Here is a 288,358-nt window from a genome sequence, read left to right as displayed (position 1 = left end):
AATGGCATTAATTCTTCCGAGCAGAGAAATTGGGAGAGTTCTCCAAAATTGTATGTTTGTTTTTAGTTTTTGCATCAGCGAGGGGAAATTCTCTTTAAATAGTAAGGAATATTGTTTGGTAACTACAATTCCTAGATAGGTAAATTTTTCTGAAGATAACTTAAGTGGAAGATGTTCTAGCCAGGAGGTGTTTTGTAACCGTATGGGCATTAATTCACTCTTGTTCCAATTTATTCTGTATCCCGAGAAGGTACCAAACAAATTAATCACATCAAGAATAGCTGGAATACTAGCTTGGGGTTCTGTTACATAGAGGAGAATGTCATCTGCGTATAGGGAAATCTTATTTAGAGTATCTTTAGTATTATAGCCGTGTATTGCTGCATCAGATCTAATCGTCTGAGCGAGAGGTTCAATGATTAGGGCGAAGAGCATCGGCGACAGCGCACAACCCTGCCTTGTCCCTCTGTAGAGGTTAAATCGGGGCGACAATGATTGGTTAGTGAGTATTCTCGCACAGGGGTTCCTATATAAAAGCTGGATCCAATTTATGAATCCATCTCCAATATTAAATTTATGTAGGACTTTGAATAGATAGGACCACTCAACTTGGTCAAAAGCCTTCTCGGCGTCAAGAGATATAACGGCAAGGTCCATGTTTGGTAACCTCTGAGAATACATAATGTTGAAGAGGCGCCTGAGATTGAAGAATGAGTTTCTGTTCGGGATAAAGCCGGTCTGGTCCGAATGGACCAGTTTGCCAATTAAAGTGCTAAGCCTGTTAGCCAGGGTTTTTGCTAAAATCTTTTGGTCTGTATTGAGGAGGGATATTGGTCTGTATGACCCTACCTCTTCCGGATCTTTACCCTTCTTATGTATAACTGTAATGAATGCTTCATCCAAAGTAGATGGGAGAGCTCCATCCTCTCTGGACTGAACCAACATTTTGTGCAGGTAGGGAGAGAGCATGTTGCTGAATGTTTTATAGAATTCACCCGGGTATCCATCTGGGCCCGGGGTCTTGCCACTCTTTAGAGTTTTGATTGTTTCTCGAATTTCTTCAAGAGATATTTCCTTATTCAGGAAGTTAGAATCTTCCTGGTTCAGGGCAGGAAGATTACAGTCATCCAAAAAGTTTTGCATAATTAAGGGGTTAGAATCGGCTTTAGATGTATATAGAGTCTCATAAAACTGACGGAATCTGTCATTGATGTCTTTGGGGGAAGAGAGTAATTCCCCAGATGCAGACTTAACTTTGTGAATCATTCGGTCACTCACAATTTTTCGAAGTTGTCTGGCGAGTAATTTGTGTGGTTTGTCACCAAACTCAAAATATTTTTGCTTGGCGTAGAGAAAAGATTTAGCAATTTTAGCTGAGAGAGTCTGATTATATTCAAATTTTAAAGAGGTAATTTTTTTATGTTTCTCCATAGATGGATGTCTAGCATTCTCCCTATCCAGTAAGTGAATTTGTCCCTCCAGTTCTACCAATTTTCCCTTGTTTTGCCTACTCCTGGCAGTCTGATAGGAGATGATACAGCCTCTCAAATAAGCCTTAAGTGTTTCCCACAGTAATGCTGGGGAAGTCTCTGTGTTGTCGTTGGTATCAAAGAAAAATGTTATTTGGTCTTTAAGATGTTCACAGAATGTTGGTTCTGTGAGGAGCTGAGGATTTAACCTCAAGACCCTCTCGTTTGGTACCATGTCACCCAATCTCAGGGAGAAGGTGAGTGGACTGTGGTCCGAGATTATAATATCATGATACTTCACATTACAGGTATAGGGGAGTAGTTTAGCATCAACCAAAAAGTAGTCAATTCGAGTATAAACATTGTGAACATGAGAGTGAAAGGAGTATTCCCTGCCCGTAGGGTTAGTGATCCTCCATATATCAAATAAGTTAGAATTCTTTATGTAGGTATTCAAGAATTCACTTGAATAGGAGGTGGGGGTTCGCCGGGTAGAGGATCTGTCCAAATATTGGTCTAGCACGCAGTTAAGGTCCCCTCCAATGATCAGGTTAGTATGGGAGATATCTGGAATCAGGGCAAGGACTCTTTTGAAAAAAGAGGGGTTATCAATGTTTGGCCCATAGATATTTAGTAGAGTTACAGAAGTAGAGTGGATCTCTCCTATTACGATCACATAACGACCCTCTTTATCCACAATAGTGGTTTTATGTAGAAAGGGAATTCCTTTCCGTACCAGAATCGCTGTGCCTCTCGTTTTGGCAGAGAAGTTAGAGTGATACACTTGCCCCACCCACCTACATTTAAGTCTGCTGTGAGCATTATTTTTCAGATGGGTTTCTTGCAAAAATATAATATCAGACGAGAGTGCTTTCAAGTGGGCTAGGACCTTGCCTCTCTTAATTGGTTCGTTTAAGCCCCTGACATTCCAGGAAGTGAATGTGAGCCCCGCCCCCCTCTCATTTGTAGTTCCTATGGTGGCCTGCATAACTTGTAACTCAATAAAAAGGTAAGAAAGCGCACCAAACCATCACGATCAGCATATGTAGCAGCTACACCCGAGCAGTATCCAACCAGCCCCTCCCCCCCTGCAAGCCCCTTTACTTCCCACCCTGTTCCCCTACTTTCCCCACTATTTACCCCCCCGCCCAACCCACCTTTAACAGGCATACACAAATAGGAGAGAAAATAAAATAAAAATAAAAATAATAAACACATTGTCTGGCCGATGCCAAAAAAGCACGGCGCGACCTCGAACAAGAGGTGAAACAGAAATAAAATCCCAACTGTACGTTCACCTCTCACTATCCTAGAACTTCTACTAACATATGAACTGAGGAGGCTCCCGCGAATAAAGTGTCCAATTAGCATCTAATAAACCTAAAGAGAATAAGTTTCAACCTAAACATATTGCGCACTTAAGCGTCATCTTGGGTCTATCTATCCCTGAGATAAGCAAGATATAGCATCACAAGATTATTTTGCTAAGCACTGCCGGTCTAAACATGAACCATCAGCAACCAACTTAGACAGCCGTACATTTACATATTGTGGGTTAGATCGGAAACAAGAATTTTTCTAAATTAAACGTATCCCCCAGTCAGAAAATAAATAAATAAAAAGGTTATATATATACATGTATACATACACACACATACACATACTTACCCATATACATATATATATATATATACATACACATACATACATACATACATATAGACACATATATATATACATACATACACATACACACATACAAACACATACACACACACACACATCCCCAAAAAATACATATAAAGGTATATGTTTAAAAATATACATATACACACACACACCCATACATATCTACATATGCGCATATACACATACATACCCATACATACAGAAACATTCATGCCCCAGAGTAATAATCTACACTAATTTAAAATATACACATACATAATAGTAACATGCTAAGAGAAAATAATTATAAAGTACAAATAATAATTATATGTACGCACACCTACCTAGACACTACAGAGGGCTGGTAGGGATCTAATCGGGAGAGCGGCCCTCGGCTATATCAAAGGCAGAACGGCACAAAACATCCACCTGCTATCCAGGTGTCTGTGTCTGCCCCTTCCCCACCATCACCCCCAGTCCCCTGCAAGCTTTAAATAAATGGTATTGTAATAACAATAAATGTAAGAATTAAAAAATAAATAACGAAACAAAAAAAAAAAAAATGGGGGTAATAAGTATATTCATCCGAAAGTGACAATGATCAAACCTGGAAGGCATCCTAAATAGGCATCGCTCTGAACACAGCCAGAATGAAAGTGACTTTAATTGAGAGCCAAGACCGCCCTCCACAGCATCTTGCATGTTCGGTAGCCCTTGTTGAGACCGTTCAATACGGTTTCACCCGTTATGGTTTAGTATGGATTCGATTCCATGAGCAGACCCTAACACACAATGACAAGGCACTCTAACCTGTACGGGGGATTGGCGTATGTTCCCGGATAAACTTCTCTGCGTCCAAAACCGAGGAGAGCCACATCTTCTCACCAGAGGGCGGGGTAATTCTTAGTCTTGCAGGGAAGAGCAAGGCTGGGCGAAGATGGAGTTTGTAGAGTTTGGCCATGACATCTCTGTAGCCGCCACGGTCCTTTGCCACATCGGGCGCATAATCATCATAGACACGGAAGGGGTGCCCTTTATGTAACAGGTTGCCCCTCATTCGGGCCTCGCGCAGGATAAGATCCTTGGTCTTGAAACTGTGACAACAGATGATTACTGCGCGAGGGCGTTGACCCGGTCCAGGCACTGGGACAGGGGCGCGATGTGCACGGTCCAGCTGGGGGTCCGAACCCAAAACGTCCGATCCCATTGCATCCTTCAATAGCTTGGCGAAGAAGTCGGTGGGGCGAGAGCCCGCCTCTACCCCCTCTGCCAGACCAACAACGCGAAGGTTATTACGTCTGGAACGGCCCTCCAGGTCGACCACTTTCACAGAAAGCCTCTGCACAGTACCCTGTAGTGACGAGCACAGCTTCTCTAACTCGTCGATCCTACCAGCGCTGAATTCAGAAGCCCTCTCAAGGTCCACAATACTCTGGCCCTGCGAAGCGACCGCTCGAATGGTGCCCTCGATTTTGGTGTCCAGTTCAGCAATAGTAGCCTTAAGATCCTCAGCTAAAGCAACACGTAGTTCTCCCAAAGCCTGGGTAAGTTCTTTAAGTGTCACGTTGTTGCCTGTGCCTTCCGCCATGTCTGTCTCGTTGTTTGGTGTGGAGTAGGCCTCCGATGTGGATTTATTGTCCTTTGGACGCTTATTACTCGGCATTTTTACACAGAAAGTTACGATGTTGTATTAGAAAGAAACGTTTGTTGTAAAAAGTATCATAAAGTAGGGTAAGTTAGATTATTTCGCAAAAAAGTTGCAGGAGCCTCTCACACGCAGCCGTTCACTCCAACATGCTAGCTCCGCCCCCCCTCGGTCATCCTTTTCCTGTAGTCCTCATCTCCTTTGTCTAGATCATGTTGAGGGAGAGGTTGTTGTCCTGGCACCACACGGTCAGGTCTCGGACCTCCTCCTTATAGGCTGTCTCATCGTTGTCGTGATCAGGCCTACCACTGTTGTGTCGTCAGCAAGCTTAATGATGGTGTTGGACTCGTGCCTGGCCGTGCTGTCATTAGTGAACAGGGAGTAAAGGAGGGGACTGAGCACGCACCCCGGAGGGGCCCCCGTGTGTAGGATCAGCATGGCGGATGTGTTGTTACCTACCCTTACTACCTGGGGGTGGCCCATCACAAAGTCCAGGATCCAGTTGCAGAGGGAGGTGTTAAGTTCCAGGGTCCTTAGCTTAGTGATGAACTTTGAGGGCACTATGGTGTTGAACGCTGAGTTGTAGTCAATGAATAACATTCTCACATAGGTGTTCCTTTTGTCCAGGTGTGAAAGGGCAGTGTGGGGTGCAATAGATATTGCATCACCTGTGGATCTGTTGGTGCGGTATGCAAATTGGAGTGGGTCTAGGGTTTCTGGGATAATGGTGTTGATGTGAGCCATGACAAGCCTTTCAAAGCATTTCATGGCTGAAGACGTGAGTGCTATGGGTTGGTAGTCATTTAGGCAGGTTGCCTTAGTATTCTTGGGCACAGGAACTATGGTGGTCTGCTTGAAACATGTTGGTATTACAGACTCAGACAGGGAGAGGTTAAAAATGTCAGTGAACACACTTGCCAGTTGGTCAGCGCATGATTAGAGTACACATCCTGGTAATCCGTCTAGCCCTGTGGCCTTCTGAATGTTGACCTGTTTAAAGGTCTTACATCGTCTTCGAAGTGCGTGATCACACACTTGTCCGGAACAGCTCATGCTCTCATGCATGTTTCAATGTTACTTGCCTCGAAGAGAGCATAGAAGTTATTTAGCTCGTCTGGTAGGCTCGTGTCACTGGGCAGCTCTCGGCTGTGCTTCCCTTTGTAGTCTGTAATAGTTTGCAAGCCCTGCCACATCCGACGAGCGTCAGAGCCGGTGTAGTACGATTTGAACTTAGTCTTGCATTGACGCATTGCCTGTTTGATGGTTCGTCAGAGGGCATAGCGGGATTTCTTATAAGCTTCCGGGTTAGAGTCCCGCTCCTTGAATGCGGCAGCTCTACCCATTAGCTCAGAGCGAATGTTGCCTGTAATCCATGACTTCTGGTTGGGAAATGTACGTACAGTCACTGTGGGGACGACGTCCTCGATGCACTTATTGATGAAGCCAGTGACTGATGTAGTGTACTCCTCAATGCCATCGGAAGAATCCCGGAACATATTCCAGTCTGTGCTAGCAAAACAGTCCTGTAGTTTAGCATCTTCTTCATCTGACCACTTTTAGACTGAGTCACTGGTGCATCCTGCTTATATTTTTGCTTGAAAGCAGGAATCAGGAGGATAGAATTTTTGCCAAATGAAGGGAGAGGGAGAACTTTGTATGCATCTTTGTATGTGGAGTAAAGGTGGACCAGATTTGTTTTCCCTCTGGTTGCACATTTAACATGCTGATAGAAATTAGGTAAAACGGATTTAAGTTTCCTTGTATTGAATTCCCCGGCCACTAGGAGCGCCACCTCTGGATGAGCATTTTCCTGTTTGCTTATGGCGGTATACAGCTCATTGAGTGCGTTTTAAGTGCCAGAATCCGTCTGTGGTGGCATGTAGACAGCTACGAAAACTCTCTAGGTAGATAGTGTGGTCTATAGCTTTTCATGAGATACTTTACCTCAGGCGAGCAAAACCTTAAGACTTCCTTAGATATCGTGCACCAGCTGTTGTTTACATACAGTTGAAGTCGGAAGTTTACATACACCTTAGCCAAATACATTTAAACTCAGTTTTTCACAATTCCTGACTTTCAATCCCAGTAAAAATTCCCTATATTAGATCAGTTTGTTACGTCCGTCGTTAAATGAAGACCAAGGTGCAGCGTGGTAGGCGTACATTTTCTTTATTAAAATGTTCCACCAAAAAAAACAATAAACAACTCAACGAACGAAAAGCTTAGGAGTGCAACCCATGCAACAAACAAAGACAAGATCCCACAACAGAAGGTGGGAAAAAGGGCTGCCTAAGTATGATCCCCAATCAGAGACAACGATAGACAGCTGCCTCTGATTGGGAACCATACTCGGCCAACAAAGAAATATAAACATAGATTTCCCACCCTAGTCACACCCTGACATACCAAATAGAGAATTTAAAGGATCTCTAAGGTCAGGGCGTGACACAGTTAGGATCACCACTTTATTTTAAGAATGTGAAATGTCAGAATGATAGTAGAGAGAATGATTTATTTCAGCTTTTATTTCTTTCATCACATTCCCAGTGGGTCAGAAGTTTACATACCCTCAATTAGTATTTGGTAGCATTGCTCTTAGGGAGGAGGCTTCTAATGTTAACATGCATGAAACCAATGCTTTTACGGTTACAGAAGTCAACAAATGAGAGCGCCTGGGGAATGGGATCTGCAGAGCCTGGGTTAACCTCTACATCACCAGAGGAACAAAGGAGGAGTAGGATAAGATTACGGCTAAAGGCTAAAAGAACTGGTCGTCTAGTGCGTTCGGAACAGAGAGTTAAAGGAGCAGGTTTCTGTGCGCGGAAGAATAGATTCAAGATATAATGTACAGACAAGGGTATGGTAGGATGTGAGTACAGTGGAGGTAAGCCTAGGCAGTTCTCATGTCCAGAAGCTCTTTTTTGTCATAAGAGACGGTAGCAGAAACATTATATACAAAACAAGTTACGAACAACACGAAAAAACAAAATAGCATGGTTGGTTAAGAGTCGATAAGACGGCAGCCATCCCCACCGGGGGGGCGTTAGTTGGCGGCGTGCGCATTGATGTGGGCTGGTGTGGATAAAATACCAGGGGTAGCGTGTTCATAAATCCTTCTCTCCAGGTTGGTTGAGTCATTAGTAGGCCTAGAGACACCATTCTTCCATGAGAAATTCCATAATTTGGTGTTTTGTTGATGGTAGTGGAAAACGCAGGCACCGCTCCAGAATCTCCCACAAGTGTTCAATTAAGTTGAGATCTGGTGAATGAGACAGCCATGGAATATGATTTACATCGTTTTCATGCTCATCAAACCATTCAGTAAACACGCTTCCCCTGTGGATGGGGGCATTGTCATCCTATGGAGGCATAGCCATGATAACCAAAATAATGGCCTGCCCAGCATTTTTATACATGACCCTAAGCATGATGGGATGTTAATTGCTTAGTTAACTCAGGAAACACACCTGTGTGGAAGCACCTGCTTTCAATACACTTTGTATCCATCATTTACTCAAGAGTGTCCGTTATTTTGGCAGTCACCTTGTACTGCATGTTGCCTCTCATCGTCCTACTCCAATAGTAATACACTTCATACTGTAGTTGAGGTCTGACTCATCTTGCCCACTACCTCTCTGTAGTGCCCATTTGGGTGCTGCAAGGCAGCAAATTTGTGCTGAAATATCTTTGTGTTGCATCTACCACCAATGAAACAGACTCGGAGTGAATCACACAGCCTCCGCATTGTGTGGGCCTATACACAGAGTAGCGCTCAAATCAGCCCGGATTTCATTATCTGCTCGCTCTCCTGTCTCCAAACAGTACATATCTCATAACCTAATTAGTGAGCGAATTAAGCTTCAAACGAGCAACAACTGCACTAACAATGTGCTGCCGCATTAAGTAGACAAATTGAATATTTCCATAAATGAACAGCCACAAATTGGCTGTGCGACACTTGTCGATTGCAGTTGGGGGAAAAAACTCTGAACACAGAGAGTGGCTGTGAGTGTTTGTGTACTTAATGAAGGCACTTGGAAGATCTCACTAACTAGCATTTGCTTAGCGCAACGTTTCCAGAGAATAAATAAGTAGGGTGAACAAAAAGGAGAGAGAGAGAGAGAGTGTGTGTGTGTGTGTGTGTGTTCAACAGGCTGTATCTCCCGCATAATGACCCGCCTCTTAGATAGATGTAGTCTCTACACAGAAAACTGCTCTGTAATTGGATCAAACGTCAACATCTTCCGTCATTGTTGTTGTTTCCTGGCAGAACAGATGCAGTCTGATAGAACAATTCCCATTTCCCAGTCCAAGGAACTTACTGTAAAACATTCCCCAATAGCTTTTTCTTCTCATATGGTAGACTATTGGATAGGAGTTTCAACCATTCTGAAAAACTGTGTTCCCCTGTTGACGGTTTCTGAGTCGTTGCCAGCTGTGGCCTGTGCGTTCATGCGTAGTGTAGGGGTTAAGGGCTAGGGTCTAAGGCCCTCAAATTCTAACATGGATCTCGAAGACAGTTCCACTGCTTTTTTTCCATTCTTCCCCTCTAATCAGGGACTGACTTAGAACTCGGACACCAGGTGGGTGCAATTCTCAGGTAGACTCAAACACCATCATTAAGCTTGCTGACGACACGACAGTGGTACTGTAGGCCTGATCATTGACGACGATGAGTCCGCCTATATAGAAGAGGTGAGTGACCTGGCAGTGTGGTGCCAGGACAACTTCTCCCTCAACGTCAGCAAGACAAAGGTGATGATCATGGACTACAGGAAACGGAGGGCCGAGCACGCCCCCATCCACATCGACGGGGTGGTAGTTGAGAGGGTTGAGAGCTTCAAGTTCCTCGGTGTCCACATCGCTAAGGAATGAACATGGTCCACACACACCAACACAGTTGTGAAGAAGGCACGTCAACTCCTCTTCCCCCAGGAGGCTGAAAAGCTTCTGCATGGGTCTTCAGAACCTCAAAAGGTTATACAGCTGCACCATTGAGAGCATCTTGACTGGTTGCATCACCGCCTGGTACGGCAACTGCTTGGCATCCGACCGCCATGCGCCACAGCGGGTAGTGCGTACGGCCCAGTACATCACTGAGGCTGAGCTCCCTGCCATCCTGGACCTCTATACCAGGCAATGTCAGAGGACGGCCCTAAAAATTGCCATAAGACTACTAAATAGTACGAGTAGCTATTTGGTTAACTAGCTTCATTGACCCTTTTTGCACTAACTCTTTTGACTCATCACATACGCTGTTGCTACTGTTTATTATATACCCTGTTGCTTAGTCATGTTACCCCTACCTATATGTACATATCCACCTCAATTATCAATTACCTCGTACCCCCGCACTTTGACTCTGTACTGGTATCCCAATGTATATAACCAAGTTATCATTACTCATTGTGTATTCATTCCTCTTGTTATCATTTGTATATATTTTTATCTCTGTGTTGTTGGGAAGGGCCCGTAAGTAAGCAATTTCACTGTTAGTCTACACCGTTGTTTGCGAAGCATGCAACAAATACAATTTGATTTGGAACTTAAAAACATCAGTAGTCCAGACCTCGTCTGGTCATTTGAATACCCCTGGTCTTGAGGTTGTTTCTGGACTAGGATGTAGACTCTTGGCCAAAGATGGTGGATAAATAAAGATGAACGACTCAAGCCGTTTACCATGTCATATTTTTGAAAGGTTCCTGTTTGTGTAAGTGTGCGTTCCCTCTCTTGTGTGGGCATGCTTTCCTACGTGATCTTATGGTTCTTCCCTAATCTCTGGCATCCTCCCGCAAGAGAGGGAACAGCTGTCTATGGTTTACTTATTAATACCCCCCCCATCCCGCTCGCCCGACCAGCGCCACCACGCCCCGACCGGTGAGATGTCTCCTTTTTCTACCATCTCTGGGGCAGACCCTCCATGGGGCAGAGGCAATGAGTAGACCAGAGCGCATCTGCCCTGATAAGAAAAAATGAGAGAGTGGGATGTCTCGTTTTGTCTGTAGTCTCTGTTTTGATAGATGGACGTTGATGTGTCAAATTTTTCCTTCCTATATAGGACCGTACCTTAGTTATTACTTGGTAAATAAAAGCAAACGCCCTCTCTCTCTCTCTCTCTCCCTCAATTTAAGCACAATGTTAAAATATACAAAGTATTTTTCTCTCTCCAGCTCTTCATTTCCCTCTCTCCCTCAGTCTCTGTCTCTCTCTCTAACTTACTCTCTCTCCAGCTCTCAATTTCCCTCACTAAGTCTCTCTCTCTCTCTCCCCAGCACTCAATTTCCCTCACTAAGTCTCTCTCTCTCTCTATCCCCCTCGACTATCTCCTCCCTTTTATCTTTCCCTCTTTCCCACTCCTCTTTCTCCCGCTCTCGTGCTCCACATCTCCATTTTACCTCTCTCCCTCAGTCTCATTCCCTCTCTGTCTCTCTCTCCCTCTCTCCCCTCTCCTGCTGTTTATTGTTATTTAAGCACTACAGTGCTTATCGACTCTTTGTTTAGTCGGTGCAGGTTGGTGTTCCGGTGTGGTGGATGTAATTACCAGGGCATTTTACCGGGTAACAGTGGGGATTCCAACTAAGCAGAGGAATTCAGTAGGAGATGGTCGATGTCGCCTTTATTAGTGGAAGAGAGATCTGACTCAAACACTCACTACACTCTCTCTTACTCTCTTCCTCTCTCTACATTCTACACCTCCTCAGCCGTGATATGTTCCGTCAGTAAAGTACAGTATAAGTACCCTTACTCTCATCTCATTTCACTCACAAAGAAACGTTTTCTCCCGTTCCGTGCCCACTGAACACAACCCAGGATCGGCCTAACTGAGGTGAATGGAGTCTTTATCAAAAGATTGTCATCCCTCTCATGCATAGTCCTTACAGCAGGGTTGGGGTCCATTTTGATTTGAGTTGTGAATTGCTCTTTAATTCGAATCAAATGCTTACATTTACATTTCATTTGAAATGGCCACACCCCACAGGAAGCAGAATTTGAATTAAAGGAAGTAGAATTCAATTCAAGTGGCTTGTTTGTTTATTCTACATATTACGATAAAAATGTTTATTTTGACATCACGTTTGCTTACCAATAACATGTAGCATACGGTTGAAACATTTCATTTTTAAAACTCATTCTCCTAAAACAATTTTAAATAGTTTCAGTGGTCTGGAAATATACTAAAATCATGTTGCGGGTTGTCAATAAATATTTAATAATTTCCTTAATGTTTTTAAATATCAGAAAAAAAATCCTAGAATGCATTAGATGAAACACTGCTGTATAAGGGAACAATCTAACATCTCATGACAAATAAAAATACTGTTTGAAATCTTTGAGTTATAATTAATGTAACACTTTATTTGATGATTTGTCCCAATCCAACGAACAGATGTTAAGCTAAACTCTGCGGCCCATGGGAGACTGGACACTCGCAAGGCATAGGAGATCGGGGAGGTGGTCTGGCCACTGTTCATCTATCCGAGAACATCCGATCCAGCTATCAAACAGCTTTGCCTGCTTGAGATGGACCTACCAGTCACTGGAGTCAGCATGGATCCTGGGTGTATACCAACCCTCCCCACGGCCACCGCAGTTCAGCAGGGCGCTTCCCCACCGGATTCCATCACGACCACCATCGTTGTGAGCAGTTCGATGGCGAGAGATTTTGTCCTGCCTACAATCTGTGGACAGACCAAGGTCCACTGTCACCCAGGAGCCTGTGTCCATGACATCAACTCCCTCCTGCCTACGGTTCTGGTCAACTACTCCATCATCACTCGAGTAGGTTTTAATGACCTTCATTTTAGGCGATCTGAGGAACTGAGGGAGGATTTTTTTTTTTTATGTAACACCCTCGCTAGCACTGGGAAGAGACTAATTATCTCTCGCCCCATCCCGTGTTTTCCAAGCTTTTTAAAGGCACAGTCAACTTAGTGTATGTAAACTTTTGACCCACTGGAATTGTTATACAGTGAAATAATCTTTCTGTAAACAATTGTTGGAAAATGTACGTGTATCATTGTAACGAACGTCGTCGGGAGAAGGAGAAGAGGACCAAGGTGCAGCGTGGTAAGTGTCCATATTATTTTTAATAAATACGAAACACTTGAACAAAAACAACAAAACAAACAGTTCTGCAAGGTGCAATACACAAAACAGAAAACAACTACCCACAAACACAGGTGGGAACAGGCTACCTAAGTATGGTTCTCAATCAGAGACAACGATAGACAGCTGCTTCTGAGAACCACACACGGCCAAACACAAAGAAATAGACAACATAGAACACCAGACATAGAATGCCCACCCCAACTCACGCCCTGACCAACCAAAAGAGACATAAAAAGGATCTCTAAGGTCAGAGCGTGACAGTCATGCACAAAGTACATGTCCTAACTGATTTGTCAAAGCTATAGTTTGTTAACAAGAAATTTGTGGAGTGGTTGAAAAACGAGTTTTAATGACTCCAACCTAAGTGTATGTAAACTTCCGACTTCAACTGTATATATTAACTCTTGGCAGCATTATCAGAAAGCACAGCATTGACTTTCACTGCTACGCAGACAGTACACAACTTTGCATTTCTGTGTCGCCAGAGTATTTTAGCTCCATCGATAAATTATTAGACTGAATTAGCGATTTATATACTTAGATGGCTCACAACTTCCTCCAGCTAAATCAAGACAAGACCGAGGTCTAGCCGCACATTTTAATTCACGGGCAATAAAGATAAAACACCATGTAAAAAAACGTAAGTGTTTTTTTTAAGATTCTGAACAACATTTTGAATCACACATTAGGAATGTGACCAAAATAGCTTTTTAGCACCTTAGGAACATTGCCAAGGTGCTGCCGTTTCTCTCTCAGGCTGAGCGACTCATCCATGCTTTTATTACAAGCAGGATTTTATAACAAGCAGGCCAAGAAAGCCATTGGTCAACTGCAAAACAACAGAATTCTGCAGCATAGTATACTATAGTATTGTTAAACCCTTTAACAAACACATGGCTGTGATCATTCTACAGTGGTCCCCGCAGCGTACGCTCAAACCGGTGTGATTATAACACTTGTTTAGAATGTCTAGTTACAATTGATACAACAGTCAGCGTTTAAGTTGGCTACACTGTTTTTTCACAGAAACAATTTGCACAAACACAGTCTTAACAACGTTATGTCCTCGATGTGCGCAGTTTATTTTTGGATGAAATGTTCAGACATTCATAGAAATAGCAACAGCATAGCACAATTCTCATCCAAACCGGAAAATGTAGGCTACATTAGTCCTAGCGCTAACTGAGGAAATAGTGACCTAACTCAAGAGGTTATATTTAGCTAACTCTCGGCTGACAGAAACCATAATATGACTTAGCTAATAGCAATTACTATTTTCAGTTCATCAAATCACAGGTGAGCTCACCAGTGATCAAAATAATTGAGTAAAACACGATCTAAAAATGTTAAGTAATCCGACGATAGGTAGTTTGTGCACTACCCCATGTTTGTTTTTTCACGTAAGAGGTCCCTGTGGTGAGGTAAGAGGTTACAAGATGACTTGGGTCTGTTTACAGAATGAATGTTGGGGGGGGGGGGTCATCTACCATCAATCACAATCAATCATTCACTTCCGGAAGTTTACTCAAAAGACGAGTGAACCATCCCTTCACCTCGTTTTATTATAACATCTTTAGTCTGACAGACGGATTGTGCAAGTTCTGAAGTCCTGTTCTGACTGGAGATGTGCAAATGTCTTCATACGTGATTTGAAATTGTGAAAATGATGATAAGTCTCTTTTAGTGTAAGAGCTGTTTGAAAAGACCACCTGAAGTATCAGCCTGTTTTGGTGGGATGGAGTTTTGGCCTGCCTGGTGACATCCCCAAGTGGTAAATTAGTTAATAGACTAATAAGAAAGAGGTCCAAACCGCTCTGAAAATAACAGATCGTTTTCAGTATTCCCCTTCGCACTCAGAACACTCACAGACAGTCCGAGCAAAATTCTTGCTTGAGAAATTTCTCTTTGCTAAGAAGCTATTTTAGTTCATTTTTTACCATTTTAATTTAAAACAATCACAGTAAGGTATTTCATTGTTATCCAGAAATGATTTTAAATTCAGATAAAATCAGCTGCATTGGACCTTAAACGGATTCTTACCACAAGATAAGAAACATCACACGAGATATCCCGTCCACCATTTTGCAAGGGACAGAAATGAAGCTCAGATTACACTAGACAAAATAAACCCATTGAGAATCTGATGCATCGATATAAGCTCAGCAGTGGGTAGGTACGTCAAACACCAGTCCATCAGCATAAACAGCAATCCTGTGATCAGTGAGGAAATAGAGAATATCAGCAATATGAAAGAGACAAGACATGAAAGAGAAGTCACCACAGACCACATCTCTTACATCATCATCCCTCGCCGAGGGAGAGACAGAGTGTTAACACAAATCCCCGGTGGGGAGGGAAACGAGGCTTAGTAAGCAAAGGGAAAAACGATGAACGGATTAATAAAACAAAAGGTCAGCAGATTTGGCAAAGGGCCATGACCTCTGTGTTGGGGAAGTTCTGAGCTTAGACATACATACTGTCCATACACAAATGTGCATGCAAACGGGCACAATTTATAACCATTCAAAATCCTATTTTCCTTCAACCTTAACCATAACCCTAACCTTAACCCAAAAACCTAACCTTAACCCTAAAACTAACTCCTAACCCTAAATTTAACCCTAACACTAATTCTACCTTAACCCTAAACCCCCTAGAAAAAGCATTTGACAGTGTGGAAACGAGCAAAATGTCACCAGTTGGTCAAATGTTGTTTGTTTACTATTCTTGTGAGACTTCTGGTCCCCACAAGTATAGTTAAACACACGCACACACTGACAAAAGTAGGTTTAGGGGTGTCCCTCTCCATCTATAGGGTGAGAGAAACAGGAGTGACAACCACTTGTTGTCACAACAACCACACGGCTCCCCATCCTAGACCCTGTCATCCCCAGTAACAGCCTCTTGGTGGGGGACCTAATGGGCTGCATGTCACCACAGGGACGGTTGCTATGCGACCTGAGTTTAGGGGTGCAGGCTGTGGAAGTTCGACGTGTGTAGACCCTGTGAGTGTAGACCCTGTGGCTGAACAGGAGAGGTACATAGCCACGGCTTCAGAACAGGAGTACATAGCTCAAGCATCAAGGGCTGCAGTGTTGCGGCGATTTCTACAATGGTAACCAGATATGTGGCCTCACTCTCCTATCAGTGACGTACAGTAAATCAGTCAAGTGCCTGGGAGAAAGGAAAATGGCAGTACTATGATCGTGGAAAGAGCTGATTTTTGCACCCATCTTACTAAACAATCCAACGGACCACCTAGGGTTTTAGAGAGGGAGTGTTTGGTCCCCTGTGGCGCAGAAAGCAAGGACACAGGATGTCCTGCTGTTCATTCAGGAAGTCTGAAGGAAACTTTAAACACAAAGGCATCTTTACACAGCATACAAGAACGTCTGTATTTTTTGGGGGGGAAATGAATGAATCATTTGATCAGAATAAAAGCTTCCTGATTATCAATCAAAGATTTGTAATGAAAGCAGAGAACAAACAAGGTGCCCTCGTCTTGAATCAAAGCAGAGACACTTTTTCAAAATACGAAAAAAATGTATAATCATATCAATCAGTCTGAAAGCCCACCTTTTGAATCCTAATAATTTCCTGTTTGCTTTTAATCCGCTCCAGGCTTTCAGATGTGGAGAGAAAGCAGGTGTAGCCTTTACTGATGTGGCCTCTGTCACTTCTGTTTTCATGAATAACAATTTCCAATTCTCCAAAGTGCTGTTCAAGTGTTGTCGCGTTGAAGCGTAGCGTTTCCCCCGTCAATGATTGTACTGCATTCCATTTGTCTCTGGTGCCTATTAAGCCAATTGTACCCACCTCATTTTCAATCTATCTTAGTATAGTCATAAAATGTTGAAGTCAATCCGTTGTTGTGAATCCTTAACGAGCGATTGGGTTCTTGAAGTCTGACAGCTCGGCGACCATTCAGAATGATTCATCTGGATTAGATAACCAAATGAATTAGATCAAATGGATCAATTAATTATTCCAGTAATTCATCAGTAAATAATCTTGTACATCCACAGCCACAACAAGGGAGACCTATGCACATAGTTATAGGGGAATGTAATCTAACCTCCAATTAAGTTGAATTGTCACTTCGTTATGCATTGATGTCAATGGGAGACTAAGTGAAAAACTGAGAGATCCCTGAAGTTCCCTTAAGTTATATTATTACAGTCATGCTGAATATGAACGGAAAGAGATTTAGAGTGTAGAGTGAAGGTAAGCTGGTCATCATTTGTGTTGTTTTGCACAGTGACACCTCCAGGACCTCTCTCTCTCTCTCTCTTTATTTTTCTCCCTGTCTCTCCTTCGCCTTCTCGCAGGTTGTTGAATGCAACTTCTCTGGGGCCTGAGCTCCTCTGTGATTGGTCCATCCCTCTCCACGGGGAGGGGACTTTCTGATTATACATTTAAGGAGAGGTGAGAAACTTCGTCACCTGCATGTCTCTCTAACGATCCTCTCGGAAATACCATTCAGGTTTGTTAAGACTGCAGCTAGGGAGAGAGAGAGTGATGAGAGAAAGATGAGAGGGAGAGAAATAGTGGAATTCATGGGCATTAAAATTGCTTCCTAATTGATAAATTTTTGTATTCACCTCCACCTCTGTTGAAAGAGTGATTTACTGACTGCTTTTCGCTCCATATTTCTCTCTATTTTTCTTTCACTGTGGAGATGCTGATTCTCACCCCTCTGCCATCTCAAGCACTGCACCGACCATTCTGATTGGAAGGGGAAATATGATTCATTGTGTAACCTTGATTTATGATGATTTAGATTGAAAATGTCCCGCATAGCCTACTAGTATACAGTAAATCTCTCCCTTCCCATTGCTTCCCCTCTCTCTTCTTTTCTCCCTCTCTTCCCATCTCCCTCTCCTCTTCCTTCCATTGTACCTGTGAGAAGGAGCAGCTACCGGGAAATCAGTAAGGCCTATTACTGTTAAGTGCTACTTTCATTGCCCTTATAGTATTTTGGTAAGAGAGTGTTTTGTCAAGGATAACTGAAGGAAAATGTTGGGGCAACCTCATGAAGTATTTGAAGTGTGAAGTGTGAAGTGTGAAGTGTGTAGTGTGTAGTGTGTAGTGTGTAGTGGTTGTGTGTGTGTGTGTGTGTGTGTGTGTGTGTTGTTTGCGAGTGCATTGAAAACGCAACTAGCGATCAGAGTTTCCCCACCAATTTTGTTTTACCACTACATTACTGATTGAATTATACTGAAACATATTCTTGTATTTGTTTGTCTATTTTAAATACACACTGTTTGATTAATATATATCAAGTCTGGTAATGCCTTTGCCATTCTGTTGCTAATAAGTTTATTTATTATTTTATTGTCGCAATTATTTAAACGTATAGGTCGGTAACCTTCAGGGGACTCTCCAGATTTCCCTGGTTTTAATATAACTGAGATAACTAACTGTTTGACACAAGGAACTAGGAAGCACTGAATTGGATGAAATGTGTGTTGTAATTTGAGTAAATAACCTCTTTGTCCCACCCAGAATGTTGAATACAATTATATGTGAAATTCATAACTGTGCATTTACATGTTAGATTGATGAGGGTTTTCATGGGACAGTTTTACAGTAAACTACCTCTTCCACATTGTTACAGTAGAAAGGGAAGAGGTACGGGGACAGGGGATGTTTATGAGGAAAAGTGTGTGACTTTAAAAAGGGTTCTCACAACCATAAAAAGAATGAACAGTAATATCTGGCATGGGAACTATTCAGATTTTGTGTAGTTATGCCACATGGAATTCAACACTTGCTACCCAGTGATCGTCGCGAAACATGCCACAGAACCCGGTGACATGGAAAGACCAAACGTTTGTGCACTTATCAGATTGTGCACTTATGTGTTGCCGAGAGCTAACGCTCAAGCATTGCATACACAAGACCATATTTCCTCGACGAGCTAAAGCCCTGGCGTTCGTCCTTACAAGCCAGTGCAAATCTTCAGGCATTAGCCAAAGGTTCCCACCAAGCGCGGCTTCGCTAATCCTCAGAATAACCCCAGCTAAATCTACAACACAGTCACTCCAGCTCTAATCAACGTTCTCTTTCTCCCCCGATCTGTCTCGTTCTCTGTAGATGACTCTGCCCATTAATCACTCGCTGTTAGCGTCATTATCATAATCAAGGAATGAGATCGGACAATTAGGTTCAAGGCAAATGCCGTACGCCTCCATTACCTGCCACAACAACAGTTCTCCGTGAGGGTTATTGCAACGTAATGGTTGAACGCACTGCCTTGCAGGGCTATTACACACATACTGTAGAGAGAAAGGCCAACAATGTAATATAAAGTAATCATGACTGATAAGCTGAGACCTGCGACTGATGGTGTGTGAAGACTATGACTTCAGAGAAAAGGAAGGAAGGGGGGGGGGGGGGGGGTGAGAGTTTTCACATTGGTTATATGTCTGGACTTATCATGAGTGCCCTCCGTGGTTGAATGGTCCTGTACTATTGTGGTAACCTAACGCTATAGGTCCACTAAATAGATCACGCCACCGTCTGTTTAATGAGGGGAAGGACCTCAACCTTAAATAACGGCGTATTTAAGGTACGTGCCAGAATGATGGAACCACTTGAGTAAATGAGGGAGACAAAGGATATTGAAAGCAAGTGCTTCCACACAGGTGTGATGACCTGAATTAATTAAGCAATTAACATCCCGTCAGGCCATTATTTTGGCTATCATAGCCTATGCCCACATAGGATGACAATGTCCCCAACCACAGGGCACGAGGGGTCACTGAATGGTTTGATGAGCATGGGAACAATGTAAACCATATGCCATGGCCAACTCAGTCACCAGATCTCAACCCAATTGAACACTTATGGGAGATTCTGGAGCGGCGCCTGAGACAGCGTTTTGCACCACCATCGACAAAACACCAAATGATGGAATTTCTCATGGATAAATGGTGTCTCATCCCTCCAAGAGTTCCTGACACGTGTAGAATCTTTGCCACTGTGCATGAAGCTATTCTGGCTCATGGTGGCCTGATTACATATTAAAACTGTATGTTTGTGTTTCCTTTATTTTGTCAGTGACCTGTGGTTTTCCCAGGTCACCAGATGAGGCCGTTTTAGAAAATTGCAAAGGTACAATTTTGTTACAGGTATTAAAAAGTTTCACAAAAGGAGGTTGGATGATTTTGTCTCTGATATTTAAAACAAGACCACACACGCCCCCCTGGAGATCACTTCCAACGCGCCGTCCGCGCCCCCACCACGACACCCGCAGATAGTGATGTGGAAATACAGAGAAAAGAAGAAGCCCAGCGAACCACACAGAATACCAACGAGGAGGAAACATGTACATTCCAGAAATGACCCGTGGTTGAAACTACCACAACTCAAAGACCACATGGAAACTGGAGACATCTTTATGTCACTGGTTAAAGGACAACCTGCAGAACACAGTCAGCTACATCTTGGAATGTTGTATTTTGATACGGAGGTCACCGAAACAGAAAGACAAACGCAAAACTGTTTTGTCAATCACTCATATTGATTATTAAGTAGAAATCAATTGCGGGAGAGGGGGGGGGGGGGGTTGCACATCCTGTTACATCTAACACAGCAACAACAAAAAAACTCGGAATCTGGAAATACTGTCTACATAGAGCAAGTGAACAGTAAACCTGGTTTAAAAAATAAATACTAATATAATAACACATTATTTAAAAAACACATTATTTAAAAAATAAAGCAACACCTCTTGGCACAACGCCTCTCCCCCTTGTGACCTACAATCTTAGATAAAAGGGTTCCAAAAGCGTTCTTTCGGCTGTCCCCATAGGCGAGCTGTTTTTGGTTCCAGGTAGAACCTTTTTTGGTTCGAGGTAGAACTCTTCTGTTCAAAGCGTTCTACATTGTACTGAAAAGGGTTTTACCTGAAAACAAAAGGGTTCTTCAAATGGTTCTCCTATGGGGACAGCTGAAGAACCCTTTTAGGTTCTCGATACCACCTTTTTTCTAAGAGTGTACTTATGTGTAGGGACTGACATGTATGTGTAACTGAAAGATGCACACTACACGCTCATGTTTTTTAACATTTACATTACATTTAAGTCATTTAGCAGACGCTCTTATCCAGAGCGACTTACAAATTGGTGCATTCACCTTATGATATCCAGTGGAACAACCACTTTACAATAGTGCATCTAAATCTTTTAGGGGGGGGGGGGGTTAGAAGGATTACTTTATCCTATCCTAGGTATTCCTTAAAGAGGTGGGGTTTCAGGTGTCTCCGGAAGGTGGTGATTGACTCCGCTGACCTGGCGTCGTGAGGGAGTTTGTTCCACCATTGGGGTGCCAGAGCAGCGAACAGTTTTGACTGGGCTGAGCGGGAACTGTACTTCCTCAGAGGTAGGGAGGCGAGCAGGCCAGAGGTGGATGAACGCAGTGCCCTTGTTTGGGTGTAGGGCCTGATCAGAGCCTGAAGGTACGGAGGTGCCGTTCCCCTCACAGCTCCGTAGGCAAGCACCATGGTCTTGTAGCGGATGCGAGCTTCAACTGGAAGCCAGTGGAGAGAGCGGAGGAGCGGGGTGACGTGAGAGAACTTGGGAAAGTTGAACACCAGACGGGCTGCGGCGTTCTGGATGAGTTGTAGGGGTTTAATGGCACAGGCAGGGAGCCCAGCCAACAGCGAGTTGCAGTAATCCAGACGGGAGATGACAAGTGCCTGGATTAGGACCTGCGCCGCTTCTTGCGTGAGGCAGGGTCGTACTCTGCGAATGTTGTAGAGCATGAACCTACAGGAACGGGTCACCGCCTTGATGTTAGTTGAGAATGACAGGGTGTTGTCCAGGATCACGCCAAGGTTCTTAGCACTCTGGGAGGAGGACACAATGGATTTGTCAACCGTGATGGCGAGATCATGGAACGGGCAGTCCTTCCCCGGGAGGAAGAGCAGCTCCGTCTTGCCGAGGTTCAGCTTGAGGTGGTGATCCGTCATCCACACTGATATGTCTGCCAGACATGCAGAGATGCGATTCACCACCTGGTTATCAGAGGGGGGAAAGGAGAAGATTAATTGTGTGTCGTCTGCATAGCAATGATAGGAGAGACCATGTGAGGATATGACAGAGCCAAGTGACTTGGTGTATAGCGAGAATAGGAGAGGGCCTAGAACAGAGCCCTGGGGGACACCAGTGGAGAGAGCACGTGGTGCGGAGACAGATTCTCGCCACGCCACCTGGTAGGAGCGACCTGTCAGGTAGGACGCAATCCAAGCGTGGGCCGCACCGGAGATGCCCAGCTCGGAGAGGGTGGAGAGGAGGATCTGATGGTTCACAGTATCAAAGGCAGCCGATAGGTCTAGAAGGATGAGAGCAGAGGAGAGAGAGTTAGCTTTAGCAGTGCGGAGTGCCTCCGTGACACAGAGAAGAGCAGTCTCAGTTGAATGACTAGTCTTGAAACCTGACTGATTTGGATCAAGAAGGTCATTCTGAGAGAGATAGCAGGAGAGCTGGCCAAGGACTGCACGTTCAAGAGTTTTGGAGAGAAAAGAAAGAAGGGATACTGGTCTGTAGTTGTTGACATCGGAGGGATCGAGTGTAGGTTTTTTCAGAAGGGGTGCAACTCTCGCTCTCTTGAAGACGGAAGGGACGTAGCCAGCGGTCAAGGATGAGTTGATGAGCGAGGTGAGGTAAGGGAGAAGGTCTCCGGAAATGGTCTGGAGAAGAGAGGAGGGGATAGGGTCAAGCGGGCAGGTTGTTGGGCGGCCGGCCGTCACAAGACGCGAGATTTCATCTGGAGAGAGAGGGGAGAAAGAGGTCAAAGCACAGGGTAGGGCAGTGTGAGCAGAACCAGCTGTGTCGTTTGACTTAGCAAACGAGGATCGGATGTCGTCGACCTTCTTTTCAAAATGGTTGACGAAGTCATCAGCAGAGAGGGAGGAGGGGGGAGGAGGGGGAGGAGGATTCAGGAGGGAGGAGAAGGTGGCAAAGAGCTTCCTAGGGTTAGAGGCAGATGCTTGGAATTTAGAGTGGTAGAAATTGGCTTTAGCAGCAGAGACAGAAGAGGAGAATGTAGAGAGGAGGGAGTGAAAGGATGCCAGGTCCGCAGGGAGGCGAGTTTTCCTCCATTTCCGCTCGGCTGCCCGGAGCCCTGTTCTGTGAGCTCGCAATGAGTCGTCGAGCCACGGAGCAGGAGGGGAGGACCGAGCCGGCCTGGAGGATAGGGGACATAGAGAGTCAAAGGATGCAGAAAGGGAGGAGAGGAGGGTTGAGGAGGCAGAATCAGGAGATAGGTTGGAGAAGGTTTGAGCAGAGGGAAGAGATGATAGGATGGAAGAGGAGAGAGTAGCGGGGGAGAGAGAGCGAAGGTTGGGACGGCGCGATACCATCCGAGTAGGGGCAGTGTGGGAAGTGTTGGATGAGAGCGAGAGGGAAAAGGATACAAGGTAGTGGTCGGAGACTTGGAGGGGAGTTGCAATGAGATTAGTGGAAGAACAGCATCTAGTAAAGATGAGGTCAAGCGTATTGCCTGCCTTGTGAGTAGGGGGGGAAGGTGAGAGGGTGAGGTCAAAAGAGGAGAGGAGTGGAAAGAAGGAGGCAGAGAGGAATGAGTCAAAGGTAGACGTGGGGAGGTTAAAGTCACCCAGAACTGTGAGAGGTGAGCCATCCTCAGGAAAGGAACTTATCAGGGCGTCAAGCTCATTGATGAACTCTCCAAGGGAACCTGGAGGGCGATAAATGATAAGGATGTTAAGCTTGAAAGGGCTGGTAACTGTGACAGCATGGAATTCAAAGGAGGCGATAGACAGATGGGTCAGGGGAGAAAGAGAGAATGTCCACTTGGGAGAGATGAGGATCCCAGTGCCACCACCCCGCTGACCAGAAGCTCTCGGGGTGTGCGAGAACACGTGGGCAGACGAGGAGAGAGCAGTAGGAGTAGCAGTGTTATCAGTGGTAATCCATGTTTCCGTCAGTGCCAAGAAGTCGAGGGACTGGAGGGAAGCATAGGCTGAGATGAACTCTGCCTTGTTGGCCGCAGATCGGCAGTTCCAGAGGCTGCCTGAGACCTGGAACTCCACGTGGGTCGTGCGCGCTGGGACCACCAGGTTAGAGTAGCAGCGGCCACGCGGTGTGAAGCGTTTGTATGGTCTGTGCAGAGAGGAGAGAACAGGGATAGACAGACACATAGTTGACAGGCTACAGAAGAGGCTACGCTAATGCAAAGGTGATTGGAATGACAAGTGGACTACACGTCTCGAATGTTCAGAAAGTTAAGCTTACGTTGCAAAAAATCTTATTGACTAAAATGATATAGTACTGCTGGCTGGTGAAATAGGCTAGCTAGCAGTGGCTGCGTTGTTGACTTTGTTTGAAAGTGTAGCTGGCTAGGTAACCTCTAACTGGCTAGGTAACCTCGACAATTACTCTAGACTACACAATTATCTTGGATACAAAGACGGCTATGTAGCCAGCTAAGATTTTAATGTATGTCAATCGTAAGTCTTTTGTCTATAATGTATTTTTCGTTATGTGTCAGACCCCAGTAAAATGATCTGTCGGAATTGGTGTCGGCTAACCAGGATCCTAATAAAATCAACAACCAACAAATCACTGGGAAAGGGGGATACCTAGTCAGTTGAAATGTGGCTTCAGCATTTAACCCAACGCCTCTGAATCAGAGAGGTGGAGGGGGCTGCCGTAATCGACATCCACGGCGCCCGGGGAAGAGTGGGTTAATTGCCTTGCTCAGGAGGAAAACGACAGATTTTGACCTTGTCAGCTTGGGGTTTCGATTCAGCAACCTTTCGGTTAGTGGCCCAACGCCCTAACCACTAGGCTACCGGCCACTGGCTAGAGGACTAAAAGACAGCTAACTACATTTTGAAGTGTTGCATTTTGATTCAATGCAGTACAAATAACACAAGATGAAGTACATTATTTACCAAAACATGAGAAAAGTAGAGTTATGTGAAATTTCTGGAGATAACCAGACTGCCACATACTTGAGTGCCAAGGTGAAACAGTAATGAAACAAAATGACCTCAGACTGGGACATCAGTGATTTTTTTCCAGAGTTCCCTGTTGTCTGAGTTCCCATCAGTTATGGCTCATCTGTAGCCCCACCCAGTGACCTTTCACTACAGCGAAGTGCCGGAGTGTTGTTGTTTTGGGCTAACGTTAGCTAGCTAAGTAGCCAGCATTTGGAACGATGTAATTGGAGTAAAACTTTGTTAACTGTAAGCCTAATCATTACTCAATTGTCACCTGAAGCTTGAAGGAATGGTTGATGCAGTAGAGGAATGCAGTGCTGCGGCAGAGGGCTCATAATGAGGACGACTGGCTAGCTACTACTCTGAACTGCCTGTGTCGAGCTTTCTGGCACACAGAGCTGCTGAGGCATCACCCAAGTGGGTGCCAGACATTGTGAAGAAGTACAGTGGCTACGTGACTCAGGCTGGTTCCCAGAGTAGCTAGCCCTCTAGATCTTCACCGGGCTCCATCTTCATCGCGTCATCGACCATCTCGTTGACCGCCTTCCTCTGATCAAGCCATGAACCTCTCCATCTCTGGAGGATGCATGCACTCAGACTTGGCCTCTATTGGTTGACTCAGCCAACTATAGCTAGGCTACTCAGGATGTATTTGCTTGTGTTTTTGCTCTTGATGCGAATTGAGTTTTTGAAAAAGCGCTATAGAAATGATTATTATTATTATTATACCAAAGATGGTTTATTTAATTTAGTAGAGAAAAATGATCTGATTGAGGCCAACGCTTCAACAAAAAAAGTGATGCTAGCAATAGTAGGTTTCTTTTCTCTTTCAACGTATCTAATTGATACCATGCACCGGCAACAAGATGGCTTAGATGTGCGTGTTCATCTTTCTACGTTGAAAGGTTGAAAGTAAAACATACCAACAGTAGATGTACTGATATATTTGTTATATTATTATTACAGACAATAAACACTTTTCAATGAGAACAGACATCGAATTCGGCTCTAAAAAAGGACTTCACCAAAAAAAAACTGTACAAAATGAATCAATTCAAGCTATAAATAAAATACATAAAACTACTTCTTAACATGGCCTCTAAAATGGCCATATTGCGCGCCTCCATATATTCACCTCCTTCTCCCGCTCTTTCTCCAGCGTCCACATCTGGAAGGGAGCCCACAGCTGCACCTTGGGAGGATGAGGAGATGATAACCGGTGGGGTGATTGAGTGGCAGCCTCCCAGCACCTCATCCATCACCGCATACTACTTCCAGGGTGCTGTGGCCTCCCCTCCCTCCGCGCTGACTCCAGTGTGGGGAGCTTTCAACTCATGAAAAATATGGAAAGAATAGCTTTCAGCATCAAACATCTACATGTAAAGCCCTGTAAAATATATTATGCTAATTGAAATACATTTTTCTGGAATAGTTGCCACTTTCTGAGATGTTTATATGAGGTGGCAGATAGGCTAGCGTATAAGAGCGTTGGGCAAGTAACCAAAAGGTCACTAATTGAAATCCCCAAGCCGACAGGGTGAAAAATCTGTATAATGGGCCCTTGAACAAGGCACTTAATCCTAATTGCTCCTGTAAATCACTCTGGATAAGAGAGTTGACCTAAATGTACACTTATGTGAATATGCCAGTGAAGCATAGGAAATAGATGGGAAGGTGTGGTTGCTTTCAGAGAAAATTGTAACTTTATTATACAAGTAGAGCAACAAGCGTCAAGATAACATGAAGTAGCTTACCCTGTATTTTTGCTTATGGTTTTCCCACTTCTTTTTCACCCATGCAGGAGAGAGCTGCCCCCCCCCCCCCCCCCCCCCCAGCACACACTCCTTGACGTAGATCCTGAAAAAACGTAAGATGGAGTACATTATTTACCAAAACATGAGCAGAGTAGAGTTGTGTGAACTTTCTGGAGATAACCAGACTGCCACATACTTGAGTGCCAAGGTGAAACAGTAATGAGTGCAGTTTACTATTACTTTCGTTACAACAGGTTATGTGCAATGAAACTAGCTAGCTAGACCCATTCAGGCTGTAACCGTTCAGGTAGGAGCTAATATTGCATAGCCTGAACATTACAATCAGCTCCACACAGATAAAGTGAAGTGACTAATCAGGAGCACAAGAATAAAAGAGAAGCGTTAGGACCAGCACCGCTGTGGAAATTAGAAACGCAGGCTACCGCGTTACTAACGCTAGCTATAGCTTGTGGCAGTGCATCGTGCAATGGCAAGAGAGCTATGGCCACATGATTTACTCAAAATCTTTTTTGTGGCATTTCTAAACTGAATTAAATGCCTGGTACTGTCATCAGACCCTACAACAGTTTGGGCACATGCCCTGGTATTTACAAGTCGCTAGCTAACTAGGCCGTTGCATTGTGCCTGTGAAATTCCAGAAAAGTGTGCCGCGAATTCTACGAGATGAAAAGACAAAATGAGCATAACATCGTAGCATTGAATAAAGCGTTCTTGATTTTTCAAAAATGAAAATACTCTAAAACGTTCTATTTTCACATACTGAGAATGTGTAATGCGCAATTGCGTTGTTATTGATTTTGGTAGAGCGTTCCCATATCTAATTGATCAACTGTTGTCAAAGCCAAAATGAGTATGTCATCTGGGCATTTAAAGTATACTAGAAGATTTGAAATGTCACATATACTCAAATGGCCTACTATTTAGGACACAAGCATGGGTATTCGGACACGACCAGACACCTCCACAAAGTTAAGGCGGAGGAGCGAGAGCTCCGATAGATGAGAGATAGCTATAATATTCGTTGCCTCTCCTGTAGCTGATAATCTGGGAAGCGCCGTTAACACAGCTAAATGTTTATCTATGCCATGAACATGCGTCAGGAAACAGTGGCTGGCACACACTATACATTAGCAATGTGTCATTACATATTTAGTGATCACCAAATTGTTAATATTCGAAATACAGAATAAGATTGTTTCCTACTATTGCAAGAGCTGTGCATGTACCTGGACTGGCTCCCTTTCCACTGTCCCTACTATTGGACATACACTACCAGTCAAAAGTTTTAGAAAACCTACTCATTCAAGGGTTTTTCTTTATTTGGACTATTTTCTACATTGTAGAATAATAGTAAAGACATCAAAACTATCAAATAACACATATGGAATCATGTAGTGACCAAAAAAGTGTTTCACAAATCAAAATATCTTTCAGATTGGAGATTCTTCAAGTAGCCACCCTTTGCCTTGATGACAGCTTTGCGCACTCTTGGCATTCTCTCAATCAGCTTCACCTGGGCCGACTCATCCCAAACCATCTCAATTGGGTTGAGGTAGGGGGATTGTGGAGGCCAGGTCATCTGATGCAGCACTCCATCACTCATTCTTTGTCAAATAGCCCTTACACGGCCTGGAGGTGTGTTTTGGGTCATTGTCCTGTTGAAAAACAAATGATAGTCCCACTAAGCCCAAACCAGATGGGATGGTGTATCGCTACAATGCTGTGGTAGCCATGCTGGTTAAGTGTGCCTTGAATTCCAAATAAATCACAACAGTGTCACCAGCAAAGCACACCCACACCATAATACCTCCTCCTCCATGCTTTACGGTGGGAAATATACATGCAGAAATCATCCGTTCACCCAAACCGCGTCTCACAAAGACACAAATCTCAAATTTGGACTCCAGCCCAAAGGACAAATTTCCACCGGTCTAATGTCCATTGGTCGTGTTTCTTGGCCCAAGAAAGTCTCGCCAAGTCTTCTTCTTGGTGTCTTTTAGTAGTGGTTTCTTTGCAGCAATTTGACCATGAAGGCCTGATTCACACAGTCTCATCTGAACAGTTGATGTTGAGATGTGTCTGTTACTTGAACTCTGTGAAGCATTTATTTGGGCTGCAATTTCTGAGGCTGTTAACTCTTAACAAACTTATCCTCTGCAGCAGAGGTAGCTCTGGGTCTTCCTTTCCTGTGGCGGTCCTCGTGAGAACCAGTTTCATCATAACGCTTGATGGTTTTTGTGACTGCACTTGAAGAAACTTTCAAAGTTCTTGAAATGTTCCGTATTGACTGACCTTCATGTCTTAGAGTAATGATGGATCGTCGTTTCTCTTTGCTTATTTGAGCTGTTCTTGCCATAATGTGAACTTGGTCTTTTACCAAATAAGGCTATCTTCTGTATACCCCCTACCTTATCACAACACAACTGATTGGCTCAAACGCACTAAGAAGGAAAGAAATTCCACAAACTAACTTTTAAGAAGGCACACCTGTTAATTGAAATGTTTCCAGGTGACTACCTCATGAAGCTGGTTGAGAGAATGCCAAGAGTGTGCAAAGCTGTCATTATTAAGGCAAAGGGTGGCTATTTGAAGAATCTCAAATATAAAAAATATATAAAACACTTTTTATTTACTACATGATTCCATATGTGTTAATGCATAGTTTTGATGTCTTCACTATTATGCTACAATGTAGAAAATAGTACAAATAAAGAAAACCCCTTGAATGAGTAGATGTTCTAAAACTTTTGACCGGTAATATAAGTTTAGTACAGGTAAAGGATGCATCAACTGGTCGAATGAAACCAGACACAACATTTACCAGGACAGGATGAGTTAAAGACTGGGCTAAGTCCCGCCATGTCCTGGACGATTCCCTTGCATACCCTAAACACAACACTGGATAATACGTTACGACACGCAACATGTTAGAGTGTGGCAGAGAGGGAGGAAGGGGAGGAATAAAGTGTACTGTATGCTTCCTAGTCGAAACAGTTTGCCCATATATTATGACAACATTTTGTGACGTTTTAGTTTGTTTTGGTGTTCGGCCGCATTCGGCAGGTTTTGTTTCTGCTGTTAGCGCACACAACCTTTTTTCTTGAGGCAAGTTAGATGTAAAATTGCCTGACTAAGACCTGATTACAGATTTCTTGATTTATATTCGATTAATTGTTCACTTCGATGTTCACTTCGGCTAGCCAACCTGTCACGCCCTGATCTGTTTCACCTGTTCCTTGTGATTGTCTCCGCCCCCTCCAGGTGTCGCTTATTTTCCCCAGTGTATTTATCCCTGTGTTTCCTGTCTCTCTGTGCCAGTTTGTCTTGTGTGTTCAAGTCAACCAGCGTGTTTTTCCACGTGCTCCTGCTTTTCTATTCTCTTTTACTAGTCCTCCCGGTTTTGACCTTTATCTGTTCTGGACTCCATTCCTGCCTGCCTGACCATTCTGCCTGCACTGACCTCGAGCCTGCCTGCCATTCTGTGCCTCTGGAACTCTGAACTGGTTTTGACCTTTTGCCTGTCCACGACCATTCTCTTGCCTACCCCTTTTGGATTGTTAATAAACATCTTGGACCCATCTGCCTCCTATGTCTGCATCTGGGTCTCGCCTTGTGCCCTTATACAAGCCTATGTATCCGGACACCTTAAGAGGAGGTGAAGGACAAGGAGAGAGTGAATATGACTGGAGATGAGTATTATATTAGTCCATGTCCAGCTAGTCTGTGCTTCACATAGACAGTGAGGTACATTCGAGACCCATATCCTCTTCACACAACCAAAATGATTGCCCCATCTCTCTTTTATTAATTACTCCATTTAGAAAATTGTAATAATATCCCAAATACTATCTCCTTCTTTGAAATTATCTCTTATCTAACATAATTGAGATTGGTGAGCTCAAGATTCTCACAATTACATGAATCCAATTACATTAGATCCGTCGATCGTTTTGCGTGCATTTAATGCGGCCCACACACACTGCTCATCACAGCATCAGATATCATCCTATTCACATCCTATTTTTTGACGCAACATCACTCTACCAGCACTGTGTCCGTCCCCACCACGCCTCTAAATCGACCTCACTGGTACATCAATACAGCTCAGCTGCAGAGAGAGAGGAAAAGCGAGGGAAAAGCAGAAGGGGATTGAGAAAGATAAACAGAGACAGAAATAGAGAGATGAATGGAAAATTGAACAAAACAAGTGGCTTGAGAGAAAGGGAGACGGAGAGAGGGAAACAGCGACAGGACTGTGTGAATAGCACAGACAGACAGACAGACAGACAGACAGACAGACAGACAGACAGACAATAGAAAATAGAGAGAGGGTGAGTGAGAGATGGAGAGAGAGAGAGATGGGGTGCATATTACGTCAAACTCAATAACCTCTCACTGTCACGGCTTTACGCTGATGTGTAGCAGAAACTGATGGAGAGAGAGAGAGAGAGAGAGAGAGAGAGAGAGAGAGAGAGAGAGAGATTAGCAGTTAAGTGCGCGATGGTACGGTGTGCAATCTGACATGCAGGTAATGGAAGGTATGGAATAACACTGCTGGGCGCTGATCTAATTTACAATGAGAGATGGAAATGTAGAGAGGATGGGAAAGGGAGAGATAGGGGAGGGAGATATGATCAAGAGTAGATAGTGAGAAGCTCTCGGAATGTGGTGTCAGGAAAATAACCTCACACTCAATGTCAACAAAACAAAGGAGAAGATCGTGGACTTCAGGAAACAGCAGAGGGAGCAGCCCCCTATCCACATCGACGGGACAGTAGTGGAGAAGGTGGAAAGTTTTAAGTTCACGTCACACATCACGGACAAACTGAATTGGTCCACCCACACAGACAGCGTGGTGAAGAAGGCGCAGCAGCGCCTCTTCAACCTCAGGAGGCTGAAGAAATTCGGCTTGTCACCAAAAACACTCAAACTTTTACAGATGCACAATTGAGAGCATCCTGTCGGGCTGTATCACCGCCTGGTACGGCAACTGCTCCGCCCACAACCGCAAGGCTCTCCAGGGGATAGTGAAGTCTGCACAACGCATCACCGGGGGCAAACTACCTGCCCTTCCGGATACCTACACCACCCGATGTCACAGGAAGGCCAAAAATATCATCAAAGATAACAACCACCCGAGCCACTGCCTGTTCACCCTGCTATCATCCAGAAGGCGAGGTTAGTACAGGTGCATCAAAGCAGGGATCGAGAGACTGAAAAACAGCTTCTATCTCAAGGCCATCTGACTGTTAAACAGCCATCACTAACACTGAGTGGCTGCTGCCAACATACTGACTCATCTCTAGCCACTTTAATAATGAAAAATGTATGTAATAAATGTATCACTAGCCACTTTAAACAATGCCACTTTATACACAGCTCAAAAAAATAAAGGGAACACTTAAACAGCACAATGTAACTCCAAGTCAATCACACTTCTGTGAAATCAAACTGTCCACTTAGGAAGCAACACTGATTGACAATAAATTTCACATGCTGTTGTGCAAATGGAATAGACAAAAGGTGGAAATTATAGGCAATTAGCAAGACACCCACAATAAAGGAGTGGTTCTGCAGGTGGTGACCACAGATCACTTCTCAGTTCCTATGCTTCCTGGCTGATGTTTTGGTCACTTTTGAATGCTGGTGGTGCTTTCACTCTAGTGGAAGCATGAGACGGAGTCTACAACCCACACAAGTGGCTCAGGTAGTGCAGTTCATCCAGGATGGCATATCAATGCGAGCTGTGGCAAGAAGGTTTGTTGTGTCTGTCAGCGTAGTGTCCAGAGCATGGAGGCGCTACCAGGAGACAGGCCAGTACATCAGGAGACGTGGAGGAGGCCGTAGGAGGGCAACAACCCAGCAGCAGGACCGCTTCCTCCGCCTTTGTGCAAGGAGGATTAGGAGGAACACTGCCAGAGCCCTGCAAAATGACCTCCAGCAGGCCACAAATGTGCATGTGTCTGCTCAAACGGTCAGAAACAGACTCCATGAGGGTGGTATGAGGGCCCGACGTCCACAGGTGGGGGTTGTGCTTACAGCCCAACACCGTGCAGGACGTTTGGCATTTGCCAGAGAACACCAAGATTGGCAAATTCGCCACTGGCGCCCTGTGCTCTTCACAGATGAAAGCAGGTTCACACTGAGCACATGAGCACATGTGACAAACGTGACAGAGTCTGGAGACACCGTGGAGAACGTTCTGCTGCCTGCAACATCCTCCAGCATGACCGGTTTGGCGATGGGTCAGTCATGGTGTGGGGTGGCATTTCTTTGGGGGGCCGCACAGCCCTCCATGTGCTCGCCAGAGGTAGCCTGACTGCCATTAGGTACCGAGATGAGATCCTCAGACCCCTTGTGAGACCATATGCTGGTGCGGTTGGCCCTGGGTTCTTTCTAATGCAAGACAATGCTAGACCTCATGTGGCTGGAGTGTGACAGCAGTTCCTGCAAGAGGAAGGCATTGATGCTATGGACTGGCCCGCCAGTTCCCCAGACCTGAATCCAATTGAGCACATCTGGGACAATGTGTCTCGCACCATCCACCAACGCCACGTTGCACCACAGACTGTCCAGGAGTTGGCGGATGCTTTAGTCCAGGTCTGGGAGGAGATCCCTCAGGAGACCATCCGCCACCTCATCAGGAGCATGCCCAGGCGTTGTAGGGAGGTCATACAGGCACGTGGAGGCCACACACACTACTGAGCCTCATTTTGACTTGTTTTAAGGAGATTACATCAAAGTTGGATCAGCCTGTAGTGTGTGTTTTCCACTTTAATTTTGAGTGTGACTCCAAATCCAGACCTCCATGGGTTGATTAATTTGATTTCCATTGATCATTTCTGTGTGATTTTGTTGTCAGCACATTCAACTATGTAAAGAAAAAAGTTTTTAATAAGAATGTTTCATTCATTCAGATCTAGGATGTGTTATTTTAGTGTTCCCTTTATTTTTTTGAGCAGTGTATAATGTTTACATACCCTACATTACTCATCTCATATGTATATACTGCACTCTATACCGTCTTGCCTATGCCGTTCGGCCATCGCTCATTCATATATCTTTATGTACATATTCTTATTCCTTCCTTTACATCTGTGTGTATAATGTAGTTGTTGTGAAATTGTTAGATTACTTGTTAGATATTACTGCACGGTCGGAACTAGAAGCACAAGCATTTCGCTACACTCGCATTAACATCTGCTAACCATGTGTATGTGACAAATAAAATTTGATTTGATAGACGAGAGAGAGAGAGAAAAATATTCAAAAAACAGAGACAGATCTAGAAAGAGTATTTGAGTGAGAGATGTACGTTACATTTTAGTCTTTAGCAGACGCTCTTATCCAGAGCGACTTACTGTAGAGATGTACAGAGAGAGAGAGAGAGAGAGAGAGAGAGAGAGAGAGAGAGAGAGAGAGATTGGTAGTTAACGTAAGAAGATGGGGTTAAACACGGGTTAGGTTGAGTCATGTAAATGTTTTTTATTGAATGGGTGAAAATATAGGATGTGGATCTGATGTGTCAAGTTACTGATGAGAAACTGCGTCATGACTTTGGAGTAGTGTGTAAATCGATCATGCGTCAATGAAAGTACATTCATGGGAAAATATAATGTGTGCTGTTCATTTCCCACACAAACCTTTGTCCGTGTTTAGTGCGTGTGCGTACATGCACGCATGGGTGTGTGTGTGGGGGTGAGTGCGTGGCAGGATATAAATATGAACCAATGGATTGAACTATTATCTCATTTCTCTGTGCCTACTGCCTAGGGGTAGTATGAAATTAGATCAGAATCCATTTGTTCATCATCCTTCCATGGGTCTATGATGTCATTCAAAAAGGAGTGATGTCATTTTGGGCCTACAACCTTAAAGTTACAAAAGTAGAACATAATTGAACATCACAAAACCACCACAACCTGTGGATAAAACAATAGTATTAATTAATAAACGCTCCGCAAGGACATTGGTCAAATACTCATGACCATGAATATACTCTGTGATGAATATTGATCATTTTGGCCCACAGCAACTTCAGGCGTGTCATCAGAAAGCGCTGATCGGAGTCCTTCAGACAATCCCAGAGCCCACTGGGTCACATCATTACCCCCTGATGGGTTCTGATGTTGCCATGGCAAAGCAGGTATCTAGGGGTCTGGCGGGGAATATGTTGAATTTTGATGAAAAGGAGGAATGTTAATTATCTGGATATGGCAGCAATGTTGAGTGTTGTGTGTGTTGCATCATAGCGTGTGTGTGTGTGTGTGTGTGTGTGTGTGTGTGTGTGGGTGTGCATGCACATGTGGGTGTCTACGTAGTCAGAGTTTGAGATGTGGTAGTTAGACATGAGTTGGGTGGGGAAAAAAGGTTTGAACCAAACAGATTGCTCATTACACCTTCCAGCTGTCTTGTATTCCAGTAAATCATCAGAAGATTGTACTCAGAGACAAGAACTCAAAGATTGAGTCCTAAATTGGATAGTTGGATCTTTGGAGTGTTCTAGAATAGACTTTCGGTCATTTAGAACATTCTCGAATGAACCTCTTCAGAGTCTTAACAATGTTCTAGAATAGACCTCTGGTAGTATATAATACTGTAGAACATTCAGTGCCATGGCAGTTGTCTAGAATATAGCCCAGTCAATTGAAATAGTCTTGAATGAACCTCAGCATTCAAGAATGTTATAGAGCAGACCTTGAGTCGTGTAGAATGCTGTAGATCATCCAAGGCTGTTATTCACATTGTTGGAGCCAAAGTGGGTGCCTGGGCCTTGTTTAGTTTTAGCGCCCGTCACTCATTAGAGCCGAGAAGATTGAGGCGTCAATCCTCTCCAGCCCGGCGCCAACGTCCACCGCCTGCCAACTCTCATCCATCTCATTAACTCAAACACACCTCCCTCCAGATCTGCCCTGTCTATCTATCCTGTCTTCCCCCAATTCTCCTGATACCTACCTCCCACATGAAAAAACACTACATTTTACTATAGAATACTACGTACTATGGGATTCTGTAGTAAACTGTAGTATACTGTAGAATACTGTACTACACACTGTAGTACAGTATATCTTGATCATGTGTAGTACTTACCAGGGATTGAAAACCAATTTCAGAGCTTTAAAAAGGGACAGAAAGGAACAGTTCAGAACTTTATTTGGCTGGTCAGCAGTGGAACGGAATGAAAAAAATAATGGTTCTGTTCAGAACAAAACGATTGGAAAATAATTTTGGTTGCAACCCCTGGTACTTACTATAGAATGGTGTAGTGTATTGTAGAATAATATAGTAAATACTACATTATAAACTGGGTGGTTCAAGCCCTGAATGCTGATTGGCTGACAGCCGTGGTATATCAGACCGTATGACAAAACATTTATTTTTACTGCACTAATTAGATACGTTGGTAACCAGTTTATAATAGAAATACGGGCACCTCTAGGGTTTGTGGTATGTGGCCAATATACCACAGCTAAGGGCTGTATCCAGACACTCTGTGTTGCGTCGATGCGTAAGAGCAGCCCTTTGCCGTGGTATATTGGCCATATACCACACCCCCTCTGGCCTTATTGCTTAAGTATACTACAGACCACAAAGACACTGCAGTTAATACTACAGTAATGTTTGGGGGGAAAAACACTGCAGTCTGCAAAAACACTACAGTTATTACTACAGTATTTAATTCGCATGTACCCTGCCGAGTCCCCTAATTCCCAATTTGTGCCACCTATACTTGAGAAACCTACAGTACATGCCAAGTGTAGACGATATTGTGTTCCCTACAGGTTATTTTTTTTAAAGTAGAAGCTCTGAACTGTCTGTTCAGACCTCAGTCCTACCGAACTTCAGGTCACGGAAAATGTGTCTTTCAGTATTTTGTCCATTAGGTTTCCTCAAGGATAAAGCCCCCACTGCTATGTCAAAGATAATAAAACAAAAATCCGCAAAAACACTACAGTAAATACAGTATACTACAAAAAAAATAATAATACAGTAATTACTATACTATACTACAGTTTTTTTCTTATTACAATATACTATAGTAAACTTTAAATACTACAGTTTCCTACTGTTATGTCCGTAAAACTACAGTAAATACTACAGTAAAGTCTGCAAAAACACTACAGTGAATACTACAGTATTTAATGGCTGTATTCGCCATACGACCAATGAATGAAGTGTCACATTTGAATGTTATTTAAGCTTTTTGTATTATAATAATGACTTTATTTTTTCATGTGGGCTGTGTGGCCAGATAATCAGAGATGGAGGTATGGAGGGTAGGATAGATGGATGTAGAGCAGGTGATAGATTTCTGGGAAATGGGGGAGACGAATGTGTTATGAGGTAGACAGAGAGGCGGTGTAGCTATTACATCAGTGATGCTGATGGATGGCCCTGCTTTGCTTTGCGTTAATCATACAGACTCTGTTGGAGAGTGTTGTTTAAGAGAAATTGTCTCAGGCCAGGATTTGGACAGAGACTGATAATTAGGGGTACACTGACAGCTGCTAAATGTAAGTGTTGTATCCATGAATGGGAGGACAGCACTGGATTGAATGGGCACCATTGAACAGCTGCTCTATAGCAGAGTGGCCTGTAACTTTAACCGTTTCCATATTCCTAACTCTCCGTTCACTTTCAGATGTTTTTTTAAACTATTACAAGTTGTTAGCCTGCATTGCTGCTAGGTTGTGTTTTTTCTACCTGACCTTTCTACCTTTCCTTGTCGCATTGGTTCGCTTTGAGTATCGATGCCAATGTTTTGTCAGGAAAAAGTCTATAGCCTACAACAACAACAAAAATGGTTGATTCGTTAAATGTCTGATCAACTTACTTTTAGCTCCTTTGTGAAAAACACTTTCTTCAGTGGGAGGTGTGGGTAAATCTATACCATTTATTTAAACTGAGTTCAGCCTGAATCCTCATCTTCAGGTCTAAATGGGCTTCTAAACAGTCAGTAATGAGGTTAAGATGAGTAGTGCATTAACTCTATGTTCTGGTGTTAGCACGGCCTGTTTCTCACGCCCTCTTTCATTAAAGCCCTATTACTGTTTCTGAAGCTTGTTCGTTAGCGCTAGGCTAATTTGCCAAAGGAATTCCCATTACTGGGAGATAATTTTATCACTCAGCAATCCCCTCCCGCGCTCCTCCTCTTTTTCTCTGTCTTCTCTTCCTACCCCTCTCTTTTCTATTTCGCTACTGCGTGATCACATGGGTTGTTACGGTAGAGCTACCATGTCTTCTCTTTCCAAGGGACTCAAACCCCATTCTCAACCACTTATTTTGCTCATTGTCTTTATTTCGCAATCCTTTTTTGTTTATCTTTCTCATTCTCTTCCTCCCCTTCCCTCTCTCTCTGTCTGTCTGTCTCTCTTTCTCTCTCCCTTTATCAATTCAATTCAAGGGGCTTTATTGGCATGGGAAATGTTAAAGCAAGTGAGCAAGTGAGGTAGATCATATACAAAAGTGAAATAAACAATCAAAATGAACAGTAAACATTACACTTACAGAAGTTCGAAAAGAACAAAGATATTACAAATGTCATATTATGTATATATATACAATGTCGTAACGATGTACAAAATGGTTAAAGTACAAAAGGGAAAATAAATAAGCATAAATATGGGTTGCATTGACAATGGTGTTTGTTCTTCACTGGTTGACCTTTTCTTTTGGCAACAGGTCACAAATCTTGCTGCTGTGACGGCACACTGTGGTATTTCACCCAGAGGGTTGTGTCCTTCTCCCTGTCTCTCTCTATTTTCCCCAGAAAGAAGACCTATTGTCTCAAACTCATGCTCTCCAGTCACAAACAGTAGTCAGTAGAACCTCTTATACAACATTCTACTACCGGGCTCGGTGTGCACCAGGCATAACTCATCACATACTGTGGCATGGACATTTCACTGCAGGCTCATAACACTCGCAGGCTTCATCAACCACGTGTTCTGTTTTTCTTCTCCTCTTCTCCCTCAGTGATTTGATGAAACTTAACACAGAACTAGTCTGGATGCGGAACTATATTTGGACCCTGTGTCTTCCCATCTCTCTTCCACAGATGGATAATTGTTCCATTACAGATAGATTATTCCTTGTTCTCCATCACGCCTCTCTGGCTGGGTGACATGAGGTAGACGAGCATACGAATGAGAGATGCAGAGAAAGGGGGAGAAGGGGATGAGAGGGAAAAAGTGCAGAAATCTGAGAGGAGTTGAGGTGTTGCACGCACTGAGCTGTGGCGGTTATGGGAGGGAGAGAAAGAAAATGACAGGATGCGAGAAAGTGGAGAGGGAGGGAGAGAAAGAAGGTCTGAAAAGCAACAGCAGCAAAGTTATCTTAAGTTATCGATGGAGAGGATCGAGAGATACTCTTGAGGAGGAAGAGGAGGGGAGGGGGAGGAGGGAAAGAGAGGGAGGAGGTGAAAGCCCAAAGAAAACACTAAGAGAAGAGAAGATGATGTTGAGAGATAGATGGGAGGGGTTGAATGGAGCTGAAGGGTGGGACTAATAACAACAAGGTAACAAATGAAATAAGTCTGGGTGTAGCTGGTGCAGAGGAGTCAGGCTCAGGACAACAGAGATGAGTATCACACGTAAATTTACTCAAGACTTTCAAATACAAGTCGATAATACCGAGGTCACAATACGGACCGTAAATACAACAAACAAACACGCACAATAACCATGGGGAAAACAGAGGGTTAAATAATGAACATGTAATTGGGGAATTGAAACCAGGTGTGTAAAACAAAAACAAAACAAATGGATGAAAAGTGGATTGGCGATGGCTAGAAGGCCGGTGACGTCGAACACAGAACAACGCCCGAACAAGGAGAGAGACCGACTTCGGCGGAAGTCGTGACAACAAATGTAAAATATATAGAGGTTCAGAACTTTTGTGAAATAGCAGTTAAAAAAATATGGCAAATAGAAATCAAACTGGATGGACATCAGAAAAAGAGGAAGGACTAAAAACAAACTAAATATAACAATTGTAAAATAGATTGTGTCCGTAAAATGTATATAGTATGTATAAACTGCAAGTAGAAGCCTAAGTGTTATTGTTTATTTGTTTACTCCAATTAGGGTAGGGGTGGTAGGGTTTGTGGAGAATAATAAAGGAAAATATATTTTTGAAAGATATGTATATGTAATCAATTGTGGACCTGGTTCTGGTTCATCCTTGGGATCAACTTTCATCCTTGGGAGCAATTTCATCCATGTTCATCTGTACAAACAATAGTACGCAAGTATAAAGACCATGGGATCACGCAGCCGTCATACCGCTCAGGAAGGAGACAACTCTGTCTCCTAGAGATGAACGTATTTTGGCGCGAAAGGTGCAAATCAACCCCAGAACAACAGCAAAGGACCTTGTGAAGATGCTGGAGGAAACAGGTACAAAAGTATCTATAACCACAGTAAAACGAGTCCTATATTGACATAACCTGAAAGGCCGCTCAGCAAGCAAGGAGCCACTGCTCCAAAACCGCCATAAAAAAGCCAGACAACTGTTTGCAACTGCACATGGGCACAAATATCGTACTTTTTGGAGAAATGTCCTCTGGTCTGATGAAAAAAAATATAACTGTTTGGCCATAATGACCATCGTTATGTTTGGAGGAAAAAGAGGGAGGCTTGCAAGCCGAAGAACACCATCCCGACCGTGAAGCACGGGGGTGGCAGCATCATGTTGTGGGGGTGCTTTGCTGCAGGAGGGACTGGTGCACTTCACAAAATAGATGGCATCATGAGGATGGAAAATTATGTAGATATATTGAACATCTCAAGACATCAGTCTGGAAGTTAAAGCTTGGTCCCAAATGGGTCTTCCAAATGGACTATGACCCTAAGCATACTTCCAAAGTTGTGGCAAAATGGCTTAAGGACAACACAGTCAAGGTATTGGAGTGGCCATCACAAAGCCCTGATCTCAATCCTATGGAACATTTGTCGGCAGAGCTGAAAAAGCGTGTGCGAGCAAGCAGGCCTACAAACCTGACTCAGTTACACCAGCTCTGTCAGGAGGAATGGGTCAAAATTCACAAAACCTATTGAATGAAGCTTGTGGAAGGCTACCTGAAACATTTGACCCAAGTTAAACAATTTAAAAGCAATGCTACCAAATACTAATTGAGTGTATGTAAATTTCTGACCCACTGGGAATGTGATGAAAGAAATAAAAGTTACATTAAATCATTCTCTCTACTGTTATTCTGACATTTCACATTCTTAAAATAAAGTGGTGATCCTAACTGACCTAAGACAGGGAATTTGTACTATGATTAAATGTCAGGAATTGTGAAAAATGGAGTTTAAATGTATTTGGCTAAGGTGTATGTAAACTTCCGACTTCAACTGTATATGTGAGTATGTGTATGTATGTGTATATAAATATACGTATATACCCAAAAAAGATATGGGGGATTGGAAATGATGCAGACAATTACATTGATGGAAACTACAATCTTAAATATTAAAGCTGATCCACCCCTAAAGAAAATATGTAAAAAGAGTTTAAAACAAAGCCAAGATAGGTGTAACAGTGAGGGAGATGCAGGGGAAAAAGAGTGAGTACTCAGGGGGAAATAGTGAGTAGAAGAAAATTCACATCGCAGTAATATATTCGCTATCAGCAGTCATATCAGAACATGCTGAATTTCACGCCTGTCAGTCGACTGCAGTTTTCTCTGTGTGTGTGCCCGAGCAGATGAGTGTTCACACACCGTCCACAAAAACAAAGAAAAGGGGAGAGTGAAAAGGAGAGAGAGTTACTGTCCTTTTCCATTATGCCTGAACAAAGGTAGACAGTTCTATCACAATCTTACGCAAACACACACACAATTTGATCGAAAAGTGATGAATGGCAAACACTGTACCAAAGTATTAAACTACCTGACATGTATTCACAATGGGAATGAAGCCGTGAGCAGTGCTATTGCAGATTACCAGTATAGTTACAGTGAGGAGACACATTCAGGACTTTGCAGATGATGATTTGCCACGAGTCCCTTTTCTAAACTATTGAACATCATATCTGTTCTACACCATATATTTCTATCTGAACATTCTATAACATTGCATTCTTCTGAACAGGCCCCAGTTGTCATTTTAGGAATGGGATGTTTCTGCCAGTGTCTTGACAAAACTAAAGTATCGTTCACTAGAGGCGGTGTGAGGATGTGTTACAGCAGTGAACAGTAGGACTCCGTCGCCACCTATTGGTGAATGCTCACCATTAAAACAACTTCTATATTGTAGCATAATTTACGATGACCAATAATAGCCGACAGCTCATATGATGGCAATTTCTGATCACTTTCTGTCTGAATAGAATATATTGCATTGAAATCTCTATGATGTCTTACTTGTCTTTTTTTCTAACACCTTCCATCTTTTAACAATTCCCCACTCTTCTCTTTTCTCCTCTCCTATCATCTCTCCTCTCTTCGACCCTCTCCTCCCCTCTTAATTTCTTATTTTCTTGTTCTCCTCTCTCCGTCTTCTCTTCTTGTCTCTGTCCTGGTTGGTTGCGTTGCTCCTCTCCTCGACCAATCATGTGGTAGATATTATCTGGTATATCAGAGAAGAGGCGGCAGAGGCGAGAGGATTTACTCCGCCCAAGATCTGTCTGAAATAAGCCTTTTTTGTCTGGAGGTCTATGAGAGTGTCAAATTACGTGAGGCTTAATTGATCGAATAAAAGTATTGTAATGCTTAGGCTGTTACAAATGTACTGATTTAAGTGGATGCACGTGGCATTCTGGCAAATTTGAGAAAAAACGATTTAGTTGTTGTCACGACTTCCGCCGAAGTTGGTGCCTCTCCTCGTTCGGGCGGCGTTCAGCGGTCGTCGTCACCGGCTTTCTAGCTGCCACCGATCCACGTTTCTTTTTCCATTTGTTATGTCTTGATTGTACACACTTGGTTCCCATTACGTTAGTATTATTTCCCTATTAAACCCTCTGGTTCTCATTTATGTTTTGTGCGTGATTGTTCATGGTTTTGTGTTAGTCTTTTGTGTTAGGGTTTGTTATCCCTGCGTGGATTTATTGGTTGATTCTTTTTCAGAGTAAAGTACGTTATTTTACTCAGTTCTGTGTCCTGCGCCTGACTCCGTCCTCACCTCTGCACAACTGACATTTGACAGTTGTTTAAATGCATATAGGCCTTCTCATTGACTAGAATGGTGCCATCTGGTCTCGTCTGCCTTCAATCATTGAGGACATTTATTTATATTGTTAGAGTGGTCACTCTGCTATCTTGTCAATATAATAGATCCTCTTTGGATATATCCTTCCTGCAGAGGTCACAGCGGGTCACGAGCCCTGGCCTGCTCTTCCTTCTCATCCTCCTCTTCCTCCTCTGAGGGTTAACGTTTTTAATTTTTTATATGATTCTCTTCTCTTTTGTTAAAATACATTTTACTCCTACTTCTCTTACTTGATGATAACTTGAACATTTGGTGAACCTATATATATTTCTTTCCCTTTCCTTTCCCTTATATTTTACATGTACACTGGTTTGTCTACTACAGAGTTTGAGAAGTACACAATGAAAATGTATGTCTGTAAAGTACAAACATAAAAAGTATGATACATACTTGAATGTACTACTATGATGATGACTATTGTGATTTCACTTCACAGTAGTAAAGTACTTCTAGCTCAATACAATACACCAATACAAAAATAACCCAGAATGTCCAAAATCCCCAAAAATAAATGCATCCCCTTTACAATAAACATGTATCAATAATAAAGTTGCTGGGTTCAATACAGGTGGAAGATGTATGATTGCCATCCCCATGAGTGTACCACCCTCCTTCAGGCCATGGATGAGGCATGAAATTACTTCAACCCAGGCCTATGTCAGGCTTGGATTCACCATGCCGAAAGGTTTTTTCCCCGGGTGCATGACCAATGAGGATATTTACTGCGATTTCGATGACAACCTATGGCTACAGGCTTGATGCAAACTACTGCCTGCTAAACATAATGTTACGTTCATTTGATTACACTGTGAAAGATGTCTTCAATGATCACCACCTTTACATCTTCACATGGGATATAAACTATGGACATTTTAATGGGTAGTGCAAGTGTTTTGCCTAATGTGAAAACAGTGTAATGTACTGTAATTTACAGCACTGTAGCATACAACATTCAAAGGGCAATTGTGAAACATTATCTTAAATGTTTTGCTTTTGGATTAATTGGTTGTTAAAATCACTAAATTGAGAATTGTTATGTTTTGGTGATTAAACCAATGTACTCGTTATATTTCACAGTAAACGTATATTTTGGATCAACGGTTGAGTGGTGAAAGATGTCTACAAACATAATTTATGCAAAATGAAAGGTTTTGAATGTAAGACTAGGTGCGTAACAAGTGTTACTAGTTTGGAGTTTTGTACTAAGAGTTTAGATAATTGTGTGTGTGTGTGTGTGTGTGTGTGTGTGTGTGTGTGTGTGTGTGTGTGTGTGTGTGTGTGTGTGTGTGTGTGTGTGTGTGTGTGTGTGTGTGTGTGTGTGTGTGTGTGTGTGTGTGTACAGTCAGGGTCAAGGGAGCTCAGGCATAGAAGACTATCCTCTCTTTTGCTGACGCTGGACGCGGCTAATCCTCTTCGGGCCACATTAACAGCTTTGGCCCTGTGTCCACAGTTACCTGAGATAGAGATACATCTGTGCTGTGGTTTATACCTGGCACTGACATAGAATACACCTGTAGTATAGGTTCTGCCCCAGAAGGCACGAGGATCTATGTCCTAGTTAACTAAAACTCAAATTGTTTATTACAAAGACACACACAAAATCAAAAGTTATGGATTGTAGCAGGACCTAGCCAAATGTAACCACAGCAGAATCCTATTTCAAAATACCTACCCCAACCCCCTACCCCAAAACACCATACAATATATCCCCCGCAATAACACATACCCAACACATGCCCTCTCTCTCTCTGTAATGATTGGCTGTGTGTTGGCGTAAACAGGGTCTTACGACACAGGAAGTGGTATGGGTCAGGGTTCGTTGAGCAGATGACAGGTTGTTTCTTTTTGTGATGCTGACCATTCCATCATCCTGCTAATACCATGATTGGAAATGAAACACTAGAGGGGGAGGGGCAAAGAAAGTGAAAGTGCATTATTTTGCTTTGAGATCATGACCTAGAGGAGAAAATGTCCGGCTTTCGCAGTTCCTGCATTTGCAGTCAAAGACTGAATCAAAGAAAGTGAGGACAAAAGGAGGTAGATAGAGAGAAAGTGATGGATAGGGTGGGCAAGAGAGAGGAGGTTAGACAGGAATGTGAGTTAAATACTCCTTTTGACTCCGTGACGATACCGAGTCATCGGGTCAGTACCAGTGGTGTAAAGTACTTAAGTAAGAATACTTTTAAGTACTACTTAAGTAGTTTTTTTGGGTGTCTATACTTTACTATTTACATTTTTGATTACTTTTACTCCACTACATTCCTAAAGAAAATAATGTACTTTTTACTCATTACATTTTCCCTGACACCCAAAAGTACTCGTTACATTTTGAATGCTTAGCAGGACAGGAAAATGGTCTAATCCACGCACTTATCAAGAGAAAATCCCTGGTCATCCCTACTGCCTCTGATCTGGCAGACTCACTAAACACAAATGCTTCGTTTGTAAATGACGTCTGAGTGTTGAACTGTGACCCTGGCTATCCCTAAATTTAAAAAACAAGAAAATCGTGTTGTCTTGATTGTTTTATACAAGACATTTTAAATGATTTATACTTTTATCTTTGATACTTAAGTACATTTAAAAAGAAATACTTTTAGACTTTTACTCAAGTAGTATTTCACCGGGTTACTTTTGTTTTATTTGAAGGTATCTTTACTTTTACTCAAGTATGAAAATTGGGTACTTTTTCCACCACTGGTCGGTACAGGTAGGAGACAAGACCCTTGAAAACACCTGTCAACACTTGAGACCTGCAAAAGTGTATAATGATTTAGTAGTTTTCTTCCCCCAAATAGCATATCAGAATACGGACAAACAATAATAATAAAGCCGAAGTGGTCTTCTCCAGCTTCACTGGTTCTGTTGGATTGGTTATGGGATCCGGAATCCAGGGATCTCGGTTCTGGGTTCTCTAAGTTTCTCAAGGTAACAAATATGATTTGACAGGAGAAAGGTTGTCTTGCCAAACCTTGATCTCCACTTCTTCATGCAGACCTTTTGCATCTTCTCTGCTTCTTCTGAAATGTTCTCCAGGTTTCTGTGGGTTCTGCGGGCTAATCCCTGCCCCACCCTTTCAGTGGAGCAGCGAGTGCTGTCCTTCAGGCGGCTAATCCCGTTGGCACAGCCTAGCTTGCTTTAATCCTCCCACATCGCCCAGCGCTCCGCAGCCTACACACTCTCACCGCTTCTGGGATGACGGACCACTGTTAAGACCCTCAGGTAAGTCCCAGCACCCTCACCCTTATAGAAGTCCCCCTATGCATCCTCAAACTACTGTACGATTCCAAACTATAGGTAGACCAGTGGGTGTAAACCCTGGGCAAGCAGAGTTATGTTCCACGGCAGCGCTAGTACACCTGATTCAGCTAATCAAGGTATTGAGGCCAAGGCTTGGTGACCGCTAGTGTAGACTTTATCTGTGGCATGCCACACCGCTAACAAGAGACTACTGCTAAAAAGAGACAGACTATAACTAGACCAGCCTTTGTTATATGTTTGCTATATGTCTACACGTGTTCCAAATAGTATCTCCTAGCACTTGGTGGGTGTCCCCTCAGTGGTTCGTGGCCGTCGTGTCTCTGTGGTAGCTTTGTTTTTGTTTTAGGGAGAGACGTCGACGTAGCTTGGGAACTGAATTGCGTGTCTTTGTAATGGAAGAAGAGTTGATATAAGAGATGAGTATCATTGGTTGGCAACATTTGCAGGCACATTTTTCATCAAAACTGTAGGTCAGAGTTTCTTAATCCTGGTCCTGGTCACAAAGGGGTGCACGTTTTTGTGTTTGCCCTAGCACTACACAGCTGATTTAAATGATTAATCCTCATTTAACTCAATCAACTCAATCTAAGCTTGATGCCCTCAATCTCACACAAATGATCAATGAACCTACCAGGTACAACTCCAACTCCGTAAATACGGGCACCCTCATAGATGTCATCCTAACTAACTCGCCCTCCAAATACACCTCTGCTGTTTTCAATCAAGATCTCAGCGATCACTACCTCATTGCCTGCATCCGTAATGGGTCTGCGACCAAACGACCACCCCTCATCACTGTCAAACGCTCCCTAAAAACACTTCTGCGAGCAGGCCTTTCTAATCGACCTGGCCGGGGTATCCTGGAATGACATAGACCTCATCCCGTCAGTAGATGATCCCTGGCTATTCTTTAAAAGTGCCTTCCTCGCCATCTTAAATAAGCATGCCCCAATCAACAAATGTAGAACTAGGACTAGGTATAGTCCTTGGTTCACTCCAGACCTGTCTGCCCTTGACCAGCACAAAAACATCCTGTGGCGTTCTGCATTAGCATCGAATGGCCCCTGTGATATGCAACTTTTCAGGGAAGTTAGGAACAAATATACACAGGCAGTTAGAAAAGCTAAGGCTAGCTTTTTCAAACAGAAATTTGCATCCTGTAGTACTAACTCAAAAAGGTTCTGGGACACTGTAAAGTCCATGGAGAATAAGAGCACCTACTCCCAGCTGCCCACTGCTCTGAGGCTAGGAAACACTGTCACCACCGATAAATCCACTATAATTGAGAATATCAATAAGCATTTCTCTAAGGCTGGCCATGCTTTCCACCTGGCTACCCCTACCCCGGTCAACTGCCCGGCACCCTCCACAGCAACCCGCCAAAGCCCCCACATTTCTCATTCACCCAAATCCAGATAGCTGATGTTCTGAAAGAGATGCAAAATCTGGACCCCTACAAATCAGCCGGGCTAGACAATCTGGGCCCTCTCTTTCTAAAATTATCTGCCGAAATTGTTGCAACCCCTATTACTAGCCTGTTCAACCTCTCTTTCGTATCGTCTGAGATTCACAAAGATTGGAAAGCTGCCGCGGTCACCCCCCTCTTCAAAGGGGGTGACACTCTAGACCCAAACTCCTACAGACCTATAGCTATCCTACCCTGTCTTTCTAAGGTCTTCAAAAGCCAAGTTAACAAACAGATTACCAACTATTTCGAATCCCACCGTACCTTCTCCGCTATGCAATCTGGTTTCAGAGCTGGTCATGGGTGCACCTCAGCCACGCTCAAGGTCCTAAACGACATCATAACCGCCATCGATAAGAGACATTACTGCGCAGCCGTATTCATCGACCTGGCCAAGGCTTTCGACTCTGTCAATCACCACAATCTCGACAGCCTTGGTTTCTCAAATGATTTCCTCGCCTGGTTTACCAACTACTTCTCTGATAGAGTTCAGTGTGTCAAATCGGAGGGCCTGTTGTCCGGACCTCTGGCAGTCTCTATGAGGGTGCCACAGGGTTCAATCCTTGGTCCGACTCTCTTCTCTGTATACATCAATGATGTTGCTCTTGCTGCTGGTGATTCTCTGATACACCTATACGCAGACGACACCATTCTGTATACTTCTGGCCCCTATTTGGACACTGTGTTAACTAACCTCCAGACGAGTTTCAATGCCATACAACTCTCCTTCCGTGGCCTCCAACTGCTCTTAAACGCAAGTAAAACTAAATGCATGCTATTCAACCGATCACTGCCTGCTCGCCCGTCCAGCCTCACTACTCTGGACGGCTCTGACTTAGAATACGTGGACAACTACAAATACCTAGTTGTCTGTTTAGACTGTAAACTCTCCTTCCAGACTCACATTAAGCATTTCCAATCCAAAATTAAATCTAGAATCGGCTTCCTATATCGCAACATAGCATCCTTCACTCATGCTGCCAAACATACCCTCGTAAAACTGACCATCCTACCGATCCTCGACTTCGGTGATGTCATCTATAAAATAGCCTCCAACACCCTACTCAACAAACTGGATGGAGTCTATCACAGTGCCATCCGTTTTGTCACCAAAGCACCATACACTACCCACCATTGCGAACTGTACGCTCTCGTTGGTTGGCCCTCGCTTCATACTCGTCGCCAAACCCACTGGCTACAGGTTATCTACAAGTCTCTGCTAGGTAAAGCCCCGCCTTATCTCAGCTCACTGGTCAACATAGCAGCACCCACTCGTAGCACGCGCTCCAGCAGGTATATCTCACTGGTCACCCCCAAAGCCAATTCCTCCTTTAGTCATCTTTCCTTCCAGTTCTCTGCTGCCAATGACTGGAACGAACTGCAAAAATCTCTGAAGCTGGAAACACTTATCTCCCTCACTAGCTTTAAGCACCAGCTGTCAGAGCAGCTCACAGATTACTGCACCTGTACATAGCCTATCCATAATTTAGCCCAAACAAATACCTCTTCCCCTACTCTATTTATTTATTTATTTTGCTCCTTTGCGCCCCATTATTTATAGTTCTACTTTGCACATTCTTCCACTGCAAATCTACCATTCCAGTGTTTTACTTGCTATATTGTATTTACCTCGCCACCATGGCCTTTTTTTGCCTTTTACCTCCCTTATCTCACCTCATTTGCTCACATTGTATATATACTTATTTTTCTTCTGTATTATTGACTGTATATTTGTTTTACTCCATGTGTAACTCTGTGTTGTTGTATGCATCGAATTGCTATGCTTTGTCTTGGCCAGGTCGCAGTTGCAAATGAGAACTTGTTCTCAACTAGCCTACCTGGTTAAATAAAGGTGAAATAAAAAAAATATATAAAAAAAGAAATCATCAAGTTGGATGATTTGAATCAGATGTGTACTGCTAAGGCAAAAACAAAAACGTGCTCCCCTTAGGTCCCTAGGACCAGGATGAACCGTTTGATGTGTACGAGCACACTGGTTTGATCAGTCTACAATGGTCTCTGTAGCTTACGCTAAAACCGGTGTGATTAGACCCCTTCATATTCAAAGTGTTCTGAGCAAATGAAGGGAATCGTTCACAAACATTGGCACATTCTAAGATCCGATGATAGTATCGGTAATGTGTTTTTCGGACCTTCCCTTGGTCGTATTCTCGTGGGGCAGAAACCTCAGAGATCAATTGGTAAACTCTGATTTACCACCCCAAGATATCCCTGCACAAAGCGTATTTGCGCCCCCTACTGGATGGAAACTACAAATGTAATGGCTGTGCTCAATGCAATGGCACGTATAAATGTAGATCTTTCAAACACCCCCCAAATAGGGAAACAGATCCCAATTAAAGGTGTTATCACGTGCTCCACTAAGGCAGTTATTTATCTTAGAACTTGTCCTTGTGGTAAAAATGATATGGGTAAAACAAAGCGTGAATTAAAAGTACGTATCTCGGAGCATCGTAGCACCATTAGGTGCAGGAACTCGACTTACCCAGTTGCAGCCCACTTTTTGGAAGCAAACCACTCAATTTGGTCTCTACGTTAAATTGGCATCGAACATGTCACCCTCCCTAGGAGAGGGGGTGACCTCGACAATTTATTGTTAAAACGAGAGGCTGCCTGGATCTTTAATTTAAAGACCCTTGTTCCCTTCGGTCTCAACGTAGACTTTGATCTGAAGCCATTCTTGTGATTATTGTGACTTTGCTATTGTAAATGCTTGTAGGCTTATGTAGCCAAATTGTATCTATGATCGTACTTTATCCATTTATATTTTTGATATGCTATTTTAATATATGAGAATTAACCAATGATATCAGGCCACACCCGGCCAGGATTACAGACACCTGTGTGTGTCTTTTGACACCATATAAATGAGTCACCCCGCAGCGTTTGTCATTATACCCTGATGAAGACTGCTTGTCTGTCGAAACGTTGGACATAACATTTTTTGCATCTGAGCTCCTAGACTGTGCGGCTCTCCTTCCTTTTTTTTTTTAAAGCGTTCCACTCCGCTAGCCAGAACCTCGCCTAAATAGGTGTGCGTTTCTTTCGCCTCTACAACACTTCATTACCATGTCTAGTTACAATTGATGCAACAGTCAGCGTTTAAGTTTGCTACACTGTTTTTTCACAGAAACATTTTGCACCAACACAGTCTTAACAGCGTTATGCCCTCGATGTGCGCAGTTTATTTTTGGATGCAATGTTCAGACATTCACAGAAGTAGCAACAGCATAGCACAATTCTCATCCAAACCGGAAAATGTAGGCTACGTTAGTCCTAGCGCTGAGGAAAGAGTGAGCTAACACAAGCGGTCATATTTAGCTATCTCTCGGCTGACATAAACAATAATTATTAGTAGCTAATAGCAATGACTATTTACAATTTATTACAGGTCAGCTCACCGGTGATGGAAATAGATGAGTAAAATACCTTTTAAAAGTCTGAAGTAATCCAATGGTGGTTAGTTTGTGCACGCAGTCATGTTTGTTTTTCCGAGTCAACAAAAAATAAGAAGAGGTTACAAGATGAGTTGGGTCTGTTTACAGTATGCATGTAGAAGGGGGTGTGTCATCTATCATTATTCACTTATCATCATTCACTTCCGGAAGTTTACTCGAAAAACAAGTGAACTATCCCTTCACCTCGTTTTCTTATAACATCTTTGGTCTGACAGATGTTTACATGACACCCAGAATGCATTGTATGATGTCAACAAACATGGCTCCCCACATAGCTGGCAATCAGCTTAGCATTAGCACATCATAATCAGTACAGCCTTCAAAAATAATGTTTACACACATCATATTTGTGACCGACCAGCTCAAATCGGTCTTATCTAGCAAAATTTGACATTTCGTTTTTTACATTGGATAAAAGGAGAGACTCAGAGCTACAAAATGGTATATCATACACAACCGTTGAAGAACAATGGGAAAGTAATTTTGCTATGAAAGTTGAAGTGAGAGAGAACAGCTCACTGAACATTACTGGCCTTAGCAGAGCTGATTAGGCTGTTATGTTGTCCAGAGCGTTGGTGACTGCAACTGTGCTGTCAGATTGTCTGTTCGTAAATTCTGAGTGTTTCTCGTTCAGAGCGCACACCAGACGCTCTGGCCGATGAGGTTACTGACATTTCTGACACCGCCCATATTCAACTGGCGTTGAACGTTTGTAAATTCATCCGTTATTCTGCGCTCTCTGGCACACTCAGACGAGAGTGCTCTGAAATCAGAGTAGATGGCCAGACTGAATTGACAAACGCACCTGAAATGGTTCCTTGCATAGTGGAGTCTTTTGTTAAGACAATGAACCATAATCACAACTCGTGATGTTACTACCCTGCATGAATCTGCAGGTAGCTAACCAACCAGGTGCAAAGCGCCACACATTATATGTTTACAATTAGTACAGCAATCCCACCCTCTTCCAGCATCAGCTTTCCAACAGCACAGGGGCCTGTGGCACAGTCCGGTCGAACAGGAAGGGGATGGCGCTATTCAGAAGCAGGAACATGCAGAGTAGCTAATCTAGCTCATTTGAAATGTAGAAATTGAAACACAGCCTATAGATAATTAGCAGGTTTGAGGGCAATGCAGGTTAACTGTCCTGTTGCATAACAATCACATTCTGACATAAAGCACATTAAAAAAAAGTCACGCTTGGAGGGACCATTAAAAATATTTGGAACTTAATTGTGGAAAGGTTAATAAGAAACACTGCTGTGGGGGATTGTCTCCTCACATGGGGCAACACCATATGAAGGGAATTGTACTCTCAAAGGGCACCATTATGTTAGGGAAATGTCCTCCCAAACTCTACAATACTCATAGGCTTACTACAGAATTATCTGCATATTAAATCAATAAAGCTATGATTTGTTGCAGTATTTGGTTTAACTACTGTATTATGGCAATTACTTTAACATGTGGTTTTTGGTGGGCGGGTGTTTTTCCGAAAGTAAACATCAAGACTGTCTGGTGAGCTATTTAGAGTACTGTGTTAAGAGCTTCTTACCAAACATGGCTGCAAATATCCCTCTATCGGCCATGCTCAGGTGGCAGGACCCTATCCAGGACATACAGTAGGTTAGACAGGAAAGTTAATAAGCTAAGAAAGGAGGGAAGGGAATTACAGGAGACGTACCACAAAGAGATAAGGGAGGGTTCGATGGAGAGACAAACAGCCCAGAAGGACAGGAACAGGCAGGTTAACAAGCTAATGGCAGGGTAGAGAGGGACAGTAGAGGTAGGGTAAGGAGAGAGAGGGTAGAAAAACAGACAGAAAACACACCAGGTGTCTGGCTGCGTGCCCAGATTGACTCTCACACACTCAAAGACTTTAATGTGGCAATCAGCTGTTGAAACAATTACAAACCTTTTTACCCCCACTTTGAGGCCATAAAGGGTACGTTTACATTTACTTTGTTTACACACATTGGAGTAAAACAAGGATATACTTAGGGTTCTGACGGGGTACAACAGTTGAACTAAGCTCTTGAAGAAATTATTAGTTACAGTGCCGTCGGAAAGTATTCCCTTGACTTTTTTCACATTTTGATACATTCCAGCATTAGTCTAAAATGGATTAAATACATGTTTCCCTCATCAATCTACACACAATACCCCCTAATGACAAAGTGAAAACAGGTTTTAAGAAATGTTTTTTGTTTACCTTATTTACCTAACTATTCGTACCCTTTGTTATGAGACTCGAAATGGAGCTCAGGTGCATCCTGTTTCCATGTATCATCCTTAAGATGTTTCTACAACTTGATTGGAGTCCACCTGTGGTAAATTCAATTCATTGGACATGATTTGGAAAGGCACGCACCTGTCTATATAAGGTCCCATAGTTGAACCGTGCATGTCAGAGCAAAAACCAAGCCATGAGGTTGAAGGAATTGTCCGTAGAGCTCCCGATCCAACCTGACAGAGCTTGAGAGGATCTGCAGAGAAGAATGGGATAAACTCCCCTAATACAGGTGTGCCAAGCTTGCAGCATCATATCCAAGAAGACTCAATGCTGTAATCGCTGCCAAAGGTGTTTCAACAAAGTACTGAGTAAAGGGTCTGAATATTTTTGAAAATGTCATATTTCATTATTTTATTTTTTTATACAAAACTGTTTTTGCTTAGTCATTATGGGGTATTGTGTGGAGATTGATGAGGGAAAAAACGATTTAATCATTTTTTTTACAAGGCTGTAACATAACAACATGTGGAAAAAGTGAAGGGGTCTGAAAACATTCTGAATGCACTGTATATTCTGTAAGAATTAATGAAAACATTTTATTATTAATTTGTACATCCAAAAATGGATGTATCTACTGCAGATTGCCCCTTTAACAACTTATTTGTGTATTTGCCTGGTGGTTCACCTCAAGATCCAGTTTACCAGCGGTTTCCCTGTTTCCCCGAGTTTACCATGGTAGTGGATTCACGTAAAGATTTATTTAGCACAGTAATTGTCACTTTGTGTATGTTGCAGGATGTTCAGCTGGGTGGTGAAGGGGGTTCCCCAGCCTCCTGGGAAACTAGGCGATGAGGAGAAGACCAATGCCCCACCTGCACCAGTAAGTCCCCCAAAAGTGAGAGAAAGAAAAGGGGGGATTGTATCACCATTTAAATATTCTATTACTCAAACTATCGCGTTGTGTTTTAAAACAGGTAAAACAAGTAACATTCAAAGAAGAGAAGAAACAAGAAGGTAATAACTGACTTAAACCTAATCTATAAACAATTCCCTTTGTCTACTAAACAAGCCAGTAAATTGATCTGTATCAGCAGCATAGAGGGACAGCCGTCTCACACTGTTCTTTAATTTATGATTGACAGCTCTAAAACCTGCCAAGGCCAAAGAGGAGGAGGTCGCCGAGGAGAATGGGTGAGTGTGTCTATGGCCGGAATTCAATACTTATAGTTTGTCAATGCTCACCAACAGAGAAAGGGAGGGGATCTTTCAACATTGATTTGACACTATTTCTTTCTGTATTGTATTGCTTTGTCAACATTGATTTCCCCTCTCTTGCCAATGAAGCTTATTTACATTAGAGAGAGAGAGAGTTCCATATGACCCGGTGGCCTAGTTGGCTGTGGGCACATATGGTGTGCCAGGAGGACAAAGAGGATCAGAGTGATCAGACCAGGATCAGAGGAAATCCTATAGAGGAATGCTATTGAGCCCACTGTCGTGTCTTTACTATGGTTAAATGAAATGACATGCTGTTTTCAAATCGAATCAGGCAATAACTAACTCATTACGAATCCGGGGCACCACGGAAACATTAGTTTATATAGAGCATCTTTCTCCCGAATCCACTCTTAAAGATCTGAAAATCTTTTATATTAATAGCAGTCAATCATTAATTATTCTTTACCTTCTATCAGTCTCATCTGAAAGTCGTAAAATTATTGGTTATTATCTGCACAAACCCTAGCATAAATTATGAATCAGCAATATACAAATTGGCTTCATTATTTATTTACTAACTAAATAATCACAGAAATACATAAAAACAGATATTGGATATTGGTTACTAACAATGATGGAAAAGTCCATAGTGGTCTAAGCTGATATGACAGCTTGGTAGACAAAGGGAAGGGGTGGGACTGAGAAAGAGCGGGAAAGACAAATAGATTCACTACATACAGTCTACAATTGTATTCATTGAAATGCTAATCCTTTGCACATGAACGGCTGCTCATTCGAGAATAATCGCAATGTATATATATTTATGCCCGTATGTTGTTGTCTTCCCTGTTGGAATCCTTGATCGTCCTGTAGGGTTCATCAGAGTCTCTGGTTAACTTTCATTGAAGTCACAAAGTCTTTCATGGTTGTAGGTGGTTAGAATGGAACCTTTGTAGTACGATTCAGAAATGTTCTCATAGAATAGGTGCTACGGCGGTTATCTGTATTCTCGTCCTAGGTTTACGTAATTTCTAGCTGCAGACTAGTAATTATACGTCTAAGATTTGCTCTTATTCTGTAGGGATCGATAGTCTCAGAGTTTAAACATTTCCAGTCGTGTAGCCAATACTCCATGTGGTATAGTCTTGTACTTTGGTAGAGTTGTAGTTTAAACCACTTCACACACCAGCGTCACCCGGCATGTTTTGGTCTTAGAAATTCAACTATTTGCAACCTTAGCTTACACCGAGGTTTGTGTGGTCTGGTGTGAATTTCATCAGGAGTGGGTTTTGTGCATTTCAGTAGAAAAGGGAGGTCCATGACGCCGACGTAATGTCTCTGCTCACGTGGACGTGGCAACTAACTAGTTAATCTTTTCATGAAAATCCATACTCTCATTTAAAAGGTTGACATCACATTACATCTTTTCACAAATAGTTTCATGTTTAATCACATACGTTTAACAATATTTAGGTGTAAACCTGACAGCTGGGAAATGTACACTTTAAGAGATATAGTTGTGTGTGTTTCCTGTCCTTCATGAGGTCACCAAATAAAACACACTCAACATAACTGTCCCTTAAGTGTCAACGTACCCTTCCCACATTCTCTAAAGTAAAGATATTGTTTAATTCTCCCATTTTTGGGATATAGGAGTTTGGCCAAGTGAAGTGCGTTGTTCTCTCTGTGTTCTCTCCCTCTCTTTCTACATGACCAGGGGGAGAGAGTCTCTGCCAGGAATTTTTGACCTGAGATAACCAAACCTGGGTTTAGGAGAGAGAGTGAGTGAGGGTGGAACCACGATCTACACCCAGAAAGGGCCACGTCATGACAGTCCCCCTCTGGTGGTTTAAATCTTGTGATTATCCTGCAAGTTGCAAACCAACATAAAACAATGACCACGTGATGTCCTGGTTGTTGATCTCTGTTGCGGTCCACCTCTGGTGGTTTACCTTGGTAGGCTCTCTGAAAGCGGAGCAGTCCAAAACAAGGATGAGCAGTGGATGTCCGGTTGGTAATCGTCATTGCAGTCTCCCTCTGGTCGTTGACCCGGGTAGGATTTCTGCAAATGGAACAGAGCGCCACAAGGATGGGCAAAGGATGTCCGGATTGGGATCGCCGTTCTAGACCTGTCGTCTGGTCGTCCAGACTGGAAGATCTGGGCAGTAACTTAGGCAGATGTTAACAACGCACGCACACTCACAAAATATATAATTTAATTTCTTCCCAAATGAGCGGTGTTGTGGCACTAAATTATGGTTGTATGGGCACTTTGTTTATGGCTCTATCACTTAAGTGTCAAAGGAAATTGAATGAAAAGGAATGAAAGCATAAACAAAAGATATACAGCATCTAATTTGACTACATTCTACATACGTACATTCAAAATCTTGTCAAAATGACTATCATGGCATTGTCTAATGTCATCACTAGGGTGTTCCTAATATGCGGTGTATTGCTTAAGGCACTACCCTAAGTTGATAACTACATGATTAGTCTACAGCTGCAAGGCACCAGTTTCGGGAAGTCTACAGGGATGACCTATGGACCTCTGTGGAGAAACTGGTGAGTACTGTAGCTGTAGAGGCAAAGGCCTCAGAGTAAATGTTCAACTTTACTAAGGCTGGTATTTTTGTTCGGACCCTTAAGTGATCCGAGCATGAATCCTCATTAAATGTTCCATTGTACGTGCCAAGGGAAAGAACCAAGTATCCTGTTAGGTTGCAACCTGTTCAGAATGAGTCTGACGTCATCAGATCATTTCCAGGTCGATGCCTGGAGGTCAGTAAGAATTGATGGCGACCTCAAGACGTGCTAAGGGGACCTGTAGTAGTTTTTCTACACGTCACTGTGTCTTACACCATTGTAGCGGTGATAGGTATGAAGGAGTCTATCTCATAGCTATGTTATCCACGGAGGAGCTAACCTCACGACGGAAGTACTCTCTAAGCACTGAACCAGTCGTATGCGGAGTGATCATGGTTCATGACTTCTAATAACTTTCCTCCTGAATGGAGGGTTCTATTTATTAGTGGCATGTGTGTTGACCATCAGAAGAGTGTTCTGGAGAATCCCTTACACATGTTGCAATCTGAGTGACTACTAACTCCTCTGTCGCTATTATCATAGCAATTTGACTTGGGAGGTCTCTAATCCTCTTATTGATTGTTGCTGGACTGACTGTGCTAGCAACCAGTTGTCCTACCAATTTATTCTGAAATATTATACTACCGGAACACACGATTAGAGCACTTTACTAGTTGTATTGTAGATGAAACTACACATGGCAAGGTATGACTATTTTTGCCATTTGTTTCGGAGGTGGAGGTCCACTGGACTTCTTTTACGACCAGTGTGGTACACCTCAGTAATGTTTTAGATGTGTTCTAAGATTATCCCCGTCTAGGGGCGTGTCTGCTCCTCACAGGTTCTCATAGGGGTGTTTACAACTAGATTTGTTTTATGCTCTGGCGGCCTCGTACGGTGTTGCACGTAGTCTCAACCCCCCCACCGGCCTCGATGAGGCTCATCATGGGTCAGGGCTACCATTCCCCCCCTTTATGGCTCGGGACCCCCCCACCAGCAGTTGGTGTTGGTATCTGAGGCACAAATGAAAAGGTTGGACCCCATGTACGAGTTGTCAGCGGCCGCGTTGTTATGAGAATGGCTGTAACCTTTCAACCAAATCTCCTGGTGTTTGTGCATCAAAACGCTCAGTGGCTGTCGAGGCCTGTAAGTCACAACAGCGTCCGCGTGTGGCAACCTCTTCAGTACCTGCGAACTGAGACGAGGATATCTGTCTGTGATATCGCAAAATGTTTCACCAGTGGGATTCATCGGGTCAGTTGCTGGACTGACGCCATTAGTGTCATTGTAAGGGGTGACAGTCCCCCACAAATCGGAAGATCTATCATCGGAAGCAGAGTACACTCTGCACGTCAATGTTGTTCTTGCTGAGATGGCCGCAGTGCTAGCAGAAGTGTCCAAAGGGCAAAAGAAGTTAATCTCAACTACAGTATTGCATTGACTTCAAGGAGGATCGAAGTTGCTCATTCACAGACACTGCTGGCTCGAAATCATGAAAAGAATGGTCAATCAGGTTTGCTGATGGAATGTGTCGAGATATCGTAATATCTCCTTGGATCAGATTCTGCACCAAGAGGTTTGCACCAAACTACTTTTTCCCAAGGGGTGCTTTCGACAGATACCCCTCGTGAATGACTGCGTTGCAGCTAGCGTTGGACACTTGAGGGAAGATGGTGTGTACAGGGGTTGACCGTTTTCATAGCCTACTGTTTCATTTCAAAGTTTCTCATTACTCGTTCATATGAGTTTATGATTAGTATTTTTTTTATTTTTTTTTGAAGGGAGTTGTACTATCATTTTTATTTTTGTGTATGTTGGGGGTGGTGGGGTTATCCAAAGATTCTTGCGCTCTGCTTTTTGAGAGGATTTTTTATTTTTTATCATTGAGATGTTTTGCTCATGCTGCTCTGCTCAAATCTCAAGCTCTCTTTTCCTCTTTCTTTTTCATTTGACTTCTCCTCTCATAAGGATTCATGTCTAGTTCAACAAGTCAGGATGGTACTTTGGGGCTTCCAATCAGACTGGTGACATGGAACATTCACGGCTGTGGGAGCAAATGAAGCGCTCCAGAGTATTTTCACATCTGAATAGCCTGATATCGCCTTTCTTCAAGAAACACACCTACGTGTTAACGACCCTACTAGGTTGCGTGAAGCATGGGTTGGACAGGTTTATCATTCTAATTTTAACGGCAAAGCCAGGGGAACGGCAATAGTGATTCACCTTCACGGAACATTTCAGATCCTGGAGGACGTTATACAATAGTTAGTGGCACGCTCTTCCAAACCTCTGTAGTACTGGCGAATGTTTACGCCCCTAACAGGGATGACACTAGATTTATGACATCTCTGAGCCTCTCTCCCTAATCTTGACACCCACCGCTTCATCTTCAGCTGGGACCTGTGTTATTGAACCAAGACTTGACCAGTCTAATCCCAGAACACTAACTCCTTCTGGGATGACAAGAGCTCTTTCTAAATGCATGACCCAAATGGGTTGTGTTGATCCATGGCGCTTCCTCCACCCAGTCACAAAAGACGACTTCTCCTACTTCTCCTTCTCCTTTCTCATGTTCATCAAGCCTACTCGCGCATAGATTACTTTTTTAGATAGAGCCCAGATAGAGGCTGAAACTTCAAACTCAATTGAATCTGCTTTCCACTGATAAAGCAGAGTTTATGTTGCAACGAACAAAGGGGACGTACTACGAATACGCTACGAATATGGTGACAAGGCCAGTCGCCTTTTGGCACACCAACTTAAACGCCAGTCAGCATCTCATCTTATCTCTCAGGTATATGACTCCTCCCGTAATCTTACAAGTTATCGCTCTAATATTAATTCAACTTTCGTGTCATTGTATTCTAACCTCTACCAATCCAAACCCCCATCAGATAATACGGCTATGGACAACTTTTTAGATAACTGTAACGTCTGCTTCCAACTCACACTCTCAGACACATAGATCCCCTGAACGCAGCTCACTCTCCAGATCCCAATCACCTGAATTCTGATCACCTGTTCACACACCTGTATGTCATTATCACACACTATTTAGTTCAGTTCTTTGCACCCCATTATTGTGAGGTATTGTTTGTTTTGGGACACACCTCTATTCGGAGCTCTGTTTTTCCCCATCATTTAATCCTCCCATGTATGATAGTTTTGCCTGCCTCACTAATGACGCATTTTGCCTATATATATATATATATATATATATATATATATATATATATATATATATATATATATATATATATATATATATATATATATATATATATATATCAACCTATTGCCTGATCTCCCGGACAACGTTACTAGCCTTTTCCCTGTCTGTACTGTTGCCTTTTTGGATCCCCTGTGTATGACCTTCTGCATGCCCCTGGACCCAGCTACCTGCCTCCTCCTGTGGTCCTTTACAAATAAACACCTGCTGCGTCCTGCACTTGAAACCAGCTCTCCGTCTCCCATCGTGTTCATTACAATAACTTGGATATCCCATCCATTGATATGAACATGAGTAAAGTTCTGGACAACCCTCTGCATCTTGATGATGGGGCGGCAGCGTAGCCTAGTGGTTAGAGCGTTGGACTAGAAAGGTTGCAAGATCGAATCCCCGAGCTGACAAGGTACAAATCTGTCGTTCTGCCCCTGAACAAGGCAGTTAACCCACTGTTCCTAGGCCGTCATTGAAAATAAGAATTTGTTCTTTAACTGACTTGCCTAGACAAAAAAAGGTTAAAAATTAAAGATAAAAGGTCTAAAGTTAATGCAAAGTGGCAAGGCCAGTCGCCACTTGTCGATTTTTACAAACAAAATCTCAGATCAACTCACCCCATTACTATTATATATGTTCACCAACTCGTTATCACAGGGCACTTTCCGCCCAACGCTAATCCAAGCCTCTAAGATAAAGATCCGGCGGAATGTGGTGGATATCGGCCATTTTACTTTTGAACGCTGATGTTAAATGATTAGCTAAGGTTTCTAGCATGTCGGTTGCAACCCTGCCTTCAGGATGTCATATCTGAGATCATACGGGTTTCATCAAAGGGAAACAACTGTTTTCCAATGTACGACTGCTTTTGAACATTATACTCTCTCCTATCTCTCCAGACCCCGAAATTGTTGTTTCTCTTGATGCGGAGAAGGCTTTTGACCGGGTGGAGTGGGATTATTTATTTAAGATTTTGGGAAGATTTGGTTTTGGGTCCAATTTCATCTCATGGATACGTCTGCTCCTACGGCTAGCATACACACCAACTCAACATTCAAAATACTTCTCCCTCTCCAGAGGGACCCGTCAAGCGTGCCCTATGTCCCCACTCCTTTTTGCTCTTGAGATAGAACCGCTTTCCTTGGCCTTAAAATTATCACCATCATTCACTGAAATCCATCGAGCTGGTGAAGAGCACCTCAGGTTTTTGCCTGCCATATCACCCACAGACATTATTTTTAACAGTTTTGGAAACTTTAGAGGGTTTTCTATCCAAATCTACCAATTATATGCATATCCTAGCTGGGCCTGAGTAGCAGGCAGTTTACTTTTGGCATGCTTTTCATCCAAAATTCCGAATGCTGCCCCCTACCCCAGTGAAGTTAAAGAAGAGATGGAGAGGGGGAGAGAGAAACAGAGACACTTAACATTGCCACATTCAGAAACTACTCTCACCTACAGTAACCATATACTTTGCACACGAACCACCGCCCGCTTTGAGAAAGAAATCATGAATGTATTTACGTGAAATGCCTGTGTTTGCCGGGGGTCTTTTGGTGAAAGGGGTAGCCTTGGAAAGGGGTTTGGGCCCTTTCGCTTGTAAGACTCTGATTGTCTGAAATGGTTCCAACAATTCTCCTCCTGTAGTCCTTCTTCTTAGTTTTCCGGTATCTAGTGACTTGTGCAGTCCTGAACAGAAATACAGAGTTGATTTTCCTTCCATTCGATCTTGAAGATGCTTCTTTGAAGATAAGCTTAGCCAGCCGTATCGATGGTTCCCCAATGGGATGATGACGTCAGCGCAATACGATGGTTTGAGCAGAGTAACAGGATGGCACTACTTAAATTCACTTTCGAAGATTATTTACTCAGAACAGCTAATCATCCGTATCAGTGAATGTCCAGGAGGTGAGTTTATCGTTTCCACCTCGTGTTGAGATTCAAAGTTCAAACCATTTTAAACATGCAGCTGCAGCTTCACGCTTTTCTGGTCTAATGTATTTTTTCTTCATACCTTTTGCCCGAAAGGGGTGGTTCCAACAGGCTGACAAGCTCATTGACCTCACTCCAGGGTGGTGACTACTCACTGTGCAGAGTTATGTAAAACAATTATATATAGTTGGTATACTTTCCAAGTTACAGTATTTCCTTCACAACATTTTTTATGACATGGCAAAATAACAAACAAAATGACATTAGTGTTATATAAATCGCCTCTGACCATTCCACACATTCTACATTCAAAATATTGATCCAGTATTAGCTTTTGAACGTGTTAGTTTCAGTGGGAAAAAGGTCTGTTGAGACAAAGCACATTCCTTTGGTGTATCTGGAGAGCGCAAGCCTTGATCTTCTCTCTTGATTTACAACAGGACTTGAGTTGCTAATCCCCACTAGTTATTTCCTTCCCCCTTTACGGTTGAAAGGGGATCTGATTGAAGGTATTCGTTGCAAACCTGATCTGACCTCTTTAGAATCTCGAGGACAGTCATGACACTGCCTATGCATGCTGGTCACAGCCCACGTTTTGACAACTGAATGGGAACTGCCTGCCTGCACATTTTATCGATTCCAAACGCATTTGGTATTTTATAAGGATCCCCATCCACGGTCCCAGCAACAATGGCTAACTGTGTCGCGGGCTGCATTTGATTGACAACTAAGAAATTTCTATGCTAACTATGGATAACAGTCATTCAAGTTCAGCATAGTTAACTAGCTAGCAAAGTGATTCACATTACTTGCTAGCTAACCAAATGACACCTGAATCTCTAGCTGTAGCCAACAAAAAAACGATATGAGGAGAAAAAGTCAGCAACTTACCCACTCGTCCAATGACATGACATCTTTCAAGCAGCTAGCAAGCTAAAGTTCGGCTCCATAGTTTTTAGCTTGCTAAATAAATAGCTACATAAATAGATACGCTAACCAATTAGCCACGTTCTGACTGACATTTGATCATTGCCCTTGCTAGTTTGATTGTATTGACATTCCCAACCTTATGCATTGAACTGCAAATAAAACCTAATTTTAAAACCTCTTATGAAGTTGGATTTGTAGCATACACTGGGAATTTGATATTTTGGACTGATATTATGATTGTCTGTTTCATATCTGCAAAGTAGTTAAAGTAGTTAGTAGTTATCAGTTCAACTTTAAGAGCATTGAAGATAAATCACAATCAGTAAAAAAAGTATTTTCGATTTTTTTGTAGGGGAAAAAAGATAAAGGAAGATAAAGTGTTTCCAATGACATCATCAACCAATTAGTAGAAAATTAGTTTGCAATGCCTACTAATAATTGGTTAAAATCACATGATACACACTGATGTCATTGGAATCACTTACCTTCCTCTATCTTTTTTTTACTACCAAACATAGAAAAGCGCCATTTTCACATACAGTATGTTGATGTTGGGGTGGTGCTGGAGATCTTGAAGTTGAATTTTTTTTAAATTTCCCTTTAAAGGCATTTAGTATGTTATGAATTTCAAGAAATACATTTTCAGGAGGGGGGGGGGGCACAAACACCACACAATGCCAACTCAGAATAGCCTCACCTCGTCAGGGCATTAACTCCACAAGGTGTCAAAAGCGCTACACAGGGATGCTGGCCCATGTTGACTCCAATGCTTCCCACAGTTGTGTCAAGTTGGCTGGATGTCCTTTTGGTGGTGGACCATTCTTGATATGCACGGGAAACTGTTGAACGTGAAAAACCCATCAGCGTTGCAGTTCTTGACACAAAAACCGGTGGCACCTACTAATACACCGATTCAAATGCACATTAATATTTTGACTCGCTATATTCATACACTGAATGGCACACATAAACAATCCATGTCTCAATTGTCTCAAGGCTTCTTTACCCTGTCTCCCCTTAATCTACACTGATTGAAGCGGATTTAACAAGTAACATCAATAAGGGATCATAGCTTTCACCTCGATTCTCCTGGTAAGTCTATGTAATTTAATGTTTTGTATACTCAGTGTATATTGCCTCTAACTATTTTACCCCCCTCTCTCCATCTCTGTGTAGTGGTGAGGTTGGAGTGTTGACTTGGATCACCCATGGCTTCGCTAATTCTCTTCCCCAGCCTGCTGGGACACCCCGACTAGGCAGAGCCAACACTGAGGTAAGCGCTATGATATATCATCATAGCACTAGATATTAATGTTGGTGGATTTCTAATTGGTAAGAAATGGAGATCCACTACAGATTTGTGTCAACGTTACTGCAAGATCGCGTTGAGTTCAATCTCGGTGTGCCGTGTTTGACTCTGTTCTCTGTTTGTCCTTCTCCTTCAGCCCTCCACCAAACAGGAGGAGAACAGGTACAGCAATAAGGTGGTGTGCGTGTCTGTGCATTTTCCAGAGGCAGTTTACTACTGAGTGTTGTTTATTCTGTGTATTCTCCTGTGTCGACATCACTACTGAAGAGTTAGTAAATGGTCTCACGCTGATTAATACTATGTACTATGCTACACACTTAATTTGTATATTGGGAGGTGTGGGAACAAATTGTGAGCCCGAGGGTGGTACAGGAACGCGTGAAAAAGAAAATCACCTTTTTAATCAAGCATTGCATACATTTTCATCGATTTTGCATACTGTCATAGAGCAGTAGAGTAGAGGCACTTTCAGAAGTTGCACACATAGGGGGAGGGGAGTTTGTGGCATAGGGTCTGGGAAAAATGTTGCCTTTCATAAATCATTTTAGATGATTGAAGACTTAGCAGAATTTTTTTTTTACACCTCACAAATTATCCAAATGACTACTTTGACACTGACATTCTGAGATTTAAAAAAAACGACCTCGTCTTGAATCCATCAGTAGCTTAGGTGTGTGGAGATACACAGTACTACTCAAAATTTTGGACACACCTACTCGTTCAAGGGTTTTTCTTAATTTTTTACTATTTTCTACATTGTAGAATCATAGTGAAAACATCAAACTATGAAATAACCAAAAAAAGTGTTCAACAAATCAAAATATGTTTTATATTTGAGATTCTTCAAAGTAGCCACCTGTGAGGATCGTCGCTGGAGACAGGAAGCAGGTACAAGGAGAACATTTAATAAATAATGGACATGCTACAGGACAGGAACAGCGTCTGGACAGGGGTCAAAATAACGACATCAATGCAGACACCGGGAATAACGTGAGGAACCGACAGATAAAGGGGAGGCAATCAAATAATGATGGAGTTCAGGTGCGCGTAATGTAGGGGACAGGTGTACGTAATGATAGGCAGTCTGGCGCTCCCACGGCGATCCGGCTGAGGAGTGGGAGCCTGGCGAACCGGCTGAGGCGTGGGAGCCTGGCGAACCGGCTGAGGTGTGGGAGCCTAATGGCTGGCTGAAGCATGACATGGGGTGGGCGCCTGCCGAGATCACCGGGGCAAGAAAAACCTCTCGAGCCAGCTATGGCATGGAAGCCCGACGAGCTAGCTGAGGCACCCCCGGAACCGGACCCAACGTTACCAACAACAAACAAGGCCTCCCTGATGCTTCCAATTTTGTTGTCGAAGCTTTTGACAGGTGTGCATAATGATAGGCCGTCTGGCGCCCTCGAGTGCCAGAGAGGGAGAGCGAGAGCAGGCGTGACACCACCCTTTGCCTTGATGACAGCTTTGCACATTTCAATTAACAGGTGTGCCTCGTTAAAAGTTAATTGTGGAATTTCTTTCCTTCTTAATGCGTTTGAGCCAATCCGTTGGGTTGTGACAAGGTAGGGGTGGTATACAGAAGATAGCAGTTTTTGGTAAAAGACCAAGTCCATATTATGGCAAGAACAGCTCTAATAAGCAAAAAGAAACGACAGTCCATCAATCCGGAAAATTTCTGGAACTTTGAACGTTTCTTGAAGTGCAGTCGCAAAACCCTTCTAGTGCAGTGATGAAACTGGCTCTCATGAGGACCACCACAGGAAAGGAAGACCCAGTGTTACCTCTGCTGCAGAGGATAAGTTCATTAGAGTTGCTTGGGCCAAGAAATGAGCAATGGACATTAGACCGGTGGAAATCTGTCATTTTGGTTCTAACCGTCATGTCTTGTGAGACGCAGAGTAGGTGAAAGGATGATCTCCGCACGTATGGTTCTCACGTGAAGCATGGAGGAGGAGGTTTAATGGTGTGGGGGTACTTTGCTGGTGACACTGTCACTGATTTATTCAGAATTCAAGGCAAACTCAACCAGCATAAATACCACAGCATTCTGCAGCGATACGCCATCCCATCTGTTTTGCGCTTAGTGGGACTTATTTGTTTTCAACAAAACAAAGACCCAACACACCTCCAGGCTGTGTAAGGGCTATTTGTCCAAGAAGGAGAGTTGGAGTGCTGCATCAGATGACCTGGCCTCCACAATCCTCCCACCTCAACCCAATTGAGATGGACCGCAGAGTGAAGGAAAAGCAGCCAAAAAGTGCTCAGCATATGTGGGAACTCCTTCAAGACTGTTGGAAAAGCAATCCAGGTGAAGCTGGTTGAGAGAATGCCAAGTGTGCAAAGCTGTCATCAAGGCAAAGGGTGGCTACTTTGAAGAATATAGAATCTAAAATATTTGTTTAACACTTTTTTGGTTACTACATGATTCCATATGTGTTATTTTATAGTTGTAATGTCTTCACTATTATTCTGAAATGTAGAAAATAGTAAAAATAAAGAAAAAAATTAGTAGGTGTTCAAGCTTTTGACTGGTACTGTACATATTGTACAATATTAGGGGAAATTATAGTCCTATAAAAGCTTTCCAGTTTCACTGACTCACCAATGATGCTCAGCTCACTCACTGGCGATGGCTAGTGAGTCACATGTTCAGGTCTGTCTACGTCGTTTTGTTGTTTTGTAATTTTCCAAGTGTTTTTCGTGTTCGTCTTTAAATAAATCATTATGGATTCAACCTACGCTGCATTTTGGTCGGACCCTTACTCCTTCTCCTCATCCGAGGAGGAGGCATTAGACAGCCGTTACAACGGTAATGTATGCCATTGCACCGACAGTTGGCCAAGCTATGTAAGAGCTGCGATCTAATTTTGATACATTACAGAAAGGCCTTGTTGATTTAAAACTTGCACTTAATGCAGGAAAAACTAAATATATGTCGTTCTCTAATTCATGTAAAAATGTCTCAGATGGGATATATATATTCACTCATTCGCTGGTTCTCTCATCGAGCGGGTTCCCGATTATAAATAACTGGGCATTTGGATTGATAAAAAACGTTTAAAAAAACAAACTGATGAGCTAGTTTAAAAGCTAAGATTTAAAGTGGGCTTGTACAGCAGATTGTATAGTCAACTTTCCTGCCAGATCTTGACTATGGTGACACCATTTACCAGAATGCAGAAGCCACTACTCTTTGTATGCCGTCTACAATAGCGCCCTTAACTTTATTACAGGTGAAAGTTTTAATACTAGTGTAATAACTTTTTGAAAGTTTTAATCACTGCATCCTGTATCAGAAGGTAGCTCACTTCATTTAATGCACCACAGTTATGGAATACATTACAAAACAAATTACGCCTGGATCGGTCAGTTTAAAAATCGGGTGTTAAAAGTGTTCACCGAAGTGTGCAATTGTTTCAATTGATTGTTATAGCTTTTTGCAATAAACTGATGTAATACACTTATAGCTGTCTTGTAGTATTTTTTAAATATTTTTGTTGTTGCCGTATTGATGTCATTTTTTTCCTCAGGACACCATTGCAAATGGGACACTGGTCTCAATTCGGTTCCCCTGAATAAATAAAAGTTAACACATTTTGTACTACATGAGATTTGTAGATCTCGCTAACGTAATGGGAAAGGTATTAGCACCGTCTAAAGGCTGCCAATCCTTCCCATTCATTGGCATCTATTTTTTATTTATTCAGATTTAGAATGCCATGGTGAAAATATTAAGTTCAATGTAACAAATATAAGCTACAATACCTGAATTGACTGAATTAAAACCCCTGACCATCTTTTGATATGTCAAACCTAAAAAGTCCAAATCTTGTACCAATTCTGCCACTGCCCAAGATTGTGTTACTGTAAACTGCTTTCACAGACCCCCACTGGATATATTTAGCAAAGCTGTCAATGAAAGTGGTTGTTAATCAAAACAATTTTCATATTTGATCTCTCCACAGGCAGGGGTCAAGTGTCATCGGCTGGATTGCCCAGGGATTGGCCAGTGTGGTTCCACAGCCTGATTTGAAAAGCATGGAGGAGGTGGAGCCTGCAGAGACAACAGAGGTACAGATGGAATGGTCTGACAGGTCCCCTGAAGGGTCCACAGATTTTATTTGAGTAATAGCCTGTAGCAGTGTTGTCTGAACTTTCATCTAAGTCAGTTAAATTGGTTAGTTAATTGGTTGTAGTTAAGTGTTGTAGCTATAGAACAGCCCCTACCTAAAACCACACTGTACACTAAAAAATGTTAAAGTAAAGACGACTTAGGCAGCCCCTCAAGCATTTGTTAACTTCAATCAGCAAGCTCTAATAAATAAAAACATTCTCAGTTAGAGAGGACCAAAATGTATTATTCATGGTTAAAGTGTAGCATTAGCTTTCTTTGACTCATCTCTGTCCTGTACTTGGAACCAGGATAGACGTTTTTAACAGCATTTCTATACAGATTGCAGAGGTGATCAAGGTGCCGGAGGTTAAGAAAAAACCTAGCGTAAGTAGCTATATCAAGGGCCTTGCTAATATGCTAACCAAAACTACTCATGGCTTATGCTAACGTGTAGCATTAGCTTTCTCAAACTCTCAATTCTGTACTTGGAGCCAGGCTAGCCATGTTTAACAGCATTTCCATTCAGATTGCAGAGGTGATCAAGGTGCCGGAGGTTAAGAAAAAACCTAGCGTAAGTAGCTACATCAAGGGCCTTGCTAATATGCTAACCGAAATTTCTCATGGCTTAAGCTAACGTGTAGCATTAGCTTACTCAAACTCTCAGTTCTGTACTTGGAGCCAGGCTAGCCATGTTTAACAGTATTTCAATTTAGATTGCAGAGGTGAGCAATGCACCGGAGGTTAAGAAAACACCTAGCGTAAGTAGCTACATCAAGGGCCTTGCTAATATGCTAACCAAAATTACTCATGGCTTACGCTAACGTGTAGCATTAGCTTTCTCAAACTCTCATTTATGTACTTGGATCCAAGCTAGCTGTGTTTTACATTTCCATTCAGATTGCAGAAGCCAGAAAGGTGCCAGAAGTTAAGAAAACACCTAGCGTAAGTAGCTAAATCAAGGGCCTTGCTAATATGCTAACTAAACTTACTCATGGCTTATGCTAACGTGTAGCATTAGCTTTCTCGGACTCTCAGTTCTGTACATGGAGCTAAGCTCGTCATGTTTAATAGAATTTCCATTCAGATTCCAGAAGTGACCAAGCGTAAGTAGCTAGCTATAATATGGGCGTTGCTATGCTATGCTAACTTAAACCCAACGCTAACGGACCTGCTGCAGCCATGTTAAAACTTGGTTCTAGAGATCCATTCGCCACAATGTCCCATTGCTACCCCTCTCCCACCCCCAGCTGTGCCTTAAGGCTGAGAGGGCCGGTTCTTGCTGGCAACAATGATTCACTAATATACATGTCATCTGCTCAAGCAGGTTCTGCGAGGTGGTGATTCCTGTGTTTTAGCTGTTTGATGATCGACGGGGATCGATAACTCTTGACCTGGAGAGAAAAGGGTTTTCCACAATCCCTGATTGGAGAATCAAATTTATATGAGTCAGCTATCAAAACCGAGTGATAATATCCAATCACATGACATCTCCATTTGAATGTCTCGTCACGTCAGTGGCAGTCTTTGGAAGAATTTGACAGCAGTCAGTCCGTGCATGCATCACTGTGTGATAATGAATTAAGAATACAGCGGGTGTTTCACACTATGCATACTACCATGCTCCACACTCTCATACTCCGAGTGCGTTCTCCGAGGACGTTCTCTTGAGTACGTTATTGTGAGGACGAGAGTATGGAGAACGAATAAAACATTACAGTTGAAAAGCACTCCCCCTACTGTATTAACTCACACTGGACCTCCCCATTCACTGAACCTTCTTCTAGCCAAGGATAATGGCAACAATAGAGACGAAACAAGATATACAAAAAGCAAACGTTTTTCCATAACTATCAGCAAGCTATATATGAATCGTAATAGTCGAGCTAACCAGATAGATTAACAGGCGAAAATTATCTAAAACTAATGGTATGCAAGGTAGATGTTAAATCTTTGTGGCTATCTAGCTAGCGAACAGTAGTAGCTAGCCAGTTGACGTTAGCCCTTTTGACTTACTATGGGCTTGCAAACCACATACACTACAGTGGGTATTGTAGGCAGGTAATTCCGAAATTAACACAGTATATACTTACTACAATATTTTATCTTGATACGTTAATAAGGCAACATATGAGATGTGAATGGGCAACATTTCATTCTAAAGTCTGAGTTTATTTTCTCTCGCTTCAGCTCAAATAACGGACACCATTGATTTCATGAAGTTTTGCGTAGTTTTTTACATGGTTCCGTCATATTTCTACACGTACTTTCCATTGAAGCTTGCATCGATGCATCCTTCAAAATATGTACACACGGGAGTACGCGTCCGAGAAGTGCCCTCCGTGCGCCGTTTCACGAACTTTTGATTTGGACTCATACTCTGACCCTCCCATGCTCCAATTTGCGGAGCACAGTAGTATGGATTTTGAGAGACACCCAGGATATTTCTAACCCTGTAGCTGTTCAGGTCCGGAGTTGTTTATATGTGCAGGTTCCTGCTGTGGCTTGTACAGTATGTGAGAAGGCCTCTGAAGACATGAATTGCAATTTTATGAGAAAATGCACCAACCTACAGTGCCTTCAGAAAGTACACACACTCCTTGACGTTTTCCACATTTTGTTGTGTTACAGCCTGAATTTTAAACAGATGTTGTGTCACTGGACTACACACAATACCCCATAATGTCAAAGTGGAATTATGTTTTTAGAAATATTTACAAATGAATACAAAATTAAAAGCTAAAATGTCTTGAGTCAATACGTATTCATCCCCTTTGTTATGGCATGTCTAAATAAGTTCAGGAGTAAACATTTGCTGAACAAGTCACATAATAAGTTGCATGGACTCACTCTGTGTGCAATAATAGTGTTTAACATGATTTTTGAATGACTACCTTATCTCTGTACCCCACACATACAATTATCTGTAAGGTCCCTTAGTCAGGCAATGAATTTCAAACACATATTCAACCACAAAGACCAGGGAGGTTTTCCAATGCTTAGCAAAGAAGGGCACTTATAGGTAGATGGGTAAAAATAGAAAAAGAAGACATTGAATATCCCTTTGAGCATGGTGAAGTTATTCATCACACTTTGGATGGTGTATCAATGTACCCAGTCCCTACAAAGATACAGGCGTTCTTCCTAACTCGCTTGCCGGAGAGGAAGTAAACCGCTCAGCAATTTCACCATGAGTCCAATGATGAAGTTGGAAGTTGAATGGCTGTGATAGGAGAAAACTGAGGATACATCAACAATTTTGTAGTTACTCCACAATACTAACCTAAATGACAGAGTGAAAAGAAGGAAGCCTGTACAGAATACAAATATTCCAAAACATGCAATAAGGCACTAAAGTTTTTAAAAAATGTGGCAAAGAAATGTACTTTATTTCCTGAATACAAAGCGTTATGTTTGGGCCAAATCCAACACAACACATTACTGAGAACCACTCTTCATATTTTCAAGCATGGTGGTGGCTGCATCATGTTATGGGTATGCTTGTCATCGGCAAGGACTAGGGAGTTTTTTGGGATGAAAAGACACAGATTAGAGCTAAGCACAGGCAAAATCCTAGAGGAAAACCATGTTCAGTCTGCTTTCCAACAGACATTGGGAGACAAATTCACCTTTCAGCAGGACAATAGACAAACACACAAGGCCAAATATACACTAGAGCTGCTTACCAAGACAACATTGAATGTTCTTGAGTGGGCCTAGTTAGTTTTGACTTGAATCTGCTTGAGAATCTATGGCAAGAAGATGGCTGTCTAGCAAAGATCAACGACCAACTTGACAGAGCTTGAATAATTTTCAAACATTGAACGATCCAGGTGTGCAAAGCTCTCCGACTCAAAAGGACTCACAGCTGTAATCGCTGCCAAAAGTGACATGCATTATTAACCTGCTGTAATGTTTTCTTCCATAAATGTCTAAAAACATGTTTTCACTTTGTTATTATGTGGTATTGTTTGTAGATGGGTAAAAATATATATATATTTAATAAATGTTTTATTCAGGCCGTAACACAACCAAATGTGGAATAAGTCAAGGGTTACGAAGACTTTCTGAATGGACGCAAACTACTTACGACTCATTACAATGCTTATCTGTTATTGTGGAATATTGATAGATTTTCTGTGAATGTTTGTTTCCCTTCAGGTGCATGCTCTCCAAGATGTCCCAGGTGAGAGCTAACATATTTTTTTCTGTGGGTAGAAGTAGTAGCATGATAATATTCATGACATTGCGTGTGGTTCTATTGATGATGTTGGGGTGGGGGTGATGATGATGATGATGAACTCCTTATCTCTAGATGCAGAGCCTCTTCCTCATATTCCTGTGGTGGAGGTTATGTCAGATGAAGAGCCTCAGGAAGAGAAGGGAATCCCACCCAGGTGTGTGTGTGTGTGTGTGTGTGTGTGTGTGTGTGTGTGTGTGTGTGTGTGTGTGTGTGTGTGTGTGTGTGTGTGTGTGTGTGTGTGTGTGTGTGTGTGTGTGTGTGTGTGTGTGTGTGTGTGTGTGTATGCGTGTGTACATGAATGGCTCTCTCCTTCAATCTCTCTTCTCTTCCGCTTTGTTGTCTCCAATGACATTCTAACGTGTGTGTTTGTGCCTGTGTGTCGTGTGTTCTGTTCTCAGGGTGTATGAGTGGATCAAACATGGTTTTGAGAAAGTGGTTCCCCAGCCAGCTGACATCAACAAAGACGTCTCAGCGAAGGCCGCCTGCCCACAGAAAGGTTATCTTCTAACACGCAGAGATCCTCATATTTATTACAGGGATGCTTGGGGGTGCTGAGCAATACGTTACTCTATATTGGTTCCACAGCCTATCACCAATCTTATATCTTGTGCTGAGGCTAGAAACCTCATGCACCAGCAAGCCTTTATCATATTTTTTTTACATTTGTTGCATATTTATGAGCTGTTTGTTCTGCCCTTGCAGTGACCCCCAAATCTCCGGAAGCTGAAGAGGAGGCCAAAGCAAAGTGAGTCTCACAGACGTTTACGCTTTTGTATTTACACTGCAAGCTCATTGATACACAAATATGTACTTACTCATGTAAATATTACAGATTGTACAGAGGTTGTAAAGGGAACTGTTTGATGTTTTATGAAAAAATACATTTAACTGCAATCTCTTTAACGCTGTTGTATTGTTATGTACAGTGGAAAGAAAAAGTATGTGAACCCTTTGGAAATTTTCTGCATAAATTGGTCATAGAATTTGATCTGATCTTCATCTAAGTCACAACAATAGACAAACACAGTCTGCTTAAACTAACAACACACGTTTTCACACCATGTAAACATTCACAGAGCAGGGTGGAACAAGTGTGTGAACCCTTGGATTTAATAACAAGTTGACCCTCCTTTGGCAGCAATAACCTCAACCAAACATTTTCTGTAGTTGCGGATCAGACCTGCACAACGGTCATGAGGAAGTTTGGACCATTCCTATTTACAAAACTTTCAGTTCATCCCATTTCTTGGGATGTCTGGTGTGAACTGCTCCCTTGAGTTCATGACACAGCATCTCAATCGGGTTGAGGTCAGGACTATGACTGGGCCACTCCAGAAGTCGTATTTTCTTCTGTTGAAGCCATTCTGTCGTTGTTTTACTTCTATGTTTTGGGTCATTGTCCTGTTGCATCACCCAAGTTCTGTTGAGATTCAGTTGGCGGACAGATAGCCTTACATTCTCCTTCAAAATGTCTTGATAAACTTGGGAATTAATTTTTCAGTCGATGATAGCAAGCTGTTCAGGCCCTGAGGCAGCAAAGCAGCCCCAAACCATGATGCTCCCTCCACCATACGTTACAGTTGGGATGAGGTTTTGATGTTGGTGTGCTGTGCCTTTAGTGTTGTGTGTTCCTTCCAAACAACTCAACTGTGGTTTCATCTGTCCACAGACTATTTTGCCAGTAGCGCTGTGGAACATCCAAGTGCACTTTGGCAAACTTCATACTTGTAGCAATGTTGTTTTTGGACAGCAGTGGTCTCTTCTGTGGTGTCCTCCCATGAACACCATTCTTGTTTAGTGTTTTACGTATTGTAGAGTCGTCAACAGAAATGTTAGCATGATCCAGAGATTTCTGTAAGTCTTTAGCTGACACTCCAGGATTCTTCTTAAACTTCTTAAGGCTGCAATCCCGGTAACGGGATCGATATGACAACAGCCAGTGAAAGTGCAGGACACCAAATTCAAACAACAGAAATCTCATAATTAAAATTCCTCAAACATACATGTGTCTTATATAATTTTAAAGGTAATCTTGTTGTTAATCTTCTAGTTGGTCCCAATCCCGGATCCGGGAGCACCCTCATCAGTAAAAAAGATGACTAGCATAGCCTAGCATAGCGCCACAAGTAAATACTAGCATCTAAATATCATGAAATCACAAGTCCAAGACACCAAATGAAAGATACACATCTTGTGAATCCAGCCATCATTTCTGATTTTTAAAATGTTTTACAGGGAAGACACTATGTATTTCTATTAGCTAACCACAATAGCAAAAGACACAACTTTTTTTCCCACCATTTTTTTACTGCATAGGTAGCTATCACAAATTCGACCAAATAAAGATATAAATAGTCACTAACCAAGAAACAACTTCATCAGATGACAGTCTGATAACATATTTATTGTATAGCATATGTTTTGTTCGAAAAATGTGCATATTTCAGGTATAAATCATAGTTTTACATTGCAGCCACCATCACAACTCTCACCAAAGCAACTAGAATAACTACAGAGAGCAACGTGAATTGCCTAAATACTCATCATAAAATATTTATGAAAAATGCACAGTCTACAGCAAATGAAAGACAAAGATCTTGTGAATCCAGCCAATATTTCAGATTTTTTAAGTGTTTTACAGGGAAAACACAATTTAGCATTATATTAGCTTACTACAATAGCCAACCACACAGCAGCATTGATTCATGCACGTTAGCGATAGCGAATAAACCAGCAAAAGATATTACATTTTTCACTAACCTTCTCAAAACTTCATCAGATGACAGTCCTATAACATCATATTACACAATACATATATTGTTTGTTCGAAAATGTGCATATTTAGCGGCACAAATTGTGGTTATACAATGAGAATAGTAGCCAAGCTGAAAACAAAATGTCGGGAGAAATCTTGGGAGAGGCACCTAATCTAATCAATAACTAATCATAAACTTGACTAAAAAATACAGGTTGGACAGCAAATGAAAGATACATTAGTTCTTAATGAAACCGCTGTGTTAGATTTTTAAAATTAACGTTACTACGACATACAGCGCGCGTTAAAGCGAGACCGCACCGAAATTAATGGCGGAATAGTAGTTTAACATTTTTCAACAGAACAACGAATTAACATCATAAATAGTTCTTACTATTTGATGAGCTTCCATCAGAATCTTGTGCAAGTTGTCCTTTGTCCAGAAGAATTGTTGCTCGGTTGTAGATTGTCGTCTTCAACTTTGGAATTAGCAGCAAACATTAACCATGTGGCGAAGACGTGTCCAACTCACTATAACGCAGCACAAATGAAATACCGAAAATCGCAATATACTGATATAAACTGATATAACTCGGTTTAAAATAACTACATTATGATGTTTTTAACACCTATATCGAATAAAATCAGAGCCGGATATAGCTAAAGCCTATAATGAGAGCTTTTCAGAATGCAATCCTGAGGTCTGTCTTGCGTCATGACGAACGTTGAAAAGACTGCACACCCGGTTCCAAGAGCTTTTATACGGCTTTAGAACTACCCAGACACCCCATTCCAATTCTCACTGCTTACTGACATCTAGGGGAAGGCGTATGCAGTGCATGTAGACCCATAGATTACATGCAAATTTATAAACTGACCCTGGAACAGAGCCCCCGATTTGAGATTTTTCAGTTCCTGACAGGAAGTTTGCTGCAAAAATGAGTTCTGTTTTACTCACAGATATAATTCAAACGGTTTTAGAAACTAGAGAGTGTTTTCTATCCAATAGTAATAATAATATGCATATTGTACGAGCAATAATTGAGTACGAGGCATTTTAATTTGGGAAAGAATTTTTACAAAGTCGAAATGGCGCCCCCCTATTGAGAAAATTAATCCCACCAAAGTGTCCGATTTCAAATATGCTTTTCAGCGAAAGCCCTACAAACGATTGTTAGGTCACCACCAAACCACAATAAGCACAGCCATTTTTTTCAGCGAAGGATAGCAGTCACAAAAAGCAGAAATAGAGATAAAATGAATCACTAACCTTTGATGATCTTCATCAGATGACACTCATAGATCTTCATGTTACACAATACATGCATGTTTTGTTTGATAAAGTTCATATTTATATAAAAAAATCTGAGTTTACATTGGCGCGTTACATTCACTAGTTCCAAAAACATCAAGTGATTTTGCATAGCCACATCGTTTCAACAGAAATACTCATCATAAATGTAGATGATAATACAAGTTATACGCATGGAATTATAGATATACCTCTCCTTGATGCAACCGCTGTGTCAGATTTCAAAAAAACTTTACGGAAAAAGCTAACCATGCAATAATCTGAGACGGCACTCAGAACAATAGCCAAATTAGCCGCCATGTTGGAGTCAACAGAAACCAGAAAATACATGATAAATGTTTCTTTACCTTTGATGAACTTCATCAGAATGCAGTCCTAGGAATCCCAGGTCCACAATAAATGCTTGATTTGTTCGATAATGTCCGTTATTTATGTCCAATTAGCTACTTTGGTTAGCGCGTTTGGTAAACAATTCCAAAGTCACAAAGCGCGTCCAAGGAGCAGGCCGTTTACTCTGTGCACCTTTCATCCAAGCTACTCAATACTGCCCCTGCAGCCATAAGAAGTTTTAACCTCATTGAGCATTCTGCACTGTGCTCTTGCAGTCATCTTTGCAAGATGGCCACTCCTAGGGAGAGTAGCAACAGTGCTGAACTTTCTCCATTTATAGACAATTTGTCTAACCGTGGACTGATAAACAATCAAGGCTTTTAGAGGTACTTTTGTAACCCTTTCCAGCGTTATGCAAGTCAACAATTCTTAATCTTAGGGATCTTCTGAGATCTCTTTTGTTCGATGCATGGTTCACATCAGGGAATGCTTCTTGTGAATAGCAAACTCGAATTTTGTGAGTGTTTTTTATAGGGCAAGGCAGCTCTAACCAACATCTCCAATCTCGTCTCATTGATTGGACTCCAGGTTAGCTGACACCTGACTCCAATTAGCTTTTGGAGAAGTCATTAGCCTAAGGGTTCACATACTCTTTCCAACCTACACTGTGAATGTTTAAATGATGTTTTCAATATAGACAAGAACAATAGTTCAGTTGAAGCACACTATGTTTGTCTATTGTTGTGACTTAGATGAAGATCAGATCAAATTTGATGACCAATTTATGCAGAAATCCAGGTCATTCCAAAGGGTTCACATACTTTTTCTTGCTACTGTATCTGTTGTCATGACAGTGAGGAGGAGAAACAGCCCAAGTAGGTGACAAAATGGCAGCAGCTTATAATGGCCATAGCTTAGCTATCAAAGCCCCTCATGCCTAAGTTACTGCCTCACCCTAGCAGCTTTTGGCCCACCTAGAGGGGAGCAAAAAAGGTGGAAAATAGAATTATACCCTGTCCACTCTATGTTACCTGCTAAGAGCATTGGGCCAGTAACCGAATGGTTACTGATACGAATCGCCTTGAGCAATGCAGTTAACCTCCAACAACAACTGCTCTCCGGGCGCCGATGACAACGATTAAGGCAGCCACCATACCTCTCTGATTCAGAGGGTTAAATACAGAAGACATATTTCGGTAGAATTCATTCAGTCGTGCAACTGAATTTCCCTTCCCAATGGTCTGACACATTCTCTACGCTGCTATAACATGGGAACGGCTTGCAAACACATTCATGACGCTGTTATAACATAGTAATAGCCCTGAAATGTGCTATACTGCTAAAGCATGATAGCAGCTGTTTAAACATGCCATATGATGTAAACAGTCCATATTCTGATATCTCTGTTCTCCTTCTACAGTGTGGTGGGCTGGATTGTTCAGGGCTTCGGTCGTATGTTACCTCAGCCTGTCCTGACTCCCAGTGGATCGGTGAGTGACTAACCTCCTAATAGTACGAGACAACACACCAGGATAGTGTTCATTAAGGCACACTGTAGCAAAACACTTTGCATGGTTAACCACATTTCTTATTGGATAGGTTCAGGTAGTCCTTCCTTGTTTCAGTAAAGTTTGGTGCAAAGAATGAACAAGACCCTGGTTTTGGGTTAGAGATAAGGCTGGGGGAGTTCTTTATAATTAAAAAAATAAATAATTCAAAGTTGTTCTTAAACTTCAACTGAACAGGACATAACTGAAAGAGGACGTAGGTAAATGGGATCTGAGGTCTAACATATCTTGTTTTGTGTCTCCCCCTCTGACAGGAGAACACTGTGCAGAACAGTAAGTTAAGCTATCTCATGGCTTTCTCATACACATACAGCATCTCACAGATCATGAAACTCAAAATGGTGTTCAAAAAACGATCAGCATTACAGTCATATAAAATCCAAAACAGTGTACAAAGAAGTCTGAACTTCCAACAGACAACAGACAGGCAGGACAACAGAGAGTACAACCAGACATTGGCATTGTTCCTTTGAGTCTGATATCAGTTGTGGACACACTTCAGTGACCTGAGTTATGCTTTGAGGTAGTTTGATTGATTGATTGATCAGTATAGTGGGGCGGTGATTTGCAGGTTCATTGATTGGTTGATTGGTTAATTACAAGGTGTATTGATTGGTTGATTACGGCTAGTGTCCATGATGAGGCAGACTCTAACTGGGCTCCTCTTCTCCTTCTGTTTCAGGGGGGAAGGTGCGCTGAGAGCCCCTTAAACAAAAGGAGAAGGAAGACTGGGGAAAAAGTCGCTCACAAAAACATATACACACACATAGAAGAGGAGACTAAACCACAGGCACACACTGATGATTGGAGCGAGACAGGCAGTTCAACAGACAGGCAAAAAAGACGGAAGAATTCATAAATGGACACACACTTAGCAGAGGAGGCTGGTGGGAGGAGCTATAGGAGGACAGACTCATTGTAATGGCTGGAATGATATAAATGGAATGGAGTCAAACGTGTAGTTTCCATATGTTTAAACTGAAAAAGAAATGCCTGAGCATATCCGGTTTTCAGCGGAAAAGGAACCTAGGTCGAAGATAGCTGTATCCCTGAAAACCAAATGCATCCAGTTGTTGGCAACTCCGCTAAGGGTTATAAAAAATAAAGAGTTGCATACTCTATATTTAAATTCCCAGTAATTTAATGGGTAAATCACCAACGTTTCGGCATCACTGTGCCTTCTTCAAGGTAATGTCATGAATGCTTGAACCAGGTTAAGTAGACAAACAGTGCAATTAGTGTAACCAAGGACAATTGTGAGGGGTGTGTCAATTATTTAGTTGATTACAATTAATTGAGTGAAACTGTTAAAAAAAGTGTTTATAGCATATTAAATATATTAGGCTATTGTTATCATATGGAAACCTAATTAAATATTGTGCATAATATTAACATCAACATACTTTATTGTTTAATTCAATTTCACATACATATTTAATATATATAAAGTCAATATTCAGACCACTAGGGGTCAATGTTTTCAGAAAGAATATCCAGTAAGCCTCCCTTTGTAGTAGTAGGATCTATGTTACCTCCTCCTTGGTAGAGCAGCATGCTCAATGCCTGTGTATTTGAGGGAGGACATAGGACCTGATGACTCTGATCACTGAACAACTTAAAAAGGATATTGCAGAGATCGCAACCTCCACTGAAAAGTCAAAGCAAGCTCTATGAGATGAGCTTAATGACCCTATCAAACTGAATGATCTCATTAAGAGTAACGCCGACCTTCAGACCAAGACTACGACCGAACTGAGGGAGAGGAAAATCAAAAAGTATAAATGTGATTTGGAAGAACAACGGACGAATATACCTCTGCCGAGATCCTGAGCACTAGAATCCGCAAAGCAGGAAGAGACAAGCCGATGACAGACGCAGAGTCCCTCTGTCAGACCAACTATCCACAGACAGTGCTAACTCTGGCTCCTCTACCAACGGTGAGCGTTTTTCTCAAAAGAGGGCGGGGACACCGGTTGAGGACCCACAACCCCAGCAAGTAAGAGGGTTCGACGCATACGTCGAGGGAAGAAGAAATCCACTACCACCCCGCGACATCTATCAATTGAGATCCAAGACGGGCCCCCAGTCCAACAGGAGCTAAATGGATTTAACGTATCAAGTAAGACCCTGACATCAGCTCACCTAAGTGTTCTCATTAAGGGGTTATCATTTGTACCCACTAAATACATTAATGACTTTGACGTCCAGATAGATCGATTCAAGTTTTTCTGTAATCTAAGATTCTTTGATAAGAGTGAAACTTACATGCCTCCACTTGAAATGTCATCCTCAGTGAGATGTATACATAGGTCTACCATGTTAATCAATAGACTTACCTGCCCCACTGCGAGTCAAGCAGGAGATGGAGCCGTCAACACAGCTGAGGAACCTGAGAACTCTGAGAGAACCACATTTAGAGCAAAAAGTAAATTTTTACCTCCCCCCAAACGCAATGCCTCCATAGACACCTTCTGCATGATTGTTGAAAATTCTTTAGGTGACCTACTTAAAGACAAATAGAAACACAAATCCTATGATAACCTGAGTAATGATGAGAGAATGGCTCTTAAGGACTTACAGTCAGATCCTTTGATTATCATAAAGAAAGTGACAAAGGAGGAGGAATTTGTATACAAAACAAATGTGACTATGTGAATGAATGTCGCCGACGACTATCTAAAGGTCACTTCTATCACAAACTGAATTATGACCCTACCCTGGAATTCCAGCATAACATCTCATCCACAGTGGAAAGCTGTTTGGAATCAGGACAAATCCCCCAAAAAGAATGGGAATTTCTGTGTGTGAAAGTTCCAAAGACACCAACTTTTTATACAGTCGCTAAAAATGCACAAACAAGTGTCTCCTCCCCACAGGTAGACCCACTGTAGCAGCAGTCGACTCTGTGACGTCCAACATTTCTACGTTTGTGGACCACCACATTAAACCGATGGTTGAAAATCTCCCATCTTATCTCAAAGACACTAGTCACATGATCTCATTGATAAAGGGCTTAGGAAGGATAGCGGAGGGTACCCTGCTGGCCACTTTTGATGTGGAGAACTTGTACACTAACATCCCACACACTGAAGGCTTGCAGGCGCTGCAACACGTCCTTCAGCAAAGAGACTCTACACTTTCTCCATCGTCTTTGAGTCCGATTTTTTTCCTTCAAATTCGGGGAGTAGCCAATGGCTCCCACTTTGCCCCCAACTATGCAAACCTGTACGTGGGACAACTTGAGGTAGCACTCGTTTTCAAAACAGAGACACACCCCCGACTTTCTAAAATCCTCCAATGGAAGAGATACATAGATGATGTCTTTGTGCTCTGGGAAGGAAGTCAGCAGGAGCTAAATTAAATCCAAACTCTACTAAACGAGAGCTCTGACTACCTCAAATTCACCATGCAGACTGATGAGAGAGAAATAAACTACCTGGATGTATGAATCATCAAAGAGAATGATGCATTACACGCAGACTTATACACAAAGCCCACAGACCGCAATACCCTGCTATGTGCGAATAGTATGCATCCCCTTCCCCTCAAGAATGGTCTACAATATAGCCAGTTATGCAGGGTTAAACGAATCTGTGGCCACCAGACAAATTTCGACAACAATACAAAAAAAATGACCGATAAATTCAAAATGAGAGGCTACAAGGACAAAACTCTTGATGCTGCAATGATCTCAAAAACCAAGAGAGGAATTGCTACAAACTCAACCAAAGAAAAAAAACTATGCATCAGTCTTTTGCACCAAATACACCAAGTGTTTGGAGAAAATGAAAGCAATCCTGAAAAAGCACTGGCATATTCTGCAATCTCATCACCTGTTCATGTGGGAAAGCCTCTACGTAGGACAAGCGAAAAGACAATTAAAACAACGCATAGCTGAACACCGCAGCTCTGTAGGTGTAAGAACATTGACTATCCAGTAGCAGCTCACTTTGTTGAAGCTAACCAGGTTGCGATCTCTGCAATATCCTTTTTAAGTTGTTCAGTGATCAGAGTCATCGGGTCCTATGTCCTCCCTCAAATACACAGGCATTGAGCATGTTGCTCTACCAAGGAGAGGAAGTAACATTGAAATCCTACTACTACAAAGGGAGGCTTACTGGATACCCTTTCTGAAAACATTGACCCCTAGTGGTCTGAATATTGACTTTGATCTCAGGCCCTTCTTATGAACTCTTCGTTTGAGTGGCGTAGCGGTTTAAGGCACTGCATCTCAGCGCAAGATGCGTCACTGCAGTCCCTGGTTTGAATCCAGGCTGGGAGTCCTATAGGGCGGTGCACAATTGGTCCGGGGTAGGCAGTCTTTGTAAATAAGAATTTGTTCTGAACTGACTTGCCTAGTTTAATAAAAGGTTAGATTTTTTTTTTTTTATTGAACAATTCTCTCTTTTATAAACAAGTCTTATAAATGGACATATTCTTCCAACAGCTTATCAGTGTAATCAGCACCCAATATGTTCCCCCTGTTGATGATGCTTATCATGCATTATGGTTGAACCAAAAGATGAGATGGAACAAAATGTTTTCATGAAATAGGGAACAATTAAATATATATGTGATATTGAATTAAACAATAATGTATGATGATGTTAATAATATGTACAATATTTAATAATGTTTCCATATGATAACAATAGCCTAATATATTCAATGTGCTGCAGTTGAAGTAAGAAGTTTACATACACTTAGGTTGGAGTCATTAAAACTTATTTTTCAACCACTCCACAAATGTATTGTTAACAAACTATAGATTTGGCAAGTCTGTTAGGACATCTACTTTGTGCATGACACAAGTCATTTTTCCAACAATTGTTTACAGCAGATTATTTCACTAATAATTCACTGTACCACAATTCCAGTGGGTCAGAAGTTTACATACACTAAGTTGACTGTGCCTTTAAAAAAAAATGAAAATTACAGAAAATATCATGGCTTTAGAAGCTTCTCATAGGCTAATTGACATAATTTGAGTCAATTGGGGGTGTACATGTGGATATATTTCAAGGCCTACCTTCAAACTTTGCTTGACATCATGGGAAAATCAAAAGAAATCAGCCCAAACATTGTAGACTTCCAAAAGTCTGGTTCATCCTTGGGAGCAATTTCCAAACGCCTGAAGGTACCACGTTCATCTGTACAAACAATAGTACGCAAGTATAAACACCATGGGACCACGCAGCCGTCATACCGCTCAGGAAGGAGACGCGTTCAGTCTCCTAGAGATGAACGTACTTTGGTGCGAAGTGCAAATCAATCCCAGAACAACAGCAAAGGACCTTGTGAAGATGCTGGAGGAATCTATATCCACAGTAAAAACGAGTCCTATATCGACATAACCTGAAAGGTCGCTCAGCAAGGAAGAAGCTATTGCTCCAAAACCGCCAGAAAGAAGCCAGACTACGGTTTGCAACTGCACATGGGGACAAAGATCGTACTTTTTGGAGAAATGTCCTCTGGTCTGACGAAACAAAAATTGAACTGTTTGGCCATAATGACCATTGTTATGTTTGGAGGAAAAAGGGGGAAGCTTGCAAGCCGAAGAACACCATCCCAACCGTGAAGCCCTGACCTCAATCCCATAGAAAATGTGTGGGCAGAACTGAAAAAGCATGTGCGAGCAAGGAGGCCTACAAACCGGATTCAGTTACACCAGCTCTGTCAGGAGGAATGGGCCCACTGGGGATGTGATGAAAGAAATAAAAGCTGAAATAAATCATTCTCTCTACTATTATTTAGACACTTCACATTCTTAAAATAAAGTCGTTATCCTAACTAACCTAATACAGGGAATTTCTACTGTGATTAAATGTCAGGAATTGTGAATAACTGAGTTTAAATGTATTTGGCTAAGGTGTATGTAAACTTCCAACTTCAACTGTATATGCTTTAACAGTTTCCACCAATGCATAAACTAAATAATTATGACACTGGTCATTGGTTGCACAAATTGCACTTTTGTCTACATAACCTGGTTCAAGCATTCGTGACATTACCCTGAAGAAGGCACAGTTATGCCGAAACGTTGGTGATTTACCCATTCAATTACTGGGAGTTTATATATAGAGTGTGCGACTCTCTTCATTTTTATAGCTTATAGTTTATTCGCCGTTAGTCAGCACCTCTACATAAAATAATTTTCTCTAGATGTGCACCAGCTCATGTTTTTTTTATCTCCAGTAAGGGTGCCATAGGTTTGATGGGTTTGATATCATTCAATTTATTCCATTCTAGCCATTACAATGTGTCCGTCCTCCTATAGCTTCTCCCACCAGCCTCTTCTGACACACACATAGCTAGAAATAGTCAATGGCTCTGTAAACCTATAGAGCTTTCAGTTCTTGCGCAGCTATAACGCATAATGCACTTTCACCCTCTCCTTCCCACAAACGATTGAGCCAATGATAAGAGATTCTCAATGAAATTACTAATTAGGTTTAAGAACCCATAAACCAGGAGAATTAGCTAAGCATGGGAGTGAATATAGTCTAATTTACAAAGGTTGTGTTTACACAGGTAGCTCAATTTTGATCTTATGTCAATTATTTGGCATATCTGACATATATGATCTTTCCCCCACAGCATAAAAAACCCCCACATGGATTCTGATCTTTTAAGTTCTGATTTATTCCACATCCGTATGTGACTCAATTCTGATATGATTCTGATGCTCAATATGGAACCTCGTGTGGATGCTCAGATCAAATAATTATTTTTGCTCTGAACGGTTGTTTTTTTTTACATAAAAAAAATAGTAAATTAGCATTGCATATGTGTGCTATTTCAGAGGTCACGTAAGTGTAAATGTGCAAATTTGTCCTGTATAAAACTGGGTGTGAACAGTCAGAAGAAAATGGTTGAATATGAAACAAAATCTGAATCGGGTTGCTAGGATGGCTGTGTAAACATAGGCGTGATCATGCTATGATCATTATCTGTTAGAATCATAACTTCGGAAACAATATCTCACTCTAACCGCAATAGCGCAAGGATGCTAATGATTATTCCATAAACAATTATCTCCAAAAAGCCTAGGAATTCTGTTTTCTCCAGACAGACAGGGTGATCACAGCTAGTATAAGCTTTTTGCAATACTTTCCATTCTCATTTTAAACAGTGTAGAATCAATACACTGCTATCAATTGTTTTTAGATTGCATAGAACTGTGACAATAAAAAAAACTGTTGGATTGGCACTATATTTCACACACGGTTTGTAGTCGACATACTGTTAGCATAGTACACACTACTGTTAGTACTGTTGTTATTGTGTGTGTCCAATGAGACAAACATAATAACTAGCTAAGCCCAGGCAGCAATCCTCTTATTATGAAGATGTTGTTACATTATATGCCATTTGTTTATGATTAATAAAGAGTTTGAAATGCAGTCTGGTGTTTTGTGTGACAGTCAATCAATCTACAAATCAATCAATCAATCAATCAATTAGGCTCATACCTATGAATATTCTAACAGCCAAGTATATAAAGGGGTCTGAATTACATGATATGATTAAAAGTTGGATACACTGTATTTGTTGAATATATTTTCAATGGATCTGTACTGCTAGTGCTAACCTTTGGTATAGCACAGGGCTGCAATGTATTGCAGCGACCTTAAGCCAACACCTAGCGACCTAGTCAAGATGTCCGTTCCTCTTGGCATAGCGGTTAAGGCTTGACAGTTGCTGGACCCGGGTTCGAGTCCCAGTTGGGGCTAACCCCCCGAATTTGTTACATTGGTGTCTGAAGTGGGATGGTGCCTGTGAGGCCATCGGAGAGGCGTTTACAGGTGAGGGACTAAGAACACTCTCCTGAAGGAAGGCGGTAATGTAGCGACCTTAACTCAACACCTAGCAACCTAGTCAAAATGTTCTAACCTCTTGGTGTAATGGTTAAGGTGTTGGCTTCACAGTCGCTGGACCCGGGTTCCTGGTCAGGGCTATCCCCCAAATTCGCTATACAGTATATTGAGCCAAATCAGTGGGCCACTGATCCTCTGAGTCCATAAGATGAGGACTAAGATGAGGTTTTAAATTGGGTGGACTATCCCTTCCATTTGAATATTTAAATTGGGAGTGGAGTAATACTGCATTCATAACCAAGTGGGAAGGTGGTAATTACCAGTATTGAAGTTGCAAATGCCAGTCGGATGAATTCATGTGCTTTGAACTCATTGAGAAACACCAATTGGCTAATTGGGAAAAAAACTAAAAACACAGCTAAAAAACTGTTGTTGCAAGCACCATTGCACTCTGTAAGTATTCAAAATCTTTTTCACATTTTGTTACAGCCTTATTCTAAAATGGAATAAATAAAAACATTTCCTCATCAATCTACACACAATACCCCATAATGAGAAGAAATGTTTTTAGACATTTTTGCAAGTAATATTTTTTTTTAAATAATAAAAAAACGTACATAATAAAGTATTCAGACCCTTCGCTATGAGACTCGAAATTGAGCTCAGGTGCATCCTGTTTCCATTGATCATCCTTGAGATATTTCTGCAACTTCATACGCCTGTGGTAAATTCAATTGTTTGGATGTGATTTGGAAAGAAACACACGTGTCTATACTGTATAATGTCCCACAGTTGACAGTGCATGTCAGAATAAAAACCAAGCCATGTGTCACGACTTCCGCCGAAGTTGGTTCCTCGCCTTGTTCGGGCGGCGTTCGGCTGTCAGTGTCGCCGGTCTTCTAGCCATCATCGATCCACTTTTAATTTTCCATTTGTTTTGTCTTGTCTTCCCACACACCTGGTTTCAATTCCATCATTACATGTTGTGTGTTTAACCCTCTGTTCCCCACATGTCCTTGTCCGGTATTGTTTATTGTAAGTGCTTGTGCACGTTATGTCTGGTGTGCGATGGGTTTTGTACCCATTTATTGATTGTTCTGTTTTCCAGAGGTTTTTATTATTAAACTGTGCCGTTGGTAACACAGTTTTTGCTCTCCTGTGCCTGACTTCTCTGCCGCCAGTACGCACCCCTTACACCATGAGGTTGAAGGAATTGTCCGTAGAGCTCTGAGACAGGATTGTGTCGAGGCACAGATCTGGTGACGGATGCCAAAATAGATTGTGCAGCATTGAAGGTCCCCAAGAACACAGTGGCCTCCAGCATTCTTAAATGGAAGAAGTTTGAAACCAGCAAGACTCTTCCTAGAGCTGGCCGCCCGGCCAAACTGAGAAATCGGATGGTCACTCTGACAGAGCTCCAGAGTTCCTCTGTGGAGATGGGAGAACCTTCCAGAAGGACAACCATCTCTGCAGCACTCCACCAATCAGGCCTTTATGGTAGAGTGGCAAGACGGAAGCCACTCCTCAATAAAAGGCACATGACAGCCCGCTTGGAGTTTGCCAAATGGCACTTGACGGACTCTCAGACCATGAGGAACAAGATTCTCTGGTCTGATGAAACCAAGTGTCATGCCTGGAGGAAACCTGGCACCATCCCTACAGTGAAGCATGGTGGTGGCAGCATCATGATGTGGGGATGTTTTTCAGCAGCAGGGACTGTGAGACTACTCAGGATCGAAGGCAAAGATGAACGGCGCAAAGTACAGAGAAATCCTTGATGAAAACCCTTGTCCAGAGCGCTCAGGACCTCAGACTGGGGAGAAGGTTCACCTTCCAACAGGTCAATGACCCTAAGCACACAGCCAAAACAACGCAGGAGTAGCTTCGGGACAAGCCTCTGAATGTCCTCAAGTCTCAATGTCCTTCCGTGGCCCAGTCAGGTCCCGGACTTGAACTCCATCAAACATCTGAAAATAGCTGTGTCCCATCCCCATCCATCATGACAGAGCTTCAAAGGATCTGCAGAGAAGAATGGGACAAACTCCCCAAATACAGGTGTGCCAAGCTTGTGACGTCATACCCAAGAAGACTCGAGGCTGTAATCGCTGCCAAAGGTGCTTCAACAAAGTACTGAGTAAAGGGTATGAATACTTATGTAAATGTGATATTTCCAGGGGGTTCTTGTTGTAAAAATAAAATAAAAAATTCGAAAAACCTGTTTTTGCTTTTTCATCATGGAGTATTGCATCTAGATTGATGAGAAAATAAAAATATATATAATCTATTTTAGAATAAAGCTGTAACATAACAAAATGTGGCAAAAATCAAGGTGTCTGAATACTTTCCAAATCCCCTATTTCTCCGCCCCAATCTCTATATACCTCAGCCCACTTACCTACACACCTAAACCCAATTACTCACACATCCCATCCCTGTTACCCTCATGCCCTAAAACTAACACCCAGAATAATTAGATCACTTGTCTTGGTACTGCCCTGTTTTTGGTCGCAGGTTCAGGAATGACTGAAAAATTGCAACATTTACATGGAGCCAACTCTGCTAATAGAACTGCTGGGGGATTAGTCAATCGGTCAATAATATAATAATGCTTCATTTACAATCTGTATAAACTATGAAAATAGATAGGTTCAGAACCTTTGTGACACATCTCAGCACAGTGGGAAAATATATGGGAGCTAGAAATCAAACCTGGATGGTCCTCAGAGATGCAATAGATGGGAGAGGTTGGGGATAGCTGAAGGCTGGGACTAAAAACAAACAAAAGATAAGTAATGTAAAATATATTGTCCGTAAAATGTATATAGTATGTATAAGCTGGAAGTAGAAGCCTAAGTATTGTTGTCCATTAGTTTACTCAAATTAGGGGAGGGGTGGTAGGGTTAGGGGGAAATAATAAAGAATGAAAATATATTTAAAAATACACTGCTCAAAAAAATAAAGGGAACACTTAAACAACACAATGTAACTCCAAGTCAATCACACTTCTGTGAAATCAAACTGTCCACTTAGGAAGCAACACTGATTGACAATAAATTTCACATGCTGTTGTGCAAATGGGATAGACAACAGGTGGAAATTATAGGCAATTAGCAAGACACCCCCAATAAATGAGTGGTTCTGCAGGTGGTGACCACAGACCACTTCTCAGTTCCTTTGCTTCCTGGCTGATGTTTTGGTCACTTTTGAATGCTGGCGGTGCTTTCACTCTAGTGGTAGCATGAGACGGAGTCTACAACCCACACATGTGGCTCAGGTAGTGCAGCTCATCCAGGATGGCACATCAATGCGAGCTGTGGCAAGAAGGTTTGCTGTGTCTGTCAGCGTAGTGTCAAGAGCATGGAGGCTCTACCAGGAGACAGGCCAGTACATCAGGAGACGTGGAGGAGGCCGTAGGAGGGCAACAACCCAGCAGCAGGACCGCTACCTCCGCCTTGGTGCAAGGAGTAGCAAGAGGAGCACTGCCAGAGCCCTGCAAAATGGCCTCCAGCAGGCCACAAATGCGCATGTGTCTGCTCAAACGGTTAGAAACAGACTCCATGAGGGTGGTATGAGGGCCCGACGTCCACAGGTGGGGGTTGTGCTTACAGCCCAACACTGTACAGGACGTTTGGCATTTGTCAGAGAACACCAAGATTGGCAAATTCGCCACTGGTGCCCTGTGCTCTTCACAGATGAAAGCAGGTTCACACTGAGCACGTGACAGAGTCTGGAGACGCCGTGGAGAACGTTCTGCTGCCTGCAACATCCTCCAGCATGACCGGTTTGGCGGTGGGTCAGTCATGGTGTAGGGGGGCATTTCTTTGGGGGGGCGCACAGCCCTCCATGTGCTCGCCAGAGGTAGCCTGACTGCCATTAGGTACCGAGATGAGATCCTCAGACCCCTTGTGAGACCATATGCTGGTGCGGTTGGCCCTGGGTTCTTCCTAATGCAAGACAATGCTAGACCTCATGTGGCTGGAGTGTGTCAGCAGTTCCTGCAAGAGGAAGGCATTGATGCTATGGACTGGCCCGCCCGTTCCCCAGACCTGAATCCAATTGAGCACATCTGGGACATCATGTCTCGCACCATCCACCAACGCCACGTTGCACCACAGACTGTCCAGGAGTTGGCGGATGCTTTAGTCCAGGTCTGGGAGGAGATCCCTCAGGAGACCATCCGCCACCTCATCAGGAGCATGCCCAGGCGTTGTAGGGAGGTCATACAGGCACGTGGAGGCCACACACACTACTGAGCCTCATTTTGACTTGTTTTAAGGACATTACATCAAAGTTGGATCAGCCTGTAGTGTGGTTTTCCACTTTAATTTTGAGTGTGACTCCAAATCCAGACTTCCATGAGTTGATAAATTTGATTTCCATTGATCATTTTTGTGTGATTTTGTTGTCAGCACATTCAACTATGTAAAGAAAAAAGTATTTAATAAGAATATTTCATTCATTCAGATCTAGGATGTGTTATTTTAGTGTTCCCTTTATTTTTTTGAGCAGTATATATACAGTATCACTCAAAAGTTTGGAAGCACCTATTCATTCAAGGGTTTTCCTTTATTTTTACTATTTTCTACATTGTAGAATAATAGTGAAGACATCAGAACTATGAAACAACACATATGGAATCATGTAGTTACCAAAAAATTGTTAAACAAATCAAAATGTATTTTATATTTGAGATTCTTCAAAGTAGCCACCCTTTGCCTTGATGACTGCTTTGCACACTATTGGCATTCTCCCAACCAGCTTCATGAGGTAGTCACCTGGAATGCATTTCAATTAACAGGTGTGCCTTGTTAAAAGTTAATTTGTGGAATTTCATTCCTTCTTATTGCTTTTGAGCCAATCAGTTGTGTTGTGACAAGGTAGGGGTGGTATACAGAAGATAGCCCTATTTGGTAAAAGACCAAGTCCATATTATGGCAAGAACAGCTCAAATGAGCAAAAATAAATGAAAGCCCATCATTACTTTGTTAGGTTCTAAATAACAGGGTAAAAACTGACGGAAAACTATAAAAGCTCAAACCAAGTTTATTCACCCAAAGGGTCGGACAGCTGAACAGACAAAAAACATATTCACACAAGTACTGGTATTTAACCTTTTCTCCTATGCTGAGCCTCCCCCTTACACATCTGAGCAGCCAGTACACCTCTGTTGCTAGACAGAACTTTAGTGATATCTGTTCTTCATCTAACCTGGCCTCTGCCCAAATTCCTCACTCCTCCCCAACTCACGGCTGTCATGTTGACTTGTACCATACTGTGTCTCTTCTCCTCCAATAGGATCCCTGACGGCTAACAATAACATATCCTGACAGAATGTAAACGTTCTACATTCCCCTCTCTCCCTCAGGGACATGTATAAGGATATTTAATATTTTTAAGTTTAGAGGTCAGAACCCATCATTTTTAAGACATGAAGGTCAGTCAATACGGAACATTTTAAGAACTTTGAACGTTTCTTCAAGTGCACTCGCAAAAAAACATCAAGCGTTATGATGAAACTGGCTCTCATGAGGACCGCCACAGGAAAGGAAGACCTAGAGTTACCTCTGCTGCAGAGGATATGTTCATTAGCGTTAACTGCAACTCAGATTGCAGCCCAAATAAATTATTCACAGAGTTCAAGTAACAGACACATTTCAAAATCAACTGTTCAGAGGAGACTGTTTGAATCAGGCCTTCATGGTCAGATTTCTGCAAAGAAACCACGACTAAAAGACACCAATAAGAAGAAGAGACTTGCTTGGGCCAAGAAACACAAGCAATGGACATTAGACCGGTGGAAATCTGTCCTTTGGTCTAATGAGTCCAAATTTGAGATTTTTGGTTCCAACCGCCGTGTCTTTGTGAGATGCAGAGTAGGTGAACAGATGATCTCCACATGTGTGGTTCCCACCTTGAAGCATGGAGGAGGAGGTGTGATGGTGTGAGGGAGGTTTGGTGGTGGCACTGTCTGTGATGTATTTATAATTCAAGGCACACTTAACCAGCATGGCTATCACAGTATTTTGCAGTGACACGCCATCCCATCTGGTTTGCACTTAGTGGGACTATCATTTGTTTTTCATCAGGACAATTACCCAACACACCTCCAGGCTGTGTAAGGGCTATTTGACCAAGGAGAGTGATGGAGTGCTGCATCAGATAATCTGGCCTCCACAATCACCTGTCCTCAATCCAATTGAGATGGTTTGGGATGAGTTGGATCGCAGAGTGAAGGAAAAGCAGCCAAAAAGTGCTCAGCATATGTGGGAACTCCTTCAAGACTATAGGAAAGCATTCCTCATGAGGCTGGTTAAGAGAATGCCAAGAGTATGCAAAGCTGTCATCAAGTTAAAGGGTGGCTACTTTGAACAATCTAAAATATAAAATGTATTTTGATATAACACTTTTTGGGTCACTACATGATTCCTTATGTCATTTTATAGTTTTGATGTCTTCACTATTATTCTACAATGTAGATAATAGTACAAATAAAGAAAAACCCTTGAATGAGTAGGTGTGTCCAAACTTTTGACTGGTACTGCATATTTACAAAAAAATATATATGGGGTATTGGAAATGATGCAGACAATTACATTGATAGAAGCCATGATATATCTGCAATATTATAGCTGATTTAAGAAAAACACTAACACCCACATCCCAGTATCCTAATATTGATACAATCAAGTACAGATACACCCATATCTTAGCCCTAAATACCCTATTTGTTAGTCATAAACCCCAGTGGCTTTGCCAACCCTCCTCATCCATGTTACTTGCCTATCTCAGCCCTCACTTTCCTTAGACCTGTATTCCCCAAGTCAACAACAGTAACCTATATCCACCTATTTGCTGCACACCCCAACACTGTTATTGGCATATCTTAGTAGTGTGACCTCTGACCTGTATACGCTAATCATTTCATAGATAAACTCATAGTACAGTGGTTAAACACATGTGCCAAAAAATTTTATTACCACAAACTTGTTGCCAGAAGGGATTTGAATGGGCAATAAATGTCCATCAAGACCCATTACCTGTATAAGCCTTGTGTATCTCTACACCCCATTACTCATATAAACCAGGTAAATCCATGGGCATACTCATATAAGACAGGTCTACCCCAGTGCCCAAGCCTCAACAAACCAGGTCCACACTTGTACTTCGGCTCCAATTTACACAATTAGTCAACTGAGCTAGGTCTACATCTGTCGTAGCCTGAATACTCATCAAATGTAAGCCAGGTCTATCCCCTGCTACTCAGCTCAAGTACTACTACTGTACAAACCAGGTCTACACCTTTGACTGAGTCCCAATACTAATATAAACCAGATCTACCTCTGCATATGTATATCTCAGCCCAAATACCCACATGAACCAGGTTTACACCTGTGGCTATGTCCCAATACTCTGATAAACCAGGTCTACCTTTGTGACTATTCAGCAAAACGCACATAAACCAGGTCTACCATTTTGGAAGAGACACTTAACATACCTGTTGACGTTAAATATTTGTTAAATTATTATACTTTCTCAGTGTATGAGTCTATATGTATTTATTACGTATCCCCATTAGCTGCTGCCAAGGCATTACAATACATTCACAGCTGATTTAACATCACATTAAGTGTGTGTCCTCAGGCTCCTACTCTCCTACCACATATCTACAACACCAAATCCATGTGTACGTGTGTGTATGCATGTGTCCGTGCCTATGTTTGTGTTGGTTCACAGTCCCCGCTGTTCCATAAGGTGTATTTATATCTGTTTTTTAAATCTTATTTTACTGCTTGCATGAGTTACTTGATAAGGAATAGAGTTCCATTGTAGTCATGGCTCTATGTAGTACTGTGCGCCTCCCATAGTCTGTTCTGGACTTGGGAACTGTGAAGAGACCTCTGGTGGCATGTCTTGTGGGGTATGCATGGGTGTCCGAGCTGTGTGCCAGTAATTCAAACAGACAGCTTGGTGCATTCAACATGTCAATACCTCTCACAAATACAAGTAGTGATGAAGTCAATCTCTCCTCCGCTTTGAGCCAGGAGAGATTGACATGCATATTATTAATGTTAGCTCTCTGTGTATATCCCAAAGGCCAGCCGTGCTGCCCTGTTCTGAGCCAATTGCAATATTCCTAAGTCCCTCTTTGTGGCAGCTGACCACACAACTGAACAGTAGCCCAGGTGCGATAAAACTAGGGCCTGTAGGACCTGCCTTTTTGATAGTGCTGTTAAGAAGACAGAGCAACGCTTAATTATGGACAGACCCATCTTAGCTACTGTTGTATCAATATGTTTTGACCATGACCACTACTTGCTCAATTTCCACATTATTAATTACAAGATTAGTCGAGGTTTAGGGGTTAGTGAATTATTTTTCCCAAATACAATGCTTTCAGTTTTTTTTTTATATTTAAGGACAATCTTATATCTTCACTTCTGAAACTAACTGCAGCTCTTTGTTTATGTTTGGCATGTCATTTCAGTCGCTGTAGTAGCTGTCGTGTATACTGTTGAGTCATCCACATACATAGACACACTGGCTTTTTTCAAAGCCAGTGGCGTGTTGTTAGTAAAGATTGAAAAATGTAAGGGGCCTAGACATCTGCCCTGGGGAATTCTTGATTCTACCTGGATTATGTTGTTGAGGCTTCCATTAAATAACACCCTCTGTGTTCTGCTAGACAGGTAAGTTTTATCCACAATATAGCAGGAGGTGTAAAGCCATAACACATCAGTTTTACCAGCAGCAGACTGTGATCGATAATGTCAAAAGTCACACTGAAGCTTAACAAAACAGCCCCACAATATTTGTATAATAATTTTCTCTCAGCCAATCATCAGTCATTTGTTCTTGTTGAATGTCCTTCCCTATAAACGTGCTGAAAGTCTGGTAATTCCCCAATGGCAATTCCCCCCAAAAAAGCAAAATATGACATTTTACAGTCAAAATCGCTGATTTAAACATATGTAAAGGCTAATGGATAATTGTCAAAGCCACTGTATTTTCCCATTGGTCACAAATATGACCACTAAGATATTTTCATATACCACGAGCATCATGGATTCAATCTATTGAAAATTAGAGTGCATATGTAAACTACACCCTTTAAACATTATGTTTTATGCTGTTGAATACATACTTCTGGTGCCAAATTCATCGCTAAAAGTACACCTTGGAGATTTATGCTTGTGGTTTTGTGACCATTTTGAAAAATAATTTGAAACTTCTCTGAACCATATTAGACACCTTGGTAATGCATAATATATGACTTATTTGTTGACAAAGAAAACTTTAACTTCTGTAGAACCTGTTAAGTACAAAAAAAATCCCTATTGTGACTGATGGGATTAAATCGGTTGCCGAAAATGCTGTTGTCGAGGTAATTTCCTTAGTAGGAAAATTGTGGGAGGAGTCGAAGAAGTCGAAGCTTGTGGGAGAAGTAGAAGCTCAGGGATGATAGATGAGCTTCCTACTAGTTATTACCAGTTGAAGGGGCTTCAAGTGGATTTTTCCCAGCATTATGTGATAAATACCACCTTCCCACTTGGTTAAGAATACAGTTTAAGCATTAATTGGCTGCTCAAATATGAGGTCTTTCTCTTGATTGGTTGATCCCACCCTACTGTTCCATATCCTCTAACACTTAACCCACTGACCCACCACCTTTTCGTGCAACGTGTTACCTATTTCCAATTTAGTCCTCATCCTGCAAGGCCATGAAGACATGGTTCTGGAGGAAGTGGACCCGGATTGGGAGGAGAAGGAGAACAAAGTGGCTCAGGGAGCGGCCCTGCTCCAAGCCTTACCCTCACTCATACCCCAGGTAGGGGGTAGAATCAGAATCAGAGACAGCCCTGCTAGTAGTCAGTAGATTACCATGCTTGAAAGGACAAAAGTGGCAATAGCTTCAAAGCTGATCAGAAAGTCACCAACATGATGTGACGAAACAAAACTGTTCCATTTTCCTAATGGAAATGCCATTGAACTTAATAAGGTTCTTTATCTGGAGCTGCAATTGCCATACTCTCTGTATGTACTGTATTTCTCTGTCGCAGCAGGTTCTGGAAATGCAACAGGAAGCAGAAGATGCAGAGACACAGACAGAGAGATGGACTCCCCTCATAGAGAGCATAAAGAAAGAGGCAGAGGAGGCTGCTATGGCGAAAGTGGAGGAGAAGTAATAAAATACATTTGTTTTCCTCTTCCACCTATTCCCTATGTACGTTTCTCTCTGTCTCACACTCCCTTTTTTACAATCTCGTATTTTTCCCCAGAGATCTGTCTCCCTTTGTCTGGATGAGTGATGAATTGGGATTGGCCGTTGTGTTCATCTCTGTGTGATTGTCCGATGTATTGATCCCTGCCCTCTCACCTGGTCTCCAGGCTGCAGCAGCAGTTAAAAGAAGCAAGGATGGCTGAGGAGGTGGCCAGGCAGGCGGCTGAGATGGCAGTTAGACAACTAGAGGAGGAACAGGCTGCCAGTGCCCAGAGGGCCACAGACTCGCAGCAAGAGGCTGATGCAGAGCAGTAAGTCCCCCCCCCCCCCCCCCCCCCACACACACACACACACACAGAAACACATACACACACATGCATGTTTGCATACTAACACATACATACACACACAGACACATACACACCCCAGGACATGTCATCACCAAGGAGACGACCCTTAATAATCATCCTGCTCACTGTCTGTTTTGCAAAGACTGCCCAATATCCAGGAGGAAGAGAACGAGGAAGACCCCGAGTAAGTCCCTCTCCTACTTCCTGTTATCCTTCCATGCTTCTATCCACAGCAGAGTAGATGAATGTTGCCCTTAACCACTTCTCGGGAGTCAAACATTACATCGCCACCCTAACGGTTAAGATTATAGTCGGGGGTTGTCTAATCTGATCCTAAATCTGTAGTTAGGGGCAGCTTCTATCTCAAGCATGTTTGCATCTCATATCCAAACATTTGACCCCATCCTCTTCGCTCTATAGTTTGACTCATTAACCGGATGTTTGATAGGATACCGAGCTCGCTATTTCTAACACTGCTGCACAGTAGCCTACATACATTCTGGAGGGCTGAGGGGCTCTGTTGGTCTGCTGTTTGTCTGCTCGTCATGATATGGATGCGGCCGTTCAAATGACAGGGGTGACTGGAGTTTCATCAGGGCACCTCAATAAGCGGATTAAGCATTAAAATGATCACGATTGGTTTTGCCCACTATTTGAGGAGCACTATTGACAATTGACGTGTAAATCAAGCTCTGTACATGTTTAAAACGACGGTTTAACTGTCTGAGACTGTCTGAAGCTCTGTTTGTCCTCTTCTGCACACCGTCCAGGTTGCAGATGCTTCAGGAGGAGAGCGACGAGCGCATGGACATTAAGAGTCCTGAAGAGAATAAGATAACAGAGGAAAATAAGATATCTATTCAGATTAATTTCAATGACGACAAAAAGGCTGCGTCTGAGGATAATATAGTGACAGAGGAGGTTACGGTGTTTGAGAAAATAATTCCAAAAACTGAAGATAATATGACTACACAGGATCGTACGATATCTGAGACTAAAATAATCGTTGAGGAAATTAAGAACCTTGAACAGAATATGGCCATAGTGGCGTATAAGGTATCGAATGAGAGTCGATTCCACGAAGACACAAAAGTTGTTCCTGAAGAGAATATAATTCCTGACGATAAGATATCTGAGGAGAAAAATGTAACAGAGGAAAATGAAAATCCGGACAAGGCTAAAGTATCTGCGGTTACAGACGTTGAGAAAATGAAGATCATTGAACCGCATATGACCACACCAGACAATAAGACATCTAAGGAGAAAAGTGTACATGAAAACCAAAAAGTTGCTGCTGATGAGAATGTAGTCATGGAAGAGAATATACCTATGGTAACAGTCAATGAGGTAATCAGGAATGTGGAACAGAATACGACAGCAGTGGAGGATATAGTCAGTGGAGAGGAGATATCTGAGATGAAAGTAGCAGAGGAAAATGAAAATCCTGACAAGGACAAACTAACAGAGGTTACCGTCGTTGAGAAAATTAAGATTGTTGAAGAGAACACCATCATACCAGACAATGAGATATTTGAGGACAAAAATATAAACGAAGACAAAAGAGTTGCTGCTGAGGAGAATAGTATAGTCTCTAAAGAGACTCAAGTAAAAGAGGTTACAGTCACAGAAGAATATGATCAGAATATGACCACATTGGAGAATATAGTCAGTGGAGAGGAAATATCTGAGACTAAAGTAACAGAGGAAAATAAAAGTCCTGACAATAACAAAATAACAGCGGTTACAGATGAGGTCATTGAGGAAATAATTCAGAATGCTGGAGAAAATACAACTAAACAGGAAAATAAGATGTCAGAGGCGAAAAACATTACAGTGGAATGTAAAAGACCTGACAAGAATAAGATAACAAAGGTTACTGCCGTTGAGAAAATTAAGATTGAAGAGAGCATCCTAACACCGGATATCAAGATACCTGAGGAAAAGCATGTAAATAAGGACAAGAAATCTTCTGATAGGAATATAGCGGTTGGAGAGATGGCCGTCGGAGAGATGATATCTGCGGAGACTAAAGTAGCGGAGGAAAATAAAAGTTCTGAGGAAAATACGATTCCAGCGGTTACAGACGAGATTACCGTCATTGAGGAAATTAAGATTGACGAAGACACTACGACCACACAGGATAATAAGATATATAAAGAGAATAAAATAACAGAAGAGGTGACAGTCATTGTGAAAATTAAAATGAATGAACAGAATACTATGCGGGAAATATCCAATAAGAAAACAATCAATGAACCCAGAAAAGTTGCAGAGGAGAATATAGTAACTGTAGAGAAGAAGATATCTCAGGAGAATAGAAGTCCTGGGAAGAATAAGATAGCAGAAGTTTCAGTCGTTATTATAATCACTGAAGACAATAAAATATCAGAGGAGAAAATGGTCAACCAAGACATGAAAGTTGCTGAGGACAATATTGTCGTTGAGGACTACATTGACGCTTTGGAGCTTACAGAGGACAATAAGATCACTGAGTAAGCTGAATCATTACCAGATAGAGGCTTATTCCCGCTTTGAAATGTGCTGAGAAGTTGCGCTTTGATGCCATATAAACTAGGCTACCCATTCCTCATGGCACCCAATGTCACAGCTTTAATGCTTTGCGCCTTTTACCTAACAAGTTGAAGGTCGGGATAAGGTGTAACTTGATTTTTCTTAAACTATGGGGACTAAGGGGTTGGTGTAAACTTTGAAACGTGCTCAATGAAGCATGATTTGGACAACAGGTACAATACCTGTAGAAAAATTAAATTACATTTTCTGGCTCGAAGGACCATGAAAACAAAAACTCAACCAGCGTCGTCTATACTGAACAAAACTATAAACGCAACATGAAACAATTTTAATGATTTTCCTGAGTTATAGTTCATAGAAGGAAATCATCAATTGAAATAAATATATTAGGCCCTAAACTATTGGATTTCACTTGACTGGGCAGGGGTGAAGCCATGGGTGGGCCTTGAAAGGCATAGGCCCACCCACTTGGGAGCCAGGCCCACCTACTGGGGAGCCAGGTCCAGCCAATTAGAATGAGTTTTTCCAAACAAAAGGGCTTTATTACAGACAGAAATACTCCTCAGCACCCTCCTCCCCCTCCTCAGACGATCCTGCAGGTGGAGAAGCCGGATGTGGAGGTCCTGGGCTGGCGTGGTTACACGTGGCCTGCAGTTGTGAGGCCGGTTGGATATACTGCCAAATTCTCTAAAATGACGTTGGAGGTGGCTTATGGTAGAGAAATTAACATCCAATCCAATTGCATGCTCTCTCAAAACTTGAGACAGCTGCGTGACAAAACTATACATTTTAGGCCTTTTATTGTCCCCAGCACAAGATGCACCTTGGTAATGATCATGCTGTTTAATCAACTTCTTGATATACCACACCTGTCAGGTGGATGGATTATCTTGGCAAAGGAAAAATGCTCACTAACAGGGATGTAAACAAATTTGTGCACAAAATTTGAGAGAAATCAGCTTTTTGTGGAACATTTCTGCGATCATTTACTTCAGCTCATGAAACATGGGACCAACACTTTACATGTTGCGTTTATATTTTTGTTCAGTATATATGGACAGTGTTTGGGCACAAACTTGTAAAGCTGAACAATGTTAAGATTTATGGTAACACATATTGTTAACAGATTATTCAATGGTTACATATTATCGGCATCTTAACTCTGAACTGCATGGATTCAAAGCCAACATTCCAAGCAGCGCTTTCTCCCCAGCTTGAGTGCTGATAGAGTTGGTAAGTGATCAAGTTTGAATGTCTAATTCCTAACCTTCTCATGGTCAAATCGTCCAGGTTGAAACTGCTTCACGAGAGCGACGAGAGCGTGGAGAATAAAAGTCCAGAGAAAAATAAAGTCATAGAAGTTACTGCCATTGAGAATATTCTGAGCGTTGAAGACAACACTCTAATGGATATTGTAGTTGCTGAAGACAATGAGATATCTGACGACAACAAAGCTAAAGCTGTGGAGCCTAAAGTGGAGAATAAGATCACTGAGTAAGCCAAATCATTAGCAGGTAGAGGCTTATTCCTGCTTTGTTTTCAACACCAAGGCTACTCACGCCTCATGGCATTCCCATGCGGCTAAACGGTTTGCTGTCCCCACATACGCTCAGCTTTGTGGCTTTTACTGAACCCAAAGGCCAAAGAGTGATTTCTTTATTCTGTGGAGTTTAATTAAGATGACTATTTTTAGTGTTCAGAAGTAATGTCCATCCCCAGTCATGGTAGGTGGTAGATTCTTCCTCAGGAATTATCTCAAGCATAGTAGAATAAACACTGAGATATGACGCTGAGGAGGCGAAGACTTAGTAATGAAAGGCTATGTTATGATATCATACAGTGCCTTCAGAAAATATTCATACCCCTTGACTTTTTCCACATTTTGTTGTGTTACAGCCTGAATTCGAAATGGATAAAAAATGTAAAAAAATCTCTCTCCCATCTACACACAATAACCCATAATAACAAAGTAAAAACGTGTTTTTAGACATTTTTGAAAAAAAAAAAAAATGAGGTACAGAAATATCTCATTTACTTAAGTATTCAAACCCCTGAGTCAATGCATGTTAGAATCACCTTTGGCAGCTGTGAGTCTTTCTGAGTAAGTCTCCAAGAGCTTTGCACACCTGGATTGTACAATATTTGCACATTATAATTTTTTTAATTCTTCAAGCTCTGTCAAGTTGGTTGCTGATCATTGCAAGACAGCCATTTTCAAGTCTTGCCATAGATTTTCAAATCAAACTAAATTGTATTTGTCACATGCGCCAAATAAAACAGGTGTAGACGTTACAGTGAAATGCTTACTTACAAGCCCTTAAAAAAAAGAAAATAAATAAAAGTAACAAATAATTAAAGAGCAGAAGTAAAATAACAATAGGTAGGCTATATACAGGGGGTACCGGTACAGAGTCAATGTGCAGGGTCACCGGTTAGTTGAGGTAATTTGGGTAATATGTACATGTAGGTAGAGTTATTAAAGTGACTATGCATAGATAATAACAGAGAGTAGCAGCAGCGTGAAAGAGGGGGGGCAATGCAAATAGTCTGGGTAGCCATTTGATTAGATGTTCAGGAGTCTTATGGCTTGGGGGTAGAGGCTTTTTAGAAGCCTCTTGGACCTAGACTTGGCGCTCTGGTACCACTTACCGTGCAGTAGCAGAGAGAACAGTCTATGACTAGGGTGGCTGGAGTCTTTGACAATTTTTAGGGCCTTCCTCTGACACCGCCTAGTATAGAGGTCCCGGATGGCAGGAAGCTTGGCCCCAGTGATGTATTGGGGGTGTGCTCGGTCCTCTTTTTCCTGTAGTCCACAATCATCTCCTTTGTCTTGATCACGTTGAGGGAGAGGTTGTTGTCCTTTCACCACACGGTCAGGCCTCTGACCTTCTATAGGCTGTCTCATCGTTGTCGGTGATCAGGCCTACCGCTACAGTGTCATCTGCAAACTTTTCAAGTCGATTTAAGTCAAAACCGTAACTAGGCCACTCAGGAACTTTCAATGTCGTCTTGGTAAGCAACTCCAGTGTATATTTGTCCTTGTGTTTTAGTTTATTGTCCTGCTGAAAGGTGAATTTGTCTCCCAGTGTCTGTTGGAAAGCAGACTGAACATTGTTTTCCTCTAGGATTGTGCCTGTGCTTAGCTCTATTCTGTTTTTATATATATATATATATATATATATATATATATATATATATATATATATATATATATATAATATATGTATAATATATATATATATATATAATATATAAAAACTCTCTAGTCCTTGCCGATGACAAGCATACCCATAACATGATGCAGCCACCACCATGCTTGAAAATATTAAGGAACGCATCTGAAGTCCGTAACACTGATGTTCCGAGCCCAAACCATTTGATATAACCAACTAATATGACCCCACTGTGGAAAGGGGAAACTCTCAACTCTCACGATGCTCTGTTTTTCTCTACGACCCCCACAAGTGTCTCTGGACTCGTCTGAAGGTAACCTATACAAATGGATGGAAGTATGGAGATAGTTTTGTGCCAACCAAAATAAGCTGTTAAATAGGTATTTTTTAAAAACTTGAATATTTCCTGAGCTTTCTTATATCTCCTAGATGTACGACAGACACTTCAAAACCATATCCGTTATGATAAATGCGTTTCTGTGGGCTAATGTAGTAATGACCAAATTCAATATATTATCAAATCATTTGTAAAAACTCCAGTACTTTGTAAAACTCCAGTACTTATTTAGGCTTGCCATAACAAAGGGGTTGAATACTTATTGTTGCAAGACATCACATTTTTTATTAATTTGTAAACACTTCAAAAGCATTTCCACATTGACATTATGGGGTATTGTATTTAGGCCAGTGCCACCAAATCTCGTTTCAAATCATTTTAAATTCAGGCTGTAACACAATTTTTGGGGGGGGGAGTCAAGGGGTGTGAATACTTTCTGAAGGCATTGTACAACACTGTTTACACTGTTACAGCCATCACTTGGGGGTTGAGCAATGAATTTACTAAGCAGCCTTAGTGCTATCTGCTGTTCAGTCTTTGGAGACTATAGAATGCTAGAGCAACAGTCCATAGGCCTAACAAGAGTGCTTTGTGCCGAGCTTGAGAGCTGATAGAAATGGTGAGACGAGATCTTATTCAGTTTGACATGTCTCTTGTATTGCCTTGTGCCGCCAATTCCTCATTGAATCAGAGTGGACCTGAAAAGGTAGGTTCGAAAACCAAATTTAGACCATTAGGAATGACTTTGTCTCCAGATACTGTATTCTAATTGGAAGGCCGGCGGCAAGTCTAAGTATGACTAGTCTGGGATATGTTTAACTTTTTTCATTCTACACAAAACAATTGCTTCATTCATAAAAACATAGTTGAGATCGAACCCAATGTCAAACAGACAGAAGCCAATTCAAAGACAAAAGTATATCATTCTCCCCAATATCCATCCTCACACTTCCGAATGACAAATATTATCTTGATAATTCACTGCTGCTATGGCAACACTGTCCGAAATCCTCCCGTTTATACCTGTCTGATCTTGTTGTCGATGGCTCTCCTGATGATTTATCCAGAGTTTGTGATTGTCAGGGCAGTCATAGTTCACATCAAGCTCCCAAGATTTTCCTCCAAAACCAACCAATCCGGTTATCAGAAATCAGACAAAACTCCAGGATTATTTGTTGTGAGGGTGAGACCACACACTGTATTTGACATTGTGTTTGCCAAACTTAAGAGGCAAACAGTCACGGAAGAAAGAGACCACATAGGCTTTAGAGAACAATATTCAGAGAGATCTTCCAATGGGTTCTGAGTAAGTTGTGCAATAGGGAACAATTTGTCAACGTTGTTGTTGAGATATGGCTGTATCTGTTTCAGTGACGAATATAAATTGTTTTCTAAGCAGTGGAGAATTCATTATCTGCAATTGTGAGACATTGCATCTTGACATCTTAGTCTGTATGCCCAGAGTGCATATGCCTATGGTAACGCTGAGCTTTCCAGCAAGCAGCTCTAACGCCCTGGATCAGAGCTAGGCGGACGCGTGTTTGTCCTAATTACTTTCTCTGCTTCACTTCCAGCACTAAGATTGCATTGATAGGTTCTCTCAGTGTTTAACGCTACTCCTATTGGCTATCACACAGTAAAGCTGCACTGATTGGACCACACTCCATCTCCAGGTGCCTGATGGATGTGTGTCCAGCCGAGGGGTTGCCCGAGGTTGAGGCCTCCCCTGAACCAGAACCAGAGTCGCAAAATAAACAGTCTCCCCCAGCGACAGAGGCCCCGGCAGTGACCGAACAGCCAGAACCAGCCGACCAGAAGGCTCCACCTACTGCCGCAACTCCGGTAGGGAGCATTTTAACAGCCAACGGGTATCCTTGTCATTACACTGTAGTTACATGGGTGTTACTAATGCTATTACTATGGATAATGTTTTTTATGTTCCCCGCTCTCATTACAGGAAGAGGAAGGTGCCGACGAAGCAGGGTGTGAAGGTGAGTCTTCCTGCTCCATGTAATAAGAGGATGTTCAACAATGCTGAACAGTAGTGTGTATATAGTAAAGTATGTGGACACCTGCTCGTCAAACATCTCATTCCAAAATTATGGGGATTAATATGGAGTTGGTCTCCCCTTTGATGCTAAACTCTTCTGGGAAGGCTTTCCACTAGATGTTTGAAAATTGCTGCAGAGACTTGCTTCCATTCAGCCACAGGAGCATTAGTGAGGTCGGGCACTGATGTTGGGCGATTAGGCATGGCTCGCAGTCGGCGTTATAATTCACCCCAAATGTGTTCGATGAGGTTGAGGTCAGGGCTCTGTGCAGGTCAGTCAAGTTCTTCCACACTGAAGTAATTTCTGTATGGACCTCGCTTTGTGCATGGGGGCATTGTCATGCTGAAACAGGAAAGAGCCTTCTCCAAACTGTTGCCACAAAGTTGGAAGCACAGAATTGTCTAGAATGTCATTGTATGCTGTAGCACTAAGATTTTCATTCACAGGAACTAAGGGGCTTAGCCCGAACCATGAAAAGCCGCCCAAAACCATTATTCCTCCCCCACCAAACTTCACAGTTTGCACTATGCATTGGGGCAGGTAGCGTTCTCCTGGCATGCCAGATGGTGATGTGTGATTCATCACTCCAGAGAACGCATTTCCAATGCTACAGAGTCCAATGGCGGCAAGCTGTACACCACTCCAGCCCACACTTGGCATTGCACATGGTGATCTTAGGCTTGTGTGTACGGCTCCTCTGCAAAGGAAACCCATTTGATGAGATCCCGATGAACAGTTCTTGTGCTGACGTTGCTTCCAGAGGCAGTTTGGAACTCGGTAGTGAGTGTTGCAACCGAAGACAGACGATTTTTACTCTTCAGCACTAAAATGTCCCGTTCTGTGAGCTTGTGTTGCCTATCACTTCACGGCTGAGCCGTTGTTGCTCCGAGACATTTCCACTTCACAATAGTTGACAGTTGGCCAGGGCAGCTCTAGTAGGTCAGAAATCTGACAAACTGTCTTGTTGGAAAGGTGGCATCCTATGATGGTGCCACGTTGAAGGTCACTGAGCTCTTCAGTAAGGCCATTCTACTGCCAATGTTTGTCTATGGAGATTGCATGGCTGTGTGCTTGATTGTATTCACCTGTCAGCAACGGGTATGGCTGAAGTAGTCGAATCAACCAATTTGAAGGGGTGTCCACATACTTTGTATATATATTGTATATGACAGCACAATTACCAGACATTAAAACCACTACCACTAACTACTACTCTAACATTTTCGATCTTATCATGACTTCCTGTTTTGCTCGATTGTATTGATCTGATTGGCTGTCTGAACGTGTCGCCGCCCAGTGCCCTCCAATTGCTCTCCAATCAGGAGCCTGCTCGTGCATATCCCCCACGCCTGCCAGTGCCTTGACAATCTCACCAAGTTGCTACGCGACAACAACCTGACCCTTCCTAAACTGTCCACGCTCGCCCTGCCAGAAGAGCTAGCCTTGCTAAAACATGAGATGTCCGAGCTACCCAAGCAGGCGCGACAGTACTGCCAAATGATCCTCAATCGCCTCAACGGACTTAACCCAAACGCAGTGTCCCAAACCCAACCCCAGGAAGATGTCTCCAAGGAGTAACACTCCCTTCCCCTGTCCCAACGCCTGCCCCTCCCTGCAAACCTGGAGTTAGATTCATAAAATCAGTGTCAAATTAGATCAACCATCTCCTCAGAGCGCTGAGTCAAGTTTCCTTTCCTGAGACCTCCCGACCCTATCCTGACCCCATCCTGACCCCTTGACCACCGCCCTCCACGTCTCTGCCGTCATGCTCTCTACCGTGCCCCCCTGCTTCATCGCGAAGAGCAGCAGCCATCCACCCACTGCTCAGGTGAACTGAACCCTCCAAAGGGTGAAATGTCCTGTGCCGTGCTGTGTCGTGTTGTGCCATGTCGTGCTGTGTTGTTCTGTTCTTTCACGTCAATGACAATAGCCTCTTTATTTTGACTTTTTAACTTTTTTTCTACATTGTAGAATAATAGTGAAAACATCAAAACTATGAAATAACAAATATGGGATCATGTAGCAACCAAAAAAGTGTTGAACAAATCAACACACTCTCCACATTTGAGACTCTTCAAAGTAGCCACCCACTGCCTCGATGACAGCCCCGGACACCCTTGGCACTCTCCCAACCAGCCTCGTGGGGAAGTCACCTGTAAATTCACAAAAGCCTCTTTATTGTTGTACTGAAGTTATCCCAGGGCTAAGCAAACCCCATGGGTTCTAGAGTGTTTTCGTCATCATACAAAAGTTCTAGAACGCTTTCAAGTGTTGTTTCTAGAATTTTTCATCTGATAGCTACGGGTTGTTGGTAGGTATCAACAGAACGCTCTTGAGTGAGTGTTCGAGAGTTCTAGAAAATAGTTCCTCGTGTTCTTCAGGGAGCGTTGGTAAGGACAGAGGAGGGAATGTGCTGCCAGCGGAGGATGTGGACAGAGACGTAGGGATGGGAGGGGGTCTCAACATCCCCCAGATCATCACCTCCCAGGACCCCCTGTCCATCTCTCTGACCGTGTCTCTCGCCCCCGTGACCAAGCACAGGTAAACGGACTATACACTCTGCTGCTTCAAAAGTCTATCTGATGATCATGGTAGCTGTACAGACTTGCTCTATGGTGATTTGCCTAGGATGACAGACAAACGTTTAATTTACTAGCCATATTGCCATAAAACCCCTCTCTCTTTTACTCACACATTCAGCAAAGCTGTGGCTGCAGAGTAAGTTCTGGCAGCTTTGTTTGTGCAGTTTATCCTACCCTTGTCTCCTATTGCCTCGCCTTCCCCTTAGTGGCTCGCTCCTCCCGGTGGAAGAGAGAAGTGCTGAAGATGATGATGTTTTTGGTGTTGATGACTTAGAGATGCAGACCGGTCTCCTGACTGTGGAAGATGAGTGAGTGATGCCTCACAGGCAAATGCACAAGACACATGCAAAACCAGTGGAGGCTGCTGAGCGGAGGACAGCTCCTAACAATGGCTGGAACGGAGTAAATGGAATGGCGTCAACCATTTGGAAACCATGTGTTTTGTGTATTTGATACCACTCAACCTATTCCGCTCCAGCCATTACCACGAGCCCGTCCTCCCCAATTGAGAAGCCACCAACCTCCTGTAATACAAACACGCACGCACACTCGCACGCATGTACACTTGCACACACTCACTCACTCACTGATGATGTCATATCCTGCAGGGATCGTCCAGCATCAGCGGCCAGCTATGGCAGTGTGATTGTCCATGAGAGAGTGACTACACTGGTCAAGCTGTTTAAGGCGAGGACGGTCCGCAAGAAGGAAAAACTGATGGACCCTGACGACTCTGAGGAAGACAGCCCTCAAACCAGTAGGTTACCACTAAACATGACCTTTAACCTGTGACCCTGACCCTTGAACTTACAACAAGCAAAATACACAGTTGCCAAATGATTTTGTCAAATGTACAAATGCAACCCTGACCCACATCCATTTTCACATAACCTATAACTTTTGACCTCTCACTCCCAGCCCCAGCCAAGGCGCCCCCTCCCCCTCCTCCCCCAGAAGAGGACAAGGACATCTCAGCCCCGGTGGAGGAGGAAGAGGTGGAGGAGTACTGGGACTTCTATGGATACCCGATCAAAATCTTCAAACTTCCCAAAATGCCCCCACTTCCTAGTTGGCTTCAAACCATAGTGGACTTTCGTTTCCCTTCCAGCATCGACCCTTATACTGGTGAGTTACATACCAAAACATATTATACTTAAGCACTAAGGCCCGAGGTGGTGTGGTACTGTATATGGCCAATATTCCACGGCTAAGGGCTGTTCTTAAGCACGACGCGACGCAGAGTGCCTTGGCACACCCCTTAGCCGTGGTATACTGGCCATAAATCACAAACCCCTGAGGTGCCTTACTGCTATTATAAACTGGTTATCAACATAATTATACATTAAACAAGTAATTTTGGGTAACACCCGTGGTATATTTAAGTGATATGGCCCTAGGGGGGTGTGGTATATTGCCAATATACCACTTTTAAGGGCTGTTCTTAGGCACGATGCAACGCGGATTGCCTGCATACAGCCCTTAGCCGTGATACATTAGCCATATGCTACAAACCCCAGAACAGTAAACAAGTCATTTTGTGTCATACCCACGGTATACGATCTAATATACCACGGCTTTCAGCTAATCAGTATCCAGGACAAAACTTTATAATAGTGGATAATATCCCTCACCAATTTTACTCCCATATACCCCAGTACCATTATACATTCCTATACAGCACATGATACTTTACCGACATGACTTGCCTAGTTAAATTAAGGTTAAATAAAATAAAAATGACCAACTGGCTGATGAGTGTCTCTTACAGGCCCATCTCACTTCTGAATCTTGACAATAGAATATGAACTATCTTCACCAACCTGACCGTGAGCCCTGATACCAATGTAATGAAATCATAATATACCTTTTAGCCCTCACTGAGTTTTTATATTCACGCTGTAGTTGACTCTGCTCTGCTATGTGTGTGCCTCTTGTCTCCCTATAGACCTGGTCTACGTGGTGTGGCTGTTCTTTGTGATGATGGCGTGGAACTGGAACGTGTGGCTGATCCCGGTGCGCTGGGCCTTCCCCTACCAGACTGCAGACAACATCTACTGGTGGCTGTTTATGGACTACACCTGTGACCTTATTTACATCACCGACATCCTGGTCTTTCAGCCCCGCCTGGAGTTTGTACGCGGAGGAGATATTGTGGTAAGGGGGATGTGGATACTCACGTATACTGTAGGCAATCACATACGCACAACGCTTATACTGAGAGGCACATACACACAAACAGGCCCTCACACAAACAGGCCCTCTATGGCAAGTAGTACTAGATAATGTATGCCAACACAGACAATCATACACACAGATTCAGAAACACTTCTAAAAAAACACACTTACACGTACATGTTTGTAGACACAAGGAACGAAACGATGTTTTCATTTCTTCTCTTTTCTTGCAGTGTGACAAAAAGGACATGAGAGACAACTACATGACAACAGAACGATTCAAGGTGAGGATGGAGCTACACCGTTTCTCCTTGTTGACTAGGCTGGCAGATAAGTAACTGTACATTTCTCAGATGGACGTGAGGAGTGTTGGTTTGTAGAGGAATGATTTGTCTTTCAGATGGATTGTATCAGTATGTTCCCCATGGAGATATTTTACTACTTTACTGGAGTTAACTCCCTCCTCAGATTCCCCCGCCTACTGAAGGTACACACACACACACACACACACACGTACATTCTTTGTAGTGCTTCGATCTTAGTGATTAGTGACCGATGCCTCTCTTTCTCTGTTTCAGTACATGGCTTTCTTTGAGTTCAACGACCGTTTGGAAGCAGTAATGAAGAAAGCCTACATCTACAGGTCCCAGAGAGGGACACATAGAACACACTCTGACCATCAACCACACATACATACTTTACACAGGACATTCGCTCGACACAAAACACTCAGCAGAGAAAACTCTACACAAACACACTCAAAACACAAATACACATAGTTAGCCAGCAGAGGATGCTGTAGCCCTTACTGAGCTCTAGTACCTTTTTCTCATTCCCCTCCTCTCTCTCTCTCTCCCTCTCAGAGTGATCCTGACCACCTCCTACCTGTTGTATTCTCTCCACATCAACGCCTGTCTGTTCTATTGGGGTTCTGACTACGAGGGGCTCGGGTCCACTAAGTGGGTCTACAACGGCAAAGGGAACAGGTGAGAAGAATATCGCTAAACAGTCACAAAACAGTGAAAAACCTCATACCAACCACATTACCACGAAACATCCAGCTTTTTCCAAGTCCTCTTCTGCGGTCACATTTCAAAATGTTTATTTATCCCAGACGTGTGTGCGTTTGTCGGACATCTGTGTGCATACAGTACCTCTGTCTGTGTGCCCAGTTATATCCGGTGTTACTACTTTGCTGTGAAGACCCTGATCACCATCGGTGGTCTCCCGGACCCAACCACCGTGTTCGAGATCACATTCCAGCTAGTCAACTATTTTGTTGGCGTCTTTGCTTTCTCCATCATGATTGGTCAGGTAGGTGCAGCAAAAACGATTCACGTTCATTAGGTCCAATGCCATAGCCAAAACGTTTTCCAACAGAAAATAATGGCTCAGATTGATGGCTCAGAGAGTATGTTCTCGTTTCTGAGCGTTTTGTTCCGTTTCATGCCTGCTGAACATAAGGCTTGTTGTTCTGCTGTTGTTCCAGATGAGAGATGTGGTGGGGGCTGCCACAGCGGGACAGAACTACTACCGGGCCTGTATGGACAACACCATCAAGTACATGACCTCCTACCACATCCCCACAGAGGTCCAGAACCGAGTCAAGACCTGGTACGACTACACCTGGCAAATACAGGGCATGCTGGGTGAGGAACGTTGGCCAAATGTTGCTGCATGACAAAACATTACGAAGATGCGATTTCTGTTATTGGCCTGTATGCTCGCTCACCATCCCCCTATCTCTTTCCTTCTCTCTGTCCATCTGTCTCCCTCTTTACCTTTATCCCTCTTGCTGTCTCTTGGTCTCTCTCTCTCTACAGATGAGCAGGAGCTGTTGATCCAGCTGCCAGATAAGATGAGGATGGACATGGCTGTGGATGTTAACTACTCCATTGTGAGTAAAGTGGCCCTGTTCCAGGTAAGGGAAAGAGTCCACCGCAGGAACTCATGCATTGCAGCCCTCGTCTTTGTCAAATCTTCAATAATACATTCTCTCTCTCTCTCTCTCTCTCTCTCTCTCTCTCTCTCTCGCTCTCTCTCGCTCTCTCTCTCTCTCTCGCTCTCTCATTGTACTAAACTCCCTCTTTCATGTCTCTCCATTCCCTGCCTCTATATCTGCCCCCCTTTCTTTCTTTCTTTCTTTCTTTCTCTCTCTTTCTCTATTCCAGGGCTGTGACAGACAGATGATCTTTGACATGTTGATGAGGCTCAAGTCTGTGGTCTACCTGCCTGGGGACTTTGTCTGTAAAAAGGTAGGCCAATAGAGTGATGCCCTCCACCCTCCCCATCACAGCTTTACCCCAAGCTTAGCCTAAATCACTTGCAAATGGTCCATTCTCCCTCTGTAAACCATACCTCGAATTGTACCTGTGTGTGTTTGCTATGATCTGCTATAATGTGCTGTGTGTCCCGTGTGGGCAGGGTGAGATCGGCAGGGAGATGTATATCATCAAGCAGGGGGAGGTTCAGGTGGTGGGAGGACCTGATTTGAAGACTGTGTTTGTGACAATCAGGGCCGGCTCTGTGTTTGGAGAAATCAGGTGAGAGCTCCCCTTTAATCCCTGGTCCAAATGTTTTCCTCATATACAGTATCATGTACTGGAATATCTAAGGGCTGTACATTGCACACAATCCCAATGAACCTGTTTCAGCCCTCATGCATGCAATAATGCGCATACTTACGTCTCTAGCTTGCCTCTAGCATGTCACTAAGCATGTGTTTGGTGTTTGTTTGGCGTGTAACCCATATATGTCCTCCGATTGGACAGCTTGCTGGCAGGGGGCGGAGGGAACAGACGCACGGCCAATGTGATGGCTCACGGATTCGCTAACCTCTTCATCCTGGATAAGAGGGACCTCTCAGACATCCTGGTGCACTACCCCGAGTCCCAGAAACTCCTCCGCAAGAAGGCCAAGTGAGGGGGTGACCTCTCGAATCCAACGCTCCTACCCTTTCCAGTTCACCTATCCCTCTCTTCTTACCCAGGACACAGCCAAAAGGCCTGAGGGGGAAGGTCAAATGGATGGGCTGGGACGTGGGATATGAGTCTTGGGGAAGGGTGGAGGGGATGGATAACCTACACCGCAGCCAACACACATCCCACAACATATTGTACGTAGCGCTTTTGATCACACCCGTTGATCTTGTGATCACTCACATGACGGCGAGGCAAAAGTTGCTCTCTCTTTACCATAGACCCTATCCCTCCGCTTCATCTCTTCCTCCATCTGTCACTTTCTCCCTCTTGTCTGTTCATCCATTCTGTATCTCTTTCACCTCTCTACTGTAATTCTCTCACTCTTTGATAATGTTTAAGAGGAGTTTGAGCTCCTGAAGAAGTATTATTGGTTTAAGTGAGAGGCTGGCAGAAGTTAGGAGGGAATAATGCCTGGATAAACAGACAGTCTCATGACCTGCTCTAACTCATCCGTGGCATCAATTTACCTCATAAGTGAGGACAGGGCGGTACAGTGTGTGCGTGTGCGTGTGCGTGTGCGCGTGCGTGCTTGCCTAAATGTTTCAAGCCCTACCTGACCACAACTTTTCCCTGCCTTCCTCCCTTTCCAGGAAAATGCTGACAAAGGATAAGAAGCCAGAGGAAAAGGCAGAGGCGAAGGAGACTGCCGAGGTGATCCCAGACAGGCCAGAGACCCCCAAGCTGTTCAAAGCAGCCCTGGTGGTTACAGAGCAGGCAGGCATTAAGGGCACCTTCGCCAAGCTGAAAGAGGGCTACAAACCTGCCGAGACTGGGGTAAACAGTACACACATGCATTAGCATGCATACACCTAGTGTCATACACACAACACACCTACCTCTATGTCTGTCCCCAACTCTCCCTTCTCACGCCCTCCCTCCTACTCTCTCTTTTTTCTGGGTGGATGAAAATGGTCTGATATCAATCTTTGTTCTCTCTCTCTCACCCCAAAACCCCCATCTCGCCCCCAGTCCTCTGGACTCCCCATACCTCCCCCCTCCCTGATGGTGCACCGTCGCTCCCCCATCCCCCCTACAGATGCCAGGGTCGAGGACGACGAAGATGCGGTTTCCGAGACGACCGACAGCATGATGCTCATCCGCATGACCCGCCGTCACAAAGGCGAGGAGCTCCTGTCCGTCGAGCAGAAGCAGCCTGGAGATGAAGAGGAGGAGATGGAGAAGAAGTAGGAGACAGAGAAGGAAATTGACAGAAAGAGAAGAGGAAGAAATGTTGTGATCCCCACTACTCTTCTATACTCTTCTGTGTGTATATTGACTGAGATTTCGGACCGAAATGGTAAAAAAATAAAACATTATTTCTCTATTGCCACGTTCACTTCATGTCAGAAACTCTGGATCTCCGAGTCAATACGAACGTAAGTTATTTGCGTAGAGCTTCCTATTGGTAGATACTGATACTTCCCAAGTGGGAAACTCAGGTATCATCTTTCTATAAGGAGTAAGCAAGTCCGAAATGTCTAAGTTTCTGACATGACGTGAACACGGCATATGTCCCCTTCGGGAAGTTCACTTTACAGAGTTATCCTTTCATATTCTGGGATATTCTGTGTGCCCCTTCTGTTCCCTCACTCTCTCGTGGTCTCACTGATGTTGTGTGTGTTAAATGCGTTTTAGTACCTTAAAGCGGCAATTAGCAGTTGAAACAATAATGAGTACTTCCCGTCCCTTTTTCGGTAAAAAGCTGAGGGATGGGGCTGGAGAAATGAAACCGCTGTCAAATTCATAGACAGAGCTATGGATGGAAGGATTAACCGTCAATAACATCAAAATGTAGTGTTATACATGTTTTGTGGCTAAATTGTGTTTGTTTACATTTGCTTTGTTTACAAACGTTGAAGTAAAACAAGCTTATATTTTGGGTTCTGATGGAGTGTGACAGTTGAACTAAACTCATGAGACATTTATAAGTTATATTCTTCAAGAATGAATGGGTACATATCATTAATTTATATGTACAAGAAAATGTATGTAGCAACTGCAGATTTCCCCTTTAATCCTTATTGATGCTTCATAATCCTATATAGCCTTTACTTGTTATAAAACTCCATTGCCCAGGGGGCTTAGCTCCGGGTCTGCTACTGCTTCCTGCTTCTAAGTACTGCCACTCTCCCCAAGTACCTGTGACAGAGGCAATATGGCCTTAACCAAAACCTAGACGTTGCTGGTTTCTATATTTTAGCCATTTAGCCATTCCTTTTTAAAAGAGAGGCCATTTTCTTTTGTAGTCTGTGTCACAAGAGTGACCACTAGTCTACAACTATGTTTAGCATTTAATCTTTGGGAAAACATCTGTGTTTCTCTTATCTGAGGAATATGGGAAAACTTTTTTTTTTTTCTTATTTGAACTCTAAGAGTGAGTGGTCCTGTGTTGGTTTTCTTTGGTGCCGTGATGCGTCACACTAGTCGAAATCTGATTGGCTGATTCAGGGTCATGCCACGTGTCCTCCTGTCTGACACAGCAGGAGCACAAATGGGTTTCAATGATTTTACTGAGTTACTGAGTTGTGGTCAGAGAGCGTGTGTGTGTGTGTGTGTGTGTGTGTGTGTGTGTGTGTGTGTGTGTGTGTGTGTGTGTGTGTGTGTGTGTGTGTGTGTGTGTGTGTGTGTGTGTGTGTGTGTGTGTGTGTGTGTGTGTGTGAAATGTGGAAATGAGTTTGTATGAGCAGGAAGAGGTGCAGAAAGCCAGAGGAAGTGTTCATTGTGTCCGTCTCAACCAAACGGGAAAAGGCCGAATAAAAAGGCGGGAATAAAACAATGCTGAGCAAGCCTCAGAACTAACCTCTGTCCAATGCTGTGCTTACATCTCAGGGTGTGATGAAGTGTGTGCTTACTTGTGGTCGGAGTCACATTTGAACTGACGTTACAGTTAAAACTCTCCAACCCCTTCCCATATCTAGCAGTGACCTTAAGTCATAGACACGTAGTGGGTTGTCATAGTGGGTTGTTTTTACACACTATAGCATACTTCAGCCAAAAGAAGATGACTAGGTGCTATTAGAAGATGCAGGACTAGATTCAATCCATATCGCAGAAGTAGGATATTGAGTAAGATCTGCATTATTTGTTTCCGCATTCGCAGATACTAGATTCATGGTAAAACTATGCACATGACGGCTCAATCGTAAATGACTTTTACATTTTAACGTGGATCTTCCTAGCTACTTCCGTGGTACGGATCGAATCAAGCCCTTAAGCGTAATGCTCAGGGATTATGCCCATGTTTCATGTTTTTATCGGACTGTTTTTAACATGGATATATATATCAGTCGACTGGACGTGCTTTTTTGGGTCATTTTCAACTGAGAAAGGATCGTTTTGAACCATTTTGGAAATGAAAGCTTGTGAATCCAAAGTCAAGCATTTTTTTATATTTTTTGTTGTTTAGTGTTTAAAAAATATCTTTGGAACCAACAGCTGAATAAAACCGGCTATGTAAACTCCCTTGTTGGATTCAGATAGATTTTTGATCATGAAGAAGAATGTTTTATAGATGACAATTTGCCTAGTATTGTAGTAGGTATGGTGAATGCATATGTAAGCAGCTTGTAAACAATAACAAATATTGCGCTTACTGAAGATTGTGTAACGTGAGAGAGAGTGAGAGAGAGAGAGTGAGAGAGAGTGAGAGCCCACCTGCATCCTAGGTCCGCCAGTCGCTATAGGTCAGAACTGTGGTAAAATAAAGGCAACAAAGTGATCACTTGATATACATATTTTTATGCTCTCATGATTTGCATTAGGACCACTGGTTTGTAATGAAGACGTTTCAGGGCACAGTAAAAAAACTGTTTTGCTTCAGTTTTGAGCTTTTGACTGGTCTCCTAAACGGGACATTCGCATGAGTAAAGCACAGCACAGATCAGTAAACAGAAATGCATTCATTGTGCTGTAGTTTCTTTTGACCAATGAGAAAGTCAAGGAAACACGATGCGGGGAAAATATATTCTGTGCGCAAATACCCCTTGCCGAGGCCCTATCTTCTTCTTCTGAGGTTTAACGGCGGTTGGCATCCAATTTGTTGCATTACCGCCACCTACTAGACTGGAGTACAACTCCCTTATACTTTACTTGAAAAAGAAAAATGTACTAAATAAATAATCTAACACTATATACTCACTAATTTCTAAATTACATAACATAAAATGAACACCACCCTACTCCACTAATTAAATGTATTTATTCCTATTTCATGCCATCATCCTGAAAGGATAGGAGATCACCACTTAACACACCCTGTAACTCTTCTGATGTCAAGTCTCGCACACCCAAATACCTCTCTGCAGCTGCCACCACAACCTCAACTTTCTGTGACTTCCGATCCATCCCTACAGTACAATTATTAATAACCATTACTATAAATCCAATCTTACTGAAACGTATTTCACTGTTTGGCCTATCCCTCTGTACTGGTATATCTCTACTACTCTCACCACTCCTCCCCCTTAACCCATCTTCCTCAACTTTCTTCACTGCCTCAGCATATGACAACTTCTGCTACTCTAACCCTGGAAACCTCAACCTACCTCTCTCGCACGGGACATTTCTAATCCCCAGCTCAATGGGCACCCCTACAATTAACACATACCACTACTTTCCCCAATACTACACATTCCTTTGTCACATGCCCTTCTGCACATTTCCCAGACCTTGGACCCTCCCTCCTACACACTGCTGCCACATGCCCATAAGCTTGACACCTGTAACATCTTAATGTCTACGGCACATACGCTCGTACAGGATACCTTATATATCCTATATTTCACTGCCAGGCAAAGACTCAACTTTAAAACTCAAAAGAACAGACAATGACCCTTCTGTTTATCCACTCTCGCCACCCTGTCTGCGTCGCATCAAACGACGAGTATCATATACACCGGGAATCTTTGCCCTCAGCTGGTCAACGTTTATATTTACTGCTACCCCAGTTATCACTCCTTTCATTAGTGCCCTTCTCTTGAAAACGAAACGATTCACTTTTATTGCCCCCATTCGTTTTGCTTCGAGCGCATTCTCCCTCTGCCCAACAGAAACACAAACAATTATCACTAGACCACTTCTAGTTACCCTCACCGATTCCACATGACCCAACTCTTTTTTCACCCACCGTAAAACCACACATGGATCAGCCAAAGGGCAAGAGTCCACTTTTTCCATAAACGTCACTCCTACTGTCACAGACTCTTCTTTATCCTGATCATCGGTGCATACCTTGGTCTCCGATAACTGCACTGCACCTACCACCTCTGATACTTCACCCTCATTCACTTCCATTTCTCCTCCTGTCTTCAGCTCCCTCTGCTTACACGTTCTACCATTCTTCTTTGACAAACCATCTCCCTTTTTTACACCATTTTTATCTGCCTCAAGCTCACCCTCTTACACCTCTTCTCCCTCTCTTTTTTCCCTCCATTCCTTCTCCATTTTTCAAGTACACGTCTCCTTATGGTAATACTGCCGCTCCATCCCAGACACCCATCTTGTACTTGCTTTCTCTAGGGACTCCATTTTCCCCTTCCAGAGTTCTGCTCATGTCCCCAATAACGAGTCCCTATCAACCGGATGTTCCGGTTTTCATGGGAAATGGAAAGAGAGCCTGTGACATGACTTCTGCTTTTGGACGTTAACAAGGCGATACTCCGCCTTAACTCTGCCTCCACATTTACTGGATTGGTTAAACAGTGCAGAAGATTGCCGTTTCCCCCCCCATTTTTTCCCGTCATGACCAGTATGTAGGGGATGTAGTTTCAGGTGTTTATTTTACGCCTGCTATGTTAGGTTATTGCGAATATACTGTAATTGCATTAACCTTATCAAGTATTTTCTTGGATAAACGAGTATAACGTTAAGATATTTACTCCAAAGAGTTGAGCGTGATATTGGTCAGAGGTCAAGCAACAATACAACGAGAGAAACATCTGTCAAAAGTCTCTCTCTTTTGGTGCTTTCAATAAAACTGGGAACTCGAAAATAACCGAGGGTAAATCATGACGTCGGACATTGGGAAAGTGGAAGCTCAGATAGATGCCCAACTGTCCGAAATGGAAGCCCGTAAAAAAAAAAAAAAATCCCTGTCTGAGCTCGTTTTTTCCCGAGTACAATAGTTGTCTTGAACGTAATGATGTCAGAGATTTCCAATTCCGCGTATTTTTTAACGCGGCACTATGTCTGGTCTCTGAAGTGCAGTCAGCTGGTGAATCCACTCCAAGTCGCGAGGAGACTTGACTTTCGGCCGCGGCAACAAAAAAACTTATCCACGGAAATATTTGCGCCTCTGAATTCTAGATAGGCTACGAAATGATTTGCACTGAGCAACACAGTCCAACCGCTTTTTGATTGAGACTATTGATGTGAGTTTGATTTATTTGGTAATCTCGGGAATAACAACGGGAGGTTTCACGTGTTGGACCGAGTGGTAAGAGTTGCACTATTTTACTTTTGCACGTTTGCTTTCCATTTCCCCATTTGTATTAAATTGTTTAACATTTGCATACGCGTTTACAAAGTAAGTTGTAGTTACCTTGTCAAAATAATGTTGGATTGTATTAACAATAATGTCAAACCGCGAGTTGCATATTGATGTGGCAGCGTGGTCGTACGGCTCAATTAGTGATATTGACTATGGATATTAGCCTACTTGGCGAGGCGCCCAACACTGACATTGCAGCTCAAAGCCACATTATCAAATTGCTCTGTTTTTGTTTTCGGTGCTTACAGAAAATGGCAACAGAGCACATCCAATTCACTGAAAACAGCTGTGGTTCACACCACTCAGCCGTTTCCATGCATGTCAAAAAATACATTTAATCAGCGTTTTTATTTCAATGTTGACCTGTGCGACCGTGAAAGGGGTGTTTGTGTGGTGTGTGTGTGTGTGTGTGTGTGTGTGTGTGTGTGCGCCGACGTATGTATGTATGTATGTATGTATGTATGTATGTATGTATGTATGCTCAGCAAAAAATAAACGTCCTCTCACTGTCAACTGTGTTTATTTTCAGCAAACTTAACATGTGTAAATATCTGTATGAACATAACAATGTTCAACAAATGAGACAAACTGAACAAGTTCCACAGACGTGACTAATAGAAATTGAATAATGTGTCCCTGAACAAAGAGGGGGGGGGTCAAAAGTAACAGTCAGTATCTGGTGTGGCCACCAACTACATTAAGTCCCCCACTCTTCCACCAAGGCACCTGCAAGTTCCTGGACATTTCTGGGGGGAATGGCCCTCACCCTCCGATCCAACAGGTCCCAGATGTGCTCAATGGGATTGAGATCCAGGCTCTTCCCTGGCCATGGCAGAACACTGACATTCCTGTCTTGCAGGAAATCACGCACAGAACGAGCAGTATGGCTGGTGGCATTGTCATGCTGGAGGGTCATGTCAGGATGAGCCTGCAGGAAGGGTACCACATGAGGGAGGAGAATGCACAGCGTTGAGATTGCCTGCAATGACAACAAGCTCAGTCCGATGATGCTGTGACATACCGCCCCAGACCATGACGGACCCTCCACCTCCAAATCGATCCCGCTCCAGAGTACAGGCCTCAGTGTAATATTCATTCCTTCGACGATAAACGCGAATCTGACCATCACCCCTGGTGAGACAAAACTGACTCGTCAGTGAAGAGCACTTTTTGCCAGTCCTGTCTAATCTAGCGACGGTGGGTGTGTGCCCATAGGCGATGTTGTTGCCGGTGAGGACCTGCCTTACAACAGGCCTACAAGCCCTCAGTCCAGCCTCTCTCAGCCTATTGCAGACAGTCTGAGCACTGGTGGAGAGATTGTGCAGGGACCCTGGGCATCTTTCTTTTGGTGTTTTTCAGAGTCAGTAGAAAGGCCACTTTAGTGTCCTAAGTTTTCATAACTGTGACCTTAATTGCCTACCGCCTGTAAGCTGTTAGTGTCTTAACGACTATTCCACATGTGCATGTTCATTAATTGTTTATGGTTCATTAAACACGCATGGGAAACAGTGTTTAAACCCTTTACAATGAAGATCTGTGAAGATATTTGGATTTTTACAAATTATCTTTGAAAGACAGGGTCCTGAAGAAGGGCCGTTTCTTTTTTTGCTGAGTTTATTACCTGAATGACCTCGAATAACCTGTGCCCTCGCACGTTGACCCTGTACCGGTACCACCTGTATATAGCCTCGCTATTGTAACTTTACTGCTGGTCTTTAATTATTTGTTACTTTATTTATTGTTTTTGTAGATATTTTTCTGAAAACTGCATTGTTGGTTAAGGGCTTGTAAGTATGCATTTCACTGTAAGGTCTACACCTGTTGTATTTGGCGCATGTGACAAATAACGTTTGATTCGATACATTTTTCCATATTATTACTAGAATCACACATGAGCAATGCCTGTTTTTTTTATTTTTTTATATAAATTAGCAAACATTTCTAAACCTGTTCGTTGTCATTATGGGCTATTGTGTGTAGATTGCTGAGGATTTGTATTTACTTAATCAATTTTAGAATTTAGAATTTAGAAAGGCTGTGATGTAACAAAATGCGGAAAAAGTCAAGGGATAGCGAGAGAAAAAAACATGAGATTTCACCTTGGCTTGGGTACATATTTAAAGCCAGCGTGTCAGTTTGAATTGCATGGTCTGGTTTCCATTTTTGTACACGAGCATCCTGAGCAGGAGCCCTTGGAGAGAGGAGGAACACATGGAGGCAGTTACGTGAGGTGGTTGTTCTCAGGGTGTGTCTCGCCGGCTTTACAAACCGTGCCAATGAACGGATGTATGATCTAAAAATAGAAGTTGATTTATGAGTTATCCTACTTTCCTGCCAAGTTAGAAAAGTAAAAAAAAAATACAGACCTGTGTCATGGGACAGTGATCTTGATTTGACTTTGGAGAAGATTTTCAACAAGCTGGGTAATGGAGAGCCTGTTCATTTGTTATAAGTCCTGCTTCAGGAATAACTAAGTGTGGGTAACATCCCTCTTATTGTTAGAACATTTTATGTCCCAGTCAATGTGGGGGTGACTTATTTTAACAGGACCACTGTTTTTAAAAGCACTCGCAGTGTTTACTGCACCAGAGGGGACTGTGTTTGTAACGTACATACTGCTAGAGCACACACCCACAGACAGTACAGGGACATTCCGTTTTGTTCTGCATGTTCCCTACAGTACCTCTCCTCGCGTCCTCACTGGCATGGCATTCCAGAGGCAGGAGTCACGAGTAGAACGAACTGACCCTACCCCTCTCTGTCGGACCTGCATAGCTGAGAAAAATGAGACCACTTGAACTCAATTTCGTGTTGATGTAAGGGGAGATGAAGGTCAGAGCTGTCTGCTAGGGCTCTGTACCTGTGCGGACTGTTATTGTGGGAACTGCTTAGACAGTTCATATGAGGGACTCTCGTGGAGATGGAGACAATTCTGCCCCCCCCCCCCCCCTCTCAATCATGGTCCCAAGCAAGGTTGGACAAGACACAAGTGTGGGGTGTAGAGACAGAGTAGACACACACACACACACACACAGTCAGTGTGGTTTCCGGGTGGTGGGCTGGGTGAGTCACAGGCTGGAAAGAGAATAAGAGACTACTGGTGGAAAATTACATGTTATGCAGAGTGATTATGTAGCTCCAACCGTGTGTGTGTGTGTGTGTGTGTGTGTGCGCACAGCTACTAGCTACACATTAGACAATGTATTCTGTAAATATTTGCCAAAAACACTATGGGGAAATCTGTTCCTAAACATGCCATGTCTGTGTTTGCGCAAATGTGTATGAGCTTGTGCATGGGTATAGTGTTTGTTTGGATCACATAGTCAGTCTCTGGTTTGGTGCTCTATTGTAGGCTGTTTGTTAAATAAGTCCTGGATGGTTTGACTTGTCTGGCTGCAGTAGTGGAGATGATGAGGTTAGGGAGTGGACCCATGATGAGGTTAGGGAGTGGATGGCATGTTGTGACTTCTCCATGCATTCAGGCATTATATAACGGCTCTGATTGGAAGCAGGTTATTGTTGAATGTGAACATTACCAGATAACCAGTAGGTGGTGCTGTTTGCTGCTGTGTCTGTCACACAGATGGACTACAGTCTCTTGGCACTGATGTTGGTTAGCCTACATGGCATGCTCAGGGTAGAAGTTAACCTTTGGCACAGATCTAGGATCAGCTTATCTTCCCCAAATTCGTTACGGGGTGAATCACAAAACTGACCACGGGGGTATATATATTATATTTTACTGTCTAGCTTGCTATTATTCACAGATATTAAAGCTAGACAGTCAGGAAGCATCGGACATTCAAAGAACGATGGATAAAGGACTATTAAAAAAAAAAAAAAAAACATTTTGAAGGTGAGGAAATGCAACCAATTTTCAATGCGGCCAACCGGACCTCATCGAAGACCGACTGCGGCCCCTGTGTGCAAATTAGTTTGACACCCCTCATCTAGGGAAACGGACAACTTTATCCTACTGTCTTGCTCCCACACAAAGATCACGCTCTTTCTGTAACTAATGTAAATGTTACACGGTGGACCATTAGTCTCATGGTCATTTCAACACAACTTTTAAATCAGATTAGATTCTGAACAAGAGAAGATGTGGAAAAGACAGCAGAGCCTCAGTTCAGCTGTAGCTAATATGGCCCAATTAAACGGTGTATGAGAGAGGGGTAGGTGTGTATTAGGAAATGTTCATGCCAAGTTGCCCACAGCGGATTACTGCCTAGCTTCATTTGCATGTTAATGGCTAAAAGACACATTTTAGAAGATGACTAGGTTATTTTAAGTGTGCGCACAGTGGGCTAGCACATTACACCATATCGGGTGTTAAACGAACTGCCTGCGGATCCAATCCAGCCAGCGGGTGGTTTGAGTAAAAAAAATGTTTTTATCTGTACCAGTCAAGTTTGGACACACCTACTCATTCCAGGGTTTTTTTACTTTATTTTTTCTATTGTCTACATTGTAGAATACTAGTGAAGACATTACAACTATGAAATAACACATGGAATCATGTAGTAACCAAAAAAGTGTTAAACAAATCAAAATATATTTAGAGATTCTTTAAAGTAGCCACCCTTTTGTCTTGATTACAGTTTTGCACACTCAACCAGCTTCACCTGGAATGCTTTTCCAACAGTCTTGAAGGAGTTTCCACATGCTGAGCACTTGTTGGCTGCTTTTCCTTGACTCTGCAATCCAACTCATCCCAAACCATCTCAAATGGGTTGAGGTCGGGTGAGTGTGGAGGCCAGGTCATCTGATGCAGCACTCCATCACTCTCCTTGGTCCAATAGCCCTTACACAGCCTGGATAAGTGTTGGGTCAATGTCCTGTTGAAAAACAAATGACAGTCCCACTAAGCGCAAACCAGATGGGATGGTGTATTTTGCCACCAAAAATCTCACATTTGAACTCATCAGACCAAAGGACAGATTTCCACCAGTTTAATGTCCATTACTCGTGTTTCTTGGCCCAAGCAAGTCTCTTCTTATTATTGGTGTCCTTTAATAGTGGTTTCTTTGCAGCAATTTGACCTTGAAAGCTTGATTCACGAGGTCTCCTCTGAACATTTCACGTTGATGTGTCTGTTACTTGAACTCTGAAGAATTTATTTTGGATGCAATTTCTGAGGCTGGTAACTCTAATGAACTTATCCTCTGCAGCAGAGGTAACTCTGGGTCTTCCTTTCCTGTGGCAGTCCTCATGAGAGCTAGTTTCATCATAGCGCTTGATGGTTTTTGTGACTGCTCTTGAAGAAACTTTCAAAGTTCTTGAAATGTTCCGGATTGACTGACCTTCATGTCTTAAAGTAATGATGGACTTGTTGTTTCTCTTTGCTTATTTGAGCTGATCTTGCCTTAATATGGCCTTAGCCCTATTTGTTAAAATACAATTTTCTTTCTATTTTAATCAATTATTTGGTGACATATGAATATATTTAGTATAGTTTTATCTAAAAAGGATAACTTCCACTTTTTTTTAAATGAAATTTCACTGAGGAGGATGGTCCTCTCCAAAATCTTACCAGGGGTCCATTCCAATCGTGTTTGCAATACAAAATTCTTCAGACCTCCAAGGGAGGCATGACAATTATTTGAGGTATGGCAACATGAGACTACAATGCATGAACATTATAAAATAATGCACATTCTTTTATAAACAAATGAAATTGTCCTTGAGTTTGTTACCGCTGGTACCACAAATGAATGGTGCACTCATAAATTTAATGCAACAGCAGTAGGTCTAATAGAAATTGAAATGTTTGTAGGCTACTTGGCACACAAGGGGAATGGAGAACGGTGGTTGAACGTGACGAGAGAGCGGTAGAGCTTACATCGTCACGTACTGTTCAATAGGCTTAAATATCCAATTTAATGTAAGTAATTATTCAATAATTTAAGGGAAAACACATTCAAATGCGCATTTTCTATATTTGTGGGTTGGGGTCGGTTGCGGGCCTCATATTTTCACTTCATCACGTTGCAGAGGGATATTAGCAATTGCGGGTAAACAAACAGCTGACCCGCGCATCTCGAACACACACACCCCTCGTGGGTCAGAGGTGAAGGTCTACGACCACTCTCATCCCCGTGTTTGGTTTTTAGCAGGTCTCTGTTTGCATATCTGAAGCAGCTGTCCCAACAGCCCAAGGTCCCTCTCTCAGCACTCAGCCCTGTGTGTGTCAGTCAGTCAGAGAGAGAGTTTGTGAGAACCTTGTGAGTCTGACTGTACCGTGGTAGATGCCCTGAAGAGTTGACAAACTGTGGAGATGATACGTTCCGTGTGCCACTCAGTGCTGCTGTTGTTCACATAAAGAGTCCTTTGGCCATGAGCTCATAGTGTAGACCTACAGTATATGCAGTTAAGTCTGGACTGTATGTGTTAATCGGCAGTTTTGTTCGAGTGGGAGTCGTTTTGGCATGTGAACAGCCATGAGAGGAAGGAACATGTGTCCCATATGTAGCGACAGGCTGCTGACTGAACACAGCCCGTCTTTTTCTCTCTCGCTCTCTAATTCCTTCTCACCCCCACTTCCTTTCTTTCACTCGCCCTGACTCAGACTAAGGATGGATGGGCGTTTGAAATAATGTCATTATTAGAATATTATCAATACATGTTTTCGGATATCCAGATATATATTTTTTTAGCAGTTTTTAACCTGAGCACTGCTACGCGAGGGAGACCATGCCGCGCTATTCCTGGAGCAGGTCGTGGGGGAGCTGGGAGCGGACGGGAGGAAGAGAGCGAGATGCAGTAGCCAACTCAGCTACAGCCAAGACCAGCTAACTTGTAGCAGCCACATTAGTTATTTCTCATGCCATATACCAGTGCCCGTCTTGATTTGGAGTAGCCTAGAGAAGCTAGCGAGCTACCAAGGCCAATTGCAAGCTAGAAGCCTTCTCACCAACCCCATTCAGGGATTTTACTGTTGGTTGCTCGTTGTAGCCTACTCCTTCTCATTTAACTCTGCTATTGTATAATTCCGTTTTACATTGTATTAGTTCACTTGCTACACATTGAGCCTTTGACTGTAGCGCTGCTTTGATTGGCCGACAATAACAAGCTACTGACAGGTGTGAAGGCTGCCGGTCATTTTTATGGGGTGCATGTCGTAAAAACTACTTCCAAAAGTTTGTTTTATTATATTAAGAATTTGTAATGTCATGGTATATCCTTGTAAGTAACAATGTCACATGGATATTTTATTGTATTTAGAAGAGGCCTTTTCATTGTTAAAGTAGATTTATATATTTTTTTGCTCAAAAATGAACACTCACAAGTAATCATACTAACGTCCATTCTCTAATACCACATCTGTGTGTTGGGTGACTGAGTTAAATCCTTTACCTAAAGCCCTAAAGTAAAGTGGGGCACATTTCTCCTGTAAGCAGCTTAAACGGCCACACCAGTAGAAATCCACTTTTTCAAGCTGAAAGACGATGTCAAAAAGTCCGTTTTAGTCTAAGTATGATACATTTGTGATTTTGAAGTGACAAATCTGTGTGAATGCGGTGTCTTTTCCTCTGATATGACATACAGATCATTTTTAGCCTACTTTTTATTTCAGGGCTGGGTTTTATTTGAACGTTCCCACCCACCAGCATGGTATTGTGTATTAATCACAAACGGCTACAGAGTTATTCCTCTTCGCAACTGAGATGAGCCAAACAGCCTTGTGTCCACCTGGTTGCCTGGAGGTACAAACGTATGCTTTTGCACAATTTTTATCAGAAAATGATCATAAACCATGGTATAATTTGAAAATGTTCACCTTTGCTTTAGCTAGTCTGTATATATTTTTATTATAAATTATATACAGTGAGCTCCAAAAGCATTGGGACGGTGACATTTTTTTTGTTTTCGGCTCTGTACGTTGGATTTGAAATTAAAGAGTGACTACGAGGTTAAAGTGCAGACTGTCAGCTTTAATTTGAGGGTATGTTCATTCATATCGGGTGAACCGTTTAGATATTACAGAACTTTTTGTACATAGTCCCCCCCGCCCCCCCCCCCCCCCCCCCCCCCCCCCCCATTTTAGGGGACCAAAAGTATTGGGAATTCACTTGTGTATTAAAGTAGTCACAATGTATTATTTGGTCCCATATTCCGAGCACGCAATGATTACATCAAGCTTGTTGGATGCATTTGCATATCTGGGGGGTATTCTATATTTGCGTCTAACTTTCTCACTCATCATTATTCATGGTTCATTCAGGACTATCCGTAATCATGATAGCATCCACATTTTAGAAACTGTTTAGAAACACATTCTATTCTTTTTTTACAGTAATAGTGACTCCAAAATGACACTACATTGTTTACTATTAATTTCTATTGGGCACAAAATAGTCTGAAACACAAACAGCAAATGCATCCAGCATGTCATTTGCGGCGTGTATGATCATGAGCAAAGTCATTGTAGCCTGTCAGTTCACTTCCCCCTGTGAGAAACTTGAGCACAGGCTGACTTGGCTTTGCTCTACCGCAGCCAAAGCCTGCCAGCAGCCTACCTACCATCGTTGCACCATGTCCATTACAATGTAGAAAAACTCATATCAGCCAATAGTTATCCATATTACCGGAACTTCATCTTATTCTTTCAAACTATTTGTTATGGCGGATACGTGGCCGCAATTTATGGAAGATGCTATGACTTTGGAGATAGGCCAGTGATTTCAATGCTTATTACAAATGCAGCTCCAGAACCAGCTGGCTAATCTTTTGAATACAGTGTAGTGGAAGCGAACGTGCATTTTCTTCTCTGACAAGAAATTACGTTGAAATAGGGGCGTCAACTTCCTCTGCAGGGGGTTCTTTAAGCCAGGGGGTCTCTGAGCTACTTAAAATGAGACCAACTCACACACCTGAGATCTCTCGCACGTAGATATACACACACACACACACACACACACACACACACACACACGTTTGCACATTCTCATACTTTAGCACATTCTCTCTTTCAACTGTCTCTTTCACACACCCGTTCTCACTCACTTTCTTTGGCCAAGGGTAAATGTTTGTTGACTTCCTGGTTGACTCTGTATAACACCACACCACTTGTCCCACTGTAATTGTTTTGATTTGTCTCTGTAATGTAGGCTGAGATTATGGTTCTTGAATACACTGGAAACAAATCTGATCACTCCACCCATGCCTTATCAGCTTTATGGTTTGATTCAAACTTATCAGCCACTTAACCTGCTATTGAAACTCAGACCTTGTTTACTAGTCTCTAAGGGTTTATTGTGTGTGGAGTTGACGGGTCTATTCTATACTGCCCAATGGTACAAATCTAAAATGGTGGTGAGATTCTTATGCAATAATTTTTTGTTATTCAGGTGACTTCATGTGGTTGCTCAGCTGGCCTGCCACATGCCATGTATTGTTATGGGTCCCTGAAAGTGCAATGTTGAGTCCCACGAGAGGGCGGATTTTTAATTTGGGCCAAAAGGGTGTGGGTAGATTGTGTTACCCAAATGGTCTGTTGGAACACATTTTGGAGTAATATTTGGTCATTCTTAATTGGTTGAGGAGATTGGGGCATCGTAATCTGTCTAGCGATCCAATAGTTGCGAGTTTCCACCGGGGACAGCCGTAGCATTTTACCTTTATTCTAAACTTAAGCCAATTCCGCTAACCTGCTATGTAAATTTCCCTGACATTGTCGTTTTAGTTCCCCTAAACTTTTACGTAAATTAACATAACCTTTAGTTGTTAGTTCCACCAACATAAATCCTCCCCATAATCCTCCTTTTGTTATGGCGCAACAAGCAACCTAGTCTCAGAGATGGGCGTATAATAGGGAAAGGGGGATACCTAGTCAGTTGTCTAACTGAAATGTGTCTTCCGTATTTAACCCAACCCCTCTGAATCAGATAGGTGCGGGTGGATGCCTTAATCGACATCCACGTCTTCGGTGCACGGGGAATACTATACATCCTCCAAGATTGTATTATAAATTACATAATCCAATTCGTATGCTATTGTACGAACGGGTAAGATTTATGATACTATTTGTCCTATAATTCGTATGATATTGTATATCAGCTATTCCATTCATAATGTTACCTAACATAATATATTATACTACATGGAGTGTCACAGATTTACAAACAGAATAATGATTACCCTGAGACCACATTGACTTGGTGGGTCACAAAACTGGATTGGGTCACTGCTAAACCGTTTTTGGATTCATTCAGGATAGTGCCTTATGCATTGTGTTCTAGCTCATCCTAGCCAGCCTCCTTTCTGGTGTCCCCTCCCCAAGTGTATGTGTGTGTGTGACCTGTCCCATCCCGTCCCCATCATTAGGATCCTGAAAGTGACCACTCAAGCGGAAGACTTCTCCTTTGTCCCCATAGGACCATGTTAGCCTCGAGAACCACTCCATGTTTACAGTATGTCACAGAACAGGAAACCAGAACTGTGAATGTCCAGGACCGTTGGGTACAAAGTGACCGCAGTGACCTCGCTGACTGCCTTGGACGGCGCATCACGATTCAACCGCCGTGATCGACACTGTCAGTTCCCATTGTGGCTTGGTTCCATAGCTGCACGGTTGCCATGGCATTACCATGCAGGACTGTCACGTACCGGGAAGACGGTCAGGCATACAGGACACCAACTAACAAGGTCGCCTCTCAGAGCACAGAGATCAGTTTGAATTGATAGGGTGGAACTCCAAACGGATGCAGGTGGGATTTTTTTTTGTTTTTTTTTGTTTACTCTTTCCACTCAGTTGGTATTGCTTTTTTCATCCATATCAATAGTGTATTATGTGTTACATCACCAGCGCATGGCCGGCTCTGTCCCATTCCAGCGCTTATCCCGCAGCGACAGATGGACAGAACACAGGGAGGGAGGGTGAGAGCGAGGGTGGATGAAGATACTTTCTCTCTCTTTCTGGAGAGTTGCAGAACTCGGTGCATGAGTGGAGAGAGAGAGATGGAGAGCGACTGAACAAGGGAAGAGGTGTAGATATCGCCCCTCTCTCTGTCCAGAGACTTTTCAGGGAGGACGGGACAGTCCCCCGGCTGTCTGCATCAGGAAGAGGGAAATGGGAGAGGCATTACTAAGGACCTGTTGGTTATTTACACCATCCTGGACTGGGCTGTAAAAACCAGTAAATTAGCAGGGCAGAGGAGGATGAATCAAGAGACATTCGTACACTGTTTCACGTTTGTGCAAGCGTTTTGAATGTGTGTGTGTGTTTGTAAGGGTTTGGGTGTGTGTGTGTTGAGTTATCTGCTTGTGATCCTGATTTTGTGTAGATTTAATATTGAGTAGTTCTGTGTATGGTTGATGGTCAAGGTATGTATCTGTAGTTACCTGGAGAGACTGAGCCAGGAGTCTGCTCCGGTGGGTTTGGGTTACCTGAGCTTCACCGGCTTGGCAGCGGGACAGCAATCACCTTTACAATAGGACAGGGTCCAAAACCTTATCGTTGTTCCGAGGAACTGTAAAGGCGGTGTGTTTCAAAGATGTGTGTAGTTCTGTGGAAGTGTTGTCTCGGAGTGGGAGGGGCCAGGAGAGGCACAGGGACAGAGTTGACACAGGTGAGATATAAAAGCAGGTGTGTGTGACCGTGTGCATGTGAGGATCACACTCACTCACCTCTCGTCCATCGGCGTCTGCTGACCAGAGAACAGACTTGGGGATTATCAGACAGTTGATGAGCTTTAGGGCACTGCCATTGTCCAGGGGATCAACACACACACAAGGGAACTTTTGAACTTGGCTGCAGTACAGATTGTACAGTACAGACATTTATAGTACAGGACAGAACTTTGGAACTGTTCTCACTGTGGATACGCTTGTTGCCATCTCTCGCACTCAGTCTTCGGCTCTCCAACTGATGACAACTCTGCAAGGACTCAGACCACAGAAGATATGCCTGGAGCTCTGACTGACATTCACAACTACACCTCAACAACAATGGAAACCCTCCTTCATAACAGCTTATAAGCTATCATAACAATCTGTGGATCTTCAACAGTTCCATTCAAACAAGGGAGACCTTGTTTGTGGGAGAACGGAGCGAACCAACCTGCCAGTCTCCACGGGGGGGAATCATGTACGTGCTTTGCACCCTGGTGGTACTGAGTATCCACAGCCTCTTTAAGAGCCGACACAAGGCCCTGGAGCCCGGCGACAAAAAGGCTGGGGATGGGGCCACTTTGCCTGTGGACAAGGCCCCTCCGCTGGGGGAGGGAGGCAGGGTAAGGGACCCCGGGCCTGGAGGTCTTGGAGGGGGTGTGGGGCCCAGGGAGAGAGGGATGACTGTAGCCCTCTCTCGGGAGAAGAGGCAGAGGGCTGTAGACAGGAAGGCTGCAGGCTGCAACTGCACAAACAAACGTAGAGGTGACCGGGAGCTGCGCTGCAGCCAGGGCAGGCTGGGATGCGGAGGAGGCAGCCTGGACAGCAGAAAACCGGACAGCAGAAATGTGCCGGACAGCAGAAAACAATTGCAGGTGAGAGGAGGGGAAGACTGGGATAGAGGGTGTTTTGAGAACGGAGTAGAGAGGGATGGGGTGAGGGCATGCTAAGGAGAACAGGAGGGTGGGGGGGAGGGGTGTGCCTAGATGTGCAAACCAGCACGTAGGCACAGGTATGTTTGTAATGCAATACCAGTCTCACAGACACAGATAAGGCACCAATCTAATTCATCAAGTACCAATCATAAATATTGTGGTACAGAAGTCCTGAGGTTGAGTATTTGATTCCAGATTATGTTGAAGTCCTTTTTAATGAGAAGCAGCCACCATGTCGGTTAAGTAATTATGTGCTTGTGTGACTGAGTTGGAGAGAGAATCGAAGCGCTGCTCCAGCAGTCTTAACCTTTCTGGGCTAATGAAAGAATGTGGGCAGCAGTTTATGCGTGATTATGGACCTTGGCAGTTCACCAACGATTACCTTGAGGTTCACATTAGTGAGGAATGTGATGACCGTAGCCCATTCCTACTTCCCTACCTCTCACTTGGGTGTGTGTAGCCAAATAGATTTTCCTGCCCCCCATCTCTCTCCTTTTCCCTTATTCTGAAAAAATTGTCACCCTCCTGACTTTCTTAATTTAACCCTCCCCCTGCATCCTTTTTCCCTTCTCCCTTCTCTCTAACCTACCTGTTCCATTGCATAGTTGTGATGTAGCTAGCTTTCCTTATCCCACATTAGCATTGGAGGTAAAAGCCCAGTCAAATCCGCTCCTAACCTGCTGACTATATACCTATTGATGGTATGGGAAATTAGTAATGGCAGTTTGCGTGCTGATGCTAAATTGGGCCGTAATGTCCCTGCATTCCGGGGGAAATGGATTCAGATCATTGTTTATGTAACCATGTTGTTAATCTGAGGACAGCAACACTCTCTCTGCTCTGTGTGTTTCGGGTGAAGTGGGCTTTAATCCCTCACAATGCTATAATTCTGGCTGTTGGTCCAATGACGCATCATAACCTTCACCTAGGGCTTGGCGATATGGCCAAAATATCATATCACGGTATTTATTTATTTAAGAAATTGGACTGTATGACAGTATTTTATGTTTTTAAATAATAGAAGTTTATACATTTGCTTTATGAGTAGTGCGTGATTCAACTTCAACCCAAAACAAATTTCTGCATTTCCTGCACTCATTTGAGATCATTTCCACACTACCACGTAGCGCTGCACGATATGGGCAAACAATCTGATTTGACTTGCGCTTTAGAGCAAAACACTTGGTGTAATCATGGAAATAGAATGTATGCAGTGTTTGACATGACAAAGAAAAACTGCCACGGACTAGTTATTGTAACAGGGTAGGAACCAAAGTGTTGATTATTGTTTCCTAGGGGACCCTATAATTTTTGGCTACATTGAATGTTTTCTTTTGGCTACTTCATGTAGCTAACATATTCATGCTTCACGTATTCCTTTTTGATTTGGAAGATACTGCTGCACAAACATGCTGATTTAGGACTATACCATCACTGCTATTTTTAGGCTGTATATTTATTAGCTAGCTAGCCAGCCAGGTAACAAACCATTAGCATTAGCGGCTAACAAGATTTAGGCCCAACTTCCTAAGAATAGACAAACTAGCTGTTTGCAGATGTAAGAAACACAAACGTATAGTGTAATTATAGAACGCCAGTGGATTCATATTAAGACGCAAAGTGAAAGCAGTGTTGTTGTCATCAACATTGTTGCATGTGATGCATTGAACGTACAGACTGAACACAAGTGCCTCGTTGTCGAGGAACAACAAATGTGTTCCTTGAGTGACGGGGTGGGGATAGGTCTGTGTGGAAAGCAGCATGTAGAGAGAGAGAGAGGGGAGAGTGACTCAAGCAGCGAAGTAAACTATGAAGTGACGTTACACACGGCATATCACATTTAACAAACAAAACAATCAAATGCGTTATAGAAGGTAAAGTTTTTTTTTAAATGAACTGCTCTGTGCATCAATACCGGTATATTGTAAAATACAGAATACCGCCCAGCCCTACCTTCACCCCACCCAGTCACCCAGTCTCTCTTAACCCCATTCCCCACTCTCCTGGTCATAGGGAGGGCCCTCTCTCTGAATCACCCTCATTTTGACATTTGTCCCTGTAAATCCCCAAACAAAGCTTTGGTTACACAACTAAGACTTTGAGGGAACGCTAAGGAAGTTCGATTAAGTAACATTATCACAGAGGGAGCATGGTCACTGTGCAGGCATCTGATGTCCTCTACATTCAACACCTACAACATGATTAATAAGTAAAGGACAAACTACACCAGGAAGTTGAGTGTTCTGAGAACGCTAGAAGAATGCCTTGCAAATGTTGTGTTCATGTTTTACCGTTGTGCTCATGAAGCGGGGTACCTGAGCCAAGGTATAGTGTGTTTCATCTTTAATTCCCTGCGGAACAGCGACTACCCTGAGAACACCTTCTGTGTGTGTCTGTTAGTTTTTCTACACACACACACACACACCAGCCTTTACCTCAGTTTCCCTCAGTATGAGTAGTCACACATACCTGGCCTCAAACTCCATTACCCAGCAGCCTCTAGTGAGGAGGGAGGGGCTCTGGCTTGAGTGTTAGTGAATTGTCAGTGAAGCAGCTCTCACACACGGTGTGATTTACAGTACTACTTTTTTGGATCAATATACCTTTGAGCAGTGGCAGCCATTGGAGACCATATGTTCTTTGTGTGTGCATATTGCAGAGACCATATTTCCTTTGTGTGTGCATATTTCAGTGTGTACTTTTAGTTATACTGCATGGCTTAGGAACAAGTGTATGGCTTAGGGACAATAACAGAGTGTGTGTGTGCCCTTGTTACAAGAGCCATTTGGCCTTTTAAGTAATTAAGAATGTGAGGAGACGGGCAATGGTGTGTTTCGTAAACGCATACGTGCACATACACACACAGTTCTCTGTTAAATATTGCAGGCAGAGGGAAGAGAGCTGAGAAGAGCCACGCTTCATTTGTGTCTGAAATATTTATTTCTCCGCAGGAGCGCGAGGGGGAGCGATAGAGGGAGGGGACTGGAAGATGGAGAGCGAGACGGAGAAAGGGAGGGGGAAAGAATGAGGGTGGCTACAGGAGTGAAATGATGCTGGCTCCGATTCTGCTGTTACTAAGGAACGGAGAGAGGGTGCAGTGTTAGAGACGGGGGAGAGAAGGGGGTCTGGCTGGTGACTGAGCTCTCGCCGTGGGTGTGTGTTGATCTGCGAGTGTGTGTTTTTCCGCCGCGTGAAGATGGTCTCTACGGCGATGCAGGGATGATCAGGACACAGAGACCGCAGGGTGGGAGGTGAGTACCCTAACGATCAAGAAAAAAGGAATGGATAGATGGGTGGGTGAGAAATGGAGAGAGAGGAAAAAGAGGAGGGGGACATGGTGTGAGAGGTAGCCACTAGGATTAAACGGAGAGAAAGAAAAAGGGATAGAATAACTGCAGGAGAAGGAGAAAGGGCTGTTATAGTATTGTTTTTCCTGGAATGTTGTGTTTCCCTGTTGTTGACTGAGGGTCCCTGTATGTTCTCCTTTTCCATCTGTCTTTGTTAAGGTTTGTCTTTGTTAAGATTGTTACCATATCTAGTAATCCCAGTCCATATGGTGTCATGCTGATGAATTGATCTCAACCTTATTCTGATGCATTGGGGTTTTTTCAGATCCATGTTAGTGTTGGTAGTAAACACAATCCTGACCCTCCCAAAGCTGTGTGATGTTGAGCAGACAGGTTCTGACAATTGACGCATGGTGAAAGCAGATTCCTTCTGTTAGAGTCCTGCGCTCGCTCTGTCTGGCAGGCTATGTCTATCCTTTCTGTCTCAGGCTATGCCTATCTCCTTGTCCGCTAGCAGCATTTTAGCTCCAGACGTATGCGCTATCTGTCTGTGTTTTATAAATGTGCAATGAACATAAAAAAGACTCATTTATATAAGGAATTGGTGACTCGTTCTCATTCTGAGAAACGAGCGTCGTCTTATCCAGGTAGGCCACTTGATTTCAACATCTAAACAAAGTGAACAGGCCGTGTTGTACAAACATTTGGCGATGGAAAGGAGGGTGTGTTCATAGCAGCTCAACTGTTCTAACTTGTTATCAAGCAAATAGATTAGCTGTCTACTCACTAGCATGTGGGCTTGTGATTGTTTGAGACCTACAGTAAGTTAAAGGAAATTCCACCCAAAAACGATCTATTGGTATTTGCTTCCTTAGTCCATTGTTGTAGTCTCAAAATGTTTTGCATGTCAGCAATCCAGTTTTCAAGACTGACTCTCGAAATACAGCCAGTACGATGCGGTTTCTTGACAACTTGATTGCTGAAACAATGGACTAATGAAACAAATACCAAAATATAGTTTTGGGCTGGGGTTTTCCTTTAATTTTCTAAAATGCCTGCTACAAGAAGTTGGTCATTATTAGCAGCTTAGTGTTTTTTTTGTAATGAGTCTTGTTCTGGAGGCAGCTCCACAGAGTGGTCACTAGCTGGCACAGCCACAAAGTCATAAAATCTGAAAACCTAACCCTAACCACATTGCTAACCCTAATGCTTAAACTAAAGGGACACTTTTGGATTTCGGTAACGAAGACCTTTATCTACTTCCCCACATTCAGATGAACCAGTGGATACCCTTTTTATACAATACTTCTGCATGCAGTTTGAAGGAAGTTGCTAACTAGTGTTAGAGCAATTGTTAACTAGTGTTAGAGCAATGACTGGAAGTCTATAGGTAACTGCTAGCATGCAAGTAGTTATCGTAGACTTCCAGCCATTGTGCTAACTTTAGTTAGCGTTGGCTTGCAAAATTACCTCCAACTTCCTTCATTACTGGATGCAGAGACATACAAATGGTATCCATGAGTTCATCTGACTCTGAGGAAGTAGATAAAGTGCTACATTGCCAAAATACCAAAGTATCCCTTTAAGACAAAAGCAAATTTTAGTTTTTATGAATTTTTACAAAATAGCCAATTTTGACTTTGCAGCTGGCCTATCTAAGGGAAAATCACTCAGTTCTGCCTCCAGGACAAGACTCATGACAATAAAGGTCAACCTGCTAATTATTAGTGCATGGTTCTGGTTAAATTTGTAACAAAAAATGTAATTTTCATAGACTTGAAAGCCAGATCAGTGATTATTGCAAAAAAGCAGGTTAAACTATTTAAAAAAAATAATTTAATTATTACTTATGGTTGTGGAAGGCTTATTTATTCACTTATATATAAAATAAATGTTTTAATCGAGATTATTTTTCAGGCCATATTGCTAAGCTCTACTTCAAGGGGGGTGCTTCAGGCCATCTGACTGTACAGTAGGAGCTAGACAGTGACATACTGCCTGACCACGGGAAGCTTGTGCTGTCAGACTCCCCATAGCCCAGTGTGTTTAAATAATGTATGTTATAGGCTGGTAAATTTAGAGAGCTCTTTGTTAGTGATACAAAGCCCTTGTCTCGCTCTCTAGGAGCACTACAACAGTCCTCATAATTGGGGTCTGTAAAAGCCCCCATTACAGGGCAGTGAAAGCATAGTGAAATGTGTTTTGTTATTATTCAAATTCAAACTTTATAACTCAAATCAGGAATGTTCCACTAAACAGGGCTTTATGGTTCCCAGGAAGAGCGTGCTCAGACAGTGCATGGATCTGTAGCTGTGTTAGACTGAAAGTGCTCGCCACACGATGAGACTGAGAAAAGGGGCTTGCTGGTCGACTGTTTCTCTTTTCCTATTTTCATAGCCAGGAACGGTCTTTGTTTATTTGCAATATTTTTGACTGTAGTCTATTTAAAGTTTAGTGTGCCTGGTGTTTTTCATTCTATGGTCCTCTCCCTGTTGTCGTAGCAGAAGGACACACATAGCTTCCGTCTATGTAGCCCTGAGGGAAACACGGATTCAACACACACATACATGTCCCATATCACGCAGATTAGAACATGTCACTCATACAGTACCAGTTAAAAGTTTGGACACACCTACTCATTCAAGGATTTTGCTTTATTTTGACTATTTTCTACATTGTAGCATAATAGTGAAGACATCAGAACTATGAAATAACACATGGAATCATGTAGTAACCAAAAGTGTTAAACAAATCCAAATATTTTATATTTGAGATTCTTCAAATAGTCACCCTTTGCCTTGATAACAGCTTTGCACATGCTTGGCATTCTCTCAACCAGCTTCACCTGGACTGCTTTTCCAACTGTCTTGAAGGAGTTCCCACATAAGCTGAGCACTTGTTGGCTGCTTTTCCTTCACTCTGCGGTTCGACTCATCCCAAACCATCTCAATTGGGTTGAGATTGGGGGAATGTGGAGGCCAGGTCATCTGATGCAGCACTCATCACACTACTTCTTTGTCAAATAGCTCTTACACAGCCTGGAGGTGTGTTGGGTCATTGTTGAAAAAAACAAAATTATAGTCCCACTAAGCACAAACCAGATGGGATGGCGTATCACTGCCGATTGCTGTGGTAGCCATGCTGGTTAAGTGTGCCATGAATTCTAAGTAAATCACAGACCGTGTCACCAGCAAAGCACCCCCACACCATAACACCACCTCCTCCATGCTTTACAGTGGGAAATACACATGCAGAGATCATCCATTCACCCACATAGCATCTTTTCATACCTACAGATGAAGTCGGAAGTTTGCATACACTTAGGTTGGAGTCATTAAAACTCATTTTTCAACCACTCCACAAATTTCTTGTTAGCAAACTATAGTTTTGACAAGTCAGTTAGGACATGTACTTTGTGCATGACACAAGTTATTTTTCCAACTGTTTACAGACAGATTATTTCACTTATAATTCACTGTATCACAATTCCAGTGGGTCAGAAGTTTACATGCACTAAGTTGACTGTGCCTTTAAACTGCTTGGAAAATTCCAGAAAATGATGTCATGGCTTCAGAAGCTTCTGATAGGCTAATTGACATAATTTGAGTCAATTCGAGGTGTACCTGTGGATGTATTTCAAGGCCTACCTTCAAACTCAGTGCCTCTGCATGTCATCATGAGAAAATCAAAAGAAATCAGCCAAGACCTCAAAAAAGAATTGTAGACCTCCACAAGTCTGGTTCATCCTTGGGAGCAATTTCCAAACGCCTGAAGGTACCACGTTCATCTGTACAAATAATAGTACGCAAGTATAAACACCATGGGACTGCGCAGCCGTCATACCGCTCAGGAAGGAGACGCGTTCTGTCTCTTAGAGATTAATGTACTTTGGTGCGAAAAGTGCAAATCAATCCCAGAACAACAGCAAAGGACCTTGTGAAGATGCTGGAGGAAACCGGTACAAAAGTATCTATATCCACAGTAAAACGATTCCTATATCGACATAACCTGAATGGCCGCTCAGCAAGGAAGAAGCCACTGCTCCTAAACCGCCATAAAAAAAGCCAGACTACGGTTTGCAACTGCACATGGGGAGAAAGATGGTACTTTTTGGAGAAATGTCTTCTGGTCTGATGAAACAAAAATAGAACTGTTTGGCCTTAATGACCATTGTTATGTTTGGAGGAAAAAGGGGGAGGCTTGCAAGCCCGAAGAACACCATCCCAACCATGAAGCACAGGGGTGGCAGCATCATGTTGTGGAGGTTCTTTGCTGCAGGAGGGACTGGTGCACTTCACAAAATAGATGGCATCACGACATCAACATCTCAAGGCATCAGTCAGGAAGTTAAAGCTTGGTCGTAAATGGGTCTTCCAAATGGACAATGACCACCAAGCATACTTCCAAAGTTGTGGCAAAATGGCTTAAGGACAACAAAGTCAAGGTATTTGAGTGGTCATCACAAAGCCCTGACCTCAATCCTATAAAAAATTTGTGGGCAGAACTGAAAAATCGTGTGCGAGCAAGGAGGCCTACAAACCTGACTCAGTTACACCCGCTCTGTTAGAGGAATGGGCCAAAATTCACCCAACTTATTGTGGGAAGCTTGTGAAAGGCTAACTGAAACGTTTGACCCAAGTTAAACAATTTAAAGACAATGCTACCAAATACTAATTGAGTGTGTGTATACTTCTGACCCACTGGGAATGTGATGAAAGAAATAAAAGCTTAAATAAATCAATTCGCTCTACTATTATTCTGACATTTTACATTCTTAAAATGTGGTGATCCTAATTGACCTAAGACGGGGAATTTTTACTCTGATTAAATGTCACAATTAAACTCAGTTTTTCAGAATTCCTATGTTAACTTCCGACTTCAACTGTGTATATATATATATATATATATAATCTATATCTATATCTATATCTCTCGCTCTCGCTCTCGCTCGCTCTCATTACATGACCAAAAGTATGTGGACACATGCTCGTCGAACATCTCATTCCAAAATCATGGACATTAATGTAGAACTGGTCTACCCTTTGCTGCGATAACAGACCACACTCTTCTGGGAAGGCTTTCCACTAGACGTTGGAATATTGCTGCGGGGACTTGCTTCCGTTCAGCCACGAGCGTTAGTGATGTCGGGCACTGATGTTGGGCGATTAGGCCTGGCTCACAGTCGGCGTTCCAATTCATCCCAAAGGTGTTCGATGGGGTTGAGTACAGGGCACTGTGCAGGCCGGTCAAGTTCTTCCACACCGATCTCGACAAACCATTTCTGTATGGACCCCGCTTTTTGCACGTGGTCATTGTCGTGCTGAAACAGGAAAGTGTCTTCCCCAAACTGTTGCTACAAAGTTGGAAGCACAGAATCAGCTAGAATGCCATTGTATGCTGCTGTAGATCTCCCTTCACTGGAACTAAGGGGCCTAGCCCCAGACCATTATTCCTCCTCCACAAAAATGTACAGTTGGCACTGCATTGGAGCAGGTAGTGTTCTCCTGTCATCCGCCAAACCCAGATTTGTCCATCGGACTGCCAGATGGTGAGCGTGATTCATCACTCCAGAGAACGCTTTTCCACTGCTCCAGAGTCCAATGGCAGCAACCTTTACACCCCTCCAGCCGAAGCTTGGCATTGCGCATGGTGATCTTAGGCTTGTGTGCGGCTGCTCGACCATGTAAATCCTTTTAATTAAACTCTCGACGAACAGTTCTTGGGCTGACGCTGCTTTCTGAGGCAGTTTGGAACTCGGTAGTGAGTTTTGCAACTGAGGACGAATGATTTTTAGATGACGGTGCCACGTTGAAAGTCAGTGAGCTCATTCTACTGGCAATGTTTGTCTGTGGAGATTGCATGGAGGTGCGCTCACTTTTATACACCTGTCATCAACGGGTGTGGCTGAAAATAGCCGAATCCACTCATTTGAAGGGTTGTCCACGTGTGTGTGTGTGTGTGGACATGTCCAATCAATTGAATTATACCCCAGGTGGACTCCGATCCAGTTGTAGAAACATCTCAGGGAGGATCAATGGAAACAAGATGCACCTGAGCTGAATTTCGAGTCGCATAGCAAAGGGCCTGACTCCTTATTTGTATTTTTTCATTGTGCTAGTTAGAGGATTGTATAGAGCTATTATTGTTTGATAGTTGATCAATTTGAACTGTTTGTTTTGTATAGGCAGTAGGGGATTACAGGTTAGCTGGTAGAGCTGAGAGTCTTAACTGGAGCTGGGCTAGTGCGATTCACGTACTGTGGAGAGGAAGAGAGTAGGGAGGGATACTCTGAGGATACACTCAAATGGAAGGAGACCGATAAGAGGGCCGGAAATACTTGAGGGAGGGATATACAAATAATAAGAGGGAGAGAGGGAGGGGGGGGGGGGTTCTCATCATATCCTCTCTGCTTTATGCTAAGCCCTTACTCTGTGCTGTCATCAACTATTAGAACGCTACGAGTGAGGCTAAACGCTAGCTAAAGTAGGATAGAGTTGGGGGGGAGAACGTGCAACAGTAGCTCCTCACAGTATATCACAGCCAGCCAGCCCCTCCTGTCCTCCCCCTGTTCCTCAACATTAGTCTCCCACACAACACACATTGATATCACCAACTGTACCAGGGCCATGTTTGCAGTATTCCTGGTGCATAGAGTAGACAGCTGATACTATAGAAGGCAGAGTGCCGACAGGAGTGTGTAACCATATCCTACACGCCGTGCCTTGCGCTCAAAGAACCGTGGGGAGCGTGGTCACTGTGGTAACCTAGAAACCTGACGCGCGTCAGGCGTGCGTGTCTGTTTCTGTGAGGACAATACCTTGGAAGCAGTAAATATCTAGATTAGCTGAATGACTTTGCTATTTTTATTTCCACCCCTTATGGGGCTGGCAGAGAACTGCATGAACCAAAAAGGCACGCACAACTCTATACCGTATCACAAGCTCAGTGTAAACGTTGCCTGTTAACTATAGATCAACACGATGATATCGCATTACCTTGCCTCTACAGACTCCTTTTCTACTACCTAGGAAAAGCCACAGGGGGTGTCTGAGCTCACTGGAGCTTTGTAGTAATGAGATTGCTTTTCATTTTGCCGGCACTACTGTCTAAGCAAAGTGTCAGGGATGTTATAGTCTGTGCTGTGAATATAGAGAGTAGAAAGAGTGGATATTAGGTGAGCGAGAGGAGGGAAGGAAGCAAAGAACGAAATGCCACCCATCTTTCTCCTGCAGTCATAGAGGGAGGAACAGTGGGTCGGGGTGGACAAGGGGAGGCAAGTGAGGACAAAATCCCTAAAGTGACCACCCCAGCCTTCCCAATGTTGACGTTCTTGCTCCAAGGTCAGTTTTGGATTCCCCCTAATGCAAAAAGCTAGCATTTGAAGATAGATCCCTGGTGATATATCTGATCCTAGATCTGTGGTTAGGGACAACTTGATCCTTCTCCTCAGAGGAAGATGTGTTTATAAAGGACGCCATCTGTTGTGGGGTTTAAAGGATTATGGGTAATTGAGTGTAGGAGGTAGAGGTTGCCTCTTACCACTGGTCCAGGGTAAGGTATTATTTAATCAGCCTAATGGTTTAGGTTAGGTTGGGGTGTTAAATACTCTGATCTTAGATCAGTGGCTAATGGCAACGTCCATTCTGCGTTTCCTGTGTCTTTGTGGGCGGGGCCTAACCTTGTCCATACCGCTGGTAAACAGCTACTGCCTGTCACTACGGATACCGCTGTCTTTCTGTGGATACGGCGTGTGTGTGTGCGTGTGTGGTCAGATGGTAGAGTGAGGATGGTATGATGGCCGCCAGGCCTGGGGAAGGTGCTGCATGTGTGTTTACGTTGTATTTAATTTGTAGTTATTTGGAATACATAGGCGTGTAAGAGTGGTCACATGGTACTGTGTGGGTCTGTTCTGGCTTTAGGAGGGCGACTGCCGCAAGGGCCAGGGGCTAAGGGGCAGGCAGGATGATTGGCTGGATGGGATCTCTGATCAACAAACACTGGCTCGATCGAGACCAAGACCACTACTACACACAGGACCACATTCCCTTCGGAGTCGCACAAAGGGTATGGATTCATCCAGGGACACAGGGTTGGTTCTCAGGTTATGTAGAGACTGAAGGTAAAGTCTGATATACACACACTATGGGAGGGTAGACGGAGGCCCAGAGTATGGGCCAGTTCATTTGGTGCATCTCCGTAGTCTGACCTGAAGACACGTGACTGGTGACAGCAACTCCCTAGATTAGGCATTTTCTTTTTAGCTGTCCAGTTTCATCACACCAGTGTACATGAAGGAAATACGATGAGGTGAGGAAAGGAAGACCCATCAGACTTGAGATCCAGCCATGGGCTCTGGATTCCAGATAGACCCTATTTGGACCAAGGACAGAACTTAGTATAGTACTGTGGCTATTGTAGCACGTATTTGAAGAACTTTGAGGACCTTTTGTACGGTAAACCGCTGTTCTAGTTATTCTGCTGTGGTAAACATTACAAGATGCAGAGCATTGATGAACACACACACACTTGCTGAAGTCTTTGTGTACAATAGAACACAAGGAACTGCATGTACGTGTACAGTACTTTGGGGAACTTCCCGCTGTGCGAGATTAGACTAGCTAATACAGCGGCTCTGGACTGGACCTGCTGACCCACCACCTCTCCGACAGAACGGTCAACTCTGGGTTATGGTCAATACAACCACACACAGGCTGAACCAGACTGACCACATGATCCATGACAATGACTCTCCAGTGGTCACAGATTCACACAATCATGGGACTCACCAAACACGCAGGTGTGTGTCTGACGTTTCTGCAAGGTTCTTTGTGCAGACATTGCTATATTTGCACACTGGGTTCATTCACATGTATTGTATCCCCCTCTAATGTGTAGCTTGAATAGAGTTGAATAGTGTTGATGTGGCTTGTGTGTGTGTGTGTGGTGGGAGTGTTATGTATACTGTAGTTGACTAGTGTTTTCTTGCTGTGTTTATGTGGTGGTGTATTACAACATGGAATATAGAGTTGAAGAGACAGTTTAGTATTGGGTAATGTGTTTAACTGCTCAGTCAGTTTAGGCTATTGTGGGTGTGGTGTAATGTAGCGCGCGTGCGCCTGTCGAGACTCTTACTCTTTTGCTGATTGCTTTAAGGTCGGACCAGTCTGTGTGGGGCTGTGAGCTGTAAACTGGTCATCACTGTCGGTATAATCTTATTGGTCAGTATTGACCAGTTTGAGGTCAGTCCTGTATAATCTGATTTGGCTTGACCCTCGTGCCCCAGCTCAGACCAGGGATCAGGACAAGGGAGAGTCTGGAAGGCAGTGGGGTGACGGAATAGGATGATGTTCTGGTCCATTTGGGACTGGGGTGGTGATGGAGCCACCAGAATGGCCTGACAAAGGTAAAAAAAAAAAAAGACAGGCATTTCGTCAAGGCCAATGTCCCGATGTCATTGCCACAGGCAGTACATACTTGAATATGCTACCTAACCTCCAACTGTCCAGGGCCCGGTTTCTCGATATCGATGGAACTTAGGTTTACGAGTTTTTTTTTTTACGATTCATCTTTCCTACAACTGCCAAAGATGTAACACCACACAGAGAGAGCGGTCGCTAACTGCTCGCGCGCGTCTGCATGGCCAGGCGCGAAACTAGAAATTTGTTCTATTTGTGACGCTCAATGCGCTGGAAGTCCGGCCTCTCCCATCTCCTCATTGGTTTTTAGGAGCATATAACCGCGTGGGTGATTGACAGATGAACTGAGGTCCGCACTCCAGTCGGTTGTAGTAATGCACCGTAAAGTTGGTTGCCAACAGTCATATGAAGTAAAAAGAAGCCTGAAGGAAGGAGGAGAGATGATGAGAAATGGATTCTGTTTACTGTTTTATCTGTGAATTAATTGTCGGAATAGTGGACCTTGTGCATTTCAGGTAAAATAACAACCCAATGTTTATATCCCAGGACAAATTAGTTAGCAACAGTAAGCTAGCTAGCTAAATTGACATAAATGTTTAATGCTTTTTGACCTGTCCCCAAATTAATATAATTGGTTCAGAGTTTGTTTTGATATTTCAACTTGTGTGACCGGATCGCTTCTGCTGTGGGTGAACAAAATCAACGTGCGTTCAATGGCACATGCGGATGCACGCTCGGTTCCGGTTTTGTCAGCATGTTGGCTGTTCTACAGGTGGCCTGACTTAGGCAGGCGTTAGATTACGAGCTGCCTCAAGTGCAACGTTAATAATGATGGTTTTGGGAAATGATGGTTTTGGGAAGGTTCTAACGATGAACTTAGCCAACAAGGGCACAGTTTCCCAAAAGCGTCTTAAGGCTAAGTTCGTTAAAACCTTCAAAGGAACATCGTTAAATCTCCGAGCTATTTCCCCAAACCATTGTTTTTAAAGTTGATTTACCGACTGCCTCAGAAAAGCTAAGTGTGTTGTTGGATGCATTTTTGCCCTTCCGTGTCACTTTGGGATGCTGGCCCATGTGACACCAATGCTTCCCACAGTTGTGTCAAGTTTGCAGGATGACTTTTGGGTGGTGGATCATTCTTGATACACACCGGAAACTGTTGAGCATGAAAAACTTAGCAGAGTTAGCAGTTCTTGACACACTCAAACCGGTGTGCCTGGCGCCTACTACTATACCCCATTTAAATCCATCTACATCTTTTTGTCTTGCCCGTTCACCCTCTGAATGGCACACATACATAATCCATGTCTCAATCCATGTCAAAATTATTCTTTAACCCGTATCCTCCCCTTCATCTACACTGATTTGAAGTGGATTTAACAAGTGGCATAAGGAATCCTAGCTTTCACCTGGTCAGTCTATGTCATTGAAGGAGCACACCTGCTCCTAATGTTTTGTACACTCAGTGTATTTCATGATATGTACCATGTGCTCAATGATGTGCAATATCTGTGATTTGGTGCATTAGGCTAGAATAAGCCCCCTCAATATTTGCAGCCAAATACAATCAATGCCTAGAGAAAGTATTCATACCCCTTGACTTATTCCGCATTTTGTTGTCTCGCCCATCATCTACACACTACCCCACAATGACAAAAGGAAAACGTGTTTTTAGACATTTTTACTGATTTATTGAAAATGAAATGCAAAAACCTAATTTACATACATACAGGACCAGTCAAAAGTTTGGAAACACCTACTCATTCAAGGGTTTTTCTTTATTTGTACTATTTTCTACATTGCAGAATAATAGTGAAGACGTTAAAAGTGTGAAAAAACACATATGGAATCATGTAGGAACCAAAAAAAAACATTTTAGATTCTTCAAAGTAGCCACCCATTGCCTTGATGACAGCTTTGCACACTCTTGGCATTCTCTCAACCAGCTTCATGAGGTATTCAACTGTAATGCATTTCAATTAACAGGTGTGCCTTGCTAAAAGTTAATTTGTGGAGTTTCTTTCCTTCATAATGTGTTTGAGCCCATCTGTTGTGGTCATGCCTACTGCCTCTGATCTGGCGGACTCACTAAACACAAATGCTTTGTTTGTAAAGGATGTCAGAGTGTTGTGTGTCCCTTAGTTTAGTTTATTAATTTGACCATTTAAAAAAAAAACAAGCACACATTAAACTTAAAAGCCATACATGCACATTAATAAAATCATCGAGCCACTGTCCCTGGCTATCCGTAAATAAATACAAATATTATTTTAAATTGGGCGGTCTGGTTTGCTTAATATAAGGAGTTTGAAATGATTCATACTTTTGATACTTAAGTGTATTTAAAACCGAATACTTTTACTCACGTTAGTATTTTACTGGGTGACTTTTACTTTTTTTAGTAGAAAATTTTCTATTAGGGGATCTTTACTTTTACACAAGTATGACAATTTGGGTACTTTTTCCACCACTGAATGTTGTTGATCCATCCTCAGTTTTCTCCTATCACAACCATTAAACTCTGTAACTGTTTAAAGTCACCATTGGCCTCATGGTGAAATCCCTGAGTGGTTTCCTTCCTCTCCGGCAACAGAATTGGGAAGGACGCCTGTATTTTTGTAGTGAATGGGTGAATTGATACACCATCGAAAGTGTAATTAATAACTTCACCATGCTCAAAGAAATATTCAATGAGTGTGGCTACATGCACACAATACTTTGATTATTTTGAATAGTCCGATTTATATAATAGTTAGATTAAAACGTTTACATGGTTTCCAAGAACGATGTCCCTAATAATCCTTTTTACACATCAGAAATTAGGCTACCTCATGGCAGAAAATCGCCAATCAAAGTAAAACTTTTACCACATTGAATATGTTCATTTTGGGAAGCATATTTGATTCTGAGTTTGGACATATACAGTTTGTATGTGAAAACAACTTCTAAGATGCCTACATTGCGTTGAACACACTTCAGTCGCGCTGAAGAGGGAGGCTCACTCGGCTGCACAGGTCGCACAGGTCGAATACACTGCTGGACAGCCGACGAAGGCGTTTACATGTCCTAGTAAATCGAAAGATGACTCAGAAATCTGGGTGTTTTAATCGGTGTATGCTCACCTTTTTTTTTATATTTGACCTTACGCCAATTGAAGATGAGCAGAGCAAGGTGTTTGCATGAATATTGCGTAATCTGCCTACTGCCATAATCAGTTTAATATCAATTTATTAGTGTGCATGTAAACTTACTCAATGTCTGCTTTTTAAGATTTTACTCCTCTGTCAATCGATTTCCTTCTTTGCGAGGCATTGGAAAAGCCTCCCCGGTCTTTGTGGTTGAATCTGTTTGAAATGCACTGCTTGACTGAGGTACCTTGCAGATAATTGTATGTGTGGGGTACAGAGATTAGGTAGTTATTAAAGATTATTGTACACAGTGAGTTATTTGACTTAAGAAAATATTTTACTCATTTGTAAAAATGCCTAAAAACATTATTCCCATTAGACATGATGAGGTATTGTGTGTAGGCCAGTGACAAAACAATCTCAATTTAATCAATTTCCACAAAATGTGGAAAAAGTCAAGGGGTGTGAATACTTTCTGAAGGGCACTGTAGGTGATCATATCTCTATAGGAGATGATCCGTTGTCAGCATTGTGGAATAATTCCCAATGTTAAGGTACCATTTGAATGGAGAAAGCTGATCCGAGAGCAGTGCTGCGTTTTTTTTTCTCCCAATCCTATCAGTATCGACACACTTTGAAAGTTCTCCCTACGTGGTGTTTTGGGAAATGCATATGAGTTATTTGCCCATTTTTATAGGAACGATGCATCGTTATAACACTCGTAAGCTTAAGTTACGTCGCTATCGGGAAACCGGGCCCAGATCAGTATTTGTGTATCCAGTGTGGCTATATTAAACAGTTAACTGGTTACCAGGGGTGTATTCACTCGCAACCAAGCTGAACCTATCGGAAGCAAACAGAATGAAACAGGGCGGGACCTACCTGAAATTGGCCAATAGTTGCAAAACGTTTTCCATTTGGAGTAAATGGTGTCCGAAAAAATGAATACAACCCAGTATCGGCTGTGAATGTGACTGTCAGTCATGCAGGAATGTTGTCCATCTCTTTCTAATTTTCCTGTGTTTCATCATGAACTCTGAAGGCTGTTCCCACCACCCACTGTGTAAACAGATGCATGCACGATCACGCTCTTTCTCCTATCGCTCTCATACCGTCAGTCTTTTTCTCTCTTTCAGTGACATTTCTCTCTTTCAGTTACTTTCCATAAGCTTTATTAGCATGACAAGTCATTATCTTATATTGCTAAAGAAATAACCTATTAAATCAATAATAGCAATGAAATTATAACTTTGGCCGCAAGCTATCGCTCATGTCTTTCTCTCTCTGTGTATATAATATGATGTAGAGCATGGCACTTGCAGCGCCAGGGTTGTGGGTTCGATTCCCACGGTGGCCACGGTATGTAAGTCGCTCTGTATAAGAGTGTCTGCTAAATTACAAAAAGGTAAATGTACAGTATCTGTCTTTCTATCTCACGCTGTCTCTATCTCTCTCTAGCCGGTCCAGAGACCCAGTGCTTTGCTCAGCCCTGCGGTCATGTTCAGAACAAGAAAGACCTGGGACCTTGGCCACGCCCCCTGTCTGCAGGAGCTCTGGAAGAAAGACGTCTCATTGGACGGTGAGTGGATTCTGTAGGCCCACCCCGTTGGGCAGCAAGGGAGTCCCTCTGTGACAGGGGTGGGACTAAACCATTGTGACCACATTTTTGGGATTACAGAGAGGGTGGGAGGGGAGCGTGAGAGGGAATGGGAGAGGTGTGTGTGTGCTGCCTGTCTGACAGGACTCTTACTAAGAGTAGAGGAGTGTGACACATTCCCATGAGCTGTGCCTCTCAATGAAACTGGGAGAGACAGGAAATACTGGAAAAGAGGAGATTAAGAGAAGGCATTCTTATATCTGTCTGGAGAGGGGAAAGGAAGAGTGTACGCCAGCTGTCTGAGAAAGCGGTGAGGAGCGAGTGTGTGTGTGCCAGGCTTCTCTCTGCCTCTACCTCTCTCAGCTGAAGGAGTGTGTCTCTAGCAGGTACAGAGCTTAAAGCCGATCCCCCTTACAGCCACAGGCCAGGGGCCAGGAGTGCAAACACTGGACCTATTGTGTGTGTGTGTGTACGGTGTGTGTCCATCTGTCTGTGGGTGTGTGTTTTCTCTGCGCCAGTGCTCTTGCAGGACTGCTCAAGGTGACGACAGAGCAGCACAACTGTGATTGTGCAGAGAAGAGAGCAGGAGCGTGACTGTCTGAGAAAGGAAGGGACAGTGTAATGCTATCGGAGAGCGGAAGGTAGAGGAGGAGAGGATGATTGTGTTTACGTGTCGGTCGTACACTACTTCACAGTGTGTGTCCCGATGGTGTGTATGTATTGTACGTTTTTGTGTACGTGTGTGACTCCGCTGTGGGACTTAATCTGCTGGGTCATCAGTTACCGAATGTATGCTGTTTTTTTCTTTCTCTCCCAGCCTTACAGCGCTGCGAGTCAACCTGTGTGTCTCTATATTAAACTGATTTGCGCAGTGTGTACACACAGCGTGTACACACAGTCTGTACACGCAATGTATTTGTAGACTGTGTGGGGGATACTTTAAGCACTACTTCCCTGAATAAGTATATTTTTCTTGGCGTGTGTTTTCCGTGGTCTGTGATCCATTGTATGTACGAGGTGCTTTGTTCAGTTAAATTGCTCTTACATGTATTTCCTAATACACACGTACGTTTGAGCATGTGTGTTAATACAGGTTAATGTTGTAGGGTTGATTGTGTAGAATGGACCAAGTGCAGTAGCACAGTGCACTGATTGTCCTCAGGTTGATAAGACTCTGGGCCCCCATACAGGTCCCCGTACAAATACACGATGACACGCGCGCACACACACAGGTGAACAGGCCTGTATGGCGTTGTATGTATCACCTACTGAGGCCTGGGTTATCACACTGCTCATCTAGCTTTGCTCGTTTCCATGGTACTGTCTGTGCGAACCTTGGAAGGTTGGGGAGTGAAAATAGAGGGAGAGAGGCCTAGAATTACTCTTGGCTGAGGGGAGAGGAGAGAATCATGGTTAGTAGAGTAGTGGGGGAGAAAAGTAAGTGGGGAGAAGAGAGGGCCATAGAAAATTACCTCTGACATTGGTAGAAATGGAGGTGGAGAGAGTGTGAGAAGATGGAAAAGGGTAGAGGGACAAAGAGGAATATAGACTGTTTTCTGACTCAAGTGAATACAGGATCAGCTCTGCCACAGTGCTTAAGAAAACAACATAATCAACCCATTTGGCTCAGGCTTACTTGTTTGTGTACAACGTATAACTGTGTTTGTTTTTCCTAACTTTGTTTGTCCCTCCCGTGTGTCCGTAGCGAGCTCAGTGGACTTCTTGATGAGTGATGGTGAGGAGGACTGCTCCTTCCTGTCTCTACCCACAGCCGCTTTCCCACAACGTACCGCTCTGACCACTACTGACCAATTAGAAACCAGCCAGCACAATCACAACCAACAGCTACTCATACAGGTGAGATGACTGCACACACACACACACACACAACTAATACTCAACTAACTAGGTCAATGTGGCTAGCGTATCGTTCATATTGGTGGGTGTTTTCCCAACATAGCACTTGTTTGTCCTGGTTTCACTGGCTAAACTGGTGGGGGGGGGGGGGGGGGTTCAGGTCAGTAAGAGCCTTGGGGAGTGGGACACAGTGGATTTATCGATCCGGTTTTAATGAGCTTCTAACACACACCCCAATACATACATACAGTTGAAGCCAGAAGTTTACATACACTTAGGTTGGAGTCATTAATACTCGTTTTTCAACCACTCCACAAATTTCTTGTTAGCAAACTATAGTTTTGGCAAATCGGATAGGACATCTACTTTGCATGACACAAGTAATTTTTTCAACAATTGTTTACAGACAGATTATTTCACTTATAATTCACTTTATCACAATTCCAGTGGGTCAGAAGTTTACATACACTAAGTTGACTGTGCCTTTAAACAGCTTGGAAAATTCCCAAAAATGATGTCATGGCTTTAGAAGCTTCTGATATGCTAATTGACATCATTTGAGTCAATTGGAGGTGTACCTGTGGATGTATTTCAAGGCCTACCTTCAAACTCAGTGCCTCTTTGCTTGACATCATGGGAAAATTAAAAGAAATCAGCCAAGACCTCAGAAAATAAATTGTAGACCTCCACAAGTCTGGTTCATCCTTGGGTGCAATTTCCAAACGCCTGAAGGTACCACGTTCATCTGTACAAACAATAGTACGCAAGTATAAACACCATGGGACCACGCAGCCGTCATACCGTGCTTCTACACCTGCATTCTAGCTGTTTGGGGTTTTAGGCTGGGTTTCTGTACAGCACTTCGAGATATTATCTGATGTACGAAGGGCTATATAAAATAAAATTGAATTGAATTGAAATTGAATGAGACGCGTTCTGTCTCCTAGAGATGAATGCACTTTGGTGCAAAAAGTGCAAATCAATCCCAGAACAACAGCAAAGGACCTTGTGAAGATGCTGGAGGAAACAGGTACAAAAGTATCTTTATCCACAGTAAAACAAGTCCTATATCGACATAACCTGAAAGGCCGCTCAGCAAGGAAGAAGCCACTGCTCCAAAACCGCCAGAACAAAGCCAGACTACGGTTTGCAACTGCACATGGGGACAAAGATCGTACTTTTTGGAGAAATGTCCTCTGGTCTGATGAAACAAAAATAGAACTGTTTGGCCATAATGACCATCGTTATGTTTGGAGGAAAAAGGGGGAGGCTTGCAAGCCGAAGAACACCATCCCAACCGTGAAGCACGGGGGTCGCAGCATCATGTTGTGGGGGTGCTTTGCTGCAGGAGGGACTGGTGCACTTTACAAAATAGATGGCATCATGAGGAAGTAAAATTATGTGGATATTTTGAAGCAACATCTCAAGACATCAGTCGCAAATGCGTCTTCCAAATGGACAGGTTTTTAAACTTCCGACTTCAACTGTATGCATGTACAGTTGAAGTCGGAAGTTTACATACACCTTAGCCAAATACATTTAAACTCAATTTTCACAATTCCTGACATTTAATCCTAGTAAAAATTCCCTGTCTTAGTTCAGTTAGGATCACCACTTTATTTTAAGAATGTGAAATGTTAGAATAATAGTAGAGAGAATTATTTATTTCAGCTTTTATTTCTTTCATCACATTCCCAGTGGGTCAGAAGTTTACATACACTCAATTAGTATTTGGTAACATTGCCTTTCAATTGTTTAACTTGGGTCAAACGTTTCGGCTAGCCTTCCACAAGCATCCCACAATAAGTCGGGTACATTTTGGCCCATTCCTCCTGACAGAGCTGATGTAACTGAGTCAGGTTTGTAGGCCTCCTTGCTCGCACACACTTTTTCAGTTCTGCCCACAAATGATGGCTTTGTGACGGCCACTCCAATACCTTGACTTTGTTGTCCTTAAGCCATTTTTCCACAACTTTGGAAGTATGCTTGGGGTCATTGTCCATTTGGAAGACCGATTAGCATCCAAGCTTTAACTTCCTAACTGATGCGTTCAGATGTTTCTTCAATATATCCACATAATTTTCCAGCCTCATGATGCCATCTATTTTGTGAAGTGCACCAGTCCTTCCTGCAGCAAAGCACCCCCACAACATGATGCTGACCCACTGGAATTGTGAATTATAAGTGATATAATCTGTCTGTAAACAATTGTTGGAAAATGACTTGTCATGGACAAGTTTGTCAATAGTTTGTTAATAACTTCTTATGGCTGCAATCCCGCTAACGGGATCGATATGACAACAGCCAGTGAAAGTGCAGGGCGCCAAATTCAAACAACAGAAATCTCATAATGAAAATTCCTCAAACATACATGTGTCTTATATCATTTTAAAGGTAATCTTGTTGTTAATCCCACCAAAGTGTCCGATTTCAAATATGCTTTTCAGCGAAAGCACTACAAACGATTATGCTAGGTCACCACCAAACCACAATAAGCACAGCCATTTTTTCAGCGAAATATAGCAGTCACAAAAAGCAGAAATAGAGATAAAATGTATCACTAACCTTTGATCTTCATCAGATGACACTCATAGGACTTCATTTTACACAATACATGCATGTTTTGTTTGATAAAGTTAATATTTATATAAAAAAATCTGAGTTTACATTGGCGCGTTACATTCACTAGTTCCAAAAACATCAAGTGATTTTGCATAGCCACATCGTTTCAACAGAAATACTCATCATAAATGTAGATGATAATACAAGTTATACACATGGATTTTGTAGATATACCTCTCCTTAATGCAACCGCTGTGTCAGATTTCAAAAATACTTTACGGAAAAAGCAGACCATGCAATAATCTGAGACGGCGTTCAGAACAATAGTCAAATTAGCCGCCATGTTGGAGTCAACAGAAACCAGAAAATACATGATAAATGTTTCCTTACCTTTGATGAACTTCATCAGAATGCAGTCCTAGGAATCCCAGGTCCACAATAAATGCTTGATTTGTTCGATAATGTCCGTTATTTATGTCCAATTAGCTACTTTGGTTAGCGTGTTTGGTAAACAATTCCAAAGTCACAAAGCGCGTCCACTATAACATGACGAAATGTCCAAAAGTTCCATAAGTCTTTTTGCCTGCCATATGAGTTCTGTTTTTCTCACAGACATAATTCAAACAGTTTTAGAAACTTCGGAGTGGTTTCTATCCAATAATAATATGCAAATATTAGCAACTATGACTGAGGAGCAGGCCGTTTACTCTGGGCACCTCTGTGCACCTTTCATCCAAGCTACTCAATACCGCCCCTGCAGCCATAAGAAGTTAACAAGACATTTGTGGAGTGGTTGAAAAACAAGTTTTAACGACTCCAACCTAATGTGAACTTCCGACTTCAACTGTACATACCCACAGCATAGCTGTCATTATCCTGTACACTCTGTGTACTCTGCAGAACAGAAAAGCCTGTGTGTTTGCATAGTATCCCTCCTGTGGTTTTATTTCATGTGTTCAGGATTGTGTTGCTTTGTCAGCGTTTGGGATAACACGGGGTAGAGCACACACTGTTACAACAACACAGGTCTTTGTTCAGGAGGGTGTAACGGACTGAACGTTGTATGTAGAAATGTCACAAATATAGCGGACCTCATTTCATCACATGACTAAGAGGCATGTCGTTCCACACAGTATATTTCCATCGGAACGTTCCACAGTCTTGTGCCCCACTGAGCACAGCACAGAGGGGTATACTACAAAGCAGGATCAATGAGTTGGCCAGCTATCTTGGAGAAACATAAATAAGTACAGATTTTCTGGTTCATTAGTAAAGATAAACTAAGATGTGTTTTTGGTTGTTGGGTCAATCAGACATGCCTATCTTTCTATGAAATAAAAAGTTATTTCAGAATATTTAGGCAAGTTAGCTGGCTAAGTCATTGATCTTGCGTTGTAGTATACCCCTAAGGTGTGGGCATTCTACACTGTTCTGCCCAGTGCCTCACGACAAGCATCCTAATCTGCCCCTGTGACTTGGATTTAGACTTGCGTTGACAGCCCCAGTGCTGTCATAAAGCTCACATCAGCACTTCATAAAATGACATTGGCGCCTCACAGCGACAGGTCTAAGAGATTTAAAGATGACAGTGCTGTCCGCGCCTTTTGACGCGTGGCTTTTTAGCTTGACACGTGCGAACTTACACGCGTACTCAAAAGCTGTCTGTCTCTTCAACAAATCGTTGCATTTCCTCCATGTTCCTCTCTTTCATTCATTATTGTGCCGTTTCTCCTTCGTCTTCCTCCAGCCCTCTACACCTTTCACTGCTGTACTTTCTCTCATCCCGCTCTCCTCCCCACATCCCGCTTTCCTTCACAGAAGGTCACCTGGTCCTGTTCCTGGACATCTGCCTATGTAATGTCTTCATTCGCTCTCTCTACAGTCTCTAGCTGTATCTGTGTCGTCTCTCTCTGTATTTAGTATTTGAGTTTCTTTAGTCTGATTTTGTATGGCTGTAGGTGGTTTCAGTTGGTAGAGTAGCAGTTTCATCTCTGCAACTGAGTCTAGTTGTGTAGACCAGTGGTTTTCAAACCTTTTCTCGGGGACCCCATGCAGTTCAATGCGTCTGATATATTCCAGAACTAGTACACAACTAATCATCAAACCCTTATTTAGGTGATTTACACTCACCGGCCAGTTTATTAGGTACACCCATCTAGTAACGTGTCGGACTCACCTTTGCTTCCAGAACAGCCGGAATTCTTCAGGGCGTTGATTCCACAAGTTGTCAAATGTTCTACGGGGATTGCATCACACAGCTCCTGCAGATTGGACAGCGGTACGGCCCGTTCCATCTCATCCCGAAGATGTTCTATTGGGTTTGGTCAGCAACAATGTTCAGATACGCCGTGTGGTTCAATGGTTGCACGATTGGTATCAAGGGACCTAACGTGTGCCAGGAAAGCATTCCCCCGAACCAGTACACCACCGACAACAGGCAGGATGGGGCCAATGGACTCATGCTGCTTTGGCCAAATCCTGACTCTGCCATCAGCAGGACGCAACAGGAACTGGGATTCGTTGGACCAGGAGCTGTTTTTCCACTCCTCAATTGTCCAGTGTTGGTGATGGCGTGCGCACTGGAGCCGTTTCTTGTTTTTAGAGGATAGTAGTGGAACCCGGTGTGGTCGTCTGCTGCAATAGCCCATCCGTGACAAGTTGTGTGTTCCGAGATGCCTGTTCTGCACATCACTGTTGTGCTGCAGAGTTATTTGTCTGCTCGAGGCCCGCCTGTTAGCTTGTACGATTCTTGCCATCCTCCTCTGACCTCTCGTCAACGAGCTGTTTTCGCCCACAGGTCTGCCACTGACTGGATGTTTTTCGGCGGCTGTTTCTGAGAGACTGGATCCGGCGCGCCTGGGACCGACGATCATACCATGCTCCAAGTCGCTTAGGTCACTCGGTTTGCCCATTCTAACGTTCAGTCGAACAGTAACTGAATGCCTCGATGCCCGCTTTGTATAGCAAGTCACAGCCGCCTGACTCGCTGTCTGTAGGAGCGATCCATTTTTGTAAACTGGGTGGTGTACTTAATAAACTGTCAGGTGAGTGCAGATGAGCTAGTTCGGGGCTATAACAAAATTGTGAAATGTCTGGGGGTCCCAGAGGATGTTTGAAACCCACCGTATAGGAGTATATCCAAATGAATTCAATCACTTTTTGTCAGCACCCCTTTTGATTTGAACGAAACCTTCCATGCATATTTGGCCGTTGTAGAAGTGCTCAGAAAGTGACTTTTTGGACCTGAATGCCAGAACATTCAGGAGATAAAAGTTCTCTGTTGACCCATTTTGCATACCCCTCCATACCATGAGACAACCATGTCTTCATCACTGGAAAAGATCATCGGTTGAGATTTATGTCATTTAAAATCTTGCAAACAGGGTTGTCAAACTTTCATAATTTCTGGAAAATCGTTTTTTCTTTCAATAAAAAAATTCATTTTATTTCCTTTCAAGTCAATTATCTAAAAATGTGTAAATCAAAAGGGATGCTGTCAAAGTGATTGCATTCAAATCAATTTACCTATAGACTGACTGAATAGGTCCATTTTGATCAGACCTGTGAACATGGATGATGTTATGAACTGACCAATCCACCTTTACACCTCCTCGTTCCCTTGGAATTGTGACGTTAACGACCTGTCCGGCTTCTAACCTGTGACCTTTGCCCCATGTGTCTAGACACTGCAGGAGAAAGTGTGTGAGTTCCAGGCACGTCTGCGACGCGAGGAAGCTTCCCGGTGTCTGCAGCTGCAGAGACCGCAGCAGAGTCACGAACGGAGTCTTCAGGAGAAGACGAACGTCATACACACTCTACAGGAGGAGCTGCACACAGCACTGCCCAACGGTGAGAGAGGAACGGGGAGTTGGAGGGAGGGAAGGGGGAGGGAGGAAGACTGACTGATACAGACTGACTGATACATCAATAATTACTATGAAATGAATGACTCCGAATGGTCTCTTCATGGTGTGCCTGTCAGGATGGTGTTCACAGTACCGACACAAACCAGCCTGTCAGCAAGAAGAGGGCTGTGTGTCACGGCTGTGACCGACGGTCAACACGCATTATCCACTGCTGTGGGCTGGATGGCGTGCGTGTCTGTTTTTAACTTCTGTGGTGTGCGTGTATATAATGTGTAATCACTGTGTGTGTGTGTTGCAGGTGTGCGGGCAGTGCAGAGGCTGGCTGAGCCACAGGAGCATCAGCAGCACAGCAACCGTCTCGTTCAGGAAGGAGAGCAGCTCATCGCAGCGCTGCGCACACAGGTGGGGGAGCTGGAGGAGAAGCTGCTGGACCAGACCCAGGAGGTGGAGAGACTGCGCTCGGGGGTGGTGAGTAGAATAGAGAGAGAGAGGAATGGAGGGAACTCTGGAGGAGAGAGACTGATGATGCAGGAGGGATGGAAAAAAGAGAATGAGGGCAGAGCCCAGCTGGCCTACACTCTTGGGAAAGCCTGGGAAAGACGAGCTCAAGATAATTGACATATACTTTTTCTTCCGGGTGACACACTTCTGCTTCACAGGCATTCTAAGGTGTCGCATGTGAGTGTGTGTAAGAGGGTGAGATGGGGAAGTGAGGGAGAGGGGGCAGGTACAATGGTATGTAGATGTGCATGTGTCCTTTTGTTTCACTGTCTCCTGATGTTTGTCCGGGGGGCAGATATTGAAACAATAGTCAGAGAAAAAGTGCTTGTGCATTTCCCTGTGTGTGAATGAGTGTTACTTCCTTCCTGTGTGTATTGATATCACTCTGTGTGGTGCCTTTGTGAGTGTGATACTGACATGTGCCTGTTCCTCCTGTCCTGTAGGGGGCGACCGACCTGGAGAAGCACCTGGAGCTGCTGGTGGTCGAGAACGAGCGGCTGAAGCAGGAGCTGAAGGCATGCAAGACCTCACTGCTCCAGGAGGCTCCTCCACCGGCCTGCACAGCCACTGACTGCCCCCACAGCCAGGTACGGGTGGGCAGAATCAAGTGAGGGCAGAGGCTGTGAAAACCCATTTTTTTTATGTGTCTATTATAGCTCTGTTTGTGTGTAGGATACGGACGCCCTGTGTGGGAAGGTATCTCGTTGGAAGAACCAGGCCAGAGAGCGAGAAGAGGCGGTGTTATAAGTGTGTGTGGTGTATTATAACTGTATGTTATGTAGGATGTGGAGGCCCTGCGTGAGGAGGTGTCTCGCTGGGAGAGCCAGGCCAGACCGAGGCAGAGGAGGCTGGCTGAGTTGGAGCAGCAGGTCCTGGAGAAGGCCAGCCGGGCGGAGACGCTCAGCCGACAGCTGGAGGAGTCCAAGCGCCACGCGGGGGAGATGCAGAGGCAACTGGAGGAGTCCAAGTGTCAGCAGGGGGAGGTGGAGCAGCAGCTGAGCGTCCGGCTCAGAGACTGTGAGGAGGAGCTGGCCAGACAGGCCGCCCGGCCCCATCAGGTTAAGGTGAGGAATCGCAAAAAAACTGTCCCATTTCAAACACAACCTCTTGCTAGCTCCTATGTTACTTAATGGTCCCTCATAGTTTTGAAATGATAGAATGGGTAAGCTATATGTTGGTAGCTTACCACCTATCCAATGTTTTTGATGTATATGAGAGCATCTGCTGCTGAATTGTGTTCCCTGGTGATCTTACGATATCAATCTCTCTCTTCTGCTCTCCACCTTTCTCTCTCTCTCTCCTCCTACCTCATCTATCTCGCTCTCTCTATTCTCTCTCCGTCCAGTATGTGACTGAGATAGTGGAGGTGGAGTCGTCAGGGTCTCAGCAGGCGGTAACCGCGGCCCAGGCCAAGAGCGCCGCCCTGCAGGAGCAGCTGTCACTGCAGAGACAGCTGCTCCGAGAGCTGGAGACACAGCTGCACGAGTCCCAGAGGACCAGCACCCAGCTCCGAGCTCAGGTAGACACATAAGGAGATGCACACGTACACAGATGGCAGCGTGCGCACACAACCATCTACAACAACACGCACATGCTACTCTCACACACGCATAACCCTCTGTGCCCCTTCCTAATCCCATTAGCTCCTTCACCAGTTGGTCTTCGTTAGTTCTCATGTTCTCCTCGTTCCTCCCCCCGGTACCAGCATTGGTACAATCCAACTCACCCCCCTTGTAGTAGATTGTGGTGGTACGGTCTGTCACAAAAAATACCCTTCCCTCCCAGTAGAGGTGACTGGTTCGACCCTCGTCCCATCCCCTCCCCTGTAGTGGCGTGGGCCGTGTTAACCCCTCTCTCTTCGCTTGCGTTTGGTTTCAGCTGCGTGCGGACCGCGGCCGTATCTGCGGCCTGCTCTCCAAGGCCGTCGGGAGGGGCAATGGCGAGGTCATTTGCAGGTTGTCTAAGGTTGGCCCCCCTTGATAGGCTCCTCATAGTGCTTCCTGTTTTCTCACTACATCACTTCCTGTGCTTTAGGCACCCTGCATCCCCAAACTCTGCCCATCTGTGTGGTTTCAACCCCCACCAAAAACCTCTGCTGTAGTGACACCCACAAATATTACCCTAAATCTGTTCAAGGGTCCTCCAGTCTTGTATTGGGGTGCAGTGTATGGTTGTTTTGGATTAGCGTTTAGCTGTAATGATAGTTCACAACCCATTGTGAACCCTAAGACAGTTGTGAAGAGGGCACGACAAAGCCTATTCCCCCTCAGAAGACTGAAAAGATTTGACATGGGTCCTCAGATTCTCAAAAGGTTCAACAGCTCCACCATCGAGAGCATCCTGACTGGTTGCATCACTGCCTGGTACGGCAACTGCTCGGCCTCCGACCGCAAGGCACTGCAGAGGGTAGTGCGTACAGCTCAGTATAACACTGGGGCCAAGCTTCCCTCCATCCAGGACCTCTATACCAGGCGGTGTCAGAGGAAGGCCCTAAAAATTGTCAAAGACGCCAGCCACCCTAGTCATAGACTGTTCCCTCTGGTATCGCACATCAAGCGGTACCGCAGCGCCAAGTCTAAGTCCAAAAAGCTTCTACCCCCAAGCCATAAGACTCCTGAACAGCTCATCAAAGGGCTACCCAGACCCCTATTTTACGCTGCTGCTACTCTCTGTTTATTATCTATGCATAGTCACTTTGACTCTACCTACATGTACATATTACCTTGACTAACCGGTGCCCCTGCACATTGATTCTGTAACGGTACCCCTTGTATATAGCCTTGCTATTGTTATTTTGCTGCTGCTGTTTAATTATGACTTACTTTTATTTCAATCTTTTACTTAACACTTTTGTATTTTTTATTAACTTCTTAAAGCATTGTTGGTTAAGGGCTTGTAAGCATTTCACTGAAAGGTCTACACCTGTTGTATTTGGCGCATGTGACAAATGCAATTTGATTTGATTAATGCTGAGGAGAAGCAAACCCATGGTTTTGCTGGGAGCTAACTTTGAAGTTATTAGTTAATAGGCTTCAGATTTCAGCAAAGCTGTTAAAGGGCATTTGAAGCCCTTAGTTCAAATGCCCTGGTAGCTATTAGATCTGAGTTCCCGTGCTGTGTTAGCTTTTATGCTAGCTTTTAGCTCCAGGTAGACCACCAAACACGCTCCAGTCCCCACCCAGACCAGTGTGGTGTGTTGGTACTCTCCCAAGATCTACGGTACTCTAGTCCCCATGTCTAACCTCTCTCTCTGTCCCCTGTAGATCCTGGTGTACGAAGGGGAGATGGAGCGGGCCCAGGGCCAGTTGGAGGCTGAAATGCAGAACCTGGAGGAAGAGAAGAACAGGGTGATCGAGGAGGCCTTCATCAGGGCCGAAAGTGAGATGAAGGCCGTGCATGAGAACCTGGCAGGTAAGCCGTACGTTTAGGACTATGCATTTTTTTTTGTATTTGCGAGTGTGCATATTCCGGACGGTATTCATTAGGGCACACCGTAGCGAAACATTCTCTGTCAAAAAAAAAAATGTGTCTCTTACTGGACAACTTTCCTAATGAATATGACCCAGGAATGTTTGTGTGCTCTGTTTTATTCACTGTTGTAACAAAATGTGTGTCCCTCCCCTGTCCCCAGGTGTGCGTGTGAACCTTTTGACGCTTCAGCCAGCCCTGCGTACTCTCACCTGTGACTACAACTGTCTGAAGAGACAGGTTCAGGACTTCCCCTTCATGCTGGGGAAGGCCATGACCGAGGCCAAGCAGGAGATCTGCCAGGTGATAGGCGAGGTGAGCAGTGCCAACCAAGAGCTGCTGAGGAAGTACAAGAGAGAGATGAACCTGAGGAAGAAATGCCACAACGAGCTGGTGCGCCTCAAAGGTACGACCCCCTCGACCGTGCATTCTGAGAGGTGTGTGTGTGATATCAGTCGTTCGTACTAGCTAGTGTATAGTGTGTACATACAGTAGATTCCACAGCTGCATCTGTGTACATAACAGATCCAATTCTGTTCAAAAGCAGTGGATTTTTGTATTTGTTGTCCCAAAACAGTATTGCAATGCGTCTCCTCTTGCCTTCACTTCCCAGGTAACATCAGGGTGTTCTGTCGGGTGCGGCCGGTGTGCCGGGGGGAGCATGATTCTGCCGAAAACATGGTCAGCTTTGACCCAGATGACGACGCCCTTCTCTACCTCTCCAACAAGGGCAAACTGATGACCTTTGAACTGGACAAGGTGTTCCACCCTCAGGCCACGCAGGAAGGGGTCAGTAGAACGTCATGACTTGGAGTACATCTCAATAGTCTGAAAGTGTCTTCCTTGCCTTCATCTTTACCCGTCTGAAAACGCACCCACAGGTAAAAGCAGCATAAGATGTTTCAACTCAAACTTTATCCGTCACATGCGCCGAATACAACAAGTGCAGACCTTACCGTGAAGAAGCGTTAAGAAAATATTTACCAAATAAACGGAAGTAAAAAAATAATAAAAAGTATCACAATAAAATAACAATAACGAGGCTATTTACAGGGGGTACCGAGTCAATGTGTGGGGGTACAGGTTAGTTGGTCATTTGTACATGTAGATAGGGGTGAAGTGACTACGCATAGATAATAAACAGTAAGTAGCAGCAGTGTACAAAACAAATGGAGCGGGGGGGGGTCAATGTAAATAGTCCGGTGGCCATTTCATTAATTGTTCAGCAGTCTTAGGGCTTTGGAGTAGAAGCTGTTAAGGAGCCTTTTGGTCTGAGACTTGGCGCTCCGGTACCACTTGCCGTGCGGTAGCGGAGGAAACAGTTTATGACTGGAGTCTGACAATTTTTTCGGCTTTCCTCTGACACCGCCTATTATATAGGTCCTGGATGGCAGGAAGCTTGGCCCCAGTGATGTACTGGGACGTACGCACTACCCTCTGTAGCGCGTTACGGTCAGATGCTGAGCAGTTACCATACCAGGTGGTGATGCAACCAGTCAGGATGCTCTCGACGGTGCAGCTGTAGAACTTTTTGAGAATCTGGGGACCCACTCCAAATCTTTTCAGTCTCCTGAGAGGTAATAGGTGTTGTCGTGCCCTCTTCACGACTGTCTTGGTGTGTTTGGACCATGATTGTTCGTTGGTTACATGGACACCAAGGAGCTTGAAACTCTCAACCCGCTTCACTACAGTCCCGTCGATGTTAATAATGGGTCCTTTTCCTGTAGTCCACGATCAGCTCCTTTGTCTTGATCACGTTGAGGGAGAGGTTGTTGTCCTGGCACCACACTGCTAGGTCTCTGTTCTCCTCCCTATAGGCTGTCTCATCGTTGTCGGGGGTGATCAGGCCTACCACTTGTGTCGTCAGCAAACTTAATGGTGGTTTTGGAGTCGTGTTTGGCCACACAGTCGTGGGTGAGCAGGTAGTACAGGAGGGGACTAAGTACACACCCCCGAGGGGCCCCAGTGTTGAGGATTAGCATGGCTGATGTTGACTACAGATCCAGATGCAGAGGGAGGTGTTTAGTCCCAGGGTCCTTAGCTTAGTGATGAGCTTCGTGCGCACTATGGTGTTGAACGCTGAGCTGTAGTCAATGAACAGCGTTCTCACGGGTGTTCCTTTTGTCCAGGTGGGAAAGGGCAGTGTGCAAATATGAAGGTAATAACATGAGAGGAAGCCCCTTTAGATTATCGCGATACACCACAAGGGTGTTGCGCTCTCTCTATATTCTAATGGTTTACTGTCACCAATCACAGCAGCTGTCATCCCAACTGTCCCTCTCTGATTGGCTAACCAGGTGTTCCAGGAGGTCCAGTCCCTGGTGACTTCCTGTATTGATGGCTTTAACGTGTGCATCTTCGCCTACGGACAGACGGGCTCAGGAAAGACCTACACCATGGAGGTATTTACTGCTAATACACACACACACACACACTTTCGCTCTCACTCCGTGTCTCTCATGGCTACAGGAGATAAATTAAGGTGAAAGAGAAATGAAGAGATGTGTTGTAGTGGTTGTTGATAGCAAATGTTTTGTCTGTCCTTTTCTTTAGGGTGTTGCCAAGGACCCGGGCATTAACCAGAGGGCTCTCAGACTGCTGTTCTCTGAGGTGACTGAGAAAGCACCCGACTGGGACTTCAAGATCACTGTTAGCATGGTGGAGATCTACAACGAAACCCTACGGTGAGGGGACACACACACACACATCGGTGTAAGGTTGGACAGGGTGAGCGGGTTTGGATTTGAGTGCCTCAGGTCATGCAATGACAGAGGTGAAGCAAGCAGTGTTGCCAGCAAAATTTCAGGGGAAGTTGCTAGAGGCAGGTCGATTTGTTGCGATGTCATTGCGCGATGACATCATTACGTAATAACGTGGAACTGCGTCATTACGTAGGATACACAATAGCGTTACTCAAATTGACTGGCCATCTCGGCGAAAAATATGATTTGACGTTTGTTTATTAGCACATATTTTTATTTGTAAAAGTGATATAACACATTTTATATGATCAGAATTTTTTTTTTTTAAACACAACACATTGAATTATTGAACAATTACACATTATACATTATTGAACAATTACATTTTATTTATTTTCTTTTTAACTAGTAAACCTACACATTCTGAACAATTAGTTTTAAGCAGTGTATTGGTAGTTAGTTACCATGCTACCTAACTGATCAACAATTATAGATACAAGCTAATAACAAGGTGTGTATATATGCTAACTTATTGAACAAGCAACTTAACTCAAATAATGATGTGTGCGCTAGGCATCTCTCTCCAGCTCTCCCCAGGTTGTTGTGCTGCTTGGCTGGCTTGCTGCTCAATGGTTTCCTCCAGATATTGCCACTGTTCTCGCTCACACTGCAGTGCACACTGCCACCATCAGCTGTGTGTCTCCGCCAGTTCCAGAAAGTCCACTCCTTGCATACGTACTGTAAATATGATGAATCATAGATTGGCAAGGAAATCCTCTTCATCTTCACTGTCCAACTGCATTGTCACGGAGCTGGAACCAGCAGAAGAGAATGGAGTGGTCTTAAAGCTGTATGCTGCTGTGGTGCCACTTGGTAGTTTATGCTGGTAACAGGTATCACCAGCCAGCTTCAGTCCATACCGCACCAGGAGTATGGAGCTGAGAGTGTGCAGTGACATTCTATTTCTTAACTTTGACTTGACCACACTCATTTGGCTGAACAGCCGTTCAACCTCCGCATTTGAGTGTGGCAAGGAGAGGGCAGCGAGTGCAGCTTTGCACAGTTCTTCACAAGGATTTGACCCGGAAGAGTCTGTGTAGTCATTCACTTCACTCCAGAACTCGACTGTATTTTCAGTTGAGTCCCACCTAAACAGATGGATGTTTCTCCATTGGGAAATAATTGTATCATTTGTTTGGGGCTGGTACCCCAGTAGCTCAGCTACTTTAATAATTTCAGTGGTGCCTTTATTGTGCTTTAGCGTTTCCTTAACACTGAACAAGGCCATGTTGTTTCGCAAGGCTTCAAGGTTGTCTGGGAGCCTTGCTTGCAGCTCCTTGCTTAAAGCAACAATGTAGTTGATGCACTGTCTACAAATGACATTTTGGTCCTCTGGCGCAAGACTGAGTTGGTACACCGTGCTCTCAAAGGTACCCAAGGTATGGTGATGGACTGAGCTGTCCATCAATGGCATCCTTCGGGACATCCATTTTTGCCATAGGGTTGACTACTCTGCTGCAAATTGATGTTAAGAGGTGTACCAGATTGTCCAAAAGCTTGACAGGATCTGTTTGCTCTCCCTCAACTGACTTCACTGCAACGTGTACGTCGGACAGGATTGATTTCAAGAATGTCAGGTAGACATGGTTGGTCTTGTCCATGTGCATGGTGTGGAGCACATCAGCCATGTAGCAATGCTCAGCTCATAGGGGAGTTTCAGTTCTTCCCACTGGCTCAATATACAAGTTACCGCAGGCTCAATCAATAGCCAACGTGTGGCACACACTTTGGTGATCTGCAGGGGTTTCTGGCCACAATTAATGGTGGCGTACACTGCTTTGTACGATTGTTTCCCCGTTTTGGGGAAATCGAAAACCAGTTGTAGGTTCCCCTGATTTAAGTACTTAACACTCCTAGCGATGGTTTCTTTGGATGCTACACTGACAGCCAATTGTAAAGAATGGCAAACACAGCGGGTGAGTACCAAATTGGGCAATGAACGTTCTTCCTTTAAAATCTTGTGCACCCCTGTTGTGCACCCCCAGTCATCACGGACGCATTATCAGTGTCAATACCCTGAAGATTCTCTTTTTTAAGGTTACACTTCTCAAGAAACACAACTACCGCCTTTGCTATTGATCTGGCATCGCCCCCCTCCAATTCAACCAGCCCGGGCAATGTGGACACAACGGTTCTTTTTTTAGCACTGAAATACCGAATCGCCACACCTAGGTATTTAGGGACACTGACATCATTGGACTCATCCAAAAGGAGACTGAACTTCTCCTCCCCCACATTTGATGTTACCCTTTTGAGAAAATATGGAGCCAGTACTCCCCTAATAATTTCTGTGCACTTGGTGAGGTGCATTTGGAAGTTTGTTGCTGCCACAGAATCTGTATAGCTGCCTTTTCAGCTATACAAGCCATACCTAAATGGTTGCATGCTAGCAGCGAACAATGCTCCACAATGGCCTTTGCCATAGTAGCTTCTGCACTTTGCAGTTATCCACTTTCTTAACCAACTGTGGTAATGTAGACTGGGTTGTACGGTTTTGATTTATTTATATGCTTTTCATACATTTTTGCAAGCATATCTGATTTGCAGTACGCACAGTATGCCCGTCATTCATCCCCAATTACTGACTTCAGCCACCCTTTAAATTCAGGTACAGACTCCCACTCTTTCTGTACTTCTGGCTGTACAGTTTTGATTGAGACAAGTTCTGTTCAAGATCAAACATTCGTGACCAACTACATTCATTGGGTTTGTCTCGTCGACCGCATACTCCTGCTGCTGCAGTCAGCCAACAATGATTTGCAATTTGCCGAAATTGCAGCTGGCCTGCTGCTGCCTGTGCACGAGCTGATCGCCTGCTGCTGACGTCACTGACAATGCACTTTTGCAGCCAGGCACGTGTGTTGTGACTGATTGTGTGACAGAGAAAATTATTTTTTGGTGTCATTTAGAGGGAAAATGCGTGCATTTTAGCGTTTGAGTCACTTTTCAAAGTTGCTAAAAGTTCCAAATACATTTTTTAAAATAGCTACATTTGTTGCGAGGTGCTGTTTGGGAAGAAAAGTTTCCGGGGTAGTCTGAAAAGTTGCTAAATCTAGCAACGAAATTGCTAAATTGGCATCACTGGCAGCAAGGGGTTTCGTAGTTACAATACTTACCTTTATGAGAAGTCTTTTTAAGATCACGGCTGAAGCGTTATTTCATTGTAATTTAGTCCTAAACTGTCGTTTGACACAGTTCCTGTGTGTGTAAGCAATTCGAGTGCATGGGCCAGCAGTTATATAAAAGTGGATTATACTTAATGTCCCTTGGTTCATCTGTTTTACACGCTCTCTTCTCCCTCCCTCCCTCTATCTCTCCCTCTCTCTGTTGCGTAATCTTTGAACATCTGTGTGTCCTTTCTGCCAAAGCGTGATAGCAGGACTCACCACGAAAAGAGAATTGGAGGGGTAGAATGTCATAACGTATGAAAGAAGCAATTTTGGCCCCACTTAGTTGGAGAGTCAACTACAGATTATCTTGATTGTTTTTGTTATGAGCTATGTATCTATCTGCCAAATGTTGTTGGGGGATATCATAGGACAAATATCATATTGACACCATACACCCAAAGTAGTGCTGTATGCATATCATTTTAAGATTTAGATTTTTTTTTATTTGAGTGGGACAATCTTTGCGACTGTGCGTTGCTGTTTCCTGTAGGAACCTTTTGGGGGACAACCAGGGTGAGAAGCTGGACATCAAGATGAATCCAGATGGTAGCGGTCAGCTCTATGTGCCGGGCCTCACGGAGTTCACTGTCCAGAGCCCTGAGGACATCAACAGGGTGAGACCACCATTCTACTACTGCCACTTATACTATGCCTGCCACAGGACATTGGGTTAGTGGGGTAGTTAGTGTGCTCTGATCTGCAATCAATTAATCAGATTTTGTTCATATGGTGTTACTTACCAGTCAAAGTGCCAAATAGTATTCCTGGCCTAAACCGCAAAGCAATACTTTTCCTTCAGTAGTGTTTTCCAAATAAATACAAAAGTGTAGAGAAAGCTGTTTTTGGGCGTTGTTTACAATCATGCGTCAGTTAATAAGATGGCTCCCACGGTTCTTTAGGCCTGAGGCTGAGTTGTCATCCTGAAATGTCTGTCAGAGCTCTTGTGTTCCCTGAACCAGTGGAATGTGCCCAAGCCTGGATTTGCCTCTAGTCTACAGATTAGTTTGTGTGTTAATGATTAAAATCTGTTCCTGTCTGTGTGTGTGTGTTCTGCCATATGCGTGAATGTGCAGATGACAGAGTAGTTATTCACTTCCTATGACCCTTGACCTGTGCTCTCTGTGTAGGTGTTTGAGCTGGGTCACATGAACAGGGCCACAGCCTGCACCAATCTGAACGAACACAGCTCCCGCTCTCACGCCCTCCTCGTCATCACCGTAGCAGGCGTCAACTCCTCCACCGGGCACCGCACGCAAGGTGTACACACACACACAATTCCTGTACCGGACATCGCACACAAGGTCCACACACACACAGACAGACAGTCATTCAGGATGTTATCTCTGTACACCCTCTACTAGGTAAGCTGAACCTGGTTGACCTGGCTGGCTCAGAGCGGATTGCTAAGTCCGGGGCAGAGGGCAGCCGCCTACGAGAGGCCCAGTGCATCAACAAGTCCCTGTCGGCCCTGGGTGACGTCATCAATGCGCTGCGGAGCCGACACTCCCACGTGCCCTTCAGGAACTCCCGGCTCACCTACCTGCTGTCTGACTCACTGAGCGGGGACAGCAAGACCCTGATGATGGTGCAGGTGAGAGAGGGAGGGGTACAGGAGGGTGTGAGAGGGATTGGGGAGGGAGAGAGGGGTGGGGGGGTTAAGGGGTTACAAATTAAATGTGTATATTAGCCTATAATAAAACCCTCAATGCTAGCCTTCAGGCTAATATCAGAAGGTATTTGCTCTAGGTGTCTCCCCTGGTCTGTAACATGAGTGAGTCGGTGTGCTCTCTGAAGTTTGCCCAGCGGGTTCGGACCATCGAGCTGGGCAACGCCACCAGGAGACAATGGGAGAACTCCTCCACCACCTCCTCGCCCACCCACGACAGCGTGGAGGTAACCTACACACACACACCCTGGAGAGAGTGAGGGACGCACTCACAAATGAAATCTCACACGTGTGCTAGGTCAGCCCAGGTCTTACGTCAAACCTTCCCCAGATCACTGAGCCTAATCTGGGGCATCAGGTTTCATTCTGTCCCTCTGCCCTTAATGATCCAAGTCGAGATGAGGTTAGGCGGAGCTGAACACAAAGCAGTTGTTTTAGGAAAATCACTTTCTAGTCAAGAAGATCTAGTTGTCTCAGGATGTTTGAAAAGGTTATCTCCAAAAAGCCTCTGGGTCGTGTCATTTCATTTTAGCAAGACATGACACCCACCATCTCAGATTGTAATGAAATTGTTTCTGTTAGAAACAGATACGAGTAGCATTTCTGCAACATTTATTTTGTGGAAATATTATTTGATATCTGAAAAATTAAGGTAATTGATCGCACCCAAATTGGACATATACATTTTTAGGATTCATATAATATTGAATAAATATAGTACCTAACATCTGATGTAGACCCCCCACGCCCAAACCCAACAACGAGTATACACTATCAATTCGCTATGTTTGACAAGATGTATGAGCTGTGGCTCGGCATATTGTTTATTCATCCTATCTAATATATTCTGAATGAATTTGGTGGTAGTTTTTTTCCCCCTGTTCAGAGAAATTAGTAATTGAAGTTATGTCCCATTCTACAACTACATATTACCACGTTCTGACCACTAAATGGTGCAGAGATTTTACACGTTCGGGAAAGGTGATAAATGGTTTCTATTATGGACCATTCCTGATGACCACTTAGTTATGATTAGCTTAGTTCATTGTGGGAGATAATTTCAACAGACACACTGCTTTCATCAGATGAAAACTGCCGAGGTAATGCCAGACAGAGCCTGCACTCAAATGCATAATAGATGCATCCAGTCTGGCTTTGAGAAGTGTTTACACCTGTATAGAAAGTTGAACTTGCAAGCTTGCAGCAGGGTCGTTCCATTTCATGTCAGCAAGCCACGACGCCCACCATCTCAGATTGTTCTGACACCATCTAGTGGTCAGAACATGGTAATGTCAGGTGTCGGCATAATTTTATTTTCATTCATTTTGGAGTAGAATGTCCTTTTTAAAAAGTCACCAGAACTTCTACATACAAATTATCTTGGGGAGTACCCCGAACCCACTAAGCAGGGGGACTGGAACTAATCAAACTCGCATTTAAATTATCCTCTTTCCCTAAAAGCATGATGGTCATGACTTTCTTACATGAAATGGGAGGTTAACTTGGCCCCAGACAATCGATCTGAGATCGACTTAAGTTTCAGTCATGGGATTTTGCTTTAACCCCTGACTGCAGTAGAAGAGAGCGAAACGGAGAAACAATCGTAATCTAGTTAGACAGGATCCTTAGCGGAATGGAATAAGGAACTTGAATTTTGGTATTGATATTTCTGTCATTTAACTTTGACCTTTCTGCAGCTGGACTCTCCCCCGGTGACTCCCGTGCCCCTCCCTATCTCCCGGGCCAGCAGTGCCGGCTCCACCCTCTCTGCCTCCTCCAAAACCCCCACCACACGACGGCGGTCTCAGTCCCAGCTCTCTACAGGTAAATGTACACACACACACAAACACATCCCTTAGTCCCAGGTCTCAACAGGTACACATGCCTCTCTGTCACCAAGAACCCTGGGACCCATCAATATACAACAACGATAATATGTGCACACACCCCATACACACACACACACACACACCACCTTATGCCACCATTATTGGGATGATAAAAAAAACTAAGTGAACTCAAGTGAGGTGTGAATGGTCAGGGTGAATCCGTTCACTCCTGTGTCCTGATCCTCTGGTCTGATTGGTTGGTTTGCAGACAGGCTGTTAGGCAGAGCCAGCCCATTGGTGGGGGACGGTGGGCAGGTAGGTGGGGTTTATGCTGATTGGTCGCTTGGCATGGAAAGTAAATGCTCAGCATGGCATGGTGCCCTGTGCCCACCCGAGTCACCTGGTCAATGCCCACCTATCTAACACACCCTGCCTCTAACCCCAGGAAGTCGTGTGTGTGTGCGACTGTAAACTTTTTGCTTGGGTCTTGACCCTTGTCCCTCTGTCTGTGTGTGAGAGAGGCTGCAAGCTTTGTTTGTCTATCTGCAGATTCATGTGTGTGTCGGTAAAGGTGTCCGTACATGTCTGTGGCTCTCTGGCAGTTTGTGATTTTGTCTGTGACTGACGGTCTGACTGTCTGAATGCAGTTCTTATGTGAGCTGTATATTGTATGATGTGAGGGTGTTTGTGTCTCGTCTATGTGGATGTATGTTTGGGTGTGTGGAATCTGTGGATATATCACCTCTTCCTCTCCCCCATCTGTGCTGCTCTCTGGCTGGGTTGTAGTGAGACGTTATTAACACACCACTCCCCACTATTCAGTTTCCTAAACCTATTACTCTTCCCTACAGGACGACTAAAACTGTCTGTCTAAAGGCTCCAATGGATTCAGAATGAACCCGGACCCTGACCCAGTCAGCCATTGGGCCTTCTAAACAGGAGGGTGTTAACCAGCACCTTGACCCACCAATAGGTTGTTCCCATCTCCTTCTGCTGATCTCACTCAGCCAATGGGTGAGAGAAACTGGACTACTGATCAGATTGAGAGAATGGTGACATTTCATTTATTGAGCTGTTTGAACAGCAGAGGGATGAAGAGGGGGATACGAACTTTGACCCTCATGGAAGGCCCATATCAAGACTCTGTCCCGATGCTCTAAAATGGCCTCCAAGTCTCCTTTTCATTACCACTGATAGCTGAAAGGAATGGATAGGTGTTCATTTTAGCCAGGACTGTTGTACAGCCCCCCATATCTTAACTACGTGTCCTCGTTTATACCCCTCAAGGAACACAACACACCAGACTGCAAGTGACTACAGGACACACCTGTCTGTCTTCCACACCTGACTAGGGGCCAAAGGGGAGGAGCACCTGAGAGTAACACAGGCCCCTGTCCTAAAAACAACTCTCATAAAGAAACCCTATACTCCTCACAGCCCAGAACAACTCCACCCCAACTTTCACACCTTCACCTTTGACCCTTCAACTGGGCCTGTGATCTATTCTCCCATTGGCCAATGTACTTCCTCTCCCCGCCCCTCACAAGAACGCCACACCCACACCCTTAGTGCTAACCAATCCCTTCGTCCCATCATCCATTAACAGTATAGCCCTTTCAATCACAGTATTTCTGGGTAAAAATGCACTTTAAACAAGGCTGATACCTTCTTGATGTGTTTTATAACAATGCTCCAGTTACGGATTATGATAATATGCATATACAGTATATATCTGTGTGTTTGAGATGTTTTTTTTATTTATCCCTTTAGACTCCATTGGGGGGGGGGGGGGGGGGGGGGGGGGGTTACATCCTGGTCTCCTTCCACACTTTCTCCCCCTCATCCAATCAGGGTATTCTATGAAGCTGGGCTTCTTTTGCCCTGTAGGACGCAAGCAATAAGAGACGTGAGTGCAGAGAGCGTTTAACTTCCTGTGTAGCCGTTTTGTGTTTCAGATTAGATTTCTCCAGGGCAATACAGAGCCGCCTCAGCACTGCATGGAAACGTTCATGGTGTCGTGTTTGTTGTACCGCGTGAATAAAGCTAGACGATTCAAACTCCCTGCCAGACAGGAAATGCCATTCCTGTTATTGGATGCTGCCGGTTGAAGTTGCACAGATCTAGGATTAGTTTATTCCACCCAAATTCTAAGGTTATCCAATAGGGACACAACACCAAACTGACCCTAGATCTGCATCCAGGACAGCTTTATTCTACTCCCTATGGCTGACCACAAGCAACCAATGACAACGTGATCGCCTCACAGAACAGACACTGCTGCCCCCGAGGGAGTGATCGAGCTGGTGAACTGTGTTTGAAAATGCATCGTGTAAATAGGAATGCTTTGTACATTTGATCAGCTGATCGATCAATACATATCAGCTCATCGACCGTGTGTCTTCAATGTTAAACCAATGTTCCCTCCAATACCAGGATGTCCGAGGAACATTGGGGACACGCTGCGTCGTGTTGGTTGTTGATGGGTATCTCTACTTGCTTTTGTCTTTGTTGTAGAAACCTACTGCGGCAGTCGTGTTTTTTGTACACCCTTTTTTAATAAACACTCGATACGAAATGAAACTCGGCCGTTTTCTTATGCTCTCTCTAACAGATGTTTGTCGAAATATCCTGCATCAGCGTTTATTAAAGGGTAGGTTGTATTACACCTACTCGGGACAATGCTCTTTGACCAACTGGTTCGGGATGGTTGCAGCCATAGCGTTGTATAGAGCAGGAGTTCCCACCCGTCTATATCTATATATCCAAGCACTGTTCACACATCGTTGGTTTTACAGGTTTATAGCTTATTTCCTGCAATTCTACACATTTTCTCATAGGGTGAAAGAAAATGTCGCAGCTTTAAAGCTAATTGTCTATTCATGTGATATGAGTTACAAAAAAAATCTAACATGGGCTAGTTGAGCTGGACATTTCTGATAAGGTATGTGGCAGGTAGCCCAGCAACCGAAAGGTCGCTGGTTCAAATCCCCGAGCTGTAAGTCGCTCTGGGTGAATGTATGCAATGGCTAACATGAAGAGAAACTGATCCACCCACACAGACAGCGTTGTGAAGAAGGCGCAGCAGCGCCTCTTCAACCTCAGGAGGCTGAAGAAATTCGGCTTGTCACCAAAAGCACTCACAAACTTCTACAGATGCACAATCGAGAGCATCCTGTCGGGCTGTATCACCGCCTGGTACGGCAACTGCTCCGCACACAACCGTAAGGCTCTCCAGAGGGTAGTGAGGTCGGCAGAACGCATCACCCGGGGCAAACTACCTGCCCTCCAGGACACCTACACCACCCGATGTCACAGGAAGGCCATAAAGATCATCAAGGACAACAACCACCCGAGCCACTGCCTGTTCACCCCGCTATCATCCAGAAGGCGAGGTCAGTACAGGTGCATCCAAGCAGGGACCGAGAGACTGAAAAACAGCTTCTATCTCAAGGCCATCAGACTGTTAAACAGCCACCACTAACATTTAGCGGCCGCTGCCAACAAACTGACTCAGCTCCAGCCACCTTAAAAATGGGAATTGATGGAAATTATGTAAAAATGTACCACCAGCCACTTTAAACAATGCCACCTAATATAATGTTTACATACCCTACATTACACATCTCTTATGTATATACTGTACTCTATATCATCTACTGCATCTTGCCATCTTATGTAATACATGGACCACTAGCCACTTTAAACTATGCCACTTTATGTTTACATACCCTACAGTACTCATCTCATAGGTATATACCGTACTCTATACCATCTACTGCACCTTGCCTATGCCGTCTGTACCATCACTCATTCATATATCTTTATGTACATATTCTTTATCCCTTTACACTTGCGTGTATAAGGTAGTAGTTGCGGAATTGTTAGGTTAGATTACTTGTTATTACTGCATTTCGCTACACTCGCATTAACATCTGCTAACCATGTATGTGACTAATAAAATTTGATTTGATTTGATAACCCAATTTCAAAAATTGCACCTTGTGCATTTTACTAGCCCATTTTTGACTGTTGTTCAAATGTATCTGCCCTCTCAGTGGCTAGAATGGTCCCGACTGCCTTCCAGTTTAAAACGTTAGAGTATCCATTCTATTGAGGCCTTCACATTGGAGTGGTGGGTGGACTAGTGCCTTTCAAACAGTGCTGCTCTCTGTTGGGAGTGGAATTACACACATCTTAACGAGTTGTTCCTTTCAATACCAGAAACATGCCTAAAACTAGACTTTATTTGAAAAACATGTTCTTTTAGTGTTAACAATACTTTCAAATAGTGCATCTAGGGTTGACATCTCAGGTACAGAATGTAGAGAGAATATTTAAATAGAACCACACCTTGCGGCTTTTAAAGGCAATTTCTGATTCACCCGAAATATGCAGCATTTATGGTGAATAGGATCTCCTCGTGAACATTGCTTTTTAAAAGCCGCAACGCCTATAACCCACGATCGGATAGAAACCTGGCCCGTGTGTGTGTGGAGGAATTACGGAAAGTGTGTGTGCTCATCTGTGGTGGGCAAGTTAAGGTTACAGAGGACATCATTTCTCTCACATACCGATTCAGAAGTGCCCAGTGTTTTTAAATAGGAGAGCCGAGTCCTAACATGGACTTCTATCCCGCCCGGTCTCTGAGTCCACTGCTTCAGTCCATCCACACGCAGTGTGAATCTGTGATTGTCCCCTGATTTACCACTCCGGTGGACGACAGAGCGCCGCCGTCAGTCAGACTTGAGTCCTCACAGCACAGTGCTCAGCCATTGAGGAATCTGTGCGTGTCTCCAGTTGCATGGTCGACTGTCAGTAGTCCAGTGGGGCCATGAGCAGCTGCAGCTCTTTGAAGGCGCTGCCGTGGCGACCCACCTGGTCGGACTTGTTCTTCACCACGTCCCTGAGGTTCTTCAGCTGCTTGTAGCACGCCTTGCACTTCTGGTGGCTGGGCTCAAACACAAACCATTCATTCACAGTATGCAATGGAAATGGCCTGCCTCAGTGTGGTAGACTTTGAACTCTATCCAAAATCTATCAAGAGTTTTTCCTTCAAGCAATATTGGTTGAAAATGGTTCTTTAGTGATGGGTTACATAGCGTAAGTCTCCAGGACCAGGATTAGTGACCATTGCATTAACACACACTACAGTAAGTATGGTTAAAAGCACAAGCATGTTTAGGATTTAAATGGTGAACCTCACCGTTCCTCCCGTGTTATATCCACTCCAACAGACGGGGGCGCTGTCAGCGTGTCTGAGATGAGAGGCCAGAAACGCTTCAGGATCAGCTTCAGAGACGTGCAACCCGTCTGCACATAACTGACCACACGGGGAGAGAGAAGATGGGTTAAGATGGGTTACACATTTATACACACACTTGTTATCACTCGTCTCACCTCTCATACTTGCTTTGCAGCAGCTCTTCAATCTGGGGCAGGATAGAGGTACACAGGTCCAGTTTCCATAGCGACCTGGGGGACAGGTCAAATGACTTAATGTCACTGTTAAGGGGCATTCATGGTACTCTCACCAACACCAAGAGAGACAGTGAGAGTATACGTGTGGCCTCCTCAGCCAATTAAGATCGGCAGTCGTTTGTATGCGGGCCCGTTTCAACATCCACTCACGGTTTGAGGTTAACGATGTTGAGGATGTCCACGACGATCGAGAGATCCTTCATCGAGACCGCAGAGTCCAAGGAGGTCTGAAGACAGAGCAGCAACCAATCACAATCACTCAAAAAAAACACCTAGAGGCAGCCAGTAACATCTCTCCATACTTTGACGCCACAAACAGCTAACCAATCAAAACGGATTGTCCGTCAGTTGAAGGATGTCGTCTGAGTTCAACATTGAAAGTCAAGTGACGTTAACATGAACATTGTCTGAATCTTGAGCATGGAGTTCAACATTGAAAGTCAAGTGACGTTAACATGAACATTGTCTGAATCTTGAGCATGGGGGTAATGATGCAATGTTAACGTTGTGTTAGCGTTGTCTGTTAAGTGCCATACCTTGACGTCCCCGCTGCCCCACACGGCTCTGATGGTGTCCAGGTTCTTGTGTCGACTGGTGAGCATCACACACATGGTGTCATGACCCTTTCTGATCTGAGCCAGAGCCTCGTCATCACCCAGTACACTGGGACGGTTGTTACGAGCAGGCTGGGACAGAGAGAGTTGCAAACGTATATAACCTGGTAAATACACACACCTGTTCAAATCATACCTAAACCTACAAAGTTAGGTGCCAATTCCATTTCTGTGCGCATGTGTTTAAACCTATTTAAAAAGCTGACCATCTTGTTTTTGATGCGTAGCACAATTTAACTGGATCATTTGAGTGAATTTAAAGCTGTACTGCTATGGTAGGTTCTACGTTGAGCTGATTTTACATGTTGATATGCATTAAATGACTTTGTGTTCCATTTCATTCTATACCCAGTTTATCTTATGGGGCTTGTGGTAGAGAAGAAAGTCCAAAGTTAAAAACAGTGTCGATGGCAGAGGTGTTCGGTGATGTCAGAGGCTAATAATAGGAGAACAGTACTATTCCACTCTGATCTACTACCGCCGGCAGTACAGTTTTATTATTAATCATAAATACATTTGAATTTAACCATACAAATTGTGATGTCTTTTGAGTGAAATGTCTCCATGGGAAACAAACAAGATTGTGTGTGTGTGTTACGCATGTATATACACACTCACAGGAAGGAAATCTCCCACGTTGAGTCCTATTGGTTCATTCCTGGAGGAGAAGATGACGCTGGGCTGGGGTTTGGCCTTCGCCATAGCAACGACCGGTGGGGGGGCTGGGTGGTGTGCAGGGGGGTGGTTAGTCGGCGGTCGTGCGGTTACCACTGGGATGGGACAGGGCGCCGTGGCGACCACAGTAGGCTCCACCCTCAGGACCGGAGTGGACGATGCCACTGGAAGGTTCTTCAACAGGCCGGGCTGCAGTGACACACACACAAGAAACAAATCTAACTTATTTACATAGAAAAAGTCACACAGACCGAGACAATCCCACATTCACACTCGGGCATTACAAAAACACAAATCAGTCACACGTACAACTATACAGTACAAACCTGCTGTCTGTCAGTCATAGGAGTCATGAGCTCCACCAGCCCTTGGTTAGCCCTCACCACAAAACTCTCTGAGGAAAAGAGGGAGAGAGAACTTGAATATGAGCGGCGGAGTCTGGTGAAGCGGACCCAACATGCCCCTTGACGACGGGGGTTCGAGCCCTAGCTCGACCGACTGTCTGTCTGTGCCCTTCCTTTCTTTATCCATCTCCATGACATGTCTCCCATTCTGTTCTTCTATACAATAAATAAATAATAAAACAAAAATAACTTGTAATATGAAACTCAGGACAGCAACACATCAATGTGATAGCTTTATCACAAACACAAATGCAATACTGCTCACACTAACGGCTTGACAGAAGGGACTCACCATCTTCTAGGGGGGCAGGGAAGGGCTCACTCTTTGGGGGGGTGCGAGCTGGAAGGGGGGAAACAAGGAGACTTTTAGTATGAAATTCGAGAATGATTGAGACACTGCTAGATGTTAATGTAGTAATACATGCATTCTGCTGTTCGTGTGAACACTGAATAGAAGGCAATGAAACGTATCGGCCTACAGATGGCGCTCTTTGGCTGGAAGATCTCTTTGTAGTCCTCGGGGTTACGGATCTCGGCGGAGGACTCCTTCTCGTCCTCGCTGCTGGGGCTCCTCCTCTCCCCCTCGGGACTGCGCCGGTCTGACTCAGAACTCTGCTTCACCCTGGAGGAGCACACGCCAAATAGTCTGCTTATTGATTCAACGGAAACTAACGGACGCGGTTTTGATGCAGTATTCGCTATTTAACATATGATATTTAGCAGTGTGGATACATTTCATATATGGGTGGTCCCGGGAACGGAGGCCGCCTGGCATTGCAAGCGGCATTCTCTACCAACTCCGCTACAGTGGACCACATGATTTGAACCGCTACGATTTGAATCAACTCATAGGGGATTTTGTTGAAACAGATTCTGTTGCATATTGGGCCAAATACTAAATCGGAGTTAAGCGTGCCCAGCTCACATTAGGGTTAGGATTCGCTCCATAGGAAGTAGAATAGCGGCGTTCGGAAGTGGGCAGTACCTCTGTGTGCTGCAGGTGGTCAGGGGTCGGTCGTAGTTGCGTCGCAGCGTGGATCCTTTCGGGGAGGGCTCTGTGAGCGGCTGGTCGTCCTGGATCACGCCTTGGATCACAGAGCCAGACTTCTTCACCCGCGTCAGATCCACCACGTAGGACGAAACATTAGCCAGATTGTACGACACGCCAATCTTGGAGAGAGAGATGAGAGGGGGGGAGGAGAAACAGTAGAGCAAACAAAGAACACAAGAGGTTGGCTATTGGTAACACTAATAGTAACAGTGACAGTAGAGAATGTAAAATTGTCACGCTGACGCCACAGAACTACATAAAGAATCCCTAATAGTCATTTAATGAGGTCCCAATGGCTCTCACACAAGAAAGGTTGCAGTAACACATTAGTTACATAGTAATAGTAACATTAAAAGAGTAACCCCCCCCAACAACAACAACAAAAACACTAACATTCGCACTTGTCTTTTCCTACTAGCACTGACTTTGTTGATGACTATTTTGAGGAAAAACGTACTTACAATGACTGAAATGTGGTTGTCTCACCATCTTAAGATGAATGCACTAACTGTAAGTCGTTCTGGATAAGTGTCTGCTAAATGACTCAAATGTAAAACATTTAAAAGTAACGTCATGCTCACACACCAGCTGGTGGTTGCAGATAGCCAGGTCTGCCACCTTGCCCCAGCCCACTGGCACCACATCAAAGCAGCGGTCGGGCTCCCAGCCATACACACGGAGAGAGTCCACAGCTCCACTGTACAGACAGCAGCCATCCAGGTTGAAGGCCAGACACCTGGAGAGAGAAATGGGGGAGAGGAAAAAGGATGTAGGGATAGTTTATATACACGGTATAGAATGTTGCATCTGAACTTCTAATATTGTGGTGTCCCGCCAACCACACTTGTTAGCAGCGAAGGAAGTCCTCACCTGACTGGTCCCAGCTCTCCCTCTGATGAGCCAATCATCTTGAACTTTTCCAGATCCCACAGTTTGATGGTCCTGTGGGGAACAGACATACACACACAGATAAGAGCTGTGATGAAGCCAGTGGGAAAAAACAGCCATCCTTAAGGCATTCCATTTTAGTATTGGAGTTGAAGCCATCGGAAGCAAATGTTCAGTTACCTCATACGTATTTATTGACTATTTTTCACCCCCAGAGCGTGTGGATACAATACCTGTCAGAGCTGCCTGACGCTAGCAGATACTCGTTGGGGTGGAACTGGATGATGTTGATGGCTCCGGTGTGTGCTGTAAACTCTGTGATCATCTTCCCCGCAGTCAGGTCCCACAGCTAGGACACACAGGTCAAAGGGCAATGTGAGTTCCTGACTGGCACAGCTAGGAATATTATGAATCAAGTAAGCTGATCCCAGGTCTGAAGGAGAACTTCTATGCAGAGGGGTATACTACAAAGCGGGATCAATGAGTTAGCCAGCTGACTTTGATAAACAACCAGAATTAACGATGACTTTCTTAATGAACCAGAACATCTAAATTTAGATATGTGTTTTTGGTTGTTGAGTCAATTAGGCCATGCCCATTTCAAGCTTATTTCCCCAAAAAGTTATGTCAGAATACTTAGCCAAGTTTCACTGCTTCGCAGTGCTAACTGCGCCACCAGAGTCTCTGGGTTCGCCCCCAGGCTCTGTCGCAGCCGGCCGCGACCGGGAGGTCCGTGGGGCGACGCACAATTGGGCTAGTGTCGTCCGGGTTAGGGAGGGTTTGGCCGGTAGGGAATTCCTTGTCTCATCGCGCTCCAGCGACTCCTGTGGCGGGCTGGGCGCAGTGCGCGCTAACCAAGGGGGCCAGGTGCACGGTGTTTCCTCCGACACATTGGTGCGGCTGGCTTCCGGGTTGGAGGCGCGCTGTGTTAAAGAAGCAGTGCTGCTTGGTTGGGTTGTGCCTCGGAGGACGCATGGCTTTCGACCTTCGTCTCTCCCGAGCCCGTACGGGAGTTGTAGCAATGAGGCAAGATAGTAATTACTAGCGATTGGATACCACGAAAATTGGGGAGAAAAGGGGATAAAAAATAGTAATAAAAAAAAAAAAAGAATACTTAGCCAAGTTAGCCAACTCATTAATCCTGCTTCCCTCTGAACATAAGGTTGAGAGTATACAATAGGGCTCTGCAACCCTGTTCCTGGAGAGCTACCCTCCTGTAGGTTTTCGCTCAAGACCCAGTTGTAACTAACTTGACTCAGTTTATCAACCAGCTAATTATTAGAATCGGTGGCGCTAGATTAGGGTTGGAGCGAAAACCTGCAGGACGGCAGCTCTCCAGGAACTGGGTTGGAGAGCCCTGGTTCACAAAGTGACCACAGTCATGTGAGATGAGAAACATGTGAAAGCAAGCTTCTGACAATGTGCAGGTGGGTACGTACCTTGATGGTGCTGTCATCACTAGCAGAGGCCAACCATTTCCCATCTGGACTGAAGGCCAGGCACCTCACTGCCTGAGTGTGACCCTGCACAAGCACATTATGCCATATGAAATTGATATATAAACACAGCCCCCCTACTCCTGTCCAGACGGTCAGTCCCCAACCCCTCCTCCCCAGGCCAGACAAGATAGTGTTTACCGTCTCACTGTAATCCCTGGCTTAGTCTTGGAGCCAGACATAGACACGCAGCAATTAGAGCTGATTAGCAAACCCGCTCCCAACATAATCAGCCAGCAGGCCGCTCACAGACAGTGGGGGGGGGGGGTCTTTAGCCGATAATTGACCTTGGTGCTCTTCAGTTGGGTATAAATTACACACGGGCGCAAGTCTTACCTTGTATCTGAACACACAGCCCTTTCTCCGTACATCCCACAGCTGAAAGAGAAAAACTCTGTTTAAGCACAATATCACATACAAACCCACATACAGTACCAGTCAAAAGTTTGGACACACCTACTCATTCAAGGGATTTTCTTTATTATGATCATTTTCTACATTGTAGAATAATAGTGAAGACATAAACTATGAAATAACACATATGGAATCATGTAGTAACCAAAAAGTGTTAAACAAATATATTTTAGATTCTTCACAGTAGCCACCCTTTGCCTTGATAACAGCTTTGCACATGCTTGGCATTCTCTTAACCAGCTTCACCTGGAATGCTTTTCCAACAGTCTTGAAGGAGTTCCCACATATGCTGAGCACTTGTTGGCTGCTTTTCCTTCACTCTGCAGTCCAACTCATCCCAAACCATCTCAATTGGGTTGAGGTCAGGTGATTGTGGAGGCCAAGTCATCTGATGCAGCACCATCACTCTCCTTCTTGGTCAAATAGCCCTTACACAGCCTGGAGGTGTGTTGGGTCATTGTCCTGTTGGAAAACAAATTATAGTCCCACTAAGCGCAAACCAGATAGGATGGCGTATCGCTGCAGAATGCTGTGGTAGCCCTGCTGGTTAAGTGTGCCTTCACAGACAGTGTCACCACCAAAGCACCATCACACAACCTCCTCCATGCTTCACAGTGGGAACTACATATTCGGAGATTGTCCGTTCACCTACTCTTCGTCTCACAAAGACATGGCAGTTGGAACCAAAAATCTCAAATTTGAACTCTACCGGTCTAATTTCCATTGCTCGTGTTTCTTGGCCCAAGCAAGTCTTCTTATTATTGGTGTCCTTTAGTAGTGGTTTCATTGCAGCAATTCAACCACGAAGGCCTGATTCACGCAGTGTCCTCTTAACAACTGTTGTTTCCCTTTGCTTATTTGAGCTGTTCTTGCCAAAATATGGACTTTACAAAATAGGGCTATCTTCTGTATACCACCCCTACCTTGTCACAACACAACGATTGGCTCCAATGCATTAAGAAGGAAAGAAATTCCACAAATTAACTTTAAACAAGGCACACCTGTTAATTGAAATGCATTCCAGGTGACTACCTCGTGAAGCTGGTTGAGAGAATGCCAAAAGTGTGCAAAGCTGTCAAGGAAAAAAGATTAGAAAAATCTCAAATATATTTTGATTAACACTTTTTTGTTTACTACATGGTTCCATATGTGTTATTTCATAGTGTTGATTCTTGACTATTATTCTGCAATGTAGAAAATAGTAAAAATAAAGACAAACCCTGGAATGAGTAGCTGTGTCCAAACTTTTGACTGGTACTGTACATAGTAGAGTTCTTAACAACACTCAATCATGCAGCACACATACACACCTTGATGTTGGTGTCCATGGAACCAGATGCCAGGTATTCCCCAAACGGGTGGAAGTCCAAGCTGCAGATATTGGCCTTGTGTCCCATTAGAGTTCTTAGGACTGGGATAAAATAGCAAAACATTGTTATGGCATTCTCAGAACTGGTAGCCTAGGTCTAGTTGACTCACATCTCCACATCCCACGCGCCTAGCCTCCCCATACACACAATATTAGGAGAAATGCAGTCTCACTCTTTGCAGCCTCCAGGTCCCATACGCGGAGTGATCCGGACTGTGAGCCAGCCACCACCTGCTCCTCAGAGTTATTAAACTTTACACACTCTACTGGGTTATTATGGCCTGTCAAACTCTGAGGGGACGATAAGGTGGGAGAGAGTTGGAAATACACATTTTAGTTACAGGCAGCAGAAATAAGCAGAGATCAAACTGTGCACACACACACGTCTTCCCTAAAGGTCTGACTAGTCTGTACCATGATGCAGTTGGGTTTGCTGACTGCCCAGATGTTAACTCGGCAGTCCTCTCCCCCAGTGGCTAGCAGACGGCCTGAGTTCTTCCCCAGGGCCAGACACGCCACATTACTGGAGTGGGCTACAATCTCCTCTGGAACAAAAAAAAACAATCCACAACACACCAGGATGAACCTCGGGGTCCATGAAACCAATACGATTGTGGTCTGGAAAGGGTGAGTGAAATGGAGACCACTCACGTAATCTCCATGATGTTTTGGTGGTGTTGAACACAGCCATGTTGATTCTTGGGCGTCCAACACTCAAAGGAGTGTTGTTATTATTCACACAGCGCTAACTGCGTCAGGTGTGTTGATTGTATGATGAGACCAATGAAAGAACAAGAGGCAAAGGGGAAATACTTTGTATGACAAATTGTTGATGGTGGCAGAATATAAAATGTCAACTTCTCTGCTTCATGTCCCTGTTGGCTTCTCTTGAAGCTGAGGGAGGATGCAAACAAAATAGAAACCGTTTAATCCAGCTATTTATTACACGTAGTCAAATCTACGCTATTGGCGTTGGCAAACTGGTTCGCTGACAGGCTGTTAACTTAGCTAGCTAACGTTAGCTGGCTATGTACTGTTAACTAGCTTAAACGAAACAAAGTAACGCTTTATTTCGGGCTGCAATTTAGGCAAATGTCATAGTCATGCAAATACCCGTAAGCTAGCTAAGGCAGCTAGTAAACGCCATGTCGATGGTTAAACAGTTTGGTTAAACTTTATTAGCATAACTTGCTAACGTTAACAGCTCAATTAGCTAGCTACTTAAATTGCTCGTCCTGGGCAGGGCAAAATATAATACAGAACATACCTGCATTTTAAGCTAATTGCCACCAGAATATCTCTAGCTATGATTGGTGAAAAGAGAATGGTTAAGACCGAAATCAATAGCTGGCTAGTTGATGCCAACTACTAATCTGCTTTCTGTCTGGCTCCTTCAGTCCTTGTTGTTGATATCATGTTTGTGTGGCTGCATGCGACAACAGTTTTCACTTGCCGCTTAGCAACTGGACTTTCGATGAGATCACTTATTTACTTCCGGATGTCTGAAGTTCAGGGGACGCATGACTACTCAAAACCCGCACACAAAGCCTGAAAACTTGCCCATTTTCATCAGCAGCAATATAACAGTTGCCACATTTAGCCAATAAACACTTTTCCCATTACGTTGTCGAGGAACTTATGAATATCGACGTAACGTAACGACGAAATAAGAAAAAAACGTTTTTCCATCCAAATAATACTTATTGGCGGCTAACGTGACTAATAAAGGAATTTGAATATGTCGCAAGAGAAAAGATAATTCGCTCTTATTTTAAACTCGTCGTTTCCATCAGTCGATGTCGATTTAACTCCCGAGTGGCGCACCGGTCTAAGGCACTGCATCTCAGTGCCAGGGGCGTCACCATGGACCCTGGTTCGATGTATCACAACAGGCGGAGTTTTGGGAGTCTGTTGCGCACAATTGGCCCAGTGCCGTCCGGGTTAGGGTTTGTCCATGGTTGGCCGTGATTGTAAGTAAGAATGTGTTCTTAGACTTGCCTAGTTAAATAAAGATTCAATAAAATAAATAACTAGTTTCATTGTAAATAAATCCATTATATGCATAACTATAGATAAATCCGACAGGAGAGTTTGAGGGAAGAAAGTTGGACAGAGGATCTCGAAATCTCTGTACAAGAAACACTTGGCTAACCTTCAAAAGAATGTTAGGCTATTTTCTGGCAATTATTGTATGCCTGATGTTAAGACTACAAACCATTAGAAATTGCCAATTTGCAAGATTGACTTGTAATTTCAATAGGCATAGGCTAGGCATAATAAAATCTAGGTTTATGGTGGTAATTCAACTTTGCCATGGTTTGGTTAGCTACAGTGGCAAGAAAAGGTATGTGAACCCTTTGAAATTACCCGAATTTCTGCTTAAATTGGTTATAACATTTTATCTGCTCTTCATCTAAGTCACAACAATAGACAAACACAGTATGCTTAAACTAACAACACACAAATTATTGTATTTTTATTGTCTATATTGAATACATAATATAAACATTCACAGTGTTTGTTGGGGGAAATTATGTGAACCCCTAGGCTAATAACTTCTCCAAAAGCTAATTGGAGTCAGGAGTCGGCTCACCAAGAGTCCAATCAATGAGATGAGATTGGAGATGTTGGTTAGCGCTGCCCTGCCCTATCAAAAACACTCACAAAATTTGAGTTTGCTATTCACAAGAAGCATTGCTTGAAGTGAACCATGCCTCGAACAAAAGAGATCTCAGAAGACCTAAGATTAAGAATTGTTGACTTGCATAAAGCTGAAAAGGGTTACAAGCCTTGATGTTCATCAGTCCATCAGTTGATGTTCATCAGTCCATCAGTAAGACAAATTATCTATAAATGGAGAAAGTTCAGCACTGTTGCTACTCTCCCTAGGAGTGGCCATCCTGCAAAGATAACTGCAAGAGCACAGTGCAGAATGCTCAATGAGGTTAAGAAGAATCCTAGAGTGTCAGCTAAAGACTTACAGAAATCTCTGGAACATGCTATCATCTCTGTTGACGAGTCTACGATATGTAAAACACTTAACAAGAATAGTGTTCATGGGAAGACACCACAGAAGAAGCCACTGCTGTCCAAAAAAAACATTGCTGCACGTCTGAAGTTCGCAAAAGAGCACCCGGATGTTCCGCAGCGCTACTGGCAAAATATTCTGCGGACAGATGAAACTAAAGTTGAGTTGTTTGGAAGGAACACAAAGCACTATGTGTGAAGAAAAAAAGGCACAGCACACCAACATCAAAACCTCATCCCAACTGTAAAGTATGGTAAATGGAGCATCATGGTTTGGAGCTGCTTTGCTGCCTCAAGGCCTGGACAGCTTGCTATCATCGACAGATTTCCCAAGTTTATCAAAACATTTTGCAGGAGAATGTAAGGCTATCTGTCCATTGGGTGATGCAACAGGACAATGACCCAAAATACAGAAGTAAATGAACAACCGAATGGCTTCAACAGAAGAAAATACACCTTCTGGACTGGCCCAGTCAGAGTCCTGACTTCAACCCGATTGAAACGCTATGGCATGACCTCCAGAGAGCAGTTCACACCAGACATCCCAAGAATATTGCTGAATTGAAATAGTTTTGTAAAGAGGAATGGTCCAAAATTCCTCCCGACCGTTGTGCAGGTCTGATCCGCAACTACAGAAAACGTTTGGTTGAGGTTATTGCTGCCAAAGGAGGGTCAACCAGTTATGAAATCCAAGGGTTCACATACTTTTCCCACCCTGCACTGTGAATGTTTACACGGTGTGTTCAATAAAGACATGAAAACATATAGTTTGTGTGTTATTAGTTTAAGCAGATTGTGTTTGTCTATTGTTGTGACTTATATGAAGTTCAGATCAAATTGTATGACCAATTTATGCAGAAATCCAGGTAATTCCAAAGGGTTCACATACTTTTACTTGCCACTGTATATGCAGGTAGCCTGTAGCCTAGGCATGATGTAAAATGAACGATTTAGCAGCTTGCTAAATTCAAATTGACAGACTAATTTATTTAACATGAATAGCGAGGCGATTTCAAGGTAAGAAGTGCTTCTGTTGCCGAATAGCCTGCTGGAATAGTCTACTGAGGATCGGGTTGTAATTTAAATCACTAATAATTTCATTTAAATCATATATTAATTATGGATATTACCTGAATAGGCCTAAGCTTGTCAACAACAGATGGGTTTTACTTTAATTTTTAACCTGTAGCTTAATCTGACTGACTGTTACCTTCAATATAATGCATTCTAACAACATCTGATGCAATTGCGATAGAACTGTGGCAATATTCACAATGGATAACTTCCAATTTCGTTAACTAAACATAGCCATTAATAATTGCATAATAACACAAGGCTACGACAACAAACTGAAGTTTTAGGCAATTTATTAAATCCGTTAGCCAGCCCCAGGTAGGCTACACAAGTGGCAAAAGTGTATTTGCAATGACTCCAGTGATATCGTTTCAACATATTTATTGTATCAAATGGTAGGATATAGTAGCCTACATAGAGATTGATAGGCTACTTAATGGCCAACAGATATCTAGTGGCACAACTTTGGTTTTAGAAGTGGAGAGGACACATTATAAACACTTCAAACAGCCAACCCGACCGCTCGTTGTCGTCCGCTTGGCCCTAAAGCCCACCACCCTCGTCTTGTGTCCCATTCCAATGGGGGGGGGCGCAATTTCAGACTGTGGCCCCATCCCCAGCGAAAGTTGCGCCCCTGGATGTATCACTCTCCACATTCCATGTCAGTTTCATTGTGACCTTTCGGCCATATCAGAAGCACGCGAGGGGAGTTCCATAACTTCCATTTTTAACATTTCCACACGCGCAGCACTCCAGACCCAAGAACTGAGGATTGGCATAATGCACTCCAGAGCACCTAGTTGTTTTCCTGTGTATTGTCACCTTGTTTCTTTATATTAATCAGTTCTAGCACGTTAATATGTTTTTATGGAGAGAGGGTTGGAAATATGTCTCCATAATAAAAATCTAAATAGCCTACCTACAACTGGTCAAAAGTTGTCATGACTGTCCCCTCTCACTCATGTGACTCGGCTGCAGCACTCAGTCTCAACATACACCTACCCCCTCCAGCCCTCCACCCCACTCATGTACTCACTCAGTTGACTCAGCAACAGGTCACAGTGAAAAATATATTTTTAAGAAGAAATGTCATGACGGCCGTGGTGCAATTTAGAAGTAGCCCAAAAACCTGCAACCCGTGACCAATACATTTTCGTAGCAGGTTAGGAGAGCATTTTCACAAACCGTAACCCTGTTCAGTCTCCTAACCTGCTACGAAAATGCAAGTTCGGTATCGAAGTGGCGCTAAGTGTTTCCCTGAAGTTCATGTAAGACTATGAACAGAGGAAGAGGTCCGTAGAAATACAGGGATCGTGCAAAAATGTTTACAATCTCTTTTTGAATTGGAAGCATTGTGAAGCAAGCTCCATTAAAGCGGCAATCTGCCGTTGAAACAATAACAGAGGGCAAATCACCCGTTTTGGTAAAAAGCTGAAGGATGGGGCTGGAGAAATGTAGCCAGTCTCAAATTCACAGACAGAGCTATGGATGCAAGGACTGACCATCCATGATATCAACATTATAGTTTTAACCATGCTTTGAGGCTCTATAGTGTTTATAAACATTGGCATAAAACAAACTTATATTTTGGGTTTGAATGTAGCACGGCAGTTGAACTAAGCTCATGAGGCATTTCTAAGTTATATGATGTGTACATATCATTAATTTAATGATGTAGCAACAGCCTTTAAGGTCACATGACCATATGGATAATTTTCCAAATAAAAGTACCCCAAATTCTTTTTACTTGAACGTTATCAAAGTTTTACACTACGTTCTTCTGGTTTTAAAATCGTGAAAAGGTTACTTTAATATACATTTATTGAAAACAAACAATACTTTTGGGCACAGATGTTTGCTCACTACATTGAAATAACAGATCAAAGCTAGTAAATGTACTTGTTCAATCTTTATGGGGAAAAAAACAGACAAAATGAGACCAGGTTTTTTTTATACTGAAATCAATTTAATCATATGTACATTAAGACTTTGTAGCAACAATATCTAGGCTTACATAGTTGTTGGCTGATCGTAAAAAGGCAGACATTTCTGAAAAGATCAACCACCATGTTACCCCTGCATTGACATGCTTACATTGTATAGGCATATTGATTACACAAGTTGCTGCCAACCAGTGCATCAATATATACTTCCATTTAATTTGTGTATTATTCAAATATGATTTTGGCAAAGCCAGAACAGCAGTCATAGGTCATAGCCCCATTCCTAGCACCTTGTCTATGCTTGTCAATGACTCGGGCAATAACTCACTCACTGGGGATGCATTAGCTACAGGAAGCTGTTTCCTACGATCTACCCTCCATCACTCCCCTTTTGCGGATCTGAGACGAACAGTTCTATCACATCTGCAAAAGGGAGTGATGACAGCCTGGGTCATTAGGTTGAGAGATATGGAGAAAGAAACAGAACAAAATACTGATTTCACACCAAGATGGCTACACATCACAAAAGGTATACTACTAAAGCGCCTTTCTAACGCATTCATACCCCTTGATTTATTCCACATTTCGTTGTGCTACAGACGGAATTCAAGATGGATTAAATAGATTTGTTCCCCCTCATCCATCTACACACAATAAGCCATACTGACAAAGTGAAAACATGTTTTTAGACATTTCTGCAAATGTATTGAACATGAAATACAGAAATATCTAATTTACATAAGTATTCATACCCCTGGGTCAATACTTTGTAGAAGCACGTTTGGCAGCGATTACAGCTGTGAGCATTTCTGGGTAAGTCTCTAAGCGCTTTCCACACCTGGATTGCGCAACATTTGCCCATTATTCTTCAAAAAAGTATTCAAGCTCTGTCAAATTGGCTGTTGATAATTGCTGTACATTCGACAACCATTTTCAGGTACTGCCATAGATTTTCAAGTAGATTTAAGTCAAAACTGTAACTTGGCCACTCAGGAACATTCACGGTCTTCTTGGTAAGCAACTCCAGTGTATATTTGGCCTTGTGTTTTAGATTATTATCCTGCTGAAAGGTGAAACACCTCCCAGTGTTTGGTGGAAACCAGTGGAAACCAGTTTTCCCTCTAGGATTCTGCCTGTGCTTAGCAATATTCCATTCCCAAGCATAACACATAGAATTTATTTAGGACAAAAAGTTAATTGCTCTGCCACATTTTTTTGCATTATTACTCTAGTGCCTTGTTGCAAACATGTTTTGGAATATTTTTATGCTGTACAGGGTTCCTTTTCACTGTCAATTTGGTTCGTATTGTGGAGTAACTACAATGTTGTAAACACTTGGCCATTTTCCAATAGCTGCCCTTCTTTACGAGGCATTGGAAAACCTTCCCTGATCTTTGTGGTTGAATCTAACACAGATTATTATGTGTGGGGTACAGAGATGGAAGGTAGTCATTCTAAAATCATGTTAAACACTTATTGCCTACAGAATGAGTCTATGCAACTTATTATGTGACTTGTTAAGCACATTTCTACTCCTAAACTGATTTAGGCTTGCCATAACAAAGGGGGTTGAATAATTAACTCAAGACATTTCAGCTTTTCATTTTTAATTAATTTGTAAAAAAGAGAAAAAAGAAATTGAAACAAAATCCCACTTTGACATTATGGGGTATCACGTGTAGGCCAGTGACAAAATCTCAATTTTAATAAATGCTTTAATTCAGGCGGTATCAACAAAAACGTGGAAAAAGTTCAAAGGTCAGAATACTTCCTGAAGGCACTGTGTATTTCCTTTTGCGTATTTATGCTGTGAAGAAATGCACTTGAAATGTTAATGCATATACACGATTGTTATTGTTTGCAATTAAATAATTTGTTCAGCATTGTGAAGGATGGGAGCGATAACGATGATCAGGGCCGAGATACAATCCGATCGTGGATTTAGACAATGCGCCATTAATACTGAACAGAAATATAAATGCAACATGTAACGATTTTACTGAGTTACAATTCATAAGGAAATCAGTCAACTGAAATAAATTCATTAGGCCCTAATGTATGGATTTCACATGACTGGGAATACAGACATGTATCTGTTGGTCACATATACCTTTAAAAAAAATGCAGGGGAGTGGATCAGAAAACCAGTCAGTATCTGGTGTGGCTACAGCACAGCGCGACACATCTCCTTTGCATAAAGTTGATCAGGTTGTTGATTGTGGCCTGTGGAATGTTGTCCCACTCCTCTGCAATGGCTGTGCGAAGTTGCTGGATATTGGCAGAAACTGGAACACGGCATCGTACATGTCGATCCAGAGCATCCCAAACATGCTCAACGGGTGACATGTCTGAGTATGCAGGCCATGGAAGAACTGGGCCATTTTCAGCTTCCATAAATTGTGTAAAGTGCTGAAACATGAGGTGACGGCAGTGGATGAATGGCATGACAATGGGCCTCAAGATCTCGTCACGGTATCTCTATGCGTTCAAATTGCCATCGATAAAATGCAATTGTGTACGTTGTCCGTAGCTTATGCTTGCCCATACCATAACCCCACCGCCACTCCGGAGCACTCTGTTCACAATGTTGACATCATCAAACACGAAGCCATACACTTTCCACTGCGGTTGTGAGGCCGGTTGGACATACTGCCAAATTCTCTAAAATGACGTTGGAGGCGTCTTTTGGTAGAAATTAACATTCAATTTTCTAGCAGCAGCTCTGGTGGACCTTTCTGCAATCAGCATGCCAATTACATGCTCCCTCAAAACATGAGACATCGGTTTGACGAAACTACGCATTTTAGAGTCGCCTATTTCATTGTCCTCAGCCCAAGGTGCACCTGGGTAATGATCCTGCTGTTAAACCAGCTTATGCTATGCCACACCTGTCAGCTAGATGGATTATATTGGCAAAGGAGAAATGTTCACTAACAGGGATGTCAACAAATTTGTGCACAACATTTGAGCGAAATAAGCTTTTTGTGCGTATGGAAAATATCTGGGATCTTTTATTTCAGCTCATGAAACCAACACTTTACATGTTGCGTTGATATTTTTGTTCAGTGTAAAAGTCCTTTCCGATTGAGCCGACATATGCAGCATCAACAGTGAATATAGTCTCCGCGAGAACATTGACTTTAAACGGTACACTGCGGGACAGTGCACAACCGGATTTAATTTCAACCTTCCCAATTCCAAATCAACACCGAGCACCGAACCGTGTGCACGTCATGTAGATCTGAAATAAATAGCTGTAAAAGTCAGGTAATAGTTCCCCTTTGGTCGAGATGAACACCTAGGTGGTCGTTGCTAGTTGTCTATTTGGAATTGGGCATGAGAGTGTGATCTGACGAGCAGTGTCTAAAATAAAATGTCTGCCATAGGGTAAAAGATCACCACATCCTTTACACTCGTTCAGATTAAATTGATGTGATACATAGACCTAGATTATGAACAATTGAATGTAAACAAATTACAGGCCAACGTAAATGACAACATGTATTGGTGGTGATGATGTCATCAGCCCAAAAAGGACAATTTCCTCTCCAGATGTAAAGAAAAAGGGATAGGGATAGAGGGGAGAGGAAGAAACGGAAGGATGAGGGATAGGGCGAAAGAGGAAAACCAGATAACCCACAGGGTCCGGTTCAGTTCTGTATCCATACCTGGATGTCTTTGGGCACACATCAAAAGTTCCTCCTGAATAACTTAACTGTAGAGTTCCTGGCTGTCTGTATTTAGACTAATTCTGTGTCTAGAAATTCTGCGGCAGTCGGCCAAGTTAGAATCTCTTCATCTGTCGGCGCTCCTGTCGTCTCTGCCTCTTCTCATTCACCTCCTCTGGGGCGGCACCAGGGGTCTTGGCCGAAAACCAGGGGCCTAGGAAGTTCACCCACAGCAGGAACATTGCACGGGCCGGGGCCTGACACACACAGGTCGATTAAGAGATCAACGAGGGCCATAAGAAAGGGAAAATAAACATTCAAAGAGAGAGTACAGCAAGTATGGGATAAACTCTTACCAGCAGCCAAAGGTACCAGGAGTAGGAGGAGATGGTGCTGAGCACTTGTAATATAGCAGTTAGCAGGATAACATCCTTCAGATGCCTATAATGACAAAGAATCCATCATAATGCACCACACTACCATTATAGCTTTGCGAGATATACCCTTGAAGGGAGATAAGGGTACCATTGTTAGATGCATGTTGAACATGCTGTAACACTCAGCAATTCTCTCTCGCACACACTGTATGTTTGCACACTCATGTTCACGGAAACGCACACTCCTGCTGTGTGAGCACTCACTCTGCCATCCCCTGCTCCATGTTCAGATCTATTCCTCCGTCCAGCAGACTCCCATCCTCACCAAACACTGCTTTGGCCATGGCAGTCATGGAGCGGTAACTGCCCACATACACTGCTAGCGCAAACACCAGCGCAAACTACAGGGGTGGGAGAAGGAGATGGAGGAAGGAAGAGAGACAGTGGGGGAGAAACCAAAAAGGGAGGAACGAGGGGGAAGGAGGAAAGAATAAAGTTAGTCATCTGCAATCGTCCCAGTTTTACTGCTCAACAGTAGAGGAGCCATCAATGTCAATAACATGCACAGAATGAACTCGCTCACCCATGTCCAAAACGTTGAAGAGCTATAGAAGACCAAGAGGTTTAACGCAGTGTATATCGCCTGGGAGAGAAACAAGTGTCAGGTGCTGTATTAGTCACAATTTCCATTCAAAAGGTAACATTGACAAGGAAGACGTTGTCTTACGTTGGCTCCCAAGATTACTCTGGTGTAGAACTTGAGTGTCGTCGCATTCTCCTCGTAGATTTGCTTCTTGCCTTTAGTGCCGACCTTACCTTTGGGCTGTGTGCATTAGAAAGGCAGGCTGTTAGTGTAGTCAACATTGCATGGACTTCGGGAAGTAAGATAGCTTACTAGCATTAATATGGGGACAGGCTGTGTAGGGTTTGTTAACTAACGTTGGCTCAAGCTAATTAATTGGCTTTGATACACAGTTTATCATTCTATTAAATGAATTAGTCAATAGGTACTCATAACTGAGGATGAGTTAGTTGCTATGGTGTTATAAAGCATAGTAGACTCGTTATCCTATGCTGTCTGTCCAACCTGAAACATACGCAGATCAAAGATTCTCCTACCGCCATTAATTCCTTAACCCTGTGCTGCTGCTCCTTTCACGCGTAGTAGGTACTTTTTTGACATCGACTTGTACAGTATTCGAGCAATTTAGATGGCCCGTAATAACACAGGCTTGACGTTCAACTGTGACGAGCTCTCAAAGGTAACGCATCAGCGTTTAAGAATTACACTTCCGGCGCAGGTAAGACGTCACTAATTCAAATGACTTTCTATTCAAAAATGACTTTGTTGCCATCTGGCGTCGTGAACGTGAATGCATTCAACTACAATGGTTGTAGTTATTGCACAATTTTTGTAATTTACAAATATAACAATAGGCCAACTCAACCAGAACCATTTTGACAGCCATGCCTGACAATAACTATATAGATTCAAAATAAAACATAAGCAAATCAAGCATATAAACCTGCTTCGAACATTGTGCCAGGTAGGTGGTGATCATGAGATCAGCTCCACTCCATACTAGCAGTGTGCAGTGGAAGAACAGCTTCACTGGGCACCTGGCCTGCAGAGTTCAGTACTACTGCACTCTGCCCTGTTGGGTTAGGTCTGACTGATTTCTAAAGTGTATTTCCATACGTTCACCACTTGAGGTCAACAACTCACAAGACAATCTTTGAATGATCACATTTTGATGAAGCCCTGACCACTGTAGTGAAATAAATAGAATTGTGACCATGTCAAATTTGTGTATAAATGTTGTCCACATCACTTACTTTTTTTGCATTTTTAATCCCTGAAACCAAAGATTTCCCAAGGGCTCAGGATTTAACCAAATCAGACCATTACAGGGCGCAGGGATGAAGCCAGTCATATCAGGAGCAGTTAAAACCTGGAAAACGATGCATACTGAGCAATACAGTATAACCTCCTCTAACATTAGGAATTTACCACCTTCATTTTCATTTTATTTCACCACTGGTATTTTATCACCACCATTACCTGCATAACTTGGACTGATAGAGGATCAGTTTTGATTGCCTGCAAACACATTAAAACCATAAATGCAGTGTGAGTAAACCGTTAGTGTACCTCTTGCCAGGGATTTCAGTAGTTTGGTCAGACTGGGTAGTATCTGCTGTGGACAAATCCTTAGATGCTTGGGTCACGTCTGGCTTCAATGGGCTCATGGTCATCACAACATACTATTTATTCATCACTATTTTCAGAATTTTCCTCAGGGTTCCCTTCCAGGTCAGTCCCAGCAGGAGTTACCAGGTACAGGTCTGATTGCTCTGGGAGTGGTATAGCAGCAACCTCATGACTTCCAGGGTGGCCTTCATCAGGGTTCATTGGTGCCCATGGTACAGGCACCCGCAGCTGGGGTAACCTCTGTCTGGGGAGAGGCTGGAGGGAGGGCAACTAACACTCAGCCCAGTCCAAGCTCTTCTCTGTCCTGGCACCCCAATGGTGAAACTAGCTTCCCCCTGAAGCTAGGACAGCAGAGGCTAAATTAATCTAAGATACATTATTCTGAACCAACACTTGCACTTGACATCCCCCCCTCCTTACTAGCTCTGACTTTGCTGATAACTACTTTATTGAAGGTACGTGTACTTACTATGCTTGTGGTGTGTGGCGATCCCACCTAGCTATCTTAAAATGAATGCACTAACTGTAAGTCGCTCTGGATAAGTAACGCAAATCTAATGCTGGTGTAGGCAGTTGTACTCTGAGAAGTGGTACCACTGGGTGGATATGTGGTTGTTGGGGGATTAGTGCTTCTGGACACACGGTTGAAACCATGTGGGCCTTACTTCTCATCTTCAGATTGGTCAGGCTTTTTCATTTTTTTTTTATTGTTGGACATAAAAGTGTAAAAACACCAGGAAATGAGCTCCAAGTGATTTTAATTTAAGAAATCTGTTCCCAAGTATTTCCATGCATAATAGATAGACACGTGATCATATAAAATATAAGCAATGTTTGAAATTATTATATTTAAGTCAAACATATCCTTTAAGGCTTATTGCAGTCAATTTGCAGTCTACAAATTATTTGTAATTATAAACTGGGTGGTTCGAGCCCTGAATGCTGATTGGCTGACAGCCGTGTTATACCACAGGTATGACAAAACATTTATTTTTATTTTTACTGCTGGTAACCAGTTTATAATAGCAATAAGGCACCTGTGGGGTTGTGGTATATGACCAATATACCCTGTCTAAGGGCTGTATCCAGGCACTCCACCGTTGCATCGTGCATAAGAACAGCCCTTAGCCATTGTATCTTGGCCAAATACAGTGCATTAGGAAAGTATCCAGACTTCTTCACTTTTTAAACATTTTGTAACATTACAGCCTTATTCTAAAATTGATTAAATACATTTTTGTCCTCTACACACAATACCCTATAATGACAAAGCGAAAAAACAGGTTTTTAGAAATGTTTGCAAATTTATTCAAATAAAAAACAAATATCTTAATTACATAAGTATTCAGACCCTTTGCTATGAGACTCAGGTGCATCATGTTTCCTTTGATCATCCTTGAGATGTTTCTACAACTTGATTGGAGTCCACCTGTGGTCAATTCAATTGATTAGACATGAATTGGAAAGGCACACACCTGTCTATATAAGGTCCCACAGTTGACAGTGCACATCAGAGCAAAAACCAAGCCATGAAGTCGAAAGAATTGTCTGTAGAGCTCCGAGATAGGATTGTGTCGAGGCACACATTTGGGGACGGGTACCAAAACATTTCTGTAGCATTGAAGGTCCAAAAGAACACAGTGGCCTCCATCATTCTTAAATGTAAGAAGTTTGAAACCCCCAAGACTCTTCCTAGAGCTGGCCGACTGGCCAAACTGAGCAATCGGGGGAGAAGGTCCTTGGTCAGGGAGGTGACCGAGAACCCGATGGTCACTCTGACAGAGACCCAGAGTTCCTCTGGGGATTGGAAAACCTTCCAGAAGGACAACCATCTCTGCAGCACTCCACCAATCAGGCCTTTATGGTAGAGTGGCCAGACGGAAGCCACTCCTCAGTAAAAAGCACATGACAGCCCGCTTGGAGTTTGCCAAAACGCACCTAAAGGACTCTCCTTTCTCTCATGAGAAACAAGATTCTCTGGTCTGATGAAACCAATTTTAAACTTTGGCCTGAATGCCAAGCGTCACCTTCCAAGGTTCACCTTCCAACAGGACAACGACCCTAAGCACACAGCCAAGACAATGCAGGAGTGGCTTCGGGACAAGTCTCTGAATGTCCTTGAGTGGCCCAGCCAGACCCCGGACTTGAACCCGATCGAACATCTCTGGAGAGACCTGAAAATAGCTGTGCAGCAACGCTCCCCATCCAACCTGACAGAGCTTGAGAAGATCTGCAGAGAAGAATGGGAGAAAGTCCCCAAATACAGGTGTGCCACCTTGTAGCGTCATACCCAAGAAAACTCGAGACTGTAATCGCTGCCAACGGTGCTTCAACAAAGTACTGAGTAAAGGGTCTGAAGACTTATGTAAATGTGATATTTCCGTAATGTAACAAAATGTGGAAAACGTGAAGGGTTCTGAATACTTTCCCAATGCACTGTACCACTCACCCTCATGCCTTATTTCTTAATTATGTTCTGGCCCCCCGACCATCCGCTCAAGAAAAGAAAATCAGCCCGCGGATGAATCTAGTAGATGATCCCTGCTCTAAGGGCTGAACCACCACTGCCAAATGATAATGTTTTTCTGCCTGAAAGCTTGGCTTGTAGTTACAAAATATTAATTTTATCCTGGGTGAATCCTTAGCAACCAGATGTCTGGTGGCAGTTTCCCTTGAATTGAAACTACTGGACTCACTCATCCTATGATTAAACACCTAGGAGAGGAACTGTTTACCCCAGGCTTGAGGAGGCTAACCTGGGCATACCCTCTGGTCTCATTGGTCAAGTCAATACTAATTGGTGCTATCACTTTGGGCAGGGAGATGGATACTTGAGTATTTCTGTTGGACTGGTCTACTAGCCGCAGACCTGTTGAATGAGCCTGTAGTAAACTTGGAGCATAATTCTTACCTTGTTGGGCATCGACAATTTACACAGGTAACTAGCGCTGAACAAAGCAACAACCTGGTCTCAGAGCATTTCGTATTATTCTTTACGTAAATCCGAGACACTCCATTTAGTATGATGTTACGTTTCGTATGGTATGTATTAATTTGCAGATGTCGTATGATGTGTTATGAATTACAATTTGTATGATATGTTACGAATTTGCAAAACATACAATATGTTACGAATTTGCAAAACATACAATATGTTATGAATTACAATTGATTGTGGCTAATGTTAGCTAGATAGCATTAGCTAACATTAGCTAGCTGGCTAACGTTAGCTAGGCTAGGGGTTAGGGTTAGGCTAAAGGGTTAAGGTTGGGAGAAGGATTAGCTAAAAGGGTTAAGGTTAGGTTAAAGTGTTAGGGGAAGGGTTAGCTAACATGCTAAGTAGTTGCAAAGTAGCTCAAAAGTAGTAATGAGTTGAAAAGTTGCTGATTAGCTAAAATGCTAAAGTTGTTCATGATGAGATTCGAAAAACTCATAACCTTTGAGTTTATATACATTCATGTTATACACTCACCCATCCATCACAACCAGCCACCCAACTTTCATTTTAACCTTAAGTAACCATCTGTCTTATGTAACCATAACAAACATATCATACTAATCTGAGTGTCCCAGATTTACATTTACTATGTTATGTATAGTCTATAAGACCAGACTGGGTCAGGCGCTGTTGGAACCAAGGAAGAGGGAATCGTCCTGCACATTAGGCAGCCTTCAGGCCCACAGAGTAGAACCAACTATTCAGTTAGGTTTTGTAACCCTTGTCACAGAGGCGGTCGTAAGATGCAAAGATGTTGGGATTTAAGGAGGGGCCAACCATCTCGATTCTAGGTGTAGCATAGTTGTCACGTCTACTCTCGCTCCTCCCCTCTGGCGTTTACTAACCACCGGTCCTGGCAACCATCATTACGCGCACCTGGCATCAATCATTACACGCACCTGCTCCTCATGATTAGTCTCACCTGGACTCCATTGCCTCTCATTACCTCCCCTATATCTGGCACTGCCATAGGTATATTCCCCAGGCAGTATTAATGTTGTTCCATGTCTGTTGATTCCTGTATTGCGCTCTGTTACGGTTATTATTAAACTCACTACCTGCACTTGCTTCCTGTCTCCCAGCATCATCGTTACAGAACACAGCCTCAACAAATGGAAGCAGCAGGAAATGAGGACCTCTCCCAGACGGTCGACGAACAGGGAGACCTACTTCGTAAGCACCACAACCAGCTGACGCAACTGGGGATGGCTATGGATGAGGTTCTTTGCAGTCTTCAACGTCTTGAACATGCCTGTAAGGTGTTGCCTTCCACTAGTGGAGAATACTCTGCCACCAGTCGACCTGACTGGTTGCATCACTGCCTGGTATGGCAACTGCTCGGCCTCCAACTGCAAGACACTACAGAAGGTAGTGCGTACGGCCCAGTATATCACCGGGGCCAAGCTTCCTGCCATCCAGGACTTCTATATCAGGCGGTGTCAGAGGAAGGCCCAAAAAATTGTCAAAGACTCCAGCCACAGACTGTTCTCTCTGCTACCACATGGTAAGCGGTACCAGAGCGCCAAGTCTAGGTCCAAGAGGCTTCTAAGCAGCTTCTACCCTCAAGCCATAAGACTCCTGAACATCTAATAAAATGGCTACCCAGACTATTTGCATCCCCCCCCCTTTTCACACTGCTGCTACACTCTTATCTATGCAAAGTCACTTTAATAACTCTACCTACATGTACATATTACCTTGACAAACTGGTGCCACCACACATTGACTCTGTACTGGTACCCCTTGTGTATAGTTTCGCTATTGTTATTTTACTGCTGCTCTTTAATTAGTTTATTTAATTGTAATTTATTTTAAACTGCATTGTTGGTTAAGGGCTTGTAAGTAAGCATTTCACTGTAAGGTCTACACCGGTTGTATTCAGCGCATGTGATGCATAAAATTTGATTTGAACAGTCTCTGATCTTGCCAACCCCCACTCTCACCTCTGAGAAACAGTTCTGTTGTGATTACATCACATAGGTCTGAATTACAGTAATACTATTGGTCAACAACTCAGATGCTTATAAAAGGGTCTTAGATTGTCTCTCTCTTATGTTCCTGACCTGCACTGGTGAGATACCTACACTCTTTCTCTCCAATGAGCTATGGGCCATGGCTATTTCGTTCACTTTCTCTCCGACCATGCTTAGAATATTGCTTTGTAACTTAAGCGTATGCCTTATGTTATCATTCAGTTTACAAAGTAATTAAACACACTTGTATTTAGAATTCCATTCTCAGACATTTCTTCATTGCCTATTACTAACTCAGCTATAGTGTTCTTGCTCATTGCCATTTATCTTATGGAGTCAGATAATGTAATTGGCCCATTAATGGAATTGTCTATATATAAAATATACTGTATATACACACCAAGTATTACTGCCCACTACATCGTTGTTTAATGTAACACAAGCATAGACCACTTAAATACGTAGCATTTACATAACGCCACAATTAAAATGTATAAAAATCCAAGTCAATGTGAGTATGAACAACATAACCCCTGATTCAATTACATGCTTAGCATTGCTCGGAAAACAAAAGTGATCAAAGACAAGTCAGACATATTGCCTTAAAATCCCTCTCCAATGGTTCAGTCTTGTGGAAAATAAATTCTTGCTTCAAGTAAGTGCATCATTTTTCAAAGTGGTTAAGGATGTGGTCTTACATAAAACAGCATGAACGTTGTAGACTGGATGGAAGAGCTTCTACTAACCCGTTTTGAGTTAATGGACAAAGAAGAACCAGTCCAATACATTTCCCTCTTCACCTAATATATTAAACCGATTCTAGCCTCTGTGCCAGTCCGTTTCCTCTTCAGCCAACTCCTTGTTGACCACAAAAATAGTCTGCACTCGGAAAGAGCACTTGGGATAAGGACAACAGAAGGCATATTTCCGTATTCATAATTACATCATCATTTCCCAATCATATCTTATTTGCATTACCCATGAAGAGCTTTAAAAATTGCACTTTTCATAAGGAAATATTCCCCTTTGGACTCATTCCCAGAGAAACCGAGACATTCAACAACACCTGCTCAAGCAGGCAAAGTCTATGTTTTTTTAGGACTTGAGAGCTAGCTACCGTGTTGACTATCATGGTTGAAGGGAACCTCAAGTTGAAGCCAACGAAGCTTTTAATGCTTAACCATGTGCTCTGAGAGCATCTGCATTGCTCTAGAAATTCAACTTCTTCAACTTCAAATTCTCCTCCATGCTTTCAAAGGAAGTCGTTAGTAGAAAATATATTGTCATGAAGAAGCACCATCACATGAAATGGCAGTAGCACAACACACTTCACCTCCAGTCTCTGGCGGAGTTCCCAATACTCAAATTTCCTCAAGACCTTTCCTTCATTATCACTGATGGGTGAAAGGACTGGATAGTTTCCCTTGACATTGCTCTCACATGTCATGTCCAGACAGAACAGTGGCGGTATAACCACATCAGTGGTTTCTGGAGGAAAGGGGATGAGGAAATGAAGCTATTGAGACACACCTTCCCTCTTCCCTGTCCCTCATTTCTCTGGGGCCTTCCCCAAGTCATAGATGGCTTTATTCTCCAGGATCTCCACTTTCTCCCCTGCAGGTATCAGTGTGTTGGCCACCATGGCCCTGGTCACTGATTGGATGGGGATGGACATCGCTGTAGGAAACATGGAGGAAATAGGGCCCAGGACCTTCCTGGCAAACCATTCGGCAGGCCGGCTCTCCTGCCTGTCGACCATCAGCACCCTGGGAGGAAAAACAAGAGAAGAAGAATTCAGTTGAGTTGTTACAAGTGAAATAACGTACAGCAATAAACACAGTATCAAAATATCTCAGAGTGCATTTATGCAATGAAACTGAACACTATGTGTTCACATCATGTGATCACTGGAGAAATGTGTATATTGCTAATCATGACATTGGTGTGAGATATTCACCTATGGTCACCATTTGCTTTGCCATGACTGATAAGGTAATGAACAAGGGAGTCATTTCTGCAAAGGAACGTTTTTACACATGACTAATGCAAATGAGACTTACGCAGGGCGATAGATGGAGTACCTCTCGAAGCCCAACGGCTCAATGTCTGCCTCCACTTGTCCCTGGAGAGGCAAACATTTGCATTAACCAAACAATATACAGCACCTCATCAAATAGCTTTATGAGAAAGTCTGAACGAGGCCTTCATTATGAAAGGCTATAAAAGGAGGCGTCTTTACTCTGGTGAACATTTTGTGTATTACCTTCACTTTGAGATAGAGAAAACCACTGGTTTTGTCAGCCCCTTTAGAAGACTCGAGGTTGAAGTGTGAGCAGCCTCCTGCCTTGGCGAGCTCCGCTGACTTCAGGACATAGTCATGGTCAACACGGATGAATCCATCCTACAGTGACAGAAAGATGAGAACATTCATCTGCATTTGACCACAACATGATCCAAGCAGGTTGTGTATGGTGGGTCGTTCAATGTCCTTTCAGCAAGCCATGACACCCACCACCTCAGATTGTTCTGGAATCGTTTCTGTCGTTAGAAACACAAGATAAGAATTTCCGCATCATTATTTTGTTGAAATCTAATTTGATCTCTGAGAAATTAAAGATGATTGACTGCAAACAAAATGGCCATTTTAATTTATAGGATTCATATAATAATCAATAAATATAGCATCTAACATCCGATTTGGAACAAACTTTTTTCTAACAATGAGTAAGACATGAGGAATCTAAAGAAATAGTCAAAAGACATCAACGGACCACTAACACCCCACGCCAATCCCAACCCAACAACAACTATATAGAATCAGTACTCTACGCCAGAGAAGTAGTATTGAGCTGTTTCTTCATTCTATGTAATGTTTTCTTGGAATTTGGTGGTGATTATTTTTCTCCGTTCAGAGAAAATAGTCATTGAAATTGTTAGGTTTATGACCCATCCTAAATCCTAATATTACCAGGTTCTGACCACTGGATGGTACCGTTTCTGCTATTAGGGGATAATAATAAAAATAAAAATAATACAACCCCTCAATGTTAAAGGGATAGTTTACCCAAATTACTTAACTTTTTTTAACCTAATAGCAGGAACAGCACCATCTCGTGGTCAGAACCTGATAATATCAGGATGTAGGATGGGACTAAACATAACTTTAATTAATCACTAAATTCACTGGGAATACATTACATAGTATGAATAAACAAACATACTACTTGTCAGACACAGAAAACTGATACTATATACTTGGCATGGGGTGTCTGTAGGAGGCTTTTGACCATTGGATAAATCATTGTTAGAAAAAAGTTATATGAATATTATATGAATACTAGAAATTAAAAATGGCCAATTTGGATGCAATCAATTAGCTGAGATCACAAATTATATTGAAATAAAATAAATGTTGCACGAATGCTAATCTTGTCTGTTTCAAAAAACAATTATTTCAGAAAAATCTGAGATGGTGGGTGTCGAAATCCTCCTTTTCTTATGAACCTGGTGGTACATGTTCACAGGGGTCTCTATATCAGTGACCATGAACTCACAGCCCCGGCTTTGGCTTTGGTCGTTCCCAGGCAGCAGTAGCCAACATCATGCCCTTGGAATGCTGCAGCATAGTCACTCAGTTTCTCAAAGTCCACCACCTCCTGCACCTGAAAGAGGACAGAGAACAGGCCAATCTTTATAATGGATGTAGGCTTCTTGTAGGCTTTGTTGTAGTCTGCACACACATTAAATGGTATTGAAAGTTTAACTTTATCCAAAGCTCATGGTAGGGTGTTAGGTGACGCGACAAATGGACACTATACGAGAATGACACAAATAATGAATCATTTGAAAACATAAATGTGGCAGTTGTTACCCATGTCTAAAAATCCGAAAAGCAAGTGCCGTGCAAAGAATGTTCAAATCTGTTGCACAGCCCATTTTGTCAAACCTGCGAAATCGGTGTGTTCTTATTTGCTCTTTGCGATGGGTATTCCTCAACCTACCAGAGTAAGATCAATGTGACACTGTATTGCCTAGAAGTATGGGTATGTCCTGAGGGTGTGTCACGGTCATCCGACGTCTTTTGACTGAAATATAAGGTAAAAAGTTTCCTTCGCTTCTTTCGTCAGATGTTTTCAGAGACACAAAAAAAATATTGCAGGCTGCAGGTCAAAGAAGAGCTTCGTAGCTACGTTTTGATGTATGGGTTGTCAGGGTTAGGTCCTAGCAGCTGGCAGCTCACACGGTCTCTTCTGTGCCTAGGCTAATTATTTACTGCAGTTTATCCTCCCATCACCAGAGTAACTCATAACATTACAATGTAACCCAACTCAGGTTCAGGCCTACCTTAGAAGTAAGCTATCTTATTAGACTAGTAGCCTTCTGTGTTACAGTTCAGACTTAGTGAGAAGTGTGCATCTATGTTAGGCTGTGTGTGTGTGTGTGTGTGTGTGTGTTGTTGGGGGTGCTGTGTGAGTGTACGAGGATGCTGAGAAGTGTGTGCCTGCGTTAGGCTGTGTGTGTGTGTCTCAAGTATTTAATTTGCATAAAGTAGTATTCTAATTTCATAACTTGTTACTCTTAGTTTTGCGTAAAGCATGAATATTTGTTCATGATAACTTAAATTATTGGGCTTAAATTACTGTAATTATGTATAGCATTTTAATTGAAGAATATTTACATTTATTTGAATAATCTCTGTTCTACATCAGACTTAGCCTTTGACCATGACTCAGTACCATTACATTAGATATGTCATTGGATGAAGGCATCTCGTTTAGGGTAACATTAACACACATCGCTTGTGGTACAGTTTTGGAAGCACAAGACCCTTATATGTCATATCGGTGAGAAATTATACAAAAATACATTTAAAATGTGAAGTTGATACACACCTTTATAGGGTTAGGGTTCCCACATGGTCGTATTTCCACGTTACAGAGCTTGTTTATGGAAAACAATGCTAATTAGCTATCTGCGTCTCTGAACCCGTGTGTAAACGGAAGACAAACGACACGAACGTGTTGTCACTGACGAATACTGTCGGCTGAAACAGTTAAAACCGTGTAGAGTAAGTGTGTATTTTTCATTTGCGGCATTATTTTGATGTGATATGAAAGTAGAGGGATTTATATTTCTAGAACTGTACCGCAATTGAGAATCGATTCGCATTTAGATTGGGTTGCTTTGGCTTCCAGAGCCAATTCACACTTAAAACAGAACATATAAGGTCCTTGGAATAAGGAGTAACGTTAGACTCTTTTAGTCCAATATTGGGCTACATCAGCCTTGAAAACAGAGCCGGGCGGCCCTATATGCGCACTACGCAAGTTGCGTTGGGCCCCGCAAATTACGCAAGGGCTCCGCCTCCCCCTCGTGTCAAAGCAGGTGTCAATGTTTACAACTTCGATGAGAGGATGAAGCGGAACTATCTTCCTGGTCACAAAATTAGAAAAAAAAACACCGTGAGAGTGAATTGCGGGAACAGAAATCAGGTAAACTTGTGTTGTCTCCTCTCCAAGTTTGATGTCAGTAAATAACAGTTGATGTGCTGTAGCTCGCAGTGCATCTTTCTCTAGTCTGTCTGTCTTGCTAACCTAGCTGGGCAGTGCATCTCTTGGTCTGTCTGTGTCTTGCATGCTAGCCAGCCACTTCCAGGGCTGTGTTCTGTGACTTTTGCCTGACAAAAGTGAGAGTGAAATACAACTATTTATTACGTTTGATAAACGCCAACTGGCAAATGTTATATATAAACTGGTGTTTATAAACTGCAACTCGGAAAAGATAACCGTGTTGCGCGTGAACATGCGTTCATATGCGCGCGCACGAAATGGAACTCGCGCTTTCCAGCAGCAACCTCTGGACACAAGTCCAGACAATATATGGGCGTGATGGCACTCCTCATAGGCACACACAATTTTAAAACAAGACAATAATTATCTAGTCTCTCATTCAAGGTTTAGTTACAGCTCTGGACTAATGCAAGATGGAAAGCAATGGATTGACATTGACTATTGATTTATATATTGAATTTAAAATAGCTGGGCGTACTGGACAATATGGATACACATATCTCAGTAAATAATAACCATTAAGTATTCAGCCAAGCCATAGTATAAATAGTATTTTATATTTGAAAATGTATAAAAGGAAATATGGGGGAGCCAGTTTGAATGGGCCTGATGCAGCTGATAAATGAATAATAGTATTGTTACCTATCATTTACAGGTGCTATGCTTAAGTTTGTCAGTAGAGGAGATGCTGGATCATCAGCCAGTACAAGCAGACTCAGTTGATCCACATCCATCCTCAGCCAGTACTAACACAGACCCAGTACAGCCGGCTTCAGCAAGTACTAACACAGACCCAGTACAGCCGGCTTCAGCAAGTACTAACACAGACCCAGTACAGCTGGCTTCAGCAAGTACTAACACAGACCAAGTACAGCCATCTTCAGCAAGTACTAACACAGACCCAAGTGAAGTACAGGCAGCCTCAGCCAGTACTAGCACAACCAGAGGTGTACAGCCAGCATCAGATACAAGCAGCTCAGACCCTAATAGAACAGTTGCTGCTCCACCAAATGACCCAGCAGATTGGCCCTCAGTCTTAACAGACTTCATGAGGACTGAGTTAGTGCGCAGAGGTCCATTCAAACCAGCACTGGATTTATCTTACCCTAAAGACATGTCTAGAAGAGGTTTCCATTCAGGCTTAGAGAGACAGCTGTCAAATGGGGAAAAGATTACCAGGAGCTGGCTTTCATACTCAATCAAAAACAAAGCGGTGTATTGTTTCTGCTGTAAGCTCTTTTCTACAAAAAAGACTACAAAATAATAAAGGAAGGTGTGAATGACTGGTCAAATATCAACACCGTTCTGAAACACCACGAGGGTAGTCCTGAACACACAAACAATATGATTAAGTGGAGAGAACTTGATCTGCGACTAAGTCTGACTCTTGACCAGATACAAATTACAATTTTGGAGGCTGAAAGAAATAGATGGCGGGATGTCCTTACACATTTAATAAGTATCACTCAGTCTCTGACTGAAAGAAACCTAGCATTCAGGGGTTCATCAGACAAACTCTTCCAACCAGATAATGGAAACTTCCTAAAAGAGGTTGAATTACTGGCAAAATTTTACCCTGTTATGGAAAATCTCAGCAAAATTAAAGATGGAAACACATGCTCATTACATAGGGAAGCGCCACAGAATGACCTGATACAGATTGAGTGACAAGATTCTGGAAGCAATAGTGACTCAAGTAAGAGACTCAAAGTACTTCTCCATTATCTTGGACTGTACACCTGACATTAGTCACCAGGAGAAAATGTCCATTATTCTGAGACGTGTGGCTTTAAAGGGAAAGCCAGAGATCAAGGAGCACTTCCTCAGCTTTGCGATTGTTGAGGTCACAGCAGGCTTGAATCTGTCCACTGTCATCTTAGATAAGCTGAACGAGCTGAAGCTTCCATTTGATGATTGCAGAGGGCAAGCTTATGATAAATGGGGCCAACATGAAGGGCAAGCATTAAGGAGTACAAGCCAGAATGCAAAAAAAAAAAAAAAAATCCTAGAGCTGTGTTCGTCCCATGTGGAGCACATACTCTAAACCTTGTCATTGCAGATGCTGCCAAATCTTCAAAAATATGGGTTTTTTGGGCATGTGCAAAAGCTCTACGCCTTCTTTTCAGCTGGCACACAAAGATGGGAGTGTTTTTAAGAAACACGTGAACATAACTAAAGTCATTGAGTGACAAGATGGGAGAGTAGGCTCCAAAGTGTTCATGCAACAGGTAACAGGCTTCTGAGGTTCAGGAGGCATTACTGGAAGTCAGACAGACAATCAACGATCCTGTGGCCAAAGTGGAGGCACAAGCACTTCCAAAGGACGTTGCGTCCTACCGCTTCTTGATTTGATGTGTCGCATGGTGAGATATTGACAATAACAAACAAGGTGAACAAGCGCCTTCAATCCGCCTCAAAGCAGTTGGATATCGCTGCAAATTTGATCTCAAATGCAAAGGCCTCCCTCACTACATACCGGGAAACTGGATTCTCTGAGGCTCAGACAACAGCCAAAAGCATTTGTGAAGAAATTAATGTGGAGGCTGTTCTGAAAGAGAAGAGACCGAGAAACAGCAAGAGGCATTTCAGCTATGAGGCTCCTGATGAACCAGTGACTGATGCTCTGAAAAACCTCCAAGTCAACTACTTCAACATTGTGATCGACTCTGCTGTGACATCCATGGATGAGAGATTTGAAACACTCAACCAGGTGAAAACCAAATATGGAGTGCTGCTGAACTTCAGCACTGCCTCTCAGATGTCCAATGAATCTTTAAAGGCTCACTGGATGGAAGTTGAAAACACTCTGACCTTCAGAGATGACTGTGACATCAGTGGAATGGATCTGGCACACACTATTCAGAATTTACCTGATTTGCCATCAGATAAGATGACTGCCTTTGAGCTGCTTTCCTTCCTCTGTGAGAAAAACCTGGAGGAACTCTATCCTAACCTTTGGATAGCCCTAAGAATTGCAGTCACCCTACCAGTAACATTGGCAGAGAGGAGCTTTTCAAAATGAAAGCTCATCAAAAGCTACCTGAGGTCTTCCATGTCACAGGAACAATTGAGTGGTCTGGCCATCCATATAAATCATGACGTGGGGAAACACTTGTCCTATGATGATTTTTGTCTCAAGAAAGTGCAGAAGAGGAATATTTTGATGGTAAGATTTGAATTCAAACATTCAAATGTTTACACACTTAGTAACATTTAAGATTGTAAGGCAGAAGTGCATTTGTGTAAATGACTGCTTAACTAACTATGTGACATACTTTCTCAATTTCTTCCAGACAGTCCAGATAGACTGGTGCCAATGCTGATGCTGAAAATACCCAGGCTGTAGAGGGAACCAAAGTTAAATCACACAGCTGTATAGGTTTCATTTGACTTTGAGACATATACCTGGAGCCATAGCCTATAGGCTTATGTTTACATTGTATAGGCAAAGCTAAATTGTATAATATTGTGAGGACTGGACTAATTACCAGGCAGCAGAGCCAAAGCTCATTGTTATATTTGATTATTTTCTACATTTTATATTATTTTCTACAATTTCTTATTCATGTTTAATATTCACTTATCTTAAGATTCTATATAAAATATTATATTCAATAAATATTGTTAGTTTATACCCCATTCTGTTCTGTAGAGGTCTACTTATTCTTAGACTGACAGATGGAGCAAACTGTTTTAAAGGAGGATTGTAGTGGGAGAATTTGGGGTGTCAGGTGTGACTGTGGCAATGGCAAATGGTTTACATGGCTCACAGGTCAGGTAGGAGGGCCCCTTAGCATAATTTTGCTTAGGGCCCCAGGGGGGTCAGGACCGGCTCTGCTTGAAAATGTCATAACAATATGACCACCCTGTCTTGAGATATTGGACAAAACGTGTTAAATATAATACAGGTGATTTGGTGCAATTATTGACTAGGGATGAACAAGATGGACCTTTTCTTGAAAGGAAGATCTCTCAGCAACGTTAAATCCTGTCCTCCTGAAATAAACCGTTGTGTTCTTGACAAGCTTCTCTATGACAGAACACAAAGTACAACGCCAGAACCTCCCCCCAATTCTTTTTTTTTATCCCCTAACACCTTACTCATGGATGCGTGTTACTTTGCCAAATAGAGCAGGGCCCGGTGTCACAAAAGCATTTCAAGGCTAAATTCATCTTAGACCATACAGGCACTGCTTGAAAAAACAACACATTGACAATAAAACAAGTCGCACACCTACCAGGTTCTCATACGCTTCGTCTTCAAATGTGAGCTGCCGCCTTCCGATGACAGTGATCTTCGAGAAGAGCTTCCTCTCCACAATCTCTTTGAGTAACTCTTTGCCTGTCTCTCCAGACACACCAAGGATAAAACAGCTTTTATTCTTCTGTCTGAAGTCCTCTGCCAGTGTTTTCAGGTCGTGTGCCATCCTGAAGGACAAAACAAGAGAATGCTTCACCACTGAGGCGAGACCTAATGGTTTGATCGCTGTTTTACACAAAGGCAGCATGATACAGCATTTTTTTTTTTATTGTTACACAGGTGTGTGGGGTGGGTATAATTTGTGGAACGTTCCAACGTTCTAAAAACTTCGTAAAGTACAATGTTGCCAACAAACAACGCATACAAAGTAGCACGACCAAGTCACCTAGCTAACTAGCTGCCGAATAGGCATCAACTCACCACGTAGCTTATTCTTAATGTTTGTCCATAGGCTACCAGAGACATTATTCAGAATAAACGTGGTGAGTGAAAACTTAATGAAATAGCCTACTCAGTTTCTTATTCGGCCGCTATACAACTATATGCGTTGTTTGTTGGCAACCTTGTCATTTACGAAGTTTTTGGATCATATTCCTGTTGGAACGTTCCACACATTATACCCACCAAGTGTGTGTCACGCCCTACACCGGTCTCTTGACTGCTAACTAACTAGCAAGATAAATTAGGCACTTAACCTTTCTTGCAAGCCTCCCTCAAAAGCAATCACTCAGCATTACAACTAGCTGTAAAACAGACCAGTAGACTACTAGCTAGTTACTGTACATGCTATAATTCCCAAGCCTGACTGCAGACTGAGTGACATAGTAAACTCTCACGTTAGTTCGAGTATGTTAGCTTCTGATTCTCACCTGGTATATATCGTCCGTTCGCAGTTTTCTAGATGGTGTAAAACGACTGCAATGACAGTGAAAAGCAAATAGCTTTACCCCAGCTGCTTTCCAGTAGTTTCATAACAGATCGGCGATATCGCTAAACAAATGAATGTACCCATGGAAACACGCATCCGGTTCCTGCTGTCGTTGGTGATAGGAATTCGCAGTAAAATCAACAAGCCCTGCCTAATACACTGTCAAAAATATTCTGTGAAGATAATACATTCTGAAAAATGTTTTGAATAGTTCTTGTTTTATTGAAACATAAATACATCTGATGCATGTATTCAATAAGAAGCCTAGCTTTGACAGTTTCATTATCATCGTTGTCATCGTCATGATTACTTTCCACTTATCAATAGGCTTGGCAGAGGGCAGTAAAGTTAAAGGCATTGATACACACGGTCGCAATGGCTACTTGTCAGGAGGTACCAAAGAGCATTTGGTAACACTATATTGCTGTCAGTCTTTGTCATATTGTGGTCAGTGTCTTAAATTGTCAAAAATACATTTACAAGGGATATAAAATGACATCAAACACGGTTTTCTCACAGTATAAACCATGCATTCCCAATCACCTGTTCACATTCACATTCTGTGTACATGCATTGTCTTATATCTGTCCATCTGTTACCATCCATTCAAAGTTCATTTACAGCCAGTGGTTCAGACCAACTGTTCAGACTCCTCCTGGTCACAAGAGAACATGTGTCATTGATGACTTCAAGCCACTGTTGGTAAGTTTGATGGCAGACCAACCAAGTCATTTTAATTTCACCCCTCTATGGAGCCACAAACACACAGGCAAACCACTCATAGTTTTGTCATAAAGCTCAATGTGTTGACTATTTTAGTTTAATTTGCAGTTTTTCAATTGCAGTTTTGGTTGAATGTCCCTCGTAATTTGTATAATAGTTTTGGTAATGTAGCTTTCACGTTATATAGACTTCAATGACAAATTAGAGTGACCTGTACTGATTAAAGGATTAAACAGAAGAAAACAAATATAGTCACATAAACCATTGCCACACACACACGTACACGTACACACACACGCACATACAAACATAAAGGTCCTTTCAACCTTTAATCAAGTTTGTTTGATTAACATCAAATCAAATTTTATTTGTCACATGCGCCGAATACAACAGGCCGTGAAATGCTTACTTACAAGCCCTTAACCAACAATGCAGTTTTAAGAAAATAAGAGTTAAGACAATATTTACTAAGTAAACTGAAGTGTAAAAAAAACACAAAATAGCACAATTGGTTAGGAGCCCATAAAATGGCAGCCATCCCTTTGGCTCTTTTCCATTTTCATCTATTTCATCCATTTCCCATGGAGTAATATTACAACAAAAAAATACACAATTGTTAGGGTTAAATTATTATTTATTTATCAATAACAAAAATATCTAATCTTATGCCTATCTTACCTTACATTATCTTATCATACTTATACTACTACAACAAAATAAACATTTCAATATTTTCAACTCATCAGGTACAGTCCATTCAGTCCTCCCACGCCCAAGCCTTTCTCCTCTGCTCCTGCTCACTTTCTGATGTCTCTGATCAGTCTGCCCAGGGTCTCTCTCACTCCCACAGCGTAAAAGTGAACCCTGCGCTCCACCTCCATGTGCCAGTCGGTCAGGCAGAGTTGCTCCAGCTCAGGCAGGTGCTGGCTGTGGCAGAGGATCATGGCTTTGTTTCTGAGCTTGTACCTTCAGTACTTCTTGCGCTCCCAGAAACTCAGGCTGTCTGGCTGCACTGGCTGGGGTGGAGTAAACTGTAAATAAAGTAATGATGAGTACATTTGAAATAAAATGTATTAATTTAAAAAGAAAACCAGTGTAGATAGTATGGTAGGTAGAGGTACTTACTGTGTGCGGAGTGTACCCAGGAAGATACTGATGTTCCTCTGTCATCCATGGTACAGACTGGTTCATTTACCCCCCCCCCATCACTTTTTATAGCTACTGTTTACAGGCAACCTAGGCCGTAAACAGCGTTCCTCACTGAGTTCCCTGTATTCCTATTGGACCTTGTAGTCATAGCAGATAATATTCAACATCTTGGTGACTTCAATTTTCACATGGAAAAGTTCACAGACCCACTCCAAAAGGCTTTCGGAGCCATCATCGACTCAGTGGGTTTTGTCCAACATGTCTCCGGACCTGCTCATTGCCACAGTCATACCCCTAATCTAGTTTTGTCCCGTGGAATCCATTTTGTGGATCTAAATGTTTTTCCTCATCCTGGACTATCAGACCACCATGTTATTATGTTTGCAATCGCAACAAATAATCTGCTCAGATCCCAACCAAGGATCATCAAAATCTGTGCTATAAATTCTTAGACAACCCAAAGATTCCTTTCCAGACTCCCTTTACCAAACCAAGGATGTCGAAGTACAAAAATAATTTAACCACCTAGCTGAGGATCTAGGTTTAACCTTGCGTAGCACCCTAGATACAGTCGCACCCCTAAAAACAAAAAACATTTGTCACAAGGAATGAGCTCTCTGGTATACAGAAAATACCAGAGCGCTGAAACAAGCTTCCAAACTGGAAGTCTTCCAACTAGCTTGGAAATACAGTAATATCGAAGAGCCCTCACTGCTGCTCGATCATCCTATTTTTCCAACCTAATATAGGAAAAGAAGAACATTCCAAAAAAATGTATACTGTCGCAAAGCTAACTAAAAAGCAGCATTCCCCAAGAGAGGATGGCTTTCACTTCAGCAGTGATAAATTGATGAACTTCTTCGACGAAAAGATCATGATCATTAGAAAGCAAATTACAGACTCTTCTTTGAATCTGCATATTTCTCCTAAGCTCAGTTGTCCTGAGTCTGCACAGAACCTCCAGGACCTAGGATCAATGGAGACACTCAAGTTTTTTTAATCCTGTATGAATTATTCATGAAAATAGTAATGGCCTCTAAACCTTCAAGCTGCAGACTGGACCCTATTCTAACGAAACTACTGAAAGAGCTACTTCCTGTGCTTGGCCCTCTTATGTTGAACATAATAAATGACTCCCTATCCTCTTGATGTCTACTAAACTCACTAAACGTGGCAGTAATTAACAGTAATGACAAATAATGTATACGAAACACTTCAGTCTGGTTTTAGACCCCATCATAGCACTGAGACTGTACCCGTGAAGGTGGTAAATGACCTTTTAATGGCATCAGACCAATGCTCTGCATCTTTCCTCGTGCTCTTAGACCGTATTGCTGCTTTTGACACCATCGATCACCACATTCTTTTGGAGAGATTGGAAACCTTAATTGGTCTACACAGACAAGTTCTTGCCTGGTTTAGATCTGATCTGTCGGATAGATATCAATTCGTGTCTGTGGATGGTTTGTCCTCTGACAAATCAATTGTAAGTTTCTGTATTCCTCAAGGTTCTGCTTTAGGACCACTATTGTTTTCACTATATATTCTACCGCTTAGTGATGTCATTCGGAAACACAATGTCAACTTTCACTGCTAGGATGCGGATGACACACAGCTGTACATCTCAATGAAACATGTTGAAGCCCCAAAATTGCCTAGCCTGGAAGCCTGGTTTTAGACATAAGAAAGTCGATGGCAGCAATTCTTTTACTTTTAAACTCGGACAAAACAAAGATGCTAGTTCTAGGTCCCAAGAAACAAAGAGATCTGCTGTTGGATCTGACAATTAATCTGATGGTTGTACAGAGGTCTCACATAAAACTGTGAAGGACCTTGGCATTACTCTGGACCCTGATCTCTTTTTTATGATATCCAATTGGTAGTTACAGTCTTGTACCATCGCTGCAACTGCCGTACGGACTCAGGAGAGGTGAAGGTCAAGAGCCATGCGCCCCCCGAAAACACGACCCTGCTAAGCTGCACTGCTTCTTGACACACTGCTCGCTTAACATGGAAGCCAGCCGCATGTGTCAGAGGAAATACCGTACAGCTGGCGACCGAAGTCAAAGTGCATGCGCCCGGTCCACCACAAGGAGTCACAAGAGCACGATGGGACAAGGACATCCTGGCCGGCCAAACCCACCCCTAATCCTCCCCTAAACCCTCCCCTAAACCCTCAATTGTGCAGCGCCTTATGGGTCTCCCGGTCGGCTGCGACACAGCCTGTAATCGAACCCGGGTCTGTAGTGAAGCCTCAAGCACTGCAATGCAGTGCCTTGCTTCACTCGGGAGGCCCACTGATCTCTCTTTTGATAAACACAAAGAATATTTCAAGGACAGCTTTATTCGATCTTTGTAATATCGCAGAAAAAAGACACTTTTTGTCCAAAAAGTATGTAGAAAAGCTAATCCATGCTTTTGTCACATCTAGATTAGACTACTGCAATGCTCTACACACCGGCTACCCGGATAAAACATTAAATAAACTTCAGTTAGTGCTAAACATGGCTGCTAGAATCTTGACTAGAACCAAAATATGTGATTATATTACTCCAGTGCTAGCCTCTCTACACTGGCATCATGTTAAGGCTAGGACCATTTTTTTTTTTTTTACTGCTAACCTACAAAGCATTACATGGGCTTGCTCCTACCTATATCTCCGATTTGGTCCTGCTGTACATACCTACACGTACGCTATGATCACAAGACGCAGGCCTCCCTTATTGTCCTAAGTGAACAGCTGGAGGCAGGGCTTTCTTCTATAGAGCTCAATGTTCTATAGAGCTCCCACCTCTTCAAGGAATACCTAGGATAGGATAAAGCAATCCTTCTGCCCCCCCCCCCCCCTTAAAAGATGTAGATGCACTATTGTAAAGTGGCTGTTCCACTGGATGTCATTAGGTGAATGCACCAATTTGTAAGTCGCTCTGGATAAGGGCGTCTGCTAAATGACTTAAATGTAATGTAAATGTAATGTTTATGGAATGGTCTACCTATCCATGTGAGAGACGCAGACTCGGTGTCGACCTTTAAGTCTTAACTCAAGACTCAACCAGTGGGTCCTATGATTGAGTGTAGTCTGGCCCAGGGGTGCGAAGGTGAACGGCAAGGCACTGGATTGACGAACCGCCCTTCTGTCTCTGGCTGGCCGGCTCCCCTCTCTCCACTGGGTTTCTCTGCCTCTGACCCTATTACGGGGGCTGAGTCACTGGCTTACTAGTGCTCTTCCATGCCGTCCTTAGGAGGGGTGCGTCACTTAAGTGGGTTGAGTCTCTTACGTGATCTTCCTGTCTGTTTTTTTCTCCCCCTCGGTCTCGTGCGGTGGAGGAGATCTTCGTGGGCTAAACTCAGCCTTGTCTCAGGGTAGTAAGTTGGTGGTCTGTTGATATCCCTCTAGTGGTGTGGGGGCGGGGGCTGTGCTTTGGCAAAGTCGTGGGGTTATATCCTGCCTGGTTGGCCCTGTCCGGGGTGTATCGTCAGACGAGGCCACAGTGTCGTGCCCCCCCCCCCTCCCTCTCAGCCGCCTATATCTATGCTGCAATAGTCTATGCCCCAGGGGGCTAGGGTCAATCTGTTATATCTGGTGTAATTATCCAGTCTTATCTGGTGTCCTGTGTGAATTTATGTATGCTCCCTCTAATTCTTTTTCTCTCCCTTTCAGCCTCCCCTCCCGGTGGACCTGAGCCCTAGGACCATGTCTCAGGACTACCTGGCCTGATGACTCCTAGCTGTACCCAGTCCACCTGGCCATGCTGCTGCTCCAGTCTCAACTGTTCTGCCTGCGGCTATGGAAACCTGACCTGTTCACCAGACTTGCTAACTTGTCCTAGGACCTGCTGTTTTTTACTGACTCTCTCTCTCCTCTCTCCTCCTCTCTCTCTCTCTGTCTCTCTCGCTCTCTCGCTCTCTCACCTGCTGTCTTGACCTCTGAATGCTCGGCTATGAAAAGCCAACTGACATTTACTCCTGAGGTACTGACCTGTTGCACCCTCTAAAACCACTGTGATTATTATTTGACCCTGCTGGTTATCTTTGAACTTTTGAACATCTTGAAGAACAATCTGGCCTTAATGGCCATGTACTGTTATAATCTCTACCCGGCACAGCCAAAAGAGGACTGGCCACCCCTCAGAGCCTGGTTCCTCTCTAGGTTTCTTCCTTTCTAGGGAGTTTTTCCTAGTGACCATGCTTCTACATCTGCATTGCTTGCTGTTTGAGGTTTTAGGCTGGTTTTCTGTATAGCACTTTGTGACATCTGCTGATGTAAAAAGGGCTTTATAAATACATTTGATTTGATTTGGTGCCAGAAGCTCGTTCTTGAGAACTCAATCACTCTTTGATAGCAGATTGTAGTCGCACTTGTTGTCTTGTTGATTGTTGTCACCTTAACTGAGTTGTCGCCTATCAACCAAACATTCTAAACTCAAACATTCTACTGAATCTGCTGTACATTTACTTTCGATGTGGTCAGATTCAAATGTAATTGTATTGTGATGACTTCCATTCGGTTTTAGTTCCCTGGTGATTGTATGTTAACTATTTCAAATCAACACATTTGTTTGTGATATCATCACATTATAGTGAAATCATTTTCACCCTCTCGAATGACCATGGCAATGGAATTTAATGTATAAACTGGACATCATGTAAAATCAGCTGCATATTTAACCCACCAATATAGAGGCATAGTTTGAATTCACTCAGAAATGCAACAAACACCCCGATATGTTATGGTATGAGAACAATTACTCATTTTAAGGTATGCTGTTATACTGTTACAAAGTGTTGCAAAATATAAATGTGTTAGACACTGTATATTTAGATATGGTATGTGAAAATACTGAAAACATGGCAATTGAGTGTGGTCACTTCCTCTGTGAGGAATATACAACCTTTCAAGACAAGCTGTTCCCTTCCTCAGACCTCCAGGGGTTTTCAGGAACTCAACTCCACTAAAACACAAAAAGCAAGTCAGTCACATGCTATGAATTAATCAACACCCCCATGATTTCAACACCCTTACCATTGAAAACACAAGACATCGACTCCATACTGGCCACAGCCATACAAAACACAAAGCTAGAAATTATCCCTGAGAGATGCCAGCAGAAAGAGACAGAATGTGACAGAAAGAGAAAGAGAGAGGTTGATAGAAGAGACCTTTAACTGGCACTCTGCTGAAATGAAATGAAAGTGAAATATCTTCTCTTTGTTCTTTAGCAGTGGGTGCTAATTGGAGCTAGCCGTGGGGTGGAGGGCTGGCTCTGGGCATATGACTATCACACCTGTTGAGACATTGTCCCCTGCATTGATCAGACAGGGAGTCGAATGGAGGAAGCAGCGGCTTACGCCACAGTGAATGTATGGCAGCAGCGTGGATCCATTTTCTTTTCAGAGACCCGCAGTTGGATTTTGGAACTGGAAGTGTCATTGATGGTCAATGCCAGTGGTCAGTGACTTTGACCATCGACTAGGTTGCCTAAGAAAACTTTGTGGATTATTTCCATTGGGTAAGTCGTATGGCTAATGCATAGGTTGATATTTTGAATTTAAATCAAATCAAATGTTTGTGACTGTCAATCAACAATTATGCCTGTAACATGTCTCAGGGGTCAAGTAATTGATTGGTTGTTGAATTTATAACGCTGAGTAGTAGGATGATGTAATAAGACAAAGTTTGATGTTAACCACTGTACTTTTTGTCCCCATCCTGCCCCACTGACACACACACACACATACACTCAGCTTAGGGTTTAGGAAGAACACAGCTCCCGTGACTCCAGAGTGTGATGCTAATGATGCCAATTAATGGACCCTGACAGCACAATCTGCTGCCCATTGTCTCCCAATCAGTAGCTCTGCTGCCCACATTGGCCAGAGATGAGACCGGAGGCTTATTCTCAGGATGTGTGTGTTCTGTGTGTGTGTGTGTGTGTCCATGCCCCATGGGAGAGGGATTAGCTCAATTAGAGTGAGCCTGTCAAGTCGAGACGAGGGGTTTGATGGTCTAATGGTTCACTGGTCCCTGTGGCAGTCAGTGTGTGTGTGTGTGTGTGTGTGTCGTGAGACGTACATCATTAGACTTGGTTGTTGCCTTTATTTGTTGCTGTCGCTCCTGATTAAGCTGGTGGTAACAATAGTCAATATTCAATATGATGCCCTGTGCTTTTCTGTAGCAGTGACCTTCTTGTGGGATATCCATTCATTGTCATAAATTTCAATTCTAATTCATCTCAATATCATCACCTTTTTAATGAATGTATTCCTCAAAAGGAAAGGGTCCAAGCAGCCACATGAATGCATGCAAGCTTAAGATCACAGAACAACACATTATTTAACTGTCAATACCCTAATCATTTTCCCGAAAATCCACGTTTCTCTGTTTTTCAGTTTACACATAATCTCTGATGTCACTCAGAAGCTGAATATAGGTGAGAAACATTCGAATTTTGAACCATTCAATGAAATGATGAAATGAGGAATCATCATAGCTAGGTCACTTCAAACACACAAAGCGACCAGCTGCAACACTTCTGATTGGTCACAACAGCATCTCAATAGAAAGACTCCAGAACTTTCCTCCTTTCTTACAGACTCAGACATCAGGCATAGTGACTGCATATTGTTCCCAGAGCTAAGCAGACTATCAATGCAGCTTTCCTGCCCATAGAGCCTGGACTAAGGAGCACTGAGAGCTTCTTTTCCTGGCCTGCGAAACAATAGAGTCATTAAATGAGCAAACAGATTAGAGCAGGTTTCAACAGGGGGATCCAGGAAGGGTCTGGAGAAGGATAGGTCTCCTACCAGCTCCCAGCAGGTAGAGACAATACTAGGGGAAACACTGGCACATCTGGCCTGCCTGCTGCTATACAGCGTATCACTATAGGTGGATGAGATGGAGGGGTATCTTGTCATTCAGACCTGCTCATGTTAAATCCCCTCCTATTCTGTGTAGGACGAATGTCAAAGACAAGCTTCCCAGCCCATAGTGTAAGTGGATGCATATTGGCCCACTGGATTGCCTATTAGATGGAGATTGGATATAGTCTATTGCTGTCTGGTGTTGTGTTGGACCTGTGTGGCTCGGTTGGTAAGAGCATGGTTCTGGCAAATCAATTCCAATTTTATTTGTCACCTGCTCCTGAATACAACGGGTGTACACTTTCACCATGAAATGTTTGCTTACGAGTTCTTCATAACGACGCAGAGTTAAACAGGTATAATAAAAAGATAAATGGTAAAAAAAATGTAATTGTGTCACTATGTGTGTGTGTGTGTGTGTGTGTGTGTGTGCATATGTAGTGTATGTGAATGTGTGTGGGTTGTTTGTGTGAAAGCATCAGTGTAGCGTGTGTGAGTGAGTGTGTATAACCCCCCCTCCTTTTGCCCTCAGAACAGCCTAAATTCATGGGGGGCAAGGACTCTACAAGGTGTCTAAAGGGATGCAGGGCCATGTTGAATCTCATGCTTCCCACAGCTGTGTCAAGTTGGCTGGATGTCCTTTGGGTGGGACCATTCTTGATACACACAGGAAACTGTTGAGCGTGAAAAACCTAGCAGTGTTGCAGTTCTTGACACAAACCAATGCACCTGGCACCTACAACCATACCCAGTTCAAAGGCACTTAAATATTTTGTCTTGCCCATTCACCCTCTGAATGGCACACATATACACAGTCTCTCAAGGCTTAAACATCCTTCTTTAACCCGTCTCCTCCCTTTCATCTACACGGATTGACGTGGATTTAACAAGTGACATCAATAAAGGATCATAGCTTTCACCTGGATTCAGCTGGTCAGTTTCTTTCTAGATTTTAGGGGCAAGGCCATTTGGCCTTCAAGAGATGCCCGATCTACCAGGGAACCAAGGCCATCTGCTAGGGCACCAAGGCCATTAAACAATAAAGCCAATTAAATGTATTAGAAAACCTGAAAAACACTAGCTATTCTGTTAAGAATGTAGATAAATCATTTTCCTGACAAAGTGTAGGTGATTTATGCGTATTGGCTACCGCCTCACATCTCCACACCAATGCTGACATTAGGGAGGCACCAGAAAATGTAGCCAAACTTTAATGAGACTTTTAATTACATACAGTTGAAGTCGGAAGTTTACATACACCTTAGCCATATACATTTAAACTCAGTTTTCACAATTCCTGACATTTAATCCTAATAAAAATTCCTTGTCTTAGGTCAGTTAGGATCACCACGTTATTTTAAGAATGTGAAATGTCTGAATAATAGTAGAGATTTATTTATTTCAGATTTGATTTCTTTCATCACATTCCCAGTGGGTCAGAAGTTTACATACACTCAATTATTATTTGGTAGCATTTCCTTTAAATTGTTTAACTTGGGTCAAACGTTTCACAAGCGTTCCTTTCACAAGCTTCCCACAATAAGTTGGGTACATTTTGGCATATTCCTCCTGACAGCTGGTGTAATGGAGTCAGGTTTGTAGGCCTCCTTGCTCACACACACTTTTTCAGTTCTGCCCACAAATATTCTATAGGATTGAGGTAAGGGCTTTGTGATGGCCACTCCAATACCTTGACTTTGTTGTCCTTAAGCCATTTTGCCACAACTTTGAAAGTATGCTTGGGGTCATTGTGTCACGACTTCCGCCGAAGTCGGTCCCTCTCCTTGTTCGGGCAGTGTTCCTCTCCTTGTTCGGGCAGTGTTCGGCGGTTGACCGACCTTCTAGCCATCGCTGATCCATTTTTCATTGGTTTTGTCTTGTCTTACATCACACCTGGTTCCAATCTCATCAATTACATGTTGTGTATTTAACCCTCTGTTTCCCCTCATGTCCTTGTCGGTGATTGTTTGTTTGTATGTGATGTGCAAGTTATGTTCTGGTGCGCGACGGGTTTGAACCCACTTTTATTATTTTGTATATTTTGTTTTTTGGAGTTTTGTGAGCACTTATTAAACGACTCCCTTTATAACAAGTCCGTTCTCCTGCGCCTGACTTCCCTGCCCCCAGCACTCACCCATTACACATTGTCCATTTGGAAGACCCATTTTGCGACCAAGCTTTAACTTCCTGACTGATGTCTTGAGATGTTGCTTCAATATATCCACATAATTTTCCTCCCTCATGATGCCATCTATTTTGTGAAGTGCACCAGTCCCTCCTGCAGCAAAGCACCCCCACAACACGATGCTGCCACCCCTGTGCTTCACGGTTGGGATGGTGTTCTTCGTCTTGCAAGCCTCCCCCTTTTTCCTCCAAACATAACGATGGTCATTATGGCCAAACAGTTCTATTTTTGTTTCATTAGACCAGAGGATATTTCTCCAAAAAGTATGATCTTTGTCCCCATGTGCAGTTGCAAACCGTAGTCTGGCTTTTTTATGGCGGTTTAGGAGCAGTGGCTTCTTCCTTGCTGAGCGGCCTTTCAGGTTATGTCGATACAGAACTTGTTTTACTGTGGATATAGACACTTTTGTACCTTTTTCCTCCAGCATCATCACAAGGTCCTTTGCCGTTGTTCTGGGATTGATTTGCACTTTTCGCACCAAAGTACGTTAATCTCTAAGAGACAGAACGCGTCTCCTTCCTGAGCGGTATGACGGCTGCGTGGTCCCATGGTGTTTATACTTGCGTACTATTGTTTGTACAGATGAACGTGGTACCTTCAGGCGTTTGAAAATTGCTCCCAAGGATGAACTAAACTTGTGGAGGTCTACAATTTTTTTCTGAGGTCTTGGCTGATTTCTTTTGATTTTCCCATGATGTCACGCAAAGAGGCACTGAGTTTGAAGGTAGACATTGAAATACATCCACAGGTCCACAGGTACACCTCCAATTTACTCAAATTATGTCAATTAGCATATCAGAAGTTTGTAAATCCATGACATAATTTTCCAAGCTGTTTAAAGGCACAGTCAACTTAGTGTATGTAGACTTCTGACCCACTGGAATTGTGATACAGTGAATTATAAGTGAAATAATCTGTCTGTAAACAATTGTTGGAAAATTGAATTGTGTCATGCACAAAGTAGATGTCCTAACCGACTTGCCAAAACTATAGTTTGTTATTAACAAGAAATTTGTGGAGTGGTTGAAAAACGAGTTAAGTGTATGTAAACTTTCGACTTCAACTGTATATATAGGCTTAACGCCAATATATGTTTGGCAAGTATAATGTAGATTAATTCATGTGAACGTCTAAAGGCTTGATTCTGTCGACATACTGGTGGCACTGTTCGCTGGGAGAGAAAGGCCAGTGCCTGATGCGCATCGCAATACCACACACCTTGCAATCTGAGCGGAGGCATTCAACATCTCGAAACTATTTAACCATAAACATAATTGATTATAACCTCAATGTTTTTTGTCATTTAATGAGGCATTTAACAGTTTGTTTGATGTACAGTGGTTGTATGATTTTTGGATCTTTTGTCCCACAACGGTCCTAGAGTCTGTTTGGAATATTTGTTTCTTGTAACGGCTTTCCTCCTCCTCTTCATCAGAAGAGGAGGAGCAGGGATCGAACCAAAATGCAGCTGAGTTTGTAGAAATTATTTATTAAAGAAAAAACACGAAAACACGAACTTGACTAATAAACTAACAAAACAAAAAAACGGTGTAGACAGATCTGAACGACGGACTCACATAACACACGAGAACGCACTAACAGGGAAAAAAGCCTACACATAAAAAAACACTGAACAAACAAACCGAAACCAGTCCCGTGTGGCGTAACGACATACACAAACACAGGAGACAATCACCCACAACGAACACTGTGAAAACACCTACCTAAATATGACTCTTAATTAGAGGAACGCCAAACACCTGCATCTAATTAAGAGCCATACCAGGCAACCCATAAACCAACATAGAAACAGAAAACATAGAATGCCCACCCAAACTCACGTCCTGACCAACTAACACATATAACAAACTAACAGAAATAGGTCAGGAACGTGACATTTCTGGCACAGAATGACAAGCTGACCAATTGAATGGGTACGCTAACTAAACCTTTGTACTATGGGTGTAAGAACTGACTCTGGAGATGAGAAGCAGGAATGGCGAGTGAATATTTAATTTACACAGACATGGAACTGGAAGGAACAGCATCAGAACCAGGTAAAACAAAGACATACGACAATTAATGCTGAAGTGGGGAACAGAGCTGGGGAACAGACAGACGTCGGGAAGGAAATAACACAGGTGATTGAGTCCAGGTGAGTGCAATTAGTTGCTGATGTGCGTGATGAGGGAAGAAGGTGTGCGCAATGATGGTGGCAGGAGTGCGTAATGCAGGGTAGCCTGGCGCCGAGGGAGAGCGGGGGCAGGCATGACAGTAAACCCCCCCCCCCCCCCTCCCTCTAGGGGCGCCACCTGGGCTAGCCTGATGGGTCGCCCGAAGCACCAGCCAGCTGGGGGCATAGAGGCCTGACGAACCGGCAGAGGCGTAGGATCCTGACAAACTGGCTGAGGCGTGGGAGCCTGACGATCCGGTCGAGGCGTGACAGCCTGATGATCCCGCTGGGACGTGGGAGCCGGCTGAGGCGTAGACGCCTGGCGAGCCGGCTGAGGCTTAAAACCCTGATGATCCAGCGGAAGCTTGACGTGGGATGGGCACCTGCGGAGCCAACCAGGGCAAGGAAACTTCTCGAGCCAGCTAGGGCGTGGAAGCCCGATGAGCCAGCTGAGGCACTCCTGGTTCCATCGGCGGTGGCCCCGGACCCGACATCACCACCAACCGAAACGCCAGCACTCCCCAATACTTTGTTTGATGGCTTCAGCATTCTTTAAGAACCGACGCTGGAGATGAGAAGCAGGTACGGAGAGTGAATATTTCATTTACACAGACATGGAACAGGACAGGAACAGCGTCAGAACCGGGTAATACAAAGATATACGACAATTAATGCTGAAGCGCTGGGGAACAGACAGATATAGGGTAGGAAATAACACAGGCGATTGAGTCCAGGGGAGTGCAATGGATCGCTGATGCGCGTGACAAGGGAAGCAGGTGTGCGTAATGATGGTGGTAGGAGTGTGTAATGCAGGAAGAAGAACGGGAGCAGGCGTGACAATTGGGGATAGTAGATTGACATAGGCTAGTGCTTTTGCTGAGAAAGTAAATGTGCACAGTTCTCGGGAATTTGATAAGAAGGACGTGCACAATTGTATTCCGATGTGTCTGTCTTCACTTGTACTTCGGAGCCGTGATGTCTGAGATGGTTCCGATCACGTGACGGACATTGGCTAATAAGAATTGAAATATCTGAGAGAGCTATGTGAATGAGAGGTGACTTCGGAGCATGGCGATTATTATATACAGCCCAAGGGCATAACGAACAATTTCATAGACTACAGCTCAGCGTTCAATACCATGGTGTTCAACGCTGAGCTGAAGTCTATGAACGGCATTCTCACATAGTTATTGCCCCCCTTGTCCAGGTGAGAGAGGGCAGTGTGAAGTGCAGTTGAGATTGCATCATCTGTTGGGGCGGTATGGGAATTGGAGTGGGTCCAGGGTGTCTGGGATGAGGGAGTTGATGTGTGCCATGAATAGCCTTTCAAAGCACTTCATAATTATAGATGTGAGTGCTACAGGGCGGTCGTCATTTAGGAAGGTTACCTAGGAGTTCTTGGGAACAGAGACAATGGTGGTCAGTTTGAAACGTGTTGTGATTACAGACTGGGACAAGGAGAGATTGAAAATGTCCGTGAAGAAATTTGCCAGCTGGCAATAGTTCTTGTAAAGGGCTTGAAATACATTTGAAATAATCGTTTTTTCTGCATTCTTTGGAAGGTACTCCACAAATGTTATTTATCCATGCATATTAAGTTCCCACCAGCAGCTAGATACAGCTGATGGCTGAGATACAAAGTTGTTTTGTGTCAACTGTAATTAAATAAATGTCTTCATTTGCTCATTATTTAGAACTCTTCAGAGTGGTAAGTGTAATTTCCAACAAAAAGTTCGGACTTTTTGCTTACTTACTACGAGACAAAAATCTGTCTCAAGGACAGTCCACCTAACAGAATTGGCTGCTGGACTCAAAAGTCCTTACAAACAACACAGGACGAGACACGATAAGACTTTCTTAGGCGAAAAAGAGCGAGAGGGAGACACATTTGAATTTGTGGGTTTGTATGGGGACAGAACAGCATAATACACCAAAGCCTCTTAGTGGATATGTGTGTTTGGCTTTGAGTTTTCCACGATCTGTTTCTGTTTGCTGTTTTAAATCTCCTCTTTGTGACGGCGCTGGAGAAGACTAATGACTTCTTTGAACCACCGACATTCCCGACAGAATCGCTTTAGGCATGTTAGGTCACCCAACTAACCTTTATTTGCTTTCCCACATGTTCTACACTTGGAAGAAACACAAGTCAATTTTCTCACAACTATATATTTAATGTCACCTCGCAATCATATGCATTTAGAGTTATCTCCCACTCTGTCTCCCTCTCTTTCTCTCAACACACAAACCACCTGTTATGAATACATTACATGGTCGTGAAATATGGAAGATTCTACAAGCACCGTTGTCATCATTGGTGCCAGATTTGCCCCTCTAATAACAACTCTTATAAAAGCAAAAATGGTAGTCCTCAATGAAAGGGGAAACACAGGAGAATCGAGTCTGATAAACCCAGATATGTAGCAGTGAATCAGGGGTCAAAACAGACAATCTGTGTGATCCCTTCTTCTCCTCAGTCCTCTCCTGGCCTCTGGTTCTCTTTAGACCGCCTGAGCATGTCTCTGTCTCTGGGATGAGTCCTGCTGTCCAGGACACTACAGAAAGAAGAGAGTGAAAGAGAGAAGGGGGGGGATCTAGTCGGATCATGGTGGACCCACCACAGTACAGAGAGACCTCCCTGCTGACGAGCAAACAGTGCTACAAATGGCAGAGCCGGCCAGACAATCGCTCTCTGAATGGGGGCTAATTAGCTGGTGGCTAACGGCAGTTTACTAACACCTGTATTAGTGCGCTACCACGGCGGGGAGCCTGGGCCAGGGCTGGCCAACAAGCCCTAATCCTCCATAAGCCAACAGTGCTCCTCCCTCCAAACTAGCATTAGCATATTCTCCATTAGCTAGCTATGAGTTCAACCTGGAGGAGACAGGTTTTTACAGCTGGTGGGGTCTAGCAGAGAGAGGGATGAGTGTGTTTGTGTGTGTGTGTGTGTGGAGGGGGGGGGTAGTGTGTGAGTGAGTGTGTGAGTGTGTGTGTGTGTGTGTGAGTGAGTGAGTGAGTGAGTGAGTGAGTGAGTGAGTGAGTGAGTGAGTGAGTGAGTGAGTGACTCAGTGAGTGACTCAGTGAGTGACTCAGTGAGTGAGTGCGTGCATTCATGCATGTATACATTAATTTATGTGAACATACACTACCGTTCAAAAGTTTGGGGTCACTTAGAAATGTATTTGTTTTTGAAAGAAAAGCACATTTTCTGTCCATTAAAATAACATTAAATTGATCAGAAATACAGTGTAGACATTGTTAATGTTGTAAATGACTATTGTAGCTAGAAACAGCAGATTTTTTTATGGAATATCTACATAGGTATACAGAGGCCATTATCAGCAACATTTACTCTTGTGTTCCAATGGCACGTTGTTTAGGCTAATCCACATTTATAATTTTAAAAGGCTAATTGATCATTAGAAAACCATTTTGCAATTATGTTAGCACAGCTGAAAACTGTTGTTCTGATTAAAGAAGCAATAAAACTGGCCTCCTTTAGACTAGTTGTGTATCTGGAGCATCAGCATTTGTGGGTTCGATTACAGGCTAAAAATGGCCAGAAACAAAGAACTTTCTTCTGAAACTTGTCAGTCTGTTCTTGTTCTGAGAAATGAAGGCTATTCAATGCAAGACATTGCCAAGAAACTGAAGATCTCGTACGACGCTGTGTACTACTCCCATCACAGAACAGCGCAAACTGGCTCTAACCAGAATAGAAGGAGGAGTGGGAGGCCCCGGTGCACAACTGAAAAAGAGGACAAGTACATTAGAGTGTCTAGTTTGAGAAACAGACGCCTCGCAAGTCCTCAACTGGCAGCTTCATTAAATAGTACCCTCAAAACACCAGTCTCAACGTCAACAGTGAAGAGGCGACTCCGGGATGCTGGCCTACCGTTTCTTTCAAAAACAAGGACATTTCTAAGTGACCCCAAACTTTTGAACGGTGGTGTACATGTGCGTTGTGAGTCCCATTCCATCACTCTCACTCTCTCACACACTCTCTTCCACTGCCTTGGTGGTGGAGTGATGATCTGCTATCAGTGTGTGAGTCAGGGAGTATGAGACCTGTGTGTGTAAGGGATTAGCCAGCTTAAGCATTAGTATTATGACTGGCCGGGCTGCATTCCCCTGCTTTGCTGGTAATGTGAGGGGAGGAGAAGACAGCCGGGTCCATTAGCTGTCTGTTTGCTCAGGAGTCGGCCCGCTCTGATCCCCAATTTCACTCCCTGATTCTGGGAGAATCTGTTTCTTTTGTGAACAGAGGGATGAAGAGATAAAGGGTAGGACAGAGGGGCGCGTTGATTCAGAGATCACGGGTTCTTGGGAGATTGTTTCCCCTTACCAAACTAATCAGGGTGTGTAAACAGAGGGAACGGCATGAAGGTTTAGTTGGTAAAAGGAAGAGAGAGTTGGTGAGGTTTGGAGTGTTGATTGAGAGATGTTCTCATAGGACCACCATCAGTCTGACCCAAACAGACCAAAGACATCTAAGAACACCCTGAAACTCACTGTCTATGTCTGTGGAGAGATTTGGAGAATTCAGTGGCCTGACAGCCAGTTTGATGTAGTTATCCAGCCTAGTCACTTTGAAGAAATGTGCAGATCCACACGATTCTGTAGGAGGGTGATTCAGAGTGATATTTTTATGATTTTTCACAACATTGCAGAGAATACATTTGGGTTACTCCTAAGTCGTCATCTCCAACATTGTCTCCATTACAGAGCTTTTCTTTGGTTTTGTTTGAGGCCTATCCATTCATATTCGCACTTCCTCCTCTGTATTCACCTGTCCTTATTTCTATTGGAAATTGTTTTTCTACCTGGTGATGAAAGTCCACAAACCTGTCAGCATTGTGATGATATTGATGAATGAATTCTGCACAATGTGCTTATTTTCCATTTTCCTTTTGATCAGGAACCATGTTTGACAGTATTTGATGTGTACGAAATTGTTTGGTGAAGTGTGCGTAAAAAAAATAGTAATCGCCCCAAATTCTGCACCTTTTAATGACTGCAAAGAAAAAAACATTGATTCAAAGGGAATTTTTAAAAGACAGATTAGCTTTCTGTTTTGTCACCTTGATTCAAGCGGTATGTATACTTGCTTTTATTTGCAATTGTTACGGTATCATATAGTTTTGAGGAATGTGTTTGCTGTTTTGAGAAGACAAATACATTTTGAAAATGCATTTCATGTTTTGTCAAAAGGCCAAATGGTACTGTGTCTTGTTTGCAATGTTCCCAAAAAATTTTTGTATGAGAATGAGAAAAACTGTAACAGTTGTTTTAACTATCCCTATCCATAACCCTATAGCTTCATGTCCACATCCCAGTTCAACCACAACCCTCAACCACAACCCTAACCCTAAACCTTACCCTAGCCTCATATGTCCACATTTCAGTTGAACCTTCAACCACAATCATTACCCTAACCCCAACCCTAGCTTCATATGTCCACATTTCAGTTGAACCTTCAACCACAACCATTACCCTAACCCCAACCCTAGCTTCAACCACAACCCTAACCCTAACTTCATGTCCACATCCTGGTTCAACCCTAACCCTAGCCTTAACCACAACCCTAACCCTAGCCTCATGTTCAGAATTCAGTTCAACGCTAGCCTCAACCACTATCCTAACCCTAAATCTAGCTTCATGTTCTGTGCAACAAATTCATATTTGGTCACAGTCAGGTGTTCTTCCTGTAGACAACACCTTCTCCTTTCACACTTAAACTGAGATCCTGTTTCTATAATGACCTATCAATCATCCAATCAAAGCACCCTGCCCCTACAGACTACCCCTTGTGATACAACAAAGTAGAGCTCAACATTATTTTGATTTTAAGTGGACATCAGATCAGATGTCACCATCTATTCCCTGTTTCCCAGCCCTCTGTGATACCCCTTACTGCCAATTAGGGAGGAGAGGGGAGGGGGGATCTGCAATGGGAGGGCCACTATGGCGATAGGGAGGGGTATAGAGGGGTACACATGCTACCCTGCTAGAAGCCAGAGTCAATGGGGACCAGGGCTAATGGGTAATCACTAGGGGGCTTATGCTGCAAATCAACCCTGATCTGGAGGGCCCTTCTGGGGATAGCTGTCCAGCGAGAGCTGGGTCTGGGGCTGGGATGCAGTAATGGGTGCTGGGGTGGAGATCTGGAGGGGCCCAGAGGGGAATATGGTGTCAGACTGAGACAGGCGTCACCAGGCTCAAAGTGTCTTTGATAGGCAAAGTAGTCCCATATGGGGAACAGATTGTACAATAGAGACTTTTGGTTTCACATGAACAGATAATGTTTTGGGGGTACAATTGCAGGGGATTTGTGGCAATGTGTTAACTACTCAGAGAAAGGTTTGTAAATGTAAATGTAAATGTAGGTTTGAGTTGCAATTTCTGTTGTGGTAGAGAAGGGGTACACTTTAAAGCTTACAGGAGCAATTGCAGTTCAGTGCTTCACTCAAGGACACATTGACAGATTTTTCACATAGTCAGCTTGGGGATTCAAACCAACAACCTTTCAGCTCTTAACCGCTAGGCTACCTGCCAAGCTCTGTTTCTCTATTGATTTGTCTTCAATGTGGGTCAGAATTAGTTTTCCTATAGACTTCCCTGTCTGTGTTGGAGTACCCTGTAGGCAGCATGTGAATTACAGGGCTGTCCGTGATTGAACCATTCTCCTATTTGTTTAAAATGCCATGTTCTACTCGTCATTGAGAACACCTGCTCTTCCCATGACATGGACTGACCGGGTCAATCCGTGTGGGGTCTATGGTCCCTTGTTGATGTCGCCTGTTGGATCCACTTCAGTCGGTGTGGATGAAGGGGAGAAGACAGGTTGAATGGGGATTACGAAAATAAAATAAACGCTTATTCCGAATCAAACGAACACCCCCACCTCTCTGTCATGTTTCAAACTTTCCCAATAAACCAGACATTTATACCAATGCTTGATAAATGGTCTGAAACATAGCAATGTAAAAAAAAGTATGTTTTCCTTACAAGCCAATAACAAGCCAATAAAATTACATTTGAACTTACACTACCGGTTGTCTGTGCGGTTGGTCCTTCAGCAATTCGAAATCTGAGACCAAATATCCCCAGGAGAGTATTGTTTACCTGACGTTTTAGAGCGCCGGTACTGCCGTTAAAATGTATATCACCTGGCACATGTACCAAACCATGTACACACCTGCAGACTTGAGTTACATGCGAGGAGCATGGCATCGCTGTGAGAGGGAGTGTGTTCTCGCTTATCCAAGCAACTTTGAGGATTAGGTGTAGCAAGAAACTAACTATAACTTGTTTTCGCTACATATGGCAAGTTTGTTTTTATCAAGTTGAATTGGAAGAACATGACAGAAAGACAACATAAGACGGAATATCCAAGCTTCACAGAAGACGGCAGGCGTGCTAGCTAGCTGCAACGAGAGCCAGAGCAGCATGGATACACAAGACGCCGCTAGCTCAAGCAAGAGGAAGAAAAAGACAGACCAGGACAAGATCCTCCCAACCTCTTTACCTCCGACCCCAATTAAAAACCCACTGGAGAAAAAAGTGAAAGAGGACATTTCCATGTCTGAACTTTTCTCTGAAATCTAGACCCTGGCTCCCAAGTGGCGCAGCGGTCTAAGGCACTGTATCTCAGTGCTAGAGATGTCACTACAGACACCCTGGTTTGAATCCAGGTCATGATTGGGAGTCCCATAGGGCGGTGCACAATTGGCCCAGCGTTGTCTGGGTTTGGCCGGTGTAGGCCGTCATTGTAAATAAGAATTTGTTCTTAAACTGGCTGAGACTTGGTATGTAAAGCATAAGCACCATGTTTTCATTATTTAATTGACCTCCAACATGATTGGCACTACTTTTATTGATCTCACATTATTTCTGCATTATCCAGAGGTACGTGTAGTCGGTCTGTCTTCCTTCAGGAATCTGTGGAGAAAATTGCTGCCCCACATCTCAAGCACTAAGCCCAGCACAGACCTGTGCTGATACTGCCAGAGGAACAACTACCAGGTCTTCAGATCTTCCAATCTGCCAGAAGCTGAACTTCTACTTGGTCACAATCCCGGATCCGGGAGCACCCCCATCAGTAAAAAAGCTGACTAGCATAGCCTAGCATAGCGTCACAAGTAAATACTAGCATCTAAATATCATTAAATCACAAGTCCAAGACACCAGATGAAAGATACACATCTTGTGAATCCAGCCTTCATTTCTGATTTTTAAAATGTTTTACAGGGAAGACACAATATGTAAATCTATTAGCTAACCACGATAGCAAAAGACACAACTTTTTTTTCCCACCATTTTTTTCCTGCATAGGTAGCTATCACAATTTCAACCAAATAAAGATATAAATAGCCACTAACCAAGAAACAACTTCATCAGATGACAGTCTGATAACATATTTATTGTATAGCATATGTTTTGTTAGAAAAATGTGCATATTTCAGGTACAAATCATAGTCTACCATTGCAGCCACCATCACAACTCACCAAAGCAACTAGAATAACTACAGAGACCAACGTGAATTACCTAAATACTCATCATGAAACATTTATGAAAAATACACAGCGTACAGCAAATGAAAGACAAAGATCTTGTGAATCCAGCCAATATTTCAGATTTTTTAAGTGTTTTACAGCGAAAACACAATATAGCATTATATTAGCTGACTACAATAGCCAACCACACAACAGCATTGATTCAAGCCAACAATAGCGATAACGAATAAACCAGCAAAAAATAAATTTTTTCAATAACCTTCTCAAACTTCTTCAGATGACAGTCCTATAACATCATATTACACAATACATATAGAGTTTGTTCGAAAATGTGCATATTTAGCGGCACAAATCGTGGTTATACAATGAGAATAGTAGCCAAGCTGCCAACAATATGTCGGGAGAAATCTTGGGAGAGGCACCTAATCAAATCAGTAACTAATCATAAACTTGACTAAAAAATACAGGTTGGACAGCAAATGAAAGATACATTAGTTCTTAATGCAATCGCTGTGTTAGATTTTTTAAATTAACGTTACTACGACATACAGCGTGCGTTAAAGCGAGACCGCACCGAAATTAATGGCGGAATATGAGTTTTACATTTTTCATCATTAACATCATAAATAGTTCTTACTTTTTGATGAGCTCCCATCAGAATCTTGGGCAAGTTGTCCTTCTTCCAAAAGAATCATTGCTCGGTTGTAGATTGTCGCCTTCAACTTTGGAGTTAGCAGTAAACATTAGCCATGTGGGCCAGACGAGCCCAATTCACTAGAACGCAGCACAAATAAATACCCGAAAATCGCAATATACTGATATAAACTGATATAACTCGGTTTAAAATAACAACATTATGATGTCTTTAACACCTATATCGAATAAAATCAGAGCCGGATATATCTAAGGGCTATAACGGGAGCTTTCTAGAACGCCATCCTGAGGTCTGTCTTGCGTCATGGCGAATGAAAGAAAGAGAGGACCCCACGTTACCAGCCCATTTATAAGGCCTCAGATCTGCCTAGCAACTCCATTCCAATTCTCACTATTTGCTGACATCCAGGGGAAGGCGTATGCAGTGCATCTCAACCAATAGAAGACATGCAAATTAATAAACCGACCTCAGAACAGCCTGCAGATTTCAGATTTCTCACTTCCTCATAGGAAAATTGCTCCAACTCGAGTTCTGTTTTACTCACAGATATAATTCAAACGGTTTTAGAAACTAGAGTGTTTTCTATCCAATAGTACTAATAATATGCATATTGTACGTGCAAGAATTGAGTACGAGGCAGTTTAATTTGGGAACGAAATTTTTACAAAGTGCAAACAGCACCCCCTATTGAGAAAAGGAAAATAAGTATTTGGTCAATAACAAATGTTTCTCAATACTTTGTTATATACCCTTTGTTGGCAATGACAGAGGTCAAATGTTTTCTGTAAGTCTTCACAAGGTTTTCACACACTGTTGCTGGTATTTTGGCCCATTCCTCCATGCAGATCTCCTCTAGAGCAGTGATGTTTTGCGGCAACATGGACTTTCAACTCCCTCCAAAGATTTTCTATGGGGTTGAGATCTGGAGACTGGCTAGGCCACTCCAGGACCTTGAAATGCTTCTTACGAAGCCACTCCTTCGTTGCCCGGGCGGTGTGTTTGGGATCATTGTCATGCTGAAAGACCCAGCCACGTTTCATCTTCAATGCCCTTGCTGATGGAAGGAGGTTTTCACTCAAAATCTCACGATATATGGCCCCATTCATTCTGTCTACACGGATCAGTCGTCCTCGTCCCTTTGCAGAAAAACAGCCCCAAAGCATGACGTTTCCACCCCCATGCTTCACAGTAGGTATGGTGTTCTTTGGATGCAACTCAGCATTCTTTGTCCTCCAAACACGACGAGTTGAGTTTTTACCAAAAAGTTCTATTTTGGTTTCATCTGACCATATGACATTCTCCCAATCTTCTTCTGGATCATCCAAATGCTCTCTAGCAAACTTCAGACGGGCCTGGACATGTACTGGCTTAAGCAGGGGGACACGTCTGGCACTGCAGGATTTGAGTCCCTGGCGGCGTAGTGTGTTACTGATGGTAGGCTGTTACTTTGGTCCCAGCTCTCTGCAGGTCATTCACTAGGTCCCCCCGTGTGGTTCTGGGATTTTTGCTCACCGTTCTTGTGATCATTTTGACCCCACGCGGTGAGATCTTGCGTGGAGCCCCAGATCGAGGGAGATTATCAGTGGTCTTGTATGTCTTCCATTTCCTAATAATTGCTCCCACAGTTGATTTCTTCAAACCAAGCTGCTTACCTATTGCAGATTCAGTCTTCCCAGCCTGGTGCTTTGACAGCTCTTTGGTCTTGGTCATAGTGGAGTTTGGAGTGTGACTGTTTGTGGTTGTGGACAGGTGTCTTTTATACTGATAACAAGTTCAAACAGGTGCCATTAATACAGGTAACGAGTGGAAGACAGAGGAGCCTCTTAAAGAAGTTGTTACAGGTCTGTGAGAGCCAGAAATCTTGCTTGTTTGTAGGTGACCAAATACTTATTTTCCACCATAATTTGCAAATAAATTAATTCAAAATCCTACAATGTGATTTTCTCGATTTGTTTTTCTCATTTTGTCTGTCATAGTTGAAGTGTACCTATGATGAAAATTACTTTTTAAGTGGGAGAACTTGCACAATTGGTGGCTGACTAAATACTTTTTTGCCCCACTGTAAGTAAGCATTTCACAGTAAGGTCTACACATGTTGTATTCGGCGCATGTGACAAAGTTTGATTTGATTGTTCCTAAAATGCAGTGCATGTTAATACCATTTTGTAGCTCTGTGTCTCTGCTTTTATCCAACGTAAAAAACACAATTTCAAATGTTGCTACATGAGACTGAATCAAGTTGGTCGGTCACATTTGTCAGAGGCTGTCTGTCAGCTTCACACAGTTGTGAGCGAGAACAAGGAACATGTAACGTTCCTCGTGAACGAGCTGAAGAAACTGCAATCCCAAAATAATGAGCTGTGTGAGAATGTAGCTGAACTTCAACGGTACCCTCGCAGGTGGAATAGGAAAAATCCAAGGTGAAAGAGAGGTAGAGGGAAGAGGACATTAGGGAAGCAGTCAACAATATACTGGGAAAGGTGGTTCCGTGCATCAAAGACAAGCTAAGAGACGTGATCGACGTGGTACATTAGGAAACGAAGATCTGATGGATCACCTCGCAATGTCATCCTGCGCTTAGCTATGTGCTACTACGGGGACATCATCTGGAAAATGGCCGAGGGGAACACGTTTCTGGATGAGAAGAAGCTCTGCATCAAAGAGGCTCTGATACCGCAGGATAAGACTGCCAGGGAGAAACTGTGGCTGCTTATACAGAAAACACGACAAGAGGGAAAGAAGGCTGGATTCAAGGGCCCACACGCATTCATCAAAGAAAGATTACTGGTTAACTCGGATGACATGAACCACACTTGAACTATGAGTACTGCCAGGAATACATTTACTGTACTGCCACGAGTAAATTTACAGTTCGAACGATAATTTATGAAAAAAAAAGGGATTTGTTGTACCTTTAACCACCGCTACCTCAGCTGAGCGTAGTTTTCCGTCTGAGTAACGCTCTCAAGGTTTATAGTTTGTTCTATTGTTCACATTACTACATCTGTTGTCTAGTTTGTGTCTCTTTATTTTTTAATGCAGGAGTTTGTTTTCAACTCACTGAATATTGTTAGCCTGAATGCTATGGGTTTGAGACAAGGAAAGCCTTATTTTTATATTGTCAACGCAGTAATGCAGATTTTGTCCTTCTTCAGGAAACTCATTAGTGTGAACGTGACTTGAAATGTTGGAAGTCGTGGCCTATTTCACTCACGGATCAAACCATTCTGCTGTCGTTTTGACGATTATCCACAAGTTTAAAGGTGACATTCTCGAATCCACATCTTCACAGGATGGCAGATGGGTCAAAGTAACTGTTCAACTTGACAATGCTATTTTCATCATCTGTAATGTGAATGGACATAACTCACATGCTCCAAATAAGACTATTTTTACGCAACAAATACTCAGAGGCTTTTCTAATTCTCTCAGGTGATTTTAACAAAACACCTGATGACTCTGCTGGTCGTTTTCCTCCTAGAATGGGTCAAAGCTCTCAAAATAGCAATATCATCACGACGTTATGTAAGGATCTCTCTGTTGATGATGCCTGGAGTTATTTCAATCCAGATGCAAAGGGTTGTACCTGGACCAATAAAACTATGTCACGTAAATCTAGAATAGATTTATTCCTAATTTCCCCCTTTTTGTTACAATTTGTTATAGATGTAGATCATCAGTTGGCTCTCTTTTCTGATCATCATTTGATTTCCCGGAATTTACAAGCTACTAAAAAATCTAAAAAGGTATTCAAAGATATTGGACATTTAACACACTTCTTAAAGATCCTATTTTCATTGGAAACATTAAAATGTTAGCCAAAAGATATTTTCGCAAGAAAAGACATGGGTCATGGAAGTAGATGGGAATTTTTCAAACATAAAGTCAGAATTGTAGCCATTAAACGTGCCGAAGATCTGAAGCACCTGAAGAACCTTAGAGAAAAAGATTTGATGAGCAAGCTTGACAGTTTTCTAAAGAAGAAGAAGTCTGTTTTTCAATCTTTACAACTAGAATTAGAACAGCTTTACACAGATCTGGCAAAGGGTGCCTTTGTCAGATCAAAAGCAAAATGATTGAAGAGGGGGACAGAAACACTAGTTATTTTTTTGCACTTGAAAAGAGAAATTACAAAAGAAAATCTATAACAACTCTCAAAATTAATGATGTATTATGCAAAGGTTACAATATCAACATTTGTCAATTCCTTTTATGAAAACCTTTACAGCTCTCAATTTCAGGAAGATGGTTGTGAAAGCTACATTTGCCACATTCAGAATTATGTCCCTGTAATTGAGGATGATTTTGTCACGAGAATTATGTTCTCAGTGTTCATAAACCCAATTCAATTAACTACTCAGTCTGCGACCCAGAATTTGTAAGATACTGGTTGAAATGAAACAGACGGAGGCCCCGGCTATGATAGTCAAAATGTTTATTCACGGGCGCGCTCGTTAGTTATAAAAAAACATTAATTTTATACTAGCTCCTTACGCACGTACTCTTGCACACAAAAGAATTCATACGCACAAACAGTAGGTATCCTACGCACATACTGTCCTGCTACCCAGTCGACAAAGATTAGGGACCGTGAGAATCACTCCCTGTCCTTTCCCAAATCTCTCAGTGGCCCCTAGCCAAGGTCGGCACCGAATCTTGCTCAGACAGTCTGTGTTTAAGATACTTTAGAGACATATTGTTATATTGTTTTACCCTAATTCTGACTAAAACTACACACATCATGTATTATAATTTTGCTGACTAAGACTACACATATCAGTACACACATCATTAATAATAATTTGATGATTCTAATCAATTACATACAATTATATAGTTTTGGGGTGGAATATTCTAATCATTCATTCAAACATATGAATTCCATCCACAGATTTCCACTCAGTTTGCGATTCACCTGTGTCAATAGAAGAAATTAGAGACGCTCTGAATTCAATGGAAAAAGGGAAATCACCTGGCCCTGATGGCCTGTCAGTTGAATTCTATAGGCAGTTTTGGGAGTTACTAGAAGACCCTATTTTGAATTTGTTTCAAGATTGCATTGTAAATGGTGAAATGGTCTCCACTACAAAACAGGGCCTTATTCCACTGATTCTGAAGCCTGATAAAGAACCTTCTCTCATTTTTTTATTAACAGTTAACAGTGGGTTAACTGCCTTGTTATACGGCAGATTCAGCTCGGGGATTCGATTTTGCAACCTTTCGGTTACTGGCCCAACACTAACCACTAGGCTATCTGCCGCCTCATTGACAATTGGAGACAAATTACTTGTGTCACGTTCCTGACCTGTTTTCCTTGTTTTTGTATTTGTTTAGTATGGTCAGGGCGTGAGTTGGGGTGGGCATTCTATGTTATGTGTTTCTATGTTTAGGTTCATTGTCTTTAGCCTGATATGGTTCTCAATCAGGGACAGGTGTTTTACGTTTCCTCTGAGAACCATATTAAGGTAGGTTGTTCACACTGTTTGTTTGTGGGTGATTGTTCCTGTGTCTGTGTATGTCGCACCACACGGGACTGTTTCGTTTTCGTTCGTGTATGTGTTCGTTCCTGTTAGTGCGTTATGTTCTCTAGTTCAGGTTTGTTCACATCGTTTATTGTTTTGTAGTTATCCAAGTGTTCTTCGTGTTCGTCTTTATTTAATAAATTCATCATGTATTCCACCTACGCTGCATTTTGGTCCGATCCTTCTCGCCTTTCCTCATCCGAGGAGGAGGAAGAAATAGACGAACGTTACAACTCGATTAAATATTGATTACAAATTGATTCCTCTGGTTTATGCCAAAAGATTAAAGAAAGGAATAGATACATTTATAAATTAGACTCAAACAGGATTTGTGAAGGGCCGTCACATAAACTCCAATATTAGTTTAGCCTTGGACCTTTTAGATTATTCGGATGCAATTGATTCAGATGATGTTGTTTTATTTTTGGACTTCTGTAAAGTCTTTGACACAATTGAACATGAATTTATCTTCCGGGTCTCTTTAACTTTTTGGTTTCAGTGAAAATGTTATCATGTTTTACAAAGATATAAATAGTTCTGTGATACTAAACCTTAATACATCCAAAAGATTCAGTATCAACGGAAGTGTACGACAGGGATGCTCAATTTTGCCCTTTTTACTCATTTTCGTAGTGGAACATCTATCTCTAGATATTCTGAATAATGCAAATTTGAATGGCTTATCCATTTTTTACAGAGAAATCAAAACTTCCAAACTGGCTGACGATACTACTCTTTTTTTAAAAGACAAAGACCAGGTCGCCCATGCCCTTAATAACATCACTGCATTCTCTATTGCATCTGAATTAAAACTGAACGTTTCTAAATGTGAAATCTTATGTTTGTATGACTCTGATGATAAAGAAATATAAAATATTCCTGTAAAGGACTGTGTTAAATACTTAGGAATACATCTAACCAAAATCCACTTCGTCAGACAACATATTCTCTCCTAAAATTAAGAAAACCAACAATATATTTAATAATTGGCTTCAAAGGGATCTTTCTATACTTCGGAGAGTGCTTCTGTCCAAGGCAGAGGGACAGTCTCGCTTTGTGTACCCCTCATTATCTTTATTTGTAAATCTCCTCTACCTGTAAAGAGATCAACAAGACCTTTCTTGACTTAATCTGGAGATATGTCTCACAAACCAAAAAAAGTCAATACTCTCAAATAAAAGCTCTGAAGGAGGTCTGGAAGTGTTGGATTTTGTTGATGTAAATAACACTTTCTAGATCAATTGATTGAAAAGATGTTCAGTCAATACAGAATCAATTTGGTATTTCATTCCAAACAATGTGTTTAATAAGTTGGGAGGTCTTCAGTTTTTACTGAAATGTAATTATATCCCTGAAAGTGTCACACCATGATCTGTTTCACCTGTCTTTGTGCTCGTTTCCACCCCCCTCCAGGTGTCGCCCATCTTCCCCATTATCCCCAGTGTATTTATACCTGTGTTCTCTGTCTGTTGCCAGTTCGTTTTGTTTGTCAAGCCTACCAGCGTTCTTCCCCTCGCACCTGTCTTTTTCTTGTTTCTGTTTTCTAGTTTTCCCGGTTTTGACCATTCTGCCTGCCCTGACCTCGAGCCTGCCTGCCGTTCTGTACCTTGTCACACCACCCTGGATTATTGACCTCTGCCTGCCCTGACCCCGAGACTGCCTGCCGTTCTGTACCTTATGGACTCTGATCTGGTTCACTGACCTCTGCCTGTCGTTTTGCCTGCCTCCTGTTCTAGTAATACACTTTTGTTACTTCGACACTGTCTGCATCTGGGTCTTCTCCTGAAACGTGATAGTATGAACTGGCCGTGACTGACCCAGCAGATTCGAACCAGGTCTGCAACGCCATTTCCTCCCAAGGAGCCACCATTGGAAGGCACGAGGAGTTGCTTTGTGGTCTTATGGAAGAGTTCCAGAACACATTGCTGGAGCAATTCCGCGGGTTGTCTCTTAGGCAGTCTACCATGACAGTAACTTCCCAGCCTCTCAGTGACCCGGCTGTTAGCAACGCAACCTCCCTGGCCACCCTTATTTCCCGGGAACCCCGCTTACCTCCCCCGGAACGCTTCAATGGAGAGTCGGCAACTGTCGGGCATTTCTTGCTCAGTGTCCCCTCATCATTGAACTGCAGCCCTCCTCCTTCCCCTCGGACCGCTCTAAGATAGCGTATCTCATCACATGTCCAGGAGGGCTCTCGCCTGGGCGACGGCAGTATGGGAACAACAGTTGGCCATATGCTTCAGTCTAGAGGAGTCCATGGAGGAGGTTTTTGAAAGTTTTTGATGCTCCATTGCCCGGGAGAAAGGCTGCCCGGAAGTTACTCCAGCTTTGGTAAAACTCCCGCAGTGTGGCAGACTATGCGGTCGATTGCGGCACGTTGGCAGCTGAAAGTGCCCGGAACCCGGAAGCGCTGTTCGACATGTTCCTGCACGGATTATCAGAGGAAGTAAAGGACGAGCTTGCAGCCCGGGAAGTCTCGGGGTCAGGGCAGGCAGAGGTCAATAATCCAGGGTGGTGTGACAAGGTACAGAACGGCAGGCAGGCTCGAGGTCAGGGCAGGCAGAATGGTCAAAACCGGGAAAACTAGAAAACAGAAACAAGAAAAAGACAGGTCTCGACTCACTCATCGCCTTGACCATCCAGATCAATGGGCAAAGGAAGGAGAGAAGGTTCGATGGCTTCCTCCTAGCCCCCGAGACCCTCTGCAAGTCCCCGATGGCTCCATTGCCGAGAGGACCCGAGGCTACCCAAGTTCCCCCGTGAGACTCCGAAGTCTGCCAATTCACCTCTTCCCTGAGCCGATGCAACTAGGCAGAGCTAGGCTGTCCCCAGCCGAACGGCAATGCAGGCTTCACATGAAGAGTTGCCTGTATTGCGGGACTACTGGTCATTTCGTGGCCACCTGTCCACTAAATGACCAGTATCACCGGTAGGAGCGAGTAACCTGGAGTACTCAAAACGGATAACTTTTCCTCTCCCCTTTCTCGCACCCCATTTCATGCCATCTTGCTGTGGGGGAACCAGTTGAAATCTCTCCGGGTACTCATCAACTCTGGGGTCGATGAGAGCTTTATGGACGCAACCCTGGCGTCCGAGCTAGGCATCCCCACTCAGCCCCTCTCCATTCCCATGGACGTTAGAGCGCTGGATGGGTGCTCTATAGGCCGGGACACCCACAATACCACCCCCCATCAACCTACGTGTGTCAGGGAACACACCGAGACGATCCAATTCCTGCTTATTAAGTCTCAGGCTCTGTGGTATTGGGATTCTCTTGTCTCCAGCGAAACAATCCCCTTATTGACTGGTCTGCTGGTGCCATCATGGGCTGGAGCCCGTTCTGCCACGTTCATTGCCTGAAGTCAGTGCAGCCTGCCCAGGACGTCTTCCTGGGGGCTCGGAAGTTGCCCTGCGCATCTCCGCTGTTCCCACGGAGTACCAGGACCTCCGGGAGGTGTTCAGTAAGGCCCAGGCCATTCGCTTCCACGGCACCGACTCTATGACTGCGGGATCTACCTTCTCCCAGGCACCACTCCGGCCCGGGGACAACTGTACTCTGTCGGGTCCATAGACCAAGGCTATGGAGACCTACATTGAGGACTCCCTAGCTGCACGGTTCATCCGTCCTTCTGCCTCCCCAGCCGGTGCAGGGTTCTTCTTTGTGGAGAAGGACAAAACCCTGCCCCCATGCATTGACTACCGGGGCCTCAATGACATCACGGTGAAGAACCGCTACCACTCATCGCCACGGCCTTCGAGCCTTTCCAGGGGGCCACCGTGTTCTCCAAGCTGGCCCTACGGAACGCCTGCCACCTGGTGCAGATACGAGAAGAGGACGAGTGGAAGACTGCCTTCAACACGTCCAGCGGTCACTACGAGTGTCTGGTCATGCCATTTGGCCTTACCAATGCCCCTGCTGTGTTCCAGGCTTTGGTGAATGATGTTCTCCGTGACATGATGAACTGGTTCGTCTTCGTATACCTCGACGACATCCTCATTTTCTCCCGCTCCGCCCAAGGACACGTGCTCCACGTCCAACAGGTTCTCCAACGCCTCCTGGAGAACCAGTTTTTTGTGAAAGCAGAGAAGTGCGAATTCCATCGCTCCACCATCCCCTTCCTGGGATACATCATCGCTGCAGGGAGTGTACAGATGGATCCCGGGAAGGTGAGAGCGGTGGTGGATTGGCCCAAATAACCGGATGTTTGTTCCTGACGCTGTCCGCTCCTCGGATCTGGAGTGGGCCCACTCCTTCAAGCTTGCCTGCCACCCGGGCTCCAGTTGGACTCTGGCCTTTTGTGCGACAACGCTTTTGGTGGCCTACCATGGTTACTGACGTCTCTGCGTTCGTTGCCGCATGCACGATTTGTGCGCAGAACAAGATTCCGTCTGATCTCCTTCAACCTCTGCCTGTTCCTCACCTTCCCTGGTCTCACATATCCCTGGACTTTGTCATGGGTCTCCCCCCGTCCTGACAGTAGTGGACCGGTTTTCCAAAGTCGCCCACTTTCTGCCTAAGAAATAACCCAGCTCATGGTGCAGCACGTCTCCCGGACCCGTGGCAGATCACGGAAGACCAAGCAATGAAGTCGTCGTCTTCGACACTGTCTGCATCTGGGTCTTCTCCTGAAACGTGATAGAAAATTGCACGCTAAATATTGGCTACACTGAAAAAAAATGGTGCTTTGAATTTACTTAATTCAAAAGTGTACAATGGTTCCACATGAATGAAACATGTTAGATAAACACAATTAGTATTTTTTTAGTTTACCTCTTTTCTTTTTGTCAAGCAAATATAATTTGTTCAAGTAAATGCATTGTAATGGAATAGAATCCATTTAACATGATTTGGTAAAGTATATTTTATTTGAAATAAATGTGTAGCTTCAAATGGATATGATTATGTTCCGTAAACCTGATCACTACTTAATAATTAACATTTTATTGACGATGTTACTCATAATTATGTATAACTTTGTCCATAATTTATATTATGGACAAGATTCTACATAATTATTAATGTAAGCTCAAGATGAAATGCTGCCATTTTCTACCTTAGTGTTTGTATTTACACAAATTAATAGGGAAATACAAAGTTTTCTAAAGATGTGTAACCAAGGAGCAAGAAACCATTTTCATCAGTGACAAAGGAGGCAAAAGGCATGCGTTTCAAGAATTATATTGTATATTTTGGAACGGTTTAGCTCTTTGGAACGACGAATGTCCATTCACTGACATTCAGTCTTCAATGAATTCCACAGGTCTAAATCAAGATGCTGTAGCCTATATATCTGTATAAAAAAAAGAAGAAGAGTTGTCCTAACAATGATTGGGCCCTCTCTAATGCATTTTTTTGCAAAATGAAGTAGTTATTTTTCATAGGGAGTAAAGGACAAAGAATGAGGTAGGTATGTGTACATATTTGTGCATGTTAATTATATTGACTAAAAGTCACTACAAAGTGAAAATGAACTTTTTCCATAAGAAGCAAAGAAAATTAAGGAAAACACAATAGCTCCATCTTTGGACATGCTCATTCTGTTCTGAGTTTTTGTGAACAATCTAACAAGTTCAACGTCAGTCAAACATAGTGTGAAACACAACATACAGTCTGCAACACAACACACAACAAAACAGCTCACTGAAACAGCCTGTTTTTAAATGCAACAGCTTTGTTAGAAAGTTTGTCCCCATTCAGTTCCATAAAAACCTTCTGAAAGACTTCAAAAGTGTAGCGGAGCTCAGTAGGATAACTGAGGTTCATGGCATACATGAGGCCGAACAGCACTGCAACAGCAAACGCTACGTTGCCTGTTGAGGCCGAACAGCACTGCAACAGCAAACGCTACGTTGCCCAGATCCTGCAGCACCTTGACGCCTTCAAGGACAATCCCAGTGTCCTCTGGTTCCTCACTCGCGGCATGGTCTTTGATAATGTAGATCCTCACAGTAGTGTCCTCAATGGCCTCCTTGGTGGACTCTTCATCCATGCCCTGAAGAAGACAAAGGCAACACTTGTCAATCATATAAAATGAATCATTCGTCAATGAAATGTTTACAGTTAGGGACTCTAGATTGCAGAAAGTATAGCTCATGAAGCACAAGAGCATGATACAGACAGAAATAAATCAAAACTGGAGTCCTTTTTGTTTTTTTAAGTGTCAACTAAATTGAACTGCTTATAATATTTGAACACCGCCTATTACAAGGCTAAAATTAAAAGTGGTTCTTACCAAGATTCCTATTCTATTCAGATTACATTTGAGACATAGCCAATTTGATCACTGGGGACATGGAGTCTTTAATCTGAATAATACAATTATACATTTTTTTTAAAGTGCATCTAACGGTAGCTAATGAAATAAGATGGAAGACAGAGATGATACAGTAATAGAACAGGTAGTGATAGAATATGAAGGTGGCACAGAACAGGAGCGGAAGAAAAAGGAAGGAAGGAAGGAAGGAAGGAAGGAAGGAAGGAAGGAAGGAAGGAAGGAAATACTTAACTCTATTAACATACCAATAAGGCTCACTTATGTGGCAAGCTGAGGGAAAATAATCTTCTACCTTCAACAAATCCCAGATAACATAACCAATAGATCAACAATAAAACAAGCATGGCTAACTTACCTCAATGACTTCAAAGAGCGCAGGCCATCTTGCCATGAAGTCCTCTACCAAGGGTGCGTCATGGACAACTTAATGTTTCCTGTATGCAAACGTCTTCTCCATTTTGAACTTCACTGTATTCTCTGTTGTTCCTTTTCTTCACATCCTCGAGGCTCTCTCCTGTTTCTCCTGAGGGACATGTAGGGGAAAAGTTCACTTTTGTATGTACATGGGTAACGGACAGTACGGCCGTAATGTGGGTGCTTAACTTGTAATGATGCATAAGTTGGGACCTACTTGACACCAATTCTGAACACCCCTTACATTTCCACATTCACACGGACAAAAAAATAGAACAGAAATAACATAAGACCTAAAGACTGACATTCGGAGCAAATTTTTGGGGGGTATTAAAACAACCTTTGATAACAGTACTCACCAACACTATACAGCCTTTGAATGGGTAGACAAAGCTGCACAAATGTAGTAGGCAAACATCATGGACCTGTAAAACATACATTTTGTTCATGAAATTATTATTATTTTTCATTATAAAATGTTTGATTCAATTATCTTTTGATTTATGCATGCATCTGCTCATATGCACATACGTTGAATTGTTTTTCTTTTTGTCAAACAATTGTAAATGTATTGATAAATGGACACCCATAATATATAGTAACTCTGTTCAAGTGCTAAAATGAACTCCACATCCCATTTCAATAAGTCTATGTCACCTTTGCACCATGTTTTACGACATGGAGGCAGCCATGGGCAAACTGTTAAACTGCATGAAAGCACCAATCTCATAGGATTAGGTGTATAATCATTAGACCTTAAATATGTCATGATTTTTTTTGTTGTTGATGCAAATACATTAACTTTCACAATTTTTTACTTTTACCTCACAAGAAAAAAAAGCTGGCGCACTAAATGCTGCTGCGAAGTGATTGCAGACGATGTCGTGCACAAGCACCAAAGAATTCGTTAGCTAGCATGTTAGCTAGCTCAAGTGGTGTGCACTCATCAGAAAACCTTCATTAGTTCTTGGCTTAGTAAATTCGAAGTTCTTGACCAATAGTTAAATATCATGGTGTGTCGCCAACTAACTTTACCTCCTTGCAAAATGTTAATCTTGACCTAGTCCTGTTTTACTGTTCATAGAAGCTAGCTAGCAACATTGGTCTTTTACCTTTAGCTGTCATGCCAATATGTTTCAGACTCAAAAGCACAACATTAGGATATGGAGCAATCACTAATAATGTAGCTGCTTACAATTCTGACTACAACCACACAGACAAACGTTGAATAAAATCAATCACCATGCTTACCTTGACCAATATTCTAGGTATTGTCTTAACCACTAACGCGCCAGGGTTCTTTCTGGAAGGTTCTTCTCTTGCGCGATTTGAATTGTTCCTCATTACTCGGCATTAATTAGCTTTATTGGTTCACACTCCAACTACATGATTCAAACTAGTAGATCTGATTTTGCTTCGTGTTGCATTGATTGCAAGCAATGAAATTGGGTTGAGAGGAGAAACAAAACATGTTTGAGTAAATCACATATAAATCTGACAGCCCACCTTGTCCCGTTTTTTCAGTGTAGGCTTTACCAACAAGCTTTAATGTCCTGGAAAATATGTTTCCTGCACAATTTTTCCCCACATAAAAGCTCTTTTGTGGAATAATTCAGTCATAACTATAAGGAATAAGCAATTGTTCTACCCTAGCTGGCATGAGAGGAATATTGACTTTGTTCTTGATGTTTGACAACAGGGGTAATATTCTTTCAAATTTATACCATTGAATGAGTTTCCAATACCTTTCAGAGAGTTTATTTCTGTGATAAAAAGCCATTCCCAGTGGTCTTACTACACTAAGAAAATGTATCTTAGCTTTGGTGATGATCACAGAGTTTATCCAGAACTCAGTTTGGAAGGCGTTTACTTACTCGAGAAATCTTGTTGTAACAAATACACAATTTACGCCTAGAGGAAACATTTTCTGGAACATGCTTATTCCTGACCATGTCTGGAAAAAAAGCTTGGTTGATGCCTTACAGATATTGTATACCAAACAAATTTAAGGAAGTGCACTTTAAGATTCTACATAAGATATATCCATGTAATTCTATGTTGTCCAAATGTGTTGACATTGAAGATATCTGCGTTTTCTGCTAAAAAAAGGTGAACATCTGACTCACTTGTTCTATGGATGTAAATCTGTGATAGAGTTTTGGAAAAACCTTGCTTATTTACCTTTTTGAACACTACCCATGTTTTTGACATGAAGGATATAGTATATATATATATATATATAGTATATATATATATATATAGTATATATATATATATATAGTATATATAATATATAATATATAATATATATATAGATATATAGTACGTATATATATTGTAGTATTTTCTTGTTTATACCTGTGTTTTGTTTTGTTTGACATGTGTGATGTAGGGATGTAAGTTGTTGCTAATTTTGTGTAGTAATATTTTATATATACAGTATATACATAAAACGTGGGGTTAATAACGCTTTTCTGTGGATACTTTCTCAAATTCCGACTAACACCACTGAAGTGTATTCAACATTCTGAATATTAAAGGGACTATTTTGAATTATCTTACGTAAATTTGAGTGGTGTTGCCTACATAATTTGAAGGCATCTCCATGTTCCGTGCTTAGGTTTAAACCAGTGACAGTTTGTTCAGGTTCTTTCAATCGCATTAATCTCTCTACTCCACCTGTCTCCCTCTCTGTCTGTCTTGAGCTTTCGCTAGCAACCTTGCAACATTGTATCGACTTGGTCCAGCTCGCTAGCGAACATGCAACATTGTTTTAGCTGGGCCCTTAGTTTCCCGCACTAATGAGCTCCTGAGAGACACAGCTGTATTTGTGTCCTGTATTTTCACGTGTCCCGATTATTATATATTTTTCATTTGTCAGCAAGACGCATCAATTAATTCAGGCTACAATATTGTAGGCCTAATGACATTCTCGCACTTGTCATTTTGTAACATCTTTCTCTCCATCAAATGGCGGGTGCACAGTGCATTGTTTGGGTACTGGAAATATTTTGGAGTGGATGAACGTGCGCAGGTAGCCTATGTTTTGAAGTGATTTGTTTGACTGTCAGATGAAAACATTGTGACTGGTTGTGTTCATTAAAAGGTAATACATGTGTAACTGATGTGAAATGGCTAGCTAGTTAGCGCTGTTGCGCGCTAATAGCGTTTCAATCGGTGACATCACTCGCTCTGAAGCCTTGAAGTAGTTGTTCCCCTTGCTCTGCAAGGGCCGCGGCTTTTGCGGCGCGATGGGTAACGATGCTTCGTGGGTGACTTGTCTGTGTGCAGAGGGTCCCTGGTTCGAGCCCAGGTAGGGGCGAGGAGAGGAAGCTAAACTGTTACACATGTCTTTACTATAAGGCCCATTAAATAGGAAGTCCCCTGAACAAAAATAGAGACCCCCGAATGTCACGGTATAATTTGGGCTCTGCCTATAAGGAGAAAAAATGAATAGGTCTCCCTGACTTGAACCATCGATCAAGGTATTGACCTATAGAAAATGTATAATGATCACCAGCTGATTGAAACACTATTGATCACTACAATATGCCAAACAGGGACATGATTAGTAACTAAGTTTATGTCTTTCTATTATCATTGACCACCGCTAAGCGTCTTCTCATCTATCATCCTCCAAAGCAGGATGTGGTTGGATCGGGCTGGGGAGGTTCGAGGAGGAGGGAGGTGAGTGAGGGGATTTCCGTCTGTTGGCCTTGTCAGAGGATGGGTGGGTGTGTGGTGGAGGCAGGTGGTGTGACTAAAGTGAGGACTGGTCCGAATGGGGGAGGATACCGGGTCTCGGACATGAGAGGGGAGCAATAGGGGCCGAGGGGTAGAGATGGGACAGGGGTGTCACCACCACTAACCAGACCCTGTCCCAAATGGTTCTGCCCACCACACCCACCACAACTGTTCCTCATTCATGAAACCTTCTGCCTTCTGTCCCCCTCTCTCCCTCTCTCTCTCTCTCTCTTCTCCTCCTCTTTTTTTTTTCTTTTCACAATGCAATTGTTAACAAAACGGTTTACAAACCTCGGCTGGTACATTATCCACGACCGCCTCCTCCTCAGATTGATTTAGGCAAATGGATTCAGAGAAACGGGTGGGGAAGAGGGGGTGGAGAGAAAGAGAGAAGAGGCGTGTCCCTGAGCGCAGCGGCTTTACAAAACCACACATGGGCCACGCTGAATATTCCCTTTCTCCTCCATTTCAGAGCAGCCATACATTAAATGCTCATTATGCTGCCATTATGTGGAGTCCCTCTCTATGAGGGCAGAATGTCTGGTGACGGACTATGATCTCGCTACATATGCATGCATGATGGACCTCTAACAGGCTCCTGTGACATGTCATATCATCATGACTGCAATATTTGACTTTCATAAAGCTCGTCATGGAAAGGGAGGTGTGGGACCGCTGAGAGGCTAATTTTACGGGTTGGATGTGATATTTGCAAGAGGAAACCGAGGGATGAGAAATAAATAGACGAAGGCAAAGAGAAAGAGACCCTACGTTTGACTCACAATCTGAATATGAATAGGAGGAAAGTCAGGAAGACACAGAAAACCCATTGAAGCCATAAAGAGACTGAAGTTAACCCCAAGAATACAAAGTGGGAAAAGATCAATCAAAGAACAAAAGTGTGCACATGAAAAGGGATATAAATTAAATGCATATAAAGCCATTAGTAGGCCTCTCTTTTACCTGTTTCAGTTAGCCTGGCACCCTCCATACTATCCTCACACCCCTGATACTGATGTTTATACTTTTTCACTTTAAAAAAAAAGCGGACTTTTAAACTCAACTTAGACTTAGTGGTAGACCCAATTAGTATGATATGTTATGTTAAGTATTGTATGTATTAATTTATGGATGTCCATCATCCATTTCGTACGATATGTTACGAATTACAATTCCTATGATATGGTACGAATTGCAAGTCGTACAATAGTCTACAAGTTGCAATTCTTGAAATATGTTGAACTTATGATATTACGAATTCCAATTTGTTGTCGCTAACGTTAGCTAGGTGGCTAGGTGGCTAATGCTAATGTTAGCCAGGTAGCTAACATTAGCTAGGGGTTAGAGTTAGGGGCTAAGTTTTGGGTTAAGGTTAGGTTAGGAGTTAGCTTAAAGTGTTAAGGGAAAGGTTAATTAACATGCTAAGTAGTTGCAAAGTAGCTAAAAAGTAGTAAGTAGTTGCAAAGTTGATTATTAACTAAAATACAAAAGTTCTTTGTGATGAGATTGGAAGACGCTACTTTTGGGTTGCTAGATGTACACGTTATATGCCCATTCATCCACCCACCCGCACTGCTTTCGTTTTTTTGCCTTAAGTAACCTTCTGTCTTATGTTACGTTTGGTATGGTTACATATCATACTAATTTCAGTGTCCCAGATAGTCTGACAGGGGTAGACTGTGAGGAGGGGAGGGGGGTGGGGTTAAACTGGGCATCCCATCATGATAAATCACTAGTTAATGAGGAGTCCATTGTGTGGGGCCACATTGTCAGTCCCTCGGACTGCTACCTTCTGGTTGTTAAGCTGACACAGATAATGAACTGGTCCGCTTTGAACTGTCCCCACAATATTGACTGGTTGCATGCAGCAGATGTCCCCCTGGCAGAAAGCAACTGGTAAAAGCACATTAGGTTAACAAAGATAGAGCTTTGCTGTGCTGGGACAGGGGGAGGGGTGGGAGGGTGGTAGTATGGGTGTGTTAGGATAGAGAGGTGGATGGGAGGGTGAAGGGGTTAGAGGGCAGGAGGGAGGAGGGGGTAGTGGCCGGTTTGGGCTTGACAGGACTAAAGATGTGCAGGTGGGGTGGGGGGGGGGGGTTACTATAAAAACAACACATTTATCAATGGTGCAATGGAGAGGAGTCATGTTTGTAAGTCGCTCTGGATAAGAGCGTCTGCTAAATGACTTAAATGTAAATGTAAATGTATGTTGGGATAGACACATTTGTGCACTGCTTGTATGTTCATACACTGCGTTCATTTGATAATTCAACTTCCAAATTGTTCACAATCATAACAAAATAGTCCTCATACAAGGCACAAGACAGCGACAGGAAAGGTGGAGAATATTCAAACATAAACAATCGCAACACTCACAGAAGACTATACAATAGCCCTCCGCTCATAATCACAAATCACTCAATTGATATTTCCTAAGATTATAAGCATGGCTATCACCATCATCATCCGAATAAATGCAGGGAGTGAGTGTGTGTGTATGTGTGTTGAATGGTTCCTCTTTGCCAGTGTGACGGCCGTCTAATGGGTCAATAATAAGCCGTGACTAACTCTCTCCCTGAGGAACAGCTTGGCCAGACACACACACACCCACACAGAGGGAAACAAAAAGGTATGAGCCACCAACACTGATTACCATATAATTGCTGCCATTGTATTTGACATCGGGAATTAGCAGCCCGCTAGGTGGTTAGCTGGTCTTTTATTTTGTAGGACTGGACCAGAAAAATTGCTATACAGGGACATGTAGGAGCAAACGAACATGTAGGCAAATTTTTTTACCATGTCTATAGAAAAGTTTGTGGTCATAGGTGCTGGGCAATTAAAGAATACTAATAAAGAACAAGGCCTGCATACTCTTTAAGCCCCCAATTCACCGCTTCATTGACTAGGTTTCGATCCGAAACGATTCCTCAAAATTATAAAAGTAACACAATAAAATAACAATAGCGAGGCTATATACAGGGGGTACCAGTACCGAGTCAATCTGCGGTGGTACAGGTTAGTCAGTCGAGGAAATCATGCCAAATCTCATGCCAAATCTTTTCAGTCTCCTGAGGGGGATAAGGCATTGTCGTGCCCTCTTCATGACTGTCTTGGTGTGTTTGGACCATGATAGTTTGTTGGTTGTAGACACCAAGGAACTTGAAATTCTCAACCCGCTCCACTACAGCCCCTTCGAAGTGAATGGTGTGAACTACTTTTCCTGTAGTCCACAATCAGCTTCTTTGTCTTGATCACTGTTGTGTCGTCAGCAAACTTAATGATGTTGTTGGAGTCGTGCTTGGCCATGCAGTCGTGGGTGAACAGGGAGTATAGGAGGGAACTAAGCACACACCCCTTAGGGGCCCCTGTGGTAGATGTGTTGTTTCCTACCCTTACCACCTGGGGGCGGCCCGTCAGGAAGTCCAGTATCCAATTGCAGAGGTAGGTGTTTAGTCCAAGGGTCCTTAGCTTAGTGATGAGCTTCGTGGGCACTATGGTGTTGAACGCTGAGCTGTAGTCAATGAACAGCATTCTCATATAGGTGTTCCTATTGTCCAGGTGGGAAAGGACAGTGTGGAGTGCGATTGAGATTAAGTCATCTGTGGATCTGTTGTGGCGGTACGCGAATTGGAGTGGGTCTAGGGTTTCCGGGATGGTGGTGTTGGAGCCACCAGCCTTTCAAAGCACTTCATGGTTACCGACGTCAGTGCTACAGGGCGGTAGTCATTTAGGCAGGTTACCATCGCTTTTTTGGGCACAGGGACTATCGTGGTCTACTTGAAACATGTTGGTATTACAGACTCGGTCAGGGAGAGGTTGAAAATGTCAGTGAAGACACTTTCCAGTTGGTCCGCGCATGCTCTGAGTACACGTCCTGGTAATCCGTCTGGCCCCGTGGCCTTGTGAAAGTTGACCTGTTTAAAGGTCTTGCAACAGAGAGCAGCTATGGAGAGCGTGATCACACAGTTGTGCGGAACAGCTGGTGCTCTCTTGCATGCTTCAGTGTTGCTTGCCTCGAAGCTCGGTGCGTATGTTGCCTGTAATCCATGGCTTCTGGTTGGGATACGTACGTACGGTCACTGTGGGGACAACATCGTTGATGCACTTATTGATGAAGCTGGTGACTGAGGTGGTATACTCCTCAATGCCATTGGATGAATCCCGAAACATATTCCAGTCTGTGCTAGCAATACAGTCCTGTAGATTTGCCAAATGGAGGGTGAGGGAGAGCATTGTATGCGTCTCTGTGTGTGGAGTAAAGGTGGTCTAGTGTTTTTTTCCCTCTGGTTGCACATGTAACATGCTGGTAGAAATGAGGTAAAATGGATTTAAGTTTGCCTGCATTGAAGTCTCCGGCCACTAGGCGCGCAGCTTCTGGATGAGCATTTTCTTGTTTGGTTATGGCCTTATACAGCTTGTTGAGTGCGGTCTTAGTGCCAGCATCCGTTTGTGGTGGTAAATAGACAGCTATGAAAAATATAGATGAAAACTTTCTTGGTAGATAGTGTGTTCCACAGCTTATCCTGAGGTACTTTACCTCAGGCGAGCAATACCTTGAGACTTCCTTAATATTAGTCATCGAGCAACAGCTGTTATTGACAAATAGATACAAACCACCACCCCTCGTCTTACCGGACGTAGCTGTTATGTCCTGCCGATGCACGAAAACCCAGCCAGCTGTATATTATCCATGTCGTCGTTCACCCACGACTCGGTGAAACATAAGATATTACAGTTTTTAATGTCCCGTTGGTAGATAATCTCGAACGGAGCTCATCCAGTTTATTCTCCAGTGATTGCACGTTGGCCAATAGAACGGACGGTAGAGGCGGAATACCCACTCGCCGACAAATTCTCACAAGGCACCCGGAACTGCGCCACCTGTATCGCCGTCTTTACTTCATGCGAATAACAGGGATTTGGGCCTGGCCCGGGAGAAATAGTATATCCTTCGCATCAGACTCATTAAAGATACAGTCTTCGTCCAGTTTGAGGTGAGTAATCCCAGTTCTGATATCCAGAAGCTCTTTATGGTCATAAGAGACGGTAGCAGCAACATTATGTACAAAATAAATGACAAACAATGCAAAAAAACACACAAAATAGCACAATTGGTTAGAAGCCCATAAAAGGGCAGCAATCCCCTCCGGAGCAATTATTATTATTACATTTCAACTCACATGATCAGTACGCACATGGTGCATGGTGGGTGTGGAAACAATTCAATGATCTGTTGTGCATAATCAATCATAATTAATCACAGAGGTGCATATGGTCATAAAGGATTATATGCATACAAATGGTTTCAAGTTAAAAACCTAGGCAACAGTCAAATATATTACGTTGTAAACTATTTTCGTCTCAAAGCGTAGTCAATGAAGCGGGGAATTGGGAGCTTAAAGAGTGTGGGGGCCTTCTTGTTCTTTACAATGCACACTCAAATACTTGCACAGACACAAATGCATACACATACACGCACGCAGGAACGCCCACACCCACACGTGCACACACCCGCTGAATATTTATGATGAACTATGATGGAATTGGAATGTATTCAACTTAGACCATTTAAGGTTATATTCAATGATAGAGTTACTGCACTGTGACAACGTCCTCCATCTGTCTCTGTTGGGCTACCGCAAACATTCAGAGAACACACACCCACTAGAAAAGTGGACTAGTCACCATATTGATCCTTATTGGCCTTCTCAATGTTGTGTATTCAGATGCTGCAGATAATGAATTTGTTATATGGCCTATTTGTCCAGTTGGTCCATCTGCACAAATGGATAGGTCTCAGATACCCCAGAAAGAAGTGTGACCACTTCAACTGTGACCCCTTGGTTTCCAACAGTCTGTTTGATTGACAGCCATGTGCCAGTTCAGGGAGAGAGAGGTAGGTAGGGGTAGGCCTACATTCCTCTCATGAAGAATGAGATAGCTTCATCAACGTAGTCGAAATTTCCCCTTGAGCTCTGATCTTAGGTTATTTGTTACAGGTTAGAAGGAGACTATGGTGAGACGTACACAGAAAAATCTCCTCCCCCCACGTGCGGCTAAATGATCACTTCCCTACAGGCCTTGCTTCTTAAATATCTATTTTCTCTCGCTTTCTCCTTTCACTCTTTTGCCTGACTGGGTCTTTTTTTAATCATCAGAGACGGAGTGAGAGAGAGAGAGAGAGAGAGAGAGAGAGAGAGAGAGAAAGAGATAAGAGGTGGGGGGGCAGAGAGAATATTTCTTATGCCATAAAAGGTTGTGTGAGGACGACTGAGCATGCAGCTATTGTAAAAAAATAACATTTAAAAAAGGCCCACAGTCAGACCACCAGTGGATGACCCTGCAAACAGCAACAAAACCCAATTGGTCTCGGTCGCCATTGGCTAATGGGCCAGAGAGGAATAGCCCTGGGTGGGTAATGACTTCTTTCCCTTCCCCCCCCCCCGATTGTCACAGTGTCTGTGTGGCACACTCGGCAGCCTGACATGGCACCAGATGCCGGGGAGATCAGGCATGGCGAGTCAAAAGATCATGTGGCCGGCTGAGTCATGGTCCCGTCTGCCTTTCCCACACTGGCCTGCAATAGGAGCCGCCTGCAGTGGGAGTCTGTGCATCAGTGGCGATGTCACTATACTGCCATGGCAGAAAGGACAGATACATGGCACTTAACCACATACTGTATGCAATTGTAACCCCTGTGACCCAAACTTTAAAGTCCAACTCCAGCCTGCTGACCACTTACAATAAACAGCAATCTAGTGACAACTGTTTAAGGTAAAAACTGAACATTTCTGCACATGCCCAAATTCATTATCTGTCGTGGTTAGAGCACTGGTGGACCCGGCAGTCCCAGATAGCAACACAATGACTCAAGACCATACCCAGACCTTTAGAAGACCACAAGAGTCTTCAACTTTTGATGGGTTCAAAAGTTTGCCATTTATGACCAATATTTGAAAAGGCAGAGCTAAACCATTAGTACTTACCACGTTTCAGGTAAGACCCAGATGCAGAGTGTCAAAGTAACAAACGTTTATTACTAGTACAGAGGCAGGCAAAACGACAGGTCAAGGGTAGGCAGAGGTCAGTAATCCAGATAGGGTTCAAAAGGTCCAGAACGGCAGGCAGTCTCAGGGTCAGAACAGGCAGGGGTCAATAATCCAGTGTGGTGTGGCAAGGTACAGAATGGCAAACAGGCTCAGGGTCAGGGTCAGGGTCAGGGCAGAAAGGTCAAAAATTAGAAAACAGGAACTAGAACAGACAGGCGCAAGGGGGAAAACACTGGTAGGTTTTACAAAACAAAATGAACTGGCAACAGACATCACAGGTATAAATACACAGGGGATATTGGGGAAGATTAGCGACACCTGGAGAGGGGTGGAGACAAGCACAAAGACAGGTGAAACAGATCAGGGTGTGACAGTACTGACCAACAATATTCAAATATTCTGGCAGACTGGCAGACCCAGCCCTAGCTGTCGGTGTCCTTCAAATGAAAGCTACCATCTTTGTTGTTTTATGATTTGCCCTCATTGTCCTATTGACCCTGATAATAGGTCAAAAAGACAGTGATAGAGAGAGGAAGATAGAGAGCAAAGAAAGAAGAGAGAAAAAGTTGGAGGAAAAATAAGAAAGAAATGAGAGTGAAGCTGATGATGAGGCACATAAAGGTTGGTAGGGTTGAGGGATAAAGGGTAGAGAAGGAGGAGGAGATGGGGGTGTATAGGAGGAGAGGAGGGGTAGATGGGGAGGGTCACTCAGGCTCTATTCAAATCCTAAAACAACACAGCACAGAATGATAGACTCCGCAGGATTGTTTGTCCTGCTTGGGCTATTCTGTCCCCTGTCCACCTCCATGGCACCCTTAGCTGCACATGAGCTGGCTGTCACAGGTACCAGAGGGGGGGTGTGTGTGTGTGTGTGTGTGTGTGTGTGTGTGTGTGTGTGTGTGTGTGTGTGTGTGTGTGTGTGTGTGTGTGTGTGTGTGTGTGTGTGTGTGTGTGTGTGTGTGTGTGTGTGTGTGTGTGTGTGAGACAGAGAAAGACAGGGGGCTGTTTTAGAGATAAAGGCCCTCTAGCCTTTATGGTTGATTGCCCCGCTATAGACACTCACTCACTGGTGGTGAAAACTCTCACTCTTCCCACTCCATACACTATACCCCCTCCCCCCCACCCCCTATCCCTACCACCACCCTCCAATCTCCCTCACTCTGAATTCTACGGGGCTTTGAACATACACACGCCAGAAGAGGCTGGTGGGAGGAGCTATAGGAGGACGGGCTCATTGTAATGGCTGGAAACGGATGACATTTGTTTGACGTGTTTGATACCGTTCCATTTGTGGACGGGAGCTAAATAGCCTCACAAACACACTCAAACATGCAAAGACCGATTGCAACTGTCTCAGGAATTTAATTGACTAATGGTTCATCATGTCGTCTTTACTGGCTCTCACATAAATAAAAAACGATACAGTGACTTTCAGAGACTAATGGCTAAACGAGGAAATGAAGGGTGCAGCCTAGTGGTTCATGAGAGCGTTGTGCCAGTAACTGAAAGGTCAGTGGTTTGAATCCCTGAGCCAGCTAGGTGAAAAATATGTCAATGTGCTCTTGAGCAAGGCACTTACGCCTAATTGCTCCTGTAAGTTGCTCTGGATAAGAGCATCTGCTAAATGTAATGTAAATGAAGAAACTGTGCTTAAATACGTGCAACTAGAAGTGACAGTCAAACAAAACAGAAATTGGCAAACCTTTATGAAAGGGAGCTTCAAATGAGTCAACAGATGAATGAATATGATTGATACATGCTCTTTGCTCTCTTTCCTTTCTTCCTTCCCTTCTGTTCACATGCAAAACCCAAGCCTTAGTATTCGTTGCTGGGCTCAGTTTAGCATGGGTAACCATTAACCTGCCTGTATAAAGGCCCTAGTTAGCCCTGTTGTGTCAGCAGAGAAGTCATGAAGCTCAGATATTATGCTAACCTGACATCAGCTCTCTCTCTCTCTGTGTTAGACAGATATACAAAAATATAGCCAAAAGTTAGTTGAATTACTAATGTGTTTTCACTATGATTTCAACCATCTAAAAGCACAACCAAATTCCAATGGGAAAAACAATGTTTGATTTTTGGTTTAGTTGTCGCCTAAATGTCTATCATTGCGCTTTCAACCATTTTAAAATCACAGCAGTTCAAATGGGAATACAATGTCAGATATGTTGTTTATTTATACAACAGATTCATGTGATGTCACTGTGCTTCATCTAATAGCAGAACCAAATGAGCTGGTTTGCAGGTGAGACTACATTAGAATGACGTTTGAGATTCTGCACAGATTATTACAACAATTGTGAAGATCTCCACAGACCTGTGATGACCCTATGCATGCTATCTTGAACATATGATTACATAAGGAGACATGTTTAGTTACGGTAACCTCAATGTGGCCATTGACGTGTCATTTTAAGGTTGAATGTTACATTAGTTTGTAAGACAGCCTTAACCTTAGGCTATTTACTGTGTTACAAAAGTAATATTGAATTGTGTTTGGTTGACAATGCAACCAAATATCAACATTTGAAGGAGATTTATCTTCTGCCTGGATAGTGCCATCTGTGCCACTGATTTAGTCTGTATGGCTTTAATTCCAGTTTGTCTACAAATGAATAATTGATATGTTGGATTCACGTCTCCATCTCAATCAAAAATCAAAGTTAAAGAGTAGGACTAAATCAAATCAAACTTTCAATGCATTTTAAATTAAATTTGATTTGATTCAGTTGTCACGCCCTGGCCTTAGTATTCTTTGTTTTCTTAATTATTTTAGTTAGGTCAGGGTGTGACATGGGTAATTTATGTGGGTTTTGTAGTGTCTAGGGTGGTTGTAAGGTTTAGGGGGTTTATTAGAGTAGTTGGGTTTATGTTTAGTATAGAAGTCTAGCTGTGTCTATGGCTGAGTGTAGGTATCTAGGAAAGTCTATGGTTGCCTGAATTGGGTCTCAATTAGAGACAGCTGGTTATTGTTGTCTCTGATTGGGAGCCATATTTAAGGCAACCATAGGCTTTAGCTGTTTGTGGGGAATTGTCTATGTCAGAGTGTTTAGTGGCAGCACTTATGTTTGTATAGCTTCACGGTTGTCTGTTTTGTTGTATAGTGTTCGTCTTTTTTCGTCTTCTTTCTTTAATAAAGATGTACTTTCCACGCGCTGCGCCTTGGTCCTCCCTCAGTCCCTTTGACGATCGTAACATCAGTCCTATTCTTTAACTTAGATTTGTTGGTTGAGATGGAGATGTGAATCCAACATATCAATTGTTAATTTGTAGACAAACTGGAATTAAAGCCAGACTAAGTCAGTGGTACATATGGAGCTATCTAAGCAGAATATACACCTCCTTCAAATGTTGATATCTGGTTGCGTTGACAACCAAACACAATTCAATATCACTGAATATTACATTTGAAATCAACCAGAGCTTAAAACCATAGGCCTATTGTATTGTCTATTTTTAGTTGAATTCTGGGTTTGAATTCAAACAATTGCTGTTGATTACTTTGCAAATGCTCTATAGGCCTAAATAGCATAAAAAATGGTCGATAAATATTGTCACATTTCATTTGTTCTATTAAACCTACCATTTGGAATGACTTTGACAGCAACAGTTAATCTATTTCGTTTTTTGAAGTGGAGATTGCCCAACAGTCATTCTCACGATAGCACGTTGGTAATAATCTGTAACAAAATGGCATAGCTAAACAGGGCTGGGCTTGGTTAACCTTGGATGGGAGACAATTGGGTAGCTGTAGATAAATCAATTCTTCAGTAGGAAGTGCTGCCTGGACTTCTGCTTTTTTTTCTGATAATGGATATAACCTTGAGAATTGGACGTTGTTTTAAGGGTACAGTTCAACATATTTTATTCAAGGTTTGTCTATGTTCAAAGTTAGTTACCATGATGACGTAATCCTGTGGTTGAAATTTTACCTCAGTGGGTAGTCACTAGTACAGAGGAGAGTAGTGAAGTCGAACAGTCAGTCAATGGATCCACCTCCTCTGTTTCCTGCTCTCTCTGCTCCCTGTAAGGACCTGGGCGGTGGATGATCGTCCCACAGAAGGATTTGATTGACACTGTCTGGTCATAGGCAATGAACTCCACTCTATTTCCACACACACACACACACACACACCATTCTATTTCAACACCACAGCCAACGTGTTCGTAAAGAAGATGATGAAAATGAGGTGGAATCTTTTTTCCCCCCAGTTTTTCAAAGTTATTCTTTCCTGTTTTGTGTTTTGCGACATTTGAAAACCTTTATTCCCCTTGCGCTATAAACAACTTTTACCTTAAAATCGGAATATTTTATTTCTCTGACTTCTAAAAATGACTCTCCTCTCTCCTGTTCTTAATATATTGCCAATCTGATTCAGTTCTACCATGGAGGCTCCAAGTGTAGGCCAGTCTATTCCACCGAGACCAGGAGCCATATCCAAAAGCATCTCCGAGTAGGAATGCTGATCCTAGATCAGCACTCCTACTCTGAGACTTTGTGGATATGGCCCTGAACTTGGAACAGTTCAACACCTCTCTTTGTATTTTCTGTCCCAGACCTGCTGTTTTCAACTCTCTAGAGACAGCAGGAGCGGTAGAGACACTCTTAATGATCGGCTATGAAAAGCCAACTGACATTTACTCCTGAGGTGCTGACTTGCTGCACCCTTGACAACTACTGTGATTATTATTATTTGACCATGCTGGTCATTTATGAACATTTGAACATCTTGGCCATGTTCTGTTATAATCTCCACCCGGCACAGCCAGAAGAGGACTGGCCACCCCTCATAGCCTGGTTCCTCTCTAGGTTTCTTCCTAGGTTTTGGCCTTTCTAGGGAGTTTTTCCTAGCCACCGTGCTTCTACACCTGCATTGCTTGCTGTTTGGGGTTTTAGGCTGGGTTTCTGTACAGCACTTTGAGATATCAGCTGATGTACGAAGGGCTATATAAATAAATTTGATTTAATCTGATTTTTCTCTGCATCCCCGAGAGTCCCTGGACCTTAGAGAGCTCTTAGCTAGCCTAGATCTAGGACCAGTTGAAACAAAAAAGTGTTTAAAGCCACCAGGTTGTCTGTATGAGGGCTTGAGCCACAAGCTGTTGCCCTTCTGCTCCATGTGTAATGGTCCATGCTAATGGTTAGAGCTTTTGTATGCATATTTAGATTCATTAGACATTGACATTTCTCTGTCATATTTGAATAAAATGATCAAATAAATGATCAGATCAGTGATCAAATGTTTTAAAACATTTCCAACAGACAGAGCATAGTTTTCATGCAAAGGGAGAGTCAGTGGCCTGTGTGGTCTAGTAGTTAGAACCGTGGACCAGGGCACACGGCCTAGACTACCGGCGTTATCATGGCTTCCAATCCGATCTATGCCCCTTCTGACTCCAAACTTCTCCTACCTTTCACTTCTCCTTTCAACTGTCCTATCTCAATAAAATACATAAAACCCTTTAAAAAAACATCATATTTCACCCAAAATTCTATTGTTTCTAGTTTCGCTTAATTCCTTGTTAAAGGAATTTTAATTCCTGTTTATCAACCAATTCAATTAAAACACTCATAAATAAGATTTTGTAAGATAATTATCAGCATTAAATGGACAGAAACCAGTCTTAAAATCAATCAATCAATAGTGTTTATTCTCGAGAGTACTAAATCATAGTACATTTTACATCAGGTTATATAATAAAGATGATGTCATAGGTTTTAATGTCCATCCTCCTCTCGGATACAATGGCAGTACAGTTCACAGCCTCATTACTGTCTGCCACCTGTTAAACTATCTGCAACCAACCCAAGGTCTTTCCCCTCCCTGGGTAGAGACAAAATGTCCTGGAAGGAACACAGCATTCCAGCCTGTCTGAAGATAACTCCATTATTTCTAATAAGGAACACATAATATTCAGCATTATGATTATAATAAGATTCATTCATACAGTAACATCTAAGTCAAATGTATACATATTTTAGTCATTAAACACAAAAATCCCATAACATACCCATTGCTTTATTGCTTTCAGGAACTTCACATCTGCTTTCAACAACAGACCCTTAAAAATACTTCAGTACCCTCTACACCCCTCACTCTCACCTCTGTTTCAATCATCTCACACACTTGTCTTGAACTAAGGCTAAATTCATTTTCATTGAGAAGAAGAAGTGCCTTCATTCAAATGGAGTTACCATCATTCTCCCTTTAAATCCCCCTCTTCACTCCTCTTTTCACCCAATCCCTTCTCATCTCCTCTCCTCTCCTCCTCTGGCTCCTCCAGCAGACAGACGGGGCATCGTTGACTTACACTCCAAGACCTTTGCTTGTTTGCCAGCCTATAGAGAGACTCCATTAGATACAATGGCTTTGCAAAAATAAAGGAGAGACAGTCCTGATTAAATCAATCTGTGCAGGCTCTCGCTCTCTTTCTCTTTTTCTCTTTTTCTTTCTTTCTCTGTCTGCCTGGGCTAAGCTGGGCCTCCTCTCATCCTCCCTTGGTATTTGAAAAAAATTGACAACTGACCAGGGAAGAATGAGGGTTTTTCACCAGAGTGCTCGAGGAGCTACTTCTTGCTAATTAACTGGTTGTCTTTGTCACTGCGTGCTGTGTGTGTATGAAGGGTCGGTCTGACAGGGATTGAATGAAGCCCTCTTATTTGGCAACTAATTCTCAATCTTGAGCATTCCTCTTCGCTCCTCTTTTGTTGGACATATGGGTTTATAACTTTTTTTGTAAATATTTGACATGTTTCAATGATGTGGTCCGAGCAGTGAGCGGACCATAAAACACATAAAGAATGTTCTGATATACAATATATCTCAGAGATTAGAGATAACAACAGATGCCCCTATGTCTCTGGATTAAGGGTGTATTCACGTGGAAAAGAAACACACGCTCACCTTTACAACAGGGACACATTTTTGAGACAGGCAAGACGTCGTAAGTGGTTAATTCCTATCACAGAACATTATGGAGGGGAAAAAAATTTATCTGAGATATCCGAAAAGAACGTTCAATGACGTGGAGGGGTTGTGCGCGGGCTTTTCTCTTGACAAATCACAGCGTCAGTAACAAATGGTAGCAAACATTTCCAATGTGTCCTGCTGGAAGAGAATGGCGCTATTTTATGTTTCTGCGATGATCTTAACTTTTTTAAATACGTAATATTTCCACCATCATTTCCTACGACCAAAATAATACCCTGATGAAAATACGACGACAAGTAAATAATCCACCTCGACTGTCTGTTCTATTGGCGAATGTACAATCACTGGAGAATAAACTGGACCAGCTCCGTTCGAGACTATCCTACCAATGGGATCTGAAGAACTGTAATATGTTTCTCAGAAACTTGGCTGAACAAGGACATGGATGATATTCTAGCTGAGCCGAACGGCAGTGTTGGGGTGGCAGATGTCAGGTGTCTCTTTGTTAACAACAGCTGGTACACGGTCTCTAATACTAAGGAAGCCTTGAGGTTCTGCTCATCTGAGTTAGAATACCTCATGATAAGCTGTAGACCATTCTACTTACCACCACAAAACGATGTTGGCCCAAAGACCGCACGCAACAAGCTGTATAAGGCAATAAGCACACAAAAAATAATCATCCAGAGGCGGTGCTGCTAGTGGCCGGTAATTTCAATGCGGGACAACTCAAATCCGCCTTATATAATTCCTCCCAGCATGTCACCTGTGCGACTAGTGGCAAAAAAAATCAAAATCAACTTTACTACACACAGAGAGGCATACAAAGCTTTTCCTCGACCTCCATTTGGCAAATCTGACCATAAATCTATCCTCCTGATTCCTGTTTACAAGCAAAAACTCAAACAGGAGGTACCAGTGATGCGCTCAATATGGAAGTGGTCTGATGAAGCGAATGCTAAGCTACAGGACTGTTTCGTTAGCACAGACTGGAATATGTTCCGGGACTGATCCGATGGCATTGAGGAGTTTACAACACCGGCCTCATTAATAAGTGCAACGACGACGTCGTCCCCACAGTGGCCGTGTGTACATACCCCAACCAGAATCCATGGATTACAGTTAACATCCGCACTGATCTAAAGGCTAGAGCTGCCACTTTCAAGGAGCGGGGCACTAATCCGGATGCTTATAAGACATCCCACTATGCCTTCCGATGAACCATCAAACAGGCAAAGTGTCAATACAGCACTAAGATCGAATCCTACTACACCGGCTGTGACGCTTGTATGATGTGGCAGGGCTTGCAAACTATCACGGAATACAAAGGGAAACCCAGCCGCGAGCTGCCCAATGACGTGAGCCTACCAGATAAGCTAAATTCCCTGTTTAACGCAATCTTCAAGCTGAAACTAGTAAGAGAGATGGTAAGAGACAATTTGAGAAAATTTAGTTGTGTTTCTATGCTTGCTTCGAAGCATGCAACAGTTCACCATGTGTGAGAGCACCAGCCAGTCCAGGTGACTGTGTGACCACGCTCTCCATAGCCGATGTGAGTAAGACCTTAAAGCAGGTTAACATTCACAATCCCACAGGGCCAGAAGGATTACAAGGACACGTACTCAGCGCATGCACTGACCAGCTGGCAATTTTCAACCTCTCCCTGACCCAATCTGTAATACCTACATGTTTCAAGCAGACCACCATAGTCCCTTTGTACAAGAACTCCAAGGTAACCTGTCTAAATGACTATCGCCCCGTAGAACTCACATCTGTAGCCATGAAATGACTTGATAAGGCTGGTCATGGCTCACATCAACACTATTATCCAAGACAACCTTGACCCATTCCAATTCGCATACCGCCCCCAACCGATCCACAGATGCACAGCACATGACTCCAACTCCATCGTTTAGTTTGCAGACGACACAACGGTGGTAGGCCTGATCACCGACTACGATGAGACAGCCTATAGGTAAAAGGTCAGAGACATGGCAGTGTGGTGTGGAGACAACAACCACTCCCTCAACAAGACAAAGGAGCTGATTGTGGACTACAGGAAATGGATGGCCGAGCCCCCCCCCCCCCCCCCCCATTCACATCGACAGGGCTGTAGTGAAGCGGGTCGAGAGCTTCAAGTTCCTCGGTGTCCACATCACAAAGGATCTATCATGGTCCAAACAAACCAACACAGTCGTGAAGAAGGCATGACAACGCCTCTTCCCCCTCAGTAGGTTGAAAACAATTGTTATGGGCCCTCAGATCCTTAAAAAGTTCTACAGCTGCCGCATTGAGAGCCTCTTAACTGGCTGCATCACCACTTGGTGTGGTAATTGCTTGGCATCCAACCGTAAGGTGCTACAGAGGGTAGTGCGAATGGCCCAGTACATCATTGGAGCCATTCAGGACCTCTATACCAGGCGATGTCAGAGGAAGGCCCTAAAAATTCACTCTAGCCACCCAAGTCATAGACTGTTCTCTCTGGAACCAACAGAACCCTGAACAACTTCTACTCCCATGTCATAAGACTGCTAAAACGTTAGTCCGGGTAGCTATCTGGTGAACTATTTAATAATCTACATTGAACCTTTTTGTGCTAGCTTTTTGACTCATCACACACGCTGCTGATACTGTTTACTATCTGTTACTTTATTCCTAGTTATATGTACGTATCTACCTCAATTACCTCGTACCCCTGCACATCGACTCGGTACTGGTACCCCTTGTATATAGCCAAGTTATCGCTACTCATTGTGCAACTATTATTCATTTTATTATTGTGTGTTTTACTTTTCTATTTTTTCTCTATTGTATTTCTCTCTGCATTTTTGGGAAGGGCCTGTAAGGAAGCATTTCACTGTTAGTCCACACCTGTTGTTTACGAAGCATGTGACAAATACAATTTGATTCATTTGATTTGATCAGACGGACTGTCAGAGAGACAGAGACTGGCCCTAACACACACACCATTACAAATTAGGGACACATTTGTGGGACAGACAAGACATTGTAGGTGCTTAATTCCTATCATTGAACATTATGGAGAGAAAAAGAAAATCTGAGACAGCAGCGGTAAAAGTTCAATGAAGTGGAAGGTTTGTTTGTGGGCTTTTCTCTTGCCACATCACAGCGTAAATAACAAATGGTAACAAACCTTTCCCATGTGTCCTGCTGTATCAGAGGAACTATCAGAGAGACAGAGACTGGCCATAAAACACGCAAACACACAGACTGGCTCTGTTGGTTGGACACAGGTCATAAACCTAACCTTGTTGAACTGTCACACGAAGCGTTGCTTTTCCTCTGGATCAATTATTCTCGACTGTATCAGCCATCTGTGATACTGTGGCCATTTAGACATGACGACGGGAAAGCTTTCTAAATGAACCAGAGCCATGAAATGTCTGGAATGACAGTTTGTCCCAAGGAGAGAAAACAAAATAGGCTTTGGGGGAATGGTGGGAAGCGATGTGGTGATCAACAGGATTTGGTGTGCATGTGTGCGTGCGTACGTGCATGGAGGAAGCTATACAATTAGCAGTACACTGACGTCAGTTTTACTGGTGTCTAAATGAAGCACAGCCCTTTAAGTGTTTCTAAAATCCTCTATGGGAAGAATGAATGGTGGAAAAACGATTGGAACCAGTTTCTTCTTTGAACGCTACAGTTGAAGTCGGAAGTTTACATACACCTGAGCCAAAAACGTTTAAACTCAGTTTTCACAATTCCTGACATTTAATCCTAGTAAAAATTCCCTGTTTTAGTTCAGTTAGGATCACCACTTTATTTTAAGAATGTGAAATGTCAGAATAATAGTTGAGAGAATGATTTATTTCAGCTTTTATTTATTTTGTCACATTCAGAAGTTTACATACACTCAATTAGTATTTGGTAGCATTATCTTTAAATTGTTTAACTTGGGTCAAACGTTTCGGGTAGCGTTTCGGGTAGCCTTCCACAAGCTTCCCACAATAAGTTGGGTGAATTTGGCCCATTCCTCCTGACAAAGCTGGTGTAACTGAGTCAGGTTTGCAGGCCTCCTTGCTTGCACACGCTTTTTCAGTTCTGCCCACACATTTTCTATAGGATTGAGGTCAGGGCCACTCCAATATCTTGACTTTGTTGTCCTTCAGTCATTTTGCCACAACTTTGGAAGTATGCTTGGGGTCATTGTCCATTTGGAAGACCCATTTGCGACCAAGCTTCAACTTCCTGACTGATGTCTTGAGATGTTGCTTCAATATATCCACATCATTTTCCTGCCTCATGATGCCATCTATTTTGTGAAGAGCACCAGTCCCTCCTGCAGGAAATCACCCCCACAACATGATGCTGCCACCCCCGTGCTTCATGGTTGGGATGGTGTTCTTCGGCTTGCAAGCCTCCCCCCTTTTCTTCCAAACATAACGATGGTCTTATGGTTTTATCAGAAGTCGGAAGTTTTATGTGGAAGGTTTTATGTGCATTATGACTTAAAAATATACATATATATTTCACCTTTATTTAACCAGGTAGGCTAGTGGAGAACAAGTTCTCATTTACAACTGCGACCTGGCCAAGATAAAGCAAAGAAGTGTGACACAAACAACAACGCAGAGTTACACATGGAATAAACAAACATACAGTCAATAGTACAATGGGAAAAAATAGTCTATATACAGTGTGTGCAAATGAGGTAAGATAAGGGAGGTAAGGCAATAAATAGGCCATAGTGGCGAAATAATTACAATTCAGCAATTAAACACTGGAGTGATAGATGTGCAGAAGATGAATGTGCAAGTAGAGATACTGGGGTGCAAAGGAGAAAAAGAAAAAAAAATAACAGTATGGAGATGAGGTAGTTGGATGGGCAGTTTACAGGTGCAGTGATCTTTGAGCTGCTCTGACAGCTGGTGCTTAAAGCTACTGAGGGAGATATGAGTCTCCAGCTTCAGTGATTTTTGCAATTCGTTCCAGTCATTGGCAGCAAAGAACTGGAAGGAAAGGCGACCAAATCAGGAATTGGCTTTGAGGGTGACCAGTGAAATATACCTGCTGGAGCGCGTGCTACGGGTGGGTGCTGCTATGGTGACCAGTGAGCTGAGATAAGGCGGGGCTTTACATAGCAAAGACTTATAGATGACCTGGAGCCAGTGGGTTTGGCGACGACTATAAAGCAAGGGCCAGCCAACAAGAGCATGCAGGTCGCAGTGGTGGGTAATCTATGGGGCTTTGATGACAAAACGGATGGCACTGTGATAGACTGCATCCAATTTGCTGAGTAGAGTGTTGGAGGCTATTTTGTAAATGACATCGCCGAAGTCGAGGATAGGTAGGATAGTCAGTTTTACGAGGGTATGGTTGGCAGCATGAGTAAAGGATGCTTTGTTGCGAAATAGGAAGCTGATTCTAGATTTGATTTTGGATTGGAGATGCTTAATGTGAGTCTGGAAGGAGAGTTTACAGTCTAACCAGACACCTAGGTATTTGTAGATGTCCACATATTCGAAGTCAGAGCCGTCCAGAGTAGTGATGCTGTACGGGTGCTGGTAGCTGGTAGCGATCGGTTGAAGAGCATGCATTTAGTTTTACTTGCATTTAAGAGCAATTGGAGGCCACGGAAGGAGAGTTGTATGGCATTGAAGCTTGTCTGGAGGTTAGTTATTACAGTGTCCGAAGAAGGGCCAGAAGTATACAGAATGGTATCGTCTGCGTAGAGGTGGATCAGAGAATCACCAGCAGCGAGAGCGACTTCATTGATATACACAGAGAAAAGAGTCGGCCCGAGAATTGAACCCTGTGGCACCCACATAAAGACTGCCAGAGGTCCGGACAACAGGCACAACAGGCCCTCCGATTTGACACACTGAACTCTGTCTGACAAGTAGTTGGTGAACCAGGCGAGGCAATCATTTGAGAAACCAAGGCTGTTGAGTCTGCCGATAAGAATGTGGTGATTGACAGAGTCGAAAGCCTTGACCAGGGCGATGAATACAGCTGCACAGTATTGTCTCTTATCGATGGTTATGATATCGTTTAGGACCTTGAGCCTGGCTGAAGTGCACCCATGACCAGCTTGGCAACCAGATTGCATAGCGGAGAAGATACGGTGGGATTCGAAATGGTCGATGATCTGTTTGTTAACTTGGCTTTCGAAGACTTTAGAAAGGCAGGGTAGGATAGATATAGGTCTGTAGCAGTTTGGGTCAGCTTTCCAATCTTTGGAGATCTCAGATGATACGAAATACATGTTGAACAGGCTAGTAATAGGGTTTGCAACAATTTTGGCTGCTAATTTTAGAAAAAGAGTATCCAGATTGTCTAGTCCTGCTAATTTTTAGGGGTCCAGATTTTGCAGCTCTTCAGAACATCAGCAATCTGGATTTGGGTGAAGGAGAAATGTGGGAGGCTTGGGCATGTTGCTGTGGGGGGTGCAGGGCTGTTGACCAGGGTAGGGGTGGCAGGTGGAAAGCATGGCCAGCCGTAGAAAAAATGCTTATTGAAATTCTCAATTATCGTGGATTTATCGGTGGTGACAGTGTTTCCTAGCCTCAGTGCAGTTGGCAGCTGGGTGGAGGTGCTCTTATTCTCCATGGACTTTACAGTGTCCCAGAACTTTTGGGAGTTTGTGCTGTAGGATGCGAATTTCTGTTTTAAAAAGGAAGCCTTTGCTTTCCTTGCTTTCCTAAGCATGCTTTCCATGCTTATTTAAGATTGTGAGGAAAGCACTTTTAAAGAATAACCTGGCACCTTCTACTGACGGAATGAGGTCAATATCCTTCCATGATACCCGGGCCAGGTCGATTAGAAAGGCCTGCTCGCTAAAGTGTTTTAGGGAGCATTTGACAGTGATGAGGGGTGGTCCGCAGACCCATTTGACCGCAGACCCATTACGGACGCAAGCAATGAGATAGTGATCGCTGAGATCTTGGTTGAAGATAGCAGAGGTGTATTTGAAGGGCAGGTTGGTTAGGATGATATCTAGCCTGTGTTTACGGATTTGGGGTTGTACCTGGTAGGTTCATTGATAATTTGTGTGAGATTGAGGGCATCAAACTGTGGTACTCTGTTCATCTCTTCTAAACTCGCTACACAGCGAGCATTCCCAGCTGTTGAGCTGAGGCTAACTGCGGATCCAGGTCACGGCGTGACGTTTTGATAACCATGTAAATTTCTCTAGGACAAGGTGAGTTTTATCAATATGTTCGCCTGTATTTACCCCCCAAAATGAAACGTTAATTAGTTGCTAATGTGGCTATCATAAAGAACTACAAATGCCATGATGATCTGGACAAGACTGTCGAATCGAGGCAAAGGTAAGAATCTCTGGATTAACTATCTAATGTTAGCTAAATGTAGTCATGAATAAATTGGCTACATGTCTGTAAATTCTGTGAACTGTCTTATGCAAGTTTTAAATTGATACAATACCTGTTAGCAAAGGTGTCAGGTAGAGATGCCATGCAGGAGCTTGCAGGGATTTGTAGACTTGCATGATGTCTACTTTGATGCTAATTAGCATTTTCGAATCCGAGAGTAAATAGAACCAAATATATTGTTGAAAGTCACCTCGTCTGAGAGAGTTTTACACGGTTATCAAAATGCCATGCCAGGGTAAGCCTACACGAAACACAGCCCTTATTTTAAGTGTTTCTAAAAGTCCCTATGGGGAAAATGAATCTGGAAAAATTATTGGAACCATTTCCCTGTTTGACCGCTAGGTTTCATGGTTATTATGACAACTCCACTGTGGGGCTCTATGTAACAGAGTTAAGAACATGCTGTAAGCTCACTCCACAGCTAGCTTGAAATGTCACCAAACAAATTGGATCTTTTTCTATAGCTCAATTGGGCGGTACGTTGTCAAGGAGGACGGTCGCCTGTGTTTGCGAGCAGATGATCAATAGTTCAAACCTGGTATGAACAGGGACAGTTTTAGGAAGCTATACTGTTAGTGTAAGAGTAAGTTTCACATATCTCCATGTGCTACATTCACCGCTCAAACTTACTGAACAGCGACCCTGGCGTTGAGCTGAGCTCAACTGTCACAGCACCACTGTTAAGGACATCACGTTGCTTGCTTAGTGAGAACCACTTCCTCCCAATTCGGCCCATACATGGCACAAACTCGGAGCCTCTGCCTTGCTAGCACACGTGAGCACCCTCCTCAAGCGTCTTAGCCTTCACAGAAATGGAAAGCAAACACAAACGCAAGCACGTCTACATGTCACCTTTTTCATTTTGTGATGGGAGACCAGTTCGTTTTACCCAAACTTTCCCCAAGGAAATCCTTGCGGGAGAATCTTCTTTGAAAACACATATTTTGAGTTCCACTTATTTATTTGTATTTTCTAAACCCTTATTTTACCAGGTAAGTTGACTGAGAACACATTCTCATTTACAGCAACGACCTGGGGAATAGTTACAAGGGGGAGGAGAGGGGATGAATGAGCCAATTGGAAGCTGAGGATGATTAGGAGGCCACGTTAACACCCCTACTCTTGCGATAAGAGCCATGGGATCTTTAGTGACCACAGAGTCAAGACACACGTTTAACATCCCGTCCGAAAGACAGCACCCTACACATGGTAATGTCCCCAATGTCCCCAATCACATTGGGATCTCTCCTTAGATGAGAGGAAAGAGTGCCTTCTACTGGCCCTCCAACACCACTTTCAGCAGCATCTGGTCTCCCATCCAGGGACCGATCAAGACCAACCTAGCTTAGCTTCCGTGGGATTCAGCTGCAGTGGGATGCAGGGTGGTATGCTGCTGTCTAAAGCCATCAAAGGCAGCCAGCGAATGCTATGACAAATTGAAAAGTTAACGTTGAACTCCCAGCTGAGAGAAGGATTCAACATTCCCCTTCTGCAGTTTAGAGCCTCTCCATTCTGTATTGTGGAGTGTCTGAGTAGCCTCTCTCCTCTCCTTTATGTCCCCCTTGACCTGAAGTTTCTTATCAGGCCTTTCAGACCAGAGGTCACATACCGATGGAAGCCCCTTCCCCCTCTCTCCTCCTCCCTCCACCCTTTTGCCTATTGTCCAAGTACAAGGGGGCTCCAAGGGGATTCCTTTTGGTTAAATGTAAGTAGTTTTAACGTCACCCTTTTTAGATAACACCTCATGCACCTAAATGTGTACTTGAGAATAAGAGGAAAATACAATATGGTGCGTTTATAAGTTTCTTCAAAATCCCAGCACCGTCAAGTGTAGCGCAAGTCCATGGCATCCCATTAAATAGCACACGCTTGTGAGTTTTTTGGGGCATGCCTGCCCATTGAAACAGTTGACTGAACTCTCTTCCACCTTTCCTCTCTCATCAGGCATTGATTGGCTTAGCTCTCCTGACATTACCGTTCCTGGGCCGTCGGAGCTCTGGCTTAACCCCACATCCTGGTATCTGATCGGCCGATGGACCAGGCACAATACATGAAAGTCCCTTGGTACTGGGCTGGCCTTCTGGTCTCCTAAACGGCATCCATTCTACCTCATTGAACAAAATTGCTACCGACGAGAGCAGAGAACTCAGATGACTTAACAGAATAAGGGGAGATGGGGGGGATGGGGAAATGGAGGAATGATTTTAGAGGGGTGACAGGAGGATAAGGTCACATAGGTCCTGTGAGAGCAGAGGTCAGAGGTCAGGTCAACTCACCTTGTGCCTATTAGAAAGCTCTAAGTGTTCTAATGGGATCAATTACACTCCACATTAGTATAAACCAGTAGTACAGGCCAATGGCTTTGACCAACTGTGGACTAGAATCGAGGACTAGACATGGAGGGGTCTTACGATTGACCGTGTTAAAGTCAGTCAGACCACATTACGACCATCCGTCTGACCAAAGGCCCTGACCGCATTCCAGGCTGTGAGGGATTTGTGGTAGTGGTTATAGAGATCCTCTTAAATTAATAGAGGATCTATTAATTAGAATTATTATGTCATCTACCCTCAAAGTTCCAGAATTGGGTGAAAATGCCAGCCATGTTGGTCAGGGAGAAATCCAAACCAGTCTATGGATTGAATGGCAGTAGAGGTATAATCCTGGTTTTACTCACGCAGCAAAATAAAAGTGAGGCATGTGATATACCAGATGTTTAATCGAATGATTGGCAACCTCAAATATTGTCATATAATTAGGAATACAGTTTATATGGGTTTTATACACATTTTCTGTATAAATAGCCTCTAAAATATATGTAAACAGACCTTAAATGTCAAAATTGTGTTTTCTTGGAAAGCTATTATATGATACAATATCAGTAGGCTACTTGTTGCATTTACAACTTGTCTAAGTCCTATCGTCAACTGATTTCAGCCAGTGTATGGCTGTGTATTGATTTTTGTATTGGATTGTTTGAATGGAATGGAATGTAGGCATATTGACAGTTAATAAAAACATACATGGAATCCTCCCTCTAGAACTGTCTGGCTAGCTAGCTAACAAACATACAGTGCAGATAAATGCTTCAAATTCGTTATTTTCCACTCTCTTATTCCAGCACTGGCAAACCATGGTTGACCAACTCCCTGACCAAAATGGCTGATCTTTATACCACCATAAGAAGGTTGATGTCCATTCTAGTATTTGATTCCTAATTCAATGGTCATTATGCATCACAGCATCACTAGGAGGAATGGGAGCAGTTAATTAATAAACACTGCAGTTAATCAAATTTAATAAAACGCTCGCCTGTGTAACGGATGTGAAATGGCTAGCTAGTTAGCAGGTACGCGCTAGTAGCATTTCAATCAGTTACGTCACTTGCTCTGAGACTTTAAGTAGGGTTTCCCCTTGCTCTGCAAGGGCCGTGGCTTTTGTGGAGCGATGGGTAACGCTGCTTCGTGGGTGACTGTTGTTGATGTGTGCAGAGGGTCCCTGGTTCGCGCCCGTGTCGGGGCGAGGGGACGACGTAAAGTTATACTGTTACTCCTGCCATCTTTCACTTTGAACTGGACTGTGTGTTTACGGGCAATAGCAACTTTAGATCACTATGTTATAAAACACCTGAAAGAATTTCTGCAAATACTGCATGTAAATACCACGGGAGTCCTCTTACGTTTAAGAACATTACGGTCCTATTGATCAAACAACCATGAACAGGTAGGCTATCTCTCTCAGTTGCCTATGCACATCAACAACAACAAGATCAGCAATATTATTAGCCAGAGCCAGATGAGCTCAAATCTAAATAAACCCTCTCAAACTTTTTCAGTTTGAAGTTGGCCGTCAAAATTGCTCTGATAAACGATGGGGAATAGTAGCCTACTGGCCCTTCTGCAGATTGCCTGCCAATGCATGCTTGTCCCAATCCACGTTTTAACAACTGAATGGGAACTTGCCCTGCCAATTTGATCGATGCCAAATACATTTGATTGGCAACTAAGAGATATGCTAACTGTGGATATGTCATTCAAGTTCAGCATAGAAGCTAGCAAAGTGATTTACATTTCTTGCTAGCTAACCAAATGAGACCTCCATCTCTAGATGTAGCCCCCGAAAAAGATACGGGGGGAAAAGTTGCCCACTCACCCACTTATCCAATGACATGACACCCTCCCAGCAGCTAGCTAGCTAGCTAGATAAAGTTAGGCTCTGTGTTTTTATCATGCTAAATAAATATAGTAGATACATATAAGCTAGCCTATTAGCCACGTTATGATTTACTTGTGTTCATTGCCTTTGCTAGTTTGATTGTATTGACATTCCCAGCCTTAGTTACATTCTTTAGGTTTTGTCCACAATATTGACGACTCTAGGGGTCAACCATTTCAGCTATTAACATTAAAACAACATTAAGATGTTCTAACCTTTTCAAAACCATAAATACTTTAAAACAAGCTAGCAAGCACACCACATTTTATTTTTGAAAGGTACTTTTCTAGTTCACCAATACATGTTTTGGTAGTCCAACAACTATTGCTATCAGGTTGTAAATCACAGCTGGCCTGGTGCATTGTTTCCTGCCTCAAGCCATTTGGGATGCACTTTCAATTCCTCAATATTTTGGACAAAAATTGAAGACTGTAAAGAGAATGTAAAGAACGGTAGCATTTAACACTTCTACCACTGTGCAGGGGTTGGAACCAGTTCAGTGAACAGCACCAGAACCAAGAACAAAGGTGATCTATACTGTTTTGGAACAGAACCATTATTTTAAAAGCATCGGAACCAGTTAATAAAGTAATTTTACGTTCCAGGTATTTTTGCCAGTCCCCCCAAAAAAGCAACAAACGTCTATGCAAAGCTCTCACTGTAAAGTAGATACTTATTCCAGTGTCTGCCTACCTGTCTGCCAGCTGAAAATCTTTGCCAGTGTGTTACCTGCCTCTCCCCCTCCCCCCAGAGCATGCATAGTCTACTGTGGCTACTGACATTACAGGCGCGATTCAGAAATTAGGGAGAGATTTTTTTAAATTAGAAAACAATGGATGAACTTTTTCAATGCTAGTTAAGGATACTATAGTTATCATGTTTCATTGAATTTATTAACTACAAAAAGGTAAGGTGTGTTTTTATTTTAATTCCGGTGCAGCTCTGCACACACAAGCTTGTTAGCTAGCTAGCTTGTTAATAAGCTCTGGTCTAGCTCTCGAAAACTCTAGGCGGCATTATGTGTATTGTAATGTAACTGAGAGTCAAGCCAACTTCCTGAAGTTCAAAGACATTCAAAGTTCCTTCATAGAAGCCTCTCCTCCGTAGGTATAATTCTGTGGGCCTAATTCAGATAATGCATGTCATAACAACAAGATGCCCAGTGCTCTACTCACCCTCCAATGCATGTACATAGCTTGCCCGCTCCATAGCAAGCTGCTCTATCCATTGGTGAAGTAATTTAATGTACAAAAAAACTCAAAAAGAAACTGAAAGGAACAATATAAACTGGTACTTTTTGGGGTTCGAACCGATTAATAACTTTATTTTGCTGGTCTGAATAGTGGAACGTAACGAGAAAAAAAATCTGCAAAAAATGATGCTTCTGTTCAGAACAAAACAATTGGAAAACAATTTTGGTTCCAAACCCTGTCACTGTATTCTTATTTTTGGCATTGAATCCATGAAGTTTTATGCTAATGTGTGCTAATTACCACTGTTTATAGTTTATACATGTTTTTCAGAATGTGAAGTTAGGATAGCCTGAACATGAGGAATTTGGATTGGTATCTCTAGCTTGAATGGTTAAAGAGTTACTGTTGTTGAGTTATATTATGCAAATGTCTATTGTTATAGTTGATGGTGAGTTAAATTATGCAAATGTAGCTAATACAATTGTTTATAGTTTATAAAGGATTTTAGAGAATTTGAAGTTAGGATAGCCCGAACATTTTAAAGTTGGTCTTGTAGCTTAATTAACCAAGGAGCAGGACCATTTTGAATAGCACTGTATTCCTGTGGTTCTCATTCAAACCCATGTTCATTTATACAAATGTAAAAGGGTTATAGTTCCAAAAGTATGCATAGTAGAAAATATCCTTTGACAAGCCATATAAGTTGGACCAGTCTGAACGTCTCGATGTTGGTTTGGTATTGATAGCTTAGACGGTGTAAGAGGAGATACAGTAGGTCTAGATTATTAGTCTATGGGGCTTTTTTTTGCCATTGAATTTATATATGTTTTTTTCATTTCACCTTTATTCAACCAGGTAGGCTAGTTGAGAACAAGTTCTCATTTACAACTGCGACCTGGCCAAGATAAAGCAAAGCAGTTCGACACATACAACAATAAAGAGTTACACATGGAATAAACAAAACATACAGTCAATAATACAATAGAAAAAAATAGAAGAAAAAAAGTCTATATACAGTGAGTGCAAATGAGGTAAGATAATGTAGTTAAGGCAACAAATAGGCCATGGTGGGCGAAGTAATTACAATTTAGCAATTAAACACTGGAATGGTAGATGTGCAGAAGATGAATGTGCAAGTAGAGATACTGGGGTGCAAAGGAGCAAGATAAATAAATAAATACAGTATGGGGATGAGGTAGATTGGATGGGCTGTTTACAGATGGGCTATGTACAGGTGCAGTGATCTGTGAGCTGCTCAGACAGCTGGTGCTTAAAGCTAGTGAGGGAGATATGAGTCTCCAGCTTCAGTGATTTTTGCAGTTCATTCCAGTCATTGGCAACAGAGAACTGGAAGGAAAGGCGGCCAAATAAGGAATTGGCTTTAGGGGTGACCAGTGAAATATACCTGCTGGAGCACATGCTATGAGTGGGTGCTGCTATGGTGACCAGTGAGCTGAGATAAGGTGGGGGTTTACCTAGCAGAGACTTGTAGATGACCTGGAGCCAGTGGGTTTGGTGACGAGTATGAAGCGTGGGCCAGCCAACGAGAGCGTACAGATCGCAGTGGGTAGTCTATGGGGCTTTGGTGACAAAATGGATGGCACTGTGATAGACTGCATCCAATTTGTTGAGTAGAGTGTTGGAGGCTATTTTGTAAATGACATCGCCGAAGTCGAGGATCGGTAGGATTGTCAGTTTTACGAGGGTATGTGTAACGGCTGTTCGGACGAAGAAGAGGAGTAGGGATTGGACCAAAGCGCAGCGTGATATTTTGACATAACGAAGTTTATTAAAGTAAAGACGAAAACCGAAAAACCTTTCAACAAACTACAAAATAACAAAACGACGTAGACAGACCTGAACATGGAACTTACATAAATACACGAAGAACTCACGAACAGGAACAGACTACATACACTAACGACAAAACGAAACAGTCCCGTGTGGTGCACATACACAGACACGGAAGACAACCACCCACAAACAAACAGCGTGAACAGCCTACCTTTATATGGTTTTCAATCAGAGGAAAATGTCAAACACCTGTCCCTGATTGAGAACCATATAAGGCTAATTACAACCGACCTAAACATAGAAACACATAACATAGAATGCCCACCCCAACTCACGTCCTGACCAACTAAACACATACACAAATAACAGAAAACAGGTCAGGAACGTGACAGAACCCCCCCCCCCCCCCCCCCCCCCCCTCAAGGTGCGAACTCCGGACGCACCACCAAAAGTCTAGGGGAGGGTCTGGGTGGTCATCTGTCCACGGTGGCGGCTCAGGCTCTGGGCGTGGTCCCCATCCCACCATAATAAATCCCCGCTTCTTTAGCCTCCTCCCAATGACCACCCTCCAAATTAACCCCACTGGATTATGGGGCAGCACCGGACTAAGGGGCAGCACCAGAATGAGGGGCAGCACCGGAATGAGGGGCAGCACCGGAATGAGGGGCAGCACCGGAATGAGGGGCAACACCGGAATGAGGGGCCACACCAGAATGAGGGGCAACACCAGAATGACTGGCGGATCCTGGCTAGCTGGCTCTGGCGGATTCTGGCTGGCTGGCTCTGGCGGATCCTGGCTGGCTGGCTCTGGCGGATCCTGGCTGGCTGGCTCTTGCGGATCCTGGCTGGATGACGGCTCTGGCTGGTCCTGGCTGGATGACGGCTCTGGCTGGTCCTGGCTGGATGACGGCTCTGGCTGGCCCTGGCTGGCTGGCTGGTTCTGGCGGATCCTGGCTGGCTGGCTCTGGCGGATCCTGGCTGGATGACGGCTCTGGCTGGTCATGGCTGGATGACGGCTCTGGCTGGTCATGGCTGGATGACGGCTCTGGCTGGTCATGGCGTGTGGCCTGCTGGAGGTCATTTTGCAGGGCGCTGGCAGTGCACCTCCTTGCACAAAGGCGGAGGTAGCGGTCCTGCTGCTGGGTTGTTGCCCTCCTACGGCCTCCTCCACGTCTCCTGATGTACTGGCCTGTCTCCTGGTAGCGCCTCCATGCTCTGGACACTACGCTGACAGACACAGCAAACCTTTTTGCCACAGCTCGCATTGATGTGCCATCCTGGATGAACTGCACTACCTGAGCCACTTGTGTGGGTTGTAGACTCCGTCTCATGCTACCACTAGAGTGAGAGCACCGCCAGCATTCAAAAGTGACCAAAACATCAGCCAGGAAGCATAGGAACTGAGAAGTGGTCTGTGGTCACCACCTGCAGAATCACTCCTTTTTTGGGGGTGTCTTGCTAATTGCCTATAATTTCCACCTTTTGTCTATTCCATTTGCACAACAGCATGTGAAATTTATTGTCAATCTGTTTTGCTTCCTAAGTGGACAGTTTGATTTCACAGAAGTGTGATTGGCTTGGAGTTACATTGTGTTGTTTAAGTGTTCCCTTTATTTTTTTGAGCAGTGTATAATGGGTACATGTGCTGTATATCTGTCACATGTGCGCCTGTTTCCCACGTTCACATCTGCTATTTTCAGAGAAGTATAAAAGAAAGCTAAAAACATTTAATCGTCTTTACCTACACCTTTCATAGACTTATTTACATATTTATATAAAAAAAACTTTTTCTGTATTCCATTCTTCAAAATAACAGGTAGGCCTAAAGCACTGGTACATAAAATTACCAAAGGGAAAAAAAAGTCCTATAATCTTTGGAGCAGAAGCATCTTGTTCACAAAGGGCCTGATTCAGACTTGAGATAAGTAGACTTAATGTGGACTTACGTCAATAAAATATGGACTTAAGGGCTATTCAATATGTATCACAGAAGTTCAGCTTTACAGCGCGATTGAAATTGAAAGGCAATGCTACCACATTAGTGGAGACAGCATTGACGGTAAACGTTGCATATGTCGGTTCAACCGGAAATTACCTTCACATTTCTATTGCGCAGTCTGTATTGCTTCAGCGATACAGATTGAATAGAGCCCTAAGTCAACATTTTGTGACTTAAGTCCATTGTTAAGTCAACTTATCTCAAGTCTGAATTGGGCACAAACATATATCTCATACTAGTCCGTGTCAAATAATTTAACTACATGGGAGTGAAGTAATTGACTTCTGCTTTAAAGAGCCACTGAACACGCCGATTGGCACATCTCTTTTTCTGTTGCTCATTTGAAAAATGAGGTTTCAGTCTTGGTGTGTTCCCTGACCGATTCCGCGTTTGGTTATGATGTTTGTCCCCTATGAGACACTGTAGATGCGGAAGGTTATTTCACTTCCTCAAAATCCCCAGAATGAATCTAAGATAACTAAAGAAATCTGTAAGAAAATGTTACAGTTTTGCCGAGGGTATTTGAGTTGTGCAACATCTAAGTTATTTCGCAAGTAAAAAAAAATGTCAGACATGATGTCTTATATAAACAGTCTGCCTGTGCTATTGGATAGAGAGCAATCACTGCAGCTGTTCACCCCATGTTATTGGGCAAATGGACATCGTCAAATCAAAACCCACCTTTAATTTACCTGTTGTGACGCATGGATGTTCCAAACTCTGTTTTAGATGAGACTGACTTTATGATCAAAATTATCCTATTTACACTTTGTAGTTAATTTTGACACTAGATGAACTGTTTCTGACTTATAGCGATGCCACATAGGTCGTTTTCAAATGGATTTGTTGCTTTTTAAAGGCAGTCCCTCCTCAACTCTTTGTTTTTGCCGAACATAGCACCAGATAAGAGAAAAGAAGCTAAATGTCAAGTTGTTTTGTTGTTGCTCCTCGATTAACCATGAGGGCCTGAGCACAAGAACCATGTCCCTCTACACAGAGCTGCTTTTACAGGGGTTAGGCTTGCAGACCTCCACACACACATACATACACACACAGCTGAAAAGCGACCACCGGTTTACCGCTCTTATGCAAATGCATCAAAACGCTTGAGTAAGAATTATATATGAATCCAATGAGGGCTTTTTTTCTCTTTTAGAATTGCTTAGCCACGAGCGGTTTAGAGGCCTCAATGGTGAGTGGCCGCTGCGCTCCTCAGCCATGCGTATTATTCAGCTTGACGAGACGCAAACTGACATAAGCACCAGGGCTCACTTTCAGCACCTCGCAATCCGATTATATGGCCAACGCCGCATCAATGCCATAGGGCCAACAGGAACCAGAGTCCCTCAACCATACCCAATCCCCCCATTCCCCGTCCTCACAACCCCAAGCCACCCATTCATATGTTCTGTTTTAAGAACCCCCTCCCTTACTGAACCCCCCCCCAACACACACAGGAAAAAGAAAGTGATTGATTGATTGATTGGTTAGATTATTTGTTGCAGTCTTAGAACAGAAAGTGCCTTCAGAAAGTATTCATACCCCTTGACTTAATTCCATTTTTTTGTGTTACAGCCTGAATTCAAAACTGATTTAAAAAATATATATATTCTCACCCACAATACCCCATAATGACAAAGTGAAAACATGTTTTTTTTTAATGTTGGAAATGTATTGAAAATGAAATACAGAAATATCTAATTTACGTAAGTATTCACACCCCTCACTCAATACATGTTAGAATCACCTTGGCAGCAATTACAGCTGTGAGTCTTTCTGGTTTATTCTTCAAGCTCTGTCAAGTTGGTTGTAATCATTGCTAGACAGCCAGTTTCAAGTCTTGCCATAGATTTTCAAGCCTATTCAAGTCAAAACTGTAACCAGGACACTCAGGGAAATTCGATGTCGTGTTAAGCAACTCCAGAGTATATTTTGGCCTTGTGTTTTAGGTTATTGTCCTGCTGAAAGGTGATTTCATCTTCCAGTGTCTGTTGAAAAGCAGACTGAACCAGGTTTTCTTCTAGGATTTTGCCTCTGCTTAGCTCTATTCCAATTATTTTTGTCCTAAAAATCTCCTAGTCCTTGCCAATGACAAGCATACCCATGACATAACGCAGCCATCACCATGCTTGAAAATATGAAGAGTGGTACTCAGTGAGGTTTTCTGTTGGATTTGTTCCAAACGTAATACTTTGTATTCAGGACATAAAGTTCATTTGTATGACACATTTTTTGTAGTTTTACTTTAGTGCTTTATTGCAAAAAGGATGCATATTTTGGAATATTATATATTCTGTACAGGCTTCCTTCTTTTCACTCTGTCAATTAGGTTAGTATTGTGGAGTACCTATAATGTTGTTGATCCATCCTCCGTTTTCTCCTATCACAGCCATTAAACTCTGTAACTGTTTTAAAGTCACCATTGGCCTCGTGGAGAAATCCCTGAGCGGTTTCCTTATTCTCTGGCAACTGAGTTAGGAAGGATGCCTGTATCTTTGTAGTGACTGGGTGTATTGATACACCATCCAAAGTGTAATTAATAATTTCACCATGCTCAAAGGGATATTCAATGTCTGCTTTTTATTTTACCCATCTACCAATAGGTGCCCTTCTTTGCAAGGCATTTGAAATCCTCACTGGTCTTTGTGGTTGAATCTGTGTTTGAAATTCAGTGCTCGACTGAAGGACCTTACAGCTAGTTATATGTGTAGGGTACAGATATGAGGTAGTTATTCAAAAATCATGTTAAACACTATTATTGCACACAGAGTGAGTTCATGCAACATAGTATGTGACTTGTTAAGGACAGTTTTACTGCTGAACGTATTTAAGGGTTGAATAGCCTTACATGTTTTCTTAATTTGTAAAAATTTCGAAAAACATAATTCCACTTTGACGTTATGGAGTATTGTGTGTAGGCCAGTGACACAAAATATAAAGGTAATACATTTTAAATTCAGGCTGTAACACAACGAAATGTGGAAAAAGTCAAGTGGTGTGAATACTTTCTGAAGGCACTGTGTGTGCCCAGTCTACATGGGATTTTCACATAGTATTAGATGGAAAAAACATGTAACGTCACACAAAACCATTTCATTCTCCGCCCACACTCTAATCACCTCTATTTCTATTGGCTCTATATCTAAATTAAACAATCCTACTACCCCAGTGTTGGTTTGACTATGGGAGTCATGGCTAATGTCACTACAGGTCCCCTAATCTAAACCGGTGTTGACAACCACAGAGCTCACCCCTCTTTCCGTGCTGCGCAGGGACGCTTGGGTGCTTAGAGGGGGCACCCGTTTAAGCAGTGGGCGTTTACAAGATGCTACCCCAAAAGCCTGCCAGGTGTTGAAGGGGTACGGTGGGCCCCTCTTGCAAATCATCCTGCACCCGTGAAACTGTTGGCCAGATGAGATTAAACTCAGAGTGAGATACATTTGCAATTGATTACCGTTGAGCCACTGTGACGAATTTAAGGCTTTTGGGGGAGTGTGTGTGTGTGTGTGTGTGTGTGTGTGTGTGTGTGTGTGTGTGTGTGTGTGTGTGTGTGTGTGTGTGTGTGTGTGTGTGTCTCTGTGTGTGTGTGTGTGTCTCTGTGTGTGTGTGTGTGTGTCTCTGTGTGTGTGTGTGTCTCTGTGTGTGTGTGTGTCTCTGTGTGTGTGTGTGTGTCTCTGTGTGTGTGTGTGTGTGTGTCTCTGTGTGTGTGTGTCTCTCTCTCTCTGTCTGTCTGTTTGTCTGTCTGTCTGTGCTTACTGCTTAAGGCCTACACGCTAGACCCGAAGAGGAGCAAAACAAGTCCCCGAAAAAACTATATATATTTGAAATGCAAAAGACCCTGAAGAGTTTGAATGACTTCACTGCTACCCATGTCCATTCTCTGGGACATATGCCTGTTTCAAACCAGCTGAATCGGACTACTCTGCTTCCTCTACACCCCTCTGGTTTGTCTGGTATTAATGAGCAATTAACTTTGCATACAAGGCCATAAACAATAGTACTGGTTGTCAGATGATGCTAATGCTGGTGGCTGTGGCCCTGGTGAAAGGAGGCTGAGGACCCTGGTGAATGGAGAGTGTCATGGTGTTACTCGTAGATGGGAGAATGATATGCAAACTGTACCAACACGTCCTTAAGAGGATTAAGAACACCACTTGAGATGCAGGCAGCACGGTGCTGATATAAGAGTGCCAAAAGATGGGGGAATGTTTTAAGTTACACACATTGTCCCATTACTGGGCAATATGGTGACAGCAGAACAGTAAAATACACATATTACATTTACATAGGTTTGAGGGCACAAATATAGCCTACCTATTCAGAGGTATGCTTATAAACTGATAATACAGATGATATCATAGCGTAACTATATATTCATGAATTAGGCAGTGCAATGCATAGGCTAGATCACTGACATGCAATATATTTTGCAAACGAATACTGAATGAAACATGAAGTAATCAATGTACACTTCAAGACTACAACGTTGAAAGATCATGTCTGACCAGCATGAGTTAAATAACCGCCCTAGGATGAAAATAATACTTTTTCTCCCATCGCCCTCTGAGCGCACGGACTGGCTGCTTAGCAGTCAAAGAACAGGTGCAAGGAATCTCTGAACAGAGCGTATTGTCTGAGGAGATATGGCTTTACTTAGTTTGGGGAGGAGGGTCTTATGTTTAATACAAAGTTAATATCGATTTAATGCTTGTCACTGCTCCTCTGAATCTTGTGGCGTTTCGAATTCCCTGGATGTTCGGAGTTTTTTTTTGCACTGCATAAAGGTTAGCTTAGCCCTCACCGGAGAGCCTGTCTACAGTCCATACACAGCCGCATTGTAGACTCTCTGGGGTAGTTAGGCTACATTAAAGGGCATTGATGAGTCAATTGAAATGTACAGTCGTTGGATACGCAATGAAAGTCAACAAACCGCTGTGCGTAAGCTAGTCTTTTGGGTGTTTGGGATGTTTTCAGAACTGGTTTAAGAAAGGGTAGCAAATTATGTCTATGGGGCTGTTGTGTTTATACTCACTTCTTTATCTGCCGTTATGTATAGAGTAGACCGCGTACTTTTTTGTAGGAGACGGATATCATTTTTTGGATCATTGTCACACCATCTTCATTCTTCTTGAAAGAGTGAAATAAATGTTCCCCTGGGACGAATTTATAGGCCTATAATGCAGTAGTGCAAAGAGAATTACCCCACTTTGAAAATGAAACGGGACACCTCGTGAGAAACTAAAGAGGGGTAGATAGATGACTGGTGTCATTCGGGAGAACGCGCACCAGTCAGAGCAATCTGTCCATCCGCGCGCTGGAAAGTTCATTTCCCTTGACGTCACCAACTAATAATGGGGATTAATAAACAGCTAGCCACCTGTCGGACCCTGGACACAATGTAACGGGCCATACAGAAGCGTTCATGCATGGGTAACATATTTACTCTACCCATTCACTTAACGAAGCAGAAAGTGACGCAAGACAATGGTTAAGTTAATCTATTTAGTAAATTGTTTTGAGATGTGGAGGCAGCGTTAAGGACCTGAGGTCCGGGTCTTTCAGTAGACCCCTTTTCCGTTTCAATGCAGAAGCAGTCTGTCTTGTGTCAATTCGAGGGTGGGACGCAGCGGGGGGAGGGGTGAAGTGTCCTGTAATATTTTAGAGATGTGCTTTTAATGGCATTAATTCAGCCGGTGCCAGCTGTTTCTGCTCTGTTTGGTAAAAGAGGCCAAGACGTGGCAAGCTTGCAAAGCTAGTAGAAATTAGTTTCGGTGATCGAGGCTTCCTGCGAACCATCTGCTTGCAGTCACAAAGGGAGGATTTTTGGAGCAAATTAAAGAAATATGGGCTCATAAAAAAGCTTTGAAGGTCTAGTTACTTTCGCTGTGAATGGTGACGGTGTTCCCAGCGCAGACCATTCTTTTGAGCCACGCAGAAAGGCCAACGCACGTCTGATAAGCGTTCACTTTCTTTCACAAGGGAATCATTTCACGGAGGCGTTCCGTTTTAATTAACCGATTGTGATCACTTTACATTCGATTAATGTTTAACCACTTTGGCGATCATTACTCGAATAACATTTATATCAAACGAAGGGTAAATGTAATGGCTGTAATGTCGATTAAACCTAGGCTACATAAAAAATCACGTGCTTAAAAATAATGCATTGAATTATGAAGCAAGAAAGTATAAACTAACATACCATTCGTTTTTCGTTTGTTTTTAATGCTTTAAAAAATCTCATTAACCTTGTTTGGCCTGAAAGCAAATTATAGCCTAAATTATAGCCTAACTTGATAAGAATATATTTAGGCTAATATGAATGAAACATTTCTGCAACTGACTAGGTATCCTATTTCCATTCCCTGATATGTTATTTTATTTCGTTAGCCTATATTTTTGTTTTGTTTTTAACAAACAAATGCGTCTTACAAGCTTTTTGACAACTGGCTATGTTTTAGTTTTCCCCTAAACTATTCGTTTGACATTGTTAGAATATGCTTACTATTTTAGCCTATACACTATTTCGGTACACAAAAAAACAGTAGCATGAATGAATTTCGGTTTGGAAATGGATTTTGTTTAACGCTAATGCTTGGTTAAAGACAGAGCAGAATTAACGCGACGTTAACATGAATGAATTTCGGTTTGGAAATGGATTTTGCTTAACGCTAATGCCTGGTTAAAGACAGAGCAGACTAAACGCGACGGTAACTGGCTCAAATCCCGCTTTAATATGAGTTTTATACCGGCTTTCAATGTGCGCTCATATGAATGCGTTTTAAATCAAATCACAGATGCACTTTTATTCAGCTGGTTAAAACAGCAGAACAAACCACGTCTATGGAAATAAAGCTTTAATTCTAGTAGGTCTTTTTGAAGGCGAGGGAGAGAAAGGGAGAGAGGGGCGCCATGGCAGCTGAGGGTGACAGTTAGTTCATGGTTAACAGGATCAGCAGTGCACGGTTAGGGCCGCACACTTCTCATCTGCGCTCAAATGTGCAGCGGGTCTGGGTCTGGCGCACCGAATGAAGACTTTGCAAAGCCCGTGATATTTAACACATCTGTTAAAGCGTTCCTAGAGCAGAAATCCGTTTAAGACATTATTCCATGACGAGGTCCAGATTGAGTGTTGAGAGTCCGACGAAACACGAAGCCAATTTACATTGGACCCAATCCACATATTCCTAAATAAATTCACACTTTAAAGTAGGCTAGTTTATAAAGGATGCTAAATGAAACCATGGCGATACGACTTAGCCTGTCTGTGTTATCATGATTGTGAGAATGATTGTCAATATTCATAGCCTATGATATTGATGCATTATTGCAATATTCATGCGATATTTATTTATGATCATTGTTGTTGTTATACGAATGTTTTGCTGCTGTCGTCGTCGTTATGATCGAGTTATTATAGTATCATTTTTAGTGGGCTGTAGCGTTCATTCGAACTTTTGATCTATTAAAACACCGCAGGGGAGCTGAATAAATATAGCTGCTTCTTCTGGTTAAGCCCTCATTCAGAAGCCCCAAATTATGTTTGAATCTTTTAGGATCGCTTTTTAATTAGCCTGCGTGCGTCTCCACTAAACAACACCCAATTGCAGAGCCTCAATGGAACGTGGTCAATATGCAAAATTGATGACTATGCCTCTTTTGTGGAAGGGACATTGTGTGTCTCTTGCTTATGAAGTCTAATCCAATCATAAATTGCACTCTGGCCAATCAGCGCTCCCGGCACGGCGCTTGAAAGCGACCCATGTTGAGAACTTTGTTGAACCTCATTGTTGAGGCTGACAGTTCTGAAAGGAGCTTTGGGGCAGCTTGCTATAAAACGCCTTCCCCAGAGTAGAGGGGCCAGAGGAGTAGAGCTAGTCAGTCCGATTGGAACCTATCAGATCCTCATTTGTTCTTGACGGAGTATTTCAACAGATCGTTTCGTGTTGCGTTATACTACAGACGGGACCATGATGATCCCAAGCATCCTTGCGCCTAATGCGATGTACCCAGGCCTTTACCGCCCCT

At 43.1% G+C, this 288,358-nt stretch overlaps 6 protein-coding genes and 1 long non-coding RNA gene across 13 annotated transcripts in view; 3 read left to right on the top strand and 4 right to left on the bottom strand.

The window, feature by feature from the left end:
* The first annotated feature begins 96,338 nt into the window (after positions 1 to 96,338).
* LOC129834109 (cyclic nucleotide-gated cation channel beta-3-like) lies at positions 96,339 to 116,626 on the top strand. The gene is made up of 25 exons (XM_055898863.1): positions 96,339 to 96,437; positions 96,673 to 96,791; positions 96,998 to 97,141; positions 97,323 to 97,364; positions 104,896 to 105,064; positions 105,180 to 105,213; positions 106,571 to 106,847; positions 107,343 to 107,428; positions 107,655 to 107,814; positions 108,062 to 108,163; positions 108,464 to 108,612; positions 108,774 to 108,980; positions 109,801 to 110,009; positions 110,264 to 110,314; positions 110,431 to 110,517; positions 110,609 to 110,673; positions 110,894 to 111,016; positions 111,203 to 111,344; positions 111,520 to 111,679; positions 111,854 to 111,951; positions 112,202 to 112,285; positions 112,455 to 112,573; positions 112,802 to 112,948; positions 113,602 to 113,785; positions 113,981 to 116,626. The coding sequence occupies exons 1-25, from the start codon at positions 96,339 to 96,341 to the stop codon at positions 114,197 to 114,199; spliced, it is 3,276 nt and encodes a 1,091-aa protein (XP_055754838.1). The 3' UTR covers positions 114,200 to 116,626.
* A 2,431-nt stretch (positions 116,627 to 119,057) lies between these two features.
* On the top strand, positions 119,058 to 172,946 carry LOC129834274 (kinesin-like protein KIFC3). 5 transcript variants are annotated; one of them, XM_055899122.1, is made up of 20 exons: positions 119,058 to 119,444; positions 149,333 to 149,453; positions 151,177 to 151,328; positions 157,574 to 157,739; positions 158,055 to 158,224; positions 158,701 to 158,844; positions 159,040 to 159,321; positions 159,603 to 159,776; positions 161,521 to 161,668; positions 161,889 to 162,131; positions 162,339 to 162,514; positions 164,023 to 164,127; positions 164,279 to 164,409; positions 168,148 to 168,271; positions 168,785 to 168,914; positions 169,019 to 169,248; positions 169,404 to 169,550; positions 171,021 to 171,147; positions 171,421 to 171,467; positions 172,004 to 172,946. In XM_055899122.1, exons 2-20 carry the CDS (start codon positions 149,372 to 149,374, stop codon positions 172,010 to 172,012), a joined length of 2,787 nt encoding a protein of 928 aa, XP_055755097.1. In that variant the 5' UTR covers positions 119,058 to 119,444; positions 149,333 to 149,371; the 3' UTR covers positions 172,013 to 172,946. The 5 variants fall into 5 exon arrangements, with proteins under 5 accessions (XP_055755097.1, XP_055755094.1, XP_055755095.1 ...); XM_055899119.1 differs by lacking the exon at positions 119,058 to 119,444 and adding an exon at positions 130,492 to 131,983; XM_055899121.1 differs by lacking the exon at positions 119,058 to 119,444 and adding an exon at positions 134,591 to 135,294.
* Positions 172,947 to 173,935: 989 nt separating this feature from the next.
* LOC129834275 (katanin p80 WD40 repeat-containing subunit B1-like) lies at positions 173,936 to 185,403 on the bottom strand. Of its 2 annotated transcripts, none has more exons than XM_055899125.1 (20): positions 184,809 to 185,403; positions 184,193 to 184,435; positions 183,956 to 184,086; positions 183,715 to 183,832; positions 183,483 to 183,583; positions 182,095 to 182,136; positions 181,702 to 181,785; positions 180,496 to 180,611; positions 180,245 to 180,316; positions 179,960 to 180,110; positions 179,309 to 179,493; positions 178,803 to 178,945; positions 178,616 to 178,663; positions 178,246 to 178,313; positions 177,863 to 178,108; positions 177,167 to 177,316; positions 176,781 to 176,857; positions 176,550 to 176,624; positions 176,356 to 176,472; positions 173,936 to 176,100 (listed from the first exon to the last, which is right to left on the bottom strand). In XM_055899125.1, exons 2-20 carry the CDS (start codon positions 184,230 to 184,232, stop codon positions 175,965 to 175,967), a joined length of 2,100 nt encoding a protein of 699 aa, XP_055755100.1. In that variant the 5' UTR covers positions 184,233 to 184,435; positions 184,809 to 185,403; the 3' UTR covers positions 173,936 to 175,964. The 2 variants fall into 2 exon arrangements, with proteins under 2 accessions (XP_055755100.1, XP_055755099.1); XM_055899124.1 differs by having other exon boundaries at positions 184,193 to 184,290.
* A 4,183-nt stretch (positions 185,404 to 189,586) lies between these two features.
* Positions 189,587 to 194,920, bottom strand: LOC129834273 (transmembrane protein 208-like). 2 transcript variants are annotated; one of them, XM_055899117.1, is made up of 6 exons: positions 194,750 to 194,920; positions 194,358 to 194,453; positions 194,214 to 194,273; positions 193,895 to 194,031; positions 193,610 to 193,694; positions 189,587 to 193,510 (listed from the first exon to the last, which is right to left on the bottom strand). In XM_055899117.1, exons 1-6 carry the CDS (start codon positions 194,753 to 194,755, stop codon positions 193,370 to 193,372), a joined length of 525 nt encoding a protein of 174 aa, XP_055755092.1. In that variant the 5' UTR covers positions 194,756 to 194,920; the 3' UTR covers positions 189,587 to 193,369. The 2 variants fall into 2 exon arrangements, with proteins under 2 accessions (XP_055755092.1, XP_055755093.1); XM_055899118.1 differs by lacking the exon at positions 194,750 to 194,920 and having other exon boundaries at positions 194,214 to 194,235; positions 194,358 to 194,436.
* A 6,299-nt stretch (positions 194,921 to 201,219) lies between these two features.
* htatip2 (HIV-1 Tat interactive protein 2) lies at positions 201,220 to 211,699 on the bottom strand. Its single transcript, XM_055899116.1, is given in 7 exon segments — positions 201,220 to 202,579; positions 202,874 to 202,935; positions 203,077 to 203,214; positions 204,368 to 204,475; positions 210,622 to 210,811; positions 211,514 to 211,580; positions 211,583 to 211,699. Coding segments are annotated over 7 exon segments (816 nt in total). The 5' UTR covers positions 211,617 to 211,699; the 3' UTR covers positions 201,220 to 202,362.
* A 32,576-nt stretch (positions 211,700 to 244,275) lies between these two features.
* LOC129834970 (uncharacterized) lies at positions 244,276 to 247,547 on the bottom strand. The gene is made up of 4 exons (XR_008756339.1): positions 247,295 to 247,547; positions 246,403 to 246,468; positions 245,985 to 246,152; positions 244,276 to 245,347 (listed from the first exon to the last, which is right to left on the bottom strand). It is a non-coding gene; the product is annotated as an uncharacterized LOC129834970 (long non-coding RNA).
* A 40,303-nt stretch (positions 247,548 to 287,850) lies between these two features.
* dbx1a (developing brain homeobox 1a) overlaps positions 287,851 to 288,358 on the top strand; it is a 4,656-nt gene continuing 4,148 nt past the window's right edge. The window contains exon 1 of the mRNA XM_055899115.1: positions 287,851 to 288,358. This exon is cut by the window's right edge and continues 312 nt beyond it. Within this exon, the coding sequence (XP_055755090.1) occupies positions 288,301 to 288,358 (58 nt within the window). The 5' untranslated portion in view covers positions 287,851 to 288,300.

The sequence above is a fragment of the Salvelinus fontinalis genome, chromosome 35 (assembly GCF_029448725.1).
Source record: "Salvelinus fontinalis isolate EN_2023a chromosome 35, ASM2944872v1, whole genome shotgun sequence".
Taxonomy (NCBI): Eukaryota; Metazoa; Chordata; class Actinopteri; order Salmoniformes; family Salmonidae; genus Salvelinus; species Salvelinus fontinalis.
The sequence above is the reverse complement of the archived record's forward strand: the minus strand, read 5'-3'. Positions and strand labels throughout refer to the sequence as shown.

What these genes read in the sequence shown, in the direction of transcription:
- LOC129834275 (XM_055899125.1), bottom strand. Translation starts at nt 184,232, where the DNA reads ATGGCTGTGTTCAACACCACCAAAACATCATGGAGATTAC. An exon ending in CCATGGACACCAACATCAAG is followed by an intron (nt 182,137 to 183,482) that starts GTGTGTATGTGT and finishes TTTCTCTTTCAG; the next exon opens with CTGTGGGATGTACGGAGAAA. An exon ending in GATATAACACGGGAGGAACG is followed by an intron (nt 176,101 to 176,355) that starts GTGAGGTTCACC and finishes GTTTGAGCCCAG; the next exon opens with CCACCAGAAGTGCAAGGCGT.
- LOC129834274 (XM_055899119.1), top strand. Translation starts at nt 131,585, where the DNA reads ATGTACGTGCTTTGCACCCTGGTGGTACTGAGTATCCACAGCCTCTTT. An exon ending in GAAAGACGTCTCATTGGACG is followed by an intron (nt 149,454 to 151,176) that starts GTGAGTGGATTC and finishes GTGTGTCCGTAG; the next exon opens with CGAGCTCAGTGGACTTCTTG. An exon ending in GAAAGACCTACACCATGGAG is followed by an intron (nt 164,128 to 164,278) that starts GTATTTACTGCT and finishes CCTTTTCTTTAG; the next exon opens with GGTGTTGCCAAGGACCCGGG.
- LOC129834109 (XM_055898863.1), top strand. Translation starts at nt 96,339, where the DNA reads ATGGTTCTGGAGGAAGTGGACCCGGATTGGGAGGAGAAGGAGAACAAA. An exon ending in TACCCTCACTCATACCCCAG is followed by an intron (nt 96,438 to 96,672) that starts GTAGGGGGTAGA and finishes CTGTCGCAGCAG; the next exon opens with GTTCTGGAAATGCAACAGGA. An exon ending in CAAGAGGCTGATGCAGAGCA is followed by an intron (nt 97,142 to 97,322) that starts GTAAGTCCCCCC and finishes TGTTTTGCAAAG; the next exon opens with ACTGCCCAATATCCAGGAGG.
- LOC129834273 (XM_055899117.1), bottom strand. An exon ending in CTTCAACGTTTTGGACATGG is followed by an intron (nt 194,032 to 194,213) that starts GTGAGCGAGTTC and finishes CCACCCCTGTAG; the next exon opens with TTTGCGCTGGTGTTTGCGCT. An exon ending in CCTGGTACCTTTGGCTGCTG is followed by an intron (nt 193,511 to 193,609) that starts GTAAGAGTTTAT and finishes TGTGTGTGTCAG; the next exon opens with GCCCCGGCCCGTGCAATGTT.